Raw genomic sequence first — 213,421 nt, 5'->3', positions numbered from 1 at the left:
TTCTTGAATATCTCCAGTGAGGGAGAACCCGCAGCCTCTCTACTCTCTGTTCCAGTGTGGGTCACTGCACAGTAAAGTTCTTCCTTATATTCAGGTGGAACATCCTGTGCATCAATTTTTGCCCATTGCCTGTGTCCTAGTGCTCAGCACCACCGAGAAGAGCCCTGCTCCATCTGCATCTTCCCCCTTTAGATATTTATACACATTGATGAGGGTGTGACCACCTCTCGTCTCCTGTGCCCAGCAAAACCTTTGTTTGAGTAAGCTAAAATGTTTAATTGCTCTCTAGCTGATAGCATGTCACTTGCTCATCACCATCATTAATATTCCTGGTATTTGTCCTCAATTCTTGCAGCCAGCAAGACAGCGACTGCAGACCGTGTGTGTATGTGCACATGAATTATACACATTTAAAAGGCAACTTGCACTGCTGATACCATTTAACACAACCTGCCTAATTCACAGCAGCCCTTACATGATGCCTTTTTTATTCAATGCAAGCCTCTCACAGCCTCTTCCCTCATCACAGTGAGCTCACCACTCTGCTTCTGCCTGGAAAGGTTCATCTGGAAGTCCCAGCATGTCCTGCAGCCCCAGGGACACATCTATGCAATCCCTGCAGGAGACCCGTCAGCATGACAAGGCACTGAAGATGTAGCTGCCAGCTGCTGATGCATGGAGAAGGATGAAAAGCTGATTTCACTGTTGGAAGGAAAGAAGAAAGTGAGAAACAAACACAACATGAGCTCAGCACAACATTTGGAAGGGCAACAGCATCATGGTGGATCCATAGAGGGAGTCCCAGGCTGTCAGGGATGCTCCACTGAGACCATCTCTGCTCATTGTGTGCCCAAGCTCTTGGCTCAGAGAACACCCTCCTGTGCCACAGCCTCAGGGATCACTAGCAGTTATCCCAAATCATTCAAGAATTTGGCCAGTAAAATTCCAAAAGGAAGTTTAAATATAACTCCAGAAGAGAGGTCTGCTGGCCTGGCTGGCTCAATACCTGAGCTGCAGTAACCCAAGCCACATCCTGTGCTCCTGTGCCCAGTCCCTGACGTGCTGGGGGGTCCCTGCACTCCTCATGAGTGTGACCTGGGAGCTGCACAGCTCCCAGCCAGTCTCCCACCTACACCCCTCTCTAGGAGCAGGTGCTGGCATGGGGAGCACAGCTGGGTGAGGAAGGTGGCTGCAGCCTGGGGACCTGCAGGCTGTTGGTGTCCCTCACCTGTCCCCCAGCCAGGGTGCAGCATTCCACCTCGGGCTCGTTGGGACGCTGCTCTGCTGCCACGTGAGCAGGAACGAGCCCGCGGTGGCCAAGAGCCAACCTGGCTCCAGAGCTGCCAGGCAGGAGGGAGCTGGGCGAGTCTCACCCTCATGCAGTGCCCAGCCAGGCCAACCCTGGCAGGTTTTCAGAGGTAGAAAATAAATGCATGAGCAAGAGTGGGGGACAGAGAGGTGGCCCTGCAAGCTTCTTGCATCAGCTACAGGGAACATCACCTTGGCAGGTCAGCTCTCAAGCACCCATCCTTCATGGCAAGGGAAGTTGGGTGTGCACCACCTCTAGCTGGTGTGAACACGCTGGCCATGTCCAGCAAGCTCCGTGTGCTCCACTCCTCCCTTGGTGTCCTCACCTCTGCTGGACCCATCTTCCCCTGCTCTGCCCAGCATCCACTTGGATATTCTGCTCCTCCCTCCAGGAGCTTGCTGAGAAGCAGCCAAGGAGTTTCCACATTTCGGCAGCACAATTCACTGGGAAGTAATCCATCTCTGCTTTCCCCAAATTCAACAAAAGCACCAGACTAGCATCCCCAGTCCTGCTTCTCTGCCTCATCCTTCACCCCAGATGTGTCCCTGTGCCTGCCCAGACCACATCAAGCAGCTCTGGGTGCTGCCTCCTGGCCCTGTGCTGGCCCTGCGCAGGCTCTGAGGAAGCAGTCTCCAGGGAAACTCCTCTGCTGAGCAGTGATTTGGGCAGGAGCTCCCCACCTCCCTTGCTCCCTGTACAACAGCTTATTTATTTCTCCCCGACTGAAGCGTGGCTTGCATATTTATCACAGACAGCCGGCTGCTTTGGTGCTGGCCTGGAGGTTTAAAGATGCTTTGATGGTGGCCATTAATGTCTCTGAGCATCTCTGGGTCTTGCTTGGCTGGAATATCCCCAGCTTCATTTCTGCTGGTCTGGCAAGCTCACCTAGGGGCCCAACCTTCCCTTCGGGAACAGCTTTAGTTCAGTGGCCTGGAGCAAGGCCTGTGCATGGCGAGGAACACAAAGCAGCCAGTGTGATTGATATGCTCCTTAACTTCACCATCCTGTTTGGCTGGTAGTGCAGCTCCTTTCTCAGGTTCCACTTGCCTAATTTTGTCCAGCGCTGTGGCCACGAGGTCACCGTTAAAAGTGTTTCTTTCCTACAGCTTCACCTTTGCTCTAGTCTGGTCCTGAGTGCAGCTCAGTGTCTGCAGCACACTCCTGATCACACCTCCTTTCCCTGCATCCAGGGGCTGTGCAGACCTCGCAGTCAGCTCAGATTTGATGTGTGCTTCCCAAGGGAGTTTTCTTTTCCCAGCACCTCCAGACCAGTTTGCTTGCTGCCAGTGCTGGTCACGCTGTTCCCTGGTGAGATGCCCAAGCTTTACACGTGGATGGCAGAATATTAAGGCTCAGGCATCTTTAATGCTGTGCAAAAGAGGATTTTTCCAGGAAAGTCCAATCTTCCTATCCTGAGTCATATGCTTTGATTTATTTATGTGGTTGTTATTGCTCTGTGAACCCTGCCAGGCAGAAACATTGTCAGGGACAATGCACACAAGGTTGGGCTGACTTTCCTGCAGCAGCCCTGCAATGTTGCCCTCCAGCAAACCCAACTGCCCCCAAGGGGCGTCAAAGTCCTGCTCCCAATGGAGTTGCAAATGCAGTCTGACCATCCAAATGCTGGTGCCCACAGGGAAAAGCTTTTTAAAGGAGGCCCACAGGTCATTCTTAGAAGAGGAAAGATCTTCGCTCTGAGAAGAGGGTGGTATGCTGGTGCAGAATCATTCTCAGGACTCTGGGCCAACAGTTACAACCCTCAAACTGAAATGGGAATTTTTAATTTCAGAAAACCTGACAGTTTCCCATAGAAAAATACTCAGCTTGCCTTGAAGTTCTTCATCAGGATAATCTGACCCAACCTTTTCAGTCTGGGTGAGATTCTTTCCCACAAAACAGTGGAAGCCCAAATTCCAGTCCCAATTTGCTGTGCCACTGGTGAGTGGGGCTGAGGGCAGGCTGCCAGCAAATCCCTGTGACCCTGCCATGGCAAGTGCCTGCAACCAGCAGACACCTATTCGTGGCACACAGTGGCCATCACAAAGGACTCGAGTACTTTTAAAATTAAACACCCAAACCTTTTATTCTACTACTCAAAATATCCACATTTCGACCTGTTTTAGCTCACAACCAGAAGACAGTGCCTATTCCTGCAGGTTTCTGCCAGAGAGATCTCCAACATCCCCCAGTTTAACCCAGATTTTAGCCTCTCCTTACCTCATTTTTTTAACCCCAGAGCTTCCACCCCTGCTCAGGAGTGGGGACCGTGCACTAAAGCACAATGCAGAGCCAGAGCAGCTATCTCAGCTTCTGCACTTCTGCTGCCAGGGCACAGGGGTGAGCGTGCCCTGAGTGCTCCCAGACAGTCCCATATCTATCTGCAGCCATGTGATCCAGAGAGATGGAAGACACTCCCTGGCTCTGAGATTAATTCACTTGGACCCTTCCAGCAAAGCATATGAAGGATCAGCGTGAAGAGTGAGTGCATTCCCACCAATAAGGAATTTTCAACCTGCGTAATAAAACAGCAGACACTAGCGAGTTCCATTACATCCCCATTAAAAAGTGCTTTCACTTAGCAGGACTCCACAGCCCAGGGGCTTGGTGGTTTGGTGCTGCAGCCCAGCCAAAGGCACTGTGCTCTCAGGGCACTCTGCCATGCCTGGGGTAGGAACCAGCTCCCAAAGCTGCCAGCCCCTCGCTGCTTCCACCCATGCTCTGCACACTGGGAAGTGGTGCTGCAGATGTGTTCATGTCTGAGAGTGCACCCCATGGATTTTTCTGGTGCTAGGAAGTTAGATTGAAATGTGAGCAAATATCCTGTAATTAAAATCTGAAGCCTGTTGTGCAGCTTTTGCGTGTTTTTAATAAGTGGGTTGGAGGAGGGGATATCTAATGATACATAACTGCTTTTATCATCACAGCTTTTCCCTCCAAAAGCCGCAGTTCTTGGAGGACTCCCCCAAAGCCAGTAAATAATTTTGACTGCTTGAGAAAAATTCCCCCATTTCCTAGTTATTGATGACATGGGCTTTGGAAAGCAATACCTCCTCTAGAACACAATTTCCCACCTTGTATATTTTGCTGGAGATATATTAACCCAAGGTTTCTTATGTCCCCTAAACCACTTCCATTTCCAGGAGCATGTGAAAACATGACATAAGTTGGCCACTGAACCTGATATTCTCTCTGAAGGATATTTACCCTCCATGCCACCTCTCTGCCATCAGGAATTTCAGCAGAAATATTTCAGACCCTCCTACAAAGAGAAAAGAGATATAAGAGCTCAACTATCCTTGTTCAAGACGCCTTAAGCTCCACATGCTTCAGATGAGATGTCCTGCATCCTTCCCAGGTCCCAACCACCCACAGCAGTGGCAGAGGTCCCTGACTCAGCCCACCCAAGGATGTGCCATTGCTATGGAGAAACAAAGCACGCTGGCAATGTGCTGTGATTCCCAGGAATTTGTGTTTCCTTGCCATCAGCTCCTTGCACCAGCACTGGCCAGGGTCATACATCTTTCTGCCTTGTGCCTGATGTGCAGGGAGGCACCAGCCAGCGGCTGCTCCACAGAGCTCAATTAATTCCAGCACTGGCAGCTTGTGCAGGTGCCCTAAAAGCTCCCAAAGACTCAAGGTGAGAATCAATAAGATTGATGGATGGAATTGCTGGGATATTTTCCTCTAAGCACCTAAGGATAATTAACAGCCAAAATGCTTGGAGTCAACCACCGAAGTTATGAAATACTAAATCAGAGGCAGCTCCCAGCAGCTTCGCTCACTCCCGTTGTAGGTTGTACATTCGCGATGAAGCCGTCAGCCACGCACAGCCACAAATTCTCTCTTTTCCCCTGGGACTTCTGCTCCTTCCAGTGGCTGGCAGTTATTTAAATATTGTTTTACCCCTCTGCAGTCAAAGCAAAGCCCTGGGCTTTGCCATTCAAATCCTAGCCTGACCCACAGCACTGCTGGGTGTTTCCCTGGCAGGCAGCACGCTGGGATCTGTGTGTTGCACCAGTAGGTACAGATCCAGCAGGTGCTGTTCTCCTTCTTGGATAGCCAGAGAACTGAGAAATAGTGAGAAGTTAAAATAATTTTGCTCTTCTGTGTGCAAGAGTTCAGATTTCTGCCCCCCCAACTTTTGAGGGCACTGGGCATCCTACCCCAATGCTTTCCTTCCCACTTTTGCAGCCACGTTGACTCTGGTGCCAGGTACGGGCAGTCAGCAGCCTGGACTCCAACAAGCCTCATGGGGGTACCAGAGGTGGAACCAGGCAGGAACCCCATCAAGAGCCAGTCTGGAATGGTGGAGCTGAGCTGCCTGGCCAGCTGTCCCACACAGAGCTCAGGTCTCCTCCTGTGACCCACAGCAGAGGGTCAGCACACACCCACTCCCTGTCCAGCCGGTCCTGGCTGCCTGCCCTGAGCACCAGCCATCACACCGTGAGTGACAAAGGACCCTGGGAGGGTACAGCACATCTCTGTGTCCAAGAGCTGCACTGCACAAAGGGGCTGGAGCAGGGGCAGCTCCATGCCTGACTCTGCTTGACCCCTAGGCATGACTAAATGATGCTCCTTTAACCTTGGGATGTGCTGTGTGGGCCTGTTGTGCTCCTGGTATCACGAGGTTCTTCCTCCACTGCATATGGAGCTCCCATCCCTGCTTCCATTGCAGGGAAGTTTCAGTGCTGAACAGGTTTTCCTGCCTTTTCTCCCCATGCTATGACTTGGGAAGGCTCCATCCTGCAGAGATGCTCCCCCAGCAGCCAGCACAGCTGTCCCATGCAGGCAGCACCCAGGGTGCATGGAGGGGACTTGGGGAGCATCTCTTCCCCTCACTTGTGCTCTGCCTCAAGCCAGGCCCTCTGGCTGTGACTCCCACTCAGCCTCGCCAGCCTTGTGTTTGCTTTCCCAAATATTTTACTGGTGCAAAAAAAAAACCTGATGTGAGCTGAGTTGTGAGCTGAGCCACCTCCACCTCTGAGTGGAAGCCCATGAAGTGAGAGAGATGATAACTTGGAAGCAAAGCAATGCCAAAGCATAGAGCAACATACACCAGTCCTCCTGACCCCCTGGCAGTCTGCCCTGGTGCCACCAAGTCAAGCTGGGGACAGTCCCCAGTAGCCAGGATGCTGGCATTGCCACTGCACCCACCACAGGCTCCTGATAACACCCTGTCAGCAGCTGATCAGCGAGTCAGAGGTAAAAGGGCTTCAGCAAAGTGCAGTGCCAGCAGCCAGCCTTGGCCACTGCTGTACAAGCACAGCCCGTGGGACACAGGCAGGGGGATTAAGAGATCTGTGTCAGCAGTGGGCTGTGTACACAAACACAGCAGCTAAAAGGGCTCATGTTCATGCTTTGTCCCCAGGGAGGTCGCTGGGGATGGGAAAGGGTCAGGGAGGGATGGACACACGGTGTCTGTGTCAGTCCTCTCAGCCAGAGGAGAAATGGGGCTGGGGATGGCAGAGTGAGATTGGCCTCAGGCAAGGGGACTGTCCCCCAGCTCCCCTCCCTGCAGAGAGCCGGGCTGGGGATGGCAGATAATGCTGCAGTGCCTGGAAGGTTGCAGGAACTCCCTGGCTCTGTAGTGGCCCTCAGGAGGGCTGGAGAACCTCACCTGGTTCTGGAGATGGGAGCAAAGGAAAGGAATTGTTCCACCGGTGGTTTTAAAAAGTCAGCCCAGAGCTGCTGATGTAGGAAAGAGTCATTGAAGTCAGCAGCTGCAGTGGCATTCACCAGAGGATCTCTAAGTAACCCCAGGATATAGCTTGTCTGCTTTTCCAACTCCAGGGGGCAAGCAAGACTATGGGATGCTCATGGACACACTCTTGTAAAGCTTCCAGGAGGATCCTGAGTCCACAGACCACAGAGAGCCAGTGGACCAGGAGCCCAGGCTTCAAGATACTGGACTTTATGACTTTATGCCTCTTCTGCCCCTGTACTTCCCAATGAGCTCCTGAGGTTCTTGACAGCTGAACAAGCAACAAGGGGAAAAGAGACCCACCTCAGGGACCTGAAACATCCTCTGTCTCCAACGCTGTCAGGGAAAATCAGCGTGGGATGAGAAGTTCAACTGCAAATCTGTGGATGCAGTGGCCAGGTTCTGCATCGATGCATTCATTTTTATAATTATATCAAGCAATATCAATTGTATCCAGTGATTGAAGAAGTCCTGAGGATGTTAGGTGATGGAGGTTGATGGAGGAGTGACAGTGACTGACCAGCTCCAGCCACGTTGGGTGAAAGAATCTCAGGCCAGAAGTGCAGAATTTGCAGGTGGATTTTGTTATATTTTGGCTGCCCAATTTGGCAGCGATACAAGAGCTTTTCTTTGTCTGGTGAGAGGAACAATGCTGACCTGTAAGGGAGTCTGTCCTCCTGCCAGGCTCGTTGTTGGACTTTGAAGTTCAATCATGAGCAAAATAAATGCAAAGTGAAGCCATGTGCAGTCAGAGCCGGGATTTCTCGCCTGCATTTCAGTTTGTTCAATTTTCATGCTTTTCAGCTAACACTGTTTGTTCCTAAACATATTTTCATCTGACAGCAAGCAAGGCCAGGACTTCAGAGTGGAAACAAAAGGAGCCAGAGAGGCGTTTATCCTCTTCAGAGAGAGAGAGACATCTTTCAGGTCCTCTCCTTCCTCAGAAAAAGAACAAGGAGAAAAGCACATATTGCCCCCTCCACTCTGGCAAGTTACTTAAGCTCCTGTTCTCACAGTGAAGTCTTGCCTTTGTTTCAGTAGAGCCAGCACAAGGTCAGCACAAGACCACCCCAAGGTGGTCTTTCCTGCTCTCCAGAAACCTTGACAGCAATTTATGTTCTAAAGCAAGTTCACCCCCTAAGTCTGCCCAGCAGGAGAGACATCTTTACTCTTGAAACGGGATTTTTCTTGAGCTTGCTTCCAGTCTACAGCCTTATCTTATTATTTTGTAATTCCTCTACTAAAGATGCAAAACCAAGGCTCGTGCCAAACCAAAACATCCCTGCAGTTTATCTGAGCAGGGAGGAGCATGTGATGGTGGCCCAGAGCCTGGAGCAGGACGGCAGCTGGAGCCTGGAGAGCAGCCAGGGATGGTTAAGGCTGCTGGGCCAGGAGACCTCCCCAGGACAACACTGCACAAAAGCCACCTTGGTGGCTGCTTTGGACTTTTTCTCCTGCCTAGTGGGACAAGGACACCAGAGAGGGGAAAACCCAGGGCAGTGTCCCTGCACACACATCTCTCCCTCCCTGCACCTGCCAAATCCAGCCCCGTTTCTCCTCCCAGGAGGTCTGGATGGGGTTTTTCCCAAATGCTGCCTCCAGCAGGCACAAGCCATCCTGCTCCACGTGGCACTGCAGTTCCTGTGCCAGCCCTGGCCATCTCTGCAGCTGTACTGTCTTAGCTGTTAATTTAATAATTAACTTTAGCCAGGCTCATTAGGGCACCTCCTGCCTTTCTGCACATGGCCACGCCGTGTTACAGCCGCCGATAATCCCGGCCAGGGCCAGGGCACAGAGCTGCTGCTGCTGCTGGGCACGCTGTCTGCTCAGTCCTCAAACACTGCCCTGTCCTCCCAGGGCTCTCCAGCCTCTCTCCCCCTCCCCACACTCTCTGCAGGCCAAACACTTCCATCTTGTGCCCTTTCCAAGCAGGGGAACCAGTGACAAATGCAGTGCAATTGCTCTTTGAGGCCTACTTGGGATGGCACCATTTTTGCACAGGGGAGTGGAAGATGATTCCATGGGTCTTCCCCAAGTTTGGCATGTTTTGCCTACTGAAGCTGTTCTTCCTGCAACCCCTCTAGTGTCCTGCTCAGTTGTGTTGTAGCCCAAACATCAGGAAAACCCCTGAAAATTGCAGTGAGGTTGGCTGCTTACATTTAAACTTTTTCTAATGCACTGCATAACTGTTTTTGTCCCATCCTGAAGGTCTGCTGGCTGCTGGAGGGCAATCCTGTCCTTTCATCCCATTTCCATGGGACAAGATAGGGTTTGGAGGCAGCTCCTGGGCTGCAACTGCGCCAGGAGCAGCTGCTGGTGTTCGGGAGTTTGCAATGCCAGCACCAGAGCAATCAGGATCTGTCCTTCCCTGGAAGAACCAGTTCCCCAGGCAGCAGCAAATGGCACTTTCCCTTGGGCAGAGGCCAGGGACCCTGTCCTGCTCAGCAGGGCTTTGCAGATAGGCAGGCTGCAAGGCTGCCTGTGTTCCATGAAGAGGGGAGATAGCACAGCCAGACTCGGAGCCCTGGGCCCTCGGAGAGGCCACGGGGATGGAGTGAGCCAGCAGGGCTTTGCCCATGATAAAAGCTTCAGCACCCCTGTGTGTAATCAGGAGAGGGCAGCCCCAGCTCTTAACTGCATCTCTGGAGAGCCAGGCTGGGTGGGGTGACACAGGACAACAGTGCTGGAGATAACTCAGCACCCCAGGAGACAGAGCTGGCAGGGGAGAGGGGGCTGCCCTGGCAGGGGGCATTTCCCACCATGGCAGGTGCTAGTGCAGCCCAAGGAGCTGTGCAGCTGTGCTGGGCTTCCCTGCATGGTCAGTCCTTTGGGAACTGGCAGTGCCATTCTCGTGCCCTCTCCCTCAGCCTGGGCCTTGCAGTGGAACTCCCCCATCCCTGCTTCCAGGGAGAGGAGATCCAGGGAGACATTTGGGGTTGGCTCAGCACCAAAGGTTGCAGATCCTCCACCAGCAGCATCCCCAGCTGGTCCCAAACACCTCCTGTCCTGCTCAGAAGCACTTACAGGCTCAGAGACTCTCTTCTTGCTTGCAGCACCTTTCATGTTCCCCTGTGGCCAGACTTGGGCTTCCTAAAATCATATGGCTCCAAATCAGGACCTAGTCTCAGCTTTGCAGCTCACACCATGTCTCTCAGGGCAGCTTGACCCCATTCCTGTGCCCACCCTCCTGGCAGGAGCTGCTCCACCAGTCAGGGCTCTGTGCTCTCAAAACAGACTATTTTTTTCTCTCCATGTTTTTAATGTCTTTTTTTATTTTTTTTTTTTTTTTGACCAAGCAGGGTGTTAGAGGAGCATGGTAGTCTGGGGAGGATGCTCCCAGCTCCCTGACAGGGGTTACAGTTTTTTCCCCCACTATTTCTTTGAGGATGGCACAGCCCCAAGCCTCCATCCAGCTGATGGTGCAGCTCTGGGCACTTGCCAGCCCTGCCCCGTGACTCAACAAAACCACCTGACCCTGTAAACAGGCACCCCAGAGCACCCCAAGAATGAAGGGGGATGTCCTTGCCCCCTCCCAGCCTTGCACTGGAGCCAGGTACCGGGGGAGAGCTTTGGTTGGTGGCTTGGCCAGCCATGCTCTGCCGTGGGTTCTGGCTGAGCTCCCAGCAGATGGTAGGTGCCATGGAAAACCCACTGAAAACCTGTTTATGGCTCCCACAACCTTGTGCTGTGCTTTTCTTTTTTTTTTTTTGTCTTCCTAGAGAGTATTTGGAGGTGAGAGTAGGTTCCCCCTCTCCCTGGTCCCTGGGGCTCTCTCTTGGGAGGCGTTAGAAAATCAATGCAGTGGGAATTGCTTATCCTTTCCGGGAGGGATGACACCCGGGATGGTGCAGGCAGAGAAATGTTTGAGCTGTCACTGTGCCCAGCAGGGCCCTGCAAAGGTCGCGGTGGAAGCTTTGGGGTGGTTGACGGGGAGCAGCGCAGATCCAGCTTGAATTTGCTTCCCCTTTCCTGCTGGGAAAGGAGCCAGACCACGGCTTCTCAGGAGAGAAGCTCCTCGCCCAGCGAGGAAAATCGGTTTGGAAGGAAATGCTGCTGCTGGCTCGTTCCGGGACGAACCTGGGAGCGGGGGAGCCCCGGGATCAGGGGATGGATGAGGGGAGCCCCGGGATCAGGGGATGGATGAGGGGAGCCCCGGGATCAGGGGATGGATGAGGGGAGCCCCGGGAGCGGAGCGCAGCCCCTGCTCGGCTCTGCTGCCACCTGCAGCCCGGCCCGGGGGAGCCCAGGCGCTCATCCCTTCCTCCGAAACCCGTGGAAAACAGCCCTTTCTCTCTCTCTCCAAGGGAAACATTTGTCCTGCGGGAACAAAGGATTTGCTTGAAAACTAGCTGCCCGGGGCAGGAAAGCAGAAAGCCTCCTCCTGCCTGGCTTCATCCCAGAAATACAGCCCAGGAACACGTTGGGGTGTTTGTTTCCAAGGTGTCCTCGGCAGAGTAGCGGTTGATACGCCCTGGCTCTGGCTGGGGCATCCCCGAGATAAGATCTGAGCTCGCAGAGCCGGCATCCGCGGCGCCGGTGCCAGCGCGAACAGCAGCGCTTCTGCAAGAGCCTGTGTGTGCAGCGACACAAATATCCGCGTGTGCAATAAATGTATACAAAACCCCATTTCCCAAGGGTTCCCAAATGAGGTGGTTTTTTTTTGTTGTTTTTTTTTTTTTTTGTGTCCTCTGCTCTCGCGGCCAGTGAGAGCCAATTCCTTCCCCTCATTTCCCCAAATTTCAGCTCCACACACAACACAGCTGCTTCCAGCCCCAGCTGCACCCTGGAGGGCTGGGTTGGCAGAAACAGGAGGTGAAAAAGCCCAGAGGTTCCGTGCTCTTTGCAAGTGTGGAGATAGTTTAAGTTAACAGTTCCTAAACCCTGCTGCTCCCTGCACTTGCACTCCTGAGGGATGGGAGAGCCAAACTCCCCAAACAGCGAGAGCCCAGCTGGGAGGATGTGCTGTCAGGGATGTGGGTTATGGTACTCCACGACACCCTTCGTCCAGAGCCCTGTCTCTGAGCCCCTTTGGGTCCCGCTGAGCCGGGAGGAGAATCCCAGGAGCGCCAAACACCTCTCCTTCCACGGCCAGCAGCCAGACCCGGAGGCTCCTGCCGTGGGATCGGAGCTTTCCAGCCGCTTACGCCGAGTGTCCAGGCGGTGGCACATGTGGACTGTGGCTCCACTCGGGGCTTGGCCCGTTCCGCCCTCCTGGGTCCCGCCCTGGGGATGCTGCTGGCCAGGTGACGGCCACCCGTGGGAGGGAAATCCACACGGTGCACACAGGCATCCTGCATTGCTCCTTTGAGTTTTTCCCACTGCAGGAAGCTGCAGACAGGCCGGGATAATCCTCCTGGCCAGCAGCTCCCGTCACCAGCGTGTCTGGCACTGCCCTGTGCTGCTCTGCGGAGCCCTCCCCGCGGATCCTGCCTCCCCACCACTCCCTGAGCGGGGATGCACGGTGGGATGCAGTTGCTGCCAGCCTACCTGTGCTCCCTGTGCCGTGGGAGCTGTCCCCGTCCTGCCCAGCACAGCGCTCTGGCTCCAGCACTGCTCCCTTCCGTGGCCAGCAAGGATGAGCTGGCAGGATCATCCTCCAAGTGAGGCAGGGCATTCATCAGGTCTCCAGGGCTATGGCCAGCACGGAGCAGCTGCCTGAAAACACGCCCAGGTGGCAGTGCCAGAGTGGCAGCACGCATCCTCCGTGCTGGGCTGGTGTGGATGCCAGCCTGGTCAGGGAGAGAGGAATGGCAAATGTTTCTCACAGTGGCTTGTGAGAATTTTTAAGGACTTATAAGAATGTAATAACTTGTTAGTCTAAACAATATGCAGAGTGTTTTTCCACCTTGCTTTTCTATTCCTCTCAAGGACCGTGTATAAAAAAGATGATTTTATTAATTAACCAATCAAATAAAATGTGTCTTGTCAGTGTATTTAAGCGAAAGTTTCCTTTTCATTAAAGCATTCTTTTCTTCCTTTTCACTCTGTGTCCTCGTCTATTCTTATGTCATTCTTAGCACAAAGGTGACAGGCTGGGTACTCCCCTCCTGCCTGCCATGAGGGTTCATGGGGGGCTTCCTGCTGAACTGAAGGTTTAGGACAGGAACATGGATCACAACTGTTCAACCTGGAGCATCCATGCTTGGCTGCCTCCCACAGGCCATTTCCTCTTCTAAGGAAACTGTTACAGCTGCAAAACGAGGATCTTTCCCCTTAAAAAGTCTCTTGATCTTTCCTCCTGCTTGCTCAGGGACCACTCACCAGCCAGAAGGATGTTACAGCTGCTCTTGGATATGTTCTGCAAGGCATCACAGCATTAGTTGTTCTCTCTAGTTGAAACATTCATCCAGCTCCCAGGGCGACCATCTCTCTTCTCTGAAGTCCTGGTGGTGATCAATCATCCGGGGGGAAGTGTGTGGCACGGTGCCATTTGTGGATGTTGGTACTGCCCAGGTGGAACATCTCACTGCTGTCAGCCTGCAGTGGGTGTGATCCAGCACTTGGCACTGGAGGGGAAGGGCTGGGCTGGGGGGGCAGGACATGCAGATTGCACTGAAAGGAACGGGGGACGGCACAGGTAGCAAGTTTATGAACACATTGGATTGTGGAGCTTGAGGCAGCTCCTGCCTCTCGTGGTAAGTGCAAAAAGCTTCCAAAGGATCATCATCAATAAACATTAGCCCGTGGGATGGGAACCCTGTAGGGGGAAGCCCTGTAATGCCAGGAACGTGCTCCGGTGCCGGGGAAGCCTGCCCCCTTGCATCCCTGCACAGCAGAGAGTGCATCCTGTCCCTGCCCGGGCAGGATGGGAGGCTTGGCAGTGAGATTGGCACAGCTGATACCCGATTCCCGACCTGTGCCATGACCATGGAATGAACCATCCCATCTCTCTTTGCACATACATTGCTGCCAAGCAGACGCCAGCCCCAGGGGCTCTGGGTGTGGGGGAACTCAGGAGAGCAGCCCGGAGGAGGGTGATGGGCACGAGTGGGAGCCCTGAGGCTGGGACAGGCTGCGGGGTGCATGGAGTGTCCCGTGCCAGTCCAGCCGGGGGCTGGAGGATCCAGATCTCGGGTCTCATCCGACTCCAAGGGCCTCCAGGGGCTCCTCCGTGATTAACGGCTGGGCTGCGCTCACAAGAGCCGCGCGCCGCTGCGTTTGATGTATGGAGCAGGAGGCGGCGAGGGATTTTCCTCCCCTTCTGGGGTTAATCCTTCCCTGCCTATCGCAGCCCTTTGATTGCAAAGCCCTGCAGATAAACCCCCTTAGTCACCGGCAGACTGCAGGCACCGACCGAAGGATGCGGGCAGGAGCGTGAGCTGGGGAGATGCAGTATTTGGAAGCTTTCCTGCTGCAGACGGTAACTGTGGAGTGCGTGTGCTCCTTGCAGCCTGCGAAAGGGGAGGAAAGTGCTTTTCTTTTTATTAATCTTGATTAATTCTGCTTATTTAACCAGAGATCTAAAGTAACATGAAAAGAGCCACAAAACTCCAAACGAGCACCGCTCCCCACCCTCTCTGTTTGAAGGAAACATTTCCAAAGTCGGAGCGCTTCAACAAATCAGGAACACACCCGCGAACATGCGGTTTGGGATTCGGCAATAGCCACACCACTCTGCTGCTAGCCCCAGCCAGTTTTCATCACGCACAGGCAGCCATAAAAACCAGCCTAGAACAAGAGGGTTGTTTTTGCAGGAGTGGTCGAGTTTTGGATTTTAATAAGCCTCAGCTTCCACATAATTTTTCTCTTTAAAATGCTAAAAGGCACCAGCCCAAAACAAGGCTTAGAAAATAGCTTGAAAATTCCTGTAAAATAGCTTGTAAGTGTCTAAAAGCCGCTGAGCTTTGCTCTCCTGGGCTTAGAAATGCCACCTCCAGAGCGGAACCGCAGCGGGAGGGAGGGCTTGGGGAGATCTCACTGGTCTCTGTCCCATTGCAGAGCAGGAGCTGCCGAGGGGACATTGAGTGGTCCAGGCTGTTCTGTGACAGAAGGATGAATGGTTTGGGTCAAACCTGTCCAGCCAGTTAGACACAGCTGCTGGAATGGGGTCAGCCAGGCATGCAGGACAAGGATGTCCTTGGTGCATGATGCCACGGTGTGTCCCCTGCCTGAGCACCAAGCTCAGGGAATTAAAGCCCTTCTAAGCCCCACACCTGCACTTGACTGCCCTGCCACAGCCTTGTCCAGCTTGATTTTAAAACACCCATGACATAACCTGGCCCAGGCTTGACTGTCCTATAGTGACTGAATAATTTGTCTTCATATCTGACCTTTGAGCTTTCTCATAGCAAATTAAGTTGATTACATTTTGTCCCAACTTCAGCAGACCCTGAGATCAATTGATCACTGTTGTCTCAGAGGTCCTGGGAGATTTTATCATGTCCCTCTCCATTTCCAGCTTTCTAGAGAAAACAAAGCCCATCTCTTTGGTCAGGTTGGGCTATGCACTTTGTCATTCCTGCTGCTGCACTCACTCCTCTGAGCGTCTGCATCCCTCCCTGAGCTGGCAGCCCAGAGCTCTTGGGGGTTCGCTTTGATCTGTGTTCAAAGCAGGGACCCCAAGGCCCTGAGGACCACCCTAGGTCACTTGCTTTGCCTGCTTACACGAGTGCACACATGAGTAGGAGCCAAATGAGGCTCCTCAGCCCTTCAAATGGAGGGGCTGAGGTTGAAGTTGAGCCAGGATGTCCCCCTGTATCACATCTGGAACTGGAGGGACCAAGCTGCCCACATGGTCCAGGCTGAGGGATCCTGAGACCCTCACCACCAAATGCACACTCACATCTGCATGAGCATCTGGACGCCCAGAACCACGTGCTGCCTGTCCAACTTTTCCAGCCAAGGATTCTCCGACGCAAAGGTGGAGTGAGCCATCCCAGACTGGAGGATGCTGTGCTTCTTGACTTTACTGCTCCCAGTGAACAACACCCCAATTTCCTCTCAGTTGAGGTCAGCAGCTTTCCAGCTGCCCAGATTTTAATGCTGGGAACATAACATTTTTCACCCACCCCCCTGCCAATCATCCTCCCCTTCCTCCTGCTGTAGGATTTAAAGAAAGATCCACCGGACAAACAGCTCGGAGCCAGCATCTGAGAAATTAGAAAAGTGCTTTCTGCCAGCTGCTAGACTGCTTGTCACCAATCTGATGGGTAGACTAAACAGCAAGGACCTGGGCTGATCCCCCTGTGCTGCTCCATCCTGGAAATGGGGGCAGCTGGGAGAGCGCAATGGTTTGCATCAAAACTGGCAGCGGCGTCCTAGAGAAGAAGGCCAAGGGAATCCTGTGGCTGCTTAGAGGAGGTGGGTGGGAGGAGGTGGAGAGGGCTGAAGGGACTCTGGAGGATGGAGCCCAGGCTGTGGAAAGTGGGGAGCCCCTGACTGGGGTCACTCTCCTCCCTTGTGGCAGCCCAGTTTTGTATCACCCCTATTCTGTTGCCAAACCTGTGTCCAAGCCCAGCGTGCCAAGCCTGGAGCTTCAAAGGCGATTTTTTTTCCCCCTTTCAGTTGCCCAAACTCTCCCTCTTGCTCTACAGACAGACAACACAGACAATTTCCCCCAGGGGCCGGGGGCTCATCTGGAGTAGCTGGCACCATTATCTGGGAGTCATTCCCTTATCAGGCAGCTGATTTTGGCTCCGGGAGTCAGCACCTCTCAGGTGAGGAAGGCTGGGACAGCAGCTGCCTGTGCTGTGCAGTCAGGAGAGGTTATCAGCCTGGCCACCCCCTCACCTGGCCAAGCCCCATCAGATAGCAGCTCCCAGACACCCCTGGGGTGATGGGGTGGAAATGGGACATTGCATCTGGGAAATGCCTGCTGCTTCCTTAAAATAAGGAAAGAAAAAAGCATCACTGGGGCTCGGGTCCCTCTTGCCAGCAGTTCGCAGCAATGTGTGATTGTGCCACAGCAGTGCAGTGGCAGTGGTGCTGGAGATAGCTTTGGCTTTTATTGCTCTTATCTCTCAGCTTCTGGAAGATCCCTCTGCCTGCGTGGGGGTCTGGGCAGGGACACGGTGCACACGCCACAGGGAGAGCAGCTCCCCCCTAAATCACAGCTTGCCATGATTTACACACAGGCTCACAGGTTAGGTAACTGCAGTAAACAGAATAAACAGACCTCCCTCTGGATTTATGGACTGGCAAAAGGACCTTTAACCACAAAAGAAATGTGCTTTCCAGCCCTCTTCTATCACCAGATCCCAACCAAAGGCTTAAATGCTTATGTCAAGCCCACAGGGCTCAGGATTTGGGCTGGATTCAAGCTATTCCTGCATCTTCCCTGCTACCCAGATAAGTCATCTCACAGTTCATCTCCCGTTCAGCTCCCAGCTGACACACACACTTGTGATGCCAGAGGAGTCAGAGGGAGCAGGGACAGGATTTTCTGTTTGGGGCTCAAAATAAGTACTCTTAAATGCACATAACTCTCTTAAATACACCTGACTCTTAAATACAAGCAGGGGAAGGTGTTCAAGTGCTCTGCAAAGGGGTTGCTTTCTTCTGGAGCTTCCCATTCCTCCTTAGCAGCTACCCCTGGTCAAGTGAGGAGCTTTGGCTCCTATCACCGAGCTAAACCTTCCCAGCACAAGAGCTGCTGTCTAAAGAGAAATTAAGGATGTTTTTTATATTTTATTGGAGTAAAAGAGGTGTTAGATTTTGATGTGTTCTCAAATGTCTCATGAGTTTCCCCCTGTAGATGTGGAAACTTGCATAATGATGCTATTACTAACATTTCGTGCCAAAACAAAGAGTGCAAAAAGCCTCAGGAGTCCTTTGCTAGCAACCTTGGGACCGTTATTTTTAAAGTGGCACCCCCCCAAAAAAAGGCAGCTGGAGAAGAGGAGCCTGTCCATCTCCAGACAGTCCAGCTCATGCCTGGGGAGCTGGTCCCACCGGTGGCAGGAGCATGTTAGGGAGTGCCAGTGGTAAGAGTAAAACTAGAAACCAGGCTGGAAAATTTTGGAAAATTTGGCATTATTAGGACTTTTTGCTTTCCTGTAGTCCTCAGCTGAGCCAGCCAATGCATCAGCCACACAGAGCAGCCCACAGGGCTACCAAGGAAGTTCTCAGAGCCCAGAGTTACCCCTTCCCTTCCTAGCCAGAGAGGGAAAAGCATCCAGGAAAGTACTGCTTTCCCCCATCTTGCACATCTTTATTTAATTCAATTGAAAGCAAGCACACATTTTTAAAATGGAACAATTTAAATCCATGAATTGTTCTGAATCCAGGAGAATTGCCAAACTTTCTGTTTTAATACATTTTCAAATTGCCTTTTCCTCCTGTCTTGGGGAGCCAAGATATGGCTATTTAATTACAAGCACAACCTCCATTTAAGAAACCCTCATAATGAGGCTGGCGTGGAAAGGCATCCAATTTTTCCATTGTCTGACTGAGGGGCTGGAAGGAGTGTGTTTTATCCCAGGTTTGCATTTGGCAGGGCTCAGTGAGTGATGCTGTGGGGAACGGACTAGAGGCAATCTCCATGCTCCGTGCTTAGTTATCCTGCCTGTTAGAGGGAACCAAATCCAGACACTTTCCAGGGTAAGAGGATTTGGGCTGGCTGCTTTCTGCAGCTCACACCTGGGAGCAGAGGCATTGAATCCTCCATGGCACAGGGTGGGAGAAAGGGAACGGAAAAAAAATACAGAAGGGATGGAGGTTTGGGTCAAAGGTAGGCCAAGAAAACTTGTGGTAAGGGAGAGAGGCAAGAACACCGTTGCAAAAAACCTACATGGGCCTTGTGGTAGCTGCACAAAAATGTTTCCCTTGGCTTGCTTTGAGTGAGGAACAAGAGCTGGCTCCTGGAGAGAGTAGCTCCAGGTATGTCTGCAGCAGCTCAGCTCTGAAAACCACTGCAAAAGCCTCCCTGAAGGCTGGGAAGACCCAGATGTGAAGGGGATGCACCATCATTTCAATGCTGGGATGCTCTAAACCCAGGGTAGAGACCCTCAGTGCTGGAGCCCACCTTCCCAAAGGGATCAGGGTGTGCAGAGCCCACCCAGACCTGCTCCCAACCCAGGAAGCCAAATATAAACAAAAGCATCTCCCTGGCACAGCAAGTGAGGACCATCTGCTTGCACGTCTCCCCATGGCATCAGCTGCTGCTAACAGATGTGCTGTCACCCTGGCAGCATGGTGGCAGTCCCCACAAAGCCACCCACTGCCCTTGTCCCATGGAGGGGACCAGGGTGGGCTGCAGGGCCACCCTGGAAGTGATGGAGCAGGGTGGGAACATCTCCCCACTGCCCCTGGACCAGGCTGTGGATGTGGATGTGCACTGCCCACCCTGCTCTGTGGGCAAGGGCATGTGGACAGGACCCTGGCTGATGTGGGGGTGCACACGTGGGGTACCAGCACCCACTGGCAGGGTTGTGGAGAGCTCAGCATCCCGTGCTGGCTCTCCATCCCCCGAATTCGCATTCCTGCAGGCTCAGGGAGCGCTGGGCCGGCTCTGGCTCCCAGTAAGCAGCCGGCCATGGTGGAGCCATCCTCATCCCCATCCATCATCCTTATCAGGCGGCGCTGGCAGCCCGGCGGTCCCTGGCAGCGGGGCTGCACGGACGGCAGGCCGGAGCCATCGCCGAGAGACAGGCGGGAGCATCGCGCCGATAAGCGCTCACAAACAAAAACAACAACTCCCCTCCTCGGGACTTCAAAGCGCCGAGATGACATTTCTGCGGTCACAGAGCCTGCGTGGGCGCGGGGAGGGGACACGGGCAGGACGCGGGGAAGGGACACGGGCAGGACGCGGGATGGGGACACGGGCAGGACGCGGGGAAGGGGACCGCGCTTTGCCTGCGCGGGGCTTGGAGCCGGCAAACGGGATGTGAAGGGGATGCAAGGAGCAAAGCAGGGTGCCCTGCACTGCCATGGGCACAAGGGGTGAAAGCAGCAGCTCAGCCCCAGACAGGGTGCTGCTCCACGGCCATGGGCTCTCTATGTTTGCAGGCTCCCAAACTTTCCCACAGAAATGTACTCCAAAGGATTTGCCGGCAATGATGAGGGACAATTACTGTTCACAGGTAACAGTCTCACAGGCATAAAGCAGCTTTGGAGACCGGCTTTTGGGATGTCAGGAGGGAGATTTAGGGCTGTTCCCGGGGAAAGTAAGGGCGCAGACAGAACCACACTCCGCCTGTACCTGAGAGGCCCCACAAGCGTTACATTACATCCGGCTTGCATTAACCGGGATTTTATTCCTCCCGATGGTCCCGATGAAATCCGTGAGACCTCTTGTGGCACGATCCGAAACTCCACGCGGTGGTGTCCCCACCCCTCCCGCTGCCACCGCGCCCTGGGGCACGGCATCTGGGCAGAACCGGGGAAGAAGTTGTTTCAGTTGTTTTTCCTGGCTGGAAGGAGAATCCTGCCGTACTTAGTGCAGGACTGAAAGCATCTCACCCCTGAGACTGGATGATCCAATGCTGCAAGCTCCGAGGAGAGACCTCGACAGGAGATCCAAGGGTTGTTAAAGCCAGGCTGTGGCTTTGTTGAGGACAGGAATGTGGATTGGAGGGATGATGATGTCCACTCATAAACACACCTGCATACACATATGTTCATACACGTATTAAACTCCAGCTGTACATACACGTATCTTAATTTACATGTGTCATCATGCTATTAAAACAAGATGACACACATTTAGCTAGCTGATAGTTGCCTCTTTTCATAAGATTAACTTTCACTGATCTTTGTCTGTATCCCAAGTCATGGTGAAAAATTAAGGATCTTTAAGATTTTTTAAATTCTCTTAAATTTATATAATCATTATTTATCAAGTACTCTTTTATTTGTCAATAAAATGACTCAGAACTGGAATTTCTATCACAATTTTATTTACTTTCTTTCCCCCCAAATTTCAGAGCTTGTTCTTTGTATTTTCTTCTTCTCCTCCTTCCTCATCTTCAGTAAATGAGAAGAGACTTAAAGAGCAAGGGAATCCCCACCTACTTCACTTGAGTTGCGTTTACTTGAAGTGGATCAATTGCTTATCATTTGATCTAGTTCATCACAAATTAGACCTATTCCAGATGAAGGAAGAAGTGTTTATTTCTCTTTGTATTTTGTGGAGTTAAAAGCCCTTTTCTCAGCTGCCTCCACAGGAGGTTTGGAGGAAAGTTCCCATCAGGTACACTTTGGCAAAAGGCATCCTGATGCTGGAAGAATCCCATTCCCTGCCTCATCTCCTCCATCAGGGCAGCCCTTCTGCCATTCCCTTCCTCCCATGACCATGGTCTGGGCCTCCCTTGTCCCGCTGCCACCCCTCCAGAACCTTCCACTTTGCTTCCAGCAATGATATCACACACCTGCCCCACGTATGGGCATCAACCACGATGCACCAGGATCATGGGCATGACCAACCACTGCACAGCAGGATCATGCATGTGACCAACCACCATGAACCGGGATCATGGATGTGACCAACCACCATGAACTGGGATCATGGATACAACCAACCACCATGAACTGGAATCATAGATACAACCAACCACCATGAACTGGAATCATAGATACAACCAACCACCATGAACTGGGATCATAGATACAACCAACCACCATGAACTGGGATCAAAGATACAACCAACCACCATGAACTGGGATCATGGATGTGACCAACCACTGTGAACTGGGATTATGGATGTGACCAACCACCATGAACTGGGATCATGGATACAACCAACCACCATGAACTGGGATCATGGGCATCACCAACCACCATGAACTGGGATCATGGATGTGACCAACCACCATGAACTGGGATCATGGGTATCACCAACCACCATGAACTGGGATCATGGAATATGACCATGAACCAGGATCATGACCAACCACAATGTCCAACCACCACCCAGCAAAGCTCAGCGCCTTATGTTTTATAGCAGCTGTAGTGATGTCACAGGTACCTGTCACAGCCTGGTTGGCTGTCAGGTGTTGGAGGAGTGGTCTCCCTGCTCCACCACCCCTTAAAGGGATGAAACCCTCCAGCCCAGGAGGGATGGTCCAGTCTCTGCTGGGGATAGCCTGGCAGCATCCTGCTCCTTCCGTGCCAGGAGAGCCTGCCTGCACATATACATACTTACATACATTATGATATCTTGTTTTAATTACATTAGAGCAAATGACTGCTTCCCCTATGGTTTATATCAGTGCTTTAGGTTTGTAATTTATCTTGGCACAGTCTAGACTGGAGCCACTTTGAAGCTGTTTCAAACAGGATGAGAACAAACAATTTTTCCAAAGTGGCTGGATTAAGAAAACTGGCAGCCATTCATCTTTGGGGGAAGGCTTGAGCCCTCTCAGCCTCCTGCTCCCTGCCCTGCTGGGACAGAGAGGTCCTAACCCTGCAGAGGGTGGGAAATGGCACCGTCAGCTACTGTGTGCAGGGGTGGTGACAAAGGGCACCATCAGGGAGGTCTGCGCAAGGAAAATCTGATTTATTGCTAATTATTTACACTGAGTTTATGCCCAAGGGTTAGAGGTGAGGATGGCTGAGCAGATGGCACTGCAGCAAGAGATGCAGCATCCAGCATCAGGAGCATCAGCTGCAGGTGGGGGCCGTGGTCCCCCACCCCAACCCCAGAGCACAGCTCCTTCACACATTCATCGACACCTACACAGAGCTTTTCCTATGAACCTCATTGATGTCTTCACTACAGGAAATCTCTCCTTATTTTCTTCAGATAAAAGTAATCCTGAAAATGTATTGCCTAATTTCTGTAGTTTCCCCAAGATACTTTTTTCCTTAAAAAAAAAAAAAGCAAAGCAGCACCTAACTGCACCATTGATGGGGAATGGTAGTTCTCTTCTAGATCATTGTCTTCAGGCACCCCAAAAGCTGAAGAGCTCATTTTAGGACAAGCACAGTAAAGGGAATATATCTCCCTGAGCCTTGCAGTGGGATTAAATGGATGCCCTTCCACGGGTAGGGTGAGGGTCCCAGGGTGTCCTCAGGGTCACCCAGACCTAACAGTGTCCTCAAGCCCTGCCAGAGATGGCTCTTCATCACCTGGGACCCGCAGCTGCCCTGCAGTGCCACAAAGCCAGCTCTGCACAGCAGCAGAGCTCACATGGAAACACATGTGTTTTCTATATTTTTCCACCCAAATGCCGGGGGTTTAACTATTCTAGCAGCACTGTTTGCTCAGCGAAAGCTGCCAGGGTTTATGACAGATCCTTCCTCCTTAAGGCTTTGAAATAAGACTGTAAACATGCTCGCCAGGCTAAAGTGTTACCTGTAAAGGGGGTTGCTCCCCTCGTGATGTGCCTATTGGCTCCAATTAGCACTGGCAGGAGTCAACCACAAAAAGAAGGCAGAGCTTATTCTGGGAGTGAACTGATTTATTTACAGCATTTTCAAAGCAAGATGAATGTGGCCATTTTTTACTTTTTCTGTTCTTTATGAAGCAACAGGGAAAAGCCTCCCTTCAGCTATCCCCTAAATAGCTGGAAGCAGGAGGATGCTGTCTGCTTTCCTGAAGATGGAAATTCAGCTTCGTTTTAAGAAGGGTGGGATAAAATCACCTGTCATTTTACTGGCCATCACCAGAGGGGGGGACAGGGAATCCTGCCCAGCCATGCCCAGAGCAGGGAAGCAGCATCTTGGCATCGTGGGGTCAGAAGCCAGTGCAAAGGAGCTGGGTTTCCTCAGGATGCCACCAAGGTACTGTGAAAGCTCACTTGTGTAGGTGCTGGAGGAGCTCAGCCCAGGTAGATTTTGGATGCATCTCATCCAACCATCACATCCCAGATTTACTGTGTGGAAAATCTGTGGTAACTCCATGAGGAGACAAACCTTGCGCAGGGAAGCCAGGGAGTAGCATAGATGAGGAAAAACTGGGGAAAAAGGGAAAAACAGAGCCTTCAGCTGTCCTCCCACCCCACAGCACCACACCCCACCACTGCTTCAGGTTTGCTTGGCTTCATCATCCCATCAGCACACCCGGGCACCCGCCTTCATCCTTCAGGCTCCTTTCACCTCCACTACTCTGCAGCCCAAAGTTCCCCTTTCTGCCAAAAGCAGCTGCTTTCTGTCACAGTGCTGTGACAGAAGGAGCTGGGCAAGGAGGTGTTTAAATGTGTGTGAGCTGCAGCCACCACCTGCTACCAATGGCACCTCTGCTCCCCCGGCAGGAGCCGAGTGTCACAGCCTGAGCTCAGTGCTGAAGCTGCCTGGGTGAGGTGGCAGCTGCCAACGGGGTTTATGGCCTTGGGGGCGACTTCATTAGTGGTAACCTCAGGGATCTTGGATGGCAGGAAATGCTGGGAGCTTGTTGAGATTATTAAAGGAGGGGAGCAATGAGGTCAGAGAAGGTGGGTGTGCTACCAAATTCTGCCCCCATGGCACATTCCTGCGGGTCCCTGTGTCACCGTGGTGGGTGGCAGCTCCTTTCCTTGCTGGGGCTCAGGATCCTCCAAGAGGACCAAGCCCTTGGCACCCTTTCTCACGATCACCAATGAAAGGGAAGGGTGGAGCACTGATGGAAAATGAAAGAGGATAAAATCACCACTCCTTTGGGTCTGCCCAGGGATAAGCTGTGCCTAAGTTTTCCTGCAAAACCTGCTTCTGACACACTGCTGCTCTCAAGATAGAAGGGCACATGGAGCTCAGCTCTGCTCTTGGGACAAAACAGGCAACGCCAAGCCCCAGCACCCCAAAACTGACAGCAGGCAAGGGCCAAGGCCCTGCTTTGGAGCTGGGCTCTGCTCAGCAGCTGAATCAGCAAATAATTAGCAGACCCAGAGCTGAAGGATTAACATCCCTCTCCTCTCCAGCCGTCCAGTCCAGCTTAACCCTTTCATCCGAGTGTCTCCGAAGCCCTGAAGCTTCGGGGTCTCCCAGGGGGAGATGCTGCCGTGGGGATGGCGCCTCGGGGGGGGGGTGCCCAGGGTGTCACAGGCAGAGTGTCCTTGCCTGATTGGTGTCCCTGTGGCAGCAGCAGCCGGGGAGCTGGCGCAGGGTCGGGGCGAGCCGTCAGTCCCGTGGCTGGCGGCTCGTTTGTTCACCTCCGGGCAGCCCGATGACAGCGCTTCCCTTTACTACCAGCTGCAAAAACCTGGCAGCTGATTTAGGAGAGCTCCCGGGGCCCAAAATGTAAACCGTTTTTCACCAGGAATGTATAAGCAAGCCATAAAATAGGGGATTTGAGTCTGGTCACATGGGACAGGCCTCCCATAAAATTGAAGCATTGATCTGTATTTTAGTGAGCAGCTTCGAAACTGCCCGGATGATTGAAGACCTGAGCTTTAACAAACTCTGTAATCTCCCACCATACATCTGAAGTGGCATGTTTGAAGTCCGAGGAGGAGTTATTTATATTATTTGTATAATACACGGTGAAAGGACATTAGCCACAGCTCGAGCACCAGTGGTGGGTATTGCTGCTGGGCAGAGGGGAGCAGCTCCGCGAGGCATCGCTCCTTGTTGGGCTGCTCCACGTGTGTGTGACAGCTGAGGTGGCCTGTCACTGCAGGATCTGGCCATGCTGCTGCACACCAACGCCATCCTGGCTGCCCTGTGCCCTCTGCAGCTGCTGGGCTGGGATGCATGGCCCTGCCCTGCTCTCCTGATGGGGATCATGTCTTTTCTGGCATGTGTCGTTCCCTTCTCAATGTCTGTCACTCCCTTCTTGATGTCCATCACCTCCTTCCCAGCAAGTGTCACCTGTTCTTGGCACGTGTCACACCCTCCACTGCATCTGTGTCACCACCACCGTGGCTTGTGTCACCCCTTCCCAGTGAATAACATCCCCATCCTGGTACGTGTCACCCCATTTGCAGTGTGTCACATCTTCCTGGCATGCAGCACACCTTTCCCAGCATATGTCACCCATTTCCAGCCTGTCACCCCCTTTCCAGGATGGGTCACCCTGCTCCCACTGCATGTCCCCACTCTGGGTGCTGTCCAGGCTCCACTGCTCAGAAGTCCCCTCTTCTTGACAAAGCCATGCAAGGAAAAAACCCATTGCCACCCTTTCCTTTTCATAGCCCAAACTGCCCTTGCCCATCAGCAACAAAAAAAATGTTGGAGAAATATATATTGACTATAAAAAGTGCAAATTTGGAGGTAAGCAAAATTATTTGTAAATTCTAATCAAAGTCTAATCAGCTCAGGCAAAGCTTGATGCCTGGAGTATGGGCTGAGAAAGTCCAAGTGACATTTAAAAACATGACTTGGTTTCCCGTGTCTAGGAGGCGTTTCCTCTGTGCCCAAAGTTCACATTCCATGATTTGAAGGGACTCAGCAAAAACTTGTTAAATCTGGGAAGCGTCTCCTCCAAAACCAAACCAAACCAGTATAATTTGTATCACATAAGCACATCACAACCTTTAAATGAGGCTTTTTCTGCACCAAACTCTCCTTATTTCCTCACTAGGTATTTTTGGGGAGAAACCCAAACCAGTCAGCAAGTGTGTGGGAAAGGGATGGTCTCAGTTTTGATGGCAGTTCCCAAAATGCTGAGCTCAGTGCCATGCAGTCTGCTTTCCCACTGTGCTGGAAGGACTCCCTGAGGCTGATGCAGAGATACCCAAAAATCCAATTTTTTTCTTTCCTTTTTCTCTCTCCTGGATTATCACTAATCACAACAATTAGTGATGTTATCATCCAAGTAACAACAAGCCCTGGAAACCCTACAAGCCCCCCATCATGTGAGCCCCAGCTGGGGATGGTGCACAGCTCGAGCTCAGCCCCAGTTTCCCACTGTGGGCTCTGGGGGTAGGTGGAAAACTGTGCAATATTCAGCCTCTAGAGAGTATTTTGTGGCAGCCAGAGCTGTGCTCCTGTGCCCTTGGCAGGACGATGGGAGGCTGTGATTACTAAATCCCTTGCCCACTTAAGGCAGGCTCGGTGGCATATTTGAAATGCTTCAGGCCAGATTCTGACTCCTGTGCTGTTCAAGCTTCCAAACGGTTGCCCAGGACAAAATCCTCCCCAGAATAGCCCCTGTCTGTGGCACTGAAGCCATACTGTGGGTATGCCCACCTTGAGGTGGGCACTGCTACGCCCAGGGGAGCTCTGGGGTGGGAAGGACAGTGGGGACAGTGGGGACAGGAGGGACAGGGAATGCTTTGTCTATGGAGGCAGCCCCAAACAGAAAGAGCCAGGTGAGACGCCCAGGGCTGGCTGCTGCCAGGGCTTTGGCACCCTCGCAGTGGGATCCAGGCACAGAGGGGCCCAGGGGGCAACCAGAACCCTCGTGGGGAGCATTTCTTCTCCCCTGAGCAATGCCCCAGGAAAGGGAGCCAGTTAACTCCATGCCACTTAAAAGAGGGATTAAGCACACAAGCCTGATAAGGGGCTAGGAGGGTTATTCCTCACTCGCTCCCCGGTCACCAGGAGGGGCTGGGGCTGCTGGTGCTGGGGCTGAGCCATGGGGTGGGCAGGGTGTGTAGCCCCCTGTGCTCTCTTTTTGGGGAGAAGGTGGCAGAGCAAAGCCAGAATAAATGCCCAGTGTTTCACCACACGGAGAAATTTTTAGGACAGAATTTTGGCAGGGTCAGAGCACCACTTTTACAGCCATGACTTTAACAAGCATGTGTGTGTTTGCAAGATGCCTGTTAGGTTCCCCTATCCCAGGCAAAATGCTATTTACCTGCTTGGCTTTTATGGACTGGGAAAAACTGGAAAGGACCAAGCCCATTGCTTCATCCATCCCAATGAGCAAAATTCCTTGCAGTCACTTGCTGCTTGGCCAGAGTTAAGCCTCAAACTGCATCTTGCAGGGAAATAAAACAAATCAGCTCTGGATATGAACCCTTCTGCAGGAAGGCACAGCCCAATCTTGTCCAGCCTGTGTGTCCTGCTCTCCCTGCATCCCTGCAGCTGGCTGAGGGGCAGCTTTTACACCAAAATTGCCAGAGTCCTGAAGTTCTGTTTTCTACATGAAAAATCAGCTTTTCTTAACACAAAAAAAAAAAAAAAAAAAAAAAAAAAAAAAAAAAAAAGAAAAAGAAAAAGAAAAGAAAAAAGAATTTAAAATATTTAAGTGTGATCACTTAAAAAGGGGTGTGTGTGCATGTAAATAATTTTAAGTCAGTCTCAAGAGCTTTGCTTGCCTGACTCATGATCAGGGGTTTTTTATATATCACATCAGAAAGTACTGTAAAACATACTTTCAAAGCCTCTGAGGACCTTGGCCTCCTTGGAGTATTCAAAAGCATCAATTACACGAGCATTATGGGCAGGATAGTTTGTACGAACCCTGTTAAAAAGTCAACCCGAGACTTGTGCCTCTAAATCCCCTCACTGCCCCCAGGGCTGGAACTGATTTTTGCCCAGGTTTCGGCATTAGGAAATGTTTCAGTTTAAAAAACGTTGAAAAACATTAAAACCAGGCCGTATGCACTTATTATTGAGAAAATCCCACACAGATGGACTGCATTGAACCACGAGCAATTATTTTCTGCCGTTCTCGTGGTTAATGAGATGATCAGAAGTCCCAGTGGCCTTCCTCTGCCTGCAGTCCTGTGCATCAACCTCCTCTCCTGCAGCCTGGGGCTGCACAGCTCTGGCACCAGCCCCTGCCAGCCTGGGGCTCCCTGCCAGCGGGCTGAGAAGGCAGCAAAGGCAGATCCTTGGTTTCCAGCAGCTGTAAAACCCAGGTTTTTTTGGTCCTGAGCGTATTTGGGTGTGCCTGTGCATCAGGGAGGAGCTGGCAGGAGTTGGTACCCTGTGGCAAACCCACATCTGAGCAGGAGCTGCAGGGGTTTGGCACAGCACGGGTGGCTGAGACAAGAAAAAAAAAAAATCACTTTTTTTCCCCCTGTACTAAATCAGGTTTGGTGTTCTGCTGCCAGTGGGGACGTGTTTGCTGAGCGCATCCCGCCGTTGCTGAGCGCGGCGTGCCGGTGCCGAGCCGTGGCAGCGATGGATGGAGAGCCCTGGCCGTGGTTGTTTACATCCCCCGGTGCCTCTGCGCCGCCGGAGCCCTGCGCACCCGGGCCGGCATGCACACTCACTGCTCTGGCATGAGCAGAGCCCAAGGTGGCTGAGCTCTGCACCCTTATCAGCCCAGAGCCCTAATTACTGTCCGAACCTCTAATACCTCGGGCTTGGCCGGTACCTCGCGGCCGCAATTCCCTGAGACAGAAGCTGTTATTGTCCAGATGAGGGGTTTGAAGTCTTGCAAACACAAACCTACCCTCAAAGGGAATTTCTTTCTCTGACACTTTCCAAGACAAAGAAACATTTCTGCCTGGGTTTTTGCAGATGGATCTGGCTTTTTTTTTTTTTTTTTTTTCCCCCCTCTCCACCCTGCTCCTCTGGATATTTGCTGGGATGCCTGTGTCTGCTTTCAGTAAGGAAGGGATACGGGCAGGGGTCAGGACCACCGCCCCAGTGTAGGGCAGGAGGGCAAACCTCACTGCCAGAGGTGCTGCAGCCTGTTTTACTGGAGTTCTGGGCTCCATCTTACTGGGACTCTGGGGTGGGATCCATCCCATGGCTCTGGGGCTGTGAGCCCTGCCACTCTGGGGATGCCGTGGGCTTGGGGTGGCAAGCAGAGGAGCAGGGCTAGCTGCAGGCAGTTGCCAGTCAGGACAGCCAGGACTGCTCCAGGCTGCTTTTCACAAGGTAAGGAGCTGAAAGTGCTGCTTCCCCTGGTGCCATCACACAGGCACAGGCTGGATGTGGCCCCAGAGAGCCACTTGCCAGCCCTCTCCCAAAGTTCAGTTTATAACTGGGAAATGTTGGGATCCTTTCTTTGCACCATCCACCTGCTTCCAGCAGGACAGGACACTGCCTGCTCTGACTGGGGCTGGCTGAGCAAAACAGTGAAGGGAAATCCTGTGGCCTTTCTGCAATGTGAGTTAATCAAATTGTGCCTCGTTAGCAGCCCAGGAGGTGATAGCTCAGAGCAAAGCTCCTGCTGCCTGTGCTGGGCTAAGAGCTGGCTCTCATAGACCGGTGGAATCAGCGATTTAAAGGGGTAACGTGATCAGATGCAGCCAGTTATTATAACGGCCTTGGTGACTTTAATGAGGTCCTGCACAGACTGGATTACCATGGTCACTCATCCATAGTTCATTAGAGCCTGCGAAAGGGGATCCACAAGAAGCCATGAAATACAATCTCCTAATCTCCCCTAAGTAGGAGAAGCCCAGCTATAAAAAAAAAAAGCCTTTTAAAAATACCCGTGAAGTGAATAAATCTCCCTTGTGCTAAAAGGCAACGACAGCGGACCCGTGAGAAGGGGATCTGCTCATGGGATGTGTTTTCCATGCGTGCACTTAGAGAGACTTCACACAAGGGTGGTGTGCCTGGGTGGAGGAGCAGGAGACTTTCTAAAGGTTTTCTTGGGATTCTGGAAAAAAAACAAATAAATAAATAATGGCTGGGAGGAGGAGTAGGACAAGCAGACCTGCTGACCCCATGGGCAGCAGTGGGCAGAAAGCCTAGAGGAGAAAGGTCTGCCCACCTTGGAGGGATGCCCAGTTTCTGGTGTCCCTCTCTGTTCCAAATGCCTCACCCAGTCTGGGGCTGGATACATCATTTATGGGCAGTGAATGGCAGCCAGCTGGCACCTGCTCCTCTCAGGCTGTTCCCAACCAATCCCATTCCCAGGAAAGGTGGGCTTGGCATTAGCCCAGATATCCTGCCCACCAGGACAGCTTATTGGGGTGATGATGCTTCTCTGAAAATGACACAACACCTGGTGCCATCAGGTCATGTCTGCAAGTTCCCGAGTCTGAGGACATCACTCCCCTCAGCTGGATCTTCTCTGTGGAGTGAGGTGGTGGCCCAGGGCCATTTCAGGGTTAGAAGAGCAAGGTATCCCCCAGGACCTGAAGGAAGTGGGATGGAGCAGCTGGGACAGAGCTGTTCCAACAGCTGACAGTGATTTCCACAGCTGGTTCTGTTGAGCTGAGCCGTGTCCAGCACCACTCCATGGGCAATGGGAAGTGGAACATCCCTATGAATAGAAGAGAAAGCAGTGCTCCAGAAAATATGGGGTGAGATCCACAATCCCTGCATTATAGTGCCAGCAGCTCTCTTAACTGGGAAACCCACATTGCTCCATGGGCAAAGGAGTTGGTATGGCAGCAGGGATGCCAGTGTGGAGGGATGCCCATACAGGACTGCCCAAGCAGGACATGCAAAGAGAAACCCTGAGAAGATTCCCTGTCCACTATAAACGAACCCAGTCCTTATCAGGGAGAGCATTCAGTAAGTGATTAAGTGACGACTTTATTAATTCTGCTGCAGCTGGGACTGCTCAGGGGCTTAACCTGAAGCATGTGCTCCTCTGGCTGAGGGTCTTAATGCACTTAGTGAACATCTGGATATGGCCTGCCCCTTCCAGACCTTTCTTCTCTCCACGGGCAGTCGGGTTATCTGGAGGGGAAGGAAGCCTGAAAGCCGACTCTGTCCTCCAGGGCCACTCTCATTCCTCAGCAGGCCCAAGGGACAATTTGGCAGTAAGGAGCGTCGTGTAAAGGAATGTCCCGTGATGGACGGCGCTTAATGGGACGCCTCCACGTGCACCCCTGGCCACGGGTGCAAATCCTGAACTGTTCCCAGCAGCCTCCTGGTGTGGAGAGGTGATGGTGAGGCTGAAGGATGCCCACACTCACCCTCACAGTATGGAGGATGATTTCCCTGCAGACACCTCTGCACAGGCACTGGTACCTCTGGACGCGCAGGCTCTGCAGACTCCAAACGCTGAGAAATGTTTGACAGAGCAGCATACATATTCCAAACATTGTTTGATTCATGTTTTAAAGTCTCACTTGCAAGCATACTTCCCCAGCTCAGACATCAATCACTGCAAATATGTTCTTATAAACAAAGAAACACAGACTGACTGTCTCTTCCACCCTTACCATATGCAGGTCACCGGGCAGCACCCTGGGGAGAGGAGCTTCCCAGCACATCTGAACCCCCTTGGAGGACACCAGCTCAGGTAGCTGAGGAAAAGTGATGGGAAACCTGCTACCAGTGGCATGGGACCATCCAAGGATGTGTATCCCAAAGGAAGGCAGTCGAGTCCATCACTGTGCTGGGAATGACTCGCTCCTGCTGCACAGTGGCTGTGCAAGGGTGCTTGTCCTCGAGGTTACAGCTCTCCCTTCATCTCCTCATCTCACTCCATGCCCCACCCAAACACACACCTCTGCCATTACAGGGATGAGATTTCCCCAGGCAGGAACAGGGGATAAAGTTCCTGAGGGTCAGGATGAAGTATTTCCTAGCATGTGGGGTTCCTGCACGCTTGTATCAATAATGAGAGCAGACGCATAATTTCATTTTATGCTTTAACTCTGAATGTCTGATTATCACATCTAATATCTCAAGAGACCCCCTCCTCCTCACCACTAGGGAGCTGGTGTGGGCATGGGAGTGTCATAGCTGGCCGCTCCCCACGGTCACTGCACTGTCACCACCAGAGTTTTCCCACTGCCTGGTGGGACATGGTAAAGTGCTGGGTCATGGTTGTACCAGCTTCCTCAGCTACTGTGGACATCCCAGACCCCACAAACCCCAGCCCTTGCTACCACACTGCAGGGACCCCAAATGCAGCTCTGGGGCCATCCCTGCCACCAACGGGCACCCCAAGCATCTGGACAAAAGCGGTGAGACATGACAGGGACAGTGGAAAAAAAATGTCTGCTCCAAATTCATGGGCTTTGGAGGCTTTTTAAAGCAAACTCCCTTTCTTTAGGACGCTCCAGAAAAGTTCAGGATCCTGTTGGTAGGTGACTCTCGCACTTCTCAGCGCTCTGTTTAGGAAAAATAAATAGGAAAGAATCCAGAGGCGGTGCTTTCCTCCTGCTCCGCGAGATGGATCAGCTCTTGCCACTGCAGGAAAACTGTCCCACCGTGATCTAACCCAGTGCTTTGTCCTGAAATGCTCTGCCACGGCTGAATACATGACTCCTCTCAGGCAGGGTGACACATTCCAGCCCCAGACAGTGACAATGACAGATGCAATCAGCCTGCAAGGTTTAGTGAGAACACGGCGCTGGTGGAGCCAGCAGCGGGAAATTTATGAGGAATTCACGAGAGGAAGAGGAGAATGAGGACAATGAGTTTGCTGATGCACGGTGAGGGAGGAAGATCCCAGCAGGGCAGCAGCTGAGCCATGGCTTGGTGGCATTTGCTGGGGGCAATTTGGTGGCAGGGTCCTGGCTGTGAGGAGGGAACAGCGGCATGGTGGGACCAGAAAGGGGTCCCGGCCCTCAGGCACAAAAAGAGCAATTGGGAGGAAGCTCTGTGGCCATCTCCTGTATGGGAAACGATGGCCCTGTGTCCCACCACAATTCCTAAATTTAGTAAACCCCATCCTGCTGCCAAGCATATCCAGAACTGCTTTTTCAGAATAGAAATGCTCTTTCTGCCACGTTTTGGGCAGGCTTAAACTCTCCCAGGTCAGGAGCTACATCTAACAGGTCACTGGGGCTCACCCAGCCCAGGGCTGAGCACCAAATTGCTGATGGGAACCTGCTCACTGCCTGAGCTCCTTATTTCAGCCAAAGCACTAAGGCCAGGGAGATTTTGGACATGTACATCCCAGGTTTTCTTCCTCCATTCTTGCCCTGCACCCCTGTCAGTCGGACAGAGGGCCAGTATCAGTCTCCATCTCTCCTGACTCAGCCCAGCACCAGCTGCGATGGCCTGAGATAGCAGCAAGTGGCTCAGCCACTGGGCTCCGGGGGCAATTAGAGAGGAGACAGCTCCTGCCTGCTCCCAGCTCCTTCCCACACCTCAGGGCAGGGCTTGAAACCTCTGGAACCTGCTGGGATGCTCGGGGGGCTGCATGTTTTGGGATACTTCCCCACAGAGGGGTGAGGAGGGTGGTCCCACCCCAGCTCCCACAGCCAGCAGGGTCTGACAAGGCTGTGAGGAGGGAAGGAGAGGGGAAAAAATGTCTCATTGCTGTAAGGAGATTTACTGGGCTTGTTATCAGCACAGGAAGAGCCAGAGCTTAGGGGCAAATGGGAGATGCTTTGCCTATTGCGGTATTTTTTCCTACTGTGCTCTGAGCCGGCTCATGCGGCGCAGGCAGGCGGCACACTCGGCTCCACTGCCCCCTTTCCAGCCACCTCCGTGTGAGCCCTGTCTCCTCCAGCTTTCTGCTTGCTCAGAGCCCAGAGCACCCGTGTTCCTTTCAAAAGTGCTTTGTGCTTAGGTGCTGGTGTCCATAAGCCCCGCAGAGCCCCTGGCGTGGTGAATGCTGCAGCCCAGCTCACCTGGCTGGTGGCCGCTCTCCTCATCCACCACACTTGGGTCTCAGCAGCTGCTTTTGACTTGGACTGGGGTTTGCAACCACAGCCAGGACCAAGAGATGGGTGGTTGTGGAGCTTTTGTTGGGCTTCCCCATTCTGCTGCCTGCTTGCACCTCACACCATTGTCACCACACCACTCCTGGGTTGGATCCTGGGGCTTATTTCCATGAGATCTCGAGGCTGTGGAAGGTTGGGAACGAGGTTTTTTTTCCTTGGTGAGAAGAAGGGCTATACTTTGTGCTTGTTTGAAACCCCTGCAAGCACCCAGGGGAGCACATGTGTGCTGGGGAGCCAGTGCATTTTAGGGGGCACATCAAGATACATGTGGGAGCAGGGGAGAAAGAGCTTCCTCATCTCATAGACTGCATAATAGCATCCATGGAATTAAAACAAGGTCTGAGCAAGAGAAATACACCCACAAAGGCCTTTATCTGGCAGAATCAGAGCTCAGCAGCAGCACGGGAAGCAGCGTGCAGCTCACAGGAGACCCAGCCCATCTAGAGTTTCGGCTCTGGTTAATGACACAGCAAATCGAGCCTGTCATCTTTAGACATGATGTTTCTTGTCCTTTTGGCCCAAGAAAACAATCACCACCTTCTAAAACTGCAGTTTCACGGCGGTGTAGCCCTTTCTCCCCCCATCCTCTCCAGAAGAAAGGCGGGGGCAGCAGCTCTTGGGGTGGGAGGACGCGGCACTGGGCGCTCACCACCCTCCACCCCACGATTTCAGCATCCCCCCGAGCAGATGAGGCTGGGCCAGCTTCCTCCTGGAGAGCCACAGCGAGGTGGAGTGCCCATCCAGAGGATCCCAGCTCCCCCCATAAACTGGCAGGTTCAGGCAAATCCGTGAGGAAAAACTTCTCCCTACCTCCATGGGTGTTGAGCTCCTGGCAGGGCTTCACCAGGCTGGGCTTGCTGCACAGGAGGGGCAGCTGCATGGCAAAACTTCACTGCCAAAGACCCTGGCATAGAAATATTTGTGCCTAAATCACAGACTGATGCCACCAGCAGAAAAAGCAGCACCATATACACATACATATACACATACACATGCTGTATATATTTCTTTATGTTTACGACTACAATCGTAATTATATTTGTACTTATGTTTATTTTATATAGTAAAATATTTATATTTTTATAATATAAAATATATATTTATAATATATATTTATGTATTAAAATATATTTTAAAATATAGTAAAATATTATGTTTTACTATATAAAATAGTAAAATATAGTATATAATATATATATATATAGTAAAATATTGATTTATATATGCAAGTTTATTCTTATCTATATATGTATAAATAATGTATCAGGGTTGCTGGTGTGTATATTGCTGGCTTAGGAATTACTGTGGGGTATTTTTGTGCTCTAGGTATAACATGGAGTATGTTAAAGAAACTTTAAGAAGGGCTTTAACACCTTGTTGGAAAATGGCTTTTGTTTGTCCCAGGGGGAGTGCTCTCAGCTCCTGCATGTGATGGGCCCTTCAGAGAGGCCACAGGAGCTCTGGGGCAAGATCAGAGTGGGGCTGAACGCTGGTACAAAATCCCTCCCTGCCAGAACTCACGCTGCAAGCCTTCACCCCGATGGAAAATACACTGTGCTGAAGTCAGGGAGACTCCAGCAGCCGGGATAATGAGCAGTGAAGTGCTGGTGGTGGCCACCACCTTGCCAGCACCCACCAGCTTTGCCCATGTCCCACAAAACATCCCTGGAGCCGCTGCACCGCCAGCGCGGCGCATTTCACAACATTTCCCCAGGAGTGTTTGGATTCAGGGTGTAAAACAAACCACTTTTGTCCAAACAAGATGCTTCTTGCAGAGATGGCTATTTTGGGTTGGGTGTTTTTTATTTTAACGGCCTTTCAAAGAGCAGAACTGGTTTGCACGAAGCTGCTCCAAATGTTTCCAAGCAAACTTTAAGAGAAAACTGGAGTTTCACTTAAGCGGGTTTTAATGGGGAAGGCTTGTTTTTCCTTCATGTTCCCTGCTCTTCTTGGAAAACCAGGAGCCAAGAGAAGAAAGGTCTTCAGCTCACAGCATACGATTTTGTTTCAGTTTTGAGAAGTAGGGAGGGATCAGCATTTTTATGGGAGCAATTTATTTCCTTCCAATAAGCTCCATTTCAGACAGTTTTTTTTTCTCCAGAGCATGTTAGGAGGAGTCACATATTTACTGTGTATATTGATATACAATAAAAGCGTTATTCTTCGGAGGTCTGGATTCACTTTTTGCAGCATGTCCCCATCCTGTGACTCCCTGGATGCAATGAGGTACAACATCCATGGTGACACCATGGACCATACTGACAAAAGGACTCTCACTGTCTCTGTGCCTTTTTGACCCAAAATCCCCCCACTTCCCCCCATGCCTGTGAAGGCAGCAGCACAGCCATGCTGGGTGCTGGATCCCAGTTTGGGATGGGGAATAACAAGCTCTGGGGAGGCTTCCGCCACCTCCCATTTATAAAACAGGGGGGAAAAGGGTGGGAAAAAGCACTAAAATTATTTAAGACCCCCAACTCACAAATAATTTTCTGTTGCAAAAAAAGTATTAACAGATGCTTGTTAATTCTTAAAACCATCTCAATCCAACCTTGGAAAACCCATCTTGAGAGTCCTGCTGTAATGGCTGGCCCGGCAGCTGCACAGACATCTCAGGATGCAGTGGGAGGAACCAAGGGAAAATCAGTCCCTCTGCTCCCATGGAAGTGAGCAGTAACTCCTGCACCTGAGCAGAGAGAACACCTGGAATTTTGAGAGAGCTGAGTATAACCAGGATAATAAAGCACCACTAATAGCCCTCATCCTCGTACCCTAGCACAGTTGGGAAGGCATAGCCAGACCTGGCATGAGACACTGTGTGATGAGAACTGGAATTGGCCTGAAAATCTTAGAGACAAAATTAATTAAAAACCCCATGTGGATCCACACAGAGAGGAAGGTAGGAAGTAGGGATACCAGAACATGGTCCCACCACAGGGAAACATGGACAGGATGCTGTTCCCTGGCTCTGGCTGCTCTGCAGTGCCAGCACATCACACTGAGCCTGTGACACAGCAGAGCCCTCTTAAAAGCATCCCGACCACTGTCAGCAGCCTTTTCTCACCACAAAGCCATTTACCTGCAATGTCACACAGACAGGTGCAGAACAGGAGCTCACCCACCGAGCCAGGCCAGTCCATGAGCCAGGCACAGTAGCAATGGGACAGGAGGGAAGCCCCTCTTTCAAGGAATGTGAGATGATGGCCTAACAGGGAGCAGAGAAATCCCTCATGCACATGTGGTGCCGTGGTACCTGGGGTTGGAAGGTCCTTGAGCTCCTGGAGTTGGAAGGAGTGGGAAGAGAATTCCCCACAGCGGCACCACCAGGGTTAATGGAGAGCAGAGGGAGAGGGAGAAGGACACATCTCATGACCCACCTCCCTTTCCCCACCAGCACATAGGAGATGACCCAAACCTGCACTAAGGGAAAGGTTGGAAGCAGCAAGTCCAGCTCTGCCCATCCCGAGCCAGCAGTTTGTCTCCAGCTATGCCCCAAACCAGATGCTTTTGACGAGGACGCCAGGAGCTGCCTTAATAAGCACTTATGCAATCCTTCTCAGCAGAGGAAATGTCTTTCCCAATCCCCAGCCATTAGCAATTGGCTGATGCCCTGGAGCAGGACATTCTAGAACCCTTGTAAATTTGCTTCAGGAGTGGAAAGTGGTTCGAGGAGGGAAAGGCACTGGTTTTTGTCAGGGACCTGAATCATCTGGGAGCTCTTCTCCACTACTCTCCATGAGTGGAGAGTTGCCACCACGAGCCAGCAGCCAAACCCTGCCCTGAGCCAGGTGATCAAGGATGGAAGAATGATAGTGGCAGCTTGTACCCCAGGGTCAGCAGCCAGCCTCAAGGTTTTGGGGGTCAGTGTTTGTCTCAGCAAGGAATCTGAGTGGAAAAGAAGAAGTTTTAGGGTAGAAGCATCACTCCTGATTCAGTGCAAAACTTCTTTCAAGAAGAGAGATCAACCAGGGAGCAACTGGACCCACTCTCCATGCACGTGGCTCACCTGAGCTGCCAGTCAGAGTTCATGGGCTGGGTTTTTCTGTCATCTCCAATTTCATGTCTATAACATGTAATTTAATATAAATAGAAATTCCCCTTTTAGCAGGTGGAGCCTCCTTCCACTGATTTCCATAGCAATCAGATGAGGGAACAGCTCTGTTTTAAGTGAGACTCAGGGCACCCATGCCAGCCTAGGGTGATGATTTTGGGGCTGGTTCCAGTGGCGAGGCTGCTGTTACCTTCCCTTTACCTGTTGTTTGCATCCAAACCTAATTGCCAATTGACATGAGCAGTCTTTGAGGAACTGCTGCTCCATCAGCACAATGAGCCATTGTTGAAATGGCCGCAGCAATTTTCCAGGTTAATTTATGGCCGCCACACCCCATTAGCAGCAATAAATGTGGAGCCCGGTTTTGCCGAAATTGTGAGTTACGATTTTTCAAATAAATACATTTTCCTATAAACCAGCTCTCTGTTTAGTTTGAATGTTCCTCACAGACACATCCATCTACATAAAATACACAGGAGAGGAAGCTGAGCTGTGACTTTGCTCTGATGACATAAAAACTTTTGTAAACACAATGTCACTTACAGTACTAGCAAAGAGAGAGCCCAAAAAATAAACAGCGAGTGCCTGGCCCATCCCTTCAGGAGCACATGGAAAATTTAATACTTTTTTCCGTAAAGCTTTGTTTTCCTTTTGATTTATCCACGCAAGACAGTGGCTGTTTGGCCATAAAGAGATGATATTTCTTGAGGGGCAATGGTTGCAGTCATCCTGTGTGTCGCCATAGGGGCGGCACAGGAGGGGCGTGCACAGAGAAGATGCTGTGGGTTGCTGCTGAGAACAGGAATATCCAGGCACAGCCCTGTGCTCACCCACACCCAATTCCTCCTGCTCCTTCCATGGGGCTTTGACAGACTGTACCTCACTGGGAGCTGCTCCTGGGGTGCTAAGACAGGATCAAGCAGCCCAGTGATGCAGCCTGAGGGACTCAGGCAGTGTGTGGGCACAGGAGAGCACAAGTGTGAACTCTGCTGCACCCCAGCACCCCTCACCCCTATGAAACCCATCCTGGCACAGCAGGGCACGTGTGGCAAATCCTGCTGGGGAAGAGAGATGCCCTGAATGGGCTTTTGCAGCCCAGCCTTGGCTGTGACCCCAGAGCTGAGTTCATTGCTGATCAAACTGACTTGATTCCATCCACTTCTGCAGGTTCTCTCACTCCTCACATTGCCAGGAGGAAAATAATCCCCCAGAAAAGCTCTCCTTGAAGCAGGCTCTGCTCATGCCTCAGTTTCCCAAGGGTTCTTGCCACTGTCCCCTGAGGCCTCTGAGAGCAGAACTGTTAGGAAGGTGCTGAGTGATTATTATTGCATTATTTCAGGCAAGTGCTATAAATACCCAGGGGCACCTTTAGACACAACCCAGCTGCCCAGGGGAGCTGGCTCAGCCCTGCTCTGCGCCTGCAGTGGCTGAGGAGGGGATCGAAGGCAGTGGCTGAGGGAGGAGGTACCCTGGGCATAACCTGCTGGGGGACACGGGGTGGAGCTGTGGGGTGACAGGGCTGGGACCCTCCTGGCTGCACCCTGGGGCTTCAGAGGAGCTTGGTGTGGGGGGGATGTGGGTGCAGCAGGGTGCCGGGATGCTGCAGGGAGATGCTAACAAGGAAGACAAGGGGAATATTTTACGGGGCTGCAATGTAAACAGAGCTGGAGCAGAGCCCCTTTTTATGGAGTCCCTGTCCTGCCAGGGCATCTGCCAAGGCCCTGATTTACGCTCCTATTTAGATAAGGGAGCCGGAGGGGGGGAGCAGAGCTGGCGTCAAAGTCACAGGACACCCGGGGCTGCCGCTGGCTGGGCGCTGATAAGGAGGTGGCTGAGGGGCCAGGGCCAAAACCTCAGCTCCTGTCCCAGAAATGGGGATGGATGCTGGGTTTGGGGTGCTGGGGTTCACAGAGACCTGGGATGACCTCACTGCCAACATGCAGCATTGGCCCCCTCACCATCACCTGGCCATGAGGGCAGGAATTCTTTCCCTGGGAAGGATTTGAAGGAAAATAGATGGAGAGAAACATGGTTCTTCCTGCCATGCCAGCCATAAATCGCCCAATCCAAACTGCTCAGTGTTTTCTCCCCCATGCGAGTGGGGAGATGTGAAATTAAAGAAACTCACCAAAAGTTTGAGAAGTGCTAAATTTGGACGCCATGACAAAGGCAGTCTGGTTTGATTTAGAAGGTGTCGGCATGAAAAGGGCTCTGGTTTTATTATTTTATTAAAACACCAAAGATTAGAATGATTTTCCAAAGGAAAAATCAACCCTCTGGTCCCACTATTTGCTCAGCTGAGCACTTCCAAACTCCGCGGGGTCCAGGGACCTCCATCAGGGGGTGGATTAAGCAAGATAATGCCCAAGCTTGGGCTGGACTTACCTGGCTTGGCAGCTGGAAGCTGGAGGTGACTCTGGTGCATGGCTCAAGGTGACAGCTCCCAGCTGGATGTGGCTGTAAGTGGCCTGTGCAATGCAGGGCTACGGGGATGAAAGGGGTATTTTTGTGAGGTATTTCTAGAGCTGGGGTTGAGTGCCACAGACTCTGACCTGGCAGTTTGCAGGGCTGGGGAGAAGCTCAGTGAGGAGCCCGGGTGGTTTGTAAGAGGAGCAGGGTTCCACAGGTGATGCTCTGCCAGCATGGAGGGGTGAGGCATGAAGTGGGACCCCTGAACTTCTCCCAGGTGGGCACTGGCTCCCATCAGCTCTGAGCCGGGCTCGGGGATCCCACCCAACCACGGCTGTTTTGAAGGAAATCGGGGACACAACGCCCTACCCTACCCAAGCCTGGCTCCAACAGGAGAGTAATCACTAGCAAATGTTTGCAGGGCGCTTGTTTAAAGGGGGTGGGGAAGAGGGGTCTTTGCAGCAGCTGAGAACAAAGCAGGGGGGAACAAAGCTGGGCAGATCCGGCACGGCCGCTCCCCCCCAGCCGCCGGGGCCCGGCAGAACCGGAGACCTGCTTGCACCCTGCCCCGGCCCCCCCAGCCTCCTGCCTTTGCAACTCGCCTTGTAACAACTAACGATGGAAAATCCGAGGCATTTAAGTGGCTCCCGAATCCGCCCGGGAACCGTGATTGAGAGAAGTCAAATAAAATTTGTCATCTTTAAAATGCAGGAGGACGTTAATGGTGTGTTAGCCCGGATGATTAATACAAGCGCCTGCAAACAACTCTCCAACGTTTCCACCCTCCGCTGCAAGATGAATCGCTGGAAAGCGCCGTTAATCGCTAACATACCTTGGGCCCAAAGCCCCTTCCTGCCCCGCCGCGCTGTGATCACCACTGCCGTGCCCAGCCTGTCCTCACTGGAGTCACCGCAGCAAGAGCAGGGGTCAGCCCCAGTGTCGCCCAGCAGGGCTGGGGGTGAAGCCCTGGCTCTGGGAGACATCGTCCTGGGGATCTGTCACCCATGGGTGCAGAGGCGAGCTGGATGTGCTGTCCACTTCAGGCCCCACCCTGGGCTTGGGTTTGGGGCTGTGGTGAAGTACAAGATCCCAACCCCAGCGTGTCCCCCCAGCCCTTTCGTGGCCAGGCTGGGACAGGAAAACGCAGGGCAGGTCCCCAGCTCCCTCTTGTAAATACATTTGTGTGCATGGACAGTATAATTTTTATATATTTATGTATCTATGCAGAGTCTGTACACGGGTGAGCAGCACACACGTGTGTTTATAAGCCATGTGTGTGATAAATGTGCATGTGCCACACGTGTGTGTGTCATATACTTATAATGACATTGTGCATGTGGCACATCCGTGCTGCTGGTGTATGTAACATATATGGGTGCACGTGTGGAGTGTGTGTACAGCACAGAGGGCTGTGGGGTGCATGCTGCATCTTTGTGGTGCATGTGGGCAACGTGTGCAGTACAGTGGTGCGAGCAGCAGTGCATGGTGTAACCAACACAAGTGCAGCGTGGATTTGTGCAGCGTGCATTGCACAGCGTGGGCGTGTGCTGTACACGCGTGCAGTGCACATCCCTGTGCAACCGTGCAATACAAGTGTGGGCCAGGAGCCCCATGTGCAGGGAGGGAGCCCGCACTCCATCCCTGCCACCCCCAGCCGCAGGGGTGCCCAGCCCGCCTCACTCCGATACCTTCGCCCCCTTTTCTCCCCATCCCCCGGCTCCGAGTGCGGCCCCGAGCATCCCGCACTGCCCTCCCGGCCCCGCCGCCTCGCCGCGCCCCGCTCCCACGGCCCGGCCGTGGGAGGTCCGGGCAGCCGCGGCTCCCCCGCCCCGCTGCCGGCTCTCCTCCTCGGGGGGCTCGGACACCCCTCCCCGGCAGCGGGAATCAGAGCGCTCCGGGACGGGGGTGGGGTGCCCCTCGGTTCTTCCTCACCCCCTTCTTCCTGGAAGCGAGGAGCGGGCGGGACCGAGGGCAAGCGGCGGAGGTGTGAGCCCAAGCCCCCGAGCCCGGAGCGCGGCGCACGCCCCCTCCGCCGCTTCGCTCCCCCCGGGGCCTCCGCGCATCCTCCCCTGCCCATTGGCTCCACGGCGGGGGGGCCGCGGCCCTATATAAAGGCAGGGTCGGGAGGCTCCAGAAGGGGTTAAAAAAACCCCAAACAACAAACCCAAATCCCCAAACCCCGACCGCCCCACCCCAAACCCCACAGCCGCCTCCGCCACCGGAGCCGCGCTCCCCGCAGCCCGCCGCGCCCGCCCGGCGGGGAGCGCCTCCCGCCCGGCCATGGAGCGCTGCTGAGCGGCCCCCGGGGCCAGCGGAGAGGATCATGAACCTGGTGGGGGGCTACCAGCATCACCACCACCACCACCATCACCACCACATGCTGCACGACCCTTTCCTCTTCGGGCCGGCGGCGCGGTGCCACCAGGAGCGCGCCTACTTCCCCGGCTGGGTGCTCAACCCGGCCGAGGCGACCCCCGAGCTCGCCGGGCAGAGCCCTAACTACGGCCCCGCCGAGTACGGCCCGGCCGGCCCGGGGCGGCTGGAGGCTCTCAGCGGCCGCCTGGGACGGCGAAAAGGTGTCGGGGGACCCAAGAAGGAGCGGCGGAGGACGGAGAGCATCAACAGCGCCTTCGCCGAGCTCCGCGAGTGCATCCCCAACGTGCCCGCCGACACCAAGCTCTCCAAAATCAAGACGCTGCGCCTGGCCACCAGCTACATCGCCTACCTGATGGAGGTGCTGGCCAAGGACAGCCAGCCCGGGGACACCGAGGGCTTCAAAGCCGAACTCAAGAAGGCGGACGGCAGGGAGAACAAGAGGAAAAGGGAGATGGTAAGAGGCGGATCGGGACTCGAGTCCCTGCTCTCCGTGGGCCCGGAGCGGGCGGGAAAAAACCCGGGACTGGGGAGGAAAAGTTTTCTAAACTCTCCCGGCCTCGCTGAAGCCTTTTTTTTTTCAGCGTAACAACAACAACAACAATAATAATAGTAATAACAAATCTGTGAAGGGAAACTCGTCGAAAAATAGCCCGCCCGACGGGCCGGGTGGGCTCCCGAGCACTTTCCGCGAGGGGTCAGCCCCCGGGTCCGGGACTGGCCGCGGCGGAGCCTCCCCCGGGCTGTCCTTCACCTCTCCCGGGAGCTCTCCCAGGACGAGCGGGCGCAGGAGCGATTCGGAGCAAGGGTGGCCGCTTCTGTCCGTGCAGCAGCGGGCGGGGGGCGGGGTGGGGACCTCTAAAGCCCCTCTTTGTCCTCGGGCTGGCAAAGCCGCTCGGAGCTGCGGGGCCCGGCCTCAGCCCTGCGGTGGGCGCAAGGGGCGGGCGGGCGGCCCGGACTCCGTTCCTGACCGCTCCTTTCTCCCTCCTCTCCCCATCTCCTCTCCCGCAGCAGCCCGAGGTCTATTCGCAGCCTCTGGGTCACGGCGAGAAGAAGCTGAAGGGCCGGACGGGTTGGCCCCAGCAGGTCTGGGCTCTGGAACTGAACCCCTGAGAGCTGCCCCGCCGCCCCGACGGCCCTCCCCGCCCGCCCCTCCATGTGCAATGTCGGAGAGAGCCCAGCCCGGCCCCGGAGCCCATCCAGGCGCAGGATACGGGGAGCCGGCCCGGCTGCCCTCCGCCCGGACGATGCTCCGCGGGAGAGAGAGACGAGAGCGCTTTGCGGGCTCGGTCCTGCCCGCCTCGTCGGCAGCGGGGACCAGCCGGGCCCTTTCCCCTGTCCCCTTCCCGCATTTGCAGTAATCGTTGCTCCTTCCCGCTGCCAGCAGCGATCGGCGGCTCCTGCCCTGCCGGGCCGGACTGGAGCGGTTCGATTCGTTTGCTGTTGTAAATACGAGCCCCCGATCCCCTCTCCCCGTCCGCTGCCTGACCGACGTGTGGCTGCGGTGAAACTACCTAGAGGTGCATTTGGGAACACTCCTGTGCCGGGTTTTCTACCTCAGATCTGCATGACCACTTCCCGAGGGACCGAGCGCGCCACACCACGTATTTAAAACTGAATAGCTAAAAAAAAATTAATAAAATAAAATTTAAACTTTATGCAAACGGCCTCGGGTCCGAACCCTCTGCTTCACCCTGCTCCGGCAATCGCGCTGCTCTGGCCGGGTCCCCTGCGCTGCTCACAGGGATGCTGCGGGATTAAAGACATCCCTGAAATCAGTATTCTGCTGTGGGGCCGATCCATGTGAGGGAATTCCTCCCTGGGGAGCTCGGGATCCTTTGAGACTTGTTTATGCCGTCCTTGCTCACCACAGGAGCTGGTGGAGCTCCGCAAACGTGTCCCTACGACCTCCTCCAGGGCACGGACTCTGCCCCTGCCCTACCACCCTTCCCTTCCCTCCCCAGGAGCCCGGCTGGAGGGACTGGACTCGTATTTGGCTTGGGGAAGGCTGGCAGGATCAGGCCTTTTCAGCGTCTGGGTGGCACCATAGAGCTGTGGAGCCCCAGGTTTTGTTGCCGCCACGCAGAGAGCCAGGGCTCGGCTCCCCTGTCCTGCCGGGGCAGCCCGGCCGGCTCCGGCGCCGGCTGCGCTTTCTCACAGGGATCCCCTGCTAGGCGCTGCCTCGGCCACATTTCGAAGGAGCAGCGTCCCCTCCTCGCCATCCGAACACGATGGATGCCACCAGCCTCAGACACAGCAACGCTAACGCAGCCCAAATTCTGTCACCACTCAGGAATTAATCCTTAATAATCAATAATTAAAGCCAAATCCCCACCACTGTGCACACACGCTGCTCTTACCAAAGAGTTCCAAGACGTGCGTGCACGGGCTCAGAGCCTGATCCTGCCTTCCCAGCCTGGCCACGCTGCCGTTCCCAGAGACACCGGGATAAACCCTTACACTCGGGCGGCTGCTTGGGGCACAGAAAAACAGCACGGGGAAATGTGTACATTATTCTAGGGCTAATCTGAGGGCTCACAGCAGGAACGTTTACATTTTCTGTTTGAAACCAAGATTTTGATTGCGACTAAGTTATAGAAATAATGATGCAAGTCTGTAAAATACTGACACATCTATTAATCTGCACACACCAAGAATATGCCAGCTCACCGTGGGGAAGTGGTTTGGGTTTTAGAGCCACTTTGTGCATGTGTACAAATACAGATGGAGGGACGCACAAACATTGTGGGGTACAGCCAGTGCAATTAACTCTCGACGAAGAAGAATCTGGCTGCGTGAATCAGCTTTCCCTCGCTCCGGAGCCGCTGCACGGCTGCCTTCCCTGCCCCTGATCTATTTTCTGATCCCTTTGAGCGAGGCTGGGATGAAAATTGACTGCCGGAGAAGAGCAATGCTCGCCCGCAGTGGTACTTTTTTGTTTGAGGTGTAAGAGGTTTAGCATGATATCACTTCCATGAGTGAAGTAGAGTAGGGCACTCCTAAACCCGAATACCTTCAAGAGGGAAAAAAAGGAAAAAAAAAAAAAAAAAAAAAAAAGGAAAACGTACAGAAAGTCAGCCTCAAAGATCCTATTTTACGTCTAAGTTTCACAGTCTCCTAAAGACTGGGTTCTTATGGGAAAGCTCCCAAGCTGTCACTAACACTACACTCCAGCACCCCATAAATGTGTCCGCAGTCCTGTTCATATGTGCCAGCCGGTATCTTTGTATCCATAGAGCACTAAACGGGGCTGCCCTTCGGCAGCGATGAGGGAAAGGGTTAAATGGGGGCTCAGGACTTGCTCTGCCGTGAGGCAAAGGTGACTCTGCACGGGAATCGTGTCCCCGGTGCCGGCACACCACGGTACATCACTCTCAGGCTGCGCACCTTTCACCCCACCAGAAACCTCCGCTGGTTTTTACCCTGTGTGTTTCCAATTTTGCTTCTGGGAAGGGGCACCCGCACAGCCAGGGCGATGTTCTGCCTGCATCCGCAGGATTTTTTCTTTTCTTACCACAGGTTTCTGGTAGTGGTACCTGCTGGCTGCAAACTGCTGGGGAAGGTGTCCCCAGTGCCAGCCTCCCCTGTCCCGCGGGATTTGCCAAGTGAAAGCGCTCTCCGTTTCCACGGCTGCAGAGGATTTCCCTGCCCAGCAAAGGGGTTTTCCTGTGAGGTAGTGGCTCAGCGTTTGGGGGAAGAGAGGGGGAAAAAAGCACTATACGTGTCCTGTAGCCTAGGGCTTCCCCGCTCTCCAAAACGCTTTGGAAGGGCTGCACTTGCCAGCAGCGAGCTCCGTCCCCAGCTCGGCACCGCTCCGGCGGTTCCGCCGCTCCGGGGCCGGGACGGAGAGCCGAGCTTCCAGCTCAGCGCCTGCTCCAGCCTAGGATGGGGTCGCCCCTTCACCCCCAAAGGGAGAGGAGCTGCAGGGGGATGGGAGCCCTGCACAGGGACAGCCTCCCTTCCTCCGGCAGCGAGCCACGGCTGGGAGCGGCGTCCCGGCAGCCTCGGGCCGGCAGCGGCAGAGCTCCCGGTGCCGCCGGCACCAGAACTCACCGGAAGATCGGTTTGGCCACCAGCTTTGAGTTTTTGGCTATCGAAATGCCTAGCTCATCGGTCAGGGGAGATGGCCCTGCACATACCTTCGGCTCGACCCTGCCGTGAACTTGATGCCGTTGGGAAGCAGCGTGGGCTCGGGGCACGCAGGCGGGGGCCGGCAGTTGCCCGGGCAGAGGAACACGCACGCAGGGATCGCTTGGCCCCGGGGCAGCATCTTACGTGCCAGGTTCCCTGCCGCTGGAATCCAGGCACGAGGGACACTGCAGGGGACCCTTCTGCCAGCCCTGCTTGGCCCCTGGCTCCCTGTCTGGCCAAGGAAGCAATGCTGTGGGCAAGGAGGCTGTCGGGTGCTTCTCACCCCTCGCTCTGCACCCCTGGATTGGCATGCAAAGGAATGGCTCCTTTTTTGACTTTTTTTTATCCCCCGCTTCTTTCCTGCCAAGCCCAGACCCCGCTTCTTGTTGTTGTAGGTATTTATGGGCCTGTTTATCTGATCTCGGGGGAGCCTATTCTTATCTCAGAAGCAGCAAGGGAAGGGTTACACTGGACAGCTCGGTAGACAGGATGGAGCCAAATAAAATACCAATCTGACAAAAAAAAAAAAAAAAAAAAAAAAAAAAAAGGGAGGAGAAAGAAACACCCAGACCCAGCCACCCGATCACCCATGAGCACTGTCCAGGCTGCATTGCAGGCTGGATTTACCAGATCCCAAAACAGCTGCTGGGTTCAGGCAGACAGCACAAGCCTGAGCAAAAAATGCCCAGGGACAGAGCAGAGGAGAGGACAGTGTAATGACACTGAAAGATGGGAAGAAAAATAATCTTTAGAAGTTTCAGGTCGGTTGTTACGGCGGTTCAGCCGTGATGCCGCTGTCCCGTGTTTCTCGGGGTGAGCACGGAAATGTCCCAGCTTGGAGTAAGAGGCACAGCCGGTCCCCAGCCCTGGCAGGGACTCACTCGAGGTCGTCCCGAAGGTCACGGCCAGGGCCAGGGCTGCTGCCTCCCGCCACGGGGCCCCTCTGGGCTGGCCCAGGCGGTGACAGGTCTGGGGGAGGCAGGGGGCAGGGCAGCCCCCACCCCGGACACCAGCGTGGCAGGGAGCCCCACCTCTGCTTGGCCTCTGCGGAGCCCGAAGTGAAGCAGGGATAGGACGGGATGGAAGGGGATAGGATGGGATGGGGCTGCATGGGATGACCCCTCCTGCCTTGGCAAACAGGGGAGCAAGGGCAGCCTCATGCCAGGGGTACCCCCAGTTCTTGCCCCCTCCCCACCCCACGCCCCCCTAATTACCGCTCTTAAGGAAGCGCCTGGTAGTTGTGGCCATTTAAGGTGGCCCCAGCCCCTCTGAGTAAGGGTAATTGGGCCATAATTTGTTTTCGGTGTCAAGATGGCGTCAAAGATAAGACAAAAATCTCCAGGTTTGGGGGCTAAAGAGACAGGAGAAATCCTGACCCGGGGCCGACCTCGGAGGAATGGCCACAAGCCCCAGTGAGTCACATGGCAGGTGAAAGATTTACTGCCAGAGGAGCTTTTTGATCCTCTCCCAACACTCGGAGCCTCTCAGGCCAGTTGCTGGCTCCTAAGTCAGGCTGTCTCCTGGGAGCACTGCTCAGGTGGGAAGGTTTTCTGCCCAACCGAGGCCCCGCCCAGCTGCAAAGTTCATGACATTCAGTAGTTCCTCCTCAAATCTCCATCCTCCTGGAGTCACGTGATGCCCAAACCCACCCAAAGGGATGATGCATTTCTAATCCTCAGCTGTAGGGATGATGTCCAGGCATGGGAAGACTCTGCAGCCACAAGGTAGATGAACACTAACTTTTTTAAACTTTCTCGCTTTTATTTTCTAAACCAAATCCAAACTCTCTGGGTTTTCTCCCCTGTGGCAGTTCCTGCTTGGCTCTGCTTGCACTGAGCTCTGCCCAGGGTAAATTATTGCATGCAGCTGCCTTTGTTGGGAAAAGACCAAGAACCCTGCACCTTGGGCCAACCTTCCCAAGACCATCCTTTAAGCAATGGACAAACTCATCATCCATCCCACATCCCTGCCTCTCCAAAGCCAACCTGCATTGCTCCTTTACTCCATGAAGGCTCTTTCTCCAGTGCAGAGGACTGGGAGATCTACAGCTTTCTGCAGAATTACCTGCTCTTGTCCTGCTCAGTGGTGGAGCAATCCCCACAGCAAACACCTTCTGTGGCAGTGCTGACACTTTGCTGCCAATTTCCCAGTGATCTCCCAGGACATCTCAGCAGAGCCCTCAGGTGAGGGGGGGTGGTGTGGGCTGGCACAGCAGCCCACTTGTGTCTCATGCAGCAGCTGGATTGAAGGCCCAGGGTGGAAGGACTGGCAGAGGACCAGCGCTGTACAGCTCAGGGCAGGGGGTGGAACCATCCAGGCACTTTGCTCAGCAGCACTCTGCCACAGCCCTGTGATGCTGGACGGGCTCTGTCTTTCCTGGTTACTCCAAAGCTGAAGTGCAATAACAAACCTGGAGGTGCTGCAGCTCCAGGAGCCTTGGAGCTGATCAGAGGGGACAAGGAGCCAGATGGGGCTGCTGGAACACAAGTGAGAAGCACAGGCTGGGAGGAGGATGTGCACTGGGGAGAGGAGAGTGAGAGGCAGTTACCTAAGAGCAGAGGCATTGCAGAGCTACAGCACATGCTTGGAGCCTCGCTGAGCCCTTGTGACAGATCCCCAAGGCAGGGAAGGCCCTTCTTGCTGTTTCCTTTCCCCCTGCTTCTTCTCTTCTGTGAGGAATTCAGGTCCTGGCCACCCTGAAAGGCTTTACAGTAACCAGAGAAGTAAGGGAATTTATGGCATCACTGGCAGCTGAAAGCTGAGGGATTGAGAGGAAAAGCATTTTTTTCCCCCTCAAACTGCAGCTACCTTGACAAAATTGTCCTGGCCTGTGACTGACCTGCAGGAGCAGCTGAGGGGAAAGCAGGGGCCAGAGCAGCCTGGTTTAACTGCCATGGCCAGGAGCTCCTTCCCAAACTGAGATGTGGGAAGGAGTTATGAGTTAGGAACCCTGAAATTCCTTCCTCTGCTCACCTGGGCTTCCTCCCAGGCCATGGCTGCTGGACTGGGAGCTGCTGAGAACCCAGACACCAAAGTGAGGTGCAGAGGAGCTGGATACAACAGGCTTTGCCCACACAGGTGTCAAGGCCAGGAAGAGACAGAGGGTTTATGGGGTGCCCATCACTGTGCTCTCTGGCAGTCCATGTCTGTGGTAGGAGAAGCAGCAGAGCCACCCCAGCTACCTGACAGTTCCCTCCTCCCCACAGCACCAAGGTGTTCCTGCTGAGGTGAAGGTGCTGGGGTGATCGTGGAGTACTTCCTGCAACACCTGAAGGGAAGAGATCTTGGAGAAAGTTCAAAAGGCAATTAAGTAAAAGCACATTGGGGGTTTTCAGGTGCTTAGGGAAGAAGCCAGCACTGCCTGCAAGGATTAGAGATGTGAAATGGACTCCAGCTCCTGGTAAAATGAGACGGAGTGCTGGTGGAGCTGTGTAGTTATTCCTTATTGGATAGAGGAGAAATTTAAAGAAAAAGTGGAAAAAAAAAATGCAAGCAAGCTCTGAGTCTCTCTCCCCCACACTCCTCCAGCACGGCCACATCTCTAAGACACAAAACCATTAAATCCACATTCACATATTTCCCTGGTCCTCTGTGCTGCCCTTTCTGCTGGGGAGCAGGGAAGCAATGCCTGGTTTCCATCAAGGCTGCAAGGAGGCCACGGGACGGCTCACGCAGAGGATCGGACGTGTTCAATTTCAATGTCCAAGCAGGAAAAAAACCCTCAAAACCCAAACAAACCGTTTTTATGATCTCCACATCCCAGCACAGCATAATCCTGCTTCCGGTCTCTGACAGGCACAGCCAGCTCCTGCCAAGGAAGCATCTTCAGGATGGGGACACGGCCCCGGTGCCCCCGCAGCTGCCCTGGGCTCGGAGGGGCAGCGATCCCCCCCTCCGGCTTCCTGAGCTAACACTGCCCTCGCACGGCAGCCGGGAGTGCAGAGAGGGACGTGCAGCTCTCGGCCCACCAGATCAGTTTGCTGGTTCCTTTGTTAGTCAGTGTGAATATGTTAAAAAGACTGAGCAGATTCCGCCTTGGTTTCAAGCCTGAAATCTCCTGTGGGTTTCTTGGCAGGGAGCAAACATGAGATTAAGTAGATTCATTGCTCCGTACAAATAACAGATTAACTGGCAGTTTATTTCTATCACAAGTCTGCATTATACCCTCTTGTACTAAAGTCAGCACCTGCACAACAGGTTGCTGCTTACAGCTGTCCTCCTTTAGCCCTGCTGCCTCTCCTCCTCACTGTGCTGGCAGAAGAGCCCCCAGTCATCAATTTGGGAATGCAAATGACACCGTTTTCCCCTTCCACTGGGGCATGCTGCCCTTATCCTCCCCTGAAGACTCTCTCCTGACACCTCCTCAAAATGACAGCACACAGGCTGTGTGATGTGATCCACCCCTGGTGCCCACCTGTGTCACCTCTGGTCTTGCCTTCCTCCACTGAGAGCTCCCCGAGGCAGGGACAACCTCCTGTAGCACAGCAGCATGTTCCAAAACTACCCATGTTCATTAAGGCCTCAGAAACATCCACAAAGGCAGGCACTGGGGACACCAGGATCTGTTTTGGGTGTAAAGCTTTCGACATCTGATCATCCTCCTCTGTGAGAATCCAAGTGTGTGAAAAGCTACACTACAACCTCTTTTCTGGCTAAAAATCAAGGCTAAAAGCACAACTCAAACAGTGCCAGCAGAGCCTTTAAAAATACCATGACAGAGTTCAGACAAGTAAGTGCTCAAATCCCAGTTTTTTTTCACTTGCTTCCTCAGTGCAGCAAGAAAGTGAGGCACCTTTGCTTGTAAGGCTGATGGTCAGGAGGAGTATCAGAAAAAGAAATGAAACAAAGCATTCCATGGGTAAGGATCTTGAATGCTGGGATGATCCATGTCATTACTGCTCTGGAGCAGTGCCAGCCTTGTCAGCTGGGCATGCAGGTTTGACTCTGGACAACAGGAGCTATAAATTATGATGAAACGAAGCCAAGGATGTGTCTGAGAAAGGAGCAAAAGCACATGGCTGAACTAGACATAAAGAAGATTCAATAGGAAACATGAATCAAATGAGAAGCTGCACTTGACAGACTCTTCGTGACACAGGAGGGGAGGAATTCCCACCACAGAAAAGCCCAACACTCCCCAAAATGCAAGGGCACGTGGCTCTTCAACAGCCTCCATCTTTCTTCCAAGTTGTATTTTTGTTGCATTCAAAAGACTCCATGAATTGCACCTGTGCAACCCACATGGGTTTGTCAGAAAATATCCCATCACCTGAGATTTCTACTGCAGGCTTGGCATTCCCACTGAGCAGTGCAACTCTCTGCTCCATGTCTGCAGTGTTTTCAGCCCTGGGGAGGTGGGTGAGAAAAGGCAGTAAATCTGAGAAGCCTGGCAAAAAACATCCACACAAAGCAGGACTCCCTTGGCTCTGGAACCATCGGTGCTGAGGGCAGAAAGGCAAACAAAGGAATGTGAGCCTGGTTGCTAGATAGATCATTTATTAAAGTGAAATTCAGAATTTTATCTTTGTCAGACAGTACAGAGTTAAAGTCTCATACACAGTGGAAGCAGGACATTTCCTACACCTCAGAGAAATGAGTTCTACAGTTTTTGCTATAAGTTACTAAGTTGCTTTAACAATACACAGCTATATTATACAGTTAAAAATACAAGGTGTCCAAAACATTTGGCATAAGATCAGCACAACACATGGAGGCCAGAAACAGAAGAGGGAACACAGTTTTCTCTCCCAGTAAGCCTGCCAAAAGACTCCAAACCATTCTGCAAGTTACCTGCTACCCACCTCCCCTGCAGTAGCTGTGGAGCAGAGGTGTGGGTAGGACAGGAGTAAACCCAGCCCTGGTAAGGCTCAGGTAAGCCAGAGGCTCCTGGAGCCTGCTGATGTGCAGGATGGCCTGCAGAGCTGCTTGCAAGGGAAGTTCAGGTTTAAAGCAGGAACCTCCCCCTCTCCCCACACTTTGTTCAAGCATTTAGTTCATCCCAAACAGCTGTGTTCACAAGCAATTCAAAAACAGGAGACCAGGGATAGCTGTGAAAAGTGCAAGGAGTATCTTACATCCTAACAGTTCATTTGCACTTTGAAAGTGGAAAATGAGAACTCCCTAACTTGATAAGCTAGAAATGGTTAAAGGGCATCAGTGACATGAGGAGTGAGGCATCAATAACATTCCTTCACCTTTGGGACTCTTCTGTCCTTACTCTGGGCAGCACAAGGACTCCTTTTGGAAGGGAGGCCACCTTGTATTACCCACGTTTCTAAAGTGTAGACACAAAGTGACTCTAGTGCTCCAGGAAGTCCAGCGATCTGCAAACTTAAACAAAGAGTCCCTCAGCAGACCCCTCCTCTCCCCTCCAACTGCGGGTCCTGCTGAAGATCTCCCATTGGTATTTACATTTGGCTCAACCAAAAGATGTAAAGTGCACAGCTCGCCCTCCTCCCCCTCTCATAAAACATCCATCACAAGAGCTGACACAGAACAAATCTCCCTCCACGCTGCTGCTGCTGTGGAAGTGTGTTTTGTTCAGTCTCCCTGTGGGCCATGTCCTGCTTCATCCTCCATGTGCCATCATGACCCACATGAAAACTCCCATTTACTGTAGATTATTTCAGCTCTTGTGTTCAAAGCCTCTCTGAACCCAGCTTGCACTTTAGACTCACTTGAAATGCCAGGCTTGACATGTTCTGGTCAATTCTTGCACCCTGGGGTATCTAGTGGTTTACCAGCCACATTTCTAAGGAAAACTGGGACACCAGAATACTGGAGAGAAGTGGTACAAAGCTCTGCTTTTCTCAGGCTGAGCATCTAAAGTGCCTGGCAAAAGAAACATTACTTTTTACTGCAATAGTTTACTTCAGTTTGATATACAACAATCTTTCAGATTATGAAATTTTGAAAACTGCATTCTGACAGAGCCTCCCTGGATGTGTTTGCACTTTTCAGCCATCAGGCTGCTACTGACTCGAGTCTTTGCATGCTTCCAACTCCCCTGAGTTGAGCTCAAGCCAATAACTACCAGCAATGATTTCTTCTTCTTCCCTTGAAGTGAGCAGAGGGTCAGCATACAGGATGAAATTAACCCCAGAAGAGATGTTTCTGCATTATTTGGATTGCATACTAATGGCTTTGGATCTATTCAGAACTCTAATTAAGTTAATGGAACTCTGCAATGAGAATTGAGCTAGGCTATGGAATTACATTAGGCTATATAATGGCTGGAGACCTTCAGAGACAATTCCTCTGCCCCAGGGTGAATGTCACCTATGCAGGCTTGTAAGAAATAAGCTTCCACTATTATAAACAGAAGATGACATCTGGTCATCCTCCATGCCCCCAAGGCTTGTGCTCCATGGTTCAAAGCTAGACAGAATTTAAGGCCCATCTGTGAAAAGCAAAATGCAAAAAAAATATCATACCAGCCAAAGCGATTTGGGTCTTACACCTTTCCAACAAGTCCCATCTAAAAGTGCTGAGAAAATGTCCCACCTCATGGCTTCACAAGTGTGAGGTTCAAACACATTTAATTTGACATTTAAAATAAAAAGTTGGAAAGTCCTTTTTTTTTTTTTTTTTTTTACTTGGCATGCAGCATAAGGAATCGAACACACAGCACGGTATCGTACACAACGACAATTGCATTGTTGCGTTTTCTGGTTATTAGACACTAAATGCTTTTCAAGAATCACAGGCACCCTGAACATGGATATTGCTACTGAATTGACGTGTGGTTTCAGTTCATAGCACGGGAGCCAGCAAGTGGCTGACCCTTCCAACAAGACCATCAGCTTTCTGTTGCTCAAGGTGTTTTGCTCTAGCTAAATTGAGAACAAGGTAATAAGGCATTTGCAAGGGGTTTATAAGGCCATGGGGTCTGACAGCCAAAGATTCTTCTGTTTCTTTGGTGTCTTGCCTCCAAGCTTTCCACCTTATAAACAACTGCTAATGGCTGGTAAACATCTCTTCATCATCACACTTCACTAAGAATTTTTTTTTTTTCAAAAAAGTATAATTGCTTTAGAAGTGAAACCAACAAGGATCACATTTAACATCAATTGACTATTTCAGGAAAAAAAAAGGAAAGAAAAGTTTCCTGGATACCACCTCGGCGCAAAAGCATTCCAGTGAATTCACCTGAACAGATGGAACCTGCCACCATATTTCCTTGAAAAGAATCATTTTGCTGCTGGCTACTAAAACACCCCAACAGATTTATTTACTCTTAAAAATAAAACAAAATAAAATACAACCACAAAAAAAAGTAAATCCCAAACAAACTACATTTTTACAGTTTTGGTCTAGAATCACAGAATCACAGAATCAATTAGGTTGGAAAAGACCTCTGAGATCATCGAGTCCAACCTATGACCAAACACCACCGTGTCCATTAGACCATGGCACCAAGTGCCAGTCTTTCCTTAAACACCTCCAGGGACAGTGACTCCACCACCTCCCTGGGCAGCCCATTCCGATATTTAATCACCCTTTCTGGGAAGAAATTCCTCCAAATGTCCAACCTCAACTTTCCTGGTGCAGCTTGAGGCAATTTCCCCTTGTCCTGTCCCAGGTTGCCTGGGAGAAGAGGCCAACCCCCACCTGGCTCCACCCTCCTGTCAGGGAGTTGCAGAGAATGAGAAGGTGCCCCCTGAACCTCCTCTTTTCCAGGCTGAGCAACCCCAGCTCCCTCAGCTATTCCTCAAAGGATCTGTGCTCCAGATCCTTCAGCAGCTTTGCTTCCCTTCTCTGGATCTGTTCCAGCACCTCAATGTCCTTCCTGAATTGAGGGGACCAGAACTGAACACAGCACTCGAGGTGTGGCCTCACCAGTGCCCACTGGAGGGGAAGAATCACTATGAGGCATAACCCTCTCAACTCAGAAACTCATTTTCCCTTGGTAACATCCTCTGATTACATGAGCCCTTTGAAGGTTAGCATGCAGTCAGAGAATGTACCCTTCTAACCATCTGTCCTGAATGAGAGAAGCCAGAGCGTGTTGACTGACGTGGGAACTACTCCACCCTTTCAATAAGGAAAGGACCAGCACAAATAGGAAATTTTTAAACATTCATGAAATACTGACACAAGACATTCTCTCCTCATTCCTTGAACCTCTCTCTTGTATGATGTTCTAAAAATCCATACAGAATTGAACAAGGAAATGCTGAAATAATCACACTCCCAAGATGTCACAAATGGGACATGTTCCATAACAGATTATTTCTGCCTATGACACAGGACTTAAGACATGTTGAAGTTTGTTGAACATGTTTTTGGAGTATTAGCAAACAATTCAGAGTGATGTGAGCTTGCTTTAAACTGTGACTTCAATTTTAAAGAGACCCTGGGAGAGCTTTAACAAGAGCTTCACTAAGTGAACCCTTCATGCCTTACAAAACACAATGCAGTACTAAGCTGGGACCATGACCAGTGTGTTTAGCTCTTAAACAAAGCTTCATCCAGTTTTGAAATAATAAAACCTGCCATTTACAAAATGCTAGCTGAAGTTTTCTACTGTTCATTTCGTTGCTTAAGGCTTGTTAAGAATATCCTCTCCATGTGGAGTCTTGGCATCTTGTACCAGAATGGAGACACTGGTCAGGACAGCAAGGAAACAGAGCGGTGCTTTAAATCATGAGATCCCCTGAAGAGAATTTGAGGTCACTGGAGAACAAGCAGTCACAACCAACACTTTTAAAAGCTCCTTTTGCCAAAATAATCACTGTATTATCTGTAAGGACACCTCGGCTTTAAATAAAATCAGGGTGATCTCCTCCTACAGTGCCCTGTCAGGGAGCACCAGTGCCACCCTCACACACACAGCTCTCATGAAAGCACATGTAATGTTCATGGAAGGCAAATGCTTTGATGCTTCTTGCCCATTGCAAAGGGAGATGAAATGTATAATGAAATGCTCCAGTCAGATCACTGCCCTGGTTATGGTGCCTCACCCATAAATCTGCTTTATACTAAACAGAGCCCCTGAATGCACACAGCAATTTTGTGACACCTGCTAAAGCTTCAGTACAAAATGCACATCATTTGTGACCAATACTGACCTGACACAGAAATTAAGAGACTGATGTCTCAAACCATTGTTTCACCTACCATCACTGAAATATGCATAAATCAATTAAATAAGCACTTCTACCAACATGATCAGACACAGCAAATTGGTTGTGTTTGCCTTAATACCACATTCAGAGAAATGCAGAAATTTTTAAATGCTTACACAAAATTTAATTAGTGAGTTCTTGAAAGAAATTAGAAAAGAGACCGCAGAGAGTTGGTTGGCATCTGTGTCGGATGGGGTCGGGAGGAAAAAAATGGCAAAAAAACCCCATCAATTTCAGACTGGTCAAGTAGCATTCACTGGAGTAGATCTGGTGAGCTGGAGCATTTGTAGAAGTTTGGGACTTGAAGCAAGACTCAAGGCAAGACAGAGCATGTGTAGGTGAGCAGCAAGCTTCAGACAAACTTCTGACCCATGCACCTTGATAAAGAATTTTATCTCTGTTGCTCTTCCAGTCCTGTACCAAGACAAACTGCATGGTGGTTTGTGATGCAGCCTGAATTCAGTGAAAAAAATTCCATCTGGCATTTGAACTGCACTGAGATGTAGATTTCCAGAAATGGTTTAAAACAGCAAGTTGACAAACTCCACAGTTCTACAGATTTATTTGGTTTCCCCATTATCCTCATTTCTTTATTCCAATATGACTTTGAAATGAGGGGAAGAAGTCTTCGGAAACATGCTGGGCACATGTTTTCAAATACTCCTCATAAGAATGTCTATATTTTTTTCTGTCATCCAGACACTGCATTTAAAAAAAATTTACAATTTACTTTAACAGTTTTTATAAACCTAAAATGCACAATACCACATGTTCCTTCAAGGTCTCTCTTATTCCAAGCCTTGTTAATCTTCAGTCGAGTTGTTTGCTGCCTTCTGATTTCTGGTCCAGCCTGCTCTTGTTGTTCTTCACCATGTAGATGAAATATGCAAGTGTCTCCTTCTCATTCACTGGAATATTCCTGAAATGACGACTGACAGTCTAGAAGAACAACAGGTAAAGAGACAGAAATGCTGAAATTAAAATCTAGAAATAATCAGAACAGGGTTTCTCTTCACTTTCCAAAAACAATTTTATGGCCACTGAGCACATTATCCTTTGAGTGAAACATGCACCAATTCCAACTGTCAGTCCTCATTTACCTCCCTCTCTCTTTACAGCTGGAATGTGTGTATGAACATAGCATAGCCTTGCTATGTCAGCAGGATTTGCAGCCAACCTACAAGAGGAATTTGGAAGCCAGAATGTCCTCCTGCCAAAGCAGCACAGCTTCTCCTCAGCAACATTTTGTGCTGAGATTATTTGGCGAGCGAGTTTTCCCTGCACCTCCGGGTTTTGAAGGAGAGTGTCAGAAACACTGCAGCACTTTGCTGTGTGAACCAGGTGTAGCAAAGTTTTATTCAAAATTATTTCCTCTGGATTCTTAAGTTTTCACTGAAAGCAATATCAGGGAATTTGCAATGGGAGGGTTAGGGTTTAGTTAGGGCTACCTCTCTCTGACAGTAGCATAAGCCCTGAAACATTAGCTGCTTTTTCCTCAGAAAGTGAATGTAGAAAAAATGCTGGAGCTGGACAAGATCTGCTTCTCACATAGAAGAAACTCTTTTTGTGGTACCCATCACAGCTCTAGAACAGGATTCTGATGCAGGTTGAGCAATAAATCACTCCAAGGAGATTTATGGAAGCTTGAGTTTCCCTTACAGTGGGATAGCATGAGGAGTGTAAGAGCCTCAGGCAGCAGTGATTCAAGCATGGGAGCTGGATGAGCATCCAGCGCAGAGTCAAAGCTGCTCAGGCTTCACAGGAAATCCAGGAACTATGTGACAGCTTTAAGTTAGGCTCCCTTTTTTTTCCACCTGCACAGTAATTGATCTTTACTTTCCTCTTGGGTACATTCATGGTAAATTCCTTAAGCAGGCGGTCCTTCATGGCAGGAGGCAGCTGACAGACATGAATTGGTTAGTTAAAATATGACAAACCAGGACTGCTAATGAGGAACAACCCCACCCTACTTTGTTCAACTTACTCTTACATGCCCTACACTGCACATTCTCTATATTCTATAAGTTCACTCCCTGGTTGACTTTGAAAGAGAGAAAGACAGTGTCTTGCTCACTTTTTTGGTCTGTCAGGTTTTTGTTCTTTAAAGCAAAAGTAAAAGCAAACCAGACAACTGTCTGAGTTGTGAAAGCCACAGCTTACAAAATCAACCTCAGTACTAATCAGTAACTACTACAGTTTTTTCAAGTTTAGAGAAGATTTTTCCCACAGCAAGGCTTCAGATCAAGTCAAGAAAGAGAGCAGAGCAGAAGTACAGCAAGCACAACTTGCCCAAATACCAGAGAGATACAGAGAGTTCTTTCTGAACAAATAGTCCATATGGTGAGAAAGCAGCAGAGGCCCTTAAGAAAAAAGCTTTTTGTAACACAGAATCATGAGGACAAGGGAGGGAAATAAAGAATCTGAATCCATGGACAGTGATGCTGCCTTTAATAATAAGTAATTCCAACGAGTTCAAGTGCCTGTGAGGAAAGAAAAACTAACAGGAGCACTTAGGGAGACGATTAGTGGGTTAAGTCTGAGTTTCAGCTGAGCAGCCATCCCCAGATAACACCCAAAAACTGGGTCCTGTTTCTGTTCCCTAAAGGGCACCAACTGGGACTATGAAAAAGGTGGGAAAGGAAGCAGAGACAAGCAAGTTACTAAAACAGGCTTTCAACAGCCAGTGTCCGTGCCTTCCAAGCCTGTCCCAGGTGAAAGCAAGCAGGCAGCTTTCTGCTGGCATCACTCCCTGAAACCTTTCAGTGGGCACTTGGTCCATACCAGTGAGTCACACAGGTGTGAGTGCCCACAAAATGTGCCCTTGAACAGAGGAGATAAAAAGTTTTCTTGTAACAGAGATAACACCACTGCTGTCCTCACTTACTTCTGCAAGCTGAGCCTTGTTGAGTCCAGGCCTAGTCTGCAACTTATAATGTCTCTTGTAGCGTCGCAGGGTGTTCACTTGGAGCTGGAACAAGTCAACCTGGAAGTGATGAAGAGAAGAGGGCATGAGCACTACCTTTAGTTTCTATGAGTAGTTATTTTATCTAAAAATATCTAAAAATAACGACTTCCTCCTCAACAGGACTTCTCCTTGCTTGCATTCAGAACCACACTGGCTTGTCTTACTGACAAACCTAAGTATATTTTGTATTTGTTAATGCTAAAGGACCAAAATAGCCTCAGGGAAATAGAAATTTTTGTTCTGGTTCACATGCTGTCAACAGAATTGCTGGCCAATTTCTGCTCTCAATTACACCTCTGCAACCTCCAAGCAAAGGGGAACCTTTTGCTCCCACAAGGTTTAAAAAGCTCACACATGAAATAACAATTTAGCAGGCACTGAACAAATGGCTTGTGACATAAAACAGAGTACAGAGATGAAATGAAATTCAAATACTTAAATAGGAAGTGCACAGTTTAGAAACAAAGGGGGTGGTGGCAAGGTTACAGCAGGGAAGATGAAGATCATGTGGGAAATGCCAAGTTTCAAAGACAAAAGGAATCTCTGCTGAAAACTGAGAGGGAAATGACATTAAAAGTGACACGGTGCAGAGTTCCCTGTTCAGCTGGGTGACGTGAATCCATCAGGTTTCAGCCACCAAATACTCTGTGTGCTCTACAGCACCAACATTTTTAGATGCCAACTGGGTCTTCAGCAATCACCCTGGCAACTACTGCAAAGCTTGAACAGGAAAGTTTTGATGGAGAAGCTTGCAGAAAGGAAACATGAACAGTGATAACAAAAGGTCAGGTTATCTTAAAAAAAAACCCCATACCAAAAATTTGCTACTCTTTCAACACCTCCACACAGGAGGTGTGTGCACCAGCTTTGCACCAAGACACAGCTTTGCTGGCAAAATGAATCTTGGTGGCTTCTTTTTTTTTTTTTTTTTCTTTCAGAAATAAACAGCTTTTTACCAATAGGGTTGGCATTTCCAGCAGAGGGCTCTGCTGTGGCCATGCTCTGCTTCTCTGAACATCACCTCTGCACAACTTTTGCCATGTCAACTGTACCAGAAACATCACTGAAGCAAGTGCAGCACGCAGAGGCACAGAGAAAGGATTATTCTAGAGTTCTCTATCACAGAAAACTTCCCCCAGGCCTATCTCCTGAAAATAAAAATGTGTCACAAACTATTTAAAGGTAGTTTTAAATAGTGCTAAAAAATACCACATATGCAAATATCTGGAGCAGCTCAATATCCATGGGTATCAAATACCCAATCAAAGAGAGTGACCTATTGAATTCTGTAGTCTATTTGCAAAATGATGCATACTAATTAACAAGGAATTATGTTGGGGCATCAGACACCACCAAAAATAACTTATTTTTAGCCTTAAAAAATAGTATCAAATATAATTTTAACTGTACATACATGAAGCTGTGAAGTTACCTTATCACACCTCTTTTTATAGAAAACTTTACATGGGCAAAGAACTCATAGGGGAATGAAGAAAATCAGGACACCAAACGTTAGAAAAAACTCCTCCTGGAAAGTGAAAGTAACTCCACAGCAGCTTCAATGGCCTTGCAATTTAAAATATAAATATTTTCTGATACATGAGGACATCCAAGTGAAACTTCAACATGCTAAGAACTGGTAAAGCAGCCCACAAACCTCTGGAACATCCGTGTCATGCTCAGGAGAGTCACCTCCATCATCGCTCGTCTTCCTCTTCCTTTTGTTCCGAACACTTTGAATGAAGTTCTTGTGAAAATCACAAATATACAGATGCCTCACCTGAGAACCAGAAGTGGTGAAAAAGCAATCAAAACAGATACTGTGAAACAGCATCCAACGGCAGCCACTTTGACACCAGTGTCAGGTGCATCCCGCAAGACTGGCGTGACCGACTGACATCAAGGAATTTCTAATCTTAAATCCCAGCCCTGATATCACACTCTTTATTCAGAGATAATTTACCTTACAAAGACTAAAAGCAAAGAAAACAAAGAACTCAAGCTTCAGCTGAATTGAATCTCTGCAGATAATACATTTCTTTTTTATGGCTGCAATCATCTGTCAGGAAAAAAAATGGGAGCTTGTCTGTAGGAAGTGCATTTATTTCAGGACTTACTAGCAGGTATCTACCAAAAAATGTATTATTCCATTCTTGTGAACTTTCTGGCTTGAATAGTACAGAGGATTATTAAGGCAAGTGTTTCAAAACCTTGACAAATAAAACTTGGGCTGATCACCTCAATTAAAACTACCAGACCAAATGCAGAACAGCCTCCTTCCTACTGCTTGTTCAGCAATGGAACCTCCCATTTAACAAATATAATCTCACTAGAGTTAGCAAAACAAAGGACTTCAAATGATCAAAATTATTTGGTCTCTATAAGGCAAAATATCTTCAGATAACACAGGCACCCTACATCCAAAATCACTCCATGCAGCCTGCTTTACACTTTCCCTTTGTTCTGACTGCATTAGTCTGATTTCCCCTTTTTGTTTCTAAAGCCTGGCATCTGTCAACAAAGACTCATTTCTAAAATGCAAGAAATTACTACGCCACTAGACAGATCTGCTGAGAACTACAACTGGGAGAAATGCTCTATTTTTTAAGAATACGTTTCAAACTGAGTCACTTTTCCCGTGACACGATGCATTTCAGCTGTGCAGAAGGGACCCAACCAACTGGGGAAGCTGCCAAACAGACTGACTCAAAAACTTCACCTTTTTTTTTTTTTTTTGCTTTTGCTTTGTTTTCAGTGGTTTTGATCTTTACAGATCAGGCGAAAAAAAAAAAAAGCATGCAGAGCTGAATTCCGTTAACGAAGTCACTTCTGAGAAATTCCTTCTGTGATCTGCTCTTCTCTGCCTATTTCTCTGCTGGGCAAAAAACCCGTTTCTATCTCGAGCTGACAGCTGTCAATGTCATTAGGCAGCAAAGCGGGCTGTTCTGTGTGCGAATAAGCCCTGCTGAAGAGGCAGCACATCTCACCGCCGGCTCGGTCTTTAACCTGCTTCGCCACAACACCGATTCTTACCAATTAAAGAAGTAACGTCAGTGCCGCCTGACTGAAGCAGCGACCACAGCGCTGTTTTCACCTGACAGCACCAGCCTTTCCAACCCGAGACCGCAATGGGAACAGCACTCCTGCCTCCCAAGCACTGACAGCTCGCTCCTTTGCTTCCCTGCACACCACCCGCCTCCCAAACACGGCGTTTAGTGCTTTAGCTACGTTATGCTTCAGCAGGCGGGCAATGCCACAGCGAAAAGCCGGCTCTGCACCCGCGGAACAGCCGGGTCCACCCAGGCACGTCCTTCCCCTTCCCGAGCGCTGTAACGCCGAGGATGGGCAAACGCGGTCCGGAGGCGCCGCGTGTGCCGCACACAGCCCCGCAGCCCGCAGCCCCAGCCCGCAGGGCCAAGGCGAACCGCCCCGGCCGCCCGGGAGCTCAACTCGCCGGGCGGATCCGCATCTCCCCGGAGGCACCGCAGTGCGGTGGCGCCTGGAGCCGGCCGGGCCGCCCCTCCGGGGGGCTCGGCAGCGCCCGGCAGCCCCGGCCGAGGCCGCACTCACACTTTTGTCGATGTCCAGCTTCAGCTTCTTCTGCGAGATGCTCTTCTGGATCCTCTTGCTGAAGGACGCGTTGCCGGCGGGGCGCACGCAGCGGTCCCCGTCGTCGATGAGGCAGCAGCTCTGGCCGTAAAAGGGGGCGGCGGGCGGCCCATCCCGGCTGTCCTCCTCGGTGCTGAACCCATTCATCGCCCACCTGCCCGCCCCTCACCCCGCGCGGGGAGCCGACAACCGGGGGACCAACCGGGGGACGAGCCGCCGTCACTACCGCGCCCTCGGGGGGACCCCGCCGCCTCCGCGGGGGCCCCCCACTACGGCAGGGGAGGGGACCCCCCCGCCGCCGCCGCCGCCGCCACTTAGCGCTGCCCGCGGGGTCGGGCCGGGCCGGGCCCCCCAAGCGCCGCCGCCCGCGGGGAGCCGGGACCGCGCAGCGCTCGCACACACAAAACCGCCTCCCCGGCCGCGGAAGTCCCGCCCCCGGCCCGCAGAAGCGCCTCTGATTGGGCCGCGCGGATGGAGGGGCGGGGCGCCCCGCGCCGCTCCGCGCGCCGATTGGCCAGCGGAGCTGTCCGTCCGCCGCCGCCGCCCGGCCCCCGCAGCCGGAAGGTCGCCGTGAGGGGCGCGCGGAGGGAGCGGCGGCTCGGCCCCCGCGGCCGCCCGGACCCTGAGGGGAGCCGGCCGCTCCCTGCGCTGCCCAGCGGCTGCCGGGCTGGTACCGCCCGCAGGAGGCGTTCCAGCCCCGCCGGCCTTCGGGCTTCCCTTGCTGCCGAGACGCGCACGGGACGCCCGCTTGCAGCCGCGGGACCGCGGGTTCCTGCAGCCGCCCGCAGCTGCACCTGCACCGCTCCTGTGACAGACCTGAACCCGCAACAGGCCTGGAGCTGCGGCTCCCACCCCGCCCTCGTACAAAACTCGGGTTGGCACAGCCACAAATGCGTGTTCTTGGGTCAGCACCTAGGCTGGAGTTCCTGGTAATTTTTTATGGTATAAGAAATACAAGACTTTTTTTTTTTTTTTTTTTTCTTTTTCCTTCCCCTGATCAACAAGGCAGGGATAGTGAAAAGATGGGACCTGGAGAAGTGTTTCTCAAAGCAATGTGACTTTAAACTTCGCATTTTTCATCTTCAGGGAAAAAAAAAACAAACCAAAAAGAACCCCGAAAAAATGACAAAAGACCCCACCCCAACCTCCAAATGTCCCCAAAAATAAAAAAGCGGAGAAAAAAGGAGGCGACAAAGTGGGGGCGGGGTGGGGGGGCAGTGAAAGAATTACATTCTTGATGATTTGCGAAGAAAAGATGTAACTTCTGGAAATGCTTTCACTTCTGTAATACCAGACAGCGAATGCTATTGTCAGAGGTTCCTGAGCAGCTCTAAAAGGAAAAGGATTTCATCTTTCTGAAGAAAGGACTTTCTGCTCAGACAGAAGAAAGGTTCTATAGACTAAAATGACTTCAAAGCCTGAAATCCTGCACATGGAACAATGTGCGTGAGCTGTGCTGAATCACACAAAATACCTTCGCAAGAGACTCCTTAAAGCCCTTGGTCATCAGCTCAGGCTCTCCACGCAGTAACACTGCCAACCAGCTCTGCATGCTCTGCACAAGACAACTGAGAAAAGCCAAAATCTGTATTTTCCAAGCACTCCTTACAATACCAAACAAGCCTCCGAATAGATCTGGAGGGCAGAGACTTCATGCTCCTCAACAGTCCCGCCTCTTGTCTGGGCTTTTACTGCGGGTGCCCTCGGCAATTAGTAATTTCTGTTTGTGCATGTGACCAGCGGAGAACCACAGTGCACCCTCCTGGGGACACGCTCCCTCGGAGCCGGCCGTTCTCACGGGAAGCTGGTGGAAACAAATGACTTTACCCAGAGAGCAAACAAGCAGTTAGCAAAGAGCAAAGAGATTAAAACAGTAAAACACTACGGCTTTATAAAAGCCCCAGACCAAGCTGATTGGAATCTTCCTGCCTGAAGTAATATCCTCCTGGCAAAGCCATACAGATATTCCCTTGTTTTGGGGAAAGGGAAAACACCAAGAGGCTGACAGAGATCTCAGAGCTGCTGATAACAAGCTTTCTGGCTTTATCTTAACATTACCAATAAAAATCAAATGGCTGGCTGAGGAAATCTTGCAGAAGGATTATCTTGACGCTCAGGAAGCCAAACCCACAGACTGCAGGGATAGATGATAATAACAGCAAGCACGGAGAAAAAGGGGAACAAGCAGAACTTCTTCCTGTCCCCTTGAGGAGGAGATTGTGCAGGTGCTCCCTGACTATATTTTGGGAAGAAATAGGCACTATAAGTGTCAGAACAGGCTGGTACTGACCATCAGATTGTATTTCATCTTGGGCTGCAACCTCTCATCCCTGCAGATAAAAATGTTTTAAGTCCTTTTGCACTGCTCACTAGGAGGAAAAAACCCAGCTTTTGTCACTGTCTGTTTGCTAATTCGATGCTAATTACCTGCTGCTCAGGCAAACACTATGACACCTTTTTTTCAGTCTTACAAAATAAAAAAAAATGCATGGAGGTGTTTTTATAATTGCAGTTTATTTCAGCATATTTATCCTCATGGGAACCTCCAGATTTCACAGTCTGCTAGTCTGGAACAAGCTTTCTGCAAAATAAACTGCCTCATCGAGACCTTCTTTATTAGGTATCTATCACTAACCTGATCCAATAATTCTTTGTGGGAGCTGCAATGAAGTGAGAAACAATGTTTCATAAACCCATCAGTACCCAGGCAGCTTTAGTACCTCTGAAGCAGTAATAGCCTGGCCATCCCAGTCAGTCTCTAATCAAATTAGGGGAGCCTGTGCAGGTCTGTAAATCTCACCCGCAGCACCACTACCCTCTAAAGAGAAGTCAGTGGTGTAACTGTCATCTGGAACTTAGTATTTTAATGGAGCAATTCAGGGGGCTCAGGACAGAAATACTTCTCTCCCAATGGTCTGTGCTGCTTGAGATGTCCTGGGCAGAAGGTTTGTTAAAACTTTTCATCATCAGAAATCAGATAATTTCCTTCTGCAGTACCTTGGGGAGGCCAATGAAAACACTGCTCTGGCACCTTCCCCCAGACGCCCACTCTCAGCACTTTTCTAGGGTTGCACATATTGAACCTGCTAAAATGCTTAAACTGTCACAGCTTCTGGCACATACTTACCCTGGGCAATGTTCCTGGCCAAGAATCACAGCACAGTCTTCCCTGGGGATCATGCCTTGCTCGTCCCCCCAGGAAGGCTCTTTTCCCACACACAGATTTTCACACATTTCATTGTTTGTCTCCCATCCATTCCCCCCCCCAATGTTTTTCACCAAATGGAGCTGAATAAAAAGGAGTATTGAGAAGGCCACTGAAGAAATGAAGTGGTGACAGTAGGAAGCACCGAGGGTCCTAGTGGGAACATGAGCAATGCTGATACACTTCTCTTGTCTTGGGCTGAGCCTGCTCTCCCCACGTGGAGATCAGAACACAAACAAGGCCATGAGCTGTTAAAGCCCACCCCTGCAAACCAAGGGGTGGGGATGGATCTCCCAGCAGTCACTCCCAAGGCCAACAGACAGAGAAAGAAGAGTCACAGCTGGGTTTTCTCCATTCCTCTGGGCACCCCAGTGTGCCCTGCCAAGGCCAGTCCACCCCAGGGGTGTCCTACCTGGGCACAAGTCGTCCACTACAGCCTTGGTTCCTTCAGGATTGCGCCACTGGGCATGGAGTGACAGGAAACCTGTGCTGTGGAAACACCACACCAGGGCAGCTGAGTTTATTCTCACAAGTAGAAGAGAAATCAATCACTGGAGCAAAACAGGCGGGGACAGTCACGTCTGCGTACACAGTTTTCAGAAAACACATTAAAAATTTATTTTAAATATATTATAAAAGGAAGTCCATTCAACTTTAAAAACACTAGGCATTCTATCAATGATTCCCAGTTTATGAAAGCTACTACATTAAAGTGCTACAAGTCCTTTACCACCCCCAGATATTAGGCTGTTGCTCCTAATACGCACAAAATAAATACACACTGATTCAAGAGGCACCATCCAGTTTTACAGAGAAATGCATGCAGTACAAGGTACAGACAAACTTAGACCTAATCACCGAGATCCTAGAGAATGCATTTTGAAACCAATTCCCTTCTCCACCCTAGAGGCTAAAGCTATTTGTTGCTGTTATTGTAAGGGCTAAGGTTTCAGGCTGTTAGCTTGATCAGTTTTTATCTTGTTTTGTGGTTGAAGTTCACATTTGTTTGCTCACTACCAGGGATTAAGACTTTTCTCCATGAGTTGAACTAGTATATTTAAAACCACATTGATCCAATGGCTTTATATAAAACTCCCAAATCACTCACAACTGCTGGAATAATTTAAGTCTTTCGGGTCATACAGAAGCATCAAGAAAGCTCAAATGCAGTCAATTAAGGAGTGTACTCAGCTAGCAGAGGCAGAGTCAAAAACAGACACAGGCTTTTCATTAGGGTTTCCATGATCTATCATTGCCTAGTTCCATACAGATCCTCCAAACTAAAGCATGGCACTACAAAGTAGAAATCAGAGCAGGAGGTGAGCTTATTTTGGTTACACTTCAAATTTATAATGTAAATAAATCAATCTGACTGGTTAATGAGGAATATGAAATGAATTGATGAGTCTGTGTTGAATGCTGATGGCAATTTCAGATCTCATTTCCCATTCTCCACCCACCGCATCTCTATCCACTTGAACCAGGTGAGGATTTCCAGCTTGTTTTAAAATCTGGACTCAACACTCATTAGGTCAGAAAATTAAGCACTTAAAGGTGAATCCTAACCCTAACCCACAAACTCACACTAAGTCCCTGTCTGTATCCTGAACGACAATTCAGAATAAAATCTTCTCCCTTGAAGAACCTGGCAGTTCCATGATTGCCCAATCTGACTATTAGGAGACGTCTCCCCTGGGTGATGTGAGCCAGCAGAGCTGCTGTCACAGCCCTGCAGCAGCCCCAGAGCACTGTGCTCCTGCAATGCTGCTGGTGCCTGTTTGACTCTCAGGTCACTGATCTCAGTGCAGCAGGGAGAAGGAAAGTCTGCTGACTGGAACACTCCAGTAGTAAAGGAAAGCAAAGCCCCGTGCACAGACTGCTGTAAAACCAACCACGAGGAAAGTTAAGCTGAGAAATTGCTTTCTTGCTACTTCTGTATTTGAGATTTTAATACACTCTTGAAAAAGTTTCCCATTGATGGAAAGCATCAACTTCTTCTGAAAGACACTTCTGCTACAGATTTTATCTGCTTTTGGGATTATTTGTGATTTGCATACTTAGAAAATAAAATGCAGGATCCTGCATGAGCCTTCACCATGAGGTGAAACATCCAGCAGCTAACCAAGACATCTTCCAGTACAGCTTCAGCTGTTACAGCACACCCAGAGGAAGCTGCCAACCTTTCCAAGTCTTCCTATTAGGAGTGACAAACCTCCCCAGAGTCATTAACCATATCGATTTAACAGAGGGAACCCGGGAGCTTCTGAATTACTGTCGTTCACACAAATTTTGCACTGAAGACATTAAAAAAAAAAAAAAAAGCCACACACAAACCCTGCAGGAGTCAAGCTTTCTCTTACATCCTTATCCCCCAACCCCTTCCCCTCTCCTCTCTTGTCCAGCAAGGCACTAGGAAATGGTTCAAGTTTAAGCATTTGCTGTACATTTACATTTAAAAAGGCACATCTTTATTTTAATCGATGCTGTATTCCCCTTTCAGGAAGGCTCACACTTTCTTCTACTGTGGTTTGAAAAAGAGAATTAATTTCCTAGGTATGAGAAAAGACACCTTGCACACATGAGAGCCCCAAACCTATTTACTGTCTGTAGGCCTTAGAGATTAGCACCAGTATAGATCAACAACAGCTTCAAGAGCAAATCAAAGTATTTTTATGCAACATAACACACACCCTGTTGTCTGGGATTCTGATACTTAAAAGCAGCAAAACTTATGCAGCCACGAAGAGAGGGGTGTTTCAATACCTTTGGGGGGGGAAACATGAAAACATGTATTTGGCATTAGATAATCACCAGTATTTAATCTCCAGTCTTGACTTGCATGCAGATGTGAAGATTTGATTATGTACTCATGCTTTAGTGATTTTGCTTACAAATAACCAAAAGTAATTGGAATCATTAACCAGATTGCCCTGCAAAGGCTCAGTTAAAGATGCAGATGATAAAATACAGCTTATATTTCTCAATCAGTGGATGGTTGGCTAATATTAAGTCTTTGCATTAGTCAACAAAGCCTCTAGGGTACTGAAAAGTGTAACTGATGCAAATAATTAATAGCTCAAAGCCCAATGAGCTAGTCAGAAGTGTACAGAATTTGTGAGGCTTTTGCAACCCTCAGATCCCAAACCTTCAGAAAAGAGATCAACCACACTGAGATGGATCTGGTACAACCACTGACACGAAATCTCTGGTTTCTGTGTACTGGTGGTGGGTTGTCAAACAGGAATTGCCTCAATTATTGCCTAATCTGTTGGTGCAAGCTGCTAAGAGCTGACCTTTCTCTCCAAATTAAGATTACCAAGTGGTAAAAGACCTGTTCATTGCTGCAGCTCTCTCTGAAGGAAGAATCCAGTAAGCCAAGCGAGGGCTCCCTTCACAAGGTGAGCCCAAGTACAAAGCAAGCCATGCAGTTTAGAAACAGAAGCTAATCCTCTCATTAGAAAACTAAGACACACAAAGTTGCAACCTGCAAGCAGAACAACCTACAGTCCATTTATAGAATATGCTGATTGTGTCCCAGTTATAAAAAACTAGCACTGTTCATGGACAAACAGCTTCTTGTTCCACAGGCATTAAAACATTCATAAAGACATCTAGTCAGGCCATCTAGTGGCTCCACAGTCAGCACTACTCTGCTAATGAGAGCATGAATAACTTAGGGAAAGCAGCAGTCAAACACAAAGTGCTGGAAGGTGACTCTGGCTCCCACAGAAATGCAAAGGGATCCTAATGACAGACATACTGTAGTAACTGAGAACATAAGATGTCAACTCTGCTTGAAGCTGGTCTCACTTCCATCTAATACTGCTGCAGAACTGTCATAAGGGAAGTCTAGGGCTGTTTTTTCTTTCTTCATTCCCAAAATCTTAGACATCAAAATTTGGAAAGCCCGGTCCCAGCTGCAAATGCAGTGGCCATGTTTCCTGTTCTCCATGGCTGCATGGACCAGCTAAGGTCAGATGTGGCCTCAGCTGTGTGGATGAGAGAGGTGGAAACGATTCTGAGCCTCCTACACAAAACTGGAGAGTTTGGGGGCAGACAGCTGTGTTCTTGTTTGCTCCCAGCTGCCAGGCACAGCACCACATGGCCTCCAACACATCTGAAACATGGGACACAACCCTACAATTGGCAACAAAAGGGCTTTTTGCATCTGGAGCTCTGCAGAGAGAGTTACCCTGCTTGTTTTGGGACACTAGGGTAGCAATTCCTTGCCTTCACATGAAAGACACCCCAGAACAGAGCTTCCCTGCCCCTCTGAGGAGGGGCAATGCTCATCAAGCATCCCACAGGGGTCCCATCCCCATCACCCCAGAGCTGGGTGCCTGCTACCTACTCTTGCAACACCCCTGCATGGGCAGCTAGACAAACCAAGGAGCTGGGCAATTCCTGGCAAAGGAATCCTGTTTATTAATTTACACAGCATCTGTTCACTGCATCATCATTCACAGCTTTTACCAGAGAATGTCACCCCTCCCTTCAGTACAAGACTAAGTCAGGGGAACCAGTAAACCTGTTTTTGCAACAGCTTCATTTGAAACCAGATTTTTTAAAAATACTTGCTTCAGATAGATTTGAACCAATGATCCTCCATTCATTCTTTAGTGTCAGTACATTCCAGCTCCCAGGATGAGACAATCCTGGTTCACTGTCTGGCAGATCCCACAGCCAAACCAGAAGGGGTAACACCTTGCACTGCTCACTCGCTGCACAAAAGAGAGGGTACCAGGAAAATGGGTCAATCAGTCCCACATCTCTGCTAAAGCAAATAGATTTCCAGTCACAGTAAACTGTACAGTGCTGTGGGTGCTGGGAAATGAGGAGAGATTAATAGCACATTTCCACAAGGCTAGAACACCACTGACCACAGGACTCAAGAAACTACAGACTGATGAACAAATGGATAAAGACCAATGGCTAATCTCAGCCCTGACTTTATTATCCTGAATTAATCTGCTCACACCAACTGTAAATTAACTTAGCCTTCAAACCTCTAAAGGAAGAATGGAAATTGTCTTCACGCAGTAGATTTAACTCAGAAATCCGAGAGATGTCTATGCTAAAAGGGTTATAAGAGGCAAATTTGGAACCTGATATCCAAAGGCTTTTAGCATAAAGTCTTTATCTGTAAGAACTGTGATTATTAAAAAACCCTCTGCTAATCTTTCACCTTGAAGATTCAACAGTGAGTGACAAACTGACTGCAAAGTGAATGGACCAGAAACCCAGATTCCTCATGGCTAATAACAACAGCCATATTCCCAACACTTGGCTGCACTTCCACTAGAGCTCATTCCTTCATCAGAGCTATGATTTGGAAAGTAATAATACTCAACCTGTTTCAAATATATTTGGTTCAGGGCAAAGAAATACACATTTCATTTTACAATAATGGGCTTTTTTTTTTCTTCTTTTTTTTTTGATTGGAGGCTTAAATCTTGTCTTCAATATTTTACTTATATGGAGTTTGGAAGATCAAGCACCTATTTGGGAATGCTTCAGTGGGTGGTATAGCAGCTACAGAAAGTTCTGCAGGGTCCTGGATAACAAAATCATTTAACACTAGACCCCAGTGGGAAATAAAACAAAAAAAGGTAAAAAAAGAAAAGCGCCATTTGAAACACATTCAGACTCCTCTAAAAACAGAGTTTCTGTTCAGTCTCAGCACAGAAGTGGCTCTGGCAAAGCCTTTAAAATTCCACCATCCCCAGAAGAGAAGGATGCAGCATCTTCACAATAAAGACTGGCCTGCTAGTTAACCTTCTCCTGAGATTCTCCCTTTTACCTTCATTAAGTGTTTAAAAAAAAGTATTAAAAATTTTTTTTGTAACCCTCCCCAGTAAAAACTATAATTGTAAAATATATATATTTTTTCTCTCAGTCTTTTAAAGATCAAGATTTCTGTTAAATTTTTCCAAGATGGTTGAGTTTGTGTGTTCAAATATCCACTGCTGTGTTGGAGATGAAGGATTGCAGCTATTCATAAAGATCTTTCGATCACTCTCACTGCAGTCCATACAGCTGCTGCTGACTGGGTGGTAGAGGGTCTTGTCCTGCAGGAGAGAAATTTGATGTGAGGTTGCTTAAGTGGAGAAGAAAAGTAGTTTTAAAACCAACAGAAAGAAGTCTTAAAAACCTAGGCAAGCTATTATGTCACTTGGGTGTATCTGAAGTTGTTCCACACTTAACTGGTTGACAAGTATCTGGGTTCATTCCCACCCCTTCCAAGAGAATGCAGCTCAATCCTCACACCTGCACTGGGACTCTCTAAAGCTTCCCAGGGGCTCTTGCTGGAATCCTGCTGCATCCCTCTCAGGCACTCTGCCAGCAGATTGCAAGGACTAGGACAGGCACTTAGACAAGAATTTACTTACCTGTGGCCTACAATAGCATTGCTTAGTAGGAGGATGAATAAATCCTTATCTACTTTTGGCAGGACATTGCAGCTCAGAACAAACCACTCTCAGAACACCTCTCTGCAAACAGAAGGGTGTTGCATCACCTCACGTCAGCTGTGGGGACACTGCACAGTGTCCTCTGCTCAGGAGCCCTGGGGTCCTCACCTTTCTAACCAGTGAAACAGGGGAGTCACCTCTTTTTAATCAATGGTACAATGACATCAGGCTGTCTGCAGATTCTCTTATTACAGCTACATTAAGAGAAGGAATAAAACATTGTGGTGACATTTTCAGGAAACGTAAGCGCCTCAGGCAATTTGACACCTTAGATGAGAGTGCACCCACACACACAGACTCACTTTTCGGTATCTCCAGAGCTGGTTCCCCTTCATTCCATGACAGTCATAGAGGGTCACAGGGCTGCTGTGGGAAATGGCATCAAAACAAAACTTCTTGGTGTGCTGAGGATCCCCTGGACGGATGTCCTCTCTCCAGCTGAAGGTGAATACCTGTCAGGACAAACAGGACCCTCAGCATGGCTGGTCCTAATACTTTCACCAGCAGAATGCTGTTCCCTGTGCCCACAGGGTGGGGATGGCTTCAAGGGAAGGACAGTATCTTCTAGAGGAAAAACTCCTCCTGTCTCTGGGGCCAAGGACTGCTGACCAGGGGACTCTGTACCAGCTGTCACACAGCATGTGAAACGAGATTGTGCTGCTGCAGCCAGCCATGCTGGTCAGCCTGGGTGCTAGAGCAGCCCTGGATATCTCTGCAATGCAGACATACATCAAGGATTAAGTGAGCAGCTGACCAATTACAGCCCTTCCCAGCCAGCAAAAAAGCCAGAGCGCTCCAGCAGCTTGGAGTTAACACTGGCAGTCAACACCAGAGTCTGCACAGGCAGCCTGCAGTCACCTTGAGAAATTGTCCCACACTCCTGGGACAAGAGACAGGAGCCACAGCTTCCCACCCCACCCACAGGAGTGCAGGAAGGGCAAACACTTGGGCGTTGCTTCCTGACGCTCCCTTCTACTGACCCTGCAATGAACTCTCAGCACTCTCAGGTGAAATGAAGGAGGGACTCTACAGAGCAGAGGAAGAGTTTTAACTCCAGTAACTGAGCACAACCTGTGCCTGGCAATGCTGTGCTCTGATGAAAGGGCAGCACTAGCCCATTTGCTTCTGCAGGGCTGCCAGCCAGCACGCCTCCCTTCCAGTCTGTAAGGAAAAAGCTGTTCTGGAGGCTCCTTTGGAGTCAGCTGGAGGAATAGTTCTCCTCAGAGATCTCTCCTGGGGCACTCAGAAAGACAAGTAATGATCAGGGTGCTGCTATTTGAAGCAGTGTGGCCAAAAACTTTTGCACAAAGAAACTACTTTGTTCTTGGCTGTCTTTTAAATCCCTCTTGAGACAGAAATTACCACAATCATTTAGACTCAACGCTACTCAGAAGTTCAAACCGCATTCTCTTCCTAAACATAAGCCAAAACTAATTTTCAAGATCCTCCTGACACAACAGAGGCTTAGTTTTGGACTGTGCCTGAGTAAATTGGTTTTGTTTCTATTTTTCACGCATCAAATTGATATGCAACAACCCTCTGTCTCCTACTACTGAAGCCATTCCCTGAAGAGTTATGCATGGCTCTGTAATAGAGGCATTGTTTTCTTGATTCTTTCTCAGCTCAGCTGCTACAGTTTAGACAAACTAATATTTTCCTCCCTTCTGTTACAATAAAGCTGTCGTTTCTGGCACCTCATATGTTGAGAGGGTGAATCTATAACCTGGCTGGTTTCATCTCTCCAGCAATGGTTGGGTGTTTATAATGCATTTGCCTCCTGTCAGGAGGATGATAGTGAACAGTTATTGAATGCTCCTGCAGGTTCATTAATATGCATGATGCTCCTCTATCACTTCTTTCAGCACAACCTTTGAAGTTAATATTCACTTTGTTACATATTACAGCTGCCTTCTTACTGGTTTATTGTTTTGGCACACTGTTTTCTTGTCATTTCTTTTGTTCACTCTGAGAACTTCAAAGCAGAGGTAAAAGCTCTACACAATCTGCCAGGCTCCAAACCCCCCTGTGCCACAAGCACAAGCCACATCCTGTACCAAAGTACAATCAGCATGTGAGCCTTGTGGTGCACCTGACAGCTCTGAATGGCCTTCCTTCAGCACTGGTCCTTGGAACCTGTCCCTGCCCAGATTTAGGGGCTGATGATTTATCAGGGTGTTACCTGCACGTTGTTCCATGCTGCCTCTCCTCTGTCCTTCACGCAGTTTTCCAGCCTCAGTGGGGATCCCAGGGCTCCATGCTTAGTATCCACACACAGTCCAGTTCCCATATTGCGTATCTGAAATAGTGAATTAATCACTGAATCTTCTACTCCTACCAGGAAAGAAAGCTCAAATTGTCTCAAATTGCAGCAGTATTTGTATGAAGATAGTTTTTAAGATTCCTCTCTTAACTCTTGAGTGTGAGCTGGCCAGTAACAGCTGGAAGAAAGCACAGAACTGAAAATGGGACCCAGTGGTATCCCCAGCACACAGCAAAACCTAGCAGTGACAGGACTGCAGAGCCCACTGTGGGCTGGGCTGTCTGGTGGTGCCATTTTCCACAGGTCTATACTTTGCACATCCTCCCTTAAGTCTGTGCTAGTGTGAATATGCTATAGCAAATGTACAATGAACGTTGCTCTTCTGGATCCTTAAGTACTTTAGATTTGTGAGTTACTCTTGTGCTGTAGTAAATTCTACATGAATCTTTTGTTGAATTGTTTAACTTAAGCTATAGATTAAGTGCTGTTAAGTTTAAGTGCTGTTAAACTGTTAGGCTTAAACTATTGATTGAGTTCAGAGCTAAGTTTAGTAAGGGGGTCCACTCTGAACCTTGTGACCCCATGAGAGGATCTCCCTTATTCTTTTTTATCCTTACCCTTTTCCATCCCCAGCCTTCACACAGGTAATTTTTGATTGATTTCATTTTTAGATTAATTGATTTTAGATTTTAGTTTGCTTTTTCTCTGTGTGCTTTAATATAGTAAAAAAGGCAACCCCGACAGGGAAGAAATGCTGATGTCTGGCTCCAGATCAGAAGGCTGAAGGATAGCTTTATTAAAACTATACTATATTACATTAATATACTATTTAAAGAGAGACTATCCTATTCTACACACATACTTCTTACTTACCTATCACCTAACTAATAACTTGTGACTTCTCTGCTGAGAGTCTGAGACATAGCTGGATCCACTTGGTCATTGAACCCAAACAACCTTCAGCAGAATCCAATCCAGCAATCACTTCAAGTAAACAATCTCCATACCAAATTCCACATGGAGAAATCAAAGGAGCAGAGCTAAAGATTGTTTTCTCTTTTTCTCTCTGTGCTTCTCCTGAGAGACAGAATTATGTCTCTCTGTCCAGAGAATGTGAATGCCACACTTTAACTCTCTACAAAGTAGTGGAGTGAACCTTACCAATAATCTTTGTCATGCTTTCACTTTCATATTACACCTGCTTTTGCCAACACCTTTGCCAGTGATTCTTTAAGAGACCCAAAACACTCAGCCACAACAGTTCCGTGTAACAATTCACAGCCTTGCTCCTGGGGGGATTCTATATATACAACACAGCTGACTTTCAAAAATATGGATGGTTTTCCTGTCTTTCACATGGGAAAGCTAAGGACAAGAGTGGCTCAACACAGTTGTGAAGCCCTTTGGAAATGCAAGATTTCACTATTGCTCAGCTGCCGCCTCTCCCTAATCCTCCCTCTGGCATATTCTGCTTTCTACTGAATACACAACATGCAGAACAAGCCAAGTCTCTATTCTCGTTGGAGCTGTGCACTAATAGAAGCAGCTGCCTGCCCAACTGCCTGCTTTGATCAGGCCAGTGCAATGGTAGAGGAGTTCTGGGTTTTGAAACATCAAGCAGATCTTTTAAACACTCGCTCGCACCTTACTCACAGCAACTGAGGCACATGGGCAGCCTTAAAAAACCAAACTGCAGCCTGTCTGCCCACTGCAGATGTCAGAGCACAAACTTGCCTCTCCCCAGGCAGCTGCTGGAGGCTCCACTGGTGGGTAGAACTTTGGCAAGTCCCAGGCAACCTCGTTCATGAACCACTTGAAGCTTTTGCAGTTGAGGTTGTTGCGAAGCTCCTTCTGAGCGGCGACGTCGCCCGCAGAGAGGTGCCGGTACTCGGGTCTGCGCTGGTAAATGTACTCTGCATATTCATCCATCCACACCTCAGCCACCCTCTTCAGGTTCTGTGGGGGAGAACGAGAGGGGAAACCACTTGAGAGTGCTGCACAAACCACCATTAGCATTCAGAGCAGCTCGCATGTTTTTGCTCAGAAAGGATTTTCATTCACATCCACTCTTTCTCTCCAGCTTCAGGACAAAGATTATTTTTATTACTCTGTAGTTCCAAGGGACTTTTAGAAAGATATTTTCAGTTGAGGTCAAAACAGAATGCTGGCACTTGGCCATTATATCTAGTTCCTTGTGGCTAAGAAAAACAACATTAATCAAAAGTTGGTTTTTTTTCCCTTTTTTTCTGTAAGGAAACTAGTCAGAGCATGATGCTGGTAAATACCACAGGACTTTCAAAGGTCTCTGACAAAAAGCTGCTTTCTTAAATCCTTCTTATTGCATCTTTTATTTCCATCTAGAAATGGGATTTGAAGTACTCCCTTCTGAAAAGCTCTAGTTCACAATACTCTTTCTTAGCACTATTTTTCCATTTTCTTTGGTAAAACTCTGAGATATCTCAGGAATACAGAGCTTTCAGGCAACGACCCTTCAGAACAGAAGCAAAGGGCTTTACCTTGTGGCAGCAGCACATTTCATATATTACTGTAAAGCTTAATCCCCTGTGCACCTCCAAGACAGCAACAAACACCACCCACTCAAGACAACCTGCTTGTCACAGCACCCTTGAGAGTGCTGGACCTTGGGCTGTTCTCTGGCAACATCAGGCACATTCTTGGTGCCCCTCGGTAATGTGCCATGTGCAGTTGTGACTCCTCACCCAGAGCTGCTCAGTCCAGCAGTGATCATTTACCACCAAAAAAGTTAGGAAGCTAAGAGTGAGCAGTGTGCTGATCCTGCCCCAAATGCAACCTGCACACAACAGGAGCAGGTGTTTACCTCAAGGTGTCTGTTAAGATGCCAAGAAACAGCCTTTCCTACCTTTCTGCTGTCTCCTTCCAGCACTGTGGGAGTACAAAAGAGCCAAATACTTGAAATCACAATACTATGAATCAAAAGAAGTACAGCTCCCTCCTGAAGAGATGGCACAGACAGGAGAGTGCTCTGTTGGGTCATTGCTGGGCTGAGGAATTAATCCAAATCTGTAACTGGGTGATGCCATTAAATCATTGTAACACTGTGCAAGCCTTGAGATTTCAGAACAGCATGGCAACTCTCTGAGGTTTTTAGTTTTGCAGTCTTCCTGCTCCTAGGATGTTTTTCTCCCACCAGAGGGCAATGCAATCCCTCCTCAATTTGAAAATTAGCTAGAGAAACCCAGTGCAGGATAGATGAAAGCTCTTTCTTCTTTGGGCTACACTAGATTAAGAAGTAAGATGGCACAGAACATTCCATTGTGGAAAATTACAGCTTGCCCATTCAGTGGTCTGTGATGCTTGAAGCTGAGAGGTCTTTCAATCACCAAAACCAATCACCACGCTGAAGCTTGCTACTCTTAGAGAGCACAGCTATAAAATGACTGAAGTTATTATACAAATAAAGCCATATCTTGTTTTTATAGCCAGCCTGATCACAAAGTCCCTGCCCAGCACCCAGCAGTGGCTGATGTCTGGAGCATGGCAGCTGTTCACACACACATCTGCAGCTCCCTGGGCTCTCTTCTCTTTATGCTACACATCCACCACTGCAAAACTGCTCAGCTTGCACTGTACAAGTGCAAATTACAGCCAAAACCCCCTACATTTGCCTCCCATTGTGGGTGAGAGTAGACAACAGCTCAGTCACGCTGCAGTCAGACTCCTGCTGTGGGGAATGCCACTGCCACTTACCCTTGCCAGGCTGACTCCTGTGGGAACCTTGTATGGAACATATTTCCTGTAGATATGACCAACTCTAGAGCAAGGGATGTCCTCCATGCGACCTCCACACATCCATACCTGTGGAACAGCAGAGAAACACATTCAGTCTTGGCTTTATGGAGGAAAACACGAAAGAAAAGACTTCCAAGTAATAAAGAAACTTAACCCAGATTTTTACATTAAAGTACACTCTTCCCAAATCCCCTCCCTTCCTTGCCTTAGTCCCAAATCCTATAACAACCTGCTTAGAGCCATTCAGCAAGCTTTGATTTAGCACAAGTGCTCTCAAGCCTTCTATACAGAAAAGAACAGGGGAAAAAAAAATCCAAGCAATGAGAAAATAGCACACACCTCACTATAAACTGATATATGTTATTACAGCAATAGCAACCACAATAGTTAAACTGGGCTGCCATAAAAAACCCTGGGTGTAGGTTGTGTAACGAGGCTGTAAAAGGGAGGCCATCTCCCTAGTACAGGTGGTCATGTGCTATGCAAAAGGCTCCAGGGAATTCATGAGCCTGTTCAAGTGCCAGAAATCAGAAGAAACTGCTACTTTTTCCCGTGGTTATCACTGCTCTTTTATGGTTTCATTGCTGACATTCATTCATTGCTTTTGCAGCCTTACAATTAAGTGGAGATCTCTGCCTGGTGAACACATAAATAGCTTTAAAAAAGCCCTCAGGAAGTCACTAGAACACACTGCTAGTTGGAGATGACTACCTTGATGCTTGGTTAATGTCTAGAGCAGACCTAAAGGCTTCCTCCCCCATCTGGGAAGATTTCACTTTGTGCCAGCACTCTGCAACAACTTTCTTTTATTCTTTATTTATAGCATGGATATAGTAATTTTGTCCAAGTGAAATAAATGGAGGCATTTTCTAAACCAGCCAATCTACCTCATTAGGTTTAAGAAATATTTCAGTATTTCTCAGAAATATCCAATCAATACTTAAAGAAAAAGTACCCTTTAGAATGCCAAAGAAATGACTTTCTGAATTCCTGAAGGGAGGCACTGCCTTTGCCCTTCTGTTTGTCCCCAGATCCCATGGGAGTGCCCCAAAGGCCGTGGATTTTGGGCAGGCTGCTGCAGTGCTCTTGGTCTCCCTGTTCACTGGGGCTAATTTGAGCCACCACAGTTCACTGTACAATGAGCTTAGTCAACAGCTTCACACATAGCAGGCAATTCCATTAATATTCTACAGCGACAATATTAAATACTTAGCTCAGAAGAGAAATATTTGGCCAAGGACGCTGCATAATTATTAGCTCTGACACTAAAGTCCTCTGGAGTTTCAGCTCTGACTGCTGGCCCTAATAATTACAGTCATTTGCTGACTGCGTATAACCTAATGGAGGTTGGTTGCTCTCAGTTAGAGAAATATTTTTCATGGGCAACTTCTAAAGTTCAAGGTACTTAATTACATGTCGTTATGGTGAGAGAGACAAGAAGAAAGTTGACAAATACTCCTACAGAATTTCATTCCTTTTGTCCCTGCTGTGTCCTGAGAGGCTGGTGCAGAAGAGATGAAAAAGAAACTAGCACTCAGCTTCAATGAAGTTTCTTATGGAATTAGAAATGCTTTTTATTCTGCAGTGACTGTGCTTTTGGCTGCAAAGGGCCAGAGTGTGATTTCGCTGCTGGGAAATTAACAGGCTGAGAAAACTAGAATTTGGACATGGTTTGTGTTTCTAGGACAGAAATGGTTTGTGCAAGGCTGTAAGAGCTGCAACAGACCTGGGAACCATAAAAACCTTCAGGAGCAGCAGAAGAAGCCCAGAGCTCAGTTGCACAGACACACACACTCCTCAACAACCTGCACTGCACCCTGCAGCACGAAACCTGAGGGGTTCACAGCAGCTGCATTTTGGTGTCACACAAGCCTGGCTGCAAACACCAGCTTGTTTTCCTTGCTGCCTGCCCACAGGATGCCTCACCTGCACTGTCTCTAAGGAAGAGCTTTCAGCCAGGCCACCACAAATACACTTCTCTGGAACATGAGGTCCCTGTGCAAGCTGAGCAGCAGAGCCCTGCAATCGGTGCAGCTGGAAAGGATAGAGCTGTCCTTGAGCTGCAGAGGCAGCAGGAGGGGGAAGATGGACAGAACTGTTGGGCCAGGAGCTCCAAGCTGGTACAAGACTCCAGGCATAGAAGACAACATCACAGAACACATGCAATGTGATCAGAAAAGCTACTTAACTGAGTTGCTTAATAAGTAAAACCTAACATCAGTTTGACTTGCTCCTTTCTTGTTCATGCTTTACAGTATTTACTTGCAAACGATGCTGCAATGGAGGCAATGGAAGGCTTCCTAATCCCTACCAGCAAAGCTCAGTGACCCTTTCAAGGTACTTTGCCACCTCTGTGCCTTTTTAACGTTGCCTCACGCTGCAAGTGACAGTATGGCACCCGCAGTACAAATCTAATTTTAAAGGCATGCTTTCCATTCATTCCTTGCTGCTTTGATTTATTTTATTAGTGAGCTGCTTTGTGTGGTGACAGAACTCATTACAACCTCCATAAAGACAATTACCAGTCCTTATCTATACAACTGGAAGAAAGGGGAGAGAGAAAGAGCGTGATATGCATTGGTAAAACACAGCTAACAAAAGCATTAGAAAGCCAGAGCTAAAGGTCAGAGAATCGCATCCAGGGGTCTGTCAAAGAGTAAATGCAAGAGAAGCAAACCCAAAATAGCTGTGTGCTAGCTGAGGGAATGCTTCCACTCAGTTAGTGATATTTGGTTGTTTTTAAACAAGAGTACAGTTCCCAGGCATGACACACCAGAACGTACACTGCTAAAAATACCGCACTGTCAGACAGCTGAAATGGTGCTGGGCTGTGGGGCAGCACCTCGTGCCTTCCCCACAACACTGACTCTCACTTACTGCCTTCTCTAGGCCTGTTTCTTCTAGGTGTTTTACACATCTTGCCTTACTCCTCAGCTGACATGACAGAAAACGTCAGAGCCTGAACTTGCACCTGATTTCAAGCAGCCATTTACGCCGTAAGAACAAGAATTAAAGCCGGTCAGGCAGACAGTGCTTCTTACAATAATCTAATCAGATCTCATCAAGAGGGAACAGGAAATTTCTCTTCCTCCTCAGGCACAATTTTGCCAATCTTCATTTTGGGCTTGGAATCCAGCAGCTGACAGATCTGCCAGAATTAAGAGAAAACCTGGCTACACTGAGGTCAACAGGCACACTCAGCAGATTTAGCTAAGGCCACAATCTCACCCTAATAATAAAAACTACACAAGGGAAATAAACTAACACTGGTGATATTGCTTCCATCTTCCCAGCAGCCTGGAGAGCTGTAACTCCATATTCATAAAGCGACTCCAGAGCCTTTGATTCAGTCGGTATGCTGTGAGAGCAGCAGATAATATGCCACCTATTCTCTACATGGGAATGTTATGCTGATCCAATTCCCTTTCTGCAATTTCAGAAAACAATGTCAGGTAAGACAGCTGAACCTCTTCTCTCAAACACACAATACAATGCTGCAGTTGGTGTGTGAACACAAATTATCTGGGTATACAAGGTTTATGGTTTCCAAAGACTGCACCATGATGAGCCAATGCTTCCCAAGAGAGGGAAAAAACACAAAGGATAGTTAAGCCTTGAAAATAAAGCTGCTTCTGCAAGAGACAGAAATGAAGACCATGGGATGGACCTACAGAGAGCAGCTGGCTGGTTGGGTGAGCACACACTGAAAGGTGGGAGGAAAAGGGCACAGAGGATAAGTCAAGGGGGTTTTCTTTATAACAAAGTAGCTGAGAGGATGAAAGCAAGGGCAATAATTCAGGAAAATTGTAATCCTCTATACTGGAAGCATCAGCTGCTCCTGCTGCTGGGACTTGGTGCTCTCTGAGAGATTAAGGCAGCCCGTGAGGCACTGGGATCTGTGTGTTTGCACAGCACCTTCTCACACACCACACACCAGCAGAGCCCATCCTCACCGTCTGCAGCATTTGAGAGTAATGACAGCACTTTGTAATAACCACATTTCAGGGAATGGAGAGGAGCACTTCCCTGCTGCTGCTTGGTGGGAGGCTGCTCAGGAACCTGAACCAAGAAAAGGGTGCACAGAGGCAAAAAAATTCAAGTCAATGGTCTGAAACTGCTCTGTGCATCACCAGATAGGAAAGAAGCCACCCTGTACTGCAGCTGAGAGCCTTAGAATTAAGCAGCATGTACTGGCTAAAAAAAAAAAAAAAAAAAAAAAAAAAAAAAAAAAAAAAAAAAAAAAAAGCAGAATGCCTGGACTGTTCCAGTGTGGGCAAATGTGAGCTGCTGGAAAGTGGAGTGAGGATGTGCCTGGAATAAGCAGTGCAGGCTCACAATCAGCACTAACTTCAGCAACACAAGTAGAAATGCTGTCAGAAGGGATCCCTTGGCAGCTGCACCCAAACTACACACCTGCCAGAGCCCAGGGGCAAAATGGGAATCAGAAACGTGCTGCTGGCATGGGGCAAAGGAGAGGCAGGCATTACACATGTGAACAGAAGCTGTGGAGCACTTGGATTTGTTGGAAAACATGTAACATGTTTTAAGCTGTGGAAATCAGAAGCAATCCATGTTGATGGTTTGGGAAAAGGATCTGGAAAAATGCAATGACCTACAATAACCAGAATAAGTGCAATGGCTCTTTTCCTATTGCTGAAACAAGAATTGAAGACCACGAGTGCTAACCAGCTCGTCTCCCTTTTAATTGTTCTTTTCAGGGCAACTGTCAATTTGACTTGTTTGCACTGAGCTCTTTGCATTTTATGAAGGCTTTACAATCTCCAAATTACAAGGCAAACGTTTCTAAAGCTGAAATGATTTTTCACCTGGAGAGGGACATTCTGGATTCTCATTCTTTGTGCAATTAAAGGACTGAGAACCACACCACTTGGATCTGAGATACAAAGTACATCTATATTTATGCCTACACAAGTCACACATATCCCTTTTTACTCTTCTGTTTCCCCATAACCAAAAAACATCACAGACTAATTATTTATGGAAGAGAGGCGTGAAGCAGTTTAGTGAAGATTTATGTAAGCCAAACAGAATAGAAGCCACAAAAATACTGGAAAAGAGGCAACACCATCTCAAATAAAACTGAGCGTAGCTAAGTGCTGTACAAAGTAGCACTTGCAGAAGGGAACAGTTTAAATGTTTCACACATACTGCTCCAAATTAAATGCATTTATGTAAAAAAAAAACGAAGGGCTTACGTAGGCAGCTGTTAAATTGTGTTTAGAAGAGGAAAGGTCCATTAAAACTTTGGGTAAAGAATTGAGTTTTGTTTCCACAATCAGGAAGATAAAAAAAGACCAGGAAAAACTACAAGAGAGGAGAGGTGAGGAAGTGACTCCAAAAAAGCAAAGAACCCCACCTGAATGAAGCCTGCTGAACAGAGGAACCAGGAGGCAGCAGAAAGGAAAGGTGACAAATGCCCCACAGAGACAGCTGTGAATGCTTGTTTACCCTTTCTCCAAAATACAAGAACACACTTCAAGGTCAGCACCTGGGAATTCACCTGCAACTATCACTGCAGCCTGTGATCTGCCTGTTGTGTCTGGGGTGACCTGACAGGAACACCCTGACCCGCAGCAGTGCTGGCTCACGGACACTGAGCTGCTCTGGATGCACACAGGTCAAGAGAAGGAAGCAGTGCCTGTTTTCTGCTTGAATATGGAATAGACAGATCAACTCCTTCATTTCTGAACTAGACATTTCTGTTTTAAGGGATTGCTAAGACCCAGAAAACAACAAGCCAGCAGTTAAGGTTTGAAAGTTCACCTCAATTTTTTTGTTCCTCCTACATGCAATGTTTTCTAATGATGTTTGATGCACATGTTTCATACAAAGTGCAAGGTTTCTAGAGTTTGATCTACTCTCTAGCTAAATGTTTTCTGAGGTGTTAAACACTGTTGGCTTGCTTTAAAATTTCTGCTCAGAAGGAAGCAGAGCCAGCTGATAACAGAAATACATATGATTTCTAAAAAGAAAGGCAAGAGGTTCCTAAATAAACTTGTTTATTTCCAGTCCCTCAGCAACAGAGCCCTGTATTTTAAAACAAAGGCAAAACCAGCAAAGCACAGTCCATGAATGGCCAAAAGAAGAATATGCTTAAGGAAAAAAAAAAAAATCCAAACCACAAAAAACCTCCCCCAGAAGTCCCGTATTCCTGGTGAGGCTTGAGAAGGCCAGATCCATTGCAATGGACCACAGGCCAGCAGTACAGAAGAGTGTCTGCACCCACAACACCCAGGGACAGGAACAGATTCTTTGTTAAAGCTGGGCTGTAAATCTGGCATGCTTAGAATCTGAATTCCCATGAGATAATAAATAATGTGGAAGTGGGTACCCCACACCTAAAGCCAGAGCTTTAAATTATTTGACAGTGCACCTTTAACTACAAGACCTCAGTCTGCTTCTAAAGGTAAAAATGTAGCTCTAAGCTCACCAGGAAATGTCATAGCTTTATAAGTTCTATGAACAAACCTTCTATTCTTGCAATTCCAGCAGAATTATTATATCTATCAGCCACAGATGAATGTATCAATTTATCTTAATGTCTGAAAATACACTGAGCCTCTTTCAGTGAAAACTTCATTTTTCTGTTACACAATGAAAGAAAAAGGGGGTCTTTGCGGAGATTAATTAAAGCAAATTTATCCCTCCATAAATTACCATCTCTGGACTGAAATAAAACACAGCATGTTTCAGAGGGGATAAGCAAACAGATGAATGAAGCAGTCTTATTTCCTGCAGATCAAGCAGTGTGACTGTCTGCTGTGGCACTGGAGACAAAGGGCTTGCCCAGCCACTGTCATCACTCTTGGAAACCAGCATTTTCAGAGAGGAAGAGGCTGAATGCTGTCCCTCCTGCAGAGAATGAGCACCATACACAATTTCATTACAGGCAACACAAAGGTGAAATGGCTCTAAGCACAATGACACCCCCAGAGAGGGAGCCCTCACCCCTCCCTTCCTGCCACTGTTACTGAGGACAAGGGACATCCAAGGTGACTTATGGATTCTGGTGAGGAAATGATGGAAGAAAAGGCTGTCTCAAATTCAGTGTCTTTTCTCCCACTGTGTTCTGCCCAGCAGCACATGGGGTGTGTGTATGGCAATGTGGCTTGCCACACTCTGCACTCCTCTGAACTGCTCAGAGGCATGGAGATCCTGGAATCTGTTTGGTAAGCTATGAGCCACGACTTGTCAGGGGAGACAGAATTTTAGCTGCTGAAGCCAAACTGTGCACTACATCCCTGCTATCCTCTAGCCTCGTTTAAGGTCAGCTAGCTTAGATCAGTGGCATCCAGTCAGCTGTAAAATCAAATATTCAACCTCTGAAAGAAACTTCAAACAGAGTTTAACATAGACATCTTTACTCACTTTGGTCCAGGCTATGGACTGGGCACCTGCCTGCAGGGGTTTGGGACATTCTGGTGGGTTTCCCAAACTGGATTTCTGAGTTCCATAGTCCAACCTAACACAGGTACCAGCAGTCTTGGTGGGTTACAGTGACTTGTTACTCTTTGTATGCATTTTTGGTCAGCTGGCTAACTCTTAAAGCCCTCCACTGACCAGCTCAGTCAATCAGTTAGTGGCACAACTGTCCCCAGGCCAGGCAGATATGACCCAAAGTCATTGCCAGCAACAGAAATGACTCCAGTTGTTGAAGATTTCTTCCTGGCTAAGTAATAGCTTGAGTTCCTCACAGCCAGGGGTCAGCTGGATTGACTACAGACAAAGCTGCTCTCCTCTCTGAGAACTCAAGCTGAGCACTGAGGTCCTCCTGGAACTGGAATCCTCCTTCCCTCAAGGAGAAAGTATTTCACCATCTTGCCAAGGTGAGCACTAAGCAGAGGCAGAGGCAGAGAGCTCCACACCAGCTGACTTACCCTTGCTGGGAACAGCGCTTGCATCGGAGCTGTGACCACACAATGGGGACACCCCAGCTAATCCTGCTCCAAACTCACCCTCACAGGTCACTGCTCACATCACTGCTGATTCTTCTGTGCACTATCTTACTACTCCCAGCTCTTTCACCTTTAGTCACACGCAAAAGGACAAGACAGATCATTCACATTCTGCACCTCAGAACAAATTCTTACTTTTTAAAACAAAAGTAATTTCCAGAGAACATGGCTCACCTTAAAGGATATTTCATATTGCTCTCCTCCCCATATCTCCAGACCTGCATCATACCCTCCCAGCTCCCAGAACCACTTTCTATCGACTGCAAACAGTCCTCCAGCCATTACAGGAGACCTTAAGGAAAAACCAGACTCCATATTACAAACACATTCAAAGACACAGATCTCTAGCTAAACATTTAAAAAACAAAGCAAGATTTGACAAATATTCCTTTCACCACCCAGTGTTCCCAGTGCCTTTACAGCCCCGTCAGCCCATCAGACAGTTGTTTTGGGGTTACCTACTGATTTTCCACTTGCAAACGAGGAGGACGAGACCAGGCTCCCTTCAGAACCCGGTAATGCCTCTCCTCCAAGCAGGGAGTTGACCATTAAGTGACAGGACACCACCTCAGCCCAAGGGACCTGTATGCTCCACACATGGTGCTCTGCTTCTGTTGTAGGATTGAGTCTTTGAGTTTGACCTCAAAAAGTCAAACTTTTTTTTTTTTTTTTAAACACTGCAGAGTATAAAGGACAGCAGAACTGTCTCAATGTTGGCAGGCACAGCAACAGCAGAGCACAACTTGATCACAGATTTACTTCTGCAGTGCACTGTAATAATCAAAATTGCTGTAATTATTCTGCTTAGTTTTCTTCTTCCCCCACCTGGGAATGACACATAACCCACCACTGATTTGTTGTTTTTGGCAGAGCATTAGGGATACTAAGTTATGTTTGAAAGATCTCAGTAATAAATGACCACATTAATTGTTACACATTAGAGATTTCAATGAAATGTTAACTTCTGCAGGAATTAAGGTGGCAAAAAACAGCAATGAAAAGGAGAGTGTTCACAGCTACTATACAATGCATTTCTTTTAAACCAGCAAAGCAAACAGCTGCCAAAAAAGCAAGTAGCTTAACACCAACTTCTGGCTTTTGCTATGCTGAGGTGTAAACCAACCCTACAGCAGGGTGTTATTTCATTAGCTGGCTCTTAGCACTCTGCATTTCAGCAACTTACTCAAAGGGATCACTGGGATCAGGTTTCTGTAATTCAGGAGGAATAGGGATCCTCTTGTAATACATCTCCCAGTCAAATGCCCCTCGCATTGCATCTCCAGCCTGAGTCTCATATCCAAAGTGGTCGTGATCAATAACATCGATCATTGGGCAAACGATAGTCTTGCGGTTTCGGGCAATGCGATCTGAAGATTGGAGAAACATGTTAGAAAACATGCACCAGCTGGTTCCTTTCACCATGAAATCACTAAAAAAGAGCATCAAAATATGAAGTTGTCCAAAAATGACACAGTTTTCTTCCTGTTCCTTCTCTCGTGAGCAGATGCTCCAATTTATATCAATTTATCTGCTACTTCTGCAATCGCTTAGAGAAAAACACCAGGCACCCATCACCCAGAAGCAGAATGGGAAGATACAGCCACACTACCACAGAGAAATGACTGCCAGGCTAAAACCAGACTTCTTGTACTCAGTGAGCAATCCTCATTTCCACAAGTGACCAGGATATGAACCCCTTCTGTGCAGATCCAGATCCAGGGAATAACCCACTGCACCACCCAGCCCTAAGTGCCACACCAGAATTTGGCAGGAAGCATTTCAGACTAATGGCGTAAGTACTCTCAGCAGGCTCAAGAAATGCAAGTGTTACCTCCTCCCCTCCAACCTTTTCTTCCAACCAAATAATACAACACAGGATAAATTCCTGCATAAACATCTGGAATTTCTTAAATACTTTGTTACTGAGACAGTCTCTTGTTGGAAGTTAGCTCTCGGAGCAGAGGCGATAAAATGATGTTTCAGTTTCCAAAACACATCTCACAGAAATCCTTTCTGTGCTTTAAAAATCAAAGCATCCTCTTAGTGTTCTCATTTAAATGGCATTGGAGCTAATTCTGTCCTCCCTCCCTGGGGTTCATAAAGCTGCAAATGTTTCAAACTATTGCCAAATATAAACTGTAGCGAAAGCAACAGGATAACCATCCATCAATCCTGCAGGAAAATCTGACTCTTTCTTAAACCTCTGCTTGACTATTGTTGCCACAGCCTGTTTGAGAAAGTCACACCTCAGAGAGCTCTGACAGGTCACTGACAGCAGGGCTGTGAAGGAGTTTGGTACCGGCCAGAGACAGACGGGTACCAGAAACAGACGGCACTGTCCCTTCAATTAGTCATCCTTGAAAGGAACTGACACCTCCTCAAAGATGGAGTGCTGCCTTGGCAAGGGGTGCCCATGTTCTACAAATACACACCAGCAGCTCTCATTCACAAGAAGCATTTTTCACAGCCTTACAGACTATGAAGTTAAATATAGTTATATAGGAGATAAAACCCTTAAAACTACTCAAAAACTGTATGTAAAAACCTTTTCTGTATCATAAAGCCATCCCTCTCTGCAAGCTGTTGAATGACCATGTGATAGTTTACTCTTGCTGTAAATTATTTAAGATTTCATTTAATGAGGAAACAGAAGAATATGATTTCTGCTCTTTAATTAACAAAAGCATATGACAGGGTTACTGCACAGTGCAGGACTCCAGAACAGAAAAAAAATCTTGTACTCAACACTACAAATTGCCAACAATTCACTTGAGTCTTGTGGTTGGTTTGTTCTCTCTTTTATGATATTTCATCTCCCTTTTATCCACTTACAGCACGAGGGGAAAGCAGCAGGTGGGAATAATTTCAGCAAGCCCCCACTCACCTAGCAGAGGTGGCAGCCAGTTGACGTTGGCCTCGCAGTGGGAATCCAGGAAGGTGATGACGTCCCCGATGGCCACCGAGGCCCCCAGCATGCGGGTCCTGATCAGCCCTTCCCTCTTCTTGGTCCGCAGGATCCGCACGCTCGGGAACTGGGCCATGTAATCTTCCAGGCGTTTCTTCAGGTGTTCTGTGTCAAAAGGAGACATTGGGACACTGGGACAAGCAATTCCTTAAAAATGCTGTTCTGTCTTTACCAGAAGGAGATGTCTTTGGAAGTATGGCTTCAACAGGTAACAAATGCAGCAACAGGAAAAAGGAAGTAAAACTTACTGCTTTTAAAGGTCTAAAAATAACTGCCTAAGCAAGACTTTTGAGGATGTTCAAACCTTTAGAAGCAATTAAACAGATGAGAAAAAAAAAAAAAAAAGGAACAGAGAGTATAGGATGAGAAAGAAAGCAGCAGAGGAAGAGGAAAAGGAATAAAAAGACAGCTGGCAGACCCTGAGCCAGGATTCTTGGACACTTATGGAAAACCACATTAACTTAGAAAAGACACAGGAGAATTCATTTTCAGAAGTAAATCACACTCAGGGCATTTAAGTTCTGTGTGGTTTCTTCAAAACACACAACATAACAATCTACTCATGCATAAACAAAAACCAGAAAAAAGCCTAGTCAGACACCCCTCCAAGCTGCAAGGCAGGCACAGCCAGTGTGTATGGGGATGGCTTCCTCAAATGCTTATCAGAGGAGATTTGCATTTAAATATGGAAATATTTACACAACTGAACATGGACTGGAGCCACATCTGAATTAACACAGTGGCAGTCACCACGACTGATAAGAATTCAAACAGGAGAGCAGCAGAGAAAGATCACTGAGTGATCAAAACAATGGACAGCTTGTTCCAAAGTAGAGATTAAAAGTTTGGTCTGCATAATGACAGAGGGGAACACAGCTGTCTTTACATCAAAGAGTGAAGCAGCAAAGAAAAACCTAAAAATAGGCTGAGCTGACGCTGGCCTCATCACTAATGGGTTGATCTTTTAGGCATCTGAAGTTTTGACAGCAAGGCCCATTCAGAGGGTGCCAGAGATTGTTCATTAATGCCCCACACCACCCACTGCAGTCAGCAACCGATGCAGGAAAGACACCTCACTAAACAAAACTTAGTATCTTACATCTAAGCAAGAAATTCAAAATTTCACACAACAAAACCTTACTAGAGGCAATCACTGAAATACAAATAACCCTCTGAGGGCATTTGCCTTCTGTAGGGAACACATCCTCTCCACTCTGTACAGCACATCTTCCTCAGCTTCCCAAGGAGGCATGAAAGGCAGGGGCTGGAAAGGCCAGCAGCAGGAAAGTGTCCCTGAACAGGGCACCAGGGAGGCTGGGCATTGGAACATCTCACTGAAAAGAGCAAAGGAGCAAATAAATTTAACCTAGTTATGAGCTCTCCCCCTTGTGCTGACCTGGCAAGTGTGAGAATGGTCAGAAGCCCTGTGGTAACACACATTCTGTGCCTGCTCTTTGAAGCAGCCATCATGTGTCTTCCTTCAAACATCACCCAAATACACCTCCTTGCTTTTGAGGTATTCCCAGCAAGCTCTCTGCCCTGTTCAAAGCTTTGTTTAACATTCCCCAGGATTTTATTTCATAGATCCATTTTAGTGTTTTGCCTGACAAGTGTAATTGTCTCACAATATCTACATAGGTTTCCCTCTCAATAGAGCCCTTAGGACTTCTTGATGTCTAGTGTGCTTTTCCCTCATCCTTTTCAGGTCTCTTCTGAATAGATCCTCTCAAGCAACCAGAAATTTTGTCCACTCAATTACAGATTTTTCAAATAAGGGCCTTCCACAGAGACTAGACATATTATTAGTGCAGCTGCCTTCCTCCTGAGGCAGTGGGTAGACTTAAAACGAGAGGAGAAAAAAAATAAAAGAAAAGAAAAGCTACCACTGTTTAACATCAGAGCTCATCCCTTGCCATTGTTAATTTGTCACAAAAGATTGTTTCATTGCAGAGAACAAATAATTCTCACTTCAAGCATAAATCAGCTAAGCCCAAACCAGGATGCAGACTTTACTTAATGTACCCAAGACAAGATAAACACAAGAGTGGCTGCTGGTGCCTGTTATAATAAAGGAGGGAACCATCACACAAGACACTCTCAGTCTGATTTCCCTAACAACAGCCAGAGATTGATAATAGCAGAAGACACTTGGAAGATCAGACTACATAATACATACATTATCCAAGCCAAACCTATAAAGCACTGGAATGTCTTAAAAAAATCCACAGCTCCAAACCAATGGAAAATATGAAGAGCCTTTCTTCAGCTCTTTATTTTGATTAAAATGAGACTATGAAAGACCCCAGAAGTTTGTCTACCACATGTGTGTTCATCATTTCCATTTTGGCATCACCAGATTTTCTGAACTGTTCTGATTTGTGGTGCAATATCCTCTGTGGTGACACCTGGGGCAGCTGAAGTGACTCCTCCAGGGACACAAGCATGGCATGCTCAGCCTGCTACCAAACACGAGAATGTCCTGGGATCTGGCCTCACACACAGCCCAGAAGGTGAACAGAGTCACTGGACTTGGCCATATCACTTGTGATGATGATGATGGCTGCTCTGCTACACTCACTGAGGACAGGGTGATTTGTATCTATTGATGAACAAGCAGCTAAAAATGGAGATTTCCCCATTTTTATAGTGTAATGGGGAAAGGAAGGCATAGGAGCCATGGAGTTTTCTCAGGCAAGTACTGAGCAAAGAGACAGCAGAAAGTCTAATCCACTGACTTCTCACTGCATTCCCAAAAGCTGGGTTTGATTCTTCAGCACTTCTTTACTACATTTCCATAGTAAGAAAACACCAAAGCATTCCATGCTTGCCTGCTGTTTGCTGCACTGGTAAAGTGCCTCACATGTCAGGAATCATATCCCTGATGGTTTGGAGAACAAGGAAAGGCTGCAGGTGTTCCAGCAGCACTTGTGCACTCACACTGCTGCAGGGAACACACCTGCTGAGGGCTGTCCTGCAGGATGATGCTCAGGTAAGCTGTTCCTCCCAAATGCTGCAGAAAAATCCGTGTTTGATCACTGCATTTTGTAAGATTAAGACTTCTCTATCATGAACTGCAAGTGGGCAGAGTTTATTGCATCTGCTTTGCCTAACTGAAGAGTCACAGACCTCTGAGCAACCTCACAATATACAAAACTCAGTAAAATGTGGTTTTCAAAGAGATTTTTTATTTCCTTATCCTTGTGCTATTCCTGCCACACGGCCTGGCTCCCAGATAGAAAATAGTTATTTCCTTCTATTTCAAATATTGTCCCAATTAAGCCAAATTTTGCTTTTAAAAGAAAATTTTAAAAACCCAAACAAGTACCGTTAACTGCTACAAAATTTAATGAAGCTTTAAAAAAATATATTATGGAATCTTGTCACACTGAGTAATTTTTATTACAAGGGCAATTTTCTTTAATGAAAGTTGTTAGGTGAACTGGATGGATTCCAATGGCTCCAGTGCCTATGCTGGGCAAAGTAACACAGCCCAAAAATATAAATGAGAGTAAGATTATCTGCAGATTAAAAACTATTCTGGTAGTTTGCTAACACACTCTGCAATAAAGTTGATGTACAGTGTATACATTAACAGTACCAGTCAAGAACCGCTGCTTTCTTTACTTTGAGCTGTAAATAAAGCTGTGTGAAGACAGCAGAGAAGCTTTAGAAGCAGCCTGCTTTACAGAAGCAGCCCTAAACTTTGCAAAATAAGGCATTTTCCCCCCTAGGTCAAATTTCTGTGGTGGTCTTACTGTACTTCTTCCTACTGGCCTCATCCAAGCAGAGCTGCCCTCAGATCCCTCTAGTCTGGTGACCACTTGTACCATGCCAAGGACCTTCCAAGACTGCAATTCCTCATATCCAGTTGGCTTTTCATTCCAATACACTTTTTATTCCAATAGGCACCTGAGAAATTCAAACACAAGCATATGCAGAAGCTGGAGGAAGACAGAAGAGTCCACGGAGGGTTTTTTTAATAGCTTTTGTTGTTTTTTTTTTTAATAGCTTAGAGTCCCTGTAACAGCTCTGCAGTATTTGGCAGGGAAGGGAGTACCAATATTTGTCGTAGGAAAGAAAACACCAGCCATGACTTGAAACTATTAAAGTGATTTCTGTCCTGTGAAAGAACTATGAGCGAAACACTTCTGTCCTACCAGCGCAACATTTCATGGTTCATATGATACCGTCAGCTTTGGTTTCTGAATTTTACACTGTACAGCACATCTGCAGCTCCAGTGCCTTTTCCAGATGTGCATCATCAACCCAATCGAGAAGGAACAGCACTGCAGAAACAGGAAACATTCCCAGACACCTTCCCACGTTACTCTGATGCCACTGGTAACACCAAAGGTCCCTCTGCCCTACAGGATCCTGGCACCTGCCGAGGTGCTTTGCTTTAGTTTACACTCAGAACCTTGAAGATGTGAAGACAGAAGAGCCACTGCCCTCTGAAAATCCAGGGAACCTCCCCCTCCCACTGAAGGGCACAGGAGGACAGGACTGGAGGATCTGCAGAATTCCATTTTAGGCAGAAAAGGACCGTTTTCCCTTCTCTGCAGGTTGTTTTGGCTGCTTTCCAACACCAAAGCCTGAAGTGCCAGCATGCATCTGGCATTTGTTTGCAGGTTACCCCAGCCTGCCATCCCACCCTCCCACACACAGACACGCTTGTTGAAGATTACAAATGAATCCATTCATTTTTACTTGGCTACTTGGCCCTAACGTGCTGTTTAACAATTTAAGAACAAATTATACTTCTTCCTGAATCCATCATAATGTGCAAGCCAGGCCTCCCTGAAATAGAAGATTCTAAATCATTGAAATTAACTTCTCCTCCTGTTTTGGTGCAGATGAGTAATCCTTTGAAACAGCAAAATGTGCTGTTATCCAAACAAGCAACACTTCCACTAGTTTTAATTTTCTTTCAGTGTTTTCACGCTCTGATCACTGAAGTTGGTTGGGAGGATAATAAATTGATTTAACAAATTGTACTATGAGCACCAGTCTCAGTAATAGAAAACTGATTAGGCTGATCACAGCTTTCCAAGCTGAATCTTCTTACAAAGAGGAAAAGGCTTGAGAAAGGAGAGAATTAATGTTCATTGCTTCACTGATTACAGTTCTGGGGTGCACTCCAAAAGGGAAGGGGGCCCAGTTTCCACTGCCCATTCTGCATCAGTGTTGGGTATCAGTGCTGATAAAACTGAGGGGGGAAAGGGTTTCTGTGCATGGGACAATGGCTGAATGTGTACCACCCCACATGATAATACAGCATGGTTTGGACTTCAACAAAGATTAAAAGGGTTTGCTGAAAACCTTACTGGTTTTGTTCTCTTTCTAAATGGTTTCAAACCAAGCTTCTGTTTCAGGCACAATAAAGTGCACAGAAGTGGAAGAATGGTGCCCAAGAAATAAGCCAGATTGTGAGTTAGTGGGGAAAAGACCATCAGGTGTGAGCCTGGGCTGTGATAAACTCAGGTGCATAAACTTCTGCTGTCCTGCCCGTGCCATCAATTCACCCTTCACTTTGCAAAGGGAACTTTCTCAGTGCTTTCCTCCACCCTACAGCAGACATCCCAACCCTGCTCAGGTATCCTTCAGGAGATGCTAGCACTGAATGTAGAGACAAAGGTGTAATTTTAAAATGGGAACATTTACACATACTGGAATTAGTATATGAATACACCCGGAACCCAAGGAAGGCTTAGTAGGCTGCATTTCCAAGCAGGGAAATACACAGGGAGTAATCATCTTAGTGACAGCACAACCTCTCAATCTCTCAGGAAAGTTTAATTTGTAAAGTAGTCTATTCCAACTGCTGCTTTCTGAGGGAATCCAGAAAAATCCATTTACTTATCTTTCCTTCATGCTGTAAAGGTTTAAACACCTTCTGCTCCTCGGGAGCAGTGCAGCCAACCTGTGGTGAATGCATCACCTCTTAATTCCTGCACACTGACCTCCTGGCCAACCCACAAGATCAGTTTTTCCCCTCTGCCAGAACCCATCTCTCCCAGGGGAAACAGTCAAGTCATTCTCATTAGTTTACTCTTCTCCCTTTTCATTAAATATGTATCAAGATTAAAGCACCCACTTAGGTTTTTTCCCCTCTTCTGTTGACTACATCTCATCTAAAGAGGGTATTTTGTGGCTCTCAGTGATTTCCTGTTGATTGCTTTTAACCTCAGAGCTTCTGTGCTGGCACACACACACTGGAGAGATGCAGGTTTTGGCCTACACAGCCTTTGTAGCTGCAAAACAGGGGTGAATTCCTTGCAGTACACTTAATATTCAGCTCAAGTTTGATGTAGCCATGGTGACTGGCAAGGAAGGGCATTATTGTCCCAAATTACTGCCTTCAACCCGAGCAATCTCTGTGCTCATCTTAAGGCCACACCAGCAGCTTTGTCTACCCAGTTGTTTAACCAAAGGAATGCCTGCACTCTCAAAATCTTTAATTGCCTTGAACCTACACCATCAACTGCTTTCTGGGCACTGGAGAGACAAGCAGGGGTACAAAAGCATCTCAAGAAGTTTGCTCCAAAGCCTCCTCTGTGCCCAGGGAGCGTGTCAGGACACAGCCACTGCTGCCAGCGACGTTCTGCACGGCGTATCGTGACAGGAACCGAACGCCTATGACCAACAGCAAGGCAAAACCTGCCATCATCTCGAGATGCAGGCAGATGAAGTGTTAAGACAGCCCTTACTGAAACATTTTGGAACCTATCAAAGCTGCGAGATTAAAGCCTTAAAAGTCACTGAGCTGTGCTGGGGGAAAAGGAGGGAAAAAGGGAAAAAAACAGTCCTCAGAGAGCTGGCTTTGTAAATGAATAATGCTGATAGAGGCAAAGAACTTCTTGGCCTGAAAGTATTTGCTCTGTACAAATCATCAGAAAAGGAAATATTCCAGAAAGAGCACGAGGACTGTCAGAGAAATCTGCTCCAGACTTTTGTCTTGTTAGAGAACAGTCCATTAGGCCTGAGATGTAACTCACTTGAAAGTGGCTTTGATTTGGTAGGAATGCACCCATTTGGATCCCACAGGCTCTGATCTCAGGTGTCTAAGTGAGGAAGAACAACTACGAAGCCTAAAATAGCAGAGAACTACAAAGTTTTTGCTCTGGGGTTGCAGCCAAATTGGAGTATTGGGAAACTAACTGATAATCCTTCAGTCCTACATTAATAAGTAGGAATGACAAAGCAGAAGGAGGTCTGTCCTGTAGTCTGTGTATCAGAGAACAGGAAATAATGTATTTGGCAAATGAAAAAATTAGCAATACAGCAGCAGGGAGAACACACACAATTGACTTGCAGTAACAAATTCTGCCATGGCAGAAGTATAATTTACAAACTCACACTTTACTCTTCTTCTAGACCTCTTCACCATCAGTTCCCAACACTCTAGTTTACTTTACTCACAAGAAATGCAGCTATCACAGTAAGTCAGTGACGTCTGCTAGAAAGGTCAATAAATCTGTTAAATCCCAAAGCACAAATCCAGGCCTGTTCACAGCTGTACTGATACCAAAACGAAGCCATCTTGTGGGCAATACCATTCTCAAGTAACACATTCATTTCATCTGGATGTCAGAGGAGAGGGCAGGACTGATAGCTGAAGGTCCCTGCTTTTAAATCTGGAGCTTTGGCTTTCCCCTGCCCAGCACGGTTTAACTCCTGTGCTCCATCAGTGCATCCCTGTTGTGGGTAACAGGCAACAGTGCTCCTCAGGAATTGATGCTACACTCAGAGAATTGTGTGCCATTTCTCTACTGAGAAAATATAACTAAAATTAAAACTAGGAAAGGAATGTGGCTTGGTTTATCCACTTTTATTTTTCAGTTGAAGCAGCATTTAGCTTCCAATTTTCTCAAAGTGAAGAAGTTTCCACCTTTATCAAAGTCCCTGTGTGGAACAGCTGCTTTGTTAATACCACTCCAAATGCAGGTTTAAATAGCAGAAACTATGATTACCAGTAATAGATATCATATATGAGCAGAGGGTGTTTGAATCACATTTCTAATTAACTTCTATAGAGAAGCAGCTGTAAAGCATTAAAATGCTGATTTGCACTGCAGCTGGCAGATATCTAGATTTTTGACTCCTAGCAGATGAGGACATGTACTTCAAGGTGAGGAGAATGAAATTAAAGCTGTTTTCCTGCAAAGTTCCTCTAACAGAAGCTACATGTGTAGGGTTTCTTAGCAGCAAGCAATGCACTGAGATTTACTTAATGAGCTGTAATGGAAACTCTGCTCCTCAATTATTTATTTATTTTTACACTTTAGACTGTCAGACATCCTTCACTACACAATAATTAGCTGAGAAAGAGGTCACAGTACACTTGACCTTTTAAAGCCACCTCATTTCCTTTTTGGAATAATCTTTCAGTCACAGCAACTGATCTTAGAGAAATAAATACAAGATAATGAAAAGTAAACTGGTTAGTTAATTTAGGCTGTCACAAACAAAGATGTAGTAAACAACTACAATAGGCCCTCATGCTTTTTAAAACACCAGAGAATAAACTTTTAATGCTCCCCAGCCATTGCCTAATGAACAGCGCAGGTTATAGACATCCCTTTATGAAGGGAATACATGAATACAGACATTAAAGACACATTAAAAAGGAATACTCAAAAAAGGGAAAACATAAAATTGAATTTCATCCACATCTCACTCTGATCCGAAGCAGACTTTGTCACTGTTATCTGAAGTATCCCACACCCACAAGACACTGCCAGAAATGGAGAATAACAAATTTCTTACTTCTCATGAACAAAAATGGGATGTCTGCACCAGCTTTTATTTTATCGCTCCCTTGGGTGCTCACTCTGGAAAAGAGTGCTGGTGAGTTCACAAATTCACTCCTACACTCATGTCCCTGCTCTGCTGTGCTCCCTGGGAGTCATGCTGCAGTTTGGGACAGAAATTTCACATCTCTCCACCCAAGAAGAACCAACCCTCTCCCACTCACCCAAAGGGAGATCTGTCTCACTGTCTGTTACTTCAAAGGCATTTCTCATGAGTCTAAACAGGCCTGAGATGGTCTGCAATGAATTCTAACAAGGAAAAAAAATCCTCTTTATTCTGTGACTTAATTTACAAAAATAATCTTTCTATCAGTTGTTTGGGACAATATTTACCACAACTTTTATGAGACCTTGAAAGCAACACTTAAAGGTTGCGGAAAAGCACAGTTGGCCCAAAAGAACCTGGCTTTTTCTTCTTTTCTCCATACTTTCTGGTAAGAAGCTTCAAGATGAAAATATTGATAATTCAGCAAGAAAGGCTTTCATCACTTTGTCCTAAGCACAGTCACTCCATATTCTGAGATGTACTAACCAGATGCACTTCAGTGCATTTAAGAGGAAAAAAAAAAAATTACTTTTACAGTGCATGTGCCTAAAGATGAAAAGATAATCTCTTTAGCTGCATAAATCTGTTACTGTTCCATTTAAAGATCAAAAAGAATTCAAGTATTAAACCTTTTTCTATTTCAGATACTAAGAACATGATTTCTTTCAATTAAGGCCTGGCAGATGTGGTTAATGGAACAGAGCTGTATTTGTTATATACCTGCTGCTGCACCAAATGACACATTAATCACCCCTTGCCTTCTCCCTCACTACACTACTCAGTGACTTCTGCCCTCCAGACCAAATTATGCTGCTCATGGTTCAGCCAAGTTACCTCACTCACATTTGGTTTTCCATTGAGGTTATCCCATACTTCCAGAATTACCTGCACTGCAATATAAAGAGAGGTTTAATATGTCACAGGGATTTATCTGTCAAGGGAAAAAGAAGGATTTGGTTGTGTCTCCCCTCTGGTGTGGGGAATAAAAAAAAATTTAAATGGTTGAAGATATAAATAGAATAGACTCCTAAAAAAAAAGTTTCCACAAATTAAGATGAGGTTCAAGGTAACAGAGTAGTCTTGGAAGATGAAGTTGAAATCCAAAATCTCCATAATAACCACCCAAGGGAAAATGAGTTCCCATACACACTCCTCAGAACAAAATTGTGTACTTGAAATCCACTGCAGCCAAGGATGCATTTACAGAGCCTCCTGGACAGCCACTCCCTAAACCAGACTGTGCTTAATGTAAAGGCCAGAGGGTTCACTTTGCAGATGTCACTGTCATATTGGGTCAAACACATTCAAATACTTGGGCTGAAAGCTGTTGTTGCCTCCCAGTGACAGGTGCAGGTTTTGCCTGGCTGCTCTGAGAAGGAGCCATCACATCTTGCCACTGTCTAGACATGCAACACCATGGGCACGGGGCCCAGCTGGGTTAACACTTCCAGAACAATCCTGATGTTTGGAGACTGCAGCATTTGCAGTGCTGCCACATCCAGATTTATCATTGTACCAACACAGTGCTTTGCATGTAACTCATGCTTTGGAGATGACTGATGCTGCAGCTCTCCTCGTCAACAAGGGACAACATTTGTTCTAAAACACTGTCATTTATACCAAAGTAATCTTAAAAACAAGTAAGAACAGGCTGTCACTCAATATGCAAATAATTGAATGCTGAAATGTGAGTTTTATGTGAAATTCAAGCACTTAGCCATTCAAGTTCAGCCATGAAATAAGATAAATCCTGTGTGGTGTGTACCCTTTCCTCTGTGCACACAGCCAGCCCCAAGTACACCACAAGATGTTTCTTTTAATGACATTCAGCAATTAAGTCACAGCCTCCTGCACACAGTAAGCTTCAAATGTCTTGAATAACTTTAAAATTTTCACTGCTGCAAAGGGTGAAAAGATAAAAATCCTACCATGTCTGACACTAAGGGAAAGGCTGAAAAATCCATGATATCAGTTTGCTCCAGAAGCACATAAATGCGAAAAATTAGTTTGTTTTAGAGGTATTCTTTTACAGGTATTTCCTAAATAAGTTATAGGAGTTCTGCAGAAAAGGACCTGGGAGTCCTTGGGCACAAACTGAAGCACAGGAAATGCTGGTTAAGCATAAGGCATTTTTTAAATTACTTTTTTTAAACTAGGTCACTGTCAGATTGACTGAACAGCAGAAGAGGTTCCCCAGAGACATTATGGACTGTCCATCCTTGGAGATTTTCAAAATTTGGGTGAATAATAAGATCTGGAGAAACCTGCTGTAGCTGAGCAGAGGAGTTGGGTTAGATATCTCCAGATTTCCTTTCCAAACTCAATTTGCAGAATTGTGATTCTGCACCTGTTCCAGTCCCACCTGCACCTGCAAGAGACCTCTCCTCCAAAACAAAGGAGTTTGCCTTCTTCCTTTCACCAGGAGTGTTTGATGTTCCACTGCTGTGCTGGGCTACCAAACAGGTGAAAAGCAAAGATCATTCTGACAAGCATCCTGCAAAGGGATGTGCCACCCCCTGCTCCTCCAGCTCAGGGCTGATCATTTATTACTGAGAGACAGAGGACAGCTTTACATCTGTTCATGCAGACACAGAGACAGCTTTTACAGCAGAGGTGTCCACAAGCTACAAGAATTAGGTGCAGACCAACAATTCATTTAATACAAGACAGACCCTAGAGCTGAACAGCTCCATTTCTCACCACAGCAATTCTGCTGCAGGCCCAGGGACTGAAGCAGACCCTGAAGAACCATGAACTGCCTGCCTGTTACTTGTGGCCAGCTATCAATAACAAAATGCCATCAGAGCTGACAGAAAAACCTGCAGTGTTACAAACTGACCTGCAGCTCCACTTCCTCCTCCCTTTTCTATGACAGAATAGAACCAAATTCCCACTCAGCAGCATGGTAATTAGATATTCAAAAAGCAAACAATTGTCACATGACAGACCCCAGGAAAAAACTGATATACATGGAAAAAACAGTTTAGTTTACTTAGGGCCATTCTGGTAACAACAGGCTTGGAGGGATACAATTAGTACCCTGCAAGCCAGCATATGAAAAGGTTTAATTTAACCTATCAGACCTAAAGAATAGCTATAGAAATTAAAAGTGAAGCCACCAATCCACACAGGACTGCCACAGCTAGGAGTTTTTATAATCAGGAATTCTAGACTGGTAATTCACATGTGTTGCATTCCAAATTCTGCTTACCCAGAAGGGGAGGCATTATTTTGGACCACCCTGCAAGAGGTGAGGTTCATCAAACCCTTGGAGGTCAGTCTGTGGCTCTCTAGCAGTTCTCTACCATGCAGGAAGAAGCAGCCAGTGCTGGGCAGATTAATTCTTATTCTCCAACAACAGTTTGCTGAATTGGTGTCTCCCTCTTCAATATAACCTATTTTCTTCTGCACAGAAAATCCCTACAAGTGTTCTGAACTGGGGAGAAAGTTCTTACATCACTCTCAATCACGTTTGTGGGGGAAAAAAGCATTATAGCAGTCTTAATGTAATGCTACCCTGACAGGAGACTACCAACAGAGAAAGTGAAAACCAGCCCTGCAATATTCACTCTGCTGTGACCAATGGCACATGATGGAAAGCAGCTCCTTTTAAATCAACCCAACCTACCAAGGGAATCCCCACAGAGGAAGATTTAAGTGTCAGGAAGGAGCTGCTGGAGGTGACAACGTAGTCTGCAGCTCAAGACAAAGGGGATGGAACCACCACAGCCACTGACCCCACTGACAGGCAGCCTTTCCCACAGCACTCTGGCTGACACGGAATCCTGCACAAAATCTGGGTGAGGTAAGGCTCTAGCCTTTTTTTAGATTTGGACCATTTGCATTATGCTGCAGGCATACAAAAAAAAAAAAAATCAAACCATTCCAGACAGCAAGTTGTTCCAGCACATTTTGACTTTCCAAGTACAAAGCAAAGGAAACATTTAAAAAACATGACTTGTAAAGCTTTTGCTGCTCCCTGTTAAGATTTGCTGTCATCAGGACAGCACTTTTTGGATGAAAAATGCTTATTGCTAAAGGTCACAGAGTTGTCTCTTTCAAAAAAATGAAGAAATAAATGGCTGCTGACACTTCCAGATGATGATTCAGTTGTCCAGAAGCTCCAATAATGCACAGCCACATCTGCCCCTCAGGTTTGCTGCAGATCACAGCAGCCACCAACTAACCCAGAAATCTGTCTTCACTCTCCTGTTACTCTGTTAGCCAACTTCTCAGCCCTCTTCATAGACACACCAAAAATTTCTTACACTCAAGCTTAAAACCAGATGAAAAACACATGAAAATAACATCTGTCAGGAAAAGCACTGCTTGCAGTAGCCAGGTTTCCACACTTACTGTTTCTATTATTACCAAAATCCTCTTTTCTTCATGTGCAGCAAAGGTTCTCTGTGGATGAGATACAGGGATGAAAGAGGCTGATGGATCAGCACCAATAGCACCATTCCCAGAAACCAGTGAAACAGCAGAACAAGAGAGAAACATTCCAGCACATCAAGGGCAGCTGGCAAACCCCAGCACATTTAACCCCAGCACAGGTCAGCACACAAGAAATGCTGGCAGGAGAAAGAGAGAGAATCTCCTTGCCAGGGAAGGTCAAGCTATTGAAGAATATTCTTTAAAAAGTTATTAAAGCTCTGGAGGTCTGTTTAGACAACCCTCGAGTGAAAGGCCAGCATGAGATACAGCACAGATATCCAATGTTTTATCCTGTCAGAGTAACATCTCCATAAAAAAAAAAATAATAGATTTTTATTGAGTGATTATCCTTTCCATCCTTGGCTTTTCACTGGAGTTTATGGCAACTATTTACTGATCTCTCCAGGGAAGGAAATGACATTTACTGTTCCTACTATGCCCCTCTGATCTCAGCCCTGGCCTCTACTGTCACTACATCCAACAGCGATTCTGTAACTTTAAAAGATGCTGCTACAAAGTTAGGGGACTATTATTTCAAACAGAGGACAATACAGAATACTTTGCAGACAATGCAGAGGACCAATCATTTATGATTTGCAAAGAAAAAAATCAAGAAATTTCTTCTCATTCTTTCTGTTGCTCTCCAGTTCTGTGGCACAGCTGTGATGATCATCAGCTTGGACGTGGAGTTCTTATTATCTGCCCAATTTAATCATCAGAAACAGATAACCAGAGCAGTTGCCTAACAGTCCAAATCCAAGAATGTGCTCTTTTCAAACATATAACATACAAGTAAAAGTTTTCCTGGAACTTCTGCTCCTTCATGCATTTCAGTTTGATGCATTAAACTATCAAATCTCAGTTACTAGGTTGAAGTGTTTGTCATTTAGGTTTTTGGTGAACTTTTTTTTTGTTTGGTTGTTTTTTTTTTTTTAACAATGGATAAATTACAACCAGAAATTTGTAACCATCAGCCTTTCAAGTCAAGATCATGTGATTAGGATTTAAGAGCCCCCTCAGACTAAGGATCTATTTAAGCCCATTGAGGGATGTGCAAGCCAACCCCACTGTGGTTAAGGAAGAAAAGTGCAGATACAGAACTGACAGCACTGAAGGAAAGATGTTTCATCCTAACCAGCAATTGTCCCAGTATGCAGAAATCAACTGTGCTAGCAGGAAAATACTGGTTAAAAAAAAAAAAAAAAAAAAAAAACAACAAGAAAAATCCCCCCCAAAGAGAACCCCCACACCAGAGTGTTATTCTCTTCCCTTGACAATTTAGCCTACTGTCCAGCACCTGGAATCTTTTATATCCACTTATAAACAGATGCTGCACACAAATGAATCCCAGCTACTTCTTGCAACCTTTGTATGAAAGATGGATGACCAAGGGAGAAGAGTTTTTGTCCTATCAGAGGCAGGTGGAACAGAGAAGAGTGAGCTGGACAAACAGCACAGGCACAGACCAAGGAGCAGGGGTGGAGCCAGGAGGGTTCTCTTTCACCTGATCAGGGCATATCTAAAGAACAAGGAAAACAGATCCACAGGAAACTAGATTTCATCACTTCCACTTCTCTGAAAACAAACCCATTTGTACAATTCACTTGTGGTTACAGCATGAGCTTGTCTAATTTGCTTCTAGATTGAGAACCAATAAAAAGACCTTGTCAGGAAGGTGGGTTTCCCTTCTCCTCACCTTAGCCTGAAAATTCTGTAAAGAAATGCTTATTTCATGTAACATTGATTTGTTCACTGCAGCACGCCTTGCTTGCAAACTAATGAGAGAAGAACTTCAGACCAAGTACTACAGCTGTTGGGCAGTGCCTATTTGGAAACCAGTATAGGTCAGAACACTAAATATTCACAAGCTTGTTTCCAAGCTCATTTAGGAGCTTCCTAGATGTCAGGTTTCTGGAGATGTATCCTTTAGGAGCTGTACAGAAAGCTCTTTTGCCTCACTTGAGTAATACCAGTGGCTTGAACTCTGCAGCTCATAAAACTAAATAGTCTTAGTAATTTTAAAGGAGAAAACAGAGTTTCTAGATCCGATCATAACCCCTCAAAGTCACTGTGCCCTCTTCAATATGAGTCAGAGGACTTGCCATGGGATTTCTCCACCTATGCAGTGTCTACATGACAGGAACATTGACTCCTCCTTCACTTGCCTTTTCCACCACAGCAAGGGTGCAAAACACAAGGCAAAGGGCAGCTTAATTTGCATCAGGCACCATTTACGTGGCTCAGAGAAAAAGATCTCAGCAACTACATGCACACATTGCTGCTGCAATGACAAGTGACTACTCTGGGCAGGGCAGTACAGAATATTGAGGGGTTCCCAGCAAGGGAGAGAAAAGGTTTGGATGCTGCACATTTATTTTTCAGGAGCACAAAATGCATGAGAAAGGCAAGCCAAATCATAGGCAGTCCCATCTGGGATGGAAACCCCATCTGAGGGATGGAAACCTTTTGTCAAGGATTCTTTTACATGTTCTGCATCAAGAAAGAAAAAAAAAAAAAAAAAAAGTAGAATGCAAGGAGTGAGCTATTCCCAGCTCTTGTCTCTTTGTTATTTCAGGAGTCAACATTTAACATTTTACATTAAGGGCTACACAGGCCCTTAGCTGAATATTAAAACCAGCTTCCCTGGCTTTTGATATTGCCCAGAACACAGGACAGTCCATGTCAGCAGCAGCTAAACCAGCACACCCTGAATATGGAACATGAATTTTCTGCTTTCAAATGTACCAGAGCAAGATTGCCCTGAGCTCCGCTGCTGGCAAGTAAAAAACCTCAGGTGATCACACACATATTTGCAAGTGCACTGATCCCTAAGGCAGGGAAGCCTGGTGGGGATGTCACATGGAAACCACCCTACCTCTGTCACTGAAGTCATCCACCAGCACGATCTCTGCCACCAGCTCGGGCGGGGAGCGGTTCAGGACGCTGTGCACTGTCCGCAGCAGGGAGGACCAGCCTTCGTTGTGGAATGGGATTATCACACTGGTGTTTGGGAGCTTCTCCAGGTACAGCTTGTTCTTGCAGCTGGGCACAGACAGAGCAAGTCAAAAGGTGCTGCCAGAACACATCAGACACACAAAAAAACACCCAAAACACACCAGCACTTCCGTATTAATTACCAGCAAGCAACTTAGTTCATTCTTTACTCCTAATTAATGCAGAGTGCATTAGTTTTCTTACTTTAGGGGTAATGAAATAGGGGAAATAGGGGTAATGAACCTTGTAGGGTACCTTGTAGGGTAGTTTCATTAATAAAATTCTGCAGTATGAAGTGCAGTGTTTACTTTCTGGAAGGTGTGGCCGTAAGTGGACTTTACACCTGGTTAAACAGGTAACCTCTAAGGCCACACAGCGACCCAATGCAGTTAAAAACCCCAGTAGCTCTTCAGTAGGGGGTCAAAAATCTGTTCCATCCCTGGAGCCCCCTGTGTCCAGAACAAACCAGTGTGAATGGAGGTGTGTGGAGGGTACAATGACAGTGCCCCAAGACAAGCTGCCCTGTGCCCAGGAGCAGGGCAGGGAGGTCCCACGCTGCTCCCTGTCCCTTGCACAGCCCCAGGCTGCTGTGCCCTGCCAGGCCCCTGGGAGGCTGTCACTGTGCACAATTCCATGCACACAGGCACTAATTCCTTGCCCTGGCCCCCGGAAGGGCAGAGAGGAATGAAAGCAGCTCTGGCAGCGGCAGCTTTTTCCTGGTACCTTTCCCAGGGCACAGAGAAGGATGTACCTATGTTATACAAGCTCAATACATCTGTGCCTACAGGAAGTTACTCTGGTGCCTGTGTGAGAGGACAGTAACTTATTCTGGGTGTAATGAATTGTCCTGGGGTGCTGCCAAGAGCCTGCAGGCTGTGGCTGCAATGCACAGATGCAAGATGCAAACTGAAGCTGCAGGGACTGCTTTCATCCAGCCCTTGGCATTGCCACCCTAACCTTCTTCCAACAGCTACTAGCTACAGCTCTGTTCCAGTTTGAACTAAGAGCCCTTGAATTGTTTCTAACTCTTCTTAAACTGGAATCCTCTAATTTTCTGACTAACTTTAACAAGTGGAAAACTTTAGCTATTAAGTTTAGCCATTAAGCGTGGAGAGAAATTGCTTCCCTCCAGCTACTGTATCTACAATTGCTTTACAAGTCCTGCAAAATTAGTATTTAATATTAAAAACCCTAGAGGTGCTTAAAGGAAATGTTATCAGGGGAAGACATGACTGTTGAAACAAACAATTGTATGTGTGCACCAGGCAGATCCAGTACATGCTGTGCCCCAGCTCCCTGAGTCCCACAATTAACAGAAAGCAGAGGTGACACATTGTTTGGCATATTAAAGTCCAAACAAACCATCTCACACATCAGCTGCTTCTTTGCCCTTCCCCACCCAGGGCAGCTGTTGGGGAGAAGCCCAGCTGTGCCCCCAAAGCTTAGGGCAAGGCAGATGATGCATTTTTCCCCAGGACACCTTCTCCTCACACTCTCTGCTGTCTGTGGGCATGATTCCAAGCTCTCTATTGCCTCACTGCATGTAGGGGGCTCTAAAACACAGCTCCCTTCTTTCTGGAATATTCTTTATGGACTTGTAACTTTATGGCTAGGTCTCAGCCTAACTGTGTTATAAACTGCCCTCATCAACCTCTCCAGTAAGACAAACCATACCATTTCATGTATATCTTTTTTAATGGGCACAGAGAATGCACAGCAGATCCTTCCAGTTGTGAATTCCTTCTCTGCCCATCCCCACTGTGGGTAACCCTGCTCCCTGCCCAGCTAATCCCAGCACCCATTAGGCACATGCTGTGTAGCCACTGCTCGAGGCCCCCACAATTACAGTTTGCTGTGCTGAGGGAAAGGATTTGTCAAGCAACAAGCAAACCACTGCAGCAGCACCATTAATCACAGATTAAGTCGTTGGTGTCCCAGACACTTCACTTATTAATTCTGTCTGGGGCTGGAGTTAGAAGCTTCACATTTTACAGAAGTTTAAATAGCAGAATTAGCAACACTGAGTCGCAATTTCAGGAAACACTGGAGCATGTGAGGCAACACATTAAACCCTCAGATAACAAAATTCTGGCATTATCTGATGTTTAAGTTCCCAGAGCCCAAGGCAGACCCTGTAAATGGAGGCCAGGTAGAATTTAGATTAGTAAGCTCAAATTGTATTTCTGAGAACTTGAGCATGGGCTGATCCACAGACATCTTCAGTTACCTGATTTATCTCTGTGTTTAAACATTTCAGCTGCATGCCTAAAATACTTATGGTGTTACACTCACTACTGCTTTTTAATGTGTTTATACTGAGAAAGGGTGTCAAGCCAGTGTATTTGATTAGTTTGCTGTGACAGCTGAAGAGGTGATATCTCAATTGTGCAGTTAACAAATTATAAAACCTGACTTCTGGAACTTGTAACTAGTGAGTAAAGTAGATGTTGAATTCAAATTTACTAAATTGTGATAAATACAGCTTTACACAAAAGAATCTTAGATTCAAATGTCTAACAATGCTTTCAGATTAAGAATCAGTACTTAAGAACCAGTACTTAAAAACCTCTCAGCTTTGTATAAACAAGGGCTAAGTCCTAACTGATGCACTTTTGCAAGAGAAAAACTTCTGGCTTGACCAAAATCCAGTTCAACACCACCTTACAGCATAATGTCCAAAACCAGATGAACCATAAAGTCAGCATTCCACTGGAATGCATTTCTACTTGTAAACCCTGATGAGGCTGCTTTTATGAGGAAGATGCCCACAGAAATAATCCATAAACCTGGTAAAACTCTTCACACATAGTTGAGTGAAGCTACTCACATCTTTTTCTGCTCCTGAGCATTCCAGAGTCATTTCCAGCTAGCGGCCAAGATAAGAAGTGGAACCTCTGGGTTACATTAAAGATTTCTTTTGAGCAGGGTTGCAAGTTTAAGTCTTTCGAAATCAAAAAAATAATTTTTTTCCCCCAGATTTGATCTCTTCTATTTCCCACTGAAATCACTGTACACCATCCTTTATTAAGGAAATACCAGGACCCAGCTGTGCAAGGATTGTATTTTATGAACAAAGGTACAGGAGTTCATAATAAAAAAGAACACATTTCTGTAGAGGTGGTAATTCAGGGCTTGCAAACCTTCACTCCTAGAAATGTAAACTGTATACTCACTTTGGATGCCTGATGTCTGGAAGGGAACGATTCAGAGAAATTTTATCACTCACAAAGATATTAAAGCCATTTTCCCTGTATGCCTGGTCCACTCGCTCTGCATCAGTCATTGGGTAAGGTTTTCCCTGTTCTCCATTTCCTGTGGATAGACAGAAAGTAAATACAGATCATTGCTGCTAATTAGTGCTTAACGGGCCAGAAACTAATCCATATAGCAGAAAAAAGAGCATCTTCTAGTCCTTTGAACATTCCTTTATGAGTGTTGTGCCCTGTGTCATTTAGCACCAGGTCAACCACGTCAATTTAACAATTTTATCTGATAAGCAGTTTTGTTACAAACCACTGAGCTGTGCAAATCAGAGGTAAAAGTCTTCCTCCTAACACCAGAAACAGATGAAGGGGTTTTGGCAATGCTGTGGAAGATCTACAGAATGCCTTTTGTTTCACAGTGGGAAGAATCCATGTGGTTTGAGTATCTCAGCACTGCTGGAATTCTCAGCACAGATGGATTTGTGCTCTCGCACTGAGGGGCAGAGCCCTTGCAAACACACCAGTGTAAAGCTGTGACATTCAAAATGGGCCTTATTTACAATGCAAGACAAACCCCAGAATTATGGAATGGACTTGCATGAATGTTATAGTCCAGTACATTTTTCTTATTCTTCCTTTCTGGATTTCCCATTTTTGGGAGAGGTACATGCTTTTTTTGAGGGAGGGGGTAAGTTTTTTAAAAATCAATTTTCCACCTGTCATAAAAACACCAAGATTTAAGTGATACATTTGCACCTCAAAATAGTTACTGTGGAGTTGAGGAAAAAGGAATTTAACTTTGTGGGATTTATCTGTGTGGGATTAACACAGTTAAAAGATTAAGAGATTAATTGGCTTTAATGCTGCATCATGTCAAGAACATCACCTTGACCCTAATGTTGAACATGTTGTTCTACACTCAGCCTACCAAATAAAATCAAAGTTACAATCTATATTAAACCATTTTTATAGCAATCTTACATACCTACACGCTCAGAGTCCCTCCTTATGGCTTCTTTGTTATGCCAGTCCTTTTTCCTTTGTCCATCAGCAAAGTAAGGGTCTTTCTTTTGCCTCACGTATGGTGCCTTTTAAACAAAAAATTGGATATATAATAAATACACAACAAATTAAACCTTTCCTCAGCAGCCTCCCCTTCCTGTAAGAGGAAATTAAACATCTCCCTTAAGGTAGAGATCATCACAAGCAAGTGGCTTTTAGCCTGAAAGGGGCGAGGGAGGAAGTGAGTTCTGCTTGTTTCAGAACTTTATCTGAGTCTGTTAAGTGCTATTTTTCCAGGGCACCATCACATATGTAAAACATTATTTCTTAATCAGAGAATCTATTAAAAACTCCCATTTTCATTTTGAAAACATCCAATACATCTTACAGCCTTTTTGTTAATTAAATAGGATGTATTGGGAGACCTATTGCAGGATCATTATTAATGAGACGCTACCACACCTGAATAAAATCAAAATAAGATTTAAAAGGTCATTTATTAAGACTCTTACTGCTGAACCCAATTAGAGATTCTATTTCATTAGGTTGTTCCTGAAATTCAAGCCAAGGGTGCTTTGAAAACAAGTCAGCAAATGAAGATCCCCAGTAATCCAATGTCTCCAGCTCACCTCTGACTGCACAGGATGGAGACTCACATTTGCTGAAGGAAAGAGGAGTCATGAGAGGCACTGCAAAAGCCTTACTGATTCACATCATACAGGAGAAGGCAAGTGCAGCCCCAGAGCAGCTGAGCTGGTGAAAAACCACACACTCCTGTCATGGAAAGGCTCACCTGAACTCACTAAACATAAATATCAAACTAATTTGCTTAACCTGCCTTGTGCTTTTCCAGCTGTCCCATTAAACAGCACTGTTCTGCAAATTCCTGCCTGGTGATAATGCCACCCCTTCTAATCATTCCCACTAAATAACCCACGCTAGAGCACACTACCATCCTCTGAAATTTTGGCCTCTATTTTACAAGAACAATTCTTTGCCAGGCCAGCTCACTGACCAGTCTCCTCCTCTGCCAGGAAAACTCCTGGAAAGCTCTCACAGACCAGAGCACCTCCTTGCCAGGAGAGTTTTGCCAACTTTCTGAGCGCAAGCCTTCTGCACAAGTGTCATGATGGGCACAGGGACAACTGGCAGGTCTGAAATCTCTGTATTTTAGGTCTCTTTTGTCTCTTGCTTATAGTGTTCTGGACTGAATGCACACACCAGGAGAATCACTGACAATGCCACTGTCCCTTCTGCCATTTGCTGGGATTAAACATAAGAAAATCCCTTAAAAGCACTTGCTCTGGAAACCCCACCCACCACTGCAGAGGAAAGCATGGCCAGAGAGTCCAGGGACTAGATGCAGAAGGAAGAATACACAGTGCAGCTCTGAACCTCACAACAGCCACCGGGCTTGTGGGAGCCCAGCACCCCAAGTCAAACCTGTACACGGTGAGCAGGGAATTCAGGCAACCTGGAGAAAAAGAGGAAAACTCAGACCCACCAGCAAACAGACATCCAATCTAACAGAGCATTGCTAAGGGGGCTTAAATCTCCTCTCTTTCTGGGACTTGGGCAACTCAAAACTAGAATTGCAGAGGCACCTCCCTTCCCTCTGAAAACATCCCTTGGAAAACACCAGTCCATTGCTGCAGGTACCCACGGGGACTGCTCTCTGCGCTGGTTTGGCTAGGGTAGAGTTAATTTTCTTCACAGGAGCTGGTATGGGGCTGTGACTTGGCTTTGTGCTGGAAAGTGTTGATAAAACAGGGATGTTTTTGTAGCTGCTGGGCAGGGGTTAGCCAGAGTCAAGGCTTTTTTGCTTTGCCCTCAGAGAGGAAGGTGGCAGTGCATGGGAAGCTGGGAGGGAACACAGCCAGGACAGCTGACCCCAGGGACATCCCAGACCATGTGGTGTCACGCTCAGCACATAAAGCTGGGGGAAGGAGGAGGAAGCAGGATTTTTTTTGGAGTGATGACATTTATCTTCCCTGCTTTCCTGGAGAAGGCTGAACACCTGCCTGCCCGTGGTAAGGGGGGAATTGATTCCCTGGTTTGTTTTGCTTTGTGGGGTTTTTGCTTTACTTTTTAAACTCTGTGTCTCAACCCATGAGTTTTCTCACTTCTAACTCTGCCAGTTCTCACCCCCACCCCACGGCAGGGGTGAGCTGCCAGCTGGGACACAACCACGACGCATTCCTTCTGAAACACCCTGAAATGCACTAAGGGGATGGATCTGGAGCTGTCCTCCCCAACAGCTCCCAGGAGATGGGAGAGAAGTTTGAAACACACCCCAAAGGATTCATACCAACATCTCCAGACCCTCTGAGGGAAGCCACAGCGCTGGGCTGGCTCAGGAGGAGCATCTCTCACCATTACACAGCTGTCCCACCACACAGCAGCCCAAAAGCCATTAAAAAGCAATTGCAGCCATCCCTGCTCAGCGTGTGCAGCCCCAGGCTCTGGGCTGGGCTGATCCTTGTCTTTGTGAACTCAGTGTAGGATAATGTGTACAGGGAAGTAAATTTTCTGCACAGCTTCAAGCCATTCTCCAGAGGGGTCAGCAATGTGCATGTAAACATCCTCAGAGCAAGCAACAATCTAATGCAAGCAATTTAAACCCTGAGATAGAGGGAAAGCAGGCAGCAGCACACCATCCTCCAGGGCTGTTAAAATAAAGGAAAACAAAAACAGAAAAAAAAAATCACAGAGACTGCCACCGCATTACCCACTGCACCAACCAGACACATGGACAGCAGAAAGTCAAGCACATTGATGTATTTCTCTCAGTCACAGATAAATTTACACATAAAAGCATCTGTGAGCTGGGTTAAGCTAACCCTGTCAGGGCCACACATGTCAGTAATTTGTAAACTTTAAATTAAGCAAGAGGGAAAACTACAAAGTACACACATCAGTTATTCAGACCTCTCTGAACTGCACTGTGGGACTTCAGAGGTGCACAGAGTGAGAGTTATTGATCCTGAAGTCCTGGGAATAGGCTCTGCACAGCTCTCAGTCTGGAGACTTACAAGGATCAACACTTCTTCATGCTGGCACTGACAAAATGAAATGAGGACTGTGCAGGGTGAGCATTATCAGCTCCTCTGTCTGCACTGCTCATGGTGTTTCTGCCCTGTACAGCTAACACCAAACTGTCCTATTCACACAGGACAAGCACAACACGATCAACATAAACCTCCAAGTGGCTTTTAGAATCCTGAAGGGTAGACACAGTTCCAGATCATGGCAGACATGCTGCATTCTGGAGCTTTTTTTGGTCTTTGGCAGAGTTCATCCAACACTGGAGTTCTCCATTACATTTAATTCAGCTTGGGTAAATGTTAAGAGGTTCGAGTATTTCTTACTGTATCCCTTGCAAGCAAACATACAATGCTTACACTGGTTTTGCAGGTCGCTGTTAAAACACCTTAACTGAAAAGTCTGCTGTGAGTCACTGACAAGTTCTGTCAACAGTGTCTAAACATTAATTTTGAAGTGACTTTCAGTGCCAGAAAAGGAATATCAGTGTCTCTGCCTCGGTGACCTTGCCAGCCCTCACCATCCACACAGCCCTGGAGGGAAGGTGTAGCTGCAGCAGCCCGATCAGTGTCGTATTTCTGGTTAAAAACCACGCTTTCAACACCAAGCTAATTTCAGCAGACCACCAAAAAACATCAGTGTGAACCATAAAACATTTGCCTTCCCCCTCCTCAACTGCAGCTCTTATCTCATGCCATCACTATCAGCAGAGCTGTGTGTAAGGTTACGGGCTCGATGCCACCACGGGCAGAGGAAGGATGTGCACATAAGTCCTCAGAGTCCCTCTCACTGGGAAAATGGGCAGGTTGCTGACATTGATGTGATTTTGGAAGCTCTTTTCCTTCTTTCTTGCTTTCCTCCCCCCATCCCCTCTTTGTAAAAAAGATGTCTGAGGCTCTAGAAATCCAGACACAGCATACAGGGACCAGAATGTTGCTTTTTTTAGTGGTTTCCTTCAGGGATGCTGCATGGGATTTGACTCAATTATGCAAATTACATAACTTGATGATACTCCTTCAACAAATGCTCTAGACTGAGATATCAGAGCAATCTGCAAAACACAGCAAGTTTCCTAGGACTGACTTTTTCTTTAACTCTTAAATAAGCATCTCATTTATGGGGAGTTATGTCATACTTGTAATGCTGTATTTCATCTCAATTTCCACTCTCATCCTAATTCCTCATTAACTCTAACTGCAGAGCAGGAGATAGAACATTCTTGTCCAAACCCTCCACCATTATTCCCCCCTTATGTGCATTTTATCTGTGGAATGCAGTGACCATTGTTTGAACATTGGAGCTGTCAATTCTGCATGGTTAGGGTAAATTCACATTATGGACATGGATTTCTATCCCTATAAAAGAGGTCAGCAATTTTCACTTTTGCTTTGCGTTAGCTTCCCATTTTGCAAAAATATAGCTGTTTTTTTTTAAATTGTCACTTGTAAATAACACGTAAAAAACAGATTTTAAAGCGTGAAGGTTTCATTATGATCATCTAGTCAGGCTACGTAAGTGCACCAGCCATTGAATTCCACCCAGTAACTCCTACAACAAGCCTGTAAGTCCTATTTCAGCTCAAGTACATTTTCTTTCCCTTAAGAACTGAAAGTTGTTTACCACTAAGGAGTGATTACTTCTCCAGCAATATCTTAAACTGTTCTCCTGCCTGTTTCCAGCCTTCATTTTTTAAAAACTGAAAATGAACTAAAGTAGAAAGGCATATTAAGCAATACATTGAAAATGGATTTAGACAGATTGCTGTAAATAAGCCCCTTCTGTTGTCTACCACACTGTTACTTAACACGCCGCCAAAGCAATTGATCAGCGTTCAAACGCCAAATGCACAAAAACAGAATTTTAATTTTTTGTTTAATCACTATTTAGTGTGCCTGGCTGCAGCCAAAATAAAAAAAAAAAAAAGGAAGTGCAGATGGAGACATAAGCCAAGAGTTTTCCACACATGAGGAAAAAAAGATTTGCTGAAGCATATATGTTAACCATAATGCTGTACAGATCTCAAACTCTCTTCAAACATTTGTTTTGCTGATTTATTATTTTCTTTCACACCAAGGAGCCATAATCAGACCCAAGATTTTTGGAGACAGTGTCAAACAGGGCATCTGCTTCACTCCAGACCTCTTCCTTTATCCCAGCACCTCAGCAAGTCTGTCTTGCACTTATATTCTACAACAAGACATTGAAGATGCCAAAATAATTCAAGAAAAACAACAGGGAAAGGGAAAGCAGCAAATGAGAACCATTCCTCTATTTATTAAAGGAATTTGCAACCTGAGGTGAACTTGGTGGATCACTCAAGAGCACACACCTGGGAACAATCCAGTTGTCACATTCTGTGACATGGCAAAGCAGGAAGAGAAAATGTCTACAGGCAGATTCCAGTCTTCCAAAACCTGCAGTACCTGAGGTGTTTCAGGAAGCAAAATGTGAGGGAAGCCAGGTCTAGCAGAAAACAGGAGGAATCCTCCCTCTCACTGCAGCAAACTCAGGTTTTAATCATCGTGGGACCATCCATGCCAAATGCAAGTAACCCTTTCATAAATAAATAGATAGCAAGTGTTATTGCACCATGAAGAAATGCATTTCTTTCTTTGGTTTGTCAGAGCTCTATTAGCAAGTGTTGAACAACAAACTGGTACAGCACTCATGCAGCACAAACAGACTCCATCCTTTTTACTGGAAAACAGCTGAGACTTTCAGATGAGCTAATGAAAAATAAAAATATCACCAACATCAGCTGGAGGCTGCTCCTGGGTCAGGAAGCTGAGCATAACCTCAGTCAATCAAAGCTCCTCAATTACTGGAACAGGAGGCAGAACGCTACTGGAAAAAAAGGCTGCTAAAAGCCTGTTGTGTGATCTACCCTAGTGTTTTCAAAAGGTTAATTTTTGAAGCTATTTCAGTCCATAAAAAATTTAAAAGGTACATTAACATAATTCATACCTTCAACATTTCAGGCACTATTATAAGGCAATGCAGGACTAAATGGTACCCCATCATGCAGAATTTTTAAGTGCTCTCAAAGACAAAAAAGCCAAGTTCATCTTCACAGCTTGTTGGGATTCACATCCAAGCAACAGGTTTGAACCAGACTTTTTAATTTTTCCTGCAGAATGCTATACCTTGGCCATCATTTTCTTTCCCACCTGTAACACCAGTAATACTGAAATTCAGATTTCTCCTTTGTTTTTGAGGAGGCCAGGCTTTGGAGCATGGAAATATCCTGTCTGATTCCTCCAGCAGTAGAGCCCCAGATAACTGTGGGCACTCCTGGATCAGTCCTTACCCTGTGTCAGAAAATGAAACCACAGCTGGACCAGAACCAGCTGAAAAGATCAGTGCAGAAAGGCACAAAGCAGAGCCTTTTGTGCAGAACACCCAGGGACATTTGGGAGCTGTAGAGTTATTAAAGAATATGTTCCTTGCACAGAACACCAGCTCCTCAGTGGATGGGACAGCCTGCTGCTTTCAGCTGACTCTGCTTTGTAATGCAGTAAGTTTTTTGGATCAAGTGCTAGAACAGTACTTGCTTGAAATGAAACTTCCCCCCCCACCACCTTTAAATTCCTTCAGTTAACATGTTTTATTCAACATCAATTGCTGAAAACCCCATAGCACAAAAAAAAAAATCCAGCAAAAAGTCCTGGATCATCAGTGGATTAAAGTCTGCAGACATCAGCTGAGGACAGTGACAGGACACCCAGCTCAGTCATCGATCACCGCCAAACACCTCACGCTTCGTTCTTTGCTTACCTTTAGATACAATATTATAGTTTTGTGATGTCTGCTGTTCTGAACTTACTGTTTGACTAATTCAGCCCAGGTCTGCAGAGGCACAGCACCTTCCAAGGTCAGCACAGAGCACCAAGCAGCGTTTTCCTCCCTGAATTTAAGCACATCTTGTGATAGCACAGCAGTTTCAGTCTCAGACTTTCCTTTCAGCTGCTCAAACCCCAGCTGGCCTAGTTTTAGAATTCATTTGCCCACAACAGCTTTCTCATCTTTTCTGTTCACTAAAATGTTTACAGCCCTTTCCATCTACAGAACTGCTCCACCTCCCACGCTGAGCCTGTCTCAGGAATCTGCTGAACACCGTGGAATAAGCTCCTGCAGGCATTTAGCTGGGGTAAACCACCTTGTTTTCCCCTCAAGCAATAGGAACATCTCTTAGACCTGGCTCTAAGATACAGCAACACCCTATAAAATTCCCAAAGAATATCTCATGCCCTGGCTAGCCTCTGGCTGAGATGGAGACAACCCCCTCCTCACCTTGCCTGAGCTACAACAGCCACGAGGGGCTCGGACAACAAACACACGAAATGAAGATGTAGACAAAAATAATCTCTGAACTGCCACTCCAAATAAGATTAGACTTCCCACCCCTCCCACCTTCCCTTTCTGCTTTACAGCTTGCTGGAAACGTAAAACTAGATGAGTTTTCCCAAGGAACCAGGGCACATTTAGTGTTTTATCACACGTCCAAGAGCTGGTTTTGGACTGCAACTCCTGGCAGAAGCTACGGGCATGAAATCCAGAGAAATGCATTTTGTTTTCCACAGAATCTAGTGCTAGCTGAAGCTGTCTTAAATACAGCCTCATATTCACAGAAGGAGGGAGCAAGCTGGTTTGGAGATCAGCTTGAGAACCTGGCACGTGTCTGCAGACACCCACACTCCATTTAGCTCAACCGAACAGCCCCACAAGGTGTAGTGGCTTCCTACAAGGGCAAACTTTGGAGCACTGTTTCTGAAATCTGACTTTCCAGTAAGACTTACAGATTATGCTGCATATGCAAAAATAGTTGAATAATCTGTATTATGATTTAATAAAAATGCAGGGCACAAAACCTATTAATTCCATCATTTTGGTGAATTCCCTGTACTCGAGCTATAAACTCCAGATCAGATTATAGGAATGTTAAGACAATCGAGGACTGCTCAGATGAACACAACTTCCAAATATGTTATACACAAGCATAGAAGCAAATGTTGTATAATATTAGCAGAAATCTCATTAAAAATACATCAAAACGAGTATCCTCAACGCAGAAATACTACACAGAGATGAAATTCCCAGCACTCAACCAATACAAGATGACAGCTCAGGTGGAGCTGCACGTTGGTGGACCTGGCAAACGTGTGACTGCAAATTTGACTTGCTCAGATTAGAGGAAAAAATGTACAGCATTTATAAATCTTTGAATGATAAAACATGGCAATTTGTGCCTTTCGTTCAGTGGAATTTGGTCCGTGGGAAACCCTGGTATAAGTCCTGGTATAAACTGGCACAAGAAAAGAAATCAAATTATAAAAAAGATAAGGCTGCTAATGTTCCAATAATCTCTGAAGCAAGGACAAGACAAAATCTAGCTGCTAGACAAAAGAAGAATGCTAAATACTTTCCACAGAGACAGACATTTCTAGAGAAAAACACTTAATTTTGGGGACTTACCAATGTGCAAAGTATACTACCAGGACACTCTGCACTTTGTGATAAAGGCACAAGCGAGACTGCACTAGAACATGTTTTCTGAGGTAAGATGAGCGAGGCAGTTTGAAAGCTTGCCAACAGTTATAGTTCATAATAGTAAACAGAAATGCTCAGGATTTTGCCCAAAAAAGCAGGCAGAGCACCATAAGGCATCCATAAGCCTGACAGAGCTGCTGCAGTCTGCAACAGCTGACAGTGTAGATCAGATATTTACCTTTCCTCATGGAAATTGGGCTGCTGCCAAACTTACACAAACAAAATTCAAGGGCACATTATGGAAGGTTTGATGCCTGGTGAGGGGCAAAGATTTGGCAGCAAGCACACAGTACACTGGCTTCAGAAAGGTTAATACTGCTCTTCTGAAATCTTCAAAAAGGTAAAAAAAAGACATTCAGCACTATGGAAAAGTATATTCAATCCATACAAAACCTATGTGACAGATATGACTCAAAAACTGGAATAAGAACTGTAGCTGCCACTTTGCTGTGTGCCAGGTACTGAGAATGTGTTTTATGTCAGCACAGTGCTTCCCACAGCAAGTTGCATACCATGCTTAGAAACTGTTTCTTCCCTGAATTTTGAAAGCTACTAGGAAAAAAAAAAAAATCTGTATTTTAGGGTTTTTTTTCCTTGAGCTTTTACCCATCATTAGGAGTTACACAAAATTAATGAAGTATCTCTAGCCAGATATTTGAGAGGAGACACAATCTGACTGTCTGTGGAAAACTCAGACCCAAAACCAGAGGATGTCAGAACATCTATGAACAGCACCCACCAACACAGGGAACAATCCCCAGACCTGCTCTGCCAGCTCACCTTGCTCAGCAGACCATGACTGCAGCTTAACCCTAAAGCATCCCTGCAAATGCAGACAGGTGACACACTAAATACTCAGCCAAAAGGATTTTAGGGAGAACTTAAGGCCTACAGATATTTTCAGAGTTCACTTTTCCCCCATTTATCTCCTGCTACCAGGAACAATTAGCCTGCCTACATAACATACACATCTTGAACCACATAGTTCCTGCTAATTCCAGTAAAGCAAAAAGAAGCAAAAAGCATTTTTCTGTTTTATTTTCCACACTCTTCCGGCAGTACCTTTAGTGCTGACACTGCTCACTTGCCTTGCAGACATTGGGAAATCAACAACCATTCTGACAGCTTCAGTTTAGGAAAAAAAAAAATCATTTTTTTCCAATAAATTTTTACTATTACTTCAGGTGGTGCTCCAAAACAGCTTTGCTGCCTGATTCTCACCAACAGCATCACTCTCAGCACAGCTTTTTCTTAGCAGCAAAACCACAATTTTCTGGCTTTCATCAACAGAATACTCCTATTTCCCTTTTAGCTATTTAAAGATTTTCAAGTGAATTCCTTACCACCTTCCTGGCAAACTTGATGCTTCTTGAGAGTGTTATGTTAAATGTTAAACTGAAAACATCAGCACTGAAAAGAAACATTTAACAGGGCTCTTCTTCCCAAGGAGTTAAATAACTGTGGCTCACACAGTTAGCATGTTGCACCCAGCAAATGCACAAAAATCCCAAATTCTCAAAAATCAGAGTTGCTGCACAAAAATCCCAAATTCAGTCATCAACCTCTTCCAGGAGACCAGGTCACCACTGATGGGTGGCAAAAGTGACTCAGAGAACACACATATTATGGACTAATAAAAAAAAACCCACCAGGAACCACTCAGGGAAGGTTATCCCATGGATGAGTTCTGTGCACCTTAAAAATAACTTGCATTTCCAGTAATGTTTAGAGGCCTCTCAGCAGTTAAAAGCTGAGGTGCCAAGCACACGTACCCAGCAAGGGAGAGCGTCTGGCACCCTTTCCCCACTCCTCCCTCCACAGGGAAAGCGCTGGCAGAGCTCCCTGCAGCGTTCCTGGGCACCGTATGTGCATCATCTCCTCACACTTCCCAAGTTTCATACTCCTCTCCCAAGCAAGCTGCTCACGAGGCTTCACTGCACCCCTTTCCAACACCACGTGGAATTGTGAATGTCACACATCTTTATGCCACCCCAAGACTTAACCCTGCACCCTGGGGTGAGGTGAGGCTGACCCAAGGACAGGAAAGGATCAAGTGCCTTCTAGAGATGCCCTCTAGCAGTGACCACTGAGCCTAGTTTGGGTGCAATAGGGGAAAAGAGAGGCTGGAACAACAAATGAATTGGGTCTGGGAAGAAGCTGGTTGACAGTGTTAGGCTGCCTGTGGAAGGCAGATAGTATTTCCAATAACTGAAAGATGCTGAACACTTCTGGGGAATTGAGGAAGAGCAGGGCTGGGGATGCAGACACCGAAACATTGTATACGTCTAAAAGGTGACAAATCACTTTTGGATGTCATGTTAAAAGTGACAAACTGCTTTTAACTACAGCAGTGTCAGGATTAAAAAGGAAGAAACAAGCAGCTTCTTTGTGGGACACGTAACAACCAGGCAGACAGGAGAGAAAAGAGAGGCGTCACTGATGCAAAACTGAGCACACTGAGTCTTGTTATTGTTAATGTCCAAATTGGAATTCACTCAAATCTAATCAAAGCTTGCACATTCTGATGCAAACATTCAGGTCATGTGTCGAAACAATCTTTGCCAGAATCTTTCTAGACCCTGTAAAATTATCTATCGATTTCAATACTGGAATGGAAAACAGGCTTGTTAAATCTGCTGATGTCGCTAACTGGAGAATGGGATTAAAATTCAAAAGCAGTCCTGGCCACAGAAAAAAGCATCAAAAATTTAGGATACAATTCAAAGGGTAAAGAAGACATTAGCTGCACAAATGTGAGACTTCAATGATTTTTATGCAGCTGTTCAGCAGCTGTTCTATCATCATGACTGTATGGAATTCTGCCCTGCTGTTTGAAAAAAGCTAATTTCATCCCGAGATATTTACAAAAACATCACATGCAGAAAAATGCAAAATAATGGATGCTGATGAGGGCAGAGATGACTGGGCAGAAAAGGAAGGGCATGCATTACAAATAGCCCTCACACTTTTCCACACTGCTGCAAAAAAGAAAAGGCCAAGACATGAAATTAGAAGTACCACACATGGAATAATGGAAGAGGCTTTTCAACTACGTGAGAAATTAATATATTCCATCCTGGGCCAAGAGGCAAATAGACTTTGAGGAGTTTAATTTCACTACAAGGATCTTAAGGGAGGTCTTTCCCTTGAGAATACACTGAATTCCTGAAATTTTACATGTCCACTTCCTGGATAGAGTTATAGCAGCCAAACATCCTCATGAGCATCCTTTAGGCATCACATTAAAACATACCACAATATTTTCTATTTTCCTAGATCTATTCTAGCTCCCATAGCACAGTAGAACTAAATTGCAAAGAAGCTGAATTATTTAGAGCATCTACTGTCCTTCAGGGTCATTACAAGAGCACAGAAGTTAGCCCTATGATAAAATATAAATTCTCTTCTCTACGGCATAGTCTGACCTCGCTATAATGAAGCTCCATGGGACTGAGAAAAATTGCTGTACAGCAGGACATTCTCTGAAATACAGTTTTTGTAGCTTCTCATACCAGAATAAAGAAGAACCCAATTTGACTCGAATGTGTTATAGATGGTATTTTTATGAGTTTTGCTCCATATTGAAAGAATACTGCTTAAGCATTGACAAAAAAGGGAAAAAAATCAATAAAGAAATAAAACGCATGGTTATACATGAGATGCAGCAGAGAATGACAGCAACAAACCCCTCAGATTTGCTTAGGTGTTTGTTCTACCAAGTCTCATTAAACAGGAAAAAAGAATTGAGTTCCCACTGCTGGGACTGTTTCAGAGAGGGCAGGCTATTAGCAGGTCATGTTAGAGAGCATCTGACTAATTCATTGTGTGTTCATCTCTCTGGAGTCCTCTGAAAATTTATGGTGTAACACCTCATGGCAAAAACAGCACTGGCAAAACAGTGCTGGCTGCTCAGCTCACACAGGGAGCTCCACTTCAGCTCTTTGGAGGAATTCTGAAGGTGAATCTCTGTTCAGCCTCGTACAGAGCAGCATAAACTATTTTAAAGCCTCCTTTTAATGGGAACAGGGAGTGAGACACAACTTCTCTCCTAGATTTTGTGTGTTCTCTGGACTCAAGGACAGTTGTTCTGGGAGTATTCAGGCAATGCTCAGATGTTCCTTTTAAGAGCCACATGCATTGGCTTTCAGCACAGACAAGGATAACTCTGCTGAAAGGGGTTATGGTTAATGCTGTTCTGCACAATGTGAATGAAGGAAGAAGGGCCACTGCCCTCTGGAGAATGATGTCCTACTGAAAAGCAATGGGAAGATCATGGGTGTAACACACAGCATTTTAAAAAGGTTTTCAGAACAGCCTTTGTGACACTGGCAATTTTTTCCCTCCCTGAAGCAGCACAGATGTTTTGAAAATGGAGCACTCCCAGCCTTAAGCATTTCCAACTGTGGTGTGCAGAGTCTGCACTCACAGTTAACATCAGTCAGACTTCCTCAATCCTGTGATGTGGTGAACTGCAATCAGACAGAACTGCTTTAACAAAAACTTCATCTCCTTCAAGCTCTGTGGTTTTTAAATGCTCTGCCAGACTTGCACATCTGTTGAGTGAGGAAGTGACCTTGGAGGAGAGTAAGGAGGCTGAAGAAACTGCCGGGAACAAAGAGATGCAATTACTGATGATGAACTGGTCTTATTACCATAGAAGACTGAAGTTCAAGTCTTGATCTGTGTCATAAGTGAAGAATCAATCTGGTTAATTTTGCCAATAGCCATTCTTCGGAAACCATTTTTCATTACTATCCAAGAAAGAGCTCTGACCTGAGGAGTGAGAGCATTAACCAGAGCACTTGGGGGCAGCCAACACTGCCTGAGAGCTGCTGCCCTTCAGACCCATCTCCTGACCACAGAAAGCTTTCACAGAGATCCCTTTTGCTTGCAACAACCGCCTGTTTCACACACACTTCATGCAGAGAATCTTAAAAACCCTGCCAATGCCGGAATACTATTAAATATTAATTCAAGACTAGGATAATGGGCATGGGGGTTCCTTCCTCTCTTCCTGCAAGTCAAAAATTAATTTTCCATCCAAGAATGACTTTGAAGAAACTATAGTACATATACACATGTAGCAACACAACCTATCACAAGTTTTTATCAAAAGTGACAAGCTCATGGCGTGAACATTACAATGTCTTAAAACCTTTCAGCACAAAAGAACAGCTGAGAAGTCCTGAATGACTTTGCTCAGGAGATGGACATCGTGTGTGCTCCAGCTGACCTTACTAATGATCATTCAAGCTTCAAAACTGCTACTAAAGTCTCCGTTGTAAGCAATTATTTGCTCCTGTGCAAAAATGTTCATTTCATGCTCTGTAAACACATCTCCTTGTGAAAGACCAGCCTGCTCATAAAGATTGCTTCTGACAGCCTGCTGACCATCTCCTGCAGCAAGTGCCTGGAGCATCTTTTGGAGGCAGAAACATCTGTTCTCCCCTCCCAGAGAAGAGAACATGTTTACAGGTGAGCCATGTACAATGACCTCGACAAAAGGCAGCTGGAGAGTGCTGGCACTCAAGTAAGACAGAGTAACTTGACACTGTAAAATTAAAGAGAGAAGCAACTGCTTGCAAGTAGCTGTAATAATTTGTCATAGCATTTAATCAACTAACCTCTTGTGGAAAACATCCCCTCTGCAGTGCTGCTCTCAGGGTAAGGATTCATGGATGAGACAGGCTGTGTGGTAAGAAAGATGGCTTTTAAAGTAAAGGTGGAACTGCAACAGGACGGGTGGTTGTCAAGCTTCAGGGGAAAAAAGCACCACACTGCTTACCAAAACTGGCAGTAATAAGCAGGCAGATTATTTAGCCCAAACCACAGACAGCCACACCTAATCCTGTGAGCAGTCTCTACCCATGAGATCATGAAACATGATGCTATATTGCAAGTGTGTTTTGCCCAAGAACATTAGTCTGCATCCCAAATCCATCATACAGTGCCAGTTTTGGATGTCAGCACATGCAAGACCACTGGGAGACAAGCCAAATATTTTAAGGTAATATGAAAAAAAAAAAAAAAAAAGCAACTGCCTTCCCAAAACATAAGATAACTGCTCAATGTGGAAGTTGCCACCTTTTCTAGAAAGGCAAGAGAATCATAAATATGCCAGACATTTAATGCATGGAAACAAGTCAACTTTGAATAATTTTATGCTATTAAGAGATGCACACTGAATATGGACCCAGATCACTTCATAATTCATAGCTAACACATCCTAAAAGTCAGCCTTGGCATTTCACAGCAAGATGCCAACAAGAGTGGTCTTTCAGATGCATCTAAATTCACTTCACCATGCAGACAGAGCAAGGAAACACTTTCACCCCTCCTCAGTATCTACCTCAGAGACAAGTGCCACTTCTCTCAGTACTTCTTCACAGATGACTTCAACCAGATCCATTTTCCCATGCCTCATGTTACAAAACACTCCAGAGGCCACACATAAAGTGAATTAGTCTTTTTTATTTCTAAGAACAGCTTCTGAAACTTGAAGTAAGCAAAGAGACTTCAAGATTTAAGCATCCACATGATGCTCCCAGATTAGGAAATATTTATGTATTTCCATAAATTCACCACTGTGCAAAGAGGCAAGACAAGTCCACCATCCCAAAAAGCCTAAGCCAGAGCAGTTGACTATTATGAATTATAATAGCAAAAAGCTCAGATAAATGTCCATGTTTCAGTAATCCCATTTAGGACAGCTGCTCAGAAGAGCCTACAGGACTGGATTTTCACAAATTACATTAAAAGGAGGGAGGACCATAACACTTACTGTAATGACAAGATGTCCATCTTGCCAAAAAGTAAAAAGAAAGATTCTTAGTACATGCAGTTCAGTGGAATTAGTGTCCAATTTGCATAACAAAACAAAAATCAAGGCTGCTCTGTACTTTCAAGTAAAGCTAATCTTAGATTGATAAATCCTGACACTTTTGTCCATGGTCTGAAGTAAATCCTTGCAAATTCTTTGAAGGGGTGAGACCAACAGTTTTTTTACTCTACACAGCTGAGCAGAAACAGTTTGCTGAACTACACTGCTGTTGTACACTCATCATCTTTGGAAGCAGAGCTCAGTTTAAAGGCTTTTTTCTTGTCTCAAATCCAGCTTCTCTCATTGATCTGGTTGCAGTAAGTCCCCATCCAGAGCTGTGCCAGCACAGTGGAGGGGAAAGTAAACTGGAAGATGGGGGCAAGATCATCAAATTGCCTTTATTACTTGAGATAACCCCTGTCAAAGTCCTCCTTAACAGGCCCTGGTTACTGGACCCTTATTTTTCAGGCAGCAGAGTACATTCAGGCAATTAATTTACTATTCTTCCTGCCATCTCTACCACTCTGAAAAAGTCAAACTCTTTCAGGCTTCTTCATACATGCATCCATCTCCATCTCTCCCTAACTTTTAGGCTTATCAAACCAGAGAGGTTAAAAACCTTTTCAAGCAGAAAGTTGCTTTTCTGAAAAGAGAGGGGAAATCTCAGTGTCAGCCTTAAAGGAATCAATAAATAATTATTAGTAGGTGAGAAATTCAACACATTTTTGTCTGCTTAGTCCACCTATTTTAACATCTCCAAACCGCTGAATCTAATTAGTTGCTGCAATTTAAGCCACCTTCCCTATAGGAAACTTTAAACAGACACTTGCTTTAGTTTCTAGAACTGCATCAAGCCTGTGTTAGCATTTTAATCTCAGTGACAGCCAAAGAAGAGCCCGATTAAACAACAACTCCACAGTAACACTGTTCTATTTAATCTTCTTTGCAAGCTTCAGAAAGACCTTTGCATAAAAAAACAAAAACAAAAAACAAACCCAAAACACCGAAACCAACCCAATGCTCATGTAGTTATAAAAGCTTTCATCACTTAATCCTCTATCCTCTGTAAGAACTCTCCTGACTGTCTGGAACACTTTCTGCAGCAGTTCTCACTGCAGTAAGCTGAACATTTCCTCCAAGAGGGGGAAAGTCTGAAGAAACTACAGTACATGATGAGTGACATGGGAAAATCAAATACTTTAACCACCAAACTTCCTTTAAATGCATTTTTAGAAGGCAGCAGTTGTTTCAAACAAGCCAAGATATTCCACTTAGACCACAGAGATGAGAAACCACCCCAAATTCCTTCAAGTTAAATGGAAGCCAACTTTCTGCTAGATTCTATCAAAGGTAGGATCATTTTCTTTTCCTTAAGAAGATGCAAGCCAAAGTTCATAGCTTCTATGGATTTCAGAGTATTCAGATCAATCTTCTGAGAGCTGCATAAAAATACCACGTGCTTTTGACTGATGTTTCAGACAATGAACTGTGGCTTGTCTTTTAATCTGGAATGTGAGGGATTCAGGTTCCATACACAGTAGAGAAAAAGGACCTCTGAGCATAATTATGTTGAGACAGCTGCAGCTGAGGAGCACATACTATATTTGAGATTTTTTTTTCTTATGGAGTTATGGCATGACACCAGAGCAAGCTCAAGAGATAGTGGAAATATCCTGGGTGACTGGAGGCTCAGGTGAGCCTTCTTTGTGGCTCAGGTGAGCAAACACTAAGAAAAGATTCATATTACAAACATCAACCTTCAGTGTATGAACTTTCTTAGTAATGATTTGTAAGCCAAGAAAAAGATGTCCAACTCAACACATGCAACCAGTAGCTCTGAACTCTGAACTCAGTAGAAGTTCTCCTCCTTGCCAAGGATTTTATACATACATTCTGTGATTTTTCCAGAGCCACCCCACAACTGGCAAGCATCAAACCAAATCTCTGCCTGAATGTTTCATTTGTTATAGCATGTCCATACAAAGACCCATTTTATGCTCCTGTACAAACAGAATCAGACATGAAAACTTCTCCTCTTTGCCAGGCACCAGAGAGAACCTTTGTTCAGCTGCACAAGAATTCAGTGTAACCAGTTCATACTTAAAAATCAGAGTGCAGCAGCCAATGTTCACCATCCCAGAGCATGGAGAGATTTGCTGGGGGGATTATATCTAAGCAGTTTTAAACACTAATGTGAAATAGCAAAATCCAAATCATTAGACCTGCATTTGCTGGGCTCTGCTCCCACCCAGGGCACTGTGCCATGTCCCTCCCAGAAAAGCATGCAGGTCCCTGCTCAAGCACTTACCCATTGATGCTTCCAGCCCTAATCTGCTCTTGGAATTGCTCCCCAGTGCCAGGCAGACTCCAGGGATTCCAGTGAGCACAAGCTGGCTTATATTTAAACCAGAGCAAAGCTGGAGCAAGGCTCTTTAGGGGTAACACAGCAAGGAGACTCCCTTTGGTCACCCTGTGTGGTACAAACTAGATGCAACATTAGCCTTTATACATAAGTACATACCATGTTCTGAAATACCTTTTTACCAAAACAGCTCTCACACACACACAAAAAAAAGAAAAAGTTATTGATAGCACTTCAGCAATCCCCATTTTCCTTTAAAACTCCATAAAGATTTTTGGCAAGACTCCCAACAAAATTTCAAGGACCACCATTACTTGGTGAACTGCTAACATATGAACAAGCCCTGTCAGATGCAGTGCCTGTTTGGCACATCCCTGCCTGAAGAGGTATTTCTACTACCCAGTTTTCAGCCCGCAGCCTTTAGTCACTCAGCCTGTCCCCTCAGGACACCTCCTTCCTCCCCTGTTGACCTGAGAACTCTTAGAGCTGCATATGGAATCACACGTTAATGAGGTGTCTACAGCAAAGCACAGATATTTTCCCACTCTCTCTCAGGGTATGGAAAAATGAATGTGAATGGTTTATGCAGTGATGGATCAAGCTGTCTGAATTTTGCAAGTCAAGGACATCAGATGCAATTCCCATGTCAATATTCATGTGGTCCCTCTCCCTCCACAAAGCCATGCATCTGATACACAAGCAACATTTTGTATCCCATGTATATGCGAAAACATCTTTCTGGGTGATTCAAAGCTATACAGAAAAGAGAAGAAGGACAAACAAAAAATCTTTAGTTAAAACTATTTCCTTTAATCTTGAACAAAGTGAAGTATCACAAAAGTTTCTGTAACAGAGGGCCGTGCCCTGCTCACTGATTCACAAAACAACAACGTTTCCATATGTTTTCATAAATACTTCTATTTTTTTTTTTTTGCCTTAATGCTGAATAGCTGTACACCTGTTACAAATTCCAGGTCAGCATTTAGTTATATGTTAAGGTACCTTTTCAAGTGTCCACCTTCCAGTATTAGCAGTAGAGGGCCAGTAAATAACACCATGCAAGACATCTGTGGCAATATTTGTTCCAGTCTCCATATGTGTCTTGACTAACATCTGTGCCTATCTCACAGAAGAATGTTTGCAGCTAGGAAATCCCCCTGAGAAAGGCAGAAAGTAAATTTTCTTGATTCAGACACTGAACATTTAATTCCTAAAACTTTATTTTCAACATTTCCTCGGAATGCAGTGTATGTAATATTTAGAGCTGCTGGCTTCCAGGAGACATTTGTCAGAGCCCATTTAGAAGCGATAACATCTAAAACATCTGCAGCTGGTTATAATGCATCAGGAAAATAAAGTTGTCTGGCCTTAGCACCGTGCCCATGTTTAAAGGAAAAAAAAAAATCAAAACCATATGTCTGCTCTTAGTTTAGCCTCAAGTGATCCATATTTCATAAGGTAAGTTACCATTAATTTTTAAACTCCTATGAATTGAATTCTACTAATTGGACTTCTTGGGTTTTTATAAAAATGCTTTAAAAAACAACCCCTTAAAATTCCCCAAATCCAGCTGGTTTTGATTGTACCAGTCAAACATCCATAATCTTTCTGGTAAGAGGAACAAGGTCCAGAAGTTATCATAAAAATGCCACGGCTGAAATACCTCCCTTGGCTTCTCCCCCAGAAATAAGTTTCCTGCAATTGTTTTATTCAGCTTATCACCATTATGGTTGCACAAAATGACATCCCTTCCCAAGTAATTTACATTGTGGGTTTTAAATTTAAACTTAATCTCAAATAAATAGTGGCTTACTGCTTCAAAAGAAGTACACGAGAGCAGGGATTTTAAATCAGTCAGGAACTCAGTGCTGACCCAGGTCCTCCATTCCCTCTGAATGAAAGCCATTCAAACAAGGTGATAGGATTTTCCTGCTGCAAAGGTTCTTGAGCTGCTGTTCCTGTGGCCCAAACAGGCATTCCTGAACGTAAAAGCTAAAGCCAGCTTAAAAAAACTTGTGCTACAAGGTAGGCAAAAGTGTTCAATTTAAATAGCAAATGTTCAGCACAATTTTGTGGCCTCTGTGCACAGCTCAACATCACTAAGGACACCCCACCAGCCAGATCCAGACCAAGAGCACTGGGAGAGTGATGTACTGCAAATGGAAATCCTCTAAACAAACACACAACTTGTGCTCCGATTGCAGTGAAATGGTCCAAAAACTATGTAAACCTTCCCCAAAAACTCCATCTTCCCAATAATTGTTGTTTTGTGGGTCAGAGAGCAGCAACTGTTCCCACAGCCATGACACTGCCTTGTCTTTTAAATGCAAGCAGCTCTAAACTTCATTTTACCTCTGTGCCCTGAAAAAAGCACCTCTCACAAACCAGGCAAATCTGCAAAACACTCTTAAAACCAGAGCAGGAACAGAGGAGCAAGGTTTGTGCTAAAAACCTGACCTCTCTGGGCAAGATGTTTTACAAAGGAATTATCTAGCACAGTGATGGAAGATGCTGAGCACAACGTATTTTGAGTTCTTACCTCCTGTGAAACTTAAGGGAGATAAACAGCCCTGTCAAACTTTGTTATCTTAGGAAAAGAAACATTTTTTCTCAGTGCCATGGATTAATGCACTCACTGCCTTCACTGTTTAGACTCCGATCTCAGTGCAAAGTTTGTAAGAGCTGCCTCCCATCCTTCTTTCAGAACACAAAAGACATTTAAAGATTTGTCTTCTGCTCCCACTTGCTCCGTAGATGCAGTTTCCCAGTAATGCTTTTGCTGACTGACCCCTCAGCAGGCTTTCCCATTACTTAACAGTAATTGCACAGCAAACATGGGCACAGTCATCCATTCCCACTGTTGAACTTTTAATAAGGAAAGATAATTACACAGCTTTTGATACACCAGAAGATTGCAGAGCAAACAGAAAACAATTAACATTTCACTTACTGTGAAAGAATTTGGGATGATGTACGTGACAACAATGCTCTCTATAACCACACATTTGTTTTCAGGCCAAGTTCTAACCTGACATGCTCTTCCAAATTCCAGTCAGAATTGGAACATCAGCTTTATCAGCTCTTTCACAGCTGCTCATGGGTCTCGGCAAAAGCAACATAAACTGACAAGGTTCTCATTCTTTTTTTTTTTTTAACCTTTTGCAACTTCACAGAGCTGAGCAGCAAAATGCCAAAGCCAACGGCAAGCTCAGGAAGGCACCAGTGCACTGACTTTATCTTGGAACCAGCAGTCAAGGTTTCCTAACACTGGCTGAGTCAAGGGGACACTGATTATCATCTTCCTGCAGAAGTTAACTACACCAGCCAGGAAAAGGTGACAACATCCACTGAAGCTCCTCCAGAACACCTGCAAAATGCAAGAACATCATCTATGCAGAACTTGGATTTGCAAAGGAAGCAGAACCAGAGCTCTCTTACAAACGTGCATTTTAAGCTAAGAACTTTGCTGCTACAGAAATCCACTTCCCTCCAATACACAGCCTTTTCAATTTGATACACAGAATATTTCTGGTTGCCGTGTGCCTTTAAAGCACTAAAAGCCTGATTAGAACCCAGAACAACAGCACTCAATCCATGTCAGTACATACATCCAAAGTCAGGACAGGGTTTGGCTTTGAGGCTCTAACCACTATTTTGGTGGCAGAGAACCATCTCTTCTCACAGAGCTTGGCAGGGACAGACCCAGGACAGCACAGCTTCTCTGTCTTTGGCACTTGTGACCTTCAGATCACCTCAGCAGCACACTGAATACTTGCAGCACCACAGCTGAGTGAGCAAGCTTGTCACACAGTGCATTTTTTTCTGTATGATACAAAATCTATGATCTATGATCATCCATCCAAGTCTTTTAGAAGCAGACACATGTTCTGCAAAGCAGAACAAAAGCATTCTAGATGGCTGTTAGTCTGTTGTCCTATGCAGCACTACCTGCTCGGACATAGCCAGGGATTTTAGAAGTGCCCTAGAAGAATTTGCTTCCATTACTGCTGAAGAACCACAACTACACAATTGCAAAATTCTAAAGAGTGACTCAATAGCAGTGTCAGTTCACAAAAAGGCAAACTACTGCAAAAAACCCTAACCATTTGTTTATTTGAACTTCTCTGTAACCCACAAGCAGCACAATATTACTTTGTAACTCATAACAGGCAGTAGATCAACTTTGAAAGGAATGTATAGTCAGCTTTCAAAAGACTTCTACAAAATGCCCGGAACATTTTAATAACTTAATTCTGACTTAGAGAAATCTTTAATTAACAGAGCATTTAGAAAGCATTTTCAGAACAATCTGGAATCCTGTGGAATGTGTTAAGGCCTCCAAGGAAGTCTGTTCTGCCTGAGCTGAGATCAGTCATGACTTAGAAAGGGAAAGCAGCAGTCAGAAGCAGGCAGCATCATCCAAACCCGAACACACAACTCACCTGTTGTCTTGGTATTGGCCTCGAGAATTGCCCCTGCCACTCTTTTATCACTTCATTTGAGGAATTTACCCTGTTTTTTCCACAAAGATGGCATTACCCAAATCACAGTCATACAGGACTTGACTTACAAGAATTAACTGCTGCTTACTTTTACACCAGCAAGCCACTGCTAATCCATGCTCCAGCAAAAAAGCAAGTGAATTAGGTCAAGGGAGCTTAAGTGTTGCATAGCACCTTATATCCACAACTCAGACAGCATTTCCTCACCCATGAGCAAGAGCAGACAACAGTAAGTCAAGTCCAGATGGCCAAAGGGTTTTTGTCTGGATACCAATGAACTTTCATTTACTCTTTAAAGAAGGCTTATGTCTTGAAATGCCTTATCAAGTACTTATTTAGAGGAGATTATACACTGCTGGGTGCTGTTTTGTAACTTCTTTCAACTATAACCTTTCCAAAGTACAGCCAGTCCCCTTCTAGCAATAGAAATGATGATAGAAATAGATGGAGCAGCAAAAGCTACAGCAGAGATACATTTCTCTTTCTGAAAACTGCCCATCCAACCCATGCCACTGTTTCTAGATGATGCCTTACACTGAAAGATACCAAAACACCTCGGTGTTTACAGTTTGTTATACATACACAAAAATGTTTACATGACAGACATTTCCTTTCAAGCTGCAGACCAGGAGAGAAAGCAGAGCTATTCTGACACATGAAAGCAAGAGAGAGGACACACAATCATCACCTCAGAGTGCTGCTTTAGTGCAGCCACCTTCTGCACCAGCTGCACGCTGACCTGCTGAGCCAGAACCTTGGAGCTGGGTGGGAGCCTTGGGAGCAAATATTCAACCCCACAGACCTGAAACACCCCCCTTGCTGACTCCACAGTGAAAAAACTAAGGCCACTCAGGCAATTCCACTAACACAGATTAGGAGTTATGTCAAGCACTGTGTCAGATCCATGGGATGCCAGCTTCTAGCACTCAGAGCCCATCAGCTTTCCTAGAGTTAGAGCCAAGTGTTCGCCCATCGCAGCCCACTCTGTCTGCTGGGTTTGGGATTAGGATGCTGCCTGAGGAGCAGATGAAGAAATGGATGTTTCTAAATCCCTCTGGAAAGCTGTTCTGCAGTATGTTTGCTAAAGAGCCTGTTTGATGTTTCCACTATTCTGGCTGCAGATCACAGAAATATGTTACACACTGCCATGGATCGCCCGAGTCATTCTGCAGACCACAAGGAGGAAATTTTCATAACAAACTGAAGCCAAGATTACTTTGAACCACAAAGGACACTTAAAACTCAAGGAGCTTCAAGAAACTAGGTGATATCTTCACAACTGCTGTCTCTCCCTCCCTGCTTTTTCAAGTATTTCTTAATCTTAAGACCTTTTGGAGGAGGTTCACTGTTACACAGAGAGTTCAGCCTTATTAGGGACTAAGCAGAATTGCTAAAGTCCACATTAAATGCATAAACCCAGACATGCAATTAAAACCTTGGATTAAATTTCATTAAATTTTAAGAGTACACTATAACCAATCAGTTTTCAGGTCTTGTCTGCCAACCAGTCTCCTCTTCTGAGGAGCCACTGAGAGGTTTTAGAGGCTTTAGAAGCTTTTCACCCTGTGATTTCAAACAAGATCCAGGTGCACGATCTGATCTCATTATTTAAATCCCGACCCTTCTTGCTGGCTGCACACAGCACAGAGCCAAAGCAGGTTGCACACACACTGAATGGTGATGTGTTACATGCTGCTCTTGTTTAGGAAGCCAGAAGAGAATCCTAACTGCATAATCCAGCAGCACTGAGCACAAGCCCAAACTCATTCATGCTAAGCTGACAAAGTTCCTAAGCAGGATGGAAGGAAATTTCCTTTGGTATTCTCTTCCACCTCATGAGCAGAGATCACTGCAGATGATGAACAAGTCCACAGTAATATCACAACACTTCACCAAGAGCTACAGCTTCCACCACCCTCAGCAGAAGAGAGAAAACCCCAGACTGGATCTGCAGACACAATGTGAATCCATTTCAAATGGATCCTGCTTCCACGAGCTTGAAAACATTTTGCTGAAGACACCATGTCATTGTGAAGCTGTGACTCCCAAATGAGGTAAGTTGGTGCTCCTCTTAAATGTTTAGACCTTTAGCAATTGCTAGGAAGTAAAAAGATTAACTATAATCAAGGTTTCAAAGTTCCTTTCACAGCTCTGACAAACTAAGGAAGAGGAAAGGATCCATAATCTCATGCCTGAGCCAGCAGATTCAAGAATGAAACAATTACAGAACTTAGAGACACCACATATCAGACTGAAAACACCAAGATCTTTAAATATGGGATTCAGTCACCAGTGAAAATCCAGATGTCCCTTTCAGAAATCCATGCAGTACTGGTGACACAGTACAGAATCTCATTATTGCACTGCTGAGAAGCTCCTTTTTTTTTTGGTACAAGTACCAGCAAACAATTCAATTTTTAAGATATTTTCTACAGAGCAAATTTAGGGAAGTAAAATAAATATATACTTTCAGTTTGGGTTACTTTATGGGAAACAGTCTGCCTTTGGGTGTTTTACTTTCTCCTTGCAGACTTTCTGACTAGGACTCCTGTGTGCTATAGAAATCAAATCAAATCTCATGAAGCCTTCACTTTTCCCTAAAGAGCCCAAATAATTTAATTCTGTTTTTCCATTTATCTCAAGCATTATTCAAAAGCAAGAACTTTACAGGATAGCAAAAACCAGACCTAAAATAGCTTTAAAACCACTTAAATATGAGGGAAAACTCTGCCAAAAAAAGTCTAAATCAGGTAAATCACAAGTGTAGTGAGCTGAAGACAGTTATTTTATAACTTGCATTTAATTGAATATTGCTTGGCTTCTTGCATTATTTCTTTAAATATTAATAGCCAAATGTCTACTTTGCAGCAGCAGTCTAATTTTGAAACCAGTTAGGTAATTCTATGTAGCAATCTAATCTATCCTTTTTCTAGTTTTCAGGGATTCTCTAACATCTTCTGACTTCCCCTAATACAAGTTGTACTGAGCTGCTCTGACAAAAACATTTCAGAGGGGAAAACAAGCAGTTTTCATAAACAAATACTGGCAAAGTTCAAGTACAGGCATCAATTGTGATAAAGGGAGCAGAGCATTTTCATTTTGTTCCCATTTATGTTGAATAGCAAAAATTTTGGAGCACTCCAACGTAAGTGACAAGATATGAACAACAGGGTGAGGCAGCAGAACATTTTTACAGCACTTGACTGATGACTAACCTATGATGTCAAGGGCTAAATATACAAGAAACTTGCAAGTCACAAGGCTGTGCATCTTGCAGCTCAACTTCCAGCTTTGTGCTTCCCCAGTGGGGTCTGTGGGCACTTTGAGGATCTCATTAAAACAGCTGGGTGTGACAGGCTTTTCACCTGGTTTCTACAGGTCTTGGTACATGGTTTATGTACAGTGGTGCCTCTATATTGCACACAAATCACTTGTACCTGTCTGCATGCTTTGGTGCCTGCAAAGAACACAGACATTTGTTACTCTGGATGGTCAAAGCAGGGAGGCAAAGTCTACTGAGGGCTGTAGCTACTGCACTGCAGCTCTTGAGTAAAAGCTGTCAGTGATCCTGGAGAAGGGCAGCAGGGTTCCATCCATCCTCTTCTTCCCTCCAGCCCAGGGCTTGGAACACAAGTACCAGAGTCCCACATGGCTGGTGCAGAACTTGGGGCTGAGGGCTGTGCTCTGACCTCAGCATCCTTCACAAGGCAGTCGATGCCAAGGATGGCTCTGAAGGGAGAAGGAGCTGACAAATCCCACCCCAAACACGAGCACACACCTCACGGGCTTGACTGGCAAGAATTCTGGACCCAGGATGTCAGGTCTGGAGAGACTCAGTTGGTTTCTGAGGATCAATCCCTGCCTCAGCCCTTAAACCCACAAATTCACAAAAACATTGGGTACCAAAGTCTCTCACTTCCTGAGGTTTTCAGTTCACCCTGAGCATACAAATACCTGCATTATGTAACACCTGCATAACACAGACAGCAATCGATTCAAAGGGAAAACAGTTTTCTGCATGAAGAAGAAATTAAGGGGAACACACAGAGAAAGACAGCAGTCATCCTCTCAGTTAAACCTCAGTTATTTGGAAGACAGCATGTCAGCTACATACAGACATCCCTAAAAATAACTATTTTCCATTCCTACCCTAAACCTGACCCATAAACCACTACATTTCTCACGTTCTGTCCATTCAGCTTTTTCTTCACACAACCATATTTCTTCCACTTCATCCTGCAGCACTGGTCCCACTAATCACTGACATATGCTCCAGCACAGAGTATTTCCTCTGGCATGCTCTAAAAAGAAGCACTGTCACCAGAGCAATATAAGTGCTGGCAAATATGGTCTGTCAGGTTTTGTTTTCAAGGACTATAAAAATAGACTTCACTGCATTAGGCTTGAAAACTCATACCCTCTAGAAATAATTTCTAAAACAAGTTTTCACATGACTTGTTATTGTTTTCAAGTATCCAGAGAGAAAATCTGTTCTTTTCTATTTAATTTCACATTTTCAGGTTAAGCCAATATTTGAGTTCTACTACACAACTGACAATTCCCAGCTAATTTATCAGCAATGCCAGTGCTCTCTGCTCACGCATTCATGACAATTCATAGCTTCTCAGATGCATTTCTACCAGGAGCAGCCACTTATTATAAAAATATCAGCACTTGAAAAGCCATAAAACATCAGTTGTTTCCACAGCTTAGGCCTTTCACCCAGGGTGACCAGGATCAGTTTATGCTGATAACAGCTTTGGCCAAGATGCACAGAAAAGGATGTTGGCACAGATTGAGGTTCAAGACACTTTCTTGTTAGTTTGCAATTGCTTTGCCAAGGACTCTTTTTCTGTAATCAGCAGGCCCAAGTTCCTATTTGCAGAAAATATGACAGTACAATGAATGAAAACTTGTTATGTTTTATACAGCTTTTACACAGATTCTCTGCAGCAGTCAAAATCAAGGACAACACAAGTAGGACCTTCATACATTGCAGATAAGACTTTTCCCATTTTCCACATCCCCATTAGCAGAGCATACAGTTCACATCTGAGGATCAGAAACAATCTGGGGCACAATGGGTCAAGAATCACATTTCCAAAAATCAACTGCAACAGCAACAGTGATAACCTGGATAGTTCTCTGGTCTCCATACACATAACCAGACACAATTCTGCCAGTTTCTACATAAAAATCCAAGGTCTTCCAATACTTTACAGATATTTTTGCAGTTTACTTCCATGCCCTCAGTACCAAGCAAGCAATATAATCTTGAGAAATCTCACTGCAAACACTTTAACTGTACCAATGTAACTTCTTCACTGCTGTCAGTAAGACCTGTGAGCAGATGCTGGTTTTCTGAAGGGACACTTTTTTCCTAGGCTAAATTAGTACCTTGAATCAGTTTCCAAAACAGCCACACACATAAAAAAAAAAAAACTAGGCAGCATGCAGCAGCAAGATATCCATAGGAGTTTTAAATATTTCTGACACAGTAAGCCACAGCCTGAGAATCAAAGGGAAGTGACAGCCCAGAGTGTATTTGGTGGATCAGCAAAACCAACATGCGCAGGAGTGGAAAAAAGGAGTTATTCCTTCTTACTTGGCTATCACACATAAAAAAAAACCACTGGCAACAGGCCACCAGGGAGATAAATGAGAAAACAGAAGATAATCACAGGGTTCACTTCTTTTTGAGATCCTGAATAAGCCTGTTACACAGTGGCTAACATGGACGGACAGGCTAAATTTAAGTGACCTTCTGTAATGTTACAGAAAATTACTTGCCCAATGAAAGCCTTTTACAACATCATTATGTCTGTATTTATCTCTTTTTTGGTGTTCTGATTTTCTTCAGTGATGGAATATATTTTGCTTGTATTTATCTGAGCTGAAATTACAGTCTCTAAAGAGAGCCACTTCCAAGGAAGCAGAGTTAAGATTAAAGTCAGTCTGACCAGGAGTGAAGGAGCTGCTTACTCTTTTAAAGACATTATAAAAACCCCAGAAAACAAACAAAAAGAAATCTTATGGGATGCCAGTCCTGGTTGTGGTTATTTTTATACCATACTCTAGATCAAAGTCACTAAGACTCTTATTTTTCAAAGGAACATCATACTCTAAGACATCTTTGAAAACTTTGGTCTAAGTGTTAAGAACACTCAAACTCTGTTTCACCTGTTTTATTTATTAAGAAACAGCTCATGCTTACTAATCCCTGTGAACATTTCTTCTTTGGACTTCATCTGAAGGCTGGGAAACATTAGAGAAGATCAAGAAAGGAAAAAAAAAACTAGTTCTTTGCCATCATGCAGAAAAATGGTTTCCTTGCTAGTGTGATCAACTAGGTAAAAGTAACTTCCCAAATGAATCTGAACACAAGTAAAGGCAACTTACAGAAAAACAAGCCTATGTGATCTTGCACTGTGAAAAAAAACAAGACTGGCTACTAGGGGATTTAAATATTAGATCTTCTGAATAATCATAAGCAGAGAGAGAACAAAATTACTTTCCTTTGAAAAGTCACCTTAGCTTGCACACATAGCTGCAAGCAAAGGATTTCAGGCTTTAGGGATCAAGCAGAGCAGAACTTTTCATATCAACTTAAGCTTGTAAAAAAACCTCAGTTGTTCAGGAGGGCTGCAGCAAGGCAGCTCTGTGTGGAGGAGGGACAGCTGACAGTGTTTACAGATAAGATCTGGTGAAGTCCCAAAACATCACAAGACCTTATCTAACAAAGACAAAATGCCCATCTAACTGGATTTTTTGAAAGGGAGAGTATTCAAACAAGAAATTCCATGCATCCAGAAAATTAAAATTCTTGCAGGAGACAGATTGATTTACTGTTATTCTGTGAATCTTTTATTTTTATGACCAAATAGTTCTGCAGCAGGAAGACAGGGTTCATTTACAGGCATCCAAGTTTAAGACACGAGTTCTTTTTGTTTGAAATTTAACCCCTTTGCTGGTCATTATTTCAGTAAACAGCTGCATTTTCTGTGTATTTAAAAAAATATATTCTGATGTGCCTTTTGGAAGTTCCACTTCAGCAGTCACTTTGTGATCTGCAACCACAAGGAACAGGACAAGTTCTTCTTTGAAAGCTACATCAGGGAAAGGTGTCAGGTCACCACTGGATCAACTACACATGGCACACGCATGAGAAATACTCATTAGTGGTGAGGGGAGATGCTTTGATCAGAAATTAGTTACCTCTGGGCAGAAGCAATTTGCAGCCTAACAGGGAAGGATGTCAGCATTCACTGTTTTGAAAGACAGTTTTTAGAAATTCTTTCTGCTACTTGTGCTAGCTGCGAAGGAAAAAGATATTAAAGCTGAAAAATTAATAAGAAGTTGAGACTGGAAGACACAGTCATCTTATTTGGTGACATTAAGAAGGAGCTTCTCCACCAAGCTGGGCAGCACAACACAGTCAAGCCTTCCTAGACTCCATCCTCCTTCCCCTCCTTTGCTTTCTACTTCTGACAGAAGAAAGAATCAAAATATCCACGAGTTACATGAGTTTGCTTAAAACAGGGTTTCCATTTTAAACCCTCTGAATGTACTCATGAGGGACATGATTTGCAGTAAAGCTGGCAGCCTGTGTTTCCAGAAAATGACAGGGGGACTAAATAAAACCTTTTCATTCCTGTGAGCTGCAGAAGACATGCCATGAATGGTCATCAGCTTGAGGAAGATAACTTGGCAAAGTGGGAAGGCATAAAGCAGTAGCAGAGGAAACTCTGTGAATAGGACAGGAGAGATTTTGTTTGTAATAAAATCAACAACTTTTCTACAGAAGCAAGTTTCTCCCTTGGATATTGGTCGCACCAGAGCACCGCCGATGCTCCACTGTAATTGTGGTTTAAAAGCCTTAATTATAGATATATGCTCTAGGGAGCTCTCTTATAACCTAGAGCGAAGATTAGAGAAAATGGAGGAACTGCAAAAGGGAAGAGAAGAGAGGTAATTATTTAGAAAGAAAAGCAAACTTAAGGACCAAAAAAATGGTAGACCTCCCTTCTTCAAAGCTGCAAGCTAAAGCTTTATCAAGTTTATACAAAGAACAATAAGGAGACATGTCAAACAACTAATTTCTTGTATTTTAGGGGGTGCAGAGCTGCCAGAAGATCTCAGACACAGTAGAAGTTACTCTTCTACCCAGGCATTTGAAAAGGAGGGCTGCCTGGCAACTCTTTGTGCTCATATTGATTTACTGATCTGTAGCTTTCTCCAATCGTTTGCCAGACCCTGTAAATCTAACAAAAGAGGCAGAGTCTGACAAGTCAGCCATAATTTGATATCCACTACTACTTATATTCTTAACAAAGCTGTGTAGATAAACACTCCATTCCTTGTTGCCTATCCGTCACCCATGCAGGATAACACAAATGCAGGAAATACCACCACAGGTGTTGGTTACACTGATAAAAAAGATACCATTGCCACTGAGAGGCCAGGCTTCATGTGGAATAAAGCAGGAGCAGCAGCACTTACTGGCTCCCTGAGCTGTAAGAAGTCATGACCTGAAGGGAAAACCACAAGCACACTCTTCAAGAGATAACAGAGAATATGAAAGTTTTTTCACCATCACCAAGACAAAAGGCAGTCTGAAAGCAGAACATGAATTTTTAAAATTAGAAAATGCAGGCTATTATCCCTGGATTTGGAAATTAAGCATCACACTGTTACACTCTTGAAAGTGACTCAGGCACCAGAATTTGTTCAGGAGTCTGTGAAACATGATAAACAGATTCACACTATCCCCAAACTGCTAAAAATCCCCACCGACAGCTTTTGGTTCTGCAAACAATCTGGGGCCTGAAGGCAAGATAGAATGTCATTTATACAACTCTCTAGAAGCAGAGGAATCCCAGGCCAAGCTGTATCCAGAAGGAATATGCAAGTGGCCAAACTACACTAGGACTGACCAAAATCCTTCTGTCCAGGGAGAGGAGACCAAGTTAAGACAAAGTACAAATGTCAGGCAGAAAGGCTATTCTTGATTTGATTTCAGAATAAGAACAGAGAGCAAATTAAATTAACAGAAAGTAACTATTCTCAATCTAGCTCAGTCTGACTGAAGCAACATTTAAATAATATTTAAATTAATGACTACTAAAATAATCATTAATATGTGATTGTCATCACAGCAGACAGTTTATAATCCATTCAGCCTTTCCAGTCTTCTATACACAGTGATCCAGAAAAAAAAAAAATCTACACACCCACTCAGGTCACTTGACCTGAGGGGACCTATTACTAATAAAAAATTTCATATGCACGAAGTCACTGCAGCCACCTCTCTCCTTGAGTGTACACAGAATTGTGCATTATTCATGCTACTACTGAACAGAAGCACTGTTAACTCGGGTTACTCCACAGAGTTAACAGGATGGAAGCATGAAGCAGGATGGACACTAGAGAAGGAGAGTGTCCTCTGATGGCAAACACCACAGCAGCTTTGTTTACACGAGCATTTACACCGTGCTGAAGCACCAGGGAACTCGGCACACTGCACTCCGGTTGAGGTGCACTCCATAAAAACCTACCACTGACAGCTCCACTAAAACCCACCCGATAACAAGCTCACAGGTTGAAATAGCTGCTTTCATGGGCAATCAAAACAAATTCCTGCAGCACAATTTTTCTTCTACTGATATTTCCAGCACACAGCAGAATCCCTCCTCCCAACTCCGAACGCGCCCCACCAGCTCTGCGCTTCCCAGAAGGAAGCTGAAGGCTGCCTGCCTTCACCTGGCACTGCAAAAGGCTGCAGACAAACAGGAGCAGCATGCAGATTTGTTTTAACACCTGGATACAACTTCCTCAAAGTTAGACAGGGTCTGCTCCTACACAGTGTAAGCAAGGTTACAGCTGGCTCCACAAGGAAGCAAATACAGAGTGACAGGAAGGGAAACTGCAGCTCTTTTTCTAGTGACGCCTGTACCTGTATTCAAACAGGGAGTAGAACGTGGCACTATGTAACAAAGTCTGGTTGATAACATTTTTCTGCCTAATTTCACCAGCCCTCCTCACTGGTAATAAGTAACTTCCTGTTAGTTTTTCAGTCCTCGCAAGTCAAATACCTGGTAGTTATCTGCCAGGAAATCTATAACTGTGGTTGCTCTTAAATCAGTTGTCTCTTGCAATTTGATTCATATTCTTTCAGGAAAACCACACAGCTCTGGAGATCACCACATGATTATGGTTTTCACCAGTGACCTAAAATGCAGTCCATATGCCAGGAGCCAAAAAGTTTTGCAATAGAAATCTTCCTACCACGAAGAAAGGTCACCATTGTAGCAATTAAGTGCATATGGAGCATGTTTGAACAGTGAAACAGAACCACTTTTCCAATAACAGAAAGACCTGCTCAGTGATGAAGAACAAAATATAATAAACCTTTTATTTTCACACAGCATAGGAGACCTACAATACAGCCCATTTTGTTCACTCAGCTCTGTGTTGCCATTACAACAAAGATCACCACAATGAGACCTTGAGTGAAGGCCACTGAAAGCTTCAGTTTCTTTATAAACATATTTTCAAATTTTACTTCACACTTTACAGCTGTGAGATGGTTCAGACATTTCACTTCAGCTCCCTTTGCCAATCACTACTGCAGGACATGCTTACCTAGCTCAGGAAACCCTGCTCGTTTCACAAGTGCACTCCCTGAAGTGATAAACTTCAGAGTAGCCCACATTCAATCAGTCACTCTTAAATCAAAACAGGCTTGTTCAGCTGGAGCACTTGCACTCCAGTCTTTAGACGCCAATTGTTTTACACTATACTTACAAAAACAAGCTTTTCAAAGTTTCCCTTTACATCAGCTGATGAGTGCCTGGCAAACACAGCTGCCAACACAGCAGTGCCTCAGACAGGAGCAGCAGCAAGGTTTAGGACACGACCAGTCTCCCTGCCAGAGGAACCTGTGAAGTACAGCAAGCTGGTTGTCCAATTCCCTTCTGGCTGGCAGAGAGCAGAACAGGCGTTCCTCTAATTTTTCCCAAGGCCTTCTCCTCCCTCCCCACGTTTATCAGGCTCCCTCTTCCTTATTGGCTTTTGCCAACCACACCACAATGCTGACAAACCTTGACAACCTCACAGCTGCCCCCAGGTCAGAAGAGCAAAGCTGAGGAGGATGTGAGCAGCAGCAGCCTGGAAGGCAGAGCAGCATCGCTCCCACTCAGTCGTCACCAGGGTTGCATTTTCAGCCATGCTGGCTGGAAACTTTAGGCTCAATGGCACTAAAGCCAAACTTTATCGCCCCAAACTTTCCACCAGCAGCACCATCCCAAGGCATTTTTCAATCCCAAGTTTGCAGTTGGTTTCTCATTGCCAAGGAAGCAGCAGGAGGGTGTACCCCACATCACTCCAGCCGGCCGGCAGCAGAGGGCACCACACAATCACCGATGTGATTTATACACTTCCATCATGCTCCCGAGTTAATTTATTGAGCACAAATTACTGCTACAACAAGCTACAGGGTGACTCCATAAAGCATTCATCATATCAGATAAAAACGCACTGCCACAAAAGGCAGCTAATTTGCTACAGTGCTTTCAGCCAGCAATTCAAAGAAAAACCATCAAGCTTAGTATCTCTCCGAGCTCAAAGCCACATTCCCAGAACAGCAGGTTTCACACAGTGCAGATCTCCAGCCTGACCACAGAAGAGCAGAGCAGCCGCTCTGCAGAGCATTGAAAGCCACATAAACACTTGCATTAGCCCAAACATAAGCCACCAGCCCACAGCCTAACTCATCCAGGGTTTACACACTGCAAAGCTACATCCACATCAATTAAACATTTGGGCTGAGGATGCTCAGCAGCCTCTGAAGCAGACAGCAGAGATCCAAGAGACAAAAGAATAGCTGCATTCCTTTTGCTTCTTCCTACCCCCACACCCACAGATCGTATGTTTTTACTTATTGAATAGTTGTTAAAAAAAGAAAAAGATGAATCTACAGAAAAGTCAATCTGCATTCCATGAGCACACTGAGACACACATAGTGATGAGCAAACAGCACAGTCACGAAGTCAAAGCAGCTTCTAAGCTGTCAGCAGAAACACTTCAGTACCACGATGCCACCATCCCCATTTAATGCCAGACCTGTTACACACCCCAGGACTTCCCAGATCATCTCCTCTGCTGAGCCACTGTACAGAGTGACAGAGGCCACTTCTGAGCACACAGCAGTGAAGTGAGGACTAACTCAGAGCTTCAGCTTTTCTAAGGAGATCTGCAGCATGACCTTGAGGCCAAGAGATGGATGACTTCTCTCCATCTCTCCTCTGTGGAGGGAGAAGCACTCACAGAGCTGCAAAAGAACAAACCCAAAAGCAGAAGGGAAGAGCAGATAACTCACCCTCCTTATTAAAGCAAGACACTATTTTCAGCCACCATAATGTTTCCCCTGAACATGTAAATACAGAAGCAATTAGCTGCCTAGGCATTTCCGCAGAAACCGTTTAGAATAATCTTCCCTAGAATATATTTACATCGTTTCTGATTGCTTAATTTTCTGACACATTTGTTCTGGGCACTAGAAAGATTAAATAAAGCCAAATCACCTATAGTGATGTATATTGCCATCTTACTGAAGGTAACACACAGCACAGACAGACAACAAAAACTCCTCGGTGCTTTCAAACTTCAAAATTTTAGCAATAAGACAAGGTTCTAGGAATTTTTATAGCTTTATTTCAGCTGTTTCTTAAAATCTTTCCCCCTCTTCTGCTTTTACTCTGAGGGATAAAACTACTGACTGAAACAGCAGACACCATTTAAAGAGAAAGAATGAGCCTGGACAGAGATTTCATTGAAAAGCTCAATTCTGAAGTACATAGGAAATGTCCTCAATTCAAAGATTAGCCTGCACAAAAAGGCAAATTAAAGCCAGAAACAGAAGAAAATCTTTTCTGACTGCTCTGAATATATTTTTTCATTATATTCTCTCCGATCATCTGGAGTTTTTATATTAAGAAGTCAGCTCTTTCGAACAGCTTCAGGAACAAGCAGACAAACAGTATATTCATTTACAAGCTGGAAGTTGGTTATTACGTACAAAACCCATGAATGTTTGTCGGGACCAAGGAAGGGAGGCTGGAACCATTGATTGTGAGGATGCTCAAAAAACTCTCTGCAGTCAGCTGGCAGATACCTCTATGACAACAGTAAAACAAACCCACACAACTAAACAGAAAAACAAAATCACATTTGAGTTGTTTTTATTCTGCTTCATCTGAAATTATTTTTACCAAGACAGCCTGTTGTCCTTAAGGCTATGTTTTCCCTTGCTCAGTGTAACTGGAGCTATCATTGCAGGGCCAAATCATTCAAAAAATAAGCACATAACACAAATATATCTTCACTCACAGACCCCCTGCAGCCCATAACTCCACGTTAATTAGACTGGAAGATGAAGCCTTCAGCCTAAACCCCAGCAAGTCTGATTTACACAAGCGCAGAGAGGTTTTACTGTGAATTTTCCTGCGAGCTGCACAGGCGTTTCCTGCCCAGCTCCACACACCATCAAAACAAAAGCAGATCTCAAATCACTGACAGCTGCCATACTTTACAGAGACATAAAGAAAAATGGAACAGGCATTGTGTACAACACGGGCGGCTCAGGATAGCTGAACACCGAGAACACTGCAAGGACACAGAAATCAGCAGAGATACTGCCTGGCTTACACCTACCCAAAGCCTACAGTACAACGACAATTCTGGAAGACCAAAACCACAAAACCCAACTTTCCACTTTGAAGCCTCCTAAGAATAATTACCAACTTTCTCCTCGTTACCTCTAGAGGACACATGATTTTACAAAGGTCTTCATTTCGCCCTAACACACGAAGCTATGGAGCAAGGCTTGATTTTTACCAGTCATGCAAAGTAGAATCCCTGCACCCCACAGCAATACAAGCATAAGGCAATAACACCAGGAACTCCAGGCATGTAATGATCACTGTGTGATCAAGTCAAAAGGACTTCTGCACAGATTTGAGGATCTGCTGCAAATTTATGTTTTATGACAGGAAACAGCTGATCCCTTTCCCCAACAGCATGGGACAAGAGCATGGTTTTATCCAGACTTACACTAAAAAGCTTGAATTTGAAAAAGCGTTTCTTGGGGGAAAGAAGAGCTCAATCCCAGTTTGAGTACAGCTCTTTGAGAGCCTTCTCTCCCTCAGAGCAGAAATTGTCACAGCAGGTTTCTCCACCTTTACGGTGCAGTTACAGCAGGAAGTCTCCAAGGAGGGAAAGATTTAGACTACTAAGAGTTTTAAGTGGTTTTGAACAAGCGGAGCCTTTTAGAGTGGCAGCTGAACTGATAGTTACACAATGACATTTCAAGCTTTCAAGTCCCAATCATTCTTAATGGCACAAAGCTAAACCCAGAAGGGGACAGAGCTATTACACAGCCAAAAGTGAATGCAGCTAAACTGTGCTTCCAAACGTCTAATTTGGGCGATCCAGCCTTCCTAACTCACACACTACACAGACAGGTTTGGCTTTTAAATTTACTACTACACCAGTGGGACAAGAAAGGAATGCAGCCATGTGTTGCAACATCCTCAGGCCACATATCCGGCGGGCATCCTCTGCCTCTCAGGAAGAGTTATCCGCTTCTCTTTTCCCGAAGGAGCATCACTCCACTGACATAATCCGCAAGCTCCACCTGGTACTCTCTGCGAGCCCTCGCCCTGAGCTCTGCGGGAACGCAGAGTAACAGGTGATGTTTGCTCTCCACACCCTTCCAAGGCAGGTACAGAGAAATGGCACGGAGGCACACCCTTGGGAAACGGAGCTGCCGTTCTTTTCTGTGCACGGCTGGGACGAGCTCCCCTGCCTCGCTCCTTGGCGCAAGATGCGAAGACCTTGCTTTATTCCCTTACCACGCTCAGCCAAAAAAAGATAAGGAGACCTTCCCGTCCCCGCACCCGTGAATTGCCAAGAAAGTACCCGCGCTCGCCCTCCACCGCAGGCACAGGACACACAAACCAGCTCCTTCCCGGGGACCACAGGAGCCCACCCGGCTTCTCTCCCTGGCCCCATCCTCTTATGGGGGCGGCCGCCGCTTCTCGCCCCTCTCTGTGATGGGAGGGGTCGCGCCCAGCCCCGCACACGCCCCGTGCGACAGCGGCTCCCACCGGAGCCCCCCGACCCTCACCCAGCGGCTCCCACCGGAGCCCCCCGAGCCTCACCCAGTGGCTCCCACCGGAGCCCCCCGGCACACCCGGGGCCGCTCAGCCCTCCCAGCCCCCCCACTCACCGGCGCCTCGCCGGCCGCTGCCCCCGCGGCGGCCGCCCCGTCCCCGCCGGCCGCGCCGCCGCCCTCCAGCTGCCGCTCGCGGTACAGGGACCAGAGCCCCACGTTGGGCAAGAAGACGAGGGCGGCCAGCGCCAGCCCCACCGCCTGCAGCAGCCGCTTCTGCTTCCGCCGCATCGGAGCGGCTGCCGGGAGCGGGCTGAGCAGCGGGATGGGGCCGAGGAGCCGCGGGGTGAGCAGGGAGCGCGGTCCGGCCGCCCCCGCCGCGCTCCCGGAGCGCAACTTTCGCCCGCGCTCGGCGGCGGCGCCGGGCGGCAACTCCGGCACTTCCGCTCCGCTCGCGCGCGGGGCGTGGCCTCAGATGCCCCGCCCACCGCCCGGGGAGGCCCCGCCCCGCTCCCCGCTCATTACCCTGCGCTAATGAGCCTCCGCTAATGACTCCCCGCTAATGACTCCCCGCTAATGGCTCTCTAAGAACGGCGCTCCGAGGATGCCGCGGCACGGCGGGGTGTCTGCGCGGGCGCCGCCGGAGCGGGATGCGAACCGGCCGTCGGTGGGGGGGGAGTCACGGTGGTTAATTGGCTTAAAACGCCTTAATAAGGGAGGGAGCCCTTGGATGGGAGCGGGGACCAGGGTTGGGAGCAGCCTGAAGGTTAAGGGCTGCAAATGCTCCCCAAAGGGTCCGGGTGGCCCCCAAAGGGCTGGAGTTCGCCCCACGGGCACACAATAACCGGGGGATAAGCCAGCCTCCAGCAGGGATGGAGATGCCGTCGCCGGCCACACCGACAGAGAGCATCGCTCCAAATCCATCCCCATCCCTGGTTCGCATTAAAAAACACTGCCGTTTAGTCGGACGGCAATTAAGTGCCTTCAACTGTAACGAAAACAATATAATTTAGAGGCACAGGACAGCGTTTGGAGGGTCTTTTTAGGAAAAAAGCAATGGTGGCAGAGCTTTCCCAAGAATGGGGAGCGGATCCGTTTCCTCAATGAAGAGCACGCAGCCCCGGCGCTCAGAAGATGCTCTGCCAGCACAACAGCCGTGAGGCTCGGCTGTGTCAACAGCAAAGCTGCGACAATCCGGCGCCCTGCTGGGCGCTGGTAAAATAAATATTAGTTCTCTTCCAATGCAAACCCCGCAGGGAAATACCTAATTTCCTGGAGCGACAGCAAAAAGTCTACGGAAACCATTCTGCACCCCGGCATTTGCAGCTCTTGCCACCCTCGCCCCACATCAGCAAGTGGATTTAAACTTAAATAAACTTCCATAACCCACTAGATGGCATCTTCTAGCAGATTTCAGTGCCTGCTGCGAGAGGCAAATAATCAAGGAAAGCATTTAATTTAGAGAGCAGGTTAGAGTTCCTAAGTCTAACTACATGTTAAGGCAGCTTGCACTTTCATTTTAATTATCGATGAGAATTTGTCGCCAGCTGATTTCTTTACCAGAAGTGTTAACGCTTCCATTGTTTCGCCGTGGGAGGAGAAGATAGCGACCCGTGAAATCCCTTCACTCCTGCCTTTAGAGCAAAGTGTATTCCCTTTATCATCGCTGAATCACCTCCGGCAGCGCAGAGACTTAGACTGCTCCTGAATAATGCATAGCCACTAAAATTGTACAACAATAAAGCTACATATACATTACCTGGTACTGTGAGAATCCAGGCTGGAAAGCTACAATACCTCTGATTTAATGCTGCAGTGCCAGTGTACTGCCATATGGACCCTCATAATAACATCCACATCCCCTTACCTCTGCAAGAGCTCTTTGAAAAGTGGCTGTGAAATAGCAGGAGGTTTCGTAGGGATGCACACAGGCTGCCCTTGGCAGAACATCCTCATTTATATAAAGAAATGACAGCCACAAAGTTTGAGAGTTAATTAAAACAAAGCCACTAGCTGGCTTGACATATGTTTAAATTTAGGATTGTGAGCCTGCTCGCTAAATTAAATGTTTGCTTCACAAATTGGCTTCAGCGGAGTTGCACAAGTTTTAACTGAGAGCAGATTATGGCTGGTGCTGCAGGTAGATTAGTATTTTGTGTATGTGAGAGCATCCTAAATGATCAAACCATCTGAAGAGCCTCGTAGGAATTGAAGTCTGGCTGCTCCTCAGTGATCACTCTGGAAATGGATGTTCCAGGTCTTCCCTCTTTGCTTTAAGAGGGACTGAGTCCTGTTGGGCTTACCAATTAAAATAATTTATACTCCATGCAGCTGCCTTGGTCCCAAATAAATAGATGTTTCTTCTAGTAAAGGTAGAGTGTGTCTCCCTCTCCTCTTTCTCCTAAAGTGTTTTGGTGGAGACAGAGCTCTGATTTTGGCCTGTTGATGCAATGCCTTGGGGATTGATTGAGTACATGCAAAATAAACATGGATTTACATTTCTGAGAAAGGAGAAAGCCTGTGGCTGTTAAGCCTCTAACTGGAAAGGGAAATGGTGTACCTTCCCCAGGCATCTTTTCAAAACAAATATAGGATAAATTAATAGCAGCTCAATCCCTCTCTGAAGCTCTCTTTGCTAGCGAGCTGGGTTGCCTGGTTTGCAGCTCGTGTGCTGAGCTGCTGCAGGGCAGAGTGCAGCAAAAGTGGGTAACAGCATCATGAAAATTAAAAGCCTTGATGAAGGATGAGGAGCAGGGTTGACCAGAGGGACTTGGTCAGCAGATGCTGGGAAAGGGCAGGAGAGCATTGAAAAAATGCTAATGGGAGTGGATGTGACAGGAGTTCCTGGGACAAAGCCCACAGATGGCACGACAGCATGGAGACGAGATGGCACAGACTGAGGGAATCAGTGTTCTCCTGCCTTCTGGTCTCCTCCGACTGCAGCTCCTCAGGGCAAGGACTGACTCATGTCAAGGGCTGCATTTTGACCTTGCAACTTCTGCAGGGGGGGCTGATGGGAAGCAGGGAGTCCTTTGGGTGCCTGTGAGGTGAATGGTTATGGGATATAGTAAAATGCTGTGTCCGACCAGCGGGGAGAATGAGCTGACTCCAATGATATCAGAACACAAATTAATTACTTTATTATACTATATTATACTGTAACTATATTATACTAACAAGAACTATAACTAACTAGGCAAACTCGTGACTCTCTACCTGTGACTCTCTCACAATTAGCTGTGACATAATTGATCAATCAATCCAAAACACCTTCACCAGAATCCAATCAAGCAATCACCTTCTGTAAACAATCTCTACAACACATTCCACATGTGCACAACAACCAGGAAGAGCAAGTGAGATAAGAATTGTTTTGGTTCTCTTTTCTCTGCTTCTCTCACAGCTTCTCTCAGGAGAAATCCTGAGAAAGCAAAGTCTCTCTCTGTTCAGAGGGTATGTGAATACCACAATGGGATACCTCCTCTCCAGCTAAGTGGTCATAAGTGAGACAAGTGCTGGCTTTCCATGCTCCCACTGCTGTGCCAGCCTCACAGCATGGCTTAGGGGGAGAAAACACTGCCATAGGGATGGCATATCTTCAAGGGGGAAATGGGGAAAAATATCACCCAAGAGCTTGTTAGGTTTTTCCCTTGGGTTCCCAGATGCTGCAGATACACATTGCCACTATGGGGGGTGGAGTTAGGGAGCTCCATCCCAGCCTCTGTGTCCACACTGTGTCCTGTGTCAGATGGCTGCACCTGCAGGGAAAGTCAGCTCCTTTTTTGATATGTGTTTGTATGCTGGTGATGCTTTCTCTCTTCTGAAAATCTCATTTTTAGCCAGGAGGAGAAAAGGAAAAACAATCTCTAAAAAATGAATGAACCTTAGCCATGGCTGTGTCACAACAGGACCTTTGTTTTTGTGGCATTTCTTTATCCTTCGGTGTTTATTAGTTGAAGTTCAGCTCATATTTCATGTGAACAGAATTGATTTGTTGGGGTTTTTCCCCCCTTTTTTCTTCCCTGATAAAAGACAATGCCGAGGAACCTGCTCACCTGTGGGCAGGAGCACAGCCCTCCTCTGCTCAGTATGGGGGTGCCTGTCAGCACAGCCCCCCACAGCAATCCTGCTGCACTCCCCAAACCCTGGAGCTGCCTCCAGCCAGCACTCAAGATGCTGAAAAACAATGTAAATGCCTGAATAGCTCACAGAAGTGAGATGATTACAGGCTTTTAAAAAGAAATTGCAAACCTTGTCACTGCGGGAGAGCATCCAACCCTCTCCCCATCCCTCCCAAGAAATGAAGAGACAGCATCCATGAATCCTTGTGCCCTGGTTGGGAGTTACCTGTGGTGTGACTGACCTGGGGTTTTATCAGCATAGAACAGACTTTTAGCAGAAAAATAAATAAAATAAAAATGGTGATCCACCTGAGCAAGCAAAATCCCCACAGTCAACAGAGAAATCTGCCTGAATTTACTTTGGACAAACAGAGCCCAGCAGTGCAGGGCAGGAGAGGGTGGCTGAAGCTGGATGCTGGTGGAAGATGCTCAGGGTCCTGCTTGGAAAGTGGTGCCACCACCAGTGGTCACTCCTCCAGTCTGGTGCAAAATGGAAGTGACTGGGTCCATCTGCAGCCTGGAGACGTGCAAAAGCAATGAAGCTGTGGAAAGAGTTTTCCAAAGTGTAACATTTTTGACTCGTCTGGCCTTAAATCAGGTAATTTCACTGATTGCCTGTGGCAGGGGAAATTGCTGATGTCTAAGTTGAAGCACAGTCCTGGAAGATGAGGCAGTGATGGCTTGCTGGGAGCATAAATACCGGAGCAGAGTATGAAGAAAGGAGGGAGCCTCACGCATTCCACATTGCAAACAGATGCAACTACACATCCAGAGTTTTCCTTTGCACAGAAATATATTTTTCCTCAGGAGTAACATGAATCCATGGCCCCTCTTGGCCAGGCTGCCCAACCTTCAGGAACATTAGTGGCCGAGAGAAAAAGTTCTTGCTGTGCTGTGCAGGGTCTGAATGGTCCCAGCTCTCTCTGCTGGACTTTGGTGGTCATCGAGGACACAGCTTCTCCAGGCAAAGCTTTGCATGTCAGGCTGCTTTAGTTCTAGAACTGCTTTTCCAAAGCAGCCCTGACAGTTTGTGCATAATTATCAGTGGGGCTCAGTATAGGAACGAGGAGACAGAGTGTCTATTCCTGGCTGTCTACTCAAGTAACCTTATTTTAAAGAAAAAACGAAAACCACAAATGTTGTTGCAGTCTCTCTGGCTGGAATAGGCAATGAGCCTTGTCTGCTCCCTCTGCTCTGAATTCAGAGCTGCTGCAATGAATCGGACTCATTCCAAGGCCGGTGGAGCCAGGCAGACAGACTGCAGTCAAGATGTCCCCAAAACTCCCTGGATCCCTGGCTTCTCTGAGCACGCCGTGAATTTTGAGGCCAACACTCCCTGTGCTTCTCAAGGGATTTGGAAGCTCACGCTCTAATAATTAAGACAGCTTTGAACATCGTAGCCTTCAGCCTCACTTTTCTGTTCCCTGAAGCAGCCATTAGAGCTTGGAACAGGTACCAGCTCTTAAAATGGGCACGCCAAGGGCTTGCATGGTTTTGACAAGGAGGAATTTAAAGACACTCTCCAATGCATATGTGAGAGCAACAAAGAGCTGATTTCAGTGGAGGTTTGCAGCTTTCCTGTGAGCAGGATTCATTTCTACATCACTGAGCTGAACCTGGAGGATAGGTCTGTTCTTCTTCCAGCTTGCTGAATGCATTCTGGGGTGAGAGGAACATCACTGGGGTCCAAAGTCTTCTTTAGGATGGATCTGCAATGGATCAGAACGCTTATATGCTCAAGCTCTCTTTTAACAGATTATTTGCTAAGTGTGATAAATTCTGTTTATACCACTCAAAAATAGCCATGTAGAAAGGGGAAATCAGGATAAAGGTGCTTAACCCACCACAAAAAAAAAAAAAAAAAAAAAATGGAAAGGGAAAAATAAAGCTGATTATAAGAAAATTTAGGTGAAGTGATTAAAAACTTAAGTGAGACGGATAATATCATCTGAATTACCAAGGGGAGAGGAAAAAGGGCTATAAAACCTAAATAGAGGAGAATCAAATTCAGAACAGATGTCAAGAAGCACCTTCCCAAGTGAAGAATCCAAAAAGCAGGGAATTACCTACCAGGCAAGGCTGGAGTGGGCACGCTGGGGCTTTCCAAGATGAGATGTGACCCTGGAGCACAAGCGTGGGGCTGCTTTAGCGGTGGACTTGGCAGTGCTGGGTTAACAGTTGGACTCCATCATCTTTAAGGTCTCTTCCAACCTAAATGCTTCTATGAGTCTAAGCACAGAACAAAATGTGCCAAGTGGCTTCTATGGGATCTTGCCCTGCCGTCTGCATCTGACATAAAATCAGCTTCAGGGTTTTTTATATTGAGGAAAAAATGATTGCCCTCAGCAAGGGGAGCCTAGGAAGCTCTTCCCATGGGAGCCTCCTGCTTCTCCAGCCCTCTGGAATGAAAGCACAACATGTTCAGCCTTGGAGGGGTCCTGAGCCACCCAGCAGGTGCTTTTGCCTTTTGCCCACTCCAGGGAACAGGTGTCATTGCTGCTGCCCGTGCCACGAGCCAGTGCAGAAGGTGTGCAGTGGGGGCTTCACCTTCCCCCCTCTTCCCCATGGATCCTGCCAGGGCTTGTCGTGGAGACACTGATTTCTGCCACTGCGGGAGGAGCATTTGGCAGCTGGAATGGCTGTTAGCAGGTGTCTCAAGTGCCCGACTGGAGGGCACGGCACTGAGCCTGCCCTTGCCGGGCCGCTTTGCCAGCAGTGGGAAAGCTCTCCTCTCTTAAAATAGATCCTCTCCAAGGGCTCTTGTGTTCAAGAGCTAGAAGGAAGCCAGGACCTTTGTCCTTTATATTCTGTCTCTACAAAGAAAGGCAGAAAAAGCTGTGTTTGAGAAGCAGAGAAGGAGGGCAGATGTGGTGTGGGACAGGATGAGAGGATGAGACTGGGAGGGCAGGTGCTCCCTGGAGTCGTGGTGCTGATCCCTGGTGATGAAGAGGGAGAGCCAGCAGCTCTGTGGCACCAGGAGCTCGCTGCTTGGGCCCTACTGGGTCAGCTCAGACCTTCAGCTGTGTCTCAAAGTCACTGCTCTCTGCATCTTCAGGGAGCCTCACTCCTCCAGGCTGCCCTGTGGCTGCAGGTAGACATCAGCCAGGGATGGAGCTGCTCAGCTGCTCAGTGTATTTTGCCAGTTTTTTTATCTTTTAGAGATGAATTCGTATCTTAACATCAGAGGTTTGGATACCTCATGTTTTCTTATTCACATCCCCAGGGTTGCTCTTGTTCCTTCTATTTCTTCAGAGCCTGATAAAGCTTCTGGCCTCTGAGACACACAAAGACATTGTGGAAGGAATTGTACAGCTCCCATCAGCTGAATCTTGTAATTCAACTGAAATTCTGTTGTATTTTAACTCTGATATACAGAAGTACACAGATTATCTGGAGGTCAACGAAGAGGCAGTTTTCTCCCTGGAAGGCCCTGTCCCAACAGGCATTTCTAACAGGCAGCCTCTTCTTTGGAGGAATTTTCCCCTTCTTTGGCTGGGAAGAGGCTACAGTGAATTATTTGGATCGAATATTTGCACTTGGAGAGGTGAAGTTCAGTGCTGCCTTCATCCTGAAGATCCCAAATGTCCTTTCTTCTCCTCCCCCTGTAGTCTGCAGTTCATCCCTCCTATCCTCCTCCATCCTGCCTCCTCCTGCCCTGTGAGGCAGCCAGTAATGAGTCTCCTGGGGCAGCAAACAACAACCTTAAGTGTCTGTGTGTGCGAGAGAGGCAGTGATTAACCTGAGACCATCAGGAGCACTCACTGTGATGGGCTCTCAGTGCTCCCTGGGTTCCTTCTGCAGGGAGAACCGCGTGGGAGGACCAGCGTTGGGCTGGGGTGGGAGCAGGAGCAGAGGAGGGATGATGCTGCCTTTGGAGGAAGCCTGGGAAGCAAAATCCTGCACGTCCCACATCCGTGTTGCTTAGCAGGTGAGTCTGCAGGGCCAACACGAGGCACCAGCGACAGCCCAGGCTGTGGCTGTCACACCCCATTGCTGTTGCTGTTGCTGAGGATTGTTAATTCAGCAGCCCTATGTTAAAGACTTGAGCCTACTGAGCAAAGCCCTGTGCAGAGCTTTCTGCCTTGTTCCCAGGGGATGCAGCAGGATGAAAGATAAATGACAGCTGCTTTGAGCGTGCTAATAACCATCATCTTGCAGTACACAGCTCTGTAAGACAAAGCACTTCCCACAGGATTCCCCCAGACTTTCCCTCCTGGGAAACACATCAAAAAGTTTCAGAGGAGACTGGAAAATTCATCCACCCAAGGAAGACCTCAGGCTGAACCCTGTCCATATCACAGAGGGGAAATAGCAGGCAAAAAAGTCCCTTGGCCTAAGCTGTGGGGTCGGAGGGTTAGAGGGGGTTATCAGGGGTTCCCCCTATTACCAGGGCAGAGACAAAGGGAAGGGGTTCATGTTCTTCTGTGCTCCAGAACAGTCCTGTACACTTGTGGTGTTTGCTTGCTTAATTTATTGGAAACTGAGCAAGAAAGTCAGTTCTGGGACTCTTGGATTTCAGCCTGAAGCTGATGCATAGATTTGCCCAGGAAAGCAAGCAAGGGAGGAACTGGGTGAACCAGAGTTGAGAGAGCAACATCTTGCTTTGCTGCTGGGCTGTCTGAGGAGGGAGAAGGGAAGGAAAACACAGTAAATGTGTCCAGTGCTGGAGAAGAGATGCTCTCATCTGGAAAATCACATTTCCCTGCTCCTTGCACAGAGATTGCAAAAGTGTGGACTCTCCTATGGGAATAGTTCCACATGGACTGTTTCTCCAGCCACCATCATGCCTAGCTCCCCCTTTCTTCCCTGACATAAACAAGGAAGAGCAGTGTGACTGCAAATCTTCTAGAGAGCTGCGTCCGAGCCACAGAGAGTCTCATAACTGTGTAATGGGGTATGCAATAAGCCTAATGAATCTCCATCTCCAACCCACGGGCGTGTCCTGGCTGTGTGCATTGTCCTCTAGCACCCTGAAGGCAGCCAACAAACAATCAAATTAGGACAATCCCAGATTGGCTGGCGATGGCTCTGCCAGCTCCTGGCACTGTGGCTGCCAGGGCAAGCAAGGCCTCCCCACTCCATCCTGCTGCCCACGGGACCCTGTCCCTCCTGGGCTGGGACAGGACCAGTCCCTGCTGTGGGTCCCAGTGCCTGCGTGGGAAAGGCTGTGCACCTGCACATTCCTGGAAGTGCTGAGTGCCAGAGTAACTAACAGTGGTGATGGGCAGCACTGGGGAACGTGCTGGAAACGAGCTGGAGAGGCAGGAGGTGCAAGGCAGGGAGAGAACACCCTGGGGACTGTGTGTGGGTTGTGCATCTCTGCCAATGCATCAGCTCCTGAAAGAAAAATACAGTGACCACAGAGCTGGTTGGAAATGCTTCAACAGAACAGGGCTTTTTCCCCTCTCGGAGATTGCCAATTTGTTAAATCCCAGTTGTTTTGCACCAGCAGACTTCAAGGATGCTGTGACAAACCTCAGACAGGTCACAAGCCCCAGCTCTCCGGCTGACAGACCTGAGAGCTCACATAAGGGCTCAATCCTGGTGCTGTTCCTATGGGAAGGAGGAAACAGCACAGAAAATGTGACACACTGAAGCTGCAAACCCCACCACTGCTGTTGAGAGCTGAACACAGAGGCAGCGAGGCATTCCTGGTGTCTGTCACCTGCTGACCTGCTCAAGATGTGCTGACACTGGTGCGCCCCCAGACCCACAACCACCCACAATTATTCCAAGTTGTTGTGCTGCAAGCACGCAGTTACTCCACTGTAGCCATTCCCTGGTGACTTTCCAGAATGGTCTGTGTGCTCTGCTGAGATGGAGGCTGGGCAGAGCGCAGGGGACATTGTCTGGTTGCAGCAGGCTGTGCCTGGCATCTAGCTGGGGACCACAGGGACACTCAGCACAGAAAGCTGCTCCTGTCTGGCATTTTCCCTGGTTAGCACAGGGCTCAGGTTGGGCCAACATGGTGAAGATGGATTTTGAGCTTGCAAAAAACAAGTGCCTTCCCATGCTTCCTGGAGAAATCACCCACCCTGGCACGAGGCTCCATGCTGGGGAGAACAGGACACTCCAGTCTGTAGACAGACAGTGTGGAGAGCAGCTCTTCTGCTGAGGTAGAGCCTCTGGGAACATTTCTAGAAGCATTCTGCCATTCCAGGCACAGGGATGCAAATGATTGCTGGAGGGTTTCTCAGCTCTGGGCTGACATGTGACAGAGCCAGGGGAATCAGTGAACTTCTTTCCCAACTGAGACAGCCTGGCTGTGGGCTGGGAGGACTGGGAGTTGTTTCCCCAAATCAAATTCCCTGCAGCAGTTTGGCTTTGCTAGAAGTGTCATTTTCTACCTTATCATAGGACTGATAAGCCTAAATTTGTGCCTCTCAGAGCCTGGCTTTAGGTAAGCACAGACACACGTGGCTGCTGAGCTTCGTGTGCTGCCTTGAGCTGGGCCCATTTCCTCAGAGGGAAAAGGAAAAAAAAAAAAAAAAGCCAGAGGAGAAGAGAACACAGGGGAGAATCTGTGGGGAAACCCAAAGGGATCTGCTGGGCTTGGAGAATGTGGATGGTACCATGTCTGGGTGGAGGTTTTGCAATCTAATGAGAGCTCAGGCCACCTCTCCTAAAGAAGAAATTAATACATTTACAGTACCCAAATGAGAACTTCACTGGGAAGACACAGCCTGTGGGACTGGCAGAGCTTTCTCAGGAATGAGGAAGGAACCCTGGACTTGGTCAGTTATAAATAGTCCCAACATTCAAAGCAAATAGTCCTGAGAGAAACTGAGATAAGAGGCAGGTGGCATCATCTAAGGTGTGGGAAAAGATTCAAAAGAGCAGATTCCTCTTTTAGGCTTTAGACAATCTTCCACTCAGCACTTAGGTAGAGTCTCATTGGTGTGGGGTCAGCCAAAAGGAATCTGTGTGCTGGTGGATGGGTGGTGTGGCCCTCAAGCCACTTACACAGGCTTCAGGGACATCTGGTGTCTTCTACCTAACACATGCATCCTAAATGGGCTTCTTTCTCCACAGACCTGAGATGTGTGCTAACAGCTTTCTCCTGTCCTGTGGGGGCTCTGAAGGCACTTTATGGAAGGGAAATTCTAATGTTTCCTTCCCAGTGTGGTGCCAAGGGGACTCACTAATCCCCGTGGAGCTGTTCAGTGGCAGACAGGCTGGCCAGGAGCCTCAGTGGCCATTCCCTGGGCTCCTGCAGCCACAGCCCAAGGGGAATGGCCCCAGCTGTGTCCTCTGGCAGGTGCTGTGCTCTGGCTCAGGGCTGCCAGGCTGCCACTGCCTCCCTGTGAGCTGTGGGGACTCCCAGAGTCCCTGAAACCCAGGGCAGTGACTTAAGGGGAGTGCTGGGAGGAGGCTGGACAAGGGGAAAGAAATTAAAGCAATAAAAAATGAGCTGACATAATTCCTCTGAGCTTCCACAGACATAAACCCTCTGCTCTACTGGCACCTGGGTATATCTCATCGGCTTGGATTGGATTGTTCCTCTGCATATTTTAGTTGTGTGGATGAAGAGAAAAGAAATGTTGTGGCAGAGAAGAAGAAAGACTGGAGAAGGCTACAAAAAGATGTGAGCTGCCAGTGTGTTTTGAGTTGCTTTATTCTGAATCAATATTGAACTGAAGAGGAATTATAAATCTAACAGATTACAGCTGAAGCAATGCCAGGGCATCTGTTTCCAGATATTCTTTTTTTTTTTTCCTTTTTCTTTTACTGGCTGGAGCAGCTGTTTTTACAAGAATCCACAGTAAAAGAGTTATTAAAACAAAGGGGGAAAAGAAATAACAATAAACAGAAGATATATAGCAGACAAGGAGTAGCAGAGATGAGGGGCTGGGAAATAAATGGAAGAGGAAGAATTTGACAACCAATAGTTTGTAACCACCGTCAGGTGCTACAAAATCTGGAAGATGTTTGTTTTACAAGACAGTGATCCGCAGCAACAGGACTGTGCTTGGTGATTTATGGCTCCTGGCAGCTGTTGCAGAGGTTGAACTAAGAGCAACAGAGACAGAAAAGTGTAAACCACCCTTTGGTGCTTGCCTGTTGTTTCCTAAAGGAAGGGGATTTATTAGTGGGAAGCCCGTGGGGGTGGCTGGGGGCACCTGTGGGCAGGTTCCCAGCTCCATTGCTCCCCGTGCCTAGGATCAAACTGACTTCTGATGAAATTCAGGCTGTAATTAAGGCAAGGGGCACAGAACTCAGGGCACTCATGTGGCTTAAAGCCTTACTGTGCTTCAGCCAAGATGATGCAGTCAGCAAAAGCACGCTGGTGGCCGGGCTGAGGGTAGAATAGTGTGTCAGAATGAAGCCCTGGGAGGTCATGAAGCTGCTTGTCACAGTCCTGGCTGGCCACCACAGCTCCCTGGGGAAGTGTGAACCCACTCAGCCTGGGCTGCCTGGTCTGTGCATTGGCCTCCAGAGTTACACAGACTTTACTTTCCCAAACCTTTATGCAATGTAACAGATTTCTCCAGAAACAATTCTAAAACAGGCAAAATGAACCAAAATCTGGTGTCCCTCCCATAGTTTGACCTTTCTTTACACACCACCTTTTCACAGTCTCCAGCTCTCCAAAGAATGGCTCACAACCCTTGAAAAGCCATTTACAGTGGTATTTTGTAGGATTTACTTTGGTACAGCCCTCTAGTTTCATGGTCCCAAATTTTTGGGAGTCACATTCAGGTGCTGTGCCCTTGATATGTGCTTGAAATCTTGATATCAAGCAAAGACCCCTTCTCCAAGCACAGCTTATCCCCACAAGCAAGGGTTCATATTCCTCTTGTTGCTTTACCAGCACTGATCACTGTGGCTGCCAAATCTAAAAAGAGGATTTTGAGTTGTATCTGAAGTTGCTCAGAAGCCAGAAAAGAAAATCATCTGTCAATAATGCATATGCTTAACTTTCTGTCCCAGGAATGCTTTCAAACACCACTCACCTGAGAGACTCAGGGGGATGTGGGAGGCAGCCCCTGCTGCAGCTGACACAAAACCATTCAGGATGTTGAGGATTTGGCCTTGTGCTTGCTTCAGGTTTATTGATTCATTTTGCAACAAGGCACCGTAAATAGATTTATTCTTACAGTTATAATTGAGCCGATGAGAGCTTGGGAAGTGGGGACTGAGAGCAAGCAGAGCAGAAATCAAGCCTGAAAGAAGACACTGGTAGAATGAACACATCTCCCAGATGGTGGGAAAGAGGAATTAATGTTTCTCTCTCTGGACACTGCACTGGAATGGTCCTGCATGCCCAGATCCAGCACTGCTCTCCTTTGGGGCCAGCTCCACTGCCCATGGGGGACATTGTGCCCACAGCCTGTGCTGTGCTGCCACCAAGAACCCACACCCAGTGCTCTGCTGTGTCCTTGGAGGGTTTCATAAGCCCCATCCCTCCCTCCCTCCCTCCTTTTGGCAGTGCTCTGTCTTCAAACCTAAATTTTAATGCTTTTCCAACCTCAGCCCTTTCTATTAAATGAGAAGAAGCAGAATTCTTTTCTTTCCTTTCCTTTTATAGCTTGTGTTTTTAATTACTGAATCTTTCATCGCTTTTAAAGCATCTGAGGAGCACAGAGAGCAGTGGCCCTCCAGCCACTGCTGCAGCTCCAGGATGTGCCCCGAAGAGAAATTATTCCAATAAATTTGCAGTCACCTCACAAACAGCTGCTGAGCAGGAAGGCAGGAATCTTCCCTTAGTCCACAATTTGATGCAGATTATTCACATGGTGCTGTTGAGGAGTTAATTCACTTGGCTGGGACAGGACAGAAATGATGCCTCCTTAATATGACAGAAAATAAATAGAATCTGCTTTCAAAGGATGCATTGACCGAGCTGTCATGCCTGATGCTGGGGAGACAAGTGTCTACAAGCTTCAGCTTAATGTGGCATGGAAATGTATTGGGTTGTATTTATGGCCATATACAATACTTAACTGGCTATTGTGCTGATTAAATATTTAATTGACTGTCTGTGAGGAGAAATGCACCATTAGTCTATAGGGAATTACACTGTTCCTTGTGCCTGCTCTTAAATGAAATGTGTAATTCGTTGTCACTTAAGCATAATGTTAACTGCCTGTTAAGGACATATTTTCAAGGGAAATAAATACAAAACTTGCCTGCTGGAGTTGCTCCAGGTGAGCCCTTACGTGCCTCAGTGTGGGCACTGCCCTCAGGGGCATCCCAGGGCTCAGAGACAGTGGGGAGGGACAGCCAGGGAAGGGACTTTGGGGTTCCTGCACTGCCAAGTGGTTTTTGGAGGTGCTGGTTGAGGCTGATTTGAACCCCTTTACCACTGGTCTTTAGCACTATGGCTGTCTAGGTCCTGTAACAGGAGAGGGAAAGGCCAGAAGGATGCTTCTAAAAAAACTCTTCTTGCTGCAGAGAGCTCATTCAGAGACCACCAGGAGAGTTTCTTTGCCTAAGTTTTGTTTGGGAGTCTGAATTCAACGGGGAAGATAGAAGGAGGAAAGAGGCAGGGAGGAAGGCTTGTGAAAGCAATTGTTTCTTCCCTTCCTCAGGGCTACCCCAGGGTACAGCAAAAACAAAGTACACGGGGCAGAGTTCTCTTGCCTTGCAGGCTGCACTCTGCTGAGCACCTGCGAGAGAAAAATTTGGAATGTGCTGAGTTTTATTCCTTATCATTATCATTATCATTATCATTATCATTATCATTTAATGTAAACCCTGCAGATTGTGATGTAAAAACTGCTGGCATTTTGTTGGAAACCCACCCTGCTCTAGGTGCCCAGCATGACACCAAAAGCTTCCAGCAGCACGAACCCTGATGGCTGCACAGCCTCTGCCGGGCAGAGTTCCCTCACCACGGCTGCCACGGCTCTGTGATTCATCCCAGCAATGAAACTGCCATCTCTGTTGAATCTCTGATCCTTCAGCAGTGTAACTCTTTTTCCATTGACAGTTTGGCAGGCTTCGACAACTGGCTCCTTCTCTTCAGCAGATTTTCACGTCCCTGCCTGCGTGCTGCTGCAGAAGCAGCTCCGGGCAGCATCCTGGCTTGCAGCGAGGTGCCTGCGGTGTTTGATGCTTAAAAGCACTGGCCAGCTATTGACATTCAATAGCTAGACCTCATATTCTGAATGCTGCAGCTTTATCAGTGTCCTTAGAGCCAACATTGATTGGGCTGAACTGTCTGATAAGTGCAGCTCCGTGTTGCTCTCCCACGCTCCCTCAGCTAAGGGAGTTTTGAACTTCATGATGAATGGTCCTGAGCTCCAAAGCTTCTCTTAACAGGATTGACCTGGAGACACAATTATCCTAGGGCACACAACGAGGAAAGCCCTGCCAGGACGGGAGCAGTGAAAGCACAGTGTTAATTTTAGCCAGGATCCATGTCCTCATTAGGTGCAGGCAAAGCCTGACATTCCCCCGGCTGGCACGGGCGGCTCGCCTGGCCTGGCACCAAGGCTTCCTGCCCGTGATGTGCTGCAGTGTCCCCAGGCAGGATCATCTCCTACAAGAGCCCCAGTTCAGCTCTACCACTGTGGCTGCTCATCTGTCTGCCCTCAGCCTGTGCTGGAGCTGGGAACTCCTCAGGGCACCCAGCCTTGAAAGGAGCTGGCTCAGAACTGGAGAATCCCCTGGGGATGACAAGGTGGTGGCACCAGTCATGCAGGACCAAGAGCAGAGCTGCACCAGCAACATCCATCCTCCCAGTGCTGGCTGGGAAAGCTGCTTTTCCACAAGGGATGTGGAATACATGAGTGTCAGCAGCCAGGGCTGCCTCTTTCCTCTCCTCTGCTCCTCCCTGATGGTAGGGGACACACATGTGGCTGGGACAAACTCTGCCTGTGCTGCCCCAGATACGTTGTGGTGATGGTCTGTAGGGAACTTCATTCAACACTGATCAGCAAAATCCAGAAAATCCAGCCTAGGTTTGCTGCAAACAGCTCCAGGGTAAGGGACACTGCTGGGAATGAAGGATGCACCTCGTGGTGTTTCTGCATATCTGAGTCCCTGATAGCTGTGCTGGGAAGTGAAGAGCAGAGGGAGGGTCCTGTCCTCCAACTCCAGTGGTGTCACCTGCTGCCATCACCCCCCACCCATCCCTCGCTGTGTGCTGTGAGGTGTGACCAGTCAGAGCTGCCACCATCCCCATGGGGACAGTGCTGCCACATCTGGGAGCACCAGGGAGATGGCACCATGGCTCCCTGGAGGTATCTCAGCTCTGAAATGCCCCAGGTGCCAGGCCCCCACCTCCCAGCTCCAGGACCTTCAGGAGGCAAATGCAGATTGTCTTAGGTTGGTTGGCTTTTCTTTATTTTTCTCCTGTTTTCCTTTTTTCCCCATAGCTTTCACACCTCCCCTCACTCTCTATTTTTAATCAACTGACTCAACCCTGGTTTCAGTGCTTAAGGAGTGGAAAGGTGACCCACTCCATCAGCAGGGCACAGCCCACACATCTCCCCTCTGTGCTGCTTGCCAGCCCACACAGCTCTGCACTGTCACGTGTGTATCCCTGCCAAGATACCACTATAATGTATTTTTGTCTCTATGGAGGTGGGGTTAAGGGGCTGAGGATCTGAAAGTCCTGGTTTGGAGCTGCATCAGCCCTTGGGAGATGCAGAAGAGAATCCTACCAGCTCTGCAGACCACAGCCTGAAATTGGGATACCAGAAGGACATCAGCAGCCCTGAGTGGGGGACAAGGGCTATTGAAAGTGAGAGGCTGCTGGAGAATTGGAAGGAAGCTGATATGGGGTCAAAAGCCCCTTCCCAGTCCAGGGATACATCTGTGTGAGCAGCTCCTGGGAAGTGCATGTCTGTGTCAGCCCTTCCCAGTGCCAGAAGCACATCTGGCTTGCCTGTCCTCACTCCAAGCCTGTCCTCACTCCAAGCCTGGTGGTTTGAGCCATGCAGGATGTGTATAGGCCCAGTTTTGGACTTTACTTGGCCACCAGCAGTGATTTTGGTAGGACTCCACCATCCCTGTCATGGGCTGAGCCCATCCCCTACAGCCTGGGGAGAGGGGGCAAGAAGAGGCATGGGGTTTTAGCTTTTCTTTAGAACATTAATCACACTTTAATTATATTGAAACCTGGAGACATGGCAAAGGATTAAGTGGATTATCTTCAAAGTAATTTGTTATCAAATATTTATTCTTCTGGGAAGGGAGATGCAGCCTGAGAAATTCTGCATTATCCGTGCTGCCAGCCAAGGACGTGTCACGTCCTTCATGCCTCCCCCTGCCCTCACCCCACCCTGACCCCTCGCTGCAGGCTTGAAATGCAGAGCACGATCCCTTGTCCCCTGGGGAGAAGGTGGCTGGTGCCTTTGAAGCCAGCTCTGTGTCGGGGATTGGGGTGGTCTCTGCTTTACTGGTGGTCTCTGCTCAGCGGGAGCAGCCAGCAGCGCTCCCGGCTCTGGCAGGGGGATGGATGGATGCTCCCGCTCCCTGCCAGCTCCTGCCCGCTGCCCGCAGGGGTGGGAAGGGCCCGGGGGCTGCAGCTCCGTCGCTGCCCGAGGAGCCGGCGAGATGCGTGGTAAATCGGATTCAGCCTGAGCTCTTTATCCGTTCGGCAGACTGTGGGGTTAGTGCTTGGATGCTTCATTAACTAATAATAATGAGTCATTGTATTTGCCTCCTGGGCATTGTAAATGATCCAGTGTCAGGAGACGCCGCGAGGACACGGAATCGCAATGAGGCTGCAAGGGGCTGAGCGCTGATAAAACCGGCGCAGAGGAACCTCTGCTCTCCCCACCTGGGGACACTGCCCGGGGAGGGGACAGCCGCACAGGGACGTGGCCTCGCTGCCGATCATGGCCAGCCAGGCTCGTGGCACCAGGGTTCTGGGATGTCCACGATGTCCACTGGGATGCCCACGAGGTTTCCCTCTTCCCTCTGGAACAGAAGCTGTTCTCTCCATTTCCTTCCCATTGGTAAAGAGACTTTCCAAGCCCTCCCTGCAAGCAGCTCTCGCAGTCCCCCTCTGGTGCTGCACCTCAAGGTGATGTGACAGCTACTTGGGGACCTGCCTTTGTAGGACATCTTTGCATTTCTTCTATGGATAGTTCCTCCTCAGGAGTGAAAGAGGAGTGATGTGCAGCATGGGAGAAATACAAATGATAAACACCTGTCCCTGGCAAGTGGGGCATGCCTGCCCAGTGCCCATCAGAGCCCTGCATGCCTTGGCACTGTTCTGGGGGTGAAGGCCAATTACCAGATGTGCAGGGCACTACTGGACATGATACAGATGCCTGTCCCCTTCCTTGTGCCTTGTTTGTGGGCCCATTTTACCTCCAAAAGCGGGAAAACAGCTGGTGGGCTGACTGTGCAAAGAGCACACCTCACTGGAGGTGAGGTTGTCTCAGCTCACACATTGTCAAGGGCTACAGGCAGAGTACCTCCTGCAGGAGGGACAGCCACCAAAGGCTGCCTTCTGCCTCAGTTAACAGGGGACTCTCCAGCCATTCAGAGCTGAGGGGGTGGCAGCAGGGTCCCCTGTCCCTGTCACCACAGCCCCAGTCTGCCAGGGGAGCTGGGGTGAGCCTGTGCAGGGGGAGAGGCCTGCAATGCTGAGAGCTGGGAGCCCCACATTTCACCCCAACTGCACACCCTTTGCTGAGAGTCTGCCAGCCTCAGTTTTGGGGGACCAGGCACCCCCCAGTTCAGAGCCAGACCCCAGGAACTGTGGGCTGGTGCAGCGTTGCAGTCACCTCTGTTCATGCAGTATCACCCCACCACGGAACGAGCCAGCTTTGTTTGACAAGACATTGTTTTCCATAAACCATGTGGACCAGCATTAATTAGATTTCTATCCTTTAATTCTTTATTAATTGAATCTTACATCAGCTTGTCTTTTAGTTGCATAGGATTAAAGCCAGGCTGAGCAGGCAGCACCGATCTGGGTCAGCCCCTGTTTTCTCTCCAGGAGCCAGCTCACCTTTACCTCCTGCAGCATCCCTGGCTCTGGGCTTCACTCCAGGACCTGGCTTAGGCAGGGCATGGAGCTGAGGCACCCTGGCCTACCTCTTCTGCAGTGTTTATTCCTGGCAGATGATATTTAATAAGGCCACATAATTAATGAACTAGAAAGTGCTTCAGCAGCTTGATGTGAGACAAATATAGCTGCCTGCTCATTTCCAAGTACCAAACAGAAATATTTGCTGCCTGTTTCTGCCTGTTATGTATCATTAGCAATTTTGCCATCTCTATTAAGCATTTGTCTGTAACAATACAAATGCAATTTTAAAAACTCTGTTCTTATTGCCCTTAGCCCTTCTGGGTATCCTTTTTCCCTGGTATTTTCATTGTTTTTTGAATTCTTAACATCTCATATCTTCCACACCATAAAGAACCAATGTTTGGTTTTCCTTGGCTATATATACATATGTACATTTTCCCATTGCAATCGGTGCTTTCATTTCACCACTGACCCACAAGCTTCCTTCTCTGACCCTGTAACCAGTTCTTGTTGACTCTGAAAAATCCCTCCTAATTCCCAGCTGTGTATTTTTCCATCTGATTTTTTTCCCCTCACAGCCAGCAGAGCACAGGAGCCTTCCCAGGGCTGTGCTGGCTCTTTACAGATCCTCCTGCCTCGCCCCGGGCACGTTTATTCCCCACCATGGCAACGAGTTCTGCTGCAGGGATGCTCCTGCTGTGCCTGAGCCCCCATTCCAAGAGGGCTCCTCTGGCCACGGATCCCCAGGTGAGCTGGACTCACTCACTGCCCTCCCTTATCCCCCAGCCCGCCCTGCCGTGACTCAGTTTCCCTTCCCGAGGACTCCTGTTACACAACACCCACCTTCGCTTGGCTGTGGGAGGTGAAGCAGCGAGAAAACTCCCACTGCTGGAGGCGGGAGGATGGGGAAGAGGGAAAATGTGTCAGCACGGCTTCTGCAGGCAGCAGCATGAGGACACTCGTGTGGCTCTGGCTGCAGTCCCTCCCCTGTGGGGCGCCCCACAGCCGTGACCCAGGGCAGGGAGGGATGTACAAACGGGCAGAACCTGCTGCAGGGAGTCAAACCGGGCAGAGCCCTGGAGGAAACACCCCGTGGGACCTGGTGTCTGCTGCAGTTGCACTTGGGAGATGTCACCTGGGAAAGGGGATGGTGCTGCTCTGCTGGGGCAGATGTGTCAGGTGTGTGACAGTAATGGACATGGTGATGTCCCTCTCGGTCCCCGTGGTGGCAGCCCTGTGTCAGATCCTCTGGGACTGTCCCAGCATTGCCTTGGGACCAGTTTTGGGGTTCACTGCTGGGCTCTCCATCTCTGAAACACTTGTTTCCACACATCTGCTGAGCAGGGGCTTATGTCTGCCTTCCCCTGCTGATGGGAGGGGAAGAAAACTCAGGAGAAGGTCCCTAAGCTGGTCCCTAAACTAAGCTGGTCCTGCCTCCAGGACATTTCCTTGTGTAAGGATTAAAAGAGAAACAAAGTGGATTAAGGTCTCAGCAGCTGAGTTCCTCCCTGAACCTCCAGGCATTTCCACCCATGCAGATGCTTGTGCTGGTGCCTGAGCAGCCCTTTGGCTGGAGGCACAAGAAGGAAAAACCATGTGGGATGAACTTTTGGGAACAGAGGAGCTGATGAAGTTGGACTCTCAGAAAGCTTCCATAGTCCTCAGCACTGCCCTGACAAAGCAAACCCAAACTGAACACACCGTGACTTTCTACATTTATTCACATTTTCTGTCATCTCAGTGTTCTCCTTTGGGTTTCTGAGCTTTCGTGCCTGTTTGCATCATTATTTGCAGGTCCCCTCCTGGAGTATGAAATCTCAAAAGGTGCTCCTGGTACAAAGGAAAGCCACAAGGCAAGGAACAACCAACCCTAGAGGGAGAAGGCAGCAGACATCACAAGGCTGGTGGGAATTAGCAATTTCACAAACTGTGACTTGTGAGCAAATTCCCCGCTGGAAGTTGGCTGCAGCTCTCCCTGAGCCAGCTGTCTGCCCAGCCTGGGCAAGCACACACACAAAAGTATGAGCTTGCTTGGGCCAACCTTGGATCTGGAGCCCCATCTGGGCACTGCAGGAGCTGAGCTGGCTGCTGAAATGCTGCCCTGAGCCCAGCGAGGAGCCCCTCCCCAGCACTGCCTTCCTTGATGCTGTGGGTTTTTTACCAGCAAAGCCCCATCATTACGCTCCTGCCCCATCCAGGGTGTAGCAGGTTTGGGCTGATGGTCCCGTGGCAGTCAGGAGGAGCTCTGGAAGCACACAGTCTGTCCTGGGGACCACATTACTTTGCTTACTCACAGCCAAATAGGTGGATCAAAAGGAAAATATCAAGCTGCAGTGGCTGGGACTTGAAGTTGTGTCACTGCTCCTCTTTGTAGTGTGCAGGACTTCCTAAAGTGGGGAAGAGCTACAGCAGGATGGGATGTTCCACAGCAGGGGGGACCCACTTTGTGCCTGGGGTGAAGGTGGGGGAGCTGTGCTCTGGGCGCACAGAACTGTTGTTGTGCTGGGAAAAGGGTCCAGATCTCCCTGCAGGACAGACCATCCTTCCTCAGGTAGCAAAATACCCTCCAGGCTCCAAAACAGGCAGCCCCAGGTCAGTCATGGGGCAGGTGAATGCACAGGGCTCAGGGGCTCGGGGACAGGCCAGGGAAAGGACAGGAGAGGGAATCAAGGCCCTGAAGTGAAGCAGAAACACAAAGGAAATTTTCCCTCTGTCATTTGGCTGGCAGAAGGTGACACTGGGCTTGTCACCCCCTTTCATTACGTCTCCAAGGCTTTTCATGCAAATTCAGGCAAACAATTTCTCGGTTCCCTTTTAGCACTCTGGGAGGGCCAATTTCATTTCAGGAGCAGTGGGGAACAATAATCATCTTGAAGTGTCTTCCATCCTGAGAGACGCAGATAAGAGCTGTGCAGTGGACTAACAGCACTAATTTGACGTTTTCAGCAGATAGCTTTGCAGATGACAAAAATCAGACACCATAAAAAGCTGGTAAACTCCATAGCAGCAGGGTTACCCCCTCCTGCACATCCCTCCCACTCCCCTCCTCTACCCTGGGAGTGAGATGAAACCCTGTCCCTGAGGTCACTGCTGCTCATTGCCGTGGGAAGGGGGGGTTTGCTCTGGCTGGGGCAGGTTTGACTGCTGGCTGAGCCCTGGGGAAGGAGCAGGACACAGCTGGGGCAGGCAGGGAGATGCAGGTCAGTCTGGTAGAGGCAGTCTAGCCCATTTGTGCTGCACTTCTTCTTTGGGGAAAAAAAAATCACCTGTCTTCTACCTTTTTGGAGAAGTCTCTGGTCATGTATCCAAAGGGAAAGAGATCACTTCAGTGCTCTGAGGTCCCAGGTGAGATTCCTGATCCAGTTCATGGAGCCAAGCAAGAAAAATCCCACTTCAGCAAACCTTTCCCGGTATTTTTCCAATCCCCTCAGCTGTCTGAGCCCATGAAAAATTTGCAGGCAGTTGTCCTTGTCCCCCTGCCATGCACACTGCCAGCCCCTTGGCTCTCCCAGGGATGCACAGCTTTGTCTTGCAGCTCAGTAAACCCAGCTCCCTTCACGGGAGGGGTGGCTGGGTGCCCAGTCCAGCTGGGTACCCAAGCCGTGGGTGGGTGCTGCTGCTATTTGGGAAATCAAGTGGCAAAGTGACAAAAAGTGGCTGTAGATATATCCCCAAGAGAGTCAGGCAGGGGCTGGCCCTGGGCTGGCCCAGTGGAAAATGGAGCCATTGAAACCTCAGCAATTTGTCTGGTCCAGAGCTGTGTGTCCAGACAGGACCAGCTCCCTCTGCCCTGCCCAGAGACAGAGCACAGCTGGGCTGCTGCCCACAGTGACAGTGTCTGCCTCTCCCCAGCCAGCCTGCTCCAGGTTTCATTGCTGTCCTGGAAGGGTTTCCCTGGTGTCCAGCCCCCAATGTTCTTGCTGCTGCTTCAGTCCATCCCGCCGTGGCCACCACAGGATGAAGAACAGGCACCTCCCATTCTTGACACTTTTCCCATTACCTCCTTATTACAACCTGCTCTTTTTTGAGCCTGAAGCCCAGTTTTGCCAGCCAGTCTTCCATGTGGCCCTCCTGGTCCCTCTCTGTCCCCTCCTGCATCTGCTGAGGGTGTTCTTCCCTCCATGAGTCCCTCTGATGGGTTTAATCCCACTCCCAGGCACACACCAGCAACCTGGAAAGCTGCACATCAAGGTTCAGTGGAGGATTCATTTCCCTCAGGTCCCTTTTTAATCTATTTTCCTCCTTAGATAAAAGACAGGATTGAGTGACCAAGCATATGAATCCAACTGGGCCCAGTTTCTGAGTTTTAATTTCTGCCAGGCTGGGGAAAAAAACAGAGTCAAAGGCACTGATTTCTCCCTGGTGCAAGCAGGAGTCCAGCTCGTGGAGCACAGCAGGCTTTGTTCACATGAAGTTAAGCTGAGCCACGGGCACTGGGAACAGCAGCTAATGGAACTGGTGACACTGGGGCAGGCTGGGCAGGGCATGCTCAGAGAGCAGAGGTCTTGCTGAAGGCATCTGCTGCCAGGTGGGAAACAAAACCCTACCCAATATTCAAGAATGTGATTTTGAAGCCATTTTTGTACCTGAATTGGGGTGAAATGCAATATCAGATTTTTTTTTTTTTTCCATGGGAGGAGATATTCAGCACAGCTTTAGGAGAGCTCAGTGGGGTTTCTCAGCTCAACATGTGACTGCTCAACCGGTGCCCATTAATTTTGTTTTCTCCCTGAAGGCAGAAATGGGACTAGGCGAATGTCTCTGGCTCTCCCACCCTTTCTCCCAGAGGAAATTCATATTTTTTCATCAATCTTGAAATATTCCCAAGGAAAAAATGTTCATTTTTATGAGAGTGGCATTAGAGCCAGCAAGCTGTAACCATGGGAAATTCCTACCTGCTATGAAATTCACCTCACTCACCTGAGCTTCGATTGCTTTCTGCCTCTTTTTTTTTAATTATTATTTTGACCACAAGCTGCTGAGGACAGGCACTGTTCCTCCTGTGGCTGCTGTGACTCTGCTGTGGGATGAAGGACAGAGATGCCCAGCCCAGCCCAGACTGAGTCCTCCAACAGTTTGGGAAAGAAGAATACCAAGTGGAAGTTACAGAGCACATACAGCTCTGCTTCTATCCCACATCCTCACCCTCTTTTTTTTTTTTTTTTGGATTGCTGCTAGCAAGCACCCCTTTGAGATTTCCCTTCAAGTCTCTGCCAAAGCTGGAGGTGTCATTTTCCCGTTATAATTTTTGAGTTGCACTGCACCAGCCCAGCTTGGCTTTGGTCCTGCAGCAGCTGTTGTCCTGCAGGCGCCTGGTGTGGGGAGGAGATGGCCTCAGCCGTGCTCCATCAGCATCCCCTGCTCCACCTCACATTGCCCAGTGCCTGCAAAGGCTGCCCCCCTCCTCCCCTAGCATTTACTGTGGTTCTGTCAGAAAAAAATAACCAGCCCTGCTTGCTTTGTCCCTTGCAGGGAAACCATGCAAGATTTCTCATCTTGCTCCCAAATATAATGTCTTGCTGGCCTGGCTGGTTGCAGTCCTGGGGAGGGAGACTTTACAGTGTGGTGGTCACACCTTGCTGGTGTAGGTGATGTGTTGCCCATGAATCTCAGGTGGGTCACTATTTTTATTTTCCACAGGCAGATTTCATAGGAAGGGACTACCAGAGATCACCCCTCAGCTCTGGGGCAGGGCCAGCTCTCTCCATGCCAGTGCTGATCAATATTACCTGCCCTGTTTTGAATCCCTCCCATTTACCCTGCTCTTGGAGCTGGGATTAACATCCCAGCATCTCCCCCAAATCTCCTCTGCTCCAAACTGAGCCCTTTTGCCTGGCTTAGGGCTCTGGAAATGTGTGTCCAGCCCACTCAGGGCTGTGTCCCTGCAGTGGCTTCCAGCAGCCTGCTTCTGCACAGCACCCCTGGGAATTAGCAGGGAACGGACAGGGCATTAGACACGGGAGATAACACTGCTGAGATATTTACACTGCCACTGAACAATTCCTCATCTTGCCAGAGGGCAGGCTCAGCCCTGCCATGCCCTGGCTGCTGTGAGGAGAAGAGCTCCTGCCATGGGAAAGGCTTTCCATGCCTCTGCAATTGGATCATCTAAAATATTCCTCCTGCTTGTAGGTTTTTTATATTTTATTATTTTGTTTTATTATTTTATTTTATTTTATTTTATTTTATTTTATTTTATTTTATTTTATTTTATTTTATTTTATTTTATTTTATTTTATTTTATTTTATTTTATTTTATTTTATTTTTTTAGTGGTAAGGAGGGGGTAGCTGATGAGAGAAGTGGCACTGGAGGGAGCAGAGCTTGGGGAAGCCCACGAGGAGGTTGAGCAAAGCTGCCCCATCCCATGCAGGGCCAGCCCTGCCTGCAGGCTGCCTGTCCTCTCCTGTGGCTGCTGTGCCACTCCTGTAAAACCCCCAGACACTCCTCCCTGGTCTTTTCCAGGGGGGGACTTGCAAGATAATGATCTCATACTTGCTAAGATAGAAAATAGCTCTAGGAAATGCACCTTTTAAGGGACACCCCCAGACTCTGCACCTGCCTCAGTGCTGTCACAGACCACATGGCAACTGGGATTTTTCCCTTGAGGAGAAAAAAATCCAGTATTTGGTCAAAGACGTGGAGCAATATTTGCAAAGTGTAAGGAAAAGCACTGAAATGTGCTCATCTCTGCAAGCTGTCAGAAATGGGGGTGTGGAAAGGGAGCTGTGGCCCTTGTCCTTCCTGGAGAGATGCTGAAGGAGCAAGGCTGCAGTACCAGCATCCCTTTGTCCTTTGGCACCCAGTCTGGGACTCCAGCTAAATAAAACCACAAAGCTCAAGTGAGAACTCCACAAAACCGAGGGGGTAAAGATTTCTGATGGGTCTTCTTCCTCCCGCTGTGGGCTGGCAGGTGAATCCCATTAGCCCAGTTCCAGTCAAATGCAGATGAGGCTGTTTTGAGACTCCTGCTTCTGAGATGGGGCTGGATCCAGACTCAGCCTGCAGAGGCTGCTGGCTGCCAGGCAGGGACCCCCCAAACTCTCACCACGCTCCCAGCTGAAGGATGCTCTTTGCTTCCCTTCACAAGAAGGGAAGGTTCATTCCCGGTGGACTCTGGGGATCCCTCAGCCTTCATGGCTGCTGTCCCCAAAATCACAGACCCAAATTCACATCTGGCTGGAGCCTTTGCTTCCTCTGCCGTGAGGCAGCTCCTCCTGGAGCAGCTTGGGCACACGCTGGGGCTGGCTCACATCTTCCCCACCTGAATCCTGGGTTTGGCGTCATTAAGAAATAATACCCTGGTCCTTTTTATGGTTTGGTTTTCTTTTTTTTTTTCCCTCCTAATTTATAGCTTCTGGCTTTGTGCAGCTCTTGGCTGCTTTCTCAGTCCCCAGCTGGTCATCCAGGACTGCTGCATTAGTCCTTAGCCCTCCAGCCAAGGATGCTTTTTGCCATTGTCCCCAGTAAGCAGGGCTTTGCTCAAACTGGTGTTAACACACAACAGCAGAAACAGCTCAGAAAACTTTTAAACCCCTGCTGCTCTTGAAACTTTTATTTAGCTACAATAGCTCCTGTGTGATCCCTGCTTGGGTTGCTTGAACAACAGCTGGAAACTGATGTGGGCTGTGACTCTTGGGGACGACCAAAGCCAGAGAAAAAGGGCAGCAAGGATAGTGGCAAAAGTGATGATCTTGCTAAGAAATGCTGTAAGAGAAAACCCAGAGCTGCCCATAAATCCCATCACCTTCTTATGCTCCTGAGCAAAAAACAAAGCCAAGGTAAAAAAACATCACAAAAAGTACCCTGCTGTAAAGCCTGTGTATTGTAAAACTCAAGACATAAAAATAATAATAAAGCTGCAGGAAAATCTGGAGGCACAAGCTCTGACCCAGCAATAACAGAGCATCCAGGCACGCTGTGGGCAGGTGAAGGCAGACAGTGAGGCTTCAGCATCAGGCTGTGGGGTCTGACTGGCCAAACCTGGTCTTCCATGTGTTCAGCTAATTAAAATTCCTCGGACTAAGAAATAATCATACGCATTATGAAGCGTTTCCCCCCTGCTAATATTTTAATTGCCAGCTACTCCCTGCTCAGGGTGGGGAAAGGGGAATAAGAAGTTGAGAAGTCACAGTGAATCATCTGAAGGAACAGATGGAGTGAGGAGGGGACGAGGGGACCGGGCAGGGATTAGCACTCCACACACGCCTCCCCACACACCCCCCTCACTGCAGGGCTTCTCTCCCAGCACAGCGAGGAGAAACCTCTTCAAACAACAGGTCTTGCATTAATATCTTATTCTTTATAAATAAATCAATAAAGGAAGCTCTGTTTGGCTGCTCCTCCTCTGAGTCACTTAGGAGCCCTGTGATGCTTCGGGTCCTGCTTCATCCCTGCGCTTTCCTCCTTGTCTGGACGTTGGTGGGAAGGGGACATCACCATCCCCTCTCTTGCATGGGCTGAGAGAGGCTGTGCAAGCCCTTCTGAGCCCTCCAGAGCTCTGCAGGTGCCCCATGCTCTTCTGGGGGAGCAGCACCTCAGCCCTGTGGAGCAGCCTGGCCCAGAGGTTTGAAGTTTTGCCATTTGTTTGTAGCATTGATGCTTTAGAGTTATGGGGTCAAACAGAAAAGTTTTAAGTCTGCTGCTAAGTCCCTTACAATTAAATGACTTGGAAAACATATAGGGGTGTTGGGGGGATGTGCTGCTGTGTATTTCCATAGAGGTTAGAGAGGGAACTGGAATGGTCCTGTGGGAACAGGGCTCTGGGATTCTGCACCCAGGGTGCCCCATCCCAACATGCAGGCTGTGGAACTGAAGAGTGTTTGACAAAAAATGAAGTGGCTAATTAAGAGCCTCTATAGATGAAAATGTTGTGATGGGAGCATGGGGACAAGAACAATTCCCACTGAACGTCTCCAAAACATCTGGGCTTTGGATGGCTTTGCCTGCAGTCGGTTTGGGAATTTAACACGACACTCAAGAGCAGGGGTGGGAAACCCAGAACCTGCTTTGCCTTTTCTCCATATGTGCTCACAGGCTCCCTGTCATTTTTGTGGTGTGTTTGCTCTTTTTTTTCCAACAGCTTGTGTCTTATTGAGGAATTATGATCTAAACCACTGAGGCCCTGAGGGACCAGGGCTCTGAGCAGAGAATTGCTCTGTAACACCTCCCAGGGCAGATGGATGCTGGCAGACACTGCACTATAACAAGAAGTTCAGGTGGTTTAAGATAAATGGCGTGTGCTGGGTTTTAATGCGTATGCAGAGCTGCTCTGGTTTCTGACAAAGGCAAGAGACTGGCACTTCTGAATCTGCAGCTCATGAAAATTACTTACAGCAAAAATGATTAATATTACCTACAGGAAGCTGTGCATGCAGCCCTTGATCAGCACGGCGTCCCACAATGGAGATTTCTGCTTTCTTGGAGTATTTGTTCAGTGTCCAGAGCTGAGCAGCTGCTCGAGGCAAGAGCAGTTTTGCCTGGTGATGGAGCAGCCACAGAGCTGGGTGTGAGCTCTGCCAGGAGCAGCATTACAGGGGGTGATTGTCCCAAAGGGAACAGAGCCAGCCCCTCGTTCTCTCTCACGTCTCAGGCAGATCATCTGGAGGCACATCAGAAGGAAGGGAAACCCACAATCACAAAGAAGGAAAACCTTTTCCAACCAGTGGGTCTGTGCACTAAACATTGCAACTCACAATATTTTCTGGGCAGCTCACCTCAAGCCCCTCATCTCCCTGGATGTCCTTGTCTGTGTTTGGCATCCCTTTGCTCCCTGATACATGCAGAAGTGTTTGCCACCCCTGCTGTGCAGCTCTTGTACTGGAGTCCCAAGTGTGAGCAGAGCCCTTGAGCATCTAATTTTTAAGAAATCAAAGCACTATTTCTCAGGCACTGAGCCTTCCCCCTGTCCCCTTGCTGCCTGCATGTTCAGTGAGGCAGCAAAGGCTGCTGAGAGCATCAAGGGGACCCTGCAGGGCACCTGTGACTCAGGATAAATCCTGGTTGCTAACCCTAAAATCTTTAAAAACATAAACAACTGATATGCCCTGGACTACTTCTCCTCTCTGGCTCCCAGATACCTTGGGAGTGCATGAACAAAGGGCTGTGTTCCACCTATGAATCCACTATAGTGATCAGCTGTGTTGAGCAGGAGCAGGTAAGGAGCAGGTAAGTACTGTCGATGGACTTAGGATTGCAACCTGATGAGTCCTCTCCTCTCCTCTCCTCTCCTCTCCTCTCCTCTCCTCTCCTCTCCTCTCCTCTCCTCTCCTCTCCTCTCCTCTCCTCTCCTCTCCTCTCCTCTCCTCTCCTCTCCTCTCCTCTCCTCTCCTCTCCTCTCCTCTCCTCTCCTCTCCTCTCCTCTCCTCTCCTCCTTTGCTGCAGCCAGACGTTGATGGCTCCATAACTCAGGGCTGGTGGAGCACAGCACAGTCCCAGTGTGTTACAAGGTGATCAATAATGAGTAGGAATTAATGCACTGGAAATGATGGATTCTGAGTCAGTTTGGAGTGTGGCTGTGGGCTGTCACTGTTGCTTGGCCTCGTGGGGACAGCAGAGCAAGTTGTGGGTCACAGGCAGCTCCCAGGGCACTCCCTGCATCTGTCTGGGCTCAGAGATGTGCACCCCATCTTGGCTGAGCTGGCTGCAGTCAAACAGGTCATGCAGACCTTCCCAGGAGCCTGGGGATGTCTGACCACGGTGATAAAGGTGAAATAAATCCCAGCCTCAAGGCACCTCATGCCTAGGCTTCCAGGCAGAAAAGCAAAGCTCTTTATGGACTGGAGATAAAACTGAGACCCTGTTGAAGCTCTTTAAAGAGCGGCTGGCTGCAGCTCAGTGTGGGCAGAGCAGCCTTGATGTGGCAGCAGGACCTTTCCTAACTTTTCCCTGGGTGATGCACAGTCTCAGCTGTGGTGGCTGCACTCCACTGGGTCGGCTGAAGGAGTTCTGGCTCTGTGTTTAGCAGGGAAAAGCAGCAGCATTTCCTCTCCTGCAGACACCAAATATTGCTCTAATAATCAAAAGGCTTTTCATCACTGTAAACCATGTCCTGCTAATTCTTCCTGCAGACACAACCCAGAACCCATCCTCTCCCACCTCACTCATTTTCCACTTTCTCTGACCCTTTATTGCCTAATAAATGTTGTCTGATTCAATTCTGGAATCTGCTGCTATGGTGGTGGTCCTGCCCAGGACAGGCACCACCCCTGGCTTGCCTGGGCTCCTGCCCCCACGTCCTGCAGGAGCAGCACTGCCGAGGGGATGGCGCTGAGTGGAGAGGCTGGAGCTGGAGCAGAAAGCTCCTGGGTCCCTCCAGTGAGGAGGGGGAAGCTGTTTCTGAGTGAGCCCTGATCAGGAGATGACCTCTCTCAGTGCAGAACTGGTTAATCTCTTTGGCCAAGCATGCAAAACGGATCCACATTTTGGCCTGTCACCCCAAAGCAGTGATTGATGGCACCGAGGGGACAGGGGCCATGGGAACTGTGTGACAATTCAGAGACTTCAGCCCCAGATCAGGCCAGGGGTTCTCTGGGGTGATGAGTGGCCTCAGAGCTCCAGGAAGGGTGGAAGGTGCCATGGTGTGGGCCGTGGTACTGGCACACACCCAGAGGTGGTCCCTGCCTTTGCCTCCCCCCTGGGAGGCACTGGGGGAGGCAGCACTCACAGCAGACACATCTGCACCTCTCCACGTCCTGGGTTTGCCAGTGCTGCTGTCATCTAAACATCTTCTGGTCTCTTCTGCATCAAAGAGGGATCTCTCCATTTGCAGCAAGCAAGCCAGAGGGTCCTGTGTTTCCAGCAGCTGCTGAGATGAGGAGTCTGCAGGAAGCTTCGTGCATCGTCTGCTGTGGTGAGCCCACCAGCTCCAAATGTCTTCTGTGAGCTGGAGACAGCAAGTGGCTCCTTTGGCAGGCAGAGCCCATCCTGACACCCTGAACTGTAATGTTACAAACATGGAATCTCATCAGGGCTCCAAATCACAAATACCTGCCATTACAGCCACATGGCCAAGCAAACAGCTTCTTGCACCAGTGCTGCCTCTTAAGTGCTCTCAGCTGGAGTCTGTTGCAGCTTCTTTAGGTTTGTGGTTCAAGAGAGAGAAAACAAACCCATTTTTATTTTAAACAGCAAAATCTTGGTCACTGCCCAGATTCACTGACTCAAACCCCTTTGGCATGATGAATGTTTTAGCCAGGGAGCAAGAAAAGTGTTTCTCTTTTGTGGGGAGGGGGGTGGGTGCCTGGTCCCATCCCTTCCCTGCAGGAGCTCTGTGCACGTTGCTCCCAGCAGCTCTCCAGGCACTGTGGTGAGCTTCCCCGAACACTTTAGTGCATAATAGGACTGGTTCAATAATCCCATTACAGCCTGTCTTCAGGATGCCAGGACTAATTGGCAGGCACTGGGACCTTCATCCCCAGCTGGAATTTTATTGCTCATCACAATTAACCACAATGCTAAAGTCCCTTAGCTGCACATGTGCCATTAGCTCAGTCTGGAGCTGTGTCCTCGCTGGGCACTTTGGGGGCCCCACTGCACCCTGTCCCCAGCCTCCAGCAGGGAAAGTTCCCACTTATTGCTGCAGCTGATTTTCTTTACTTCAAGCAGTTTGCAGCTTAATGGGATTTATTTTGCGCATGTCCGGTTGGAGCCGCTTCTGCACGGAGCACTGGCTGGCAGCCACTGTGCCAGCAGAGCTGGGGAAGACAAGGACAGCCCCAGCCTGGTGCTGTGGCCATGGGATGGGGAAGAACAGCCTGAGCTGGCACTGCCAGCCTGAGGGGCCGTGGGAGGGGCTGTCATTAGGCTTTGCTGGGCTGGTGACATCTCTCTATCGCAGCTCTTGCCCTCACCAGACTGCCCTTCCCCACTGAGCACTTGACGTGTGCTCCACTTGGAAGGCAGCCAGAGGCACAGCTCACCCCAGTGCAACGGGCACCTTTGTTAAAGTCTGGGCTTTGGGTTTTTCCCTGCTCTAAAGCAGTAAAACAGCAACTGTGGCTCATGCTGGTGGCTTGTTTTCATCTGGGATGGATCTTCTTTTAGGGAGAGAGCAGAGAGCTGAGGACAAACTCTGATAACACAGCTGGTGTTGGTTTTATTTCCTCTTAAGTCTGAAGAGAGTCTCAGACTTCAGAGACTCTGTTCCCACTGGGGCACTTGGTGGTGATGAGGAGTAAACTCCTGGCCTCTGTGTTTGTGTTTCCCATCTTCAGATGTGTCTCAGATCCCAGTGTCACAGACTGAGCCTTTGGAAATACACAATCCTCCACCCACAATGTGTCCTTCAGCTGGAGACTAATTACAAGATGATACTGGACATGCCAAAACTTTACAAGGCTTCAGAAAGTGATTAGACAAATTCTAGGAAGAAAAAAGATCCATCAAGAGATATTAAGCATCAAGACAAGGTACCCAGATGGGAGGATGCCAGGAAAAAGTCCCTCTAGACTGTCTGTTCTCTCCACGACATCCATCCACTCTTCCAGAACCAGAACTGGGATGTTGGGCTAAAGAGACCTTTAATCTGGCTCAGACACACTAATTTTGGCCTCCTCTCCTCTCCTCTCCTCTCCTCTCCTCTCCTCTCCTCTCCTCTCCTCTCCTCTCCTCTCCTCTCCTCTCCTCTCCTCTCCTCTCCTCTCCTCTCCTCTCCTCTCCTCTCCTCTCCTCTCCTCTCCTCTCCTCTCCTCTCCTCTCCTCTCCTCTCCTCTCCTCTCCTCTCCTCTCCTCTCCTCTCCTCTCCTCTCCTCTCCTCTCCTCTCCTCTCCTCTCCTCTCCTCTCCTCTCCTCTCCTCTCCTCTCCTCATTCACTAGGGATTATTTCAGGGTCTGTGTGCTGTGCAGGGCTCTTTGCCATCAGTTTCTGGAGGTTTTTTTACTCAAGAGCTGGTATCTCTTGGTGCTGGAGCAGAATGTCAGGCACATCTGGAGTGCTGCATAGAAGCCTTTGGGATGAGGATCTGTCATGGGGAAAGCAAAGTGTGGCTCTTCAGACAAAAACTTGTTGAAACGAGGAGAAAAAGGAGGCTGGAAGAGACTTCTCTCGGTTTTCACAGCTGAGGCTGGCATGCAGGAGTGACAAAGCCTAAAAGCCCACAGGATGCAGCTGGGGAGGGCTGTGCCATCAAGCTGCACCAGCAGCTGGCAGGGTTCAGCTGCTGCTGGAGAAACCACACCACAGGAGTGATGGCTTTTATGTTAGATGTGGGCTACAGAATCAGGTATCCACTGAGCAGCAACCTCAAGTACATTTCAGTACTGTCTTCATTGCTTTTGTATTGGATAAACCCCTGGTTCAGTCCATTTCTCCCAGCTAGAGCTGTTAGTCTAAATAAAAGCCTGCCCTCTTTCTGGCTCCAGGTTCTGCTGTCTTGGTTTCAAGCCCATCACCCTGCCCTGCCAGAACCTGGCAGCACAGTGGGATGCTGTGCCTAAAGCCACCCCTGGGAGCCTGCCATGCCCCAGGAGAGGCAATGTGCCTGATCCCTTTGGTGCCCAGCTCCTGTGGATCCCCCCTGCCTGTGCCTGCCCAGGGCTGCCCAGCAGTGCACTCACCAGTGTTACTTTTTCCCAAATAACTGAGCCACTCCTGTGTCCATCACCTTTTGGAGGATGAGATGTTGGTCACACAGGTGTGGTTCACTGCCTCTTCCCTGCCCAGCTGGGAGGTGCTGCTGGCTTTGGGCTGCCTGCCCCTGGCCCTGTCCCAGGAGGGGACCTGGGGATGGGGAGAGGTGAGCGCTTGGCTTCTGCCTCCTCACCTGGGTTTGAGCTGTGATTCCAGCACAGAGCTCTGTGTTGGGGCAGTATTTCATGCTTGCTGGTGTCGGCTGATAAACCTTTGATTTTCACTTCTGGGAATAATAGCACAGTAATGAATTATATTCACAAGAATAACTGTAATAGTCATAAAACCGCAAATAGAAGAAAATTGTAAATCAGTCACCCCCTTGTAATGTGCTTGCTTCATCTGAATCACCCTCCCTGGGCAGATTATCAATTTTATTTGGCTTTTCCATCCTAAACTTTTATTAAGTGGGGTGCCTCATGCGTAAAGATACCGAGCACAGGCCATATGTTCCAGGGATTTATCTGTTTACTTTGCCTTCCTTCCCTCCCTCCCCCCTCCCTCTCATGGCTCTCAGGACCCACAGGCAGCTGACCTCGGACCATAAAAGACACATGTCCCCAATGTCACTTTACCTTTATTATGCAAAAAAAAAAAAAAAAAAAAAAAGAAAAAAAAGAAAGAAAAATCAGGCTGACAGTGATGCAGAGACCTTCCTCTGTGCCATGCAGCATTAGCCAGACCCTGCAGCTTGTTTAGACTTCCATGTAATTAAAAAAGAAAGCCATTAGCATAGCTCCAGGGTAATCAAGAGGACACATCCTCAACTCCAGCGTTTCCTGGACTGTGGCATGAAGATGCTGCTGCTCCCAGTCCATGGGACAATGCTCATCCTGAACCCTGTGGGTAAATGGGACAGCCCCTGTGCTCAGAGAGGGGTGGGAGGCAGCAGGGAAGCATCAGGGGCAGGATGGTGACAATTTACTGCTGTGCTGGTGACAATTTGCCCCTGTGCTGCTGGGACTGAGCAGATGGAGAGTGTGGCTCTGAAGGCAGAGCCATGGCACCAAGTGCTGTCTGTGTCTCTGCTGTGGCACTCCCTGTGTTTTATCCTGGCTGTGGAGGGGGCAGCAGCAGACAAAACTTCTGGGCCCAAAAATCTTCTCTTGCTTGGTGCTGCACAGTAATTTTTAGCAAAGTCTTCATCTTCTCCCTTTCTACTCCAGAATCATATTAAAAAAAAAAAAAAATCCCTTTCTTTTTCCCCTAAAAGCCACCTGTTCATGCCTTTTTCCTTGTCTTCCATCCTCTCCAGAAATCCTCTGGTTTCAGTTGTGTTCAAGGGGTGCAAGGCTGGCACACAACCAACTCTAAATCAATGCTGATGGGAAAGAGGTGAGAGCAGCCCAATGAGCTGGGGAAAGGTGCAAATTCCAGTCAGCAAAACACAGCTGTTGGGTTCAGTGACCCTTTTGGAGACAAGCTGCATGCAGGAGTGGAGTTTGCTTCAGCTGGATGTGAACCTGCCAGGGCCTGCATAGTATTTCATGGCTTTTGGAAACACTGACTGCAATTTTCCATCATAACACAGCAGGGGAAAAGGGAAAAACCACAGACCGTGTGATTTACGAGATGCTTCTCTTGGATTTCCATCTGTGATCTGAAATTACCAAGCAATGTAGAAACCCCAAATTGTTGCTCCAACTGCTCCCATCGTGGGTGCTTTTGCCATGATTTTTCATGCAGCTCCAGTTTCTCCTTCCCCATGCCCAGCAGAGCTGGCTCTGGCCCCTTGCCCAGCAGCAGGTTGGTTTTGTGGTTCACGATGGTCAGAGCATTTTGGGTTGTTACTGATGGCTAGTGGAGCTGAAACCATCTGCACCCATCAGAGACTCTTGGTCGGTCTTTTTAGAGCTTAGCAGGACTTGGAACATCTGTTGAGTGGAGGATGTGCTGGAGACCAACATTTTCTGCTCTGGCAAATAGCTCCTTGCAAACTCAGGCTCATTTGGCTGAGCAACAGGGTCTTGGCAATCACTGGAGCTGTGAGTGTGTGTTAGTGCAGGCACCACCCTGGGCTCGTCCTCCTGGCCCTGCACACGTGGGCATTGCCTGGCTTGTCATGAGTGCAGGCTCAGGAGTGACCACAGAGGGGTCAGGGGGTTCTGTCCAGCTCCCCCATTCCTCCTCTCATCGCTTCTGCTGAGGGGCTGGGCCAAAGCCAGGCATGTAATGTGGTTTTCTCAGTCTTCCTGGAGGGGCTTGCATTTTCAGCCTGGAGCTATCTCAGATCAGCAGCCCTGCTCCTGCTGCTGCTGGATTCATTTGGGCTTTTCCAGAGCTCCTGTTTGGCCTCATCTAAGGAAAACCAGAGCCTGCCAGGCATGCACCATCAGGAAGGCTCCAGCCCTGCTGTGCAGCTCAAATTGTTCCTGGCTTTGGCAGAGCTGGAAAACAGGCTGAGAGCACCTGAGCTGCAGAGGTGGCTGGGCAGGGGGTGGGTGGAGGACAGGCACGGGGCACAAGGTCACTGTGACTCCTGCAGGTGCTTCACTTAGCACCCAGCACCAGGCATTACCTGCTCCTCTGTGATCCAAGAGGCTCATCAGCGGGGAAGAACTGTCACTGGGGCATGGAGAAGGGAGGTGGGAGTGGGAAAGCTTGAAAATACCACAGCATCTGCTGGCAGCTCAGCCCAAGAGCTCCTCCCCAGAGAGGGTCTTGCTTGCATTTTCCAGGTGATGGATTGACATGTGCTCCCCAGTCCTCTGTTTCCAGGGATGCCAGAGGCTGGGGGGAGCCCATGATGAGAGCATGAGAGCAGAAAATCCCTTGTGGGATCCCTGCAGGGTGTGTGAACTGCCCTTGGTCCTCCAAAAAGCACTGTGGGAGTGAGTTGCTCGTGCTGCTTCACAGCACTGCAAGGGGTTGGGACAAAAACCTCACAGGAATTGGATTTTAAAGGCAAGTTCAGAGTTCAAAAGTAGCTGTAATGTGAACAGAAATCTGCTCTTTGCAGCCAATTAGCAAGGCTGTGAAAGCAGCAGGAGCATCTCATGTTTTGACAGCATTAAAAAGGCAACAAAACCAAACAGTGTGGATTGAACATGGCACTCACAAGAGCTGCTCAGAACCGATCTGGTGCTGGCTGCAGCAGCACAGCAGGTCCAGGGACCAGCAAGGTCCCAGCAAAGTCCCAGCCTGCCCACCAGAACCAGCATCCCTGCCCTGCCCTGCCTGGCTGCTGTTGGCAGGAGAAAATGACACATTTTTTGTTGACTCCACCCAGAGCAGTTTTGTGTGCAAGGGTCTGTGTTTGCTCCACGTGGTCCCCTCTTTATTCTTTTTGGGTTGAAAATTTTCTTGGGTGGAGAGGTCTGGTTTTGGGCTGTCTCTGTGCAGGGCAGGCAGCATAAGGGGATGCTCTGTCTGCCTGGCTGTGCTTGCATGAACAGATGAGTATGCAGCTGTTTCACTGTCCCAGCAGAGTGAATCAATGAGTCTTCAATTAATTTATTAATAAAATAATATTAGTTAGTTTACATTAATTATTTTAGCAGACTTGGGGAATTGCACAGGTCTGGCACAGTATCCAGGGTGTCACCTAGGGAGGACAGAGGAGGAGGATTCTTCCTGAGAGGGGCTTCCCTGTGTGTAGGGTGAGGGATGCTCCATTGTCCTGAGGATGCAGGAGACGGTTCCTCAGGTGATTCCTTTAGGGCCTATGAAACACTGAGGCTCCCAAAGAGACCGATTTTGCTTCTCTCTTGACTAACAAATAGTGAAAGGTTCCACTTTTGCTGTCTGGGGCTCACACACACAGAGTCCCTCTGGGACCTGCTCGTATCAAGAACCTCTTGATGCAATCCCCTATTTTTTTTTTTTTTTTTGTGAAAAGGGGCTGATGTGGTCACCACAGTGCAGGTGTGCCTGTAAGTGAGGGCTCCAAGTGCCTTTTGTCCCAGCTGGGGCAAGAGGAGGCTCTCCAGACACTTGTTGCACGTGGCAGGAACGGGAGCAAGCAGGATCTAAGCCCCCTTTATTTTGGCACCTGAGAAAGGTGGAGACCCCGTCCCTGGGGACCGTCCTGCCCCACTGATGAGCTGTGTCCCCTTCTCGGGATGCTGCTCCAGCAACAGCAAGCGACCAAGCCAGTGGCTTTGGGAACGGCACTTGGAGGCAGCTCCGGTCCCAGGCGGAGCCGGGGTGGAACCGCAGCCCCCGCAGCAGCCCCAGCTCCCGGCTCCGCAAGCGGATGAACGAGGAGCAGCAGCGGGAAGGGAGGATGCTCTCGGTGGCTCAGTGAGCCGCTCCCTGCTCAGGGCTTCTGTTCTGGAGGTGAGCACTGGAAAGCAGCTCCCTCCTTCCCTCCCTCTCCCCTCCAAGCCAAAAAAAAAAAAAAAAAAAGCGGTGACAGCTTGATTTAGGGCTGGATAATGAGACAATTGTGAGGAGGATGGGTACAGCGGGAGCCGTCGCTTGCCAAATCATTTGGCTTAATTGATCAAATATTTTTATGCATCGTTTATTCCTTTAAGGTGACCACAAGCCGCTTCTCCTGCAGCTCTGAAATGAACAGAGCAAGGCTGGAATTCACCCAGGCTGAACCCGGCGCGACAGAGAGGGGTGGGTGGCCCCAGGGACCTCCTGGCCACCGAGGACTCGCCTGGCGGCCGGCGCTGCCCGCGCCAAGCGGAGGTGGGCGAGCGGATCCGGCCTGTCCAGGGCCTCCCGGGGCACCGCTGCAGGTGCCATCCGTCTGGCGGGGCTTGTGCCACCCGGGCTGTGGCTGCCCTTCCCCGGGGACGGCTGTGTGCCGGGCCAGGCTGCTCCTGCCATCCGCCGTGCGAGGGAAACACCCGGCGAGCCAAGGCGGGCACGCGAGAAATTGCCAGGAAATGTGTTCCCCGTGCAATTAAGTCACTGTGATCGCTAAATACTTCACTCAGAGCTGGATCTGTTAAGCTACAGAGGAAAAAAGGACAAATCAAATCCGTTCCTTGTCGGCTGTTAGCTCCCACCTTCCCGCTGCAGGATGCCGGGGTGGGAATTGCTCTCGGTGCGGGCAGGAGGGGGGCACACACCTCAAATTCCAACCTTCTCCTCCGGGTATCGCTGCTCCCAGGTGCCCTCTTCAGCCCCCGGAGCCCCCCATGTCCCTGCAACCCCTCGTCCTTTGGGTTCAGGCTGGCTCCCACGGGGGTTTCTTCGCCCACGCAGGCTTTAACACACGGTGTGTGGAGAAAAGCGATTGCTGAGGGTGCTGAAGGATCCTGGCTAGGCTGTGGCGAGGGGCTGCAGCTCCCCGGCGGAGGAAGGGCCGGCAGGAGCAGCTCCATCGCTCCGGGCACAGCGCTCGGCTGCTGCTCCGTGCTCACAGCAAACCAAGAGCTGCCTCTAGCGGGGCTTCGCGGGGCTCCAGGCGAGGGGCTCCTGCCCGGCCCTGCCCTGGGGATGCTGCCTGCCTGCGGTGTGTCCCCATCACCCAACAACGGCCCGGAGAGAGATCCCACCGCATCCCACCGCATCCCATCCCATCCCGTCCTGTCCCCACCTGCATCTCCCTTTGTTATCCATGTTTCCCTGGCACGGTGCTGCTCCTCCTGCCACTGTCAGCCCAGATCCTGGCTCTGAGCTCACCTGCATGTTCTCGTGTTTGGATTCTGCATGGCAGATAAAAACCTTGACCCAGGCTCCCTTTCAGCTGAACAAAAGAAAGCCCTGGCTGCTGAGATGAGAGCGGCAGCAAAGGTACACCTGGCACTTTGCTGCGTCACTCCAAGGACAGTTAAAGGGAAGAAAAGCACAGGTGCTCACAGGAAAGGGAGAGAACAGCAGGGATGGCTGGCAAAGGATAAAAACGTGGAACATGTGTGCTCCTTTCCAGGGGTGGCTTCACTGGTGTCCCAGGAAATGTCAGGGATTGAAGAGAATTGGTCCGTCCCGTTGTCCCCATGCCCGAGGGCTCCTGCTCAGCCCTCAGCATTGTCCCCTCACACACTGTGTCCTGTTCTGCCTCTAAGTGTTGCATGTAGGTAAAAACTTACAAAGTAACCTTACAAACCTTGTAAAACCATGGCTCAGGCCTGCTACTTTGGCTAAGCAGAAAAGGACTCCAGGAAAGTGACTCAGCTGAGTTAGAGGGAGAAAAAAAAGTCATGTAACCATCGTGTGTTCACGTCGTGGTGTGTGATGGTTGGTTGAATGATGTTTGTTATGATTTAAAGCTATGTAGCTGATAACAGCTTATTGCTTTTAAAGGCTGGGTTTTTGCTGTCCTTTGCACCTGCTTGGGGACCCTGTGTCACTACGGACCCTCACCTCACATCTAAGGACACCTTTCCAAGAGAGGGGATGCTGGAACATGCTCTGGCTGAGGGCTAAGAGATGGGGCAGCTCCTGAGTACAACATCCCCAGGTGCTAATTTGGACTCTCACAGCCACCAAATTCTGTTTTCTCTTAGTCAAAACCTCCCTGTGACAAACCTCCACTAACTGTCCTCTTGCTTCACCTAGAGAATCAGCAGGCAGAAAACCTCCTGGTCCTTCTGGAGCTCCTGGCCAGGTGAGCTCCACCAGCACCCACGGGAAGCAGAGGTCTCCTCTCCCACATGCTGCTGGTCCCCTGCCCTTCCCCCTTTGTTCAGAGCAAGTCAAGTGACATAAGATTGCCTTGATCACACACCCAGGGGTGCTGCTCTAAACTTCTGTGCTCGAGGAATGAGCAACTAGACTGTGGGGCTTCAGAAGAAGGCTGGAAATCCTGGAAACATTGGAATTGAAATGCAGGGAAGAAGACAATGAGATAGAGGTGAATTGGCAGCTGGGGCTGACAGTGCCAGCCCAGACTCATAGGAGGAAGAGGGGCTGGCCTGTGCTCCCTGCTGCCAGTCGAGGAAGGTCACTGTGGCTGAGGCATGTCAAGAGAGCTGCCATTCTCTATGACCACTAATGGTATTTGCAGCTCTGCATTTAAAAATTATGATAAAGGTCACCAAACTGTCAGGAACAAAGACAGATGGGGAGCTCCCTGGAGCCAGTGAGGGATTCCCTGCTTTCAGTGAGCAGCAGCCATTTATATTTCACTTGCACTATGGACTCAGAGCAAGGAGCAGGGCAGAAGTGCTTTGCAAAAACACAGTAGGAAGGAGCACACAGACACTGAATTTGTCTCTGCTTGAGCTTCTAGACCTTTTTATGCCTCTTTAGACATCACCAGGAGATATTGCAGGGATTATAAACTTTTCCCAGAAAATACTTTGATGAGCAGAAGTCCCTGATGGGATAACAACAGGTAACTTCCTGCAGCCAGGTGCATTCTTTCCTTCCTTTTCCTCTCTCATTAATGAGGTCCTGCTGGCAGGAACTGCAGCTCTTTAAATCTACCTGAGCTATGAGGTTCAAGGTTCTTTCAGAAATACAGTCTGCAACACCAGTGGTGGAGATGAAGGCAGGGGAGAGAGGTGAGAGAACTCCCAGGTGCAGAGCCATTGACCTTGGCCCGCCAGCCAGGTCCACAGCTCAGGTCTTTGATCCAGGCTGTGGATCCAGAGCTGTAGAGTGGAGACCTCTCTTGCTATTCTCTGAATTCTCTCTTTGTCACAACTATGGCCCCCCTCCTGTCTTCTGTCTTCAGATGTTGTCTCTTTTCTCCCCTTACCTTTGTGAGCTGTCAGGCTGGCAGCGGGGACAGCTGGCAGCCTTTCTTCCTTTGTGACACAGAGTCATCCAGCACGGGGCTGTGTCTGTGCTGATACCACATCCATGCAACCCTGTGTTTCAAGGACCGTGTTTACTTTATTTCTGTGTGTTAAAAAAAAAAGAGCCCCAAAACCCAGTAAGAAAACAGCCTTGCTCAGAAGAGTTCTAGCAGTTAATTAGTTTCAGCATTGCAAGGCCCACTGCCCAGCAGCTAAAAATCATCGTGTTTGAATGGTGAATTAAGTCAGCCAAGCAATAAATCTGAGCAACAAAACAGTCCCTTTAGATCAGAGAAGTTCTCTTTCCCCAAAACACTGAGAAATGGCTTTTTCTGAGAGCTCACAAGGTCATCGAATTAATAAAGCATTTCAAGTAATCTGTGGAAGTGAAGTGACACCCTGCTGCAAGAGATTTGCTGTTAAGGCCAACTTTCTGTAACAGAGTGTGATGCATAGAGGATTTCCAAAGCAAACCTGTCCTCTAATTTAGGACAGTTGTCCAAACTCCTTCATGTCTGTTCTGGTCCATTGTCTCCCTCCCTAGTCATTATTTAGGAGAGTTAAACTTGAGAAAAACTCAGAAGAGAAAAGAAAAAAAAGAAAACTTGGGTTCTCCCATTGACCAGGCAGGATACTTCTGAATATTTGTGTGCACTAAAGGGAAGACACCAAGGAGAGAAAGTGAATGAAATGCTGAGAATCTCTTGAGATAATGGTGGGACAGACTCATGTGCTTTGCAGTGGCTGCTTTCCATTCCCCTACCACATACAGATACAAAGCTATCACGAGACTGCTGCACCCAGAACACTGGAGCTACTCCTTTGATACGAACAGCTCTAGTGTCAGGGACATTTCCATCACCCAGCACAGACAGCAAGAAGGTCCAAAGCCCAAGAAGCATCACTCAGACATCCAGGCATTAAATAAACAAAAGGACTTTGACTTCCAGTTAAATTCTACCAGCTTAGGCCGAGCACAGAAGGATCTCTCCAGGCAAGGCAGGCACATGGAGCCAGGTATGCTTTGTGCTGCCCTCCAATTCCTTTCCTGCATGTTTGGGGTGGCTCTGATTTGGGCTGCAGATGTAGCAGCAGTAGGCATGGAAAGGATGAGATGGGTGATGCATTAAGAGATGCTTTGTGGCAGATATTAGGGAAATCTTTCCAGTAGTCTGGAGGGTTTAGCAGAACAGATTGCCTGGGAGATGCCAGCAGCTGTTTTTAAGCCAGGATGGACATCTGTGGCTGAGAACATGTCCTAGGTGGCCTCTCATGCTCCCTTCAAACCCAGGGCTGTTCTCAGTGTCCTGATCTTTAGAAGAGAAAGTAGGACAGGCCAGAATTTTCACTTTCAGCTCTTGCAGATTGCCCATAACAGGTGTTATAGGAGAGCAGGGAGCTCTCCTCATAGGAAGGCAGGAGGAACTCCAGCCAGTTATCTCCAACCCCTTCAGTGGAAGTTTGTGTAATGGCAGCCTCTGCCTTGCACTTAGAGCTGAGTATGTTCCTTCACTTTCCACTGAAATGGCTTTTTGCACGTTTGTAGAACAATTTAACATGAAATATATACTTAATAATATGGTAGCACAAAGAGGCACTAAATAGGACAAACATAAAGAAGAGATGGCAATAGCCTCTGCAATATTGTGTCCACTGGGTCCCTTCTCCATGAAATCCTAGCCCAGGTTCCATTTCCTTGAATTCACTCAGTACAAACCTCTTCAGAGAGTGTCCAGTGGCAGAGCTCTGCCCTCCCAGCACCACAGCTCAGAATGACCGTGCTGCTGCAGGCAGCTGAAATCCGAGGGATGCTCATCCCTCTGCAGCCCCTGACAGCACTGACATCCAAACCCTGCAGCACACACGACGTGGCTGCAGCCTCTGCACGCTCATTGCCATGCAGCAGGACCCCCAGACCCCATCTGGAGCGTGGCTGCAGATGGATGGACATATGTGGATGTGTTCACATCCCCACTGATGGAGACATCCCCGAGCAGCCGTAACGCTCGAGTGTGTGGTTTGCGTTTGGGGCAACACAGGATTTTTCTCCCATTAAATAAATAAAAGACGTTCAGAGCAACTTGGGATAAAGCCATTCTAATCCTTTTATTCTTTCCAAAAGGAAAATGATTCCATATTCAGGGCACTGTGCAAACAATTAATTAGACTAACACAAATGAAAGGCCTAATTACTCAGCATTATTGCGCTCATTGGCAGCCAGGCATGACCAAAGAATAGGTACTGTTTTACCAGGGATAAAGAACAACTTCCCAGCTTTTAGGGCTTTTTTGAAATTTCAGCATCTAGCAGAATGATTTTTTTTTTGAACGACGGTGTAATTCTCACTTCCACATGCAAAAAAGCTGGCAGTATTTGGAGACATCTGAATGAGCTGCTATCCAATTAAAAAAAGAGGAGAGGAAAGAGACTCAGCTGGTGTGAAATGACCTGGCTGAAGGGAAGTCGATAAAGCTGCAACTTGCCTGAGTTGAATGACACTGTGGCATCTCCAGCTGGAGACTTCACTCACAGAAGTGCTGTAACATTGAGAAAAAAATTGCATTTTTTAAGGCGTGCACCTAAAATTAAAGTACAATCATCCTTAATGCAGTTCCCTTTGCAATGATCTGTTGTTACCAGATGGAAAAGTGCTCTAAATGGATGCAGATGAATTTGTTCACTGTGGATAGGATCATGAGGGATCAGATTACAGGAGCTTTAAAAAACTGAACTGTTATCATTAATGCATCTCTCACAACAAGGAGATAGAAAGCAGATGCTGACTGAGTATTGACCAAGCCTGAGGAGTATGGGTCCAATAATTCTTCCTTTAGGCAGCTGATTCTCATGGGAAAATCCCCAAATATTCAGCTGTAATGCCATTCTCTGCCCTGTGCAGAGACTGGCAAACAGAGACTCTTCTTTAAAAGCAATCTGGGTGAATTCTGCTCTCATTCACACTTGCACACCCCCATGGAAGGCACTACAGAGAGCTCCTCAGCAAGGTGGATTTTGGAGTTTGGGGTGAGGGATTACAAAAAGAAAGGTGCTTACAATACAGAATAGTACCAGCATGTGAAAAAGTTAAGAACAAATAAAACAGATTCCCGGTTGAAGGTCACACACACAATGTGAAACAAAGAAGTAAAGGTTTGAGGGCCTTCCTGAAACCATTTCAGGTCTGTACCTGTTTGTATATGCAGCTGGGAACCATTATTAGATGCTGCTGAAGACTGCGAGAGGAAAAAAAAAAAGTCACAGCAGGAATGGTCCTTCAGATGACTGAATATCCCAATGACCTCTGTCAGGCTGATTAACAACATTTTGCTGAGCTCAATACAGCTGCTATGTAACCTTAGAGAGACAGGCACTCCTCACTTGTAAAACAGAAAATTCCAGCAGAACAAGGTTCTTTTTTTTCAATTTATTTTGCAAATCTACCAATTCATTTTATGAAAGTATGAAATCCTATGTGGTTACATTGAACAGTTACATTACAATCCAGGTAATACAAATAATCACTACAAAGTTAGTTTTAGGTACTCTTGGATAACAAGTAGATTTTATATTTTTTAAAGTAAGTCACAAGAGATAGAATAGCCTTGTGATTGTCAGAGACTTTAGTTTAAAGCAAGGAAACCACTGTAGATTCTCTTCATCCTACAAAAAGTTGAGAAACACTTTCAATGTTAATGTTGAATTAAATTCATCAAAGACATTAAGTGCACACATCTACTCTCAGGGTAACAAGAACAGTTCACAAGTTGTTTGGAAACTGGTTTGGAAACTGGTGTCAAATTTCATTCTCTGGAAATCACTTTTACCATGTAACATCACCTTTGTCCTTGCTTTCAGATCCATAAAAATCCTGTAAAATGCACAGAGCTCCAAATCCTCCCTAACTGAATTCAGTGGGGGTAGGATCAGTTCCTCCATTCAGAAGGTACTCCTGATATACCGAAATCCTTACAAAACAATCTCCTTCCCAGGAATGAAATTCATGTAAGGAATAAAATACTGTAGTAATTTAGGAAAACTCTCAGCTTTGCCATCCAGCAATTGACACTGCAACTGCATTTCTGAGGACTTCATGCATGGTCACTCTTTCCTCTCAACCAGCAATAGGATGTATGAAGACACCAGGTAACTGTGCTCAGTAAGAACTTGGAGCTATGTAAATAAAGTATAAAAATCACAAAAGAGATCAGTCTCGAAACTGCTCTCCTGGCACTCATCTGACACACCTCCAGTGTCATTCTGCTGCCTGTAAGCTGCCACTTCTGATGTGACATCTGTCAATCATAACTGCTTCTTAGGAAGCAATTAAATAGTTTAGATTTTGTAGTGGCATCTCATACTGTTTGTGTATTTAGGGGTAACACATCCATATGTTGAATATCAGTTCCAGAAACAAGGAGAGCTGTTTATAAGAAAATAAGGCAGGTGCAGCTACATTCTGATGGCCTGTGGCACAAAGGAGATTGAAGCAGATCATTCTCTCTTGTAGCCTTCACCTCTTTGGACCAGTGCATCCTGAAGGCTGCAAACTCCCAAATCCCAAATCTCCCCTCACACAAACCTGCAGAACCCATTGTAGCACAGAAGTGAAGCCAGCAGCTTCCTTCTTCTAAGAGAAATAGGTATTTATCCACAGAGTATCTTTAACACTGATAACATCAAAAAACTTAAAAGAAACTAGACAGGTCGCACAAAACTATGCAAAATTTTCACCTGGACATAAAGTGCCATCAAACTATGGAAACAAAAAAAGAAGTCACTGTTGAGGCAGCTACTTGAAGTAGGTACAGAAGGTTTTATTCCCCTGAAACAATGTTTGCTACAGTCTTGGAAATGGCACCAAGCTGGTGGGAATGTTACTGTAATAAAGGCTAGCAATTTCCTTCCTGACTAACACTACTCTTACCTGACAGGCCAAAGGCAACTAGGGTGATTTAACTGGTGGCTGACTGCAGGAATTTCCCCAGAAGGTAGTTTAGAATGGTAATAGATGCTGTCATTTCCCTGTCTCTGATATGGTAACTATAATTCATTCAGCCCCTTCTTTCTGAGCATGTATTACCACAGACAGCCCCACCCTCCTATTACCACTGTGCCTGCTTGTTTTCCACCTCTACTCATGTAAATGTAATGTCAAATCCTCTTAAGAATCCTGAACAGTCGTCCAGAATCACTTGTTAAACTGACATTTCTGTAATAATAAGGAAAGAAAAAAGAGTTGTGTGAAATTAAATGGCACTCCTGTTGCCAAGCTGTTAAAATTATATGGCAATATGCTTCCAGTAGTTGTAAGAAATTAATATGTGGAGTGCTTACAAGCTTTACATCTACTAAATCTCAACAGGATATAAAATGCTATTTAAGTCGTACAAATGTTAAGGAGAAAAAAAACAGCACCAAAGAGTGGAAGAAGAAAGTAGATTCTTGTCTGCACTCTGATTCCTGGAGCCTGGATCTCTACAGCTGAGGAAGCCAGGTGGGAGATCCTTGGTGAAGTACTTGTGTACATATGCCAGCAGCTGCAGCTCTCCCTTCTGCCACCTCTGCAGCACACAAGGCTGGGCTCTATCAGTGAGTCACTCCCCTCCTGCAAACAGTGGCTGGCAAACAGCTCAGCCAGCCCCACTCTCTGCCGCTGCCTTCTGACAGGACCAGCCGGAGCAGAGCGACTCAGTGTCACTACTTTTCACCTGCTTTATTGTAATGCTGTTCAGGAAGATGTGCCTGAGACACCTGTCTGTAGATGATGAATTCATTTCTTAGTTTTGCCACGATGTGATTACTGTCATCCTTTTCTCACCACAACGTCAAATACAATATAAAACTTTGGATTTCCTATAGTGAGTGAAATCAGCATAATGAAAAGCCAGGCAGTGCCAGAAGTGCTGTCACTGCTCCTTTCTGTGGGACAGGACCGGGGTAAGGCGCTTTGGCAATCAGCACCAAGTTTAAGCAACAAGCTTTTAAAATACCCACAAGTTTCCTGCAGATGCACAGAAAACTCAGACCTCCTGGTTGTTCTCTAAGCTGCTTTGAAACTACAACAATTCATTTAATCCAGCAGCAGATTCTGGCACTATTCTTTTCTAAGTACAGTACATTTTGATAGCAACACAAGCATGTGACACAAAACAGATTTGTTCAAGCTCACTGTGGTTCTGATGGGCTACATGCACCAAGAGGCAACTCAAAAAGAGCACAGAACTCAATTCATCAGGACAACACCACCGACTCAAAGGAATTTCAGCACAACTTTGTGAAGAAGGAAGGAGCTCACAAAGGAAAAGTTCTTATTGCAAGTTGTACAGCTCAGCTTGGTCACTCCTCACACAGATCTGAAGTATCAAAAGCTACCAAGGAGCCAAGGACAAAGAATTCCTGTTTTGTGACTATTTTAAATATAGCAAGCCTGCTTTAGAAAGTAAAGCCCCCGCACAATATTCCAAATGGCCTTTTCTAGCAGACTGGAATTGTTAAATCAACACTGACAGAGAATACACACTTCAGAAGTACTTCTGGCACCTTGCAATTTGGAAAACTGTTGTGCACATGGGATGAGGCAGCTTGTCTGCAGACCCTTTTCTCACAGTACCCTTGGATCCCCTGAGCTTCCTTCACCCCCTCTGTGGATCACCAGGCTCAGCAGGTGCCTTCCTCAGCAGGCACAGAGTGGCAGCTGCCGTGAGACACGGTGTCGATGCTCTGCCCTTGGCACTGGGGGTGGATGGACACCTGCACGGCGATCTCCTGGCCCTGCTCGTTCAGGGAGCCATCGTCCGAGTCCGCGGCCGGGGAATCGCTGCGCTTCAGCTCCGCGCTCCCGGGGAACAGCGCGGCCTGGGCCCCGCAGCCGGGGGGCTGCTTGTCCTCCTTGCCCACCTCGTCGGGGTCGTCCACCCGCACGGCCTCGAAGATCTCCTCCATGAACGCCCTGCAGTTAAGGATCAGAGGCGGGAGGGGAATGCTCCTGGCGAGCTCTTCGATGTAGCGAGCAAACTCCATGGTCTTAAACTGAGTGACTTTGGCTAGCTCGAGCGTTTTGGCAGATGTGATGATGGGGATACGCTTGGCTATCTCGAAAGCCTTCTGCAGCTTCTCAGCCCCTTCCGTCCGGAAGAACTCGTTGATGGCCTTCTCCGTTTTGCGGAGGTGGCTGCTCATCATGCACAGGCGGGTGATGTTCAAAATGAGGGTGATGGCAAAGGCAACGAGGCACACAATCATGTAGTAGATGCTCATGTCCCCGGAGGTGAAGATAACCCTCAGGGTGACTGTGTAGTACAAGGTCTCGTTATGATTAATGCCTGCACACGTGTACCGGCCCCGGTCAGCAAAGCTGACCTTTGTGATGTTGAGGGAATTATCAGCAATCCTCCACCGGTCATCTGCAGAGGGGCAAGAAATAAGCAGAGCTCATGAAACAAAAATCCCAGGGTAAACATCATCAGGAGTCAAAGCTTGGCAGCGAGCAGTCCACTTCTAGTATAGTAACAGTACACCAAGGACTGAAATGTCCTTTTCACGCCTGTGACACAGAAAGCTATAACCCACTTACCCATCCTACTGCTTAATGGTAAATTATTCTGCATGCTTGTTACACTACTTTTACTTCCTTCTCTCATCTGCACTTTCCAGTGTGCTTCTGTTTTTTTCTGATAGGGATCCTAATTCTTAACTAGGGCTTCTCACCCTATGTTAAAAGACTGTTCTCTATAAAGTCTAATTTTCCATACATTCAGAGTCAAAAGTCAAGTGACCCATGAAAAAGATCAGTCTGTAAATGGCTCTGTTGGCAAAAGAACCCAGAATTTTCTTGAGCCAGTTTTCTGCTGAGCATGCAGTGCTGACATGCAAAACCCAAGTAAAAGAGAAATCAATACAAGAAGCTTTATACAGCATTTGCTGTGCATTTATAACTTAGGGGGAAAACTGTTTTCATAATTCATTTCTTCTAATTACTCTGCTTTGAACTGTTTTCATAACTTATTCTTCTAATTACTCTACTTTGAACTAATCTCCAGATGGCATTATAACTACAAAAAGGTTACTGAATACTTAAGGCAGAAAGATGGCCTCCAACAAGATCCTATCAATTAGTTCGATGACCTTCATTAATACTAATAGAGAAAAACACATGTATCTCTAAAACATTTTTTTTTAAATTAAAAACTGCAGGGATAAAACTGTAAGAGACAATAGCTAGGAAAATATATTCCTCTTCAGTTCAAAATGGTTAAATAGCATGCATTTCACCGTTGGCCATTACGTATCGTGTTACTTTCCACAGTCTCACTGGTGCATAAACAAAAAAATAAATGTATGAAGTATGTTTTAAAACATATCCTGTAACAAAATTAAAGCACCAACTGCCAGCTCAAAAGGTCAAAAGCAAGTTGTGGAGAATTGTGTTTAATTCGTGCATTTGGAAAAATATAATTTCAACCAGAGCAATAATAAATAAAACCATCAGCTAGTATTGGGTAAGATGAAGACTCATTTCATGTGTACACTGGGAACACTGGGATGACTCTTGAACAACATCATTCTGTGGGGCACCAAAGCAGGATGGATGGGCTGGGACAGAAGTACTCAGGTGTAATTCCCATGCAACATTTCAGAGGGCAAAGGACTTTGTTTTGCTCTCTCCTTATCTCCCAGTTGTAAAAATGGGAGGATAGGAAGAGAAAATTATAATAAAGTCCCAGGGGTTTTCCAATACTGTTTAAAAGGGGAATAATGATGGATAGAAAACAGCAGGAAAACTCACCTTCATCTTTCTGTTCAAGCAGGTGTCCTCTGGAGTTATACCAAAGGATATGTTCATACTGGCTGATGTTCAGTTTACATTCAATTAAAACACTGCTCCCCTCTTTGGCTATGATATCATGGTGTGCTGAAGAACTTGTTAAAGCTTGAGACACTGCATGAAGTGATGCATTGAAAGATCTAAAAGCAACTGTCCTGTTAAAAGCTACATTTTCCACTGTGAATCCAACTGAAAGACCAGCACTAACAGTCAAAATTAACAGGCAATAGCTGAGCTTCATGGAAAGCTAGTGAAAATTCTTCTTTCATTTAATTTGGAGAAATGAGGTCATACGATATTAAGCTGTCTGCATTGCTCTGAGATAGGAGAGGAGCTCTTGATTTGTTCTGTGATGGAAAATGTCTGGGATCCAAATGCACTTTCAAGACCATCAATATTTGAAGTGGAAAGTGGAAGTAAAACTGGAAAAAAAAGGCAATAAGTTTATTAACGACAGCAAGGTTACCATGTATTTAAATTTAATTTCCAGTAAACAGATTTCAAATATCATAATATAAACTGTCAGCTGAGAGGTTCCAAATCAGAGCTTTGCTCAGAACACAGTGATAAAATGAGGGTAAGAAGGCATTAGCACAACCTCCAGTCCACTAGATGTTCATCTTCCCAACCAAATAAATAATCTCTGGAACAATAATCATTAAGGGGAAAAAGGTTTTACAAAAAGAACAAATTGTTCAGATTACTCGAAATGCACAATTATCTTTAAAAGTGGATTCTGCATTTGTTACCAGAGAAAAAGTGCTTTCTTAATAGAGGAAGAAAAGCACAAAAGAGGATGTAATTTCTGCCTCCCTCTCTGCCAATATCTAAGTGCTTTTAAGCCCTGGTTTTCTAAAGCCAGTCTTTCATTTACTACCCAGAGGAAAACCAAAGGATACACACACACATCTGATTTTCAGCATTTACAGCTATGATGTAGGGGCACAACTGGTATTAGATGTCTAAATACTATATAATATGATTTAATTACTGGTTGTTATCTACAGCCAGAAGAGGAAATCCCTTTCTGAACAGGACACTGATGTCTACACATATTTCCTTTTTTGCAATATCTCTTGCTGCTGCTGCATTTTCTAAGTCTGCTCTCTGTTATTCTTGTTTGTTTTACAATAAGCTCCTGTTGAAAATCTTTTCTTTTAGGCCACTTCCATCTCAGCAGTCATATATTCTTCATTGTCTTCTCTACCCAAACTTCATAAACTGTGAAAAAAATTGTTTTGTCTAGGGACAGATACTCTTCAAATTAATGTGCACAGAAGATATTTTAAGACATTAGGATACAGCCTTTAATTTTCTGTCTTTTGCACACAAGCCAGAATAAAACCAACTTGTAACACAATGAAATGACACTGATAAGAGACAATCTGTAATCAATTTTCCTGGAAGCCTGATTCAAGAAAATTTCTAATCCAATATATGTTCCCGAAAGTTATGATTCCATTTAGCCAGCTCCAGAGCCTTAAAAAACATTTACAAAGTACAGAAGCCACAAGCTCAAATATTATCCTAAAAAATATCTCACTTCATACGACTCACTGTGTGACTTCAAATTTATCATCTTTTCTTCTACAAATAACAGATGTTAGTGGAAGGGAATTTCAAAAATATCACAACACAAAGAGATCCATTTACTTAATAAATAATGCAGACACTTTTCATCCTTTTAGAATTACCAGTTAACACTAGCTAAAGCACTTCTGAAAAATAATGCAACATGCATAAAACCAGATGATTTCTAGTAATTGTCCTTCATCAGAGACAAACTAAGCATATTCAAAAGGGGGAATTCTGCTGATGCTATCCAGACTGGGAATTTTATTCAGTGAAAGTTAATTTGTCGAAGGTCAAATCAGATTCCAGACTTGACATCTGATGAGAAATGTGTTATCTGACCCATTTCCATTTCTGTTGCAGCTATTGCCAAAACCAGTTTAACAAAGAAGGCAAAGAAGACAGCTGTGTCCAACTCTCCTTCAAGCTTGACTAACCAACTCACCCACTGAATCCTGCAAGAGAAACTGGAAAACAGGCTCCCTACTTGTTTCTCTGTAAACAGCAATCCCTTCATCTGCTGCCTTCTTTTTTTTTTTTTTTTTAATCATTGGCCCTACTCTGTTTTCTATCATGCCTCTTGTCCTTTCATTTAAGATGAGACCAGTGCAGAGAACTCAATTATACCATTGTGCTGGAGGAGCTACTTTCCCACAGCTAAACAGTTCAAAACACTACCAAGGCCTCTTTCATTCCTGTTTTTCACCAGCTACACTTTAGGGAAAGCGTTACTGAGTCCTGCTGCCTCTGAAGAAGAGCATCCCATCCACAGCAACAGCACAGGTCTGAAAAAAAATACTAAGGCTGCTGTTGATCAGCAACTATTCTTCTGTTTGGGGGAGTAGTTTTACCTTCCAGTTTTAGACCCCTGGTATTTCCAGGGTGTTTCAGAGCCTGCAAAAGGCTGCTGACACTGACCTGCTTGTTTCATGCAGACCCCACACAGACAGGCTGTGGACTGGTAATGGTTTGTGGACCACTGACATTTGGGTTGCTTTAAAGGTCTGTCACAGCTTGTGGTGGCAAGAGAGGTGCTGTGGTCCCAGACCTCCAGCAGACATCGCCCTATGACCCAGCTGCCTTCAGCTAAAAATGCACTTTTGCATGCATCAGACTTCACAGAGCCTGATGCAGTTAAAACTGACCACATGAGCACAGTCCTGCAGCAAACACAAACCCTCATCTTCACCCTTGAATCACAGGCACATTATAACTTCCAGTCTTCTAAAACAATAACATCCCAACTGATACTTTAGATTTATTAGAGAATAATCCCACTGCCTCTTGTACTTTGCCTGTGCTATTGTAATTTTAAATTATTAAATTTGAATTGTTAAGGTTTCCAAGCATCTGTGACGTCTGTTCCTAAATGACATTAGGAATCTCACTCATTTATTTAACATGAGAAATACTCAGCAACATTTTCCCTCATAAGAATAATTATCTTCAGTAATTGCATATGCTCTCCACTATACTTGCACTGAGCCTGCATAATGCATAAACCGTTGGTGATGGGTCATTTAATTTTACTATTAAATTCTTAGAGGTCTGATTTATTAGAAATTGTTTGTCTTTTGGAAAAGCCATTATTGCTAAGCAGACAATGATCTCTCACTGCCGAGTGCTGGGAACAATAAAATGATTTGCAAAATCCATATTCTCCATCCATTGCACTTATGCAAAACAGCTGCTAAAGGATCCAAAAAGGATAAAGTGTGATCAGTGCCAACATCACAATTCTTCAACAAAGTGTTAAGCTCAATCAAGATGAAATGTGCCAGAATAGAAACTGGCTATTTTACAACTGAACCTGAAGCTGAACTCAACACATTTAACCTTTATTAAACCATAAGTTGCAACAACAAATAGCAGTGGAAAGATAAAAATCTGTAATGCATGTGCTTGTATGAGTCATCCTTGGCTCCTACCCTGAAGAAGTGTATTTGTGTCCAGCTTAGAGCACTCTAAGTAGTCCCACTGAGGTCAGTGGAAGCACTGATAGTACTTAAAATTACACACATTTATATGGCACTGCAAAATTGGGGCCCAAGAGGTTGCAAGTTATATGGTTTTACATTCACTGCTTATAACATCACTTCATACCTGGAGTAACGTGAGGCAATAAACCGAGACACACCTGACAGAGCACAGGCTGCTGATGTCTTGCAGAAATACCATTTGCAAGCCCTCCTGACCCTCTGTCAAACCAGGGAGACTCATTTTGCTGAGCCCTGCAAACAGGAACTCTTGGGAAGTTTATGAACACAGATAGCATACAAGAGCCATTCCAGGTGCCCCCAGCATGGGAGAGGCTGCAGGGAGGGCTCACCTTCTGCTGGCACCAGCGAGGGCTCACCTTCTGCTGGCACCAGCCAAAGCTCTGTGGGGGAATGGCAGCACCCACGGCCCAAAAACCAACCTAAGGGGCAAATCCACAGCACCCCAGGGCCAGCCTCACTGCTGCCTGATGGGATTTGTTGTTTTCCCGTGCACATCCCCTGGCTGCCTGACAGGACACGGTGTTTTGCTGTGCTTATCCCTTGGCTGACACCTGTCACGGGCTAACTTGCCACGACCTGGCATCGGCTCCGCACCAAAACAGGTTTTTTTTTGTCCTGTCAGCTAAAAACGACCAGGCACAAAATTTCACTTAACATTGCACTGTCCTCACACCCCCTGTATGCTCCAAGTTCACTGGTGGAAAAGCCCTGGTCCCAGCTGGTGGTGGCAGTGGGACACAGGACACGCGACATGACCACACCGCAGCCGAGGGCACCGGCCCGCGGGGGGTGACGTCACGCGGGCTGGTGCCACTGGGGCATGACGTCATGCCAGAAACACAAACAGAATATTCTGAGTTGGAAGAAAACCTCAGGGATCATCCAGTCCAACTCCTGGCCCTGCTCAGGACACCCCAACAGTCCCACCCCGTGCCGGGCAGCGCTGTCCAAACGCCCCTGGAGCTCTGGCAGCCTCGGGCCCTGCCCATTCCCTGGGGAGCCTGGGCAGTGCCCAGCACCCTCTGGGGGGAAAAACCTTTCCCTGATCGGCAACCTAAACCTCCCTGGCACAGCTCCAGCCGTTCCCTGGGTGCTATCACTGTCACACGAGCAGAGCTCGGAGCTGTCCCTCCGCTGCCCCTCGGGAGGAACCGCAGACCCCGATGAGCTCTGCCCTCAGTCTCCCGTTCTCCGGCCTGACCAGAGTAACTGACCTCAGCCGCTCCTCCCGTGGCTTCCCCTCGAGGCCCTCCACCGCCTTCGCTGCCCTCCAAACCTGCCCCTACTGCCCCTATTTCCACGCCAAAACAGCGAGGCAGGACATGGGTCCGCGGCCTCTCCCTCCGCCGCTGCCCTCCGACCCCGTCCTTGCCAGGTGAACCTGGCGGTACCGCCGCTCTCACCGGGACGAGGGTGCCCGGCTCGGCCTGGCCCGTCCCGCAGCTCCGCCGCCGCCACCACCGGCCCCGCCGCCCGGACGCGCTTCCCCGAGCTGAGGCCGCTTCCGGGGCAGCGCCGGGGCCGCTCTGCGCCGGCCTCGCTGGTCTCGGTCCGCCCGGAGCCGCGGGGGCCGCGCCGGCCGCCGACGGTGAGGGGCGGCACAGGGTCCGGAGCTCCGCGGGGCACAGCGAGCCCCGCGGGGAGACGAGCGCTGGGGGGCCGCTGTGGGGCAGGCGGGACCGTGGCGGGGTGCTGTGGGCACCTGGCGGGCTCCTGGCGCGGCAGGAGCCCCACGGGAAGGTTTAGGGAACTTGGGGTGCCATATGGGGCAGCGCCGTGTGGGGGCGACGGGACTTTGGGGGTGTCCCGGGGAAGCGGAGGCACAGGGAGGCCTCCAGGGCCGCGGGGTGGGGAGGGTGCCGGGGGTGACCCGGGGGTCGCGGTAGTCGCTGTGGAGGGTCCTGGCAGATGGGTGGCGGTCCCGGAGCTGTCGCGTTCCTTCGCTTGAGGCCATCGCTGCCCCGTGGCGGGGGGAAACTGCCCCGATTGCAGCACTGAGCGCCTGGCCGGGGACGCAGCAGTGCCAGTGTGATCCCGGGGACCCCGCGGTTCTCGGCTTGTCCCTGCCTGGCCCCGCAAGTCACTTGAGCCGCAGCTGCTGCCAGAGGAGCCCGGACGGGTGACACGGGGGCCCCGAGAGCCCCGTGACAGCCCCGCTCCCGGCTCCCCGTCCCCGACCCGCGGTGCTGGGGCGGCTGCCCTGGCAGCTGGAGCTCATCGCAGCTCTTGGGTGGTTCTCATGCCCTGCAGTGCTCATCCCCAAGTACAGGAGTGAGCCAGTCGCTGCCCCCATTTGTCTCCTACACTCCTCAAACCAGCCATCCCAAGCGATTTGTTTTCACTTTTATTTTGGTGGGACATGTAATGGATTTAATTATCTGAGGCCTTTTGTACCTTCATTTGTTTTTCAGAGTTAGCAAACTGGTTTATTTTCCTGTGGAGAGGGTGTATCAGTTAGATAAAGCCACGTGTTCCTGTGGGACTTTAAACTTCCAAGTGTGCCATTTTGGAGTCAGACCTAACTTGGTGTACACACATGAGGGTACATGTGGCAACATTGTTGTGTTTAATTATTTAAATCGCCAACGTGATGCTCTTGAACTAAAGTGCGGGGGAGTGATTATTTTATTTACTTTGCTTTCTATGGATGTTTGTAGTCATGTCTGAGAAAGACAGTTGTGAAAATCTGAAAGATGAAACCTGTTACGAAGCTGAAAATGAACAGAAGACAGAGGAACTTGGCTGCTCTGAGAGCAATGAAGGGAGAGAACAAGAGACTGTGCCTGTGACTCGGAAAAGACCTGAACCCAAGCCCCCAAGCCAACCTGCTGCCGCAGAAAAGCCTGCAGGTGAAACCATCAAGGTATGTTCCTATGCTTGCTTGGAGAGATGGGACTTCACATTTCATGGCTTTGAGCGCAGGAGAACTCTGAGCATAAGCCCCACTCCTTTCGCATTGCTGTTCTCTGGAATGAAAAAGCTGCACAAAAGTCACATGTCACAGATTGCTTGTGTTCCTTTCCTCACCATAATGCCTGCATCACTCTTCTGTTTTTCTTCATTAAAGGTCTCAGATCCTCCTGCAGTTCAGACAGGGTGGGGCTACTGGGGAAGCTGGGGGAAATCTCTTCTGTCAACTGCATCTGCTACCGTAGCTACCGTAGGTAAGGCTCTTTCTGGAATTTGATAAATATTTTAATCATGTTTTGTGTCTCAAGCTGGTGCTTTAGAACTTGTTTGTAGAGAAGAGGATTTCAGTTATAGCAGCCATTATTGGAAAAATGTCAAGAGAATTGTTCAAGTAATGGGAAAAGCTTGTACCAAAAGGAACAGTGAGATTGAGGAGATATGTAGAGACAGAATTACTTGCAGGTTTTTAAGGCGTTTGTGTAATTTTCACCTGGTATTTTAAACTAGTATTCTGCCAGTATTTACAACTTTATTTAAAAGCTAAGATGAAATCTTGGTTCATTACATTGGTAGGTGAGCTCGATAGAAGGAGGTTTTAGTGCTGGTTAAACTGTTTTGAAGAGAAGGAATCTGGAATAATAAAAAACAATATGCAGTTCTAATTCTGTTTCTGTTCTGATTTCTGTCTTCTCTAGGTCAAGGTATTTCAAATGTCATAGAAAAAGCAGAAACAACCCTTGGGATCCCCAGTCCCAGTGAAATCTCATCAGAGTCTAAAGATGCTGCAAGAGGTCAGTTTTGTACTGCATAAGAACAACCCTGGAATGTTTTTCACAACATAATGAGTCCCAAAATAACATCACCTTACTCTGCACCTTGCACCTTGATACTGATAATAAAATCATATAAATAATACTCTCTTGATTAGTTCTGTTAGCTCTGAAAAATAGAGAGGAAAATAATCTGAATTGTAGGTTTGCTCCTAACTGATATTTTGTGTCTGTTGATTTTCTCCACTCTGTGGCTGACAGGATCTTTTTTTTTTTTTTTTTTGAAGTCAGGAAGTTAATTTTCTGCCTTCTAATGCAGGAAGTGAGAATCTTGCTGCCAGCAACGGTGATGCAGCTGATGATGGCAGCTCCTTCCCTATTGCTGGTGCTCTTGAAGTTTTATCAACCATCTCTACTGCTGTCCAAAGCACAGTGAGTGAGTTGGGAATGCAGGAGAAAATGGGTTTAAGGGAGCTTTGGGGTTTTGGCCTTTGATCTGAAACATTGTAAGAAGAAACTTAATTTTGGCATTTGTGGGATGCATGGTGATAAACTCTTCCAGCCTTCAGACAGCCATTATCCTGGGCCTTGCTTCTAACTGGCTCCTAATGTGAAAGATATTATGGACTTTGATAGTTCTGTACTGAATGTTGGTACCTAACAAAAAAATCCTAACGGTGGCTTGTGCAGAGCGTGCATTTCTGTACATGTCACCTCTGTACTCTGTCATCTCTGCCTTGCCTTTGGAGTAGTCAGCTAAATGCAGGGTCTGACTCATTCCTGGAGTATTTCCACTGATTTCCACAGAACTAGAGATGAAATCCATTCTCCTCTTCAAAACACCTATGTGAAACTAGCTCAGTTCGCTTGGAAATCAGCTTGCTCCTGTGACCATGGGAAATGCACTTCAAAGGAAGCCATTACCCTTAGAAACTGCTTTTGTGATCTGCTGTCTTGTCAATTTGCCTGGGAATCTGAAAGAGCTGCAGATGGAAAGCTGGCTTCTATTTCTGCTTTTAAGGCTCAAACAAAAGTTAGCAGTCAAAATCCACAGGTCTGGTGTTTTCTCATTGGAAGGATGAGAACTGAATACTGTAATGTGCTGAGACCCAGCTTGTTCACAAACTAAAAAAATGTATTTCCCATCAGATTGCTGCAGCTGTCTGGGTGCTGTAATAAGCTGTTGGGTGATAATGTGTTGTGGCTCTTTCCATGTCCTACTGCTCTCTTTGTGATGATTAGGGTTGAATTTAGGGTGACAAGGACCACTTTGGCTTTTATGTGAGTGCCCAGCATAAGATTGCTGATAAAACCCTCCCAATTCGATTTTTTCCATTGTGTAATCTTCTCTGAGTTTTATGCGCTGTCTTTATCCAAATCTGATTCCTAGGGTAAAAGTGTTATTAGTGGAGGTCTGGATGCCTTGGAATTCATCGGCAAAAAGACAATGGATGTAATAGCTGAGGGAGACCCTGGATTCAAAAAAACAAAGGGCCTAATAAACAGAACCTCTACATTATCTCAGGTACAGCACTTCCCTATCAGCACCTCATTGGTTTCTCTCATCTCTTCTCCCTTCTTTTGTGGTCCTGTCATTAAGCAACCGTTTTTTGCTATTGAGCCAAAAGCCTTCTCCTCCTGTATTCTCTATCTCCTGGCACTGTCACGAGGCCTCTGCTTTCTTTTTCAGGTCTTACGAGAGGCAAAGGAGAAAGAAGAGCAGCAGACAGCTACCGAGGTTGCCATGGCTACTGAGAAGAAAGCCCATTATGGGTTACTGTTTGATGAGTTTCAGGGTCTTTCGCATCTGGAGGCCTTAGAGATGCTTTCCAGAGAGAGTGAATCAAAGGTAATAGCCTTGAGCATTTTGCTTTCTATTTTGAGTTCAGCTGAGCAGGGGAAAAAAGATTAGAAATGTATGTATATACATGTAAAATCAAGTGCTCAGAACTTGCTGTAAAATGATTACAGAACTTCACTTTGATCCTTGTATTAGGACCTGGTGTTTACCTTGGTAGCAGTTTGTCCTGTCCTCAGCTCCTAAAACCATTCCCTTTACCTCAGCTAGTCCCAGTTTCTGCAGCTCTCCAACTTCTCACACCTTACTCTCCTCACACCTGCTGGTTTGCTACCTTGGCCTGCATTTTCCATCCTGTTGGATGGATTTATTGATTCTCTCTTTGGCTGTGCTGCCTCTAACCAGGTGAAAGCAGTTCTGAATGCCCTCTCTGGAGAGGAGTTGGACACGCTGAAGGAGGAAATGGAACAACTCAAAGAAGCATTTTCTTTACCTGAATTCTTTGAAGAAGAAGAGGAAGAAAAGAAAGGTAAGAGAGCCCCAAGTTCTGAGAAGAGAAGCTGGTCCTTAGTGCAGAACCAGCCAGCCCTGATCACTAGCAATGGGCATGATGCCAAATTTAAATTATTCTTTAGCTGGATATTTAATCCTAAAGCCATCTCTGTCCAAGGGCATGACAGTTAGCAACACTCTTCATCTCTGAGAAGCTGTGCAGTAATTCTGTAGCAGGAATGATTTCTTGCCAGAGCAGGGTTAGAGTTGTTTGACTCATGGGCACTTCATACAACTGACCCTGAGCCAAGATGCTAATTTAGAGAGAGAGTGGGTTTCCTTGACCAGGAAGGGAAAACTGTGAACAGAGTTGTCCAACACGTGGGAGAGCAAAAAGCCTTTTTATTTGTTTTTTAAATGAGAGTTAGCCACACAGAGCAAAAGATTCACAGATACCTTTGCACACAAGAGCCCTGATTCTTGAGAATTACATGGATTTAAATGTAAATTTCTTGCATTGCTTTTACCTAAATGCTCATCAGGGAGGGCTTACACACCTGCACTTGCTATCATTCAACATTTAATGTATCTTTTATATTTGCACATAATGGATCTCACATCTGCTGTGCCATATATAATAGGAGAACCGTAGGCTCTAAGTGATATTTCAGACTCTCCAAGGTGATGTGCAAGTTAGTGTGTTGTAAAAGGCTGCCTGTAAAAAAATAAAAAATAAAAAAAAGGAGTTACCTTAGCTACAAAACCAGAATTGAGAAAGCAGGAACTAACCTTCAGGCACTGATGTCTCCACCTTTGCAGAACTTACCTTAGAAATTGTATTTGGAAAGACTGGGTTTGATGCATTCTTGCCTGAGGTGATGATTCAAAGAGAAATAAAGGAAACAGTTGACAGACTTGTGCAGAACTAGTTGTGCATTGAAGTGCTGCTTATTCCTGAATCTGTAATTTGTGTGGATTGTTTAACCTTTCCTGTCCTTTAGGAGATGAAGAGTTCACAAAAGAAGTGACAGAGTTGTTTTCAGAATTGCACATCTCCTCCACGCCAGACAAAGTGATCACGGTGAGTTATTTTCCATATTCTAAAAGATGGAGAGTTTCCTCACAGGAAAGGCTTCTCTTCACCTGCTTTGCTTGTGAAAACATAAAATGCATGAAAACAAGCCATATTTTAGATATTTTGGCAATGGTAGGCAAAGGAGATGGGCCTTTAACTTTATGGGGCAGCATCATGTGAGCCCTTCAGCTGCCACAGTCAAAAAACCTACAGTCATGAACTGAAGGCCTGCTCTTGGTACAAAGCACCTTGTTTTACTGTGTTCAGGAGCTGGTATGAGGAAGAATCATCTTTTTTGCCATCATTTCACTACCCTTCAGATCCACCAAGTGGCAGCAGCATTCTGCAGACATGTTTTTAAAGCACCTCTGATAGTTTGATCTTGTTGGTAAACTCCAGCCCCTGGTGCTAGAGAAACAAATGTCCTCAACTACATCAGTGCAGCCAAACTTCTGCAAAATTCTGAAGGCACTGGGATCATTTGTCCTGGCTCTTCTCAGAAGCTCAAAAGGAGTTGTAGGTGCTTCTTTCCTCTGTAGCTGCTTCTTTCCATTGTGTTGTGGTGTGCAGGGGGGCTTCATTCCAGTCATTAAATATTATGGCACATCTTGCTCCAGGTGAGGACATCTGCTCATGAGTGGATAGCACGATTCAACAGCAGTCTTCCTAAAGAAGAAAAAGAAAATGAAGAAAACCAAGAAGTAGAATCCAGAGATGGTGACCAGGATGCTAAGAAATCAGTAGAGGTAACTGGGTAATCAAGGAAAAGAATACTTGCCTGCAGAGTGTTTATCTGTCTGCTGAGTTACAGTTGTGACTTACAGGGTTTATGGGTTTCTATTTCTGTGTGGGTTCTGAGGTCTGAAAGGGTAGTGATAGTATGTTGTGTGATTGACTTGTTTTAAATAATAAAAGCTGCTATTTTTTGTGTTGTATGCAGAAGTTTTGTCACTCTTGCAGGATATTCATGCATTTGCCATAAGAAGCCTGGCAGAACTGACAGCCTGCTCCATTGAAATGTTTCACAAAACTGCAGCTTTGTTTCTCTATGGTCAGAAACAGGAGGTGACAGTCACAGACAGAGCCAAGTCCCTGTCACAGTGAGTTCATCTCTCAGTAAATGGATAGCATATAATTACTGATTAAACTGTCTAATAATTCTTTGGAAATCCATACAATGCAGAGCTCTTGAATTCTGCATAGGTGTTTAAATTTGGGAATTGGGCAAATCTGTGAATTTGTGATGGGTGGCATCATTATCTTCCAACAGAACTCAGCTGTCTCTTTCCAGCTTAAAGACATTTCTTGATAAGAAAGAGGAAACTCTTCTTGAAAGCTTTGTGTAGCCTAGAAGAATATTAGCATTAAGCTTGTGCTAGTCAGTAGGCAGAGATTTAAAGCATGACAAAACAGTTGTACAAAAGTGATTCCTGATTACACCTTTGTTAATCATTTAGTATGCTTGGTACATGAGATGGCAAAATTACTGCACAGGAGACAGTTGGCATGTGTCTGAAATGTGCAGTACTTTCTAATTCAGAAAATGACACTTGCCAGTAAAAAAAGGCAAGTTAGCATTGTTCCTTCTGGAATGGATGTGTGTCCTCTGAGTGCTCTTTAAGATCTTCTGCTTTAATTATTTATTTCCCTATCTTTTCCCTCTCTGTTTTATTTGGGGAACTTCTGAATCTTCATACACTGTTTATATAAATTTTGGTTTAATTTAACTTAGTAAGCATAGAAATAGAGCATAGAGTTTTAGAGGAATGCTGAAAGAAATTTAATCTCGAGGACTGTGTTTACTTCATTGTTTTCCCTGTCTTCTTCCACAGACTGACGATCATGCTGTGCAAAGAACTGTCAGCTTTCTCTAAAGAGTTCACAACATGCTTAACGACTGCAGGGGTAAGAGTTACACCACAGTTCTTAGGAATGAGATGAGGTTATTTGATAACAGCCTTGGGATCTTTGCCAGGAACTGCTTTTTGGTTTTGCATGTTTACATATGCAGTTTTTAACTTGTGAAGTGATCTTTTAGGCCAGGGTTCCTCAAACTGTGGCCTCTGAGCTTTTGAGAGCCTGGCACAGAGTAGGGGTGGGAATTGATGCTTACAGTGCTAAGGAGACAGAGGCAAATGAAGTTTGTGAGCCTGTTGTGGATTTTCCAAAGCACTCGGTGTTCCTGAAGATGGTAGCATCATCTCTGGATTCCCCACTTGTCCCCAGTTCATTTGGAGATGTGATGTGTATTCATACCCGACCTGTGCTGGGCACACGCAGGTTACTTTGTTCTTATTTGCATGCTACAAGGCTGCTAAGCTTGTGGCTTAGCTTTCCTCTAGTTAAGGGAGCAGTGGTGGTTTTAAACTTACTGGGGATTTAGCTTTATCTTGCTTGAAGAAATGTGATCAAATTTTCAATCAGGATAATATATGTCTGATCTCTGCAGGTCAAAGAGAAAGCAGATGTGCTTAATCCCTTAATCACTGGAGTGTTTTTGGAGGTCAGTTATGCTAACGTTTAAACTTTAAGCTAATACTTTAAAAATAGATGTGCTGGTTCTTCCCACTTTAGGATCCTTATGCATGCCAAGTTCTCTAACCCATGGTCTAAAGTTGTACTTACCTGTCTAATAACTTGAAAGTTTTGATAAATGTCTGTAAATCTGCACAAAAGATGAGTTAGTTAGTGAGGAGTGAGTGTCAGTTCACAGTTATGATGAGTCAGGAGACACACATTAAATTCAGCAGTCTGGATTTTTAGAACTTAAATGTCCAAAGTAAAATCTTAGACAAGTTCAGAAATTAGCATACAAGAGTCCCAACACTTCCTTACTGTTAAATTGGTTCTCAAGCTTGCAGAGCTCTGAGGTGTGGTAGGAAGGGGATATTTCATGTTTCATGTGTTCTTCCTTCCTGCCACAGCATGCTATGCTTCACTTAGAAATAAACACTTTTCTTCTCTTGCTGAGAGCAGTATCCTGCATTTGGATTGGAACTGATCTTGTTTGGCAGTCTTTAAGCCATTTGCTTTTTTTTGCCTACTGGCATAAAGCCCCTCAAAAACTTGACATAAAATTGATCTCTAGAATGAAGCCTTTAAAATCCAGCAAGCACTAGGCTTCTGTTTTTTCTGTGCAATAATCAATGCTGTTTGAAATGAGTATGTGATGAGCAAAGCGGATTGGTATCATGGCTATTTATGTGTGTATTTTGATTTTTGTTTTCACAGGCTTCAAACAGTGCTTCCTATATCCAAGACGCCTTCCAGCTCTTGCTGCCTGTACTGCAAATCTCTCTTATTGAGGCTAGAACAGAACTATCACAGTAATAAAAATCCTTCTAATTAAGAACTTTTTGACCTTCCCACTTCGTAGTTTCCATGCTGGAGAATGATGCAATGGCTCTTATTAAAGGGAAAAAGATGAACTCTGCTCACTGCTGCTGCAAGAATGGTGATTAAGTGCAGTCTGGCAATGACAGCTCCTACAGCACACTGAGAGATGTGATTAGCATAGTCCAGGCTGGTGGACAACGTGACAGACTTAAAGTGCAGATTGCTTCTCTGTTTCATGGACTGTCTGTGTCTTTTCACTGAAATCTCTCTGCTGTATGTGTTAACAAGCTCTTTGTGTTCACAGTCCAGAGAGCTTCTCCAGTGCTGAAGAGGAGAGTAGCAGCTGGCTAGTTAGTTAGCTAAAATCATGGTGTGATTTTTAAGTCAGGCATAATTGGGTTCCCAATAGCTCTGCATTCGTGTTGAAATGAATATTAGATAGGAGGTGCAAGAAAAGGCAAATTTTTGTGATTATGAACCTTGCAGTTCCTAGACTGGGCAGAACAGAGCAGAGAGGATTCCTGATCCAGCTGTTGCTGAAGAGAAGCTCAGCTTCCTGAAGACGTCTGTACTGACTCAGGGATGTGGGACAGGGACTCTCACCAGGGTGCTGTTTCTCATTCTCTCACGCTGTGCTTGCTTCAGCATGAGCTGGGAAAATGCTGATCTGGCCCTGAGAATGCAGGTACTTGGCTTTATAGCAATAAATGAGAACTGACTAAAAGGGATTGATTCGTGTTTGGGCACTTTAATGAGAGAATTCAGCAGGAGGATTCCAGTTTTTCAG

General features: G+C 47.3%; 5 protein-coding genes across 10 annotated transcripts in view; 2 read left to right on the top strand and 3 right to left on the bottom strand.

Moving 5' to 3' along the window:
- Positions 1-43,069: 43,069 nt before the first annotated feature.
- On the top strand, positions 43,070-44,232 carry HAND1 (heart and neural crest derivatives expressed 1). The gene is made up of 2 exons (XM_053956200.1): positions 43,070-43,576; positions 44,131-44,232. The coding sequence occupies exons 1-2, from the start codon at positions 43,070-43,072 to the stop codon at positions 44,230-44,232; spliced, it is 609 nt and encodes a 202-aa protein (XP_053812175.1).
- Positions 44,233-52,729: 8,497 nt separating this feature from the next.
- Positions 52,730-64,330, bottom strand: SAP30L (SAP30 like). Its single transcript, XM_053956201.1, has 4 exons — positions 63,913-64,330; positions 62,000-62,122; positions 60,262-60,360; positions 52,730-58,316 (listed from the first exon to the last, which is right to left on the bottom strand). The coding sequence occupies exons 1-4, from the start codon at positions 64,096-64,098 to the stop codon at positions 58,188-58,190; spliced, it is 537 nt and encodes a 178-aa protein (XP_053812176.1). The 5' UTR covers positions 64,099-64,330; the 3' UTR covers positions 52,730-58,187.
- Positions 64,331-67,645: 3,315 nt separating this feature from the next.
- Positions 67,646-148,847, bottom strand: GALNT10 (polypeptide N-acetylgalactosaminyltransferase 10). Its single transcript, XM_053956202.1, has 12 exons — positions 148,650-148,847; positions 111,074-111,176; positions 110,059-110,197; positions 106,767-106,933; positions 90,518-90,703; positions 88,817-89,000; positions 87,808-87,925; positions 79,616-79,723; positions 77,621-77,842; positions 75,806-75,922; positions 73,929-74,078; positions 67,646-73,224 (listed from the first exon to the last, which is right to left on the bottom strand). Exons 1-12 carry the CDS (start codon positions 148,821-148,823, stop codon positions 73,057-73,059), a joined length of 1,836 nt encoding a protein of 611 aa, XP_053812177.1. The 5' UTR covers positions 148,824-148,847; the 3' UTR covers positions 67,646-73,056.
- Positions 148,848-191,937: 43,090 nt separating this feature from the next.
- On the bottom strand, positions 191,938-203,717 carry MFAP3 (microfibril associated protein 3). Of its 4 annotated transcripts, none has more exons than XM_053956370.1 (3): positions 203,657-203,717; positions 198,643-199,103; positions 191,938-197,287 (listed from the first exon to the last, which is right to left on the bottom strand). In XM_053956370.1, the coding sequence occupies exons 2-3, from the start codon at positions 198,920-198,922 to the stop codon at positions 196,515-196,517; spliced, it is 1,053 nt and encodes a 350-aa protein (XP_053812345.1). In that variant the 5' UTR covers positions 198,923-199,103; positions 203,657-203,717; the 3' UTR covers positions 191,938-196,514. The 4 variants fall into 4 exon arrangements, with proteins under 4 accessions (XP_053812345.1, XP_053812349.1, XP_053812346.1 ...); XM_053956374.1 differs by having other exon boundaries at positions 191,938-197,260; XM_053956371.1 differs by lacking the exon at positions 203,657-203,717 and adding an exon at positions 203,468-203,508.
- The window catches only part of FAM114A2 (family with sequence similarity 114 member A2), a 10,603-nt gene continuing 734 nt past the window's right edge, over positions 203,553-213,421 (top strand). The window contains exons 1-14 of one of the 3 annotated variants that reach the window (XM_053956368.1): positions 203,553-203,628; positions 204,911-205,116; positions 205,321-205,417; positions 205,859-205,954; positions 206,253-206,365; positions 207,324-207,458; positions 207,624-207,782; positions 208,137-208,260; positions 209,225-209,304; positions 209,916-210,044; positions 210,259-210,398; positions 211,131-211,203; positions 211,748-211,801; positions 212,530-213,421. The exon at positions 212,530-213,421 is cut by the window's right edge and continues 734 nt beyond it. In XM_053956368.1, the coding sequence (XP_053812343.1) occupies positions 204,913-205,116; positions 205,321-205,417; positions 205,859-205,954; positions 206,253-206,365; positions 207,324-207,458; positions 207,624-207,782; positions 208,137-208,260; positions 209,225-209,304; positions 209,916-210,044; positions 210,259-210,398; positions 211,131-211,203; positions 211,748-211,801; positions 212,530-212,628 (1,503 nt within the window). In that variant the 5' untranslated portion in view covers positions 203,553-203,628; positions 204,911-204,912 and the 3' untranslated portion in view covers positions 212,629-213,421. Of the gene's footprint in view, positions 203,629-203,758; positions 203,842-204,192; positions 204,796-204,910; positions 205,117-205,320; positions 205,418-205,858; positions 205,955-206,252; positions 206,366-207,323; positions 207,459-207,623; positions 207,783-208,136; positions 208,261-209,224; positions 209,305-209,915; positions 210,045-210,258; positions 210,399-211,130; positions 211,204-211,747; positions 211,802-212,529 lie in introns of those variants that run through there. The other 2 variants (XM_053956367.1, XM_053956369.1) reach the window with 2 other exon arrangements.

Source organism: Vidua chalybeata, chromosome 15, assembly GCF_026979565.1.
Source record: "Vidua chalybeata isolate OUT-0048 chromosome 15, bVidCha1 merged haplotype, whole genome shotgun sequence".
Taxonomy (NCBI): domain Eukaryota; kingdom Metazoa; phylum Chordata; class Aves; order Passeriformes; family Viduidae; genus Vidua; species Vidua chalybeata.
This window is presented reverse-complemented; position numbering and strand designations above follow the sequence as displayed.

Excerpts from the sequence above, each read along its gene's own strand:
- HAND1 (XM_053956200.1), top strand. The coding sequence starts at position 43,070 with ATGAACCTGGTGGGGGGCTACCAGCATCACCACCACCACCACCATCAC. Across the intron at positions 43,577-44,130 it reads ACAAGAGGAAAAGGGAGATG|CAGCCCGAGGTCTATTCGCA; the intron begins GTAAGAGGCGGA and ends CCTCTCCCGCAG.
- SAP30L (XM_053956201.1), bottom strand. The coding sequence starts at position 64,098 with ATGAATGGGTTCAGCACCGAGGAGGACAGCCGGGATGGGCCGCCCGCC. Across the intron at positions 60,361-61,999 it reads ATGACACGGATGTTCCAGAG|GTTGACTTGTTCCAGCTCCA; the intron begins GTTTGTGGGCTG and ends CATCACTTCCAG. Across the intron at positions 58,317-60,261 it reads ACAAGGCTCAGCTTGCAGAA|ACTGTCAGTCGTCATTTCAG; the intron begins GTAAGTGAGGAC and ends TTGTTCTTCTAG.
- GALNT10 (XM_053956202.1), bottom strand. The coding sequence starts at position 148,823 with ATGCGGCGGAAGCAGAAGCGGCTGCTGCAGGCGGTGGGGCTGGCGCTG. Across the intron at positions 110,198-111,073 it reads GAGGGACTCTGAGCGTGTAG|GAAATGGAGAACAGGGAAAA; the intron begins GTATGTAAGATT and ends GTCTATCCACAG. Across the intron at positions 89,001-90,517 it reads CTGGCTGCCACCTCTGCTAG|ATCGCATTGCCCGAAACCGC; the intron begins GTGAGTGGGGGC and ends TCCAATCTTCAG.
- MFAP3 (XM_053956370.1), bottom strand. The coding sequence starts at position 198,922 with ATGAAGCTCAGCTATTGCCTGTTAATTTTGACTGTTAGTGCTGGTCTT. Across the intron at positions 197,288-198,642 it reads GCTTGAACAGAAAGATGAAG|CTCTGCTTATTTCTTGCCCC; the intron begins GTGAGTTTTCCT and ends TTGTTTCATGAG.